We start from the raw sequence: 243,793 nt of genomic DNA, 5'->3' as shown, positions 1-243,793 counted from the left end.
ACATGGAAAAATTTGGCATCAAACTATCTTACCATCATGTCAGAAATCTTCACCAGAGTACAGTAAAACATTGTCTTTCTCCTCCATCATCAAAATAAATCAGTAAATGTGCCCAGATTCTCAGCTATTCTTCTCTTTGTAGTAAGTGCTATTACATGAGATGGACACATATGGTTAGAAAACAAATGAGCACGTTCCTGTACAAAGGCGAATTACAGCATTTATTTCTCCAGCTATCTGCTGTTCACACAATCAGGTTAAGCAAATCTCAAGTATTATAAGGGGTTCCTTGCCACATGGGAAAAAACTGGGAAACTGGGATATGGTGGTATTTGGAATGGTGCAAGTGGGAGAAAAGGAGTGGGTGCAAACAGCAGTAAAACTTAGATGGAATACACTAGCACTACAGATGTTTTAAAAGGCTTCATGTGTTTGAAGGAAAACTTTAAATCCCCAGAAGCAAAGACCTTTTAAGAAAGAAATCAGATTTTTACAGTATTTTTAAGTGAGTTAGAAGCAGTAGTGCAAGAATTGCAGAGTTGTGTTTGAAGCTGTTATTTGGAGCTATGCAATCCATCTTTATCTTAAACATATGAAAAATAATACAATTTGTGCTCCAAAGAAAATTCCTTTGATCATTATCAGTTAATTAATAATAACGTATTTGATGTCTATTAAGAAATCTTAGTGAATTGTTTCTTCCCTTTCATGAGCCATAGCACTTTTTTTCCCGCCAACATATCTAGTTAAATCTATAGTAACAAAATATTCTGTTCATCTGCATTTTGAATAACTAGTCTATTGTGGCAGAGTTGAAATACAGTAGAAAGAAAAAGGCATAGGAATGGGGAAGAGTGTGTGATGATAATCGAAACAGGAGCCCCATTAGCACTGGGCAGGCTGCTGCAGTTTCCTCTGAGAACCTGTGAGTTGTCAGTCCCTTAGGCATCTTTTATCTGGATGAGCCCTAATGCATATTGGCAGGCCCTACATATTAAATACATCCAGCTTCTTGATTTTATTCAAATCAGCACTCTTCAAAGCAATGGGTCTCTTAGCTGAAGGAAATCCCTGTTCTATTAACAGCGTGTTTGGTGCCTCTTTCACTCTTATCATCGTGAAATCAGGACTTGTATGGTTACTACAGGGAACTTAGAGCATGCCTCACAAGCACACAACATGAACTGTGTCAGATCCAAGACTGGAAAGGAAAAAGATGAGGGCTTCAGAGTCCTGCTTGCTTCCTTCTTACTATTTCATCTACTTAATATGCAGAGCATTTATCTCTACAGATTCTCTGGTTTGTACTGCTGTCTCCTGCTTTTCTTTAATAGAATCATGAGGAGCTACTTTGGCATGTGTGTATTAGCCTTAATGGAAGCATTAGTGTCTGTATTGCTCACAGTGGGAATGACCACAATACTCTAGGGAAATAAGAAATGGAGACATTATGCCAACTCAACTGACTTTCAGATGGAGAGGGCTCTGTAGTATTCAAGGATAAGCACAGGATTTCTTTGCCCTGTACTGCCTGCTCCAGTTGAGCTGCATCTGGCTTTGCTGATAAGCAAGTATTGATGTTGAAGAGAGACAGGCCACAAAAGGTCTCCCTAAGCTCATTGACAAGGGGATATTACCACTGAGACAACACTGTGGCCTTTAGGTGCCAACAGGATTTCCACAGTGAGAATAAAATCAGGAAATAATATATTGTTTCCAAGAAGCAGCACATCATAATTTGTTCTTGTGGATATAAAAGCCATGGAGTATTATCATAATATTCAGATTTATTTTTACTAGAAAATTTTTGACTGTTCATGGCTTTAGTCATGTTCCTTTGCAATCTACCAGAAAGCCCCATGATCTTACAATGACATTTTGTCATTTTAAAGACTCTATTTTTTTTCCCTTCTTCTTTTCCTTGCCTGCCATTATGAAGTAACAGGCAGAAGAGGAAACAGGCTAGCTCATTTTCTGTGCTGGGTGTAGCTCTTGGGAAATGGTCCCATTGGCACTCAATTTGGTACGCGCACACCCATTATCTTAGGGATAACGCAAACTCCCTATGGTGAAACTGCTATATAGAAAGCACTGACATCTTTGCAAACTGAAAATACAAGTAAGGTTTGTGAAGCCCAGACTTTTCCAGTTAAACAGCCACCCAACAGAATAGATGGGATTTCATGCCTACAAGAATGCAGCACGTTCATATGTATCAGTCCTGAAAGCATGTTGAACATTGTAAAGTGGTTAGTTTCTGACAGAGACCTCCTGGCATCCCTGGGGTTCTCTACAAACAGAGAAACTGGATGCACAGGACACTGGTTTCTTGCTAAAACCTTTAAAGAGTGTATTTCCAAATGAAATAAATAACTGCTGCTGTGAAAGGCAGTAAAGAATTTGGGAAGCAAGTGGAATTCTGGGAAGCAACTAGTACACAGCAGGGAACTTGGGGTCTGGATAGCATCACTGTCCTGATGGCCTCTTGCTGCTGCTCTCCTGCCCTACCACCCCCTCTAGCTGCAGGGTCCTGACATCTTACAACTGCCTTGGAGAGGCAGCACTGCTCTGGTGGTGTCAGTCATAGCAGATACACAATTTCTAGAGGTGTCTCTTTCACCAGAGTGCACAAACCCTTCTGATTTTAGGTGGAATTCATGCTGTAGCTTCACATGCTTTGGAAATTTCCACCAGTGTTTACATTAGAGCTGCACTGCATTGGTTACACTTGGGAAAGCTCTCTGCAAACTGAACACCAGCAGGGAAACTCTGCTTTCCTCTGTTCTTTGGGGCAGCATACAGTCTTTTCAACTCTTGTGCTTTTTGTATATGCTTCAGATTTACAAAACGTGGGGAGTTTGGTGGGGTATCCTTTTCCTTTTCTTTTCCTAACTCCTATTGTTTCAATTTCCTGATTTATGGAATTTCAGCTTGCACTGAAAAATGCCAAGAAATGTTTGAACACATGAGCCTCTTGAGTCCAAAGCTGTGGCAAGCAAGGTAAAAATGCAACAGAAGTTCCAATTAATCTCAGAACTAATTGTTTTCATTCTGCTTTCAATTCTTCACAAGAAATGCCAAGCTATGTCAAGCTTGAGAACGTTGAAGCCATTCAGGGTGAAACACTGAAAGCTTGCCAATAATAAGTAATCTCTTGCTTTCCTCTTTTTGAAAATATATGTGGAAAGCCATCTGGCTGGATTTGGAGCTCCCTAAATGGCTGTCCCTTCATAGAAGTCCACTCCCACATTGTGTCAATATGCCTGAAGTCAAAAAGGGACCCATGGAAATACCTTAAAACTGGAATGTGTGCTGAAGGCTATCTGCAAAATGTAGGTGAGGGATATCAGTAAGTGGCTGTTACCAAGTGAAGGCATCCTCATCTTCCCATCCACCATGGGGGCAGAAGTAAGTGTGCAGTCCCTATGGTGAGGTGGGAGGATAATCTCTCTGAGTTGGTTTTCCATGTTGACACCTCCAGCTCTGCTCTTAAGAGCAGGAATCAGATGCAGGCTGGCATGGTTGTGTCAGTTCATTACCTGACAGCATAGATAATAAGCTCCAGGGAAATCTGAGCATGGTTAACAGACATCAGCCGATTGAGTTTGGTTCCCTGTAGATGCTACTGCACGTTAGAAAGCAGCCCCACAAGAGGTTTAAGTGAACGTTTTGTTCTTGTTTTCTAACACATGTCAACAGGTTTTCTGAGATAACTTGCATCTCTGTGGAGTACATCCTTGAGGAAAAGCAGGTAGGCGCCTGGCTGCTGTCAACGTGCTGAGGGAACAGATTGCTTACCCTCCATTGCCCCTCCAAAAATATCAGCCAGGAAGTTTAACTGCGTGATAGTAAGGGGCTGCCGGTGCCAGCCTCTTTGCTGTTGTTTTCAAGGTCAGATCTAACTGACCTTCCTCTTGCTTCGTTTAGTTGCTCACATTGTTTCCTCCTGACTCCCTGACTGTGCTCTCATTGTTGGCATTTCTGCGTGTTCCTGCATTGTCTTTTGGTTAAGCTGACTCCTGCTTACTTCCTGCGTTTCGGCTTGTACCTTCTCCTCCTCCTCTCTCCCTCTCTCCTGCCTGCTTTCTTTCTTCAGGACTTACTCATTCTCCTATGAGAAGAATCTATTATTTCCCCATCCTGAAATATAGCCCACTTCTTTGACCTGCAGCTCCATGGCTCAGATGCCCCCTGTTTCCCAGCTGGCTTTCATGAGCAGATGTTTGACACAGCAGCAGCTTACTCCTGCCTGGTGGGAGACAGCTGCTGTACTGCAGCTTGAGGAACACAACAGGACCTGCTGCCTCACCTGGAAGTAGACTGTGTGCTGTATTCAGATGTGGAGGGCTATAGGCCTTCCTACGGATGAGTTCATGCCTGGCACAGCATTAAGTAGGCAACTTGACTCCATGTGAGCCATAGGAAGACATTACTGTACACAGAGGCAAGGTGCAACTTGATGGTGTAAAGCCAGCTGCTCCCATACCCGTTGCCTCTGGAGTGACAAAATACCACTTAGCAGATTTGTCTTGCTTCTGAAGGAGGTGTTAGATCCTGTCTTTATTGAAGTTACAGCCCCAGTTGCCTCCTAGCATAGGATCTGTAAATACACCAGGTGGATGTTGTGCTGTGTGAGAGCTGCATGCCGTAAAAGCTGCACAGAGCCAGATCTGGCCTGACATGCTGAGCACTCAGGATGTCCACAGGGAGTTTAAAACAGCAGGAAAATCAGGTACCTACTCAGCCTGTACTTACATGAAAATGCCTACTGCTGAAAGTTAAATAACAGCAAGTGTGCGTGATGCAGAAGGAGAACATTAGGTTTTTCAGTAAGCAGAGGAATCCGCTGTCAGTTTACACTGCTCCCATTGTGGAGAAGGTCTCTGTGGCAGCACTAATGGCTATCAATAAATCAATACAGTGAAGCTACCAATAACTTCACTCAAAAATGGAAAGTCTATTTTAATTACATTACCCAGCTCATCAGAAAAATGTAAATAACAAGAGGAGGGCAGTCTTTGTCACCACTTTGACAGATCCAAAGTCAACACTCCTGATGGGTTTGCCATCCCCCATCCCAGAGTGGAACCAGTCATTACATTCTGCTGCAGCAGTGTCATCCTGTTTGAATTTAGCCTCTGCATGCTTTGCTGGAGAGAGATTTCCCAGTGACATCAGCTGCTTAGGTTTTCTCTCCTTCCTTCCCAAGCCAACGGCACCCAGCCCAGTCTTCACAGCAAGCAGGGGCACTGCTAGCAGTCAGAGGGAAAGGCCAGCCTCAGTGCAGCATCGCAAACTTCAGACAGGAGAATTTTGACAGCTTCTAGTGTTTCCTGGGCAACATCTTCCACTACCAAACCCCTGGTGGAAGAAAACGATGGGTCACTGTAAATATTGTTGTCCAGGAGGCACGTGGTCATGGCCTCGCAATAAGTATGATTAATTGTTTATTGTAAAGAAACATGTGTTGTAAAATACCTGTGTACACTTCACAGAGTACCCTGAACTTTCCGAGCCCTGGAACACCCTATGCCAGATGCCTCCATGCCCTTCCTCCTTCAGTGCAGGGCAGAGCATTAGCCTGTTGCTTTACTTGCTGATGCTTTACAAGCAGTCCATGTGCTTTTGGAAAGTGCAAATCTCGCACAGGAGGAAGTAGCAATGCAAGTGCCTGGCAGTGGGAGAAAACCACTTTTGAGTGCAACTCCTGGTGGACCCTATCCCAAGGATGCTGGCTTGAAAAAGAGCCTTGTCCAGCTTATATGGCTGAGGCCAGGTTCCCTCCCGTGGCTGAGAGCTGCCACAGCAGGAACCGGCAGCTCTGTGATGCTGTGCAAAGCATGCAAAGGGCTGGCATCTCGTCCTAAAACAGATTCTCCTGAGACTGGTGTCAAAATTACAACCCACCTCTTGACAGTTAACACCAAGGTCCTTCGAGAGAAACACAGTAACGGGATACTTATTTGAAGCCCCTCTAACAGTAGGCAGATCTCTGGGATGCTCCTCTTAACTAGACCTATTCTTGAGAGGACTGTCATTAAAGAATGGGGATTTTTCTTATTTGTAGCATACAGGGTAGAAAATACAGTTTCCTGAGCAGAGGATACCCCAGTGCATATTTATACTGCCTGTAGCATATAAATCCCCCAGAGTCTTTGTAGGCTCTACCACTCTGTTCAACCCAGGCAGGTAACAGTGGGTGGTTCTATGCTGGCACTCAGAGTTACTGAGGCAAGACACAAGTAGGCCAAGTGCTGGGTGGGCATATACATGAGCTAAGTAGCTAGCTCATAATTCATGGATGCTGTATGTTACTTGCTTTTTGGAGCTACCGCTGCGTAAACAGTCTGTGCTGCTGAAGTGCTCACCACTGCATGCGTTTGCTGATGTTGTGCAGCCACAGGGCGCGCCAGGACCAGGCGGGAAGTCAGCACAATGCCTTGAGATACGTTATCAACTGTAAATGTGGCAGGAAGTCATTAAAGATTTCCTGAGCTATTCCCTGGGAAAAGACTATCTCCAGGCTCTGGCAATGTCAGAGGACCTGCATTGCCAGGGATGAGAAATCAAAAGAAAATTGCTCTAATAATACAATGTCAGCAGCTTCAGCAGGGAGCCCTCTGCTCCAGAGAGATCCGGTGCCTACGCGGTGAGGGTGGTGACAGATGATTTGGTCAACATGTGCCAAGGAGCTTTTCGTAGCTCACTGACTCCCAGAAGGCTCATCCAAGCTTCCCTAAGGCTCTGGGGGCTAAGAGAGGTATGGACATAGGCAAGTCTGAATACTTTATCTCTAAAGCTTTGTAAATCCTTATAGGTGAGAAAAAATCACAGCTTATTTTAAGAAAGCTGTTTGGTTGCACGAGGAGCACAGATCCAGGAGAGAGATTTGCAGATGCCAGGCTCTCTTGGACCAACTGGGAAAAACCATCAGAAGGCAATCAGAGACTAGGACATGAGTGTGAGCAGTGAGGGAGGCCAGACCAGGCAGATGAAGGCAAGGAGCCCCAGTGTTTGTAGGGGGCTCCTTCAAAACAACTTGAAGGGGGTCATGGCATGATTTGACAATGATGCTAGGAATTCATGTGACTCATCCTACTTGATGCATGGGATAACTCTCACTTTTGTTGCTGCAGATATGTCTGTCCTGAAAAACATTGATGGTTTACCAGCAATAGGTGTTGTGGGCTTTTTCCCTTCAATCTCACTAACCAGCCCTTGGTCAAGACTCAAAGGTTGTCTCAGCAGATAAAAGGTCTTGGGGAATTACTGTGGAAATCTCATTTCTGGGCAGTGCCTTCAAATGAAAAATTTTTTTAAAAGTAACTCCTAACTCTGTGAGATCATTTAACTGCTGAAAAACTTAGAGTTCTGTGTGAAAACAAACTCATCATACTGTGGTCAAGGGACAAGAGCCAGATAGTTATATTTCACACTGCTCATTTTGTCAGTGGAAAAGACGAGCAGAGTAAGAGACCTTTCTTTTTAACACAAAACAAAAAACTCAACAACAGAAGAAGAAGTGTGTGAGGATTGGGCAAACTCCTGGTTTCGTGTACCTGCAAAAATCCTACAAGTGAGCTTGTAAAATCAGCTAGTCTGCTGTGTCAGCAACCAGCAGCAGGCACTTGGCTCAAAGTCTAATTGAGTGCAGAGAGCAGCAGGGACAGTAACAAGTAGAATTGTAGAATCACAGAAAGTTTTGGGTTGGAAAGGACCTTAAGGTCATCCAGTTCCAACCCCCTGCCATGAGCAGGGACACCTCACACTAGACCATGTCACTCAAGGCTCTGTCCAACCTGGCCTTGAACACTGCCAAGGATGGAGCATTTACCACTTCTTTGGACAGCTGCCACTGAAATTGGTCAAGACATGTATTTTTCTGCTATTTGTTTTCTACATTTTATTTGAATTTAGGACCTTTCGTAAGTTCAGAGCCTTGCTTACAAACCTGCTAAAGATTATACAACTTTTTATCCTTTTGGTCATTTGGTGGTTATACTGTAACAACCATGTGTTATTTCCAACACACAAAATACCAGAAATAAGCTGTCACTCTTTTGAATATTAACATTTACAATGAGTAATTTTTCTTTGTCCATAATGAGCAGTTATGAAATTGTTAGCGCCTAAGCAGCCCCAACCAGGAAAATTTTGGGATGAGAGAGAGCCATGAAACATACTTACCTGTTTGGCTGTACCAGTGTAGCATACTGGATAGAAATCAGTAGTCCTTTTTTGTCTCATTGTTGACTTAGGTACCCATTTAAAAGCCAAACGAGTTTCTTTATTTCATGCTGACAGCATGTATCTCACATACATGTTTTTGATTCTCTTCCCACAGGAGAGAAAGAAAATACAGCTGAAAAACTAAGGCATCTATCTCCACCAGGATTTCAAGGGGGAAAGCCTGCCTGGCTGAACTGCAAGGAGGTACCCACACGTGCACAGAAACATCCCCCACGACTGGTGACGCCATTGTTCAGCCCTACTCTTGCCGAGAAGGTTTCCACACAACGCTGCAACAATGAATTTCCTCCGGCGGCGTCTCTCGGACAGTAGTTTCGTGGCAAATTTGCCCAATGGGTACATGATGGACTTGCAGCGCCCCGACAGCTCCATGAGCTCCCCGGTTTCTCCTGCGATGGAGAGAAAGCATCCTCAGCCACCACAGCCCGCGCACTCCTCCTCTACTGGCACCAGCATCTTCAGCTCCATCTCCAGTGCCATGAAGCAAACCACACAAGCGGCTGCAGGACTGATTGATCACTCAGCCAGCCCCACACCTCCTGTGGCCCAGAAACCCAAGATCCTCCTAGTGATTGATGATGCGCACACAGAGTGGTGAGTTATCACGGTCCCCCCTGCTGAATTCAGCTCCATGGGGCTGGAGGATAAGAGGGATCTGGGAAGCACAGGGCATATGCAGGGTAGATGCTTTCACATCTAGGTCACCAACTCTGGCCCCAGGTCAGTGTCTGTTTGGTGACATGCACAAATGGCAGAATAGGCTTTTCGCATATCTTTCTTGAAAAAAATGTTCATTTGATACTCATTGGCAAACTTCTTCATAGCCTCAATATATGAGCAAGCTTAGTTGAACTGTCACATCTAGCAATGGTCCTAAGAGGTCACAGCTGAAGGTGTGGTAGTGATGTGGGTCAGGACCTTAGCCTACTGTTTGTGTTGGCTCTAAAAAATGAAAAGGGACTCAATCTCTCCAGCTTTCAGTCTTTCTTGGACTTTTCTCTGTATGCAAGTTTGTACATAAATTATGAAGAGATAAGCCAAGCTTGTTACTACTGATAGTAATGATCGGAGTTCATTCACTGGTCAAAGGCCCTTCACCTGCTAAGCAGAGTGACTATTGGCAAAAGGTTCTCAGGCTCAGCTAAACCTCAGATTTGTCTTGTACATGCAGGTTTCTCTTTACAAATAAAAGTTTGGAAGTTTGTTACCTGTGATATTGGGCTGCAGAGAACACTTCCCAAATGGTAGGACAACCGAAGTGTACTGAAATGCTTCGGAAATTGCTGCTTGGTGTGGGCTCCTTTTCCAAGTTGGCTATTTTAGAAAGCATGAGGCAAACTGGCTGAGAGAAGACTTTTCTGGGGGAAAAGCCAGAGCATGTGTTTGAGGAGATGCTCTTGTTTTATCCGCCAGCCTGTCAAAACACAGAAAAAAGGAAAGGATAGCACAGGCAAGGGGACTGTACTGAAGACTTCAAAGTGAAAGAATTTGGGTTACCTGGTCTTGGCCAAGTGATATTATTTTATTGTTCTTTTCATCTCATAGCACTCTTCAGTAAAGTTTTCACCTTTGGTCTTCTCTGCTGTCCAGGAGAGTGGAGACAAGGCGGGACCTTCCTCCCTGGGTGTATCTTCACAAAGCAAGAGTTTAGATTTTAGCTAAAGAGGGGCAATGACAGGGTACGACCAGCTCAGGCTTCCTCAGCCAGTTTGAAGTAAGAAAAGGAAAACAGTGGGATTATTCTCGAAGGAAAAGTAACTTTTTAACTGAGTGAGAAACTCCCTGATAAGGTTGTTGTCATATCAAATGTTTCACAGGCCTCTTTTATCGCAGTAGCAGCCTCTTAATGCCATATAGTTCAATCTGCAACACCAATCTGGCTCAACCCTGATCTCTCCTTCCTGGGTGCATCCACAAACCTCACAGGAGGCTGATGCTCACCAGCCTTGGTCTCTGATTAGTGTTTTTGCAGTTCCTTTAAGATGCTGCCAGGTGGCAGTCCCTTAACATAGCATTCTCCAGATGGGGATGGGAGTGCCTTTAATGCACAGCTCCAGCGTCTGGTGCTTAGTCTGCACTGCTTAGTCCAAGCACGGTAACCAGAGAGGAAAGCCCTAGCTCAAAGGCCAATTTAGTTTTTGCTTGAGATTAGTGGAGCTGAAGGTAGTCTGGGCAGGGGAAAGGACAAGGAAGGATTGGACTCTTGCAACCTTTTCATGTTTTAAAATACACACTGCATTCAAATCCCTGTCTTTGTATCTCCCAGCTGCTGTTCTGTCATGCAGACTTCATGGTCTGTGGGCTGACCTTGCCCAAGGAGCAGCAGCTGGGAGATATAAAGAGGAAATATGGCTACCCATGCTGTCTTCACTTCTACACTCGTATGTAAGCACTCCATGCATCCTGCTGTCTTGGCTATCCCTCTGCTGTCTATAACTTAGCAGTTTCTAGACATTATGTGGGACACCTTTCATTTCTCTCAGCTCTCTGCTTCTATCCCACAGGCTTGCAAATATCAAATAATGCTTCTTGCAAAGGCTCCCTGCTTCGCTCTCTCTAACGTTGTGAGGACACTGAACAAAATTAGTGTGTACATTCATGACTGTATCCTGACATATATATGATATGAAAACTAATGAAGCAACGTTATTATTAACCTTTGCCAGCCACAGGTTTCCACGGCTCTCTGTAGCATGGGCAGAAACACATGCTTAGAAACTTTGCCAGCCTAAAGGTAGCACGTGGTCTTCTCTTAGAGAGAGTACCAATGCAACCACTCCTGGATGCCAAGAGTGCTACTTGGCAGTCAATTTTTGTGTCTCCAGGAAACTCAGTGAGCTCTTGAGAGCAGCGGCTCCATGGATGTTTATTCTTGGTAAGGTACTTCTGAGCAATGCCAGTCATCTCCTTGCTCTCAGCCAGTGTTATGTGAGCTCAAGCTGATCAGCCCAAGGCAGCAGTGTTTGCCTTGTGAGAGCACAGCTACAGAAGCTGGTTATCTAGGGATTCTGACTGTCTACTCTGTATCACATAGGAAAGCACTCCCAGACTTTAGAAGGTGAACAACAACATATAGTTCTGCGCTGGCAATTTTGGGTTCAGAAGAAGAATCATGTTTGCAATGCATTTCACCTCTGCCTGCTCAGCTTCTTGCTACTTGTGAAATTACTGATTTGGTTTTCTAGGAACCCTTTTCTTCTACTTTTGAAATAGTTAACTCTACTAGAAAAGATCCCAAGAAATAACTACTGAAGCACTACCTTTATCTTAAGGGTGGGGGCTTCCACAATGCTTCCTCCTCCATGTCAAGTTATACGAGGTTTACAACAAGGACTAGCTTGTTCACAGACAGGAAGGGTGAGAGACAGTGGAATCTGCCATTTAATTTCTTTTCTCTAAATAAAAACACTTTCTCATAATTGGATACCGTAGCAACATTGCCAAGACAGACAGTAATTTATCATCATTGTTTGTATTACAGCAAAGAGCTGCAACTGTGGATTAGGATGAGGTGTTGCACAAGTGCATGACGAAATGGTCTAACAATCCAAAGTGAATATTGAATGCACTTTAAAGTGAGAAATGACAATCCTTTGTATTTTTAAGAAGCACCTATGTGTCTGCTGCTACAGTATAGCTCTCAACTTCCCTCAGAAGTCTGGAGGAAGCAAAAAGAATGCATGGGAATCCATGTCTTGTCTTCCTCCATAAAATCCCTACCATTTTTGACATTTAATATGCTCTGGTTTGTTCCAAAGACAAAGTATTAGAAAAATAATGTGAACCCCACAGAATATGATCAGCTGCTTTCTGCATTAGCAGCAGTGAAAGAAAGGTACATTCTATTAAAAGTAATGGAACTCTCCCAGCTTTCTGTTAAAGTGGCAAAGTTTTGACAAATTTTCCATCCTTCTCAGAGCAGTCCTGAGGAGAAGGACTTGGGGGTGTTGGTCGATGAGAAAATGAATACGAGCTGGCTTCAGTGTGCGCTTGCAGCCTAGAAATCAACCATATCCTGTCTGCATCAAAAGGAGCATGACCAGCAGGTCGAAGGAGGTGATCCTGCCCCTCTACTCTGCTCTCGTGAGACCTCACTTGGAGTATTGTGTGCAGTTCTGGTGTCCTCAACATCAAAAGGACATGGAACTGTTGGAACAAGTCCAGAGGAGGGCCACGAGGATGATCAGGGGACTGGAGCACCTCTTGTATGAAGATAGGCTGAGAAAGTTTGGGCTGTTCAGCCTGGAGAAGAAAAGGCTGCGTGGAGACCTCATAGCAGCCTTCCAGTATCTGAAGGGGGGCTATAAGGACACTGGGGAGGAACACTTCATTAGGAACTGTAGCAATAGGACAAGGGGTAATGGGTTTAAACTTGAACAGGGGAAGTTCAGGTTAGATATAAGGAAGAAGTTCGTTACTGTGAGGGTGGTGAGGCACTGGAACAGGTTGCTCAAAGAAGTGATAAATGCTCCATCCCGGGCGGTGTTCAAGGCCAGGTTGGACAGAGCCTTGGGTGACATGGTTTAGGGTGAGGTGCCCCTGCCCATGGCAGGGAGGTTGGAATTAAATAATCTCAAGGTCCTTTCCAACCCTAACTATTCTATGATTCTATGATTCTGCTCCAAAGTATGTCTCTAGCGCGTTGCAAGGAGGCACAAAGTGAATCTGCGACACGCAGAATATGCACAAAAGGAAAACAGTCTGTATGGCTCCCTTGTACTCATGGTTTCAACAGCCTGCCCTCAGATGCACCCACAGCAGTGAATGTGTCTGTGCATCAGCACACTAGGGAAGAACTCGTCTTCTTCAGTAATTACTGGTACCTATCTGAGCTGGATAGCCTCCACCTGGAGAATGAGGCACCTTCTTGTGAGCCGGGAGTATCTGTGCCTTGGGAGGCTTCCAAAAATGCATCTACAACACACCTACAGCAGCTGCCAGGGAAAAAAAGGGGAGCTCAGATGTGAATACACACACACACATGTGCAAACACACAGCAAAAGGGAGTGGGACCATGGGGAAGAGGGATGGCAGGACTCCATGTAATGGCAGATGGGCCAGCTCCAGCAGCCTAACCTCAGCTGGGAGGAAAACATCCTACCTCTGGCAACCTCCTCTCCCAACACGCTATTAAGTAAAATCATGCTCTTGCTGCATTGGATTTCTCAGTGGATCAAACAGGACTTAATACTCTGAATTGTTAACCCCCTTCCTCTGCAAAACTGCTCAGCATTCTAGTCTAATGCTTCATGTTTAAACAGCTTATTTGCGAAGTGATCAAGCACAGCTAAGGCTCCTATTAACAACATATGCTAAAAGCATTGTTTTCTGGACCAGACAGCATAAAAATGTTGGTTTTGTTGTATTTGTTAGGTATCTTGGTTGCATTTGTGAAATACCTCATGTTGCTTTTCCAAGCCACTGGTGTGTTTTGTCCAGATTTCACGCCATTTCAAGTGCTAACGGTGTTACATGCTGTCTTGTACAAAATACATGTGCACTGTGTGCAGCCTTTCTGCACGTGAGGATTGTGTCATGTTTCATAGGAAGAAAAGCCAGAGGATATTTTAGGAGACACAGAATTGTGCTGTTGTTTTCAAATTTATTTTACAGCCAAAACTGCCTGAACATACTGTCTTCAAAAATTTAAAGATGAAGAGAAAAATTGTGATTAATGAATGGAATCCTCTTAATACATCTGAAATAGTTCTTTGTATAACAGTAATGTCATGATTCAGGTCTAATTATGGACTGACTCATCACCATTACTGTTTTATACTGATCAGAGGAAATTATCAATTGTTTCTTCATGAAAATAAAACTATTTTTACTTCCGATAGTACATGACAGTATTGAGCCTTAAATAGCATTTGTCCAAACACATAATTGGTCAAATAATGACAGTCTAATACTGAATTTTGGTAACATGAGACTTCCTAAATCCTAAATTTTTGGAAGGAATTCCTTTTAAAAAATATTCAATAAGCATAATTTCATGCTTTTGCTAGGCTGAAGATGATGTACTAAGGCTCCCACTCTGAGAATTATTTCTGTCTCTAACTCATTTAAATACAATGGGAAGTTTTGGATTAGCTTTTGGCTTCAGACTTCATTATCATTTACTATTATTATTATTGTTGTTGTTGTTATTATTATTATTCAGAATTGATTCTCCAATCTTGACCTCAGGCATTCGCAGTTTAAATTTGCAGTTTTGTCTGTATCTCCTGATAAAAAGGCCAAAATAATTTAACATGGTGCTAACTGGCAATAAATGATTATGAATTAGCTTTCATCATCCAGCGAGTACCTTTAAAGTTTTCACAATTCCTGTGCAACCGCGCTACTATAATTTGAAAAAACTCACAGGTAAAATTTACATTTTCACAAATCTTGCTAAAAAACTTGCTTACAGATTCATCATTTAGCCATGTCTATCCAAGACTGAATAGTTTGTGTTAAGTGTGACATGAGGGTAAAAATTCCACTTTAGGGAAAGATGAGGCAAGTTTGTGTTAAACATGTGTGTGTGTATGTTATATGTGTGTGCTTGGAAGCAACATGGATGGTTTCCGTATTGCCTAGCCCACAGGCATAAGGGTGAAAAGCAGGTAAGGCTGTCAAAAATATTCAATAAATTATATATATCACATCACTTTCCAATCTGTCTTAGGTATGTCACCATCGTGTCTGCCTGTATTTTTGTCCTGCATATGTAAAGCGGCTTGGGATCTAGTCATCCTAAATGAAAGGTGATACAGAAATGTAAAGGATTAGTATCATTACGAAAATAGACACAAGGAATATGGAAAACATTCCCCACCAGGTTATAAATATGCTAATGCAAGTCAAATCTGGGACCTTAATTGCTTTACCAGAGTTCCTATAAATGCACAGAATTTAACCTCAGAATGTCCTGACTAGTCCTGTACATATTTAAAAAATGAAATAATAATAATCCTTCAGATGTATTTCTCGAGGTTTGTGAGCCATATTTCTTCTGCTCAAAAGCCAGCAGCCCTGCCTCAGGGTTGGTTCAAGTTAGCCTCGTTCCCCTGCTCCTCAAGTTCATGGAGGGCAGAAGTGGGTTGGAATAAAATATTGCACAACCCTGAACAAAATGATACCCCTTGCAAGCAGCTCCAGGCCATACTATCTAGATTTAGCAATGTGGAAATGTTCCAACAATGTACTATTTTGATAATACGCAAAATAAAATTGCTGCCTCATGTTGTAGTTAAAGCAAACTCCCACCTCCACTCCCCACCCACCCCAGGTCTTTGTGGCCAGGAGGAATGTGATTGCAATGTAGCCAGAGGTGGGGGACCAGACCCACAGCAAAGTGTCCTTCCTATCCTGACAGCTCAGAGAAAAGCTGTGCCCAAAAAGCAATAGCACTGCACTAACTAATGCTTCTTCTCTTGGGGAGGGATGGCTTTGAGTAGCCCCATTGCACAAGCAGGAGGTGGCACAGGAAGATGCTGGGAGGCTGGTATTGTGTGGGACTCCATAGTTCCTTGAATAGGAAGTACAGCCTGAATGGTTGTTGTCTGTGATCGTTAAAGTGCTGGTGGCTTGCCAGCCCAGGTCTCCCTTGAAAACAACCCTTCAGTTCCCTTAGAGAAAGGGAGGACTCACAAAAGACAATTTAGAAAACCCTTCTCCCTTCGCACCCCAAAGCTTCCCTTTCTGTGTGCGTTCAAGCCAAGAAAATCCTTACAGCCCTGGAGGGTGGAATCTCAGACCTCATCAAGGACCTTACCATGAGGACTTCCTCTATCAAAAAAACCCAACCACCATACCACAGACTGATACAAACCTATTCAGAAGAGGCATTTCTTCCCTTTATGTGATCCCACAACTAATAATGCCTCAGGGATATTTTACAGTAACAAGAGCGGGATGGGTCTTGTGGTTCTTCCCAGAAGGCAACAAAGGCAGTCTGTTCCCACGGCTTGACCTTGGACACCAAGGACCTACCTGCAGTACAGCTGAGCTGGCCCTGCATTGGTGGCTCCAGCAAGACAGCACTGAGAGCAAGATGATTTGAACACAGGGCTGAGTGCAGCAATACTGCACCCCAAGGCTGGAGGTGAAACTTATGTGGAGCTCCTGGAAACGTATCAGTGTAGTTAGTTTTCATCCAACCTAAAACTTAGATTTACCTCTTTATCCCTCACTGTCTGTCTGTAGAATGCAGGTACCCTTTCCTTCTTTCTGCACTTGCCTCTGGTCCATTTAACCTATAATTCAGACCTTGCTTTCTGAGGTGTCGAAGCCCACATCCATCATGACTATACACCATCTTTAGCATCCTGACACCTCCCATCCCTGGCCCAAGGTACTCCTACAGAATAAATACTAACTACCAACCAGTCCATTCCACAGCTGAACAGTGCATAAGGGTCTCTGGGCTGAGGCAGATGTGGACAAAAGCTCCAGTAGGCTGCAGACCTTAGCATTTGTGGAGTGAGTTTTCCCTATCCCCTTGGCAGTCAGGACTTTACCATCTCAGAAGCCCTTACTATTTGCTGAGAATTGCTAAAGTGGAGAAAAGTGGTGAAGGGATTGAGGGCTGGCTCCTGAAAGGAAAACCTTCCTTGTTTTCACCCCTGAAGGAAAAAGGGCACAAACGCATCTCTCCTCCCTCTTCCCCTCCCCTCCCCACTGCCTTTATAGAGCATAGGGGCTGGGGGGGTCAGGGCATTCCAGCGGCTGCTGGCCAGTATCCTGGAAACTGTCTCCTTTTTCCCAGTCCCAGCCCCTTTTACAAAGGAGACAATGCAGACACACAGTGAGTGCCTTGTGCATCACTTGGGCCCCCAGGCCCTTTGACACAGGGATTTGGTACAGTGGCTAACCCCCTCCCCTCCTGCCTCGAGGTCCCCCACACCCAATCCAGGGGGCTTCAGCCTCGCCTTTTCCAGGCTGATCCAGAAAGAAATCACATGCCTTATTTTCCCAAGCAGCTTGAGAGAAATATGTGTAATGTGATTCCAGAGAAATAATCCAGATAATTCCAGAATTTACCCATGGGTCCTTTTTGGTTTATTTACCCACGTCTCTTCTTCCCCATTTCTTTCATTCTTTCTTCCATCCATTCCTTTGCCCATCTCTCTCCAAGAGTCCTGCAATGTTTCCCCTCTTCACCTCAGTGTGTTTTGCTCTGGCCCCTCTACAGGGTGGAAAAGGCTGCTTCGCACTCTGGAGGAGAAGCGATCTCCATCCAAAGTGTGGCTTGGCTTTCTTTGTTTGTTATGTCTTGCTCCAAAGGCACAAGCTCAGTCAGAGGATTTGGAGGAATTAGCTATTACAATATCCCAGTGACCCTCTTTGGCACACTTTCAGTGATACTGAGCCCATTTCTGGGTTGAAGCTACAAGCCTGCTCCTAAGTTTGTAGCTGAAGGCCTCTGTTGCACAGTGATGCCCTAAAAAGTGCCCGGGTTCATTCACACCACAGGAGATTTGGGCTCATGTTTGTTTGTTCATCTAAAGGATGGCTTCCCAGTTATCAAGACGTACTACAAGCAATTGCAATGACTTTTGCTACATCAGCTCACTGAGGTCTCTCACAAGAAGATCTGAGCTATACTTCTTTGATTTCCTTGATCTCTTCCTATTCTAGAAAATTGCTTTATACAGAAGCCATTTTACAGGATACCTGAAGAAATACCATGAATTTAATACAAAATACCAGCCTGTCTTCAAAGCTTCATTGTCTGTCATAACTTCTGCTTCACGCAGCTAATGAATCACAGCACTCCTCCAGGACATCACAATCACTTCAAATCTCTTGCCCTTCCTGGCTACTCCCTTCCCAATGCTGAGGCCAGTGTTCTGTACATTTTCTTACTTGGGCTGCTGCCTAGTGGCACTGTACCTGGGGAAGAGCTCCCTGGGCACTTTCTTTAGCCGATGCTTGATACCTGCTGCAATCAGGTAACAAGCTGTAATACCTGCTGTAATTGTACCTGCATCTTTTCCTATTCCTCACCTGTGCAGAGCATTTTCCAGCATGGCAGAAGTTGTGCAGTCCCCTGCTGCATCCCTGATGCCTCTCTTTCCGACAGATACAGAGGAAAACACTCTTAAACATATGCTTCTTTGCACCAAGAGTCAAAAAACAAAGGGAAGAGAGAAGAAATAACTCCAGGAGAGATCGTAAAAGCTCTGCAGAAATAGCTTCTCCTGAATTCCTGTGCTGAACATGTTTATTGGCTGATGGGTTGAGCATCCATTGCACAAACTTTTGTTTTAAAGCAGAAAGAGAGCACAAGACAGATGTAACCAGTTATTTATCAGACAGAGAGAAAGTACAAAATAATCTGTGCTCACCTAGCAAAAGTAGCTTGTGAGTTTGGGCCCTTTGCTGCTGAGCCTGGGCAGCCCTTACTCCACATGTGGGAGTTGATTCTCTTGTGCATGTTCCTCCATGACACAGGAGCAGCACAGCAATGCAGGCTGGCCCCAGCTCCTGTACCTGTAGCCCTCTGGCCCAGCTTTACCTCCCCTGGGCCTTGTGACACGAGGCTTTGACAGGAAAATTCGCACCCATGAGGAGTGAAACCCTGTGTTTGCAGACCAAGGGCATTAGTAGGAAGGAGCAGGGGAGCATGCTGATTTGGGCACCCGTCACACAGGCACAGTACAAGTTGTCCCAGCTGTCAAGTGACACCCAGAGGGATAAACTCTGGTATTCAAGTGTCTTACAAATGTGTTTGCAGTATTGGGTCACTGATGGCATCCCTTGCTCAGACAGATGCTTTGCAAACACCTAATGGCACTAATGTTATACATGGACTTTATGTGAATTATCTCTTACGAAGTAACCAGGGATAAATGGATCATTTATTTTTCCTTGCTGCTATTAAGGATACACTCCATTTCTGACAGAGAATTGTGTATATGCTTCCTCCAGCCACAGTCGCTGAGGCAGACGGGGACTGTTTCATGGCAGCTCTGGAAAATAAGCTTTTATTCTTTCCAAATTACTTCATAAGAAGAGTCATCGTGTTTCGTGTGGCCCTGTAATCATGTCAGGGCTGAGGCAGAAAGCAGAAGTTTGTTTGATGCTCTTGCACCCAGAAAATATGTTCCTTTTCCAGAGCATGCAGCTTCTTCCATCACAAAGAGAGAAGGATTCAAGGCAAGCTTTCTCCCTGGAAAAGAAACAGCCGTTTGCTGTTTATTATGGTGCTTCCTCGCTCCCAGCCAATGCAGCCACATTTAAATGCATCGCCTAGCACTGTAAATCCTACCCAGGAACTGTTCTTGAGCATGGCTGTGCAGTTTCCTTCAGTCAAAACATGTTTACATGCTAATTGACTGAGATCACAGCAACCACACCATCCCATCTGCACCCTGCCTAGCAAATTATAACTCTGCGTTCTGGTGGGTTTGAACATCTGACATGCTTGATAATAAAGGGATGGCCAGCCAAGCAGTGGTCAGTGCTGGAGGCTGCCCAGGAGAGGGGGTAGGTTTGTATGACCACTGCCTTGCCCAGTGTCCCAATCTGGGGGGACAAACAGCCTCCATCCCAGGGCAATGAGCTGCTCCTCTGATCACTAGCAATTAGCTATGCTAGAGATGAATGGGGACACTTCTGAGGCTCCCCATAAAGGCTTTTGACTGGTCTTCTGGGTGCCACTCCCTTGCTGCACTGCAGGATGCCTAGATAGCCCTGGAGCATGTCGCTTCCTAGGCAGAGGTCTGGAAGAGCCTTGCACAGGTGGTTTTGGGGCAGACATCATCTTACAAATGTCTTGTACAGTCTCACCTTCCAGAAACATCAATCTGCCTTTCTCCTGCATCCCCACCAGAGCAACATAATCTTCCTTTCCTCCATCTCATGTTCACTCTAGGAACCAGAAGTCATTTCACACATTGTGCACTACTGACCAAAAGACTCCCTCTTGCAACAGAGGCATCATGATGTTTCCACAGCATCAGCAGTGATTCCAACTTGCTTGCAATTTCAGGGCTCCAGGGTGAGGCTAAAGCCATTTTTCATTTCAACATGATAGCCTCTGCTGCCCAGGGGCTCCAAAACCCCACGTGTGAATTGAAAACCTCCCTCCAGAGATGCTTCAGTAAGAAATGTTTCATTCCTACCCTGGGCCATGTCAAAATGATGGGCTGACCAAAATATTTGGCTGCAAAACGCTTAGCACCTGTAGTCTTCAGAGACACTCAGAGCAGGTTACCCTTCCTGGGGGGCTTTCTTTGAAAGAAAGTGATATATTGTGCTGTTAACAGAGAGTTATCTGAGACATGGGATGAGACAACCTGTGTGGGAAGAGGGCAAGAAAGAGAGGTCATGTAGTGCCTAAGTTGAGATCCCTTGCTCTATTCCAATGACTCCTTACTCTGGATATCCTCTCTGTGTGATTACCCATGAGTAGAGCCAGTACTGTAGAGATGGGAGAGAGGACTTTTTCAACCATGTGAAGGCTGATTTCCTGCACAAGGCGGTGGAAGCCTCTTTGCTCCATCTGTACTGGGCTAAACACTGTGGTTAATCACACTTCATTACAAGCTGAAGCAAAGCAGCACCAAGGAGTTTGCAACCAGCAGGTCAGCAAAGAGGAAAGGCCATAGAGGGAGGAAGTGTGTTTTGTAAATGGGGGTAAGGAGTATACATTATGAATGTGCTGGGAATAAAAACAAGTGAATAGCGCGCCTCAAATTTCAGACCAGTTCCTGTGGGCCCACTTAAAGCTTATTCCAGTTTTCGAGAAGTCACTGATTCCAGCAATATCCCCAGTGTTTAGGAGCAAGGAATGTTGTCAGGCCCTCTAGAGCCATGCCTCCAGAAATACGATGGAATTATTAAGTGAATTTAGCATTCCTGTTTATTGTTAGAGGCATGATGTCTCCGCTTGTCTGCTGAGCTCCTTTTTTTCAGGCAACACTCGTAAATACAAGGAAGAGATAAAAAATGGCCACAGCTCTGCTTTTTATACCGGACAGGGTTGTTTGAGTCATTTGGTCTTGGTCACACCTGCCTGCTACACTGTCCCTCACTGATCTCTGTGCAGAGGTCTTATCACCACCATGCTGATGGATGGGCTGTCTGTGGGCTGTCTGGGAAGGGAAGCCTGATACAGCCTTCAGATATCCTAATAAGAATGAAGCAGAAAACTTTTGGAATTATTTTATATAGGTCTGCTTTGGTTTGTTTTGTTTTTAATAAAATGTAAAGTTTTGACTTGGTTTCGAGCCAGAATGACAAAACAGTTTTTTATTTACATGTCACATTTCTGGAGGAGGGGAGCATGCAGCTGAAAGCTGGTGTGTTTCAGCCATGGGGAAAATTGCCTTCCTACTGCCTCTCCTCTTTTTTTTTTTTTTATTGGAACAAACAGACACATAGTAAAAATGTGAGCCAGCTTCTTTTTTTTTTTTTTCGCTAATACTATAAAATAGGGAGCAAAGCCGGCTTCCCCTCATTTTCCCTTACTTCTTTATTCTGTCCTCTCTTTGCCAATTGGAAACAGAATGCAGAGAGTTACTTTGTCTCTGGAAACAGCTCTTGCACGGCTGAACTGTGTTTTCAAGGGTTTCCAAATAGAACAGCTTTTTGGAACCTATATGGTCTTCCTGAAGTTTTAGGGGGGAGATCTGAGAAAATAAACTCATATTTTCTTCTGTTGAGCTTGTTTGGTGAGGGGAAAAACTGAGGAGACATATTCACAGTGGAAATTATATTGGCAAGTTCCCTGCTGACTATTCAATATAAGGAGAATTATACACAAATATGAATAAAAAAGCTAAAACTGCCTGTCTTTTTCCTACGTTTTCTTCTCCAGCACTACTGTCAGCCTTTCCCTATCATAAACAACCAATCCTTCTGAAACTACTTTGCTGTCTGCATAGCGTAGGCAGATAGGAGCAGAGCGGTGGAAGATGTATGTCCTCCTGACACTCTTCAGCTCCAAAGCAAACAGAGAGATCCTTCATTAGTAACACTGTAGATGCAGATTCTGTTTTTCTAAATCAGTATTGGAAAAACAAACAGAATCAAAAGCAGCTCTGTAGCGATAAAGCAAGAGAATAGGTTTCACAAGTAGTTCAGCTATGATGATAAAGATCCTTGCTCAAAGTCCAAAGTAGTTTCTAACGTTGTGCCATATGTTGCTCTCCTTTTACAGAATAAAGATTGAGTATTAAATGAGATACAGCAAGGAATAATCTATTACAGTCTTTGCTCTGGAAAAGATTAGGAGAGCATTTGGTTTTCAGTTTGAAAATAAAATGAAAAAGTCATAAGCCTTGAAGGAACTTTCCAATGTGGTTTTCATCTGGCTTGGCAGGTTTCTTTTGGAGAACTGAAAGCTGAACGAAGATAGGAATTAAGAAAACATGCTGTGACCCGGATAGAAATTATTCAGCAAAAAGGGAAATGCAGAAGCAAAACAGTATGCAACAAAAGCCAAAAATCTTCTTTAACCATGTTTGTCTCTCTCATTTCTTTTGCAGGGCCAAATATTTCCAGGGGAAGAAGGTGAATGGAGAATTTGATATCCGAGTGGAACAGGTCAGTAGCAACTGAATTTGGCTCCAAGAAATGTGTGTGGACAGGGCTGAGGTTTTGATCACAGATAATCTGTGGATATTTCTTGTCTTGAAGAAAGGAACTAATGAGTCTTAAGATATGTCCATTTTATAGAATTGTGGAAGCCATAAACAAAATTATCTTAATTGGCCATCCCTTCGTCCTCCCTACCTTTGCAGAACCAGTTGCTATTTCACCTTAAAATGCAATTTTCTATTGTGGTGATGGGATTACAATTTCTTCCATTAGAAGACTACCTCACAGCTCTGTATCTATGCCTGAAAATGTGTAAAGCCAATATGCAACAATACATGGTGATGCTATGTTCCACATGAGATCCATACAAGTCTTCTGACTTACCCTGATTTAAGCCTAAAACCTTTGGTTGAAGTATGCAAATCAACTACATATGGCAAAATCTTTTAATCTGTTGAAAGTCCACATCCAGTAAGGAGTTTCATGGCCTGTTTCGGATGTGCAGTGCAGGACATTGGACAAATTCTCTGTTTCTCTTTTAGACTTCACCAGCCATTCGTTTCAGTTGAAAACTCTTGATGTTGGGTCTGTCTTCTCTCTGTGTTGGTGCAGTCTGTCAAAATGAAGTCCCAGGATTGACTGGAACTTTGGATGCTGCTGTCAAAGTAGAAATGATTATTAATAATCATTTGCAGGCACCTAACTTGAAAGCAGGCATAAGGAGAGATGTAGAGATGAGCTGGTGATCCTGAAGGAGCCATATGCTTGCTTTATAGTCATTAGGGCTATAAAATTACTTGGATGGATAAAGAAATGCAGTGAATGTTGTTTGAATGACCTGATTTTTTCTGTCTTCATAAAGCTTTTGATTCTGCATCGTGTGACTGTGCACATGTGTGTGTGTATAGAATTATTAATGCAGTGATTTTGAAGACTTTCTCAGGACCCATTGTCCTTGATAAAGTGCTTCTTCTCCTTTCAAAGGGGTGCTGTCCAGTCGCTTAGGACTATACATAAGCACACATATTCTGATCAAAGGCTGTGTCTGGAACAGAAAAGTTAACAAGTTTGGTTTTTGTTGGATTTTTTTGCAACTGTGATACTATGAACACTTCATTTTCCTCTTTCTATTGGTATCACACTTGCCACCACTGGGTGGTATTAGGAAGAACAATTCTCACTTGCACTTCCTTATCAAAGTCTTTATTTTGCTGGTTGCCCCACTAAATGTTGTGAAAGACAATTGGAAATGAAAAATAATTTCACACCTTTCACACTGAAGCATGAAATCAAATAATAATTCAGAGTTGTCCTTCAAACCTCTGATCTAAGCCACGACACTGCTTAAAGCAGGGTCAGCTTCAAAGCTAGACCTGGCACTCTTCAAAATGACCTGTTAATTCCTTCCTAAACCTCCAGCCTCTGCCTTTCCTCTTATAGTCCTTCTTCTCAAATGTTACTGCACTTGAAGTCCTTATAAAGAAACTATCTTCAAATGGTTGGTGAGTGGAGAAGGACAGAAGTGGACTCTTGATCCCTGATGGGTTAAACCCAGTAATGACTCTCGTCATCGTCACTGGGCAGCTTATCGTATTTTCCCAAGGACCCTCTGAGGGAGACTTTCCCAATCTGTCACTTGAAATCCTTCGCATAGGCTGAATGTCCATGCTTGAGATGAGGCACTAAAGTGCTCCAAGTAAAGACCATAAGGCTGGTGTATAATCCTGCTGGTGAGGAACATTGCCAGGGCCCTTGCAGCTTTTCTCGCTGAGCATAGTGTCTGCAGCTCTGCCCAAGGGAATGAAAAGCACAGTGGGTAAGAGAGTTGAGGAACAATGAACGAAGGTCCTGCCTGCTTCCCTTGAGCCCCTCCTGCCCCTTAGACCAGGCAGCCAAGCCTCCAAGTCGTGGGCACCTTACTGCACTTGACTCGCTGAGAACTCAAAAGCAGAAGGGATGATCACTTTCCCCAGCTGGATCACTGTCTGTCAAGGGAAACACAGAAGCTGCATTATCACGGGCAGTCCCTGAATCTGACCTCTTTATATATATATATCACTGAGGCCAAGAAAGTGGCTCTTCTTTCTTCAAACTCTATTTTCTTGTCCCCTTGTTTTTTCTTTCCAATCTATCCTTGCTCAGTATTTCTTGAAAATCAATTTTCTTTCATTGCTCCCATCCTAATCACCTTGGAGCCTTCCTCTCTTCTTCCTCAAGAACATATCCAGGAGCCTAAAGTGTTGTGGAACAGGTCCCCTGTGGCTGAACACAGATCCTCCCATCCTGAAAAATGAATGTTGATCCATTATGGGGAAGAAAAAGTAGGGAATAGCTCTGTTTATCAGACTGGTCCACACCCTTGTTTTTAAGTGCCCAGCTCACCAGTCTTCACTACTATAACTGACCCATGAATGATACGTAGACTGTGCCATCATTCTCAAGCCCTGTTTAGCTCTGAGTAATATCTGTATCAGATCAAGGTTTGACTCTCTGGCACCTCTTAAGCCACTTGGTCTGATCGGTTAGTTCATTTAGTTTTTCAGTTTTCCGTTTGGTCCTGCTTCAGATAACCACACATTGACTCAGACAGGATTACAGTTTGCCTTTGGAAAGTTTTATATTTTATAGGAAAAAACCACTTTTAATCTGAAAAGCTAAATAGCAAGAAAAGTTTGAATGGCAGAAAACAGTGACAGGAAATATCCAAATGTTAAACACTCTTGAAAAACCACATTGGGAAAAAGCAACTGCCCTGTTTTTCTGACAGTGCTAATTTTTTTGCCATTCTTCCAGGATGCTCTGTGGTTGGGTTAAACTGAAGGGACAGTTTGCCTTGTTGCTTTTTCTCTTGCTTTTTCATCTCCATCTCTATTACATCTTAATTCTTTCTTAGCAAGCCATTTCGGAAGTCTTTGTGGGGAAGCGGAGCAGGATAGTAGGTGATTTTTTCTTGAAGTCATGACATCACTTATTTGTAATGGAGCAGGAGTGCTGAAAGCAGCGCTGCCTCTCCCTCTCTCAGCAGTGGGAAGTCACTTATCTAATCTGGTTATACACCCCTACCAGCTCTCAGAGCTGCCTCTCCCCCTTGGCTGTCATCTGAGGAATGCAAGACGTATGTGATCATGCTGTCTCGCTCCATCTATCCCCCACACCCAACACTGTGGAAGGCATTGACTGATTTCAGCCAAATTGGAGAAACAGGCAGAGTTTCAAGATATTGAGTTATTACAAGAGGTGAATTCAGTTCAGATACTGGGTAATCCACAGGGAAGAGACTATTCAATGCCATCCTGCTGCTCAGGGAGCTGCTTCTGTACATCTCAGTTTGTATGAAAATAGATTTTATGGACTCTCAAAGAAGGTTTAATGGTTCAGTAACACAGAAATTAATTGCATGACCTTGGTACCACCCGAAGGTACTTGCTGTTCAGCTATGTCCATCACCAATAGTGAAAAGCAATGGACAAGAAATGCTGTGAGCACTGCCTGGTGCCTGTAAATAGGGGAGAGAGTTGTAAGGGATGAGAGTGGGCACACTCTTTCCAGACTCTGCTGTTTCCTGTCACCCCTTAAAATGAACATGAAGCCTGACTTTGTTTCCACCTTTGTTTCTTCCAACCTTCAGTGTAACACCCGAAACATATTTATTCAGGTGCTTTAGAGGCTGTGGGATTTATTATTGCTTGCCCTAGACTGAAACCCAGGCATGCACAGCATTGCCTTCTCCCTGTTGACTGCAAGGGGAGAGATGCGGGGTTGATTGAGGGCTGGAGAGTTGAGAACCAAGTGCAAGTGAATCAGGCCCCTTTTTCTTTGAAGGCAGTTTGGATTGCATTTTGATTATTTGGATAATTTTTGACTACAATTCCTTCCATAGCAATGACAGTTATCCATAAAATCATGGAATGGTTGGGGTTGGAAAGGACCTCAAAGCTCATCCAGTTCCACCCACCCTGCCACGGGCAGGGACACCTTCCACTAGACCAGGTTGCTCCAAGCCCCATCCAACCTGGCCTTGAACACTGCCAGGGATGGGGCAGCCACAGCTTTCCTGGGCAACCTGTGCCAGGGCCTCACTACCCTCACAGCAAAGAACTTCCTAATGTCTGATCTAAATCTCTCTTCTGTCAGTTTAATGCATTCCCCCTTCTCCTGTCACTGCATGGCCTTGTAAAAAAACCCTCGCCAGATTTCTCAGGTTCCCTTATGCACTGGAAGCTGCTCTAAGGTCTTCCCAAAGCCTTCTCTTCTCCAGGCTGAACTACCCCAGCTCTCAATGTGTGTTCATAGGAGAGGTGCTCCAGCCCCATGATCATTTTCATGGCCCTCCTCTGGACTCGCTCCAACAGGTCCACGTCCTTCTTGTGTTGTGAGCCCCAGAGCTGAACCCTGTACTCCAGGCGGGGTCTCATGAAAGCAGAGTAGAGGTGTAGAATCATCTCACTTGACATGCTGGTCACACTCTTTCAGACTGAATGAAACACGGATCAAAAAGTTAAATCTGTTTGACCTATTCCCATTAAAATCCTGATGGTTTAAGCTTTAGTCAGCGTGGGTAAACCCCTAAGCTTTAAGAAGCATCTGAGTCTAAAAATACTATCGCTATTTTATGCTAAAAATAAGTTTCTTTCAGATTTTGATCCATATTGTTGCTTTTACTTGTCTTATGATTTCTACCTTTGAGAACTGCTGTGTATACATATTCAGTTCTTTTCTCTAGAAATATGAATGCTAGAAAAATTCCTTTACATATAAAAAGTGTAAGTTTGATTAAATGGCTCTAAAGCTGAGTTTAAAGAAGAATCTTGAAGTGCCACAGGAGCTGACCACATGCTTTTAGTCTTTCCCAAAATTAATTTTACTTTTCTCTTCTCAGTCCTTCACTTGCCAGAAGAGCAACAGGAAACACAGTGTCTTCAGGAAGGGGAGGAATTAGACCACAGGCCTTATGCTCTGTCTTTCATCCCCAGAGGCAACTGGTAGTAACTCAGCAGCTTTCCGCACCCAATCTGCCCTGTCCCAGAGAAAATTAAGCTTTGCATGCTCTAAGGATTTCATATGACTCCGGGGTTTCTCATATGGATAGTAACATACCCAAGATGAGGGGCTTCTCAGGCATTAGGTGTGCCACATGTATAAGGTGGACACCACATGGCTGTTTATCCCTAGCACATCCGGGTACAAACAGAAGAGGGCAAGAGAGCTGAGCCATCGGATAGACTGTGACATTGTGGGTGGTGGCCAGATGACTGGATGCTCGCCATCTGTCTGGGAGAAAGATGCCCACAGAGCAGTATGTGCAGAGCAGGGTCACTGGGATGACCATGGAGACCTGATTTATGAAAGGAAACTGAAAGAGTTGGGTTTGTTTATCCCACCAAAAACAAAAGGAGACATGGCTGCTTTTAATAAACACTGGTTTAAGAACATGTTTTGTGATAGGATGCCTGCAGTAGCATGCCTGTAGTAGCAAGGGGTTAGACCCTATGGCTCTGATAGGTTTTTCCAGTCTTGTGCACTGTGTTGACCAACGAGAGCCTAGGAGGGAGAGAGGAGGGCACAGACCTAGCAGGGAAAGCAAACAGCACTTCTTATAAAGGGCCTGACACTTTTGGGATACCTTTCCTTCAGTATTTCCCAAAGACATTTTAATATATGCAGAGACATCTTTCCTGGCATTGACTTATTGATGGTGTAGGGAGGTGGAAAAAGTGAAGGGGGAGTGATGAGGCCAAAAGGTTCATCTAAACTTTTATTCCTGTTGTTTGTCCACCCGTCTCCTTCCCACCATTTCCTGCTGTGATGAGGTGGGTCCGTCTGTCCGCCTGATACACATTCTTCTCGCACAGCTCATCCACTTGTTCCCGCTGCCTGGTCTATTTTCATGAAATGATTATTCAGTGAACTCCTATGTACATTCTTCTGGAAAAGTCTTGTGGTATAGATTATGACTCCATTGGCAGCATTGTCAGGAAAAAAGTTGTACTTGGCATTCACAGAAGATAATTGTAATACAAATCACAAATTCCAGCTCCATTGTACTTCCCGTTCTAAAGAGATATTTTCATGTGCAGCAGAAAGTGGTCCTTTCAAAAGATAAAGTCTGATAGGCCCCTGTGTGATGAGAGGTAAAATTAGTCTCTCTTCAAATAACCACATATTTTTTATTCATTATATGTTTAGGTTTGAGGGTTGGTTTGTTTTTTTCAAGTGAAAACCAAAAAGCAGTTCAAGAACAGCAACAGCAGTTCTCATAGCTTTGCCACACACGAGCATTCAAAAACTATGAGTAAAGAGACCTGGAGAAGCAGCAAGAATGACTCAAAAAATAATTTCTTACATACATAGTATCTTCTTGTTTTATTATGTTTTTTTCCTTCCATTGGTTTTTGGAGGTTTACAAAGTTCATGGTTTTGAGCTATTTTTTCCTGGGATCAAAAATTTAGAAATGTGCTTTTGCTAAAGCTCCCATTTTTGGGTAGTCACACCACTTCTGAAAAGAGAATTCAATACACAGTTCCAAATGCTGGCAGAGCTGATGCACCAAAAGGCACTCACACAGGTCAAGGTATATGGACCTTCAGCATCAGCACTGTCTGCAGCCTAAGAGTATGCATCCTGTCTTCAGGACTTATGAAGAGCAGTTGTGGAAACTCCCTGTAGAGCCACACAGCAGCATCCCCTTCCCAGCTGGACCTTCTCCATGCTTTTCTCCCAGAGAGCAATCCCAGCACTGTGGGTGGGTGGGGAGCAAGGTGCCTCCCAAGGGGATGGTGTCTCAGGAAAGAGACATAGAGAGTGAGGGTGTGTTATCTCTAATTCTGCATGCATTGTGCACACCAAGCCCACACAGCCCCAGCCCCCCCCCCCCCCCCCACGTTCACATCCATTTGATCTGTTCACCCTTCTGCCTGTGTGGGATTTAGGGATTGCTTACTTCCCCCCTGAAATGCTTGTGATGGTTGCAGTGAAACGCTCTGTTACAGGAATGCAGTCTGGTGTCTGCCAAAGTATTTCTTTCCTTGTACATATTGGAAGATCCACCAAAAAGTAAAGCATAAAATCCACTGAGGAATGTAAGTGGTTTGAGTAGACAGTAGTAATTCCTCATTCCAAGTGCTTAAGCCATGACATGGACCAGCCTGTTATCCTGACTGCATTTTATGTCACAGGGCAGGGAGATCAAAACAGATATGTAGTGGTAGTTGGTGAAGAGTTTCAGGAGCAAGACTGGGAGAGTGGAGAACCTTGGTCAGAGCACAATCAGTGGGTAGGGAAAAGCCAAAGGATATGTGGAGACTGGGGAGCTCCAGACATGCAAAAGACCCAGTGCCCTGCAAGCTTTGCGGCTCCAATGCCACAGGTCAACCCACCTTCTTCCATGTCCATGCAGGTGAGAAGGGCTGGTCTGAGTAACTACCAGATGGGATCCTGATGCAGGTACTCTGCATTGCCCAAAAAGCCAGTGTATGTGTTATAGCATTTAGCATGTTGCACTGAGGAAAGCACGAAGGTTCCCTGGTAGTGCTAAAACCCGCTCTTATTTTTGTGTATGTGCAGTATATATGCAAATGCATGTATAAATGCAAATATTCACACAGATGTCTAATACAACCTTGTGTCTCCCTTCCAAGCAATAACCAGCCAGAGCACCTTTTAGCTACTTACGTACAGAGCAGGGTTTAGAAAGTTCAGTACCTCAGAAAACCCCAATGTGGTCGTCACTGCATGGACAAGCCTGCTTGCTTTAAAAAAAATACAAATCAGCCACCATGACCCCAAAACATAAATCTGAAAACCTGTCTTGTATCCCTGTTTCTGCATTCCTGTGCCACAATGAAGATGAACTGACCCTCAGCATCTGCTCAAGCAGCAAAATGGAATGCTTTCCTGGGTTTCCCCTTTGACATGCAAGAAGTTTATTAAGGATGTCTGCCAGATACCAAACTTATCACAGGACGGTTGAGGCTGGGAGGCACATCTGGATATCTCATAGTCAAATATCTTGCTCTGAGCAAGGACACATAAAGCAGGCTTCCCAAGACCATGGCCAATAAAAGTTTCATGGTCTCCACGGATGCAGACTCCACAGCCTCTCTGGGCAACCTGTTCCAGTGTTTGACAATCATTGCAATAGAAAGGGAGTTTTCTTGGTTTTACATGGAATGTAGTGTTTCTCATTTTGTGCCCATTTCCCCTTGTCTTTTCCCTGGGCATCACTGGAAAGAGTATGGAGCCATCTTCTTTACTACCTCCCATGAAGATTTTATAGACATTGACAAATCTCCCCCTTTTATGCATCAATCATCAATGGCAAATTCACAAGACAGGAAACCGAAGGCAAGTCAGTAGCCTAGACAAAGCAATGCAAGGATTGTTGTGGATCTCAGACTTGTGGATCTCAGACAGAATTTGAGTTAAAAAACAGTCACTTTGCTGCACATATGAGAAATCCATGCTGGAACATATGGACAGCAGTATTTTATGTAAGGTGAGTGGCCTTCTTACTCGACAATGTCCAGGTCTTTGCTGAAGGATCAGGGGGAGTCTGGGCCGTTACAACTCAAGGAAGCTGCAGGCGTGTCAGAGAGGATCCCAATGACAGCAACAACATTAATCAATGTGCTGAAAAACATCACCTACATGAAAATGCTCCAGGAATGAGGTTGGTTTTGTCTGGGGAAAAAAAAAAAAGGAAGAGGGAAGGGTTAGCTTTCAGGTTCTGCAAGAGAAAGTAATGAACAAAAAAAATAGTCTTAAAATGTAAGGGGAGAGATTTAGGCTGGATATTGGGAAAACTTTCCAAGGTTGTTAAGGCATAGATTGCCTAAAGAGGTTCCTCACCTATGGAAGATGTAAGAAGACTATGTAGTATCTGCAAACGGCAGAGGTAGACCTGATCCTGACTTAGGAATGAGAGAAAGGTATGTCTTGAGGTCTTTCCAGCACAACTTTCTGTTATTGTATGAAAAGTGCTTCAAATCCACCTTGAACACATGCTTCCCGCAAGTCATTAATAGGTATAGCTACCAAGCCAGGTGTTTCTAATACTGCACGATTTAGAAAGACAAAATCCTCCTTGTTTTATTATCAACAAACAGAAAGAGAAACTCTAAAATAGCTCACCAAAAAGATCTCCAGCACTTAGAGAATACTGATGGGAGAAAATGAGAATAGCTTAAGCTTTAGTTCAAATGATCTGGAGAGATTTCTGAGTCTGAATACCTGAAATAGGCATTAACAGAACTGTCCTAAGAATATCTGTGGGCATCCTCCAGGTCTGGGCCTCACAGAAGTATGAAATACTTCTACTCCCACAAGCCTGTATTACGTTATTATTCAAGACAGATCGTGTCACGTTTGTCACACATGGTTCAGTCTTGCCCTGAATGTTTTTGCAGACATTGGCACCATTGCAAAGCAAGTATAAAACACCATCAGGCTAATATAATGCCGCCTTCTATTTGATGAGTCCTAATACGAATGACTCTGCAAGACCATGGGGCTCTGGGGTCTCCTGTCTTATGCATAGTTACCTGTCACACTATCTGCACAGACGGCTTTCAAAGACCTCTTTGTCTGCAAGGTAAACTCAGGCTGGAGATGATCTCAGACTTGAAATCCCAGCCAAGGGAAGTCATCAGGCTACAAAACCCACAAAGTTAAAAATACAGGGAGCACTGGAAAATCAACAGGAAACAATTTCTGCTGACTGAAGTTTTCAGCCTTCTTCTAAACGCCAGCTAGCAGCGGTCTGTTGGGTGGGACAAAGCAGCTACATGAAAGCAGCAGCAGCCCTTAACTTACTACATTAAAGCATGAGCAAATGTCATGAAAAGTTTAGGGTTGTCCTTCAGCTGTGATGGTATATCTGGATATTTTAGGGGCAAGGTAGTTGAGTCCCCCAGATCCTGTCTTCTCCCTCCTTGTCAGGGTCCCCTGGAAAATGGTTGCCAAAGGGGATTTCTCCTTCTCTTTTGGCTCTTGACATTAGCAGGCCTGAAATTGGTCCTGGCAGTTTGGTATGAAGTACTTAACCATCTCAGAAGATTCCCAGGCCTGTTGGACATTAGGTGTCTGAACACATTTTTGTTTGGTCTGACTCGGGGCAACGCCTGTCAGACCAACTTACTTAGATTGCAAGTACCAGCCATCAAATGAAGATTGACCATTTCCAACCCCAGCAAAGCAAAGTGCTAAGCTTTTTAATACAAAATCACTGTGGAAAAAAGTTACAGAATGAAAGCATAAAAACATGAAAACACAGATCCCGCTCAGTCAGCCTCTGCCTTCAGACTCTGAGGCACCTGAGGCATATGCAGATACAGATGTGGAAAAACTATCCTTTCATCTCCTCAGTCCATAGAGCCTCTTGAGGCAATGTGTAAGCTGGCGAGCTTGCCTTGACCCGCTAGGGAGCTCACTGATGGTACACAGAGCATCTGCTCTTGGCTGAAACTCATCAAGGGGGACTCACCCCTCCCTACCTCTATTGAGATTTTTTAAATATATAAAAGCAGGTGCCCTTTAGAGGTGCATATTTTCTTGTTTCTTATCCAATATGATCACTGAGCATGGCTGTGGCCAAGACAACACTGGGCAATCTCATAAGAAAGTCCAGCCAGTCACCTGAACTACTATCATTCCCTCTGTTCGTATATGTGTGTGTGTGTGTGTGTGTGTGTGTGTGCTTGAAGCAGGATTTATTTCCTGGCAACAGGAATTTTCCCCCTCCTTTCATTGTAATTGGGAGTTACAGTGATGTAAGATCATGTAAGGGTGTTGCTTTGAAAAGTTTATACAGGGCCGCAGACGTGAAATCTCATTACATCATTGGGTCACCAGTCCACGGTCATTGCTTTAAAATTAGGTGGATTTAAAAAAAAAGGAAAGTTGGAAGTGAGTTTTTCATTTGTCGTCTGGCCTCTGAGCATTTACAGGTGCACTGGCTCTCCATTGGCAAGTTTTTTCCATACATTCATGAGGACAAAACATACTTTTTTCTATTTGGGGGGAGTGTCTGTATAAAAGTTGTTCCTGGCACTATCTTTTGGTTCCAGCTAGTAGAAGTATCAAAAGAACATTAAATAGTGCAAGGATCTCAATAAAATTACAAGCATTAGCAACCATCTGTGTGCTCTGATATTGCATAGGCAGTGGTTAGAAGAGGGGTTTACTGCCGCCTAGTCTCTATCATACTAAATCTGAAAGAACACGTTACAGGAAAGGGAAAAAAAGCTGTTCAAAGGGAGACAACTAAATTTTCTGTCTCAAAAAAAGAAAACCTGATGAGTTGTATTTGTATACAGAGGCACTAATTTAATATAGGATTCTGAGTCTCTACAGGTATGTTTGCATCAAGCTGGAAAGGAACGACTTGCATGTCACAATAAGAAACTATTCTAATTTAAGGTCTACTCATTTGCTCATAAAGAACAGAATCAGGATTTAGAGACCAAGATGAGCACTGATCAGCTAATCCTGCCATTCTCCTCCTACAGAGAGGGAACTAAGACCATTGAGTCTTGCTGGCACTCCTGAGGGGCAGGAGAGCCAGTGGCTATGCAGGAGGATTATCACACCTCTTGCCCAAGTTAATCATTCTGATTTGTGTCTTAACCTTCACTGACACCTACTGCAGTCATAATCACCCTCACGTACATTGCCTTTTGCTCCTCATAGCTTAAATATTCCTGGCCAACATTTCCAGCCTTGTAAGTCACACCTCTTTGAAAATATAAAATGTTTGAATAATTGAGCAGTACTGTTAATAGCCTTCCCAGCTTTGCTAACCCTCTGATAGTTAAAATCTTAATAAGTAAACCTGATCAGGTGGGTTTCTCTGCTTATCACCTTCCTGCAGCTTAATGAGGCTTTTCAGCTATTTAGCTATTTAGGTTTAAATCTTTTGTATTAGGTTTATAGCTGGCCAGTGGCACGACAGCCAACTCAGACATAATTCTAAAATTGATGTTTCTGAGTGGAAACTTGGAATTTGAATTCAAATGACCTTACTTCTTTTTTTTTATTATTATTATTCTTTCCTGTATGCGTTTTTCAGCTTGCTCGTTCTTAATTCCTGCAGTACTTATTACTGCAATAAGCCTAATCCTTTATACTTGTACACCCCAAGAGTGGGAGCCATAAATACTTCTGCAGTCTCTCCAGGGCAAATCAGCTGTAACTGGATCTCCCATTGCCTCACAGAAAAAAAGGAAAGAAAAATAAGGAAAAGCTCATTCCAGCCAAAGACAATTCTATGTCTGTGTCTGTATGTTTGTGCCCTTGAGTAACACTCTGTCCTTTTGCTCTGCTCTAGGCTGAGTTCTCCGAGCTGAACCTGGCTGCTTATGTCACGGGCGGCTGCATGGTGGACATGCAGGTCATGAGGAACGGCACCAAGGTGGTAAGGTGAGGTACACCAGCTTGTCTTGAAAATCAGGCTTGCTGGAGCAATGTTGGGGCGAGCAGGATGACTTCAGGGTCTGGTTGGTACCTGAACTAGGGCAGCGCAGTCCTGAGGACTTCAAGGTTTCCTGGAAGCAATGGAAAGACTGACCTGACTGATGGGTTTGTATCAGGTCTCAGATGCACATTATGCCATACAGTCGTTGTTTCCAGTCTAGACCCTTCATGCAACTACAAATGCCTCCTTTTGGGGTTCTTTTTAGCCTCAGACCTCCCAATAAAAGGGACAACGAATCTTCCTTTCCCTTGATTTTTCTCTCCTTCTGTGTCAACTAACCTTCGTTGTAAGCAGTGGCTTGCATTCATTAGCCTACCTGTGTTAGTAATGTTAGTCCTAATCCCAGTGGATTACCTTTGCAGTATCTACAAAGCCTTTCCAGTATCCTGATCTTTGCAGCCTGATTTCCTCCTGAAATACCACCTTTTTTTGTCAGAGACTCCTGATGCCCCAGACTTGCATTGTGGTGTATCTCAGAGGTTATACCTCATATCTGATGAGGATTTCTGTCCCTACTAGAATTACTTCATAATTGCAGTCATTGCAAACAGACTCTTTTTCTGAGCGATGCTTCCCCAATCATGCACCCTGTTCACTTTCCAAAAGCATTGCTTGCCTTCATTCTGACACCAGAGTGCCTGCAATTTGGAGTTAATATTAGGTGCATTATTACTGGTACTATATAAAGAGCAGTATGAGCTGTTACATCTGTGTATGATGGTAAAATGCCTCTGTTTACATAGCCCTGATATTACCTCTCACCCTTTTATTCCCAGGCCTACATCTTAATGAGTTTCTGTCATTGCAACTTCTAACTCTACATTTCATCTTTGGTAACAACAGCTTTTCTCTGCTCATGTTGAAATCTCATTGCTATTCCCAGTCCATTTTTCTAGCCTCCCTACTTCTTTTGTACAAATCTTTTGTGCTTTTTGGTATATACAGTGTCTCCAAGTTTAATATTGTTCACACATTTAATCAACGCTTTTGTCTGTTAGCTTCTAGTTCAGAAGTAAAGCTATAGACACATAATATAGCATGCATGGATATTTCTGAAAGAGATTATTAGAACAGCTGAAAAACAATGATTTTTCTGAGTGCTGAGTGTGCACACTGAGTGTGCTGGCCTCAGTTTAATTTCTCAACATGTCATTTCCAGTCCAAACAGTGCAAAGGAACACTTGTCACTGTCAATTAGCTATGACTGTGGTCCATCAATTTATTTCTGGTCTTGACAACTCTTAATCTCCATTCATTCTTAAGTGCAATTTCACAAGCCTCTGCTAAAAATTGTTAAGGTTGAGTCTGTTACATCCATTTGCTTTCTCTCGTCCCACAAATGTCTGTTTCTCAGTGAAACAAAGCCTATGTCCCATGAACCAGCCTCTGGCACATCCATCAGACAGTGCACCATGCTAATGTGCTCTTGCATTCGCTTGCTCACGATGCTGGAAGGTTTCCGAAAACCATTTCCTAGGTTGATCACATCTTCATTTTCCCTCCCTTGCCTCCCAAAGCCATTCATACGTCTTTCCTTCCAAAGCCATTCATACATCTGGCAGAAAGATCTTGAGCTATTAAACTGAAACTGAAGACAAAATTTATTTCACAAGAGTGTCTGGGACATGGTGTTCATGTTTCTGCTCACAGTAAATACACAGGTATCACAGCTAGCCTTTTTGCGTGGGTATTTATATTTGAAAATGCATGTCTTTATGAATGGCATTAGTTCAGGTTTTTTGGGTTTATGTATGCATGCTTGAAGACACATGCATTTGTGTTGTGGGAAATGGATTTGCAAATATATGCTTTTCTCGATATCCAATTTATATGGTATGTGTTGCCCATGGTTTATTAAAAGTCCTTACAAGCACTAGCCATTTGTTTACAGCCTGTGTCACTGTGCCCCTGTCCTGCCCAGCTCAGAGGCGTTAAAAGCTCAAGCCAAACTTCCACAGCCATTCCTAGAACCTGTAGAAATAAAAGCTCTTCTTCACTTTCAAAGGGGAATTACTGAGCTGTGTGGAGGCCCTTCACTCACCCACATGAGTGCAACTTGCTTCTCACTTCAAGTCCCCCACCCCACAGCTTTGTCCTGCCTGACCACAGACACCCCTCGGGATGCCCAGCCGTGGGGAGATGTCACACAGGACACCTTCAACTGATATGTGTGCACCAACCCTGCTGCTGATGACATCTTTTTCCATCACTTATTAGGCCTCTGGTAATTATTAAGCAAAACACTCAGTCAGAAGTCAGAATGTTTCTAGACAGTGAGATATAACACTCATTATGGTTTTTGAATACTCAAAGCCCTTGGAAATCCCACTGACAAGTTACAGGAAGGAAATATGACATCTTGCTTACAGGCACATGTGGGATTCCCACCTGCAGGAAGCTTGCCTTCTTCATACTCTTCTTCAAAGCAAAGGCAACAGAGAGTGACTCTTGGCGTAGTCAAAAGACAGTGAATGTACTGCAGACCTATAAATTTTAAGTCAATAAAATAATAAATGTTTATAACAAGAACAACAATAATAATAATAATAAAATAACCACGGGGCTACTCTCTCCAGTTTGAAATTATGCTAGCTGACAAACTATCTAACAATCCATTAGTCTATTAAATTCTGTCATTTTGCAGCAGGTCTTCTAGTTCTTTCTTCAAACTGGGGACATCCTCTTGCACATTTAATTCAAAGCTTTTTCTTTGCTAATCCCTTGATCCTTTCTGGCATCTTGGAGCTAACGCATTCTTTTAGTCCCTGTGCCAACTGACTTGAACATCACCAGGAAGGAATTGTGGTTCTTTTACCTGGGAGATAAATCCCCCAATAAGAAAGTATAATGGTCCTTGAAGCCCTAGGCTTGCCTCAGGCAAATTTAAGAAAAAAATATATTAAAAAGGGCTTCAGAAGCATTATTATCAATTAGAGAGAATTAAAGAGAACAAGGAACTGGAAGTATACAGATCTCCATGACTATTAGACTGTGTATGTTGAAATAAGTAGCTTCAAGCAAGCTAACAAACAACAACTGAAGCCAGGCGTTACTTGCTTGCCTGGATTTAAAACAAGTGCAGCTCCCAAATTTAATTTTACAGTAACAAGATTCTGGGTCTCCACCTCCTCTTTTCTAACTACTGAGTTCTGCACTTCCGCAGGATAGGGTGCGGGATTTGGTAGTCTCAGTTAAATGTGCTACTGAAGAGAAAGACCATCATCTGACAAATCTAAAACAAGCTGCATGTGTCTTTTCAGCTCCAGTCCGACCATGGTATGATGGCTCCATCAGCCCATTCAGTCCATTTTCTTCAGAGACAGAAGAAAAAGAACTGGCCATGGAGTATCTCTCACAGTCCCTAGCAAACGCTTTCCTATTTCAGTGGCCTGTAACACATGCTCTGACTGAGGACAGTGCAGGGGTATGGGCTGGGGTCCAGGATCAGCATTGGACTTAGCCAGGGCTGGCAGAGGCAGAACCTCCAAGATGTTGGCTCTTGTTACCCTGACATTTCTTTGAGTAAAATTGGCACCAGAGCTTCCCAATGAAAAGTTGAACATGGGAAGCAGGAAGTGGTACTTATTCATCCCAAAGGATTCCTCACCAGCTTAGACACAGCGACCCCTTCACAAGAGAGAAATAGAGTAATTTCTAGGTGTGATGGCTGGACTACTAAGAAGTGTGAAGAAACAAGCATGGGCTTATGCCTGCTTTTAAAATGCTTGGGTGGATTCTTCATCCTCCTTCCAGTGCATGCACAACTTCCTTTTGCACAGGTCTACACACACAGACAGAGTGAAGTGTCTGGAGTCTAATTTACCATAGAAAGCTCTTGGGCTGTGTCACCTCTACTGGGATTAGACATAAGGAATAGGATTTTCATTTCCACTTGTCTTCATTCCTCTGTAGGGCCCTTCCTACCAGTGTTTCCACAGTGCAAAGAGGCTGTCAGTGCTGGCACAGCACCCACTCTGAGGTGCATTTATGCTTTCAGGATATTATAAAAGTGTCTTAGTATAAATGAGAATTTGGGCTGTCTCTGCTCCTGACAACAACACTTAGACTCTCAAACTATGATCTCAGCCTCTGTGTTAGACTAAATGCAGTCGTGTGTTTGCCTTTTGGGCTTTACAAGCCTTCAGCTATTAATTCCAGTAGATGTGGGAATAAGACAGGGATATGTTGAAAATCTGGACAGCTTTTTTACATGGGGAATACTAATGTCTTTGGGAGCATTTCAGACTTTTAAGGATATGAATTAATCATGCACCAGACTTCTCTCATCTCCTGTCTCCCTGTGGAGCTGGTTCTTTTGCCATTGGGGCTGATCATCTAGGGGAAAAAGCACATTTTTGTGTGTCTGCATGGGACCTACCACAGTGGTGGTCGTACCACTTACAGTGTGCTTATGCAGGCTCACTGTAATACCACAGTACAGACAACACCTGATAGACCATGAGGTGCCCAGGGTCTGAAATGGGGAGGACCCTGCGTGGAGCAATGGCTCTGGCAGGAGCTGAGCATTGAGGACAAAGCCTTGCTGTGGGGAAGGATCTCTTCCATAAACTGGTGTTTAGTCTATAGGCCTTGCCTGAATTTGGCCTGTCTGTATAAGAAGGTACATGTGTCGCCCAGCTCCCCCTAGAAGATACGCCTTTGTCACTCACAGCTGCGGCGAAGTCAGTGAATGCTCTAATTCCTCTATACAAACCCATTCATTCCTTTAATTAACACTGACTTTCCCGTTGGTTCCAGCTGATTCAGTGATTCCACTATCCTCCATGCTTTGGTAACAGGACAGCAGCCTGTTGAATCACCATCCCAAATAGACTAGGACCTGAGAGCACTTTTTTTCCCAGAGCATATTTTTTGCACTGCAAGCTGCAGTACAATCACAATATGAGAAAGCAAATCCTTCTACATGGGAGGAACAGGGAAGAAACTGGCCAGCCCAGTAGCAGGTGTTTTCCTGCTATTCAGAGCTTGCAGACCCCAGGAGACATGTACTCTGGCTAAAAAAGGTCTGCCTGCTCCAGGATGCAAGACTCTTTAAAGTCCAGTGAGGACACTGTCCTTTGCCCACTGCACATTTTCCTTCCCCAGTAGGTTCACCCACCCCACAGGGCCATCAACAAGCAGCTCCCTGAAAAAGGCACATGGGTTTTCTCACCACACAGTAGCTGCACATTGCTAGGAGATGGATGTTTTCTTGTCTCTCGAGGGCTATTCATTCATGAGAATTGGTGATTTCTTGCAGTTCCTATACAGGAAGAATAGCCAGGGAGGTCATGGGAGTAGCTACTGTCCCTGAACAGTGGTATAGGACATATTGGTAAGAAGTAGGCCACTTTCTAGCTTCTCATCTTCCAGGAAGCTTGTGTCAAAGCGGAATCTGAGGCTCTGTATAGTCCCTATCTTGTAATTTAACTCTTGATCTAATTGGTCTAATTTTTTAGAATATCTTTTTTCTATTTTTTTTTTTTTTTTTTGCTGCTTCCAACCTAAAATTCTGAAAATTTCTGCAAAGATGCAGATGGCAGAAAAAAAGGGAGAAACTGATTGGGAGTGTTTAGGTTTCTAGAAGCCAGATGAAAAAATATGTTGAGCGCCTGGTTCTCCCAAAATTCACAGTATGTGCCACATGGTACAGTACAATATGTGCTATATATTTAACATTGAGCAACATTTGGGCAATATTTTTGTATTGATGGCATGACAATCTGTACATGTATTGGAGAAGAATGTGTAACAGCGAGTAAGCTTTCAAAAGTGCTCTTTAAGCAAAACACCAACATGCCAAATGACCACTTCTCTTATTGAAATATTTTGCAGAGACAATGGGCTGGGACAAGGTGTCAAATAGGGTATACCTGGGCAAGTTGCAGTCATACATAAAGTAATATATCACCTTGAGTAAACAGTTATAAACCAAGAAGTTATTTCCACATGGAGGATGATTTACCATCATCCCTCACTAATATTCTTCCCCCTCCTCACCTGCCTTTCCCAGACCTTTTTTTCTTTTATTTTTTAAGCAGGAGTTAAAAAAAGAGAAGTTGGAGTGTGCTTATTTAGGAATTTATTCTCAGTTTCTTCCACCTCAGCTCCCGCTGCTAAACATCTGCTTGGAGACCTGTTTCTCCCTTCGGGGTTGACAGATCTCCCAGATGAATAATGTCGCCCTCCACCTCCCCAGCAGCTGGCGCCCAGCCGACGTGCAGGCAGGATGCTGAGAGTTACTGGGAAAACATTTGGCTTGCAGGCAGCTGCCAGAACGCAAAAGTCACTCTGAGCAGACCTGGGTGGGGAGCATCTCAGAGACTAAACTACTCCCTGGCCCCTTTCACGTTTACAGTAATTCTTTCCAATAAGAAATGTGCTTCCAGGGCCTAGAGCACTTATTAATTAGTTAATCCTGGGCTGAATGCAAGAATGATTAAAGACTGATGTAGATTGTTTTGGTCCTGAGCAGCTTGATTTTCTTTTCCTCAATTCTGCTTCAATTTGTCTCCTTTATACATGGGTTTTTACTAAGGCTTCTTCCAGGGAATGGTTAACAGAGAAATGAAGGGCCAAGTCCTGCTGCACCTTCACTGTACTGGTCAAGGTAGATCTTCATTAATGACCTGAGAGTGAGACAGAGTGTAGACTAGACGAGATCGTGGGTGGCAACAAGCTGGAGGGTGGAGAGCGATAGGTATGCCAGAGGGCAGAACTGCCTCAACAACTGGGAAAATGGTCCAACAGGAACCTCATGGAGTTCCATAAGAACAACTGCAGAGTCTTGTGATGAAGGAGGAATAACCGCAGTATTGCTGGGGGGCAGGTGGAGTGAAAACAGCTCTGCACAAAAGGACCTGGAGGGGAAGAAGCCCTGTGGCTCACTGCGAGTTGTTAGCAAGCACGTAGCTAACGAGACACTACTCACATCTAAAGTACTGAGTGCAGCTTTGAACTGCCCAGTACAAAAAATAAGTTGACAGACTGGAACGAGTTGAGTGAAAGGCCACCAAGCTCATTGAACTGGTCTGAAGACACCCAAGGAGAGACTGAGGAATGCCTTTGTTCAGTCCGTAAGAGGAGGCTGAGTGGGATCCATCTACAGTCATCAGGCAACTAAGAGGAGGGTACAGAGCTGGACTCTTGCTGAAGGTGTGCAGTGGAAGGAAATAAAATAAACCAAAACAGACATAAGTTGCAGCAGGTGAAATTCTAATAAAAATATATATATATTCCATCATGGGGGTGGTCAAATACTAGAACAAGTGCCCAGGGTTGCTAGGGGATCTTCATCCTTGGCAATATTCAGACTTTGACTGGGACAAGACACTGATCTACCTAATGTCACTTTAAAGTTGGCCCTGAAATGAGCAAATGGGCCAGATGATTTCCAAAAGTCCTGTCTGACCTAAATTACTCTATGGCTTTATTCTGTGATGTTGGAAAGTATTTGCATTACCTTCTGTAAAAGCTTTGTGTCACACACATTTTGAAAGCAAGCCGCTGGTGGCAGGTGTGATTGGTAATACTTGAGGCATTATCTGGGTCCACATGCTTTTCTTGTCAAGGTTGATCAGTTTACAAGTAACGTATATGAACAGTACAGTTCAGAGAGTGTGTGACATGCAATTTTATGGCTCATTGATCATTGGCCTGTGGCTGAGAAGCAAATCCGGGCATCTTCCAGGGTGTCCTTGCCTGTATATAGTGGTACTGGTCCTGCTGCAACCATGATTCCTGGTTCCTGCTGCTTTTGCAAAACTGCTCTCCCCCCCGGCCCTATAGTTTTAACCCAGCCATTCTCTTTTACAGCATCTCAAAATACTCTATGCTCCTCTCCTCCAGCCTGGTCAAGAGAGGTCATTCTTTATTCTATGTTGATTCCTTTTTTCTCTGAAACCAGCTCTGTGTTACCTTATTCATATAAACAACCACGTTCATTCTTTCTTTGAATAACTTCAGCAGGTTTATTTCTTTCTGTGGAAAAATATGACATGAGGTTTTGACTGAAATGAGATCTTTTTTCTTAGGAAATATCCCATGTTGCTATGGCATCCAACATACCATTAAATTTAACATTGTGATAGGTGAAAATGTCATAGATTTCATATTGTTAGTAATGTAATAGCAATATTAATAACACCCAAGCAAACGACAAAAGGAACATGTTCGTATTCGTATATGCCATTTTCTATTAGCTCTCAGGCATTAGAGGCACTGCATACTTGGAAGGATTATTGAACTTCTCAGGTAGTTGTGTCCACTTACAGCTTAGAGTTATGTCTCAGAATCTTGCCTGAAGGCTCCATCAATTGCCAGTAATGCAAAGCGTGTATCATATTGTTTAATTATTCATTTTTCTTCCTGTCCGTGTTGTGCCAAGCAGATAGGAAAGGCTTTAAAAGAGAACTTAGTCAAATGTGCTGATCACTGGAAAGTGTCAAAAAACTGAACTAAAAAACTCCTTGAATAATGGTGGTTAGGCAGAACCCGAAGTGAAGATGTGCATCTTCAGTGTCCAGGGAAGATCTTTTTCTGTTGATATAAGGGATGAAGATGTAAGACTACCACTCTTTCAGGAAGAGAGCAGGAGACCCCATCTTTCTCTAACAGCACAGGCAAAAAGCTCTCTAAACCCATCATGGTGCTAAAGTATAAAGCAGGTCTACCCTTTGGCTGCAGGTGATTATTCATGGTGGAAGGGATCATTAGAATGTATTTTGGCAACATAAGCTATTATTGTGTGTTCTTTCTTCATGTCCATAAAGCTCATTGTGCTGCAGTAAGAAAAGCTGAAGGACCAGGAAGAAAGCCAGTTACGGATTATACGCAGAAGCGTAAAGCCTGAAACCTCCCAGAAGGATCTGCTGTCATCATCTTCTCTATCCCAAAGCACGCTGGGGACCTGCTTTCTGCAGCGAAGTGTTATTGATGATCTTTTCAGAGCTGATCCTCTTCTCATAATTAGAGAAGTTAGACATATGGGCACCAGAATAGCTACTGCAGTTCCTGAGATGTTTAATTTCCATATTTTACATCAGGAATCTCTTATATAGTTTTGGGTTTTTTTTGTCATTTCTGACAAAACTATTTCCACGACAGCTAATACTGTCACAGATTTAAGGGTGGATGAGTCCAACCTAAGAAATTATGCTCTGCAGTTAGACCTCTTCCTATGAGGTATTTGGCATCCAGCCTTTATACTTAGGTTTATCTCTAAAGTATAGTTTTACTGCTAGGAAAGAAAAAGACTGCTAAAATGCATTAGAACAAGTTGGAAAAGAGTTAGTTAAATGCAAGTAAGCATCTTGCACCACAGAACCAGAGTCCAGGCTCAGGACTGGCAGCACTAGCAGCTTCCTAGCTAGATCGTCATCATTGCCCAGGGATGACTGACTCACTGGCCTATCTCTATTGCCCGGGGGAGAATAGGCTGAGAGACTGCCATGTGCCTTGGCTATCATCTGGGACAAGAAGGCAAATGCAAAAGGAGAAAAGCAAAGAGACCTGCAGGGGGCTGCTTCACTCTAGGGGGGCCCTGTCCGGTTGTACACCACTTGGAGTGCTGAAAGGCTCATGCTGTGTACGGCAGAGGCCAGTGCCTGTGGCAGCACAAGCTGAAAAGAAAGCACCTTTCCATTCCAGAGGAAAAGTAAATTTCACCAGCTATTCCAATCTGAAAATGAAAATTTTCCAGCCTCCCAGTTTATTATTTTTTTAAAACAAAGGATTCCTTTATCTCTACGCCACTCTGGGAATGTGTTACATGCATTTCAGTGGCCTTTATTTTGCCCGACAGTGGTAGGGGCCGAATTCTAAATGAGAACTGAGCTCTTGGGATCTGAGAAAAAGCTTCTCTAAAAGGGCTGTGGCCAAAGATGGGCTCCAGCTTTCTCTTGGAAGCTTCATTCATCTGGCTATCATGCTAAGGAAGATTTGCAACTTCAGGTAGGTGTCTGCCACACAGCCCAGGAAGTGCAGCACACCCACATGCAGAGCACAGCTTATTAGCCACATGCTTTAAATCTGTGCTTTACATTAATTCCACTTAACTATCCCATCTTCCTGTCCATTAGATGTTCAAAGGGACTCTCCTGCATTCTTTATGTGACCAAACCCATTTCCATGACCTGTCTTTAGCAGCGGTCTAGGTGCAGTTGTACTCAAGACCACTCGTGGTCATCCAAACACTGGCTTGACAGATCTAGTGAAGAGGAAAGATATGTGCTCCTTCCATAGTCATCCTATGCCTGCTGGACTTGGGTGCTAAGGACCTCAGCACAGTAGGTAATACTGAGTTTGGCTCACAAAAAAGTTTTGGCAACCATGTTTCAAATGTGGGACTTCTGCCTAACCTGTCTGTCTGCCAAGGATTTGAGGTTCCTGACATGGGAGATGTTATTGGGTTGGGTTGAAATAGCAAAGAAACAGTTGTGCTACTAGCTATTCCAAATCCAAGGCTCGCTATGTTAGCTTAAGCTTTACACTCTGAGAATGAGCAGTAGCTTGCAAAAGAAATTGCCTACCAAAAAAAGCAAGAATACTTGTGTGAAGCAATTGAACATTTTTCTCCACAGATCACTGGTACGCCCAGTTATTCAGTTTTCATACTGCCACTCCTACCCTGACTATTCATTTCCCTTTTACTATCTGCTATCCTTCCTAACCCCTTTTCTCACATATTGCCACAGGTCTCTGTGTCTCTGTTACAGACCTCTCACAGACTCCAGGGCTCTCCAGCTGATGTTTATTCCCAGCTAGTTCCAGGCCCTGCACTCCTCTGCCTTGTTCTCAGTATCCATGGGAACATCCTCATTGTCCCACGGCTCAAAACAGGGATTCAGTGTCCACCTTCCCTTTAGAGATTCACTCCTCATCAGCTGCATGAGAGAGTGCTCTGCCTTCCTACATGATGCAGAGTTTGAGAATAGGCTTTTCTACATCAATTCTGTATTCTTCTGTCCATCTTCTAAGTTGAGAAACTCTTCCTTTGCCAGGATATGTAAAGACAAGAGCTTTTTTCCTTAAGCCTTTGGCTGGCGAAAGTAAAGCCATTGAAGGCAGTTTCTCAGCTGCTGTGTGTATTCCCCGCCACCCCAGAGCTGGCCATGATCATTTGCGTTTGCTTCCTCCCCACCACAGCACCACATCCCCACAGTGGGGTGTTTGGGGAAATGTTCAAGGGCAAATACTGCTGCTTCTTCTGGGGAGACCGGAACAATGTTCTGAACCATTACACCGCAGCCCCAGTAAGTGCTGTTCCCTAAGTCAAACCTGGGGAAAGACTTGGGATCATTTTCTTCTTCATACACTCAGAAAGCTGGATGAACGAGGGACATGCCTGAAGCTCCTGCCCGCCAGGCACCACCACTGTTTAGTAACTCAGCGCACATACCCAGTCCTAGTCCTAGGAAGCTGATTAATCCTTCCTGAAGACCTGTGCCTGCCTCTGGGGTACTTTCTGCATGGCAGATCCAGCAGAATGGAGCCACTCAAGCTTTCAAAGATTTTCATTCACTTGCTGTTTCTCAGCAGGGGTTCACCACTTGCCTCACCCCCATTGACATCAGGGAGGTCCATAAATCAACTACACAGTGATAGCGCAGCCCTCCCAATGCTCATTATGCATCTCGTTGCTGGAGGAAAGCACCAACTTTGGTGCCAAGTACATTAGGGAACATGCCTGGGTTTAAAAATTCTCCATGGGAGGGAATCACAACATTTCCAAAGCTTGGCCTCTTGCATCACAAAAGCAGAGCATGCTCCTCACCATGTCTCTGGCGATAAAAGTCCAAGGCCAAAAACCAAAATGAACAGCTTTAAAACAACAAAGCTGTCACTGGATTTTGTACACAGTGTTTGTTGCCACAATGGGTCCCAGAGTCACCATCTCGGATTTCCCTGCCAGAATGATGGAAATATAAATAGGGGCTATAAACCCAAAGTATTTCCAGATCATACATCCAAAGGATAGAAATTATAGTCTCTTAGTGAGGAAAATGTTCGAGGGTAGTGAGGTAATGGGACCTGGTTACAGAGCTCATTTCTGTGAAAAACTTCAATACAGTATGGAAATTTTTCCGATGTCCTTGATGCAACCTCCATTAAAGTATAAAATAATCCCCTGTTTCAGTGGAAAAGCCCCCTCCATGCCTTCGAGAACAAACTGCTGAGCTCCATTTTGGGAACAGTTTCTTTTCCAGCTGCTGTTCCCAGAGATTCCTGAATGGCTCCAAAGACACAGCATCAGCAAGGAATGAAATCTGGCTGTTTGAAAGACAATTCTTCCCCTGTTGGCTTAGCTAGAAAAGGACCTTGCTTTTCTGTGCGTTTGCTGCTGTGGAACCATAGGAGTCCCAGCTCTAGTCTCACTAAATAATATTCTGGAAGTCCATGCCATGAGTCACAGCACTGGATGAGGGACTCTGCTCATTTGATTAATTACATTACCATGCCTGCCCTTTACTTGTTGACTCACAGCCGTAAGAGCCTGGGATGTGCTGCGTACATAGTAAACTGATTAAAGGGGTAATGTGTGTCAATGTATGGATGTGTACAATAGCTTTTTGAAATCCCTTATGATCTTCCCACCCACTGGGCATTGCTTCAATATCCAGTTCAATCATCAGGAAATAAACTTGCTCCCTCATCTGCGTCGCACATTGCAATGAGCTTGCCAAATATGGCCAAGCTTTTAGAAAGAAAAGAGAATCCCCCCACCAGTGAATTTATGACCCTTGGCTCCTCTTGTGGCTTGTTCCTGTGCATGCCTGAGTGACATGGAAACTGCAGCGAATCTGTTTGGCCTCTTTCTGTGCTCTCACACTTGCAGCTATGTTGGATTTTTCCCCTTTTAGATAACTAGATTTTTTTGTTTGGTTTGTTAAGTCCAAACGCAAGCAGCCCATGACGAACAGCCCAAAAGAGAGCAACATGTGTTAATGAAAAGAAAGGGAAGGATGGAAAAGGAACAAGGGGAGGCTGGAAGTGTTGCTGAGCATTTGAAAACAAAACGTCATCCCTCTTGTCTCTTGCAGGTCCTTCAAGCCGGACTTTGTCCTGATTCGGCAGCATGCCTATAGCATGGCGCTGGGAGAGGACTTCCGCAGCCTCATCATCGGCCTCCAGTACGGTGGCATCCACACGGTCAACTCCCTCTACTCCATCTACAACTTCTGCAGCAAGCCCTGGGTGGTAAGTGCCAAGCCACCTCTACTGCATGCCAACACTGCAAAGTCAATATCTGGTACCGATAAAGCACCAAACTCAGCTTCCAGTCATGGGAATTCATCTCTTTAGGTTAAAACCACCATCTAAATATCTTAGGAATCCTGCTGGGAATTCTTGGGGGGAAAACTAGCAACACTGCTCCTTTGCCAGCCCTGTAGCATTATTTCAAGGTGTTCTTTCCTCACCCTGAGTAAGATGCTTCACCTGTCCCAAACTCTAATGTGTCACAAACAGCTAACAGTACAGCAAGACTTAGTTTCCTTGTAAGGCAGAGTAGGTGAGTAGTAATAGATTGATAATATCAGCTCAGTAGCAGCACGTCTCTGTCCTGACCAAAACACAATAAAAATACCTTAAAACAAACATTAACATTCACTGTTTTACAAGGTATCTGAATTATGCTATTTCTAGCATCCTTTATTAGATGCACACTTGTGGTAACCAGGCGCCCCAGCCTAAGATTATCCATCCCTTGCAAAAGTGAAAACTGCACTTGTCTTCTCTTCCTACTTCTTGTGGCTAGTGCTTTGTTGTGAGGAGATTATACTAAAAGAAAGGCAAGAAAGGTAGAAATGATTTCTTCAGCCTCTAGGTTTAGGAAAAAGAAGGGAATATAAAATGACAGAGATACAGGAAAGAGGCAGAAGGGAAGGGGAAAGCGTATCGTATTGAGTTTGTGTGGCAAGGTTTTGGTAGCCGGGGGCTGTGAGGGTGACTTTTATGAGAAGCTGTTAGAAGCTTCTCTCATGTCCGATGGAGACAACACCATCTGTTTCAATGCTGGCTGAGCCCATCAGCAATAGTCATAGCACCTCTGGGAAAACGTATTTAAAAAGGGGGGAAACCTTCTATGGAACAGCCAGAGGAGAGAAATTAAAATACGTGAAACAGCTCTGCAGACCCCAAGGTTGGTGAAGATGGAGGGGAGGAGGTGCTCCAGGTGTGCAGTGTGTCCAAAGAAGGGCAACGGAGCTGGTGAAGGGTCTGGAGCACAAGTGTGATGGGGAACGGCTGAGGGAACTGGGGGTGTTTAGTCTGGAGAAGAGAAGGCTCAGGAGGACCTTATTGATCTTTACAACTGCCTGAAAGGAGAATGGAGAGAGGTGGGATCAGTCTCTTCTCCCAGGTAACAAGCCACAGGACAAGAGGAAATGGCCTGAAGTTGTGCCATGGGAGGTTTAGATTGGACATTAGGAACAATTTCTTCACTGAGTGGGTGCTCAGGCATTGGAACAGGCTGCCCTTGGCAGTGGTGGAATCACCGTCCCTGGAAATGTTCACAAACTGTGTAGATGAGGCCCTCAGTGACATGGTTTAGTGGTGGCCTTGGCAGTCCTGGGGGAACTGTTGGACTTGATCTTAAAGGTCTTTTCCAACTGAGTTGATTCTATGATTCTATGACCCTGGTGACCAGATGAAGAGCCTCTGCCTTTACACTGGCTTTTGCTGAGGAAGACAGCCATGTGGTTTACCCTATCTGATTTTGGGGTTGAGTCAGTCACAATTTAGTTGGCATTTTTCAACTCGTGCCTTGTAATTACATTTCTGATGGTGTACAGGGGACTTGAGATGTGACAGGCCTATTTTTAGGAGTCTAAAATAAAAGAAAACAAACAAACTCAGCACATTGGGTTAAAAAAAAAAGAAAGAAAAGAAAAAGCAGGGCTGGCAAGGCAGTGTGGGAGAAATTGGCTCTGCCAGTAACTTGGCTGTAGCTATTCTGGGTGCATTTGTGCCATGCTTTCCTCATGGGGAATACAGCTGGCTCAGACAACCTTCCCAGAGGAGTCAGGGAAACCACTTGTAAACACTTAAAATAGGTTTGCAAAATGCCTCCTTTCCCTACTGCCCCTGCACACACATCACCCCCAAACACACGACTGTAGTGCATAGAGTAGTCTAAGAGTTCAAATGGGACCTGAGCTGGTATTCAGCACACTGGACATTTTATGAGGCTGAAGCTCAGGTACGGATTGTGATGGGGCATTTGAGGGCAGAAAGCTTCAATGGCAGCAGAATAAGAAAACTGATCTTGTGGTATCTCATTTAGAGATAGGGACAGAGACTCCGGTGTATATTGCACACTGATTGCAAAACAGGCATCTCGAAATAAGGGATCTGCTTAACACAGATTACTGGAAACTTTCTAGACCTAGAAAACAGTTGAGATACATGAAGAAATGAAACTAAATACTCCTGGGAAATGTGCTTTTCACTCTCCCTTTTTATTCTTTCCAAAAATGGTTCCATTTCATAGAAATGTTTATGATTTTCTGGAGGGTGGATGGAAGTGAGACTGTTTTTCCTTGGCAATTCACAACGATGTTTTTTCTCAGCAACTCTAATTACAATCAGCTGAGTTTGGGGTTTGAGTTTACTCAAACGTGCAGCCCCGTTTCTTAATGACATTTGCCAGGTTTCCAGTACTGAAATACACAAATTTCTTCAAAGGTTAAAATTTGCATTAAACACAGGCACAGTTTGTAATAGGTGTTTCTGAAATAAAAAGAGTATTCAGGAGGTCTCACACACACAGAAACATCAAAGTTTTAAGATGATTTAAGAATTATTGTGGAAGAATGTTACCAGCACGCTAAAGACAAAGCCTCAACCAGTAATTGAAATTTCTGTGTTAGAAAAGTTGTGATACCAACAGTCCTCAAACTAGTACTCATATTGCATGCAGTTAATATTCATACTTGCCAGGCAACTTTTGCATCTGTAAGACTGCAGGAAACACAAAGTCTTGACAGAGTCCAAGAGATTCCCAGCCAAACTTATTGACTGTCAAAGGATGTAAGCTACCTGATGACCTAGGCACTTTCAAAATATGCAAAGGCCTTGAGATCAAAGAATCATAGGATGGTTAGGGTTGGAAAGGACCTTACGATCATCTAGTTCCAACCCCCCTGCCATGAGCAGGGACACCTCACACTAAACCACGTCACCCAAGGCTCTGTCCAACCTGGCCTTGAACACCGACAGGGATGGAGCACTCACAGCTTCCCTGGGCAACCCATTCCAGTGCCTCACCACCCTCACAGTAAAGAATTTCTTCCTTATATTTAACCTGAACTTCCCCTGTTTAAGTTTGAACCCGTTAGCCCCTGTCCTATCACTCCAGTCCCTGAATGAAGAGTTCGTCTCTGTCATCCTTGTAGGCCCCCCTTCAGATACTGGAAGGCTGCTATGAGGTCTCCACGCAGCCTTCTCTTCTCCAGCCTGAACAGCCCCAACTTTCTCAGCCTGTCTTCATGCAGGAGGTGCTCGAGCCTCCTGATCATCCTCATGGCCTCCTCTGGATTTGCTCCTACAGCTCCATGTCCTTCTTATGTTAAGGACACCAGAACTGCACACAGTACTCCAGGTGGGGTCTCACAAGAGCAAAGTAGATCTTCCAAATGGACTTTTTTATTTCTCTATAAGGACTCCCTGTAAGTAACCTTGGTGTCCAACCAGCCAGGCAAGGCATTTCACTTCTGTACCTGTTCTGGGTACTTAAGACCAGACTGCCCCACATTGCCTTTCCTCATTTCTTGCTCTGCAGGCTGGCTACAATCTCACTAAAATAAGTGAAACCTCAGCAAATAAGAACTGATACCAAAATGTGGAAGGGGCAGTTACATCTCGCTGAGCTGCTGATAGTAACATTCCGATCCACCTAAAATGCACTGGGAGGTGCTACTTGAGCCCTGCTATCAGGTATCTAAGAGGCTGCTGCACCATGTAACATGGGTACCTTTTTGCCAAAATCCTGTCCCTAACAACTGGCAGAAAAAAGATAGCAAAAAGGAGGGAATTTTCCCATGAGGGTCAATACCAAGGTAAGACCTTTTCGCATGCTTGGCCGGTGGAGGAGGCTTCCAGATGGCTGAGCCTCTCATCTGTCCCTATGAAACTTGCTATTTCAGCAACAGCCAAGAGCTGTATGCTTCAAAAGGAACCCCAAGGAACAAGTCAGGACGCTCTCTGTCAGCTGCACAGTTGTTCCAGTTATTTTGTTGGAGCTGTTTTCCTAGGATAAATGTATGTCCATGGTTCACCAGTGCTGCGTTCACAGGCACCAAGGGGCATATGCTGCTCTCAGCCAGGGTGTTTTTCCTACTCTCCCTGTCTCTGCCTCATTCTGTTTAATTTTTAAGCCCTGTTTGCTCACTTTCCGAGTCAAAACAGGCCTTTATTTTTCTTCTCTAGGATGTGCAGAGCTAGTGCAAGTAGTTAAGAGGAGCAAGCTGTCCTCCCTCCTCAACATCAATACCCTCTTTGCCAACAATAATCATTCTACATGGGGAGTTTTTCTCTTATCTGCTGATGCAGGGTGGGAGGGGTGTCAGTGATGGGATATGCCACCTCTTGCTGTTTTCTGGGGTTTTTTAAATGCCACATTTTAACCTATGAGATTAGAGAAGGAATTCTTCACATTTGTTTGCAAATCTGCTGGCAGCTGCCCCTTCAGCTCTGGCACACACCTTGCAGCCTCAGCTTTCGCACACTGGCTGCATCTTTGTTTTCACACCCATACCGCCCTTTAACTCTCAAAGGGGTATTCCTCCACCACCACCAAGTGAAGTTTCAACTTCTTATATAGAAATGCTTTTGTTTAACTGGCCCGGTGACCATGACAGGAACCCTTAAGGTAGCAACTGAGCAGAAAACATTTTCATAACTCCTTCTTTATCTGCAAGGTAACCTTGGGGTACATTTACTAGCTTCAGCCATTGCTCAGAAGTGCTCAGAATATGTAAGTTGAGGCAGCTGATGCTACTGGGAGGAAAAAAGGCTGTCTTGCCTTTCCCTTGCTCCCTTGTCTCCTTCCCTTAATTTGTGTGTTACCTCCCTCAGGTGACACACAAGATTTCCTTCAAGACAAATGCATCCCTTTGATGAGAAACTTGAAGGAACTTGTGCAACAGTGACTCTTGGCCCAAACTGGAGACTTCTATAAATTTAACTTGATTTTATCAAATTCTGGGGTGTCTTTGAAACTAAATTCAGTTTGCGAGTTACTTTGCAAATAGGACATCAGTGGGGAATAGCCATATCTACCAGTGCAAGCAGGAACCAAAATTCTTATTCATGGAGCAATCCTCAACCATTTTATTTTCTTAATATCCATGAAAATAATCAAGCTACTTTATTCAGCTTTAGGGCATTGGAACTAGATGATCTTAAGGTCCTTTCCAATCCCAACTATTCTATGATTCTATAATTCCCCCTTCTGCAAGGCTGTCAGTCTAACCACTTCACCAGCAGCACTGCCACTTCAGCATTGTCCACGGTAATGGGGCTGTACCTCTTCAGAGAGAAAGTAGGATGCTTAGACGTGTGATTGTAAAGAATCTAAGTTGCTCCTGTGATCCAAAAGGTTTCTGGGATATATTACCTCTTATTCTCTTTGGTAAAACAACCCTGCTTCAGCAACATCTTCTGTCATGGTGGTTAAGTTCCTTTCATAGAGTTCTGGGGTTTTCTCCAGCTGATCAATGATAGATTGAACAGGGAGGCTGAATGCAATGTACAGAATAATCTGCTCGCTTCACAGATGGCTGATACTGAGCAAGAATTTGTTGTACTGCACTTCTGCTGGAGTTTTGGAACCTGAAAAGAAATCAAAACTCAGTCCTACCATAGGGAGTTCTGTGTCTGGCTGGGAGCAATCCTGAGTGATAAACAGTTTATAATAGTAATGATAATGGTGAAGTTCAAGCTGACAGGTGGGGACAATGGCAAATGTTCACCTTTTACATGAAATACCAGCACTGTTTCTTTCCCCATCAATGTTACATACTGCTTTCCTCTAGATATCACCCTCACAGACTGGTACCTCCCTCAGACCTCACTGGGACAGGGCTAGCAGATGATGACCCCTTTCTCCTGCCATACACGGGGGGCTGTTGGGAGACCCTTAGTTCATAATAGATGTCAATTATGATTGACAGTGAGCTCACACTTCCTTGGTCTAATAGCCAATCCAGGTAGCACGTCAATTCCCTCTAGACATCTCTGCGCCTTAGCAATTCTCTTTCCCTTCAGTACAATGAGGAAATGTGCCTTGCTTTGATTTGGTTGTGGGGCAGAGATCCAGAGAAGAACTTTGATTTATTTTGCCTGTGCTCATGAGTGGTGGCACTGATTTCCTGCCTGGTCACTCCTCTGAGCCCTTTCCTCTACCAAGAAGGACCCTCCACTCTCTCCCCAGCCACACTTGGAAAGCACAGCTTGTTCATACCAGATCTGTAACTAAATCCAAGCTGATCCTTTCTGGCTCTCGAACCCCTTCTTTGCTCTCTCAGTCCAAGGTTTGTGTACACAGGCTGGCTTGGCCCTGGGTAAATACAGCAACTTTATATTTTCTCAGGGCAAGAAAGCAAGGGGGGAAAGGCACAACAACTTTTCGCTCACTCTCAACTCCCCCACCAGTATCAGAACAACTTGCAAGCACTTGTTACACAGTAAGTCACTGACACCCACCGTTTTTTGTTCCCCCTCCCTCACCCCAAGTTCTCTCAGCTCATCAAAATCTTCAACTCTCTGGGTCCTGAGAAGTTTCCTCTTGTGGACCAAACGTTCTTCCCAAGCCATAAGCAGATGGTGAGTACCTTTGCTTTCTTCTGATGCCAGCATAGATGGGGGGGAAGCAACAAATACGAGTTGGGCACGAGAGGTGGCAGTGGGAATGCTGGGAGGAGTCTCAATTTTACTTACATGGAATTACTAGCTAAAAAGCAATATGCAAAAATCACTGCTGTAGAACCTCTTTCCTTTCTTGCCCAGCCCTCCCCAGCTCATGCATGAACCCTGAAAAAGTGAAAAATGAGAACAGGCTCAAAACCAAAGCAAAAATTGCTCATAAAACCTAGTCAACAAAAGCTCACCCCTTAGAGCAAGAAATCACTTCATTCAGATAAAGTGGAGTTTTTCCCCTCCTGGAATTGTTTAAAATACGTTGACAATCTGGGACATGGGCCATACGAGGTGTTTCTTTCACAATGTCAGTTTGCTTGGTCTATCTGTCACATGGTTGCCATCCATGAAACATCTATCAGTCTGACAAGATACTCAAAGTAAATGGGAGCTCTTGGAAAACAGTTTGTTTCAGCTTGTAATGTTCCTTTGCACGGTGGCTCTGGGGTCTATTCTTCCCGTCAACATCTAAACACTTAGTGCCCTGTGTGCCTGCTGGGCACTGTACCAAACCCTCGCAAAGAGATCTGCATAGGTGCCTTTAGTCCTGGGCAACATGGCAAAGCAAGTGGCTTTGTTTAAAACTGTTCCTGCCTCTTGTTTTCCCTGGGTTAAAAGGATGACTAATCCGTCATGAATTTTCACTCCCAACTTGGGAAAAATCCCACTGGTGCTCGCTAGGTACCTGAATACCTTGAAGTAACAGTCCATCTCCCTGCTCCGACACTCTGTTCTCTGCTGTGTGGACAGCAGCGCTTCTGTATTTCACAGGCACATCACAAAGGTAAGTGCAGTCATGTACATCCACTGCAAGTAATGCAGTGGTATGAGCTGTGTTACTCAAGATATGGATGGTCCTTCAACACTATGTGACAGTTTGTTGCAAACATTTAAGACAAAATAGTTGATAAATCCTGTTGTACATAATTCCTGCCGATTTATGAAGAGGGGCTTGTGGCATGTGATGCTTCAGGACAGTTATGATTTTGTGGGACCATTACTTTGAAAATGGTAATTTTGAAAGAGTTGATTAAGGTTTTTGTTGCAAATATATCACCCAGCACTTCTAGCATTATTTTCTTGTCTGGGAATACGATTCTTGATTCCTTGGCATGTAAACACATTTATTATCAGCCTAGTTGTTTGGTTTATCAGAGGATTGATCTTAACTTCATATATTCATTATCTTTATAACTGATCACCTACCTGCAGATGCTATTGCTTACTTCCAAAAGAATACAGGAATGTTTTGAAGCTGTAGATAATCTCATCTGAACGCAAACACTATCGTGGACAAGCAAGTTTGAGTAATCTTGTTTAAACCAATCATTTTCCAAACATTTACACAAGCAACAATCCACTTGAGCAAACTCAGGCCAGCCCTTTCTGGGTTGGAGGTGTTTACCTCACAGAATGAATCTACACAACTTCTCTAGATCTTATCTGGGTGCACCTTCACAGCATCTGGGGCTGCGAGAGGCTGAGAGGGCAAATACTTGCACCAAGTAAACTGCTGCAGTCATCCTGATGCAGTCATCCTCCACCAAGCACCTCTGAAAGTTGCTTGCCCACTGTGCATCAGCTTCTCCGTGTGTCAGATAGGAATGATCCCTCTTTCCCACTCTTTTTCTTCCCTTTCCTGGAGGCATTTTCAAGCTGTACCAGCTAGCACTCATAAAATACACTGTAGTTCTTTGATGGCTGTCCCCCTGGAAGTGTTTATAACTAGTGTTACGGTTTTACTTCTTTGCAATGTGATAAACTTTAAGCAATGGAGTTCTCACATAAGACATCCTCATCCTTCTATGTCCAAAACTTTCCAAATCTTACTTTCTAAACCTTTAGATTAAACATAGAACAGATCAAAAATCTGTTTCATTCTTTCATCCATGTAGAGATTTTCCTATAGTAAAAGTGAGATAAAGGAGATTTCTAAGAGTAGGGCCCTTTTTGTAAGCATTTTAATTTAGTTGAAAATGTTTTTTCTGAAGCTTCCAACTCAAGACAACAGGGCATTTTTAACCAGCCTTAAAACAGCAAGCCTAAAAAGAGCACACAAGGCTTTGACATTCCACAGCAGAAAAGATCTGAAAGATGAATCTTTCCTTCCTTTGCCACGGGCACACACCATTTAACCTTCCCCCCAGCGATCTGTTTACTGGAATTAACAGCAATCTGGCAACTGTTCTTCCAAGGCCCTACTGGTGCTACATGACAGCCCTAATGACTGCCTTGCTCTGTAGTGACCCCCTATGGCCAGTTAACAAGTGGGATACCATTAACTTCAAAAGGGATATTTCACCTCTCCTGGGCTTATGACCCCAGTAACAATTCTTAGATCAAGCTCTTAAAAAGAGGGAGGGACTGCTGGAAGGATCTTTACCAAAGCACAAGAGTTGCCAGAGATGCAATATCTGCTCTGGGCCCAATAAAACGGTATCACAAAAGGGAAGGAAATTAATAAATCCACTTGCAAATCCATTTGTGTACACTTGAAGTGGGCAGAAACTAACATAAGTGAAGCAGAGACAGAATGTCTGTGATAGAAATAAAACCACTTTACTGTTTAGAATAAAAGGACACTATAAAAAGTGAACATTATGCAACATTACCTTAAAAGACAATATACATTCACTGAATATAAAATTTATAAATAACATGGAGGAAAACTGTAAACAGTGCTAGAAAATTTAGCAACAAATACATTCCTTCTGGACAAGATTTTTTCACACGGGTTTGGTTCCCTCCCCAAGTTTCCATGTCTATCAGGAACAGCAGAGTGGCTCTATGAAGGAAGGACAGTGATAGAGAAAGGGAAAAGCCAGTACAGGCAAAGCAGCAGCAAATGTTCAGTGGATTGTAAAGATTGTTCTCAAGACTGGTAGCCCCAAAAGCCACTTATTCTAAAAAAGACAAAAGTTTTGCAGTTCCCTAAATTTTGTTCTGCCTTTCTAAGCTATAAAATACATAGTAAGTGAGATATACTTTCAGAGACATCTGAAAGAATAGAAACTTGTTCCCATAGAGGCCTTTACTTCAAACAGTCTTTACTGTAAAAAACACAACAGTATGCTGCCCTTCAATGTAAGGTAGCATTTCACTTCGGCCAAGTATGAATGGGATACAGTCATATAGATTTAGGTTTTAGAATAGTCCTGAATGGCCACGTAACTCTTCAAAATATGTGAAAGTTAGACCTAAAATGGCAATTCTTTCCCAGACAGGGGAAGGGGAAGCCTCCCACAAGAGAACTGTATTCAAGTTACTCCATGCACAAGTCTCCTTTTGCTCCCTACCCCCTCTATTTTGGAAAAGGCAAATCAAATCCAATCTTTCCCAAACATTTAATATATTTTTTCATAGTTTTTTGCAATTCTAAAGGAAAAAACACTCCAAAGGAAATATCTGTAAATAAGAAAGCCAACAGCAACAGTCTACAAATGAGCTATGCATTTTAAAAAGTACTTTTAATAATGTTGGTATATCTAAAGCATGGAGGGGGAAGCCCTAATTCTACACGTGTCCAAAGGTTGTGCTCACACGAACTGTGCCACTGAGTCTGACCTTAGGCTATGGGGCGAAGTGAGGAGCGTGTCAGAGCTGACAGGAAGATAACTGTGCTGCTGCAAAACATTGTATGCTCCACAGCCTAACAGTTTGCGGAGAACTTCACACCTGCCTCCTCACATCACCATGCCTGGTGTTTCCACACACTGCATGGCCTGCTGTAAGGAGGGACAGAGTTTTGTCCACTGGCAGGCAGAAGGGACTTAGCAAGACAGAAGAAAGGACAGCAGATAGAAAGGAAGAAGTCTTTGAGTCTGCTTTAGAGCCTCTTCAATCCATTTAAAGGCCCCATCCCACTTCAAGGGAGCCTTCATTCAGATTCTTAACACAAGCACAAGCTAAAGCTTAGCCCAAGAAACCCATGTCCCTGATAGCATGCACAGAAACAAAATCAAGAAGCCTCCCAAAAGAAATGTATTTTTACTGGATTCTTCACCCTCCTTTTGGCTCCACATTTTTAAAAGCCTTAACAACTGTTTCTTTACACAGCAAGGGGAAAGATTTGCTACCAAATCCCTACCCCTGCTGTTCTAGCTGTCTGCATCTCAGAAATATTTTACCGTCTGCAATATAAAATGGGAATAAACTTCACGTCCTGGTAATGCATCTGCTGGTTTGTTGTTTACAAAGCACATAGCTACATTATATCCTACTTAGGGACACACGTCCTCTTAGTATAGAATGCAAATATTTTCACAATAATTTGAGTGCAATACTGTGATGTCTCAGCTAGCTAAATGGATCAGTGACAGGTAAAATATGCAGAGCTGCAGTATAATGAACATTCAAATCAACACTTCACTGCATCGAGGGGCATTTTCATTTAGCCTTCCAAAGCCATGAAAGGTGGCTGCAGCTCAAAGAGACGTCAGTTTTGCAATGCCATCTTGAGCTTGAGGATGGCCATCTCCAGCGATGCCGACTCCATACGATGCAAACAGTGAGGATGACTCCACTCCGTCCTCAGTGACTCTCAGAGATTTTGTCAGCTGTGCACAGCTTGAACAGAGATTGTTCCACTATGCCCAAAGCCCAGGCTTGTACTCTGCCAAAAGAGGCGACATTCTGAGCCACAACATGATCCCATGTAATTTAGGAGTAGTCACTGGGAAGAGGACTTCTGAAAAGTGTTCCAAGCCTGAATCACAGGAAAATCCAACAGACTTTCAATGTGTATGGTGCTGTGTTGCCACTAAGCAGCTGGAAACAAAAAATACACAGCAGACCTAAGCACCTCTTACATCAACTCTTTGAAAATGCCCTTTAAAGTTCATGTTGAACATGAAGCTACATGCTTTTTCCTGCAGCAATCATCTAGTAAATGGGGCATTTCAGAGGATGTAGGAACATTAGAATGCATCAGGGCCCATCTCAGACACCCTTTCCTTCCCATTTGGCAAAGAGGTCCCAAACAACTCCCCAGTAATTGAGGTCACTGACTGTAAAATGCTGTATTGCCTTGAGCTGGAATCACTGCAACACTTTTTCCTGCTGGTGGCAGCTCTGCTTTCTAAGTGGAATGAACTGAAGATATATGGAAACTTAAGATAAATAATCATAATAATACAAAAATGAAGTTAAGCATAATCTTCTCCCTGCCCAAGCCCTCCCCATCCAAAACTCAGTCACCCATTTCGTCAGCACCCCTTCTTCTTCACCATCATTAAAACTTAAAATACTTTTATTTGATAAGAAAAATTATATTATAGTTTTCTTAATAAAAAACAAAATAGAACGAAAAAACTTCTCCAGTCAACAGCAAAGCACAAGACAGTAAGGCTCCTTCTCCCACATCACTGCAGGACATGGTATGAGCACATGCACAGTGCTATGCTTAACAATGCCTAGAGGGAAACACAGCACTTGACACAGAAGGAATCCTCTGGGCAGCTGAGATTTTATGATCCCAGCCAGCACTTATTAGGAGACGACTTTTCCTTGCCTAGCGCCTCCCCCCACTTCCTTTCACTGTATAAACAAATGCAGCTAGTGTAGCTGCAGGGGAGGAACTGTGGCACAGGGAGGTACAGAGGAAACAATGACTGTAGCCACTACTGTAGATACACTGAAGCTTCAATATCTTAAAAACAACTCACTGACTCGGAATGTCAATATTTCTGTCTTTAAAACACAATCAAACCATTCTTTTGTTTACAACGCCAAAAAAATTCCACGTCCTGTCAAAAATAGCTTATGTCATTATGTGTATATACATTTTAGTTCAGCAAAACACTATTTTGGCAATAGACTTTTTGTTTTTAATAGTAAGAGCTCTAGCAAGTCTCCCCTTTCCCTCTTCTATGTGATTGATTTACAGTTGGCACTTTGCATCTGTTTGGCTGAAGGTGTTCACAAGCTGGTTTTGCTTTAGAAGCTAAGCTGCAAAAATTTCAGGGGCCAGTGCTGCACAGCACTTCATCTGCTCTGCTGTAGGCAGACTTACCTCCCTGAAAATAGGGGATGGGGCTTTTGTTTTTTAAACAACAACAAAAATACAAAATACTCTTTCTTTTGTTCTGGAGAAAGCCAGAACTTTAAATGTGCTGTTGCATCCACAGTGTGACTGAATTAGCTAGGACAATCGGTCAACAATGCTTTTACCAGATGATGCGGTCAGACACCAGGTGAATTCTCCCACTGCTGGAGTCAATCACATTGCCAATCTCTCCCATAGAGGAGGATTTTTCTGGATGTCATTTTTTCCACAGTTTAGGCTGGGTTTCTTTTCAGTTTGCTTCATTTGCCAATCTGATTAATGAAACCTGTTTTCCTTCAAATAGATTTGTCTACATATTTTCAGCACTTAGCGCATGAAGAGGGGTGACAGGAAGCCAGCGCATAGAAGAATACAGTGCCTAACTGGCATAGTTTTTAGATTTTTGTTTTCCTAAAAAAATAGAGATTATATTGCTACAGCTAACGATACGTGTAAGAGAGCAAGAGCTCCAGCTTTTTTTTTTTTTTTTTTTCCTTTTTTTTTCCTTTTTTTTTCCCTCCCATTTTCCCTCTGGTGTGCAAACGTAAGCTCCCAAATGTCATCTGATCAAAATGAGTGGTATCAAAAAATGGAAAAGGTAATTACAAATTCAGTAAGGTAGCACAGACATTTTTTCTTTTCTTTTTTTTTTTTCCTTTTTTTTTTTTTTTTTAAGTGTTCGAGTGCTAAAATTTGCATGAAAACAGGCACTAATTTCATTGTCATCATCATGATCTGGTAAGAGTTAGTGTCCAAAGGAAGATCAGCCACAAGTAAGGGAGAGGGGAGACAAGGAAGGGGTAGCGTGCTCAGGGATCTGTGGCATTGATTATCGTTTTATCTGGAGGTGCCCATCCTCTGTACCAGCTGCAGTAACCTTCCACCCTCTGGATGCAGGCATAGTGCTTTGCTTGGTATCCCGAGTGGCCAAAGTTGGAGAGCATGTCTGTCCAAATGCACTCATTCTTGGAGGTTGCAAAGCAGGGCAAATAGTAGCAGGGCCGAATCTGCAATTGTAAGAAGCAATCAGGTAAGGGTACATGGAAAAACATCATAAAATGCCTTTTTATCAGAGTCAAGGGACTCAAAATTCCACACCCACAAACCTTGCTTTCTAACCAAAATTCAGCCTCAGTTCAGCTAGCACATATGCGTGTGCTTAGCTTCACATACACAGATAATTCCAGAGTCAAAAGGGCTTTTCAGGTGTAGAAAAGCTGAGCTTGTGTCTTATGTTTTTGCAAGCCTGGGAGCATGAGCAAAAATCTTAGTGCCAGTGCCAGGCTGTGAGGTTTTAAGCACTCAAAATGTTTGCATAGGAAAAAAGCTGGACATATCTCGCCAAGCCTCTGGTATGTGATTTCATTCACCTGCAAATGATTCTGCATGGATTCTGAAAGCCTTCCACGACCCCAATTAACTCCAACAGAGCATTAAAAAGGCATAGACTCTGCACTTTTATTGGATTGTCTCTTCTCTGGTCTCAACACTACAGCCGAGCTTTACTTTTTCTCTGTAAAACTTGTTGTGCTCTATTTCTCTTCCTGGCTGTTCACCAGCAACATTGATATTACCAGCCAAGGGAAACAGAATTCTAGGGTTTGAATGTCTTAATGCCACCTAATTAGACACACATACCTTGCATCCACAGCCCAGATGATAACGATGATTCAGTCCTTTACGCTGGGACAAAGTCAGCCGGTCCCATTTCTCATACCAGTTGCACAGGCCAGTGTAAACCTTCCCTTCATACACACGGCCTTGAAAACAGAGACATGGTCACAAGTTAGCACTTCTCAGCTCAAGCACTTTTCTCGTTTCCTGACATTGCTAATGCTCTCAATATGTTTGGCTTCAGTCACTGCTCAGCAACTGCTTTCTTTTTATTAACTGGTTCAGGCATCTCTGGCCAGCAAGATTACAGCACCTTCTGTATGTTATAGGACTGTTGTGCCAGCTGTAAGCACCAACAACATGCAGGTGAGTAATGCTGTCAAGCTCCTCTTAACAACAGAGCAAAGTGAATTAACACCTTCACTAGAAACAAAACTTGGCAACTGCTACACCTTCATTTCCTTGCATCCCCCCATCTCTGCAGCTTGCACTTCTCCGGCTTATTCCAAAAGGTATCTTCCATTTCTGGCACAGCTGAGTAGCAATCAGTTGTATGGGACAGACATGCCAGCTCAGGTACAAATTGACAGCTGTGGACTGTCACAGCATATTTGTCATGACAAGACTGGGTATATGAGATACTTTAGAAAAGAGAGGGAAATCTAGAGAGTGAAATGACTCTCAGCATTAAAGAGTACTGAACACTAACATACTGTTGAACATCTTAACACTTGGAAGCTGCATACAGAGCTGTCTACACAGCTGCCCATGCCCATGCCCATGTCCACCCTTAGCAGACGTATGTATAGAACAGAAGAGGTTTTGTGTATGAAGAAGTACACTGTCCTTTACCTGTAATCAGATACTGGTACTTGTTGACCTCCAGCTTGACTCCACAAAGACTCTCAGAGGCTTCTGTGTAGATGTACTGAACATGTGGCATTATCTGAAAGCCCCTGTACATCTAGAGAAAGAATAAAATGCTCTAAGTCATCTTAAGTAACAACTTTTCACTTCTTTACAATCTATGTTCCTAGACTGTGGGGTGGCAAGCAATGAACTTTTAGTGCTTACAAGGATGAAGGACTAAAGGCACTAGCTAGACCCTGATGGAAGTCTCCCCACCTGATCTGCTGGTAAGGCAGAATACCCACCTGCTAACAAGCTATTGCAATTCAGCACAGGGACCACTTTTTCTCACTCACATTAGTTCCAGTGGCACTGAGTGAGCGAAGTGCCAACACTGCAAGCTCTGCCAACATCCTGAACAATTTTTTCCCTTATATAGCTCATAATTAGGGAGAAATTAAATTAGTTCAAGTTTAGAATCTTACTCCTTCATGTGATTCAAACAATTTCTTCTGAACCAAAGGATTTTTCTTTTAGACAGCGACCCTATTTTCCAGTGTTGCTGCTGTAAAAGTTTCAAACTTTTGGCGCTTGTTCCAAGTTATCAAGCCAGACATCTCCTCAAGCGCCCAGCGTATGCAACTCCTGCTGACCTCAGCAAGGATTTCATGTTTGTCTAACTAAACGAATGCAGAAATAGAATTCTACCCCACCTCCTAAAATTAGCCCAGCACTGATGGGCGCCATAAAGAAAACATCATGTATACATAATTCCTCTACACTCCTTCTCCTTTTTCATAATCTTTCTTACAACACAGTTTAATTGAAATATGAACCCATAGATACTGGCAGTTGGATACAGTCAGAAATTAGCATGTGTCCCTATCTGACCTGACCTTACTGCTACAATTTAGGAAAACCCACCTGTTAGCAGCATAATGAAGTCTGTGCATAGCAATGAAACAACCATTGCACGTGTACACTGGACCAAATAAAATACACCCTATTTCTGAAACACTGAGGATGATTTCCTGAAAATTTCAGCTTTAAAATTTGGGTATCTTTTCAAAACACTCAGTCTCTCTTTTTTCCCCCCACCGGCTCTATTAATGGCCAGTGTTTAAAAGTTAAACAATTTAGAGTCAGTGAGAATCACAATTTCATAGTGTTTCCCAGCCTATTCCCTTCTCTGTCAGCTTTATTTATAGAGTGCACATTCATATTCAGTTTAACTGTTAATATTAAAGTGAGGCAAAAGAGAGGAGAAAAATCCCAAGCAATCCCAGAGCCACAGATCCTTGCCTGCTGTGCCACCTAAGCTGTGGTATTTTTCTCCAGGCTGTATTCTATTTCTTGAACTCCTTTATTATCCCAGGGTATTTCTCTATTGCCCACCTCCTTTAAAAACAACAAACTTTTTTCTTTCTGAAGAAAAAAAAACATTGATTTAACAGCTCTTATGCCAGGCCCAGATATACTGCATATAAAAATATAAAGAAACTACTACTCATTCTGCTATGCTGAGAAGTCAAACTAACTTCTGGGCATCCACAGAATGTCTACCAGTTGGGTGTTTTTTTTCCTTAGGTATATTACCCAAATCAGCATAATCTTTTAACAGTATCACAACTCAGCAACAGCACTGCTGTGTACAGCAAAAGACATTCTAGACCCAGCAAATACTCAAGAAAATAACTGTTTTTTTAATTAATCATACTCCACCTACAAGCTCACAGATCGCGTCTGGAATACATCGTAGTGTCCATGAGTGAGCAAAATCTTTCAATGAGTATGGAAGAACTGAACCTTGACTAATATCTGCTTCATCCCTGCAATTTTCATGGTATGGGAAACACAGATTTTCCAATTATGCTCAAGATAGCTGGACATCTAGGTTCCAGCACAAGCATCCTGTCTGTCCTTGGATGAGCTAGCCCTCAGTACAATTTTATTCCTCATCTGCAGAAATCTCTGCCTTGCTTCCCAAGGAAAGGCACATAGAATGTTCAGATGCTGTTCTAACAACATGCATCTAACAAGATGCATCTAACAACATGCTTGGTCACACCAAGAAGCTATGGTAACAGTACCTAAGCAGGTAAGAATAGCTAACAACTGGGGCTGCCAGGTCTCTCCAGGCAGTGCATTACTTTCACTGCAGAGAGCTGTACGCTGTGCATGAGAGAGCTGTATGCTGTGCATGTGCAGTACAAGTGATACATCATTCCAAGTGCTAAGCTCCAAGTAGCGTTGGGCTAATTAAGTCTATCTTATCTGTGCTGTAAAGTCCACACATGCACAGGCATGCTTTCAGCCCATTCTCCCCCCTGCAGAAAAGGCTACAAGCTAGATTAAATCCTCTGAGAAGCTGCTCAGGCCCTTCCTACACAACCTTTACAGTCTTCACTCCTTGCATGTTCTGCTCCATCAAGCTCAACATGACTGCCTATGAGGTAAACAGTGATGATGAATTGGGGTTTGGTTTTCAATTCCTTGACCTAGTAATTCCCTACTTACATTACCATCAGGGACACTACTGTCAGGGATGCTGAAGGAACTGTGTGCAGCCTCTTAGAAAGCAGTTCACGTCACCCCTCAGTGACCCTCATCAATGCTAGCAACTGTCACACTAATTGACCCATTGCTAGGGGCAGACAGGGCCTATCCCGTCCTCTGATGACTAAAGAAAATTCAATGTGACCTTGGTTCTCAGGGGAATAAAATTCAGCAAAAGGGAATCTTCTACAGATGTCCTTTCTCAAAACTAAAAAAAAAAAAAAGCCAAAACAAAAACAAACCCAAAAAAATACCTTAAGCATTATTTTTGGATACACAAAATAGCCTGGAAGTGCTATTAGACCAGTCAGAAAAAAACCAACCATAAAGCTATCCACTCTCCCAACTGCTACCCTCAGAGTCCTCCTGTCGCCAGAGATGTATATTTTCGGAAGCATAATAACAGGGAACATATTAGCAAGCATCACATAGTGGTGCCTGCTAGTGCTGCTCTATTTCCAGCTGTGTCAGCATTTTCCTCAGCAGCCCCTATACCGCCTCAAAAATGCACATGCAAATTCTGTGGTGGTTCCTACAGTATTAACTTCACCCTGTGATATGATATTTCTCCCATTATCCCTCCCATGTGAGGGATACCAAGGCTTGGAATCATCCTGCCTAACCTTTAGCTACCTAAAATTACCTTCATGTGAATTAGCCATCCTCTCTAGTCAAACGCCAAGAATAGGCACCTCCAGAACAACTCAGCCCATCCTGAAATAGCTGTCTGCAACTGGTGGGCTGAATTACACTTCGGGGGTTCTTGTCTCTCTCCATTGACAATCAAGAGAACGGGAAAGTCTCAACACCTCATTTTAGCCTGTCTAAAATTAAACTAAACTAATCCCACTCCACTTCTTTCCTCTTGGAACTATCATGTTTCACCCCTTAGACTCACTTTACAGATTAGCAACAAACCAAGGAAAGCCTCCTGGCAGTCTGTGCTAAGTGCTGCCATGGTCAACCAGAACTGTTTGTGCACATGCAGTAGAAATATCTTATCTCCTTGTTTCCTTTGCAGTTTCCTGAAATAGGCTTGGGCCATTCTCAGAATGCACTGAAGCATCATAGAACATGCAGGGGTTAGATCAGTCCTGTGCAGATACCTGACACGTGATCTTGAAATATTCTTGTTTGAGAAAGCAGTGGGAGGAAGCAGAGATTGTTTGAAAAAGCACAAGACCTTTTCAGACAACCAACCTGAAAGCTAGGAAGCCCGGCACTATTCTGTGCCTGAAGGCTGACCCTGTGCTCCAGCCCAGGCCCCAAGCTGGTCGAGTTGTGAAATTCAGCAATGAGTTCAGGAGTGATAGCAAGAGCAAGAATCAGCCACAGCAAACTCCAAAGAACCCATGAAAGAAATACAAAGATTGTTTGTTGCCTTTTAAGGCTCTCAATGCTTTTCACACGCAATTCAGTACACACTGATAAACTAAATGGCCTGTTTATTTTTCATCTGCAGGTGCAGATGGGTTTGTAGGTGTCCAAAAGCTCACTGACATGTTAATTTTATCTTAGGAGTTGTTCCCATGCAGCTGTGCAGGGCTATAGGCCTCCTTAGTTTTCTTTTCAGCAGGACAGTCAGTTTTCATTGGGCAAGCAAGGCAGAGATTTGCTGCGTCATTCTGAGCTCCCTCACTGTATGGAGCTGAATCCCTCTTTATACTGAAGTCTCTAAGCTCAGCAGAAAGACAGCACGGTTTCAAAGAAGACACTTGGCTTGTTTGTTTATCAAGAACTATGTCCCCCGGACATTCCAGTTCTACTGAGCACTCTGACTGCTTCAGGTTCTTTCCTGCCAAAGGTCACAGTTAAATGTGAGATATAACATCTCACCAGCCCAACATCTATGTAGCAGGCACAGAGGCAGTTTGATCAACTCATGAGTTCCCCTTTAAAATCACTCCTGCTTTTGTCAGGCACATAGCTACCTAACAAAACGCTGTGGAACTGCTCCTGCAAAAGGGCAACTGTTCTCTTGTGGTCTCAGCACAAGGGCATTGGATATTACTGCAGTACCTGCTGTAAACACCCTGGCCCTGTGCTGCAGAACAACCTAATTAAAACAGCCAGGACAGGCTCAGGCATCTTATTTAAACATTGATACGATGGTCTCTATTGAAAGTAAAGTGGCTGCTGCTCCGCTCAATATGCTTGCCTGGGTTTATGCCCCCTCCCCATGCCATCAGACACATGGATGTCATAGTTCATAGTTCATAGCAGGGACACTGCTGTAGGCTGCTAGGTCAGAAGAGGCATGCTTAATGCTGTTCCAGAGATCTCCTCCACTACAGCTCACTGGCTGACAATGGGGCAGACTGTATCATTAGTTAGGAGAGAGGCTAGTGTTATGGTTCATTTTGGGGACTACTCTTATTCTAGATCACCACTGGACCTTGTTCATGGTCATATGTTGGACAGAAAGTACCAACCTCTTCCAACCCAGTAGGAGGGAAAGTAGGTGTCCTGGATAGACTAGGATGAAGTCAAAGAAAGAAAAGTTGATGAAGCCACTGCAGCATGTGGACATTGAGTTGTTTTATGAAGCGGGGTATACTTGCTGAGCTGGAGAGTGACAAAATTGGACAAGAACAGCATACAATGCTGTGAACCTGATGAGGCCAGGGACAGCCACCAAAAAAACCCAACAGAAAACCCCAAGAAGAGAGTGGCAGCATTGTCTTGCTCTTGCCAACATAACCAGGTGCCTTTTTCACAAAAAAAGTTAATCAACAAACATGTATTTCCTTTTGAATCTTAAAAAGACCTTTTTAAGGTTAAGGAAATTAGCAAGCCCAGCACCTCATACCCTCTTACTCAAAGCACAAGCATTCCACTCTAGTGGAAGAGCCTTGCCAGGACCAGATTTGGCTACGTGTGCGGTTTTGCGACAGCTTATGAAACAGGCTTTGCGTCTCCTCCTCCCCGCTTTAGTGCTGAGCTATAAACTGCCTTATAAAGAGAGTTACTGTTACAAGGCAGGCAAGTGACTGTTTTTTTCTGAACCTTTACTTTGTCTAATATGTTTCAGATTTCTGCAGTCTCTGCCAAGCTTTTCCATTCCCCCTTTTTTTCTTTTTTTTCCTAAAGACATAAACCAGTCTTATGACTGGAATGGCATAGCCAAGAAAAACAATCTAAGGCTGATTTTTAGCATTACATAACAAGGGGGTCAGTTTAAGAAAAAGCCCTGAAGTCCAAAGCAGCAGGTTGAGTGCAGTTTGCGCAGCAAAGAAGTAGAGCTCTGAAGAGAGGTACGTCAGTTGCTTGGTGTCTCTAATTTGTCTACTTGTTTTCAACTTTGAGTCAACACTACACAGTTCTTCTGAGTTGATATTTGACAGCTACAGTGTTTGGTTTAGTATTTTATATAAAAACTTCATGATACAATTTCCATTTGTTCTATATGTGGAAAAAAATGCCATCACTCTAACTGGTGGTCACAGAGAATGCAAGGAAAGAACAGATGAAAGACCACTCTCCCTTGGGCAGCAGGCCCCCTACCATCACCACATATTGAATTTAATGAAAGTGCTAGATGGAAAAGCTTGCATTTCCACAGTCTAACACAAACAGGACTCCAATATCCAGAGGAGCCCATCTGGCATCTTTTACTACCAGAAATTTTAAAAATAAAGGAAGAATTAGGTATTCAGCATTGTAGGTCAGGAATGACCTCCTTCTTTGCCCTCCCCCAGGTATATTTCTACTAGTTGCCAGTAACCTTCTATTCTGGCTGACCAATATGAAAAGCTGAAATGCTATTATTTTCAGTATGCAACTCTGTTCATTATTACATGCTACTGTAATTTATCTACAAGCCTACGTGAAACGTTTGCAAACATACCTTCATCTGCTTGACTGTGTATCGCATCGTTCCAAATGGTCCATCTTTCATAAGCTTCTTCCCCACAACTTTAGCTCGGATCACTGTCATAAGAGAGGAAAAATACAACAAATTATAAACAAACTTATACAACATTCAGGCTAGACCCTCCACTTCAAAAAACGCACTTAGAATAAATTGAGACGAAGGTTGGCCTGGAGTTCTGTTTTATTTTACAGAATAATTTATCTAAATCTCACACACAGTGAAGGCATGTACAGTGGGATGCCAAAGCAAGTATTTAGAGGAAATCCAGTTCTCTGTGAAAAATTAGAACAAGCATTATTTATGTTGAAATCTGACAGCAATCTGCAAAGCAGACTATAACTGGGACCAAGACAGGTTAAAATCTTTGCACCAAGCCACTGGGATGAAGTTTGTATTTAATGTTTTAACTGTCAACATACGGGATGATGTTCAGCAAGGTGCTACTTTTAAATTATTCTTTGGGTACCCAATGCAGCTTCTGTTTCACAATAGCCACAACAATACAGCACAGCACACTGGAATATCTGGGGATTTCACTACAGCTGCCACCTTTCAGATACTGCAAAACTTCAAACAAATGGCTCCCTTGAAAAATGACTACTGTGCAAAAGCAGATTGTTTAGCAACCACCAAGTTCACACTGAAAGCTGCCAGGCCAGCCAGAAGCCACCTGGAAGACAAAGTAAAGCTGATCCATCTGACCTTACATACACTGCACTTCATTTCTTCATGGACACTATGGGGCACTGTGTCTGTGTGCATCAACGCAGCACCCATCCTGACACAGATACCTTCACTGTACCACAGATGAGCTACAGCAACACCTATTGAGCCCAAGTCACCACAGATCAAGGATTTTGTGGTCCCTCAGATGGATTTAGTGGGTAATTTACAATCAGAGCTTAATGAAGAGTTTTCCTGCTCATCTTTTTTTGCTGCATTCCACAAAAAACCCTACTGTTCCATTGACCCTTTTTGATTAAGTTCTTCAATCACCTGTTCATCTCAGTAGGGGAGCAAAGCTTAGTGACTGGGCAGGCATTATTTAGCTAAAGTTCACTACCCCAGGACAATCATCTGACACTATACAAGCACCAGAAGTGGCTTAATTTTTACAAGAAAATGAGATAGAGAAGACCAATCATGGGAAGAATAAGGATCACTGTCAGAAAATTCTAGATCCCAAACACCATTCATATGAACAACAGGACAAAATATAAAATAAAACAAGGAACTCAAGATTCCATCAATTAAGAAAAAAATCAAAACTATAATATAGCCATGCAAATCACAACTAAAATCTTACACATCAAGCTTCTCATTACAAGGGCTATGAAAATTGTACCAGTAGAATAATCCAAAGAATGCAATATAATCATAGCACAACTGAAAATTAATAGCTGTACATAGTAGTGTGAAGTGTCCCTGCCCATGGCAGGTGGATTAGAACTAGATGATTTTAAGGTCCTTTCTAACCCAAACCATTCTATGATCCCATGATAAATTCCCCAGAAACTCTTCTTTTGTTGAAAAAGAGGTATCAGCTGCCTTTGCCTAAAGCTTATCATCATTACAAACAACGCACCTCTGCTGAACATATAGCCCAATGGTTCCACACTACTGAAATCCAGCAACTAAAATGGACCACATATATTTCCTCTGAGCCTATGAAGGTCCTAATTGTAACTCCCTGTGCAAGACAGCTTTCACAGCAATCATTTGCAACATTTCATCTGTGTTCTGCTGAAATGGATCATACTAGTGCATCACAGATAATAATTCATTAAAAAAGGCAGGAAGGCATGGAAGGAAGACAAAGAGGTGGAGGTACTCCCTTGCAAGCAGGAAAACCCAATGAGTTATTGTTTGCTTTGCGACACTACCTAAAAGAAGCAACAAAGCTCAGGGATCCATTCTGCTACGTATAAAAGACATTAAACAAGCACCTTGTTGCTTCATAGCTCATTTACGTTCCAAACAGCTGCAGAATTCCCTTGGAAGAAATGGGGAAAAAAAGGAGGCTAGATCAAATAAATGAAGCAAAAAGCTTGTCCCAGCTTTCTGAATAATCTGAAGAACAGATTTAAAGGAAGAGATAGATCTGGTTTATACACACACCAGTTCCTGGAACTTATTCCATGAGGATGGTGTGAAATGAAGACAGACTCACTCTGCTCTGATTTATACCCAGTGCTTCAGCCAGACTTGTCAAATAAATTTTAAAGTAGGTAAGACAGCCCTGCTGGCTTTGATTCAAAGGACCAACAAAACCTTCATTCATTGAGTGTAAAACTTCATTCTTAATTTTTTATTTCTATTATCCAATGGCAGTAAAAGCAGATTCATCTATTTAACAAGTTGTTCAGACTTCAGTTTGCTCTCTTCTTCACAATTTTAGTGGCTATACTGAAGCATGTCCTTGAGGACTGCAAATATCTTGAAAGAATTGAGTTCTTCCATTTGGTGCCTCCAGCCACCACAACCACTACTGAAGCTACAAAAAACCAGACTGCTTAAGGGTCAGTGAGAAAGAACACTATTTCTTTAAGGCTTTGTGATTCCAGGACACTTCACTAATGCTGGAATCTATACCAAAGGGTGTCAGAAGTCTTATCTTCATCTATTGCATAACTGATACATTGAAATTTAAAAACCTGGTGTTTGCCCATCTGAAATCTGAAATCAACAATTTCAAATCTGAAAATCTGACATCTGAAATCAACAATCCAATCTTCTACCTTATTGACAAGTTTTTCCTGCTCATCATTAATACAGTTAATTAAGAACTATATTAAACTATATTAAGAGGCAATATTGCAAAATGCTAGGGTTCCCAAAACAGAACATTGTTAGCATAAAAGATGACAGGCACACTTCCAATTGCTGACAAAATATCTAAATCCCCATTTTCTTCATGTGCTTCACTGCTAGCTTGGCAGCCCTCTACTTCTAGTTAAGTAGCACAGCCACTTCAGAAAGAAACCAACTTTGATTTATGGACTAATCAACAGCTTCACCACAGGACTGAAGATCCAAAATGTGTATCTACACTAGCATGTAACAGCGTCCCAATTTCAACTAATGCTACCCTTGGAACTAGGTGGAAGGATCTGTATTCTCGTACTACTGTTCACCAATAAAGTTAGAGAAGAACAACCATCCTAAAAACCATGAAAAACTTTAGTGTGGACCATCACTTCAGGCTTTTTGTAAATGGGCAAGCCCCCAGAGAAATTGCCTTTATCACCCAACTGATAACTTTTCTAGGTAAGTTCCTTTCTTTACCAAGAAGCTACGCATTAACAAAGAACCCATCCTGCTTCATTTTTCCCATATTAAAGGAAAAGTCAAGCAGTGAGCCAAGGAGAAGAGGATACTAAAAATTAAGTCTATCCCCTGTATTTTATGATGCTAAATTCTCACCCCCTGAGGATCAGATGCACCTGTGTAACTGGAGAGAAATGCTGGTTTGACAGGACTGCTCAGAGGTTGCTCTGGCATGTCCAGCTTCACCCTAACCCTAAGCCTCCATGTATGAAAGTTGTCTGTAAATCTGCCCAGAACACAGCTCCAAGCTGCAAATCTATAGCCATACATTTCCCTGGTCCCATTTTTGCTTCTTCAAACCACTGCTCACCGGTTATGCTACTGGACCACCTCAGCAGAAGATAAAGAACACTGTTCCTAACTGAGTGGGGGCCATGCATACTTGCCAGAGGAATTATTCATGCTCTACAAACTATCAGAAATTTACAGTATTTCTAGTGCAAATTCAGTCCATGTTATGTTAACAAAGTCAACTGTTTACTTCTGGGTACTCCTACTGCTTAAGCTGAATGAGGCAAAAGGTGCTGTGACTGCTCCCCTGAACTCTTTCCTTCTCCCTGAAGCTCTGTTACAGTCTTGCTATTACTAATGGGAAACTTTATCCCACACAAGTGGTCACCAAAATAGTTGCATATTTTTAAACCACAATTCCTTTGAAGTACTGCCTATGAAAATACTCTGAGATGAATGTTTCTCAGTACTTTGGGGTTTCAGGTCGGGTCATTTTGTGGGACTGGAGCAGTTGGCAAGGTCTCATGAGTGATTTGTAATTATTTATAAAAAGTTAAATTAGATGAGGATGTAAATCTTGATAAGCATGGCAGCCTTAGCATGATTCAAAAAGGAGAAAACACATGTGCTGCTTCTCAACATCTGACATGATTAAAAAAAAATGAGAGAACAGAGAGAAAGAAAAATGGATATTTAGTTTATATTAAAAAATATATTAAGAAAATAACCTGCTGCGTTTGAGAATTCAGGAAATACATCTAACAATCACAAATGATTAATGTATTTATCTCTTTCGCTTTGCCTTTTTTTAATGTAAACTAGCTTAGCGCTTAGGAAAACAGAGATGGCTCAGATTTGCTGCTGGACTAGTACAGAGCAAGCAGCTAATGGTTTGTATTTCACAGACATCTCTAGCATGGCACAAGCTGTCTGCATATGTATGTATACCCACAAAAATGGCTTACATGTCTCCAAAAGTAGACAAACGGGCAATGCCTGACATGAGGAAGTAGACAGGTGGGATTAAGACAAGCATTTGCCAAGATGAGGAAACAACATGGTGAAAAGACTTGTAATTATCGCATTATTTCATCCAGGCACATATGTAGTAGTTCTTTTTCCCACTGAAAAGTAAAGGCATCAGCTGTCCTAGTTCAACCTAGCCTGTGACCTTTATCGGATCCAGCCACTAGATGGTGACACCACCACAAATCTCACCTTTGTTACCGAGAGGCAGCGGTACAGGCGCAATCCAACACCATGAATCCCACTTGCAAGCCCAAACGCACCATGAGAACTAGATGCTTTCAATGCAAGTGGGCTGGCTGTCAACCATTAACAGCATTTTAAGTGGAGGCACACACCCTTTAGAGACCAGGATTTGCTCCAAACCCATTTCCCTTGTGACCAATTACCAGGAATGGCTCAGGAGAGCAACAAATGCTACACTTCTCATTATTGTTTCAAGGATTTATTTTATTGGTGTGCAATATGAGTATTTTTAAGTGAGAGGTTTGGCTGAGATGCATGCTAACTGCACTTAAGAAAAGAATGTGAAGGATTGATGTTGTTTACAAATGAGGACAGAGGGGACAAGTTATTCTCCGAGCTCATTCTTCAATATCCAAACAGTGGCAATATAAAATACATGGAGAGCAGCAACATGACCAAGAGGCTGTTTCTGCTTCTATCCTGAGGCCACTGACTACACCAGAAAATGGACAGCAAAACCAACCCCCATTAGAATGGTAAACTTGGAAATGCTGCCTTAACACTTGACACGGGACATACCAAGGAGGATGGTTGCCATTTTATTCATCCAAAGACTATACAAGGGCTCTTTTCCAAGAGCAATTTACTGAGAACTTTCTACTAACTTTACTAGCAGGTATCTCATTCAGTCTGCCTCACAAAACCTCCTCACTGCCCTGGTACATGCTCGGAGGCTCACATCATGAAAGGTTAAGGTGGCCAGTTATGTTTAAGACTTCTAAGTATACCTAGAACACTACTGAGGTATTGGTTCATTCTGGCATTTACTAGGGTGTCTCCTAAGCTGGTCAAAGCAGGGTGCTTTTACACACAGATTTTCTAGCATTAAGGCTGGTGGTACTGCTCAAAAGACAGAATCACTGTGTCTGTCTTGCTTACTCTCACTAGCTGCATTCCTTTTCCCACTACCCTGGCTGATCTATTAGCAATTATAACCAACACTCTTGACCTCCCTAAAAACAGAGGACCATAACTGCAAGTGGCTTATGTCCTTCGGACTGGAAGTCCGGCCCAGCTATACGCAACCTCTTGGGAAACTATTAAATTGCCTGGTGGCTATAGGCTTATATGAGCAGTAAGTGTGTGGGGCCTGCTTTGGAAGGGGGACAAGAAAGCAGCCTCTCACCATTCCTCCACATCAAAGCAGAACAGAGAGAGAAAAACTGAGGACAGCAGGGGAGTCATGAAGAGGGTATAAAACAACAGACATAAGTCTACAGTCTGTTTGATGATCTGTCTGTACTCTAAGTCACCTCATCCTATATAACCGAAATACAATTATTTTACAAATTAAGAGTACTGAATTTGAAGGTTTCCTGCAACATGAGAGGAGCTTCCTCTTGCCTTGCTCCATTATGAAATCCAACCAAATCCACAAAGGCAAATCAAACCTCTTTTGCTTTGTCTTGGAAGAAGCCAAATCCAGTTCTGTTGACACACAGCATCACTAGAGAACCTTATCCAGAAAGTGAAAAAAAAGATACTGAAGCAAGAGATTCACTGCTGGCTGCTTTCCTCTCACACCCCTCCACAACAAACTACCTCTCATTACTGCAGTCCTTGACCTCTTGCTTTTTCAAAGAGCTGTGAGGAACACTGACTGAGAAAGAACACCTTCTTGACACCAATCACCTCTACCGGCCAGACAGTTGCCACATACATATTGCACTGGAAAGGACTTGTGCTTACTTCAGCAAGCATGTTGGAGAATTAGAACTAGCAATAAAAGTCTAAATAAAACCAGGAAGGCTAGACACCCAGATCTCTTCCGATATTCTAACCATAACTATGGCATTTACTTTTGACCTTCGCTTTACAGATCCAGAAAACTCTGTCTGTGCACAGCAAGGCTGTTTGAAGGCCACACAAAAAATTGGAACACAATTAAATGTCTTCACCCAGGCCCAAGCTCAGCCTAAAACAACTGATCACAGCTGCATTTGCTAAATATTAACCAGGTTTCCCATCCCTGCAGATTTCCTTGCCACTAGGAGTCTGTTTGAACAACATGCTGTACTGCTTTATTTCCAACACTACAAAATAAGGAGTGATACAACTCTTGCATACAAGCCCATGAGTGCATCAGACCTCCCATCACTTCAAAATATATAAACTACTCTAGAAGGGCTTTACTTGAGAGAAAGTGAATCCTCCCAACAAGACCACAGATTGAAAATGCAAGGCTGCATAAAACAGGCAGAACTTGGTTCATGCTTGGTATTTCACCTGTAGCTTACCAAACTGGATACAAATTTTCTGATGGCAACAGTAGAAAGCATTTGTCTCCCTTCCTGTATGGTGCATCTCACCCTATGGAAGCCCAAGCTCTCTTTGAAATACATTAGAATCAGAAAGGAGAGGTCCCTGTTAAACAAGAAACTGCAAATTTTCTTCTAGACATTTCATTCAGAGCCCTATATGCAATTAGGCTGAAGACTCTTCAGATTGCCCAGCACTGCCCCAGCACCTAACTCCTGATGTTAGCTCCCTTGCTTTCCCATCATACACAGACAGTCTGTTGGGAGGATGGAGGAAAGACTTGAAGTGAGGAGAAAGAAAGGAAGGATCTAAAATGCATTTATATCCAGCTATAAGTAGAATCTTTTAGATCTAGATGGTATGTTTCATGTCAAGGGAAAACAGCTTCAGGAAATACCTTGTGATAAACACAGAGAAGCTAAAGGAAATAAAAGGAAAAAAAAATAATACCGTGTCTGTTGTTACCAGCTATTACACCTACTAAACTCAGGGAAGTCAAGTAGACCCAATAGATTATCTAGAACAGGTGAGTCACAGGAGTTACAGGCATCGCTAAATTAGTCTCAGCTTACATCAATAAAACATTCTAGGTTTGCTATGGTTGTAAGCAAACAAGACACACTGCAGACTACATAATGAGCATGCCTATAGCCTTGAGAAACCTCTGGTAAAAGAAAAAGAGAAATCAATGTCATTCCTGCCAACTAGTCATTTCTTTTTTTTTTGGTAGGCATTCTTTTAACTTCCCACCTAAATATTTAATTAGTTACTAAAAGCTGAATTCAGGCAAAAGGCAATAGGCAAGTATCAGATAAAAGAAGGAAAAGTGATAAAAGCAGAGGGAAGGAGTATCAAGCGACAGAGTGCAGTAGAGAGATACCTTGCACCTCTCTCCAAGGGATGGTTTCAGCAGAGTGTGTTTTGCCTCATTTTGTGCCACTGCCAAAGAAAGAACTGCTTGCAGCCAAGGTTAGTGTTGGAAAGATGGTTGTCAAAACCAACGTACAAAAGCACTTCCAAACCCAGCTTACAACAGTGGATAAAAATAACAAGCATGTGACTCAAAGCAGGTCAGGCAATGTGCAGCTCAGAACACCTTTTCCATTTTCTTTTGGTTTTCGTAAGATCTGTGCAGTAAGATTTAACTCAGTCCTCACTTCCAGATCAGCTACTTCTAGACAGAGTAAATACTGGATGAGGGGAAGGCAGGCTGAAACAGGCAAGGCTCTGGTTTCTCATAGCTCTTTGGAATTGCTCAAAGAAGCCACAGGTCTAAGCTTTCCACTCAGACAACATGGCAGAGCTGAAGTGAGACCAATTAGGGGCAAATGGAAACCATATGTGATTTTAATGAAACGAGGAGCTGGTGCACATGACTTACCACTGCAGCAGCATTTACTGCCCAAAAAGAATGTGCATCTGGTATCGATCATTTCCCAACCCATCAAGTGAGCAGTAACATGGAAAGCAAATTGCAGCATATGATGAGAGATGAATTGCCTAAGGAAGCATAGCTAGTGGAGCAGCCTCTCAAAGGAGAAAACATGTCCTCTCCCTGTGATTTAGTAATAACAGTTGCAAGTGAGGCTGATCTTCCATTTCCATGGATCATGATAATAAACTACAAGAATGAGTGCTAGAGTGATTAAAATGGATCAAGTGGTATTTTAAAGAACCTACTACAATCATAGAAATCTGATTCTGATTCACATGGGGCAGACTTTTACTGCCTTGAGGTTATGGGCACTGCTTAAAGAATAAATACAGTCCTCAAGTGTGATGTCCTTTGCTGCAAGTATTCAAATAAAGTTGCTTTCACACATACATCAAAAGCAAGGAAACTTAAGGCTGAAGAGGCAGTGTAGATGCATTATTTTTTCCGTTTTTTTCTTTTTGACTGCGTAATTCCCAGGAAGTTTCAGTTCTGCTGAGAAAGGAAAGTCCTTAGCCTGCAAAGCTGTAGATAAGTTGCTCTACCGGGATATGGTCATTCTGTCTGCAATCTGTTGTGTGGCAGCTTGATATCTGTTTCTCAGAGCAAAACCACTATCTTCACCAAGCAGCCTAGAGACTGCTCACATACATCCCAAGATGGGGGGTGGAGAAGATGCTCTGATCCAGCACTCAACCATGTACATACAGCGAATGTCCACGGCTTGAAATTGGTAGATGCTACTTTGCATGTCATTTAATAGTGAGACATCTGCAAAGCCAGATACACAGAACTGGCATATCCTTGCTCCTTGGTGCTAGGCCTCCTCTGTTGGATATCCAGATTTAACGAGTGTAATAAAATCATCACTGTCTTTTTTAAAGAGACAAGAGAAAATTCTTGAGCCAAACCTGCTTATTTCTTAGTCTTCCTTATCCCACCATGCAATTCATGAACACACTGGGAGTTCACATCCAAATGGTCCAACAGGAGGAGGAGGAAGGAGAGCCCAGCTAAAGAGAACAACTGAAGGCAGTTTTATCCTGCACATTAGAACTAGGGCAGCTCTAACAAGCCATGTAAACCTTTCAAAACAGGGAGTATCAAAAGCTACAGGCCTGGACACTCCCTGCTTCAGCAACTTCAGAGGACTCTTGCTTCAGCACCTTGCCCAGCTGGGATGGGTGCCAGCATTCTGCAAGGAGGCTGCACTCCACTGATCACATGGTTTATGCTCAATTTTGCACGTAGGAGCTAGGGAGGAAGAACCATTTGGGAACATGTATAGATTTCAAGGGTACTGGGTGGGTCTGCAAATTCCTTCCTGCATTAGAAAACTTGCATTAAACTGATAGGCTGAGCAGCTGTCCACACCAAAGAAGTATATGTATTTAACCAGATCAGGCCTATATGTGCTGCTCTGCTGTTCCTATTTGCACTGGACCTGACCTAGTATTATGTTCTGCTGTACCCTGGAATTAAACCTGTATTCAAACATTTTTTCCTGTGAGAAGACAGGAGCATTGCCCACCATTCTTGAGCCATTATAAATAGTTCAGAAGCTGACAGCCTCTGCAGACTCTTCACATACACTAGATGTGTCCATGACACAGTTCCGGTTTATCATAATGCTTAAGGAATGTACTAATTGCCCATTTTATTAATGTCTATTATGCAACCACAGTCAATACTATATGGCTGAGCTTAGTTACACAAAGAATTTTATCCTAGAGTCTGAGCACTATGTAAAGACTTAGGTATAGCACTCAGATTCTGATACAGTGTTCATTAAAGCAAGTGGAAAACCTTCCTTCGTCCTAAATCAGCCTCATGTACCACGATTCCCAGTCAGACTACAGGTCAAGATCATGAAAGTATTAGGGCAAACTTCACACTGACCAATTTTCCTACTTCCCAGGAGAGTGATATGAGATGTCTCATGAAAGGGGTAATGAGAAGACCTGGAAGTCTAAGAACATCTATAAGCAACAACTCTTTACATGAGTAACAGAAATACTGTACATCCTCTAGCTCTGAAGACACAGATTTTCCCTGTGCAATGACACAGGGCGCTGGCAGCAGAAAAGGTAGGCAGGCACTTCAGTTCTCAGAAGCTCCTTGACTATTCTACTGACAGACTGGCCAAAATTGTTCTGTAGAAACTGCAGTAGACAAACTGTAACCATCTTGTTCTCTTACTACCCAAGCTTCCTTCACACAAACTTTTCATTACAATTTCATGTTCATAAACAGTCTATCAGAATAGGGCTGTTCTGATAGGCTACAGAAAAGCCATCATCAGCAAAGATTTCCAGAAGTTTTGTGGCACTATTTGGATGCTCATATGCATCCTTGTATTCCCAATGAAATATTAATGAGATAGGACTCTTAGCTAGACTTCTGTAAGCACAGAGAACACACAGAATGGTTAACAGTGCCTGTCTACCAACAACTGTTGACTTTTTTTGTTTGTTTTTTTTTGCACAACAGGTACTTTTATAAATCCAAGACCAACCAATTTATTCCTAGTCAGTATTGCTAATTAGTAGGTTTTATATGGTAATTCTCAAGTCTGACCATATGAATCTGATATTTACTTAAAGCGAACCTACCTGTCAGCTCATCTGTGCTATTAGTTTGAGAGCTTTGTCATGTATTCTAGTAAAAATTTCTCTAAAATTCCAATTTGGGGAAGGTAAGCCTGCATTCTGGTATGACTTCTTAGGTGTCCTTGTAACTTCAGAAAAAAAAAACCAAACCCACAAACACAAGAGGTCACAAGATATGGTTGGATAGCCGTTTCACAGCCGCCCTGGCACAGTGATGGCTATTTCTGAATGCTCTAAGGCCCATTAACTTTTTGGGACACAGAAGTTGTCTGGACACTGCACTGCTGAATGTTTACAGATAAGGGTAATCCAGGGTATACCCTAAGCCTGGCTGCTTCCTGCCTATGTCTCCTGAGACATCGCCTTAACAGGACTGTTCTGGCAAAGTTAGGAATCACCCTCCCAAGAGACACCTTTTCAGGGCTCCAGTTCAGCTCACACCTGGAACACAGGTGTAAGCATGTTTAAATATTGTCAGGGAGGAAACTAACAGAAACACAAGGGGAAATACCTTGTCTCAGTCCAACGGCAGCAGTACTACAACCACAAACTTGTTTGTTCATTAATGTAGCAAAGCCGAAGAGAACTGCCCATTGCCAAGGACTGAGCAAGTTTATGAAATGTAGATTTGTGTTTTAAATGGAACTCTCAGCATTCAAAAAAAGCTAACTATAAACCCCAGAGGACTCGTGAACTGCATTCTCTTCCAGCTTGAGAGGTAGTGTGTAACCAGATCAAAATCAGCACTTCCACAAGGAGAGGCTGTCACTGTCAAATCGTCAGGGATGGCACTGGTAGAAACATTTCATGAAATACTGTTTCCTGTCAGGAAACATGATTTTACTTAAGTCATGAATTTCTAAGGAAAGCATTAACTGCATCAAAATTAGGTTTTATTTCTCTTCTCAGAAAAACTGAGACCTATTTTCATCCTGAATCAGCATTTCGCTTCAACTGCACTTGAAGTCTTAATGTTGATGTGAAATGACATCTTTGTTCAAAATGCACATTTTGAATTAAGCCTTCCAAATATTAGATTCAGATGCATCAGAATCATTTTTCCCAGAAGATTCCATGCAGAAGACTGGTATTTTCAGATTTCCCCTCACATTTCAGATTGGATAAATTTCCAGCATTTCAAAATTCTCTATGGAACAGAAATTCTGACCCTCTCCAACAAGTTTCTAGACTTCCTTTTCACTGTATAAATCAGAGGTGACAACAAGAAGCTCTAACGACAGAAGCAAGAGTAAATTCCATTTTTCCCCTCGTTTTTCAGAAGCAGTGAGTAAATTCAAACCATGAGAGCTGCAGGTGCTGAAAAATGGCATAACGTCAAAAAGTAAGCCATTATTCCCTATGATCTCAAAGAGTATCTGAACTAAGCATTCAACATCAGAGATCAGTCCTTTAACTTAGTGTGCCAATAAAAGTCTGTCAACACTGCAGGCTGTAAATGAACACAGACATACTAGAGCTATCTTTAAAAAGTGACTTAGGATACCGCAAACACATTAATTTAACCTGTTCCTCAAGTAAAACATTGGCCTGCTGAGCACTTGTACTTTGAGTCTGCAGGCAAGTCAACTCTATGACAAATGCCTTCCTACTCGCTTTTTCCTTTTTAGCCGTTTCCAACATTTTGAAGCAGTATTGTTCGATTGCAGGCTGCTTCCTGAAGCTGCTTCCTTCAACTGCCTGTTGAACCCAGTGGGAATCTTTCCACTGATTTTAATTGGAGCGGAATCAGGCCCTAAAAAGTAGTGGTGGAATCCCCAGACTTACGAACTGAACAGCTGTCTCTGCCTTGCCGAAAGAAAAGTTATTCCTGCAGCTGTTTTCCCCTAAGTGCCATTGCTCCAAACTGTAACAGGACTGGAGGGAGGGAGAGAAGGTGGAATTTTAATAACCTATTAAAAAAGGAGCATGGGCCATTGCGCAGCAGCTCTTTCAGTTCTACTCAAGCAGGGTCACTGCTGCCAGGCTCAAACAGCCCTAAGGGCACGGGAAAAGTCCTCTTCTTGTTTTCACATCTCATTCACAGAATGGATAACGAGGGGGAGGGGGGAATCAGCTTTAGGGTTAATTAGCACCATGAACAGACAGCTGCATTGTCATTAGAAGTTCAAGAAGTCAGCCGGGTCATCACTGAACTGCAAGATGTACACACACGCACACATGAGGCACACGCCTAAGCCTGGACTTTTAACAGCCTTGTTGGGCTCTGATTTTCCACCACCCCAAGGGAGACACTTTGAGTCAAGAACACTGAACTGCTGTAGCTCTGTGGAGAAGACAGAAGCACAAAGACACTCCCTCTGAATAGCAGTTGTTCATCCCCTTGGAACTGCTTAATTTCACACTTAATATACCAACTAAGAACAGTTACACGGCTTTTTTTCTCCTGAGAAAAACCAGAGGTGTGGCTTACCAATGTATAGTTTCACGTCCACTTCTAACATTCTGTGAGATAAGCAGAAGCCTAGTTAACACAACCAGGCTATTAGTGCACGGTTTCCTTCCACAAGCAAGGAAGCTGAGGAAGTGCAAGTGCATATTAGCAAATACAGAAATGAGCATGTGTGAATAATAATAAAAAGATAAAACCTCTAAAATGACAAGGAATGCTACTAATAAGTTTTGGAGCAGCACTAGCCTCAAAGAGTCACAAGTTGGCTTACAAACAAAACCGACAAACTATCCAACTATGCAAAACAGCCACAGATTACATTCTCATGGCCACAGTTTGCAGGAACATTTTCTGGCAAGGGATTTTACTGAAAATGCACCCCAACAAGTAAGGATTCCCCTGCCACCTTCCAAACAGGGTAGGGAAGAAATACAACCTTGTATAGTTGAAGCACTACTGCTTCTACAGAAAGCAAACTGGTATTGCCTGGTCCTGTCAGCTGTAGCTTTACTGGCAACACATTCTAAAACCAAAATGGGGCTGAAATCACTGTCATTGTAGCGAAATTTCACCAAAACATAGTTTCTGCAAAAGGAACTCAGATTCTGCTTGCCTTTCCTATTAAATTGGCAGGCAAATATGTAGCTAGCTCATAAGAGTGTAAGTTCCATTCAGTGCTTGGTCTTTGCCAAGGGAAATTTCTCTGGGAATACAGAAACAAGGTTACTTCTTATTACTATTTTAACCATTATAGCTCTGTTGATTCCAGCATACACTCGTTATCCAAATTACTGAACTTAAATACATTTATGACAATACAGCTGTTGCAGCAACTGTAGCAGGGATGGCCTCATGAGGAAAAAGAGATATAGTCCAAAATTCAGTGGGGAAACAACATGCATCAGCACTTTCATTCTAATTTCCCAAGTGATGATGGCTGCTGTGAGCTCTGATAGATTTCATCAGAGAAGAACATCCAAGTGGGCTAAAGCAGCTCCTCTTTGACAACTCCTCTCCATTTTTTTTTCTCTCTCATTCAGGACTCTGGGTAATTTTTTGAACAAAACCTGCCTTTTTCCATGTTTTTCTATTGTATAACCTGGTGGTGCTGCCTCAAAACACCACCACAATAACAGTTTTGGTCAATCTTTCCTTGGTCCACGCATACATTGAGATATATATACTGGAAGGAACCCTGCCATGTGCTGACACCTCATGATGGCTTGATGAACAAATATGGAGCCTGAATAAAAACATGAACCCCCAAGTGTGCCAAGGCGACTATCACCGTAAGATCCTGTTCTGCTCGCTCTCCTGTCCAACCTTGTCAGGATGTGTGTAGGCAATACTGTCAAATTCAGAAGAGGGGAGCTTTGCACAGCACAAAAGGACAAAGTTTACGTCAATGGCCCAAGCTGCCATACTGCATAAAAGACAAACAGGAAAACAGTTTCTGAGACAGGAGGGAAAGACAGATCCAGTGCTTTCCTTTGCCCTACCTCTTCCAATAGCCATTAGTACTGGAGGAAATCAGTATGAGAGAAGGGCGTTCAGAAACAAACATGAGATCTTGCACGGACAGGAAGGAACCTATTGGCTTGAAAACTTTCCGGTACTAGTGAAAGCTTTGTTTCCCATCCAGCCAAATACACAGGTGCTATATGCTTCTTTCAATCTACACTATTTCTTCAACCAGTTTAAACATGGCATTGGAATAAAGGTGTGTAAAGGCCTGCTTCCCAGTTAAGTTTGCTATTTTCTCAAAGCGTCAGGCTATTGGAAGGCACAAGTCTCCTTAGGACCAAGCTGGCAGTGCTATTCCAGCAGGGTCCTACTAAATCACACAACACAGAGGGACACAGGGCTCTGTAATACAAGAATTTATTAGTTCTAGCTTTATAGTCCTGTAATTACTTGGCCTCAGGAGAATCCTCAGAATAAAGTATGAGTAAATACATGATTCCCATCCTGTTGGCCTCCCAGTCAAACAGAAGAGCAAACCAGAATACACTGGGAAATTCAAGAGACAGCTGCACATGGGAGGTAGATTAGACATTGCTACTGATAAAAAAATGACTCTAAAGTAACAAGTCTCTTTAAAGAGTTTTGGAAGGAAATTAAAACTGCAGGGTCTGAAACAATCTCTAACTATGAGGAATGAGGATGACAGCAACAAAACAGGGCTATGGGAAAGTTAGACTATCCCACATCAGGCTTCTGGGAGCATCAGCATTGGAACTCTAGCCTAGCTGGACAATGCATATGACTAACCATCACAGGTTCTGCTGCAGGATGCTTGTTCCAAAGCAAAGGTGTTAAAGGCAACATACTTCTAAGGGTCATTGGCTATTTGCCACATCTAGTCAAGGTCCTTTCTGAAGGGGTAATATTCCATTGAAACCTTCCTGTGATAATTTGGGGTCTCTTGAAATGCCACCTAGGAATTCGGTTTGCTATTGTAGTCTCCTCTATTTCTGTGCCTCTGTAAAGCTGCAAATTATTGCATAGTGGGGGAAAAGCAGGACAGCTGCTTAATTCTATTGAAATATACTGTCTGTAGAGAAGATGGAAACAGATTTATTGAAGTCTCCTTTTTATCTTGATCCTCTAAGGAAATAACCAACTAAATCCTTAATCCCCCACCCCCTTGGAAAAAATAAAAGGGAAAAAAAAATAAAAGGAAAATAAGAACAAGGGTCAGGTGCTGCTCCTCATATTTAGAGAAGTAAAACAAAGGGCTTAAGAATTCATCCTGCCCTTTCTCCCAGCATAATCCTCAGCAATACTGAAGCTCTTGCACAGGAACTGCCATTCTTGTCTTCCCACGCTTCTCTGGGTTGCGATTTTTGCCCTGCGGGATGCTAAGGGAAGAGCCCTGTGTTTTGTGGCTGTCGAAGTACTGTACATGATGGCTACTTAAGTGCCCCAGGGGTCACTTTTTGTTGTTTTATTTCCTCTTGGTCTGATCCTCATCACCAATGTGTTTAATGTATTCATTATTGCAAGTGCTATACTTTTGCCTGCAGTGTGGTCCCTCGACTAGTGTCTCCAGTTCCTTCTTAAACCTCTTTTCCTCACCCTCCCATCTCCCAAATACCAGAGATTTTTCAGTTTTTAGCTCTGTGCCATCTGTAGTGTATTATTTATTGGAGGAAACTGTTTACTTATAAACAGGCCCGTGTATCCCAGTCCAGAGGTATGATGAACAGGGAGACTGTGTCATTCTTAGAGGACTCCCTCTGTTTTCCCAGGGAAATTTAAAGCAGGGGACCCAGCAACCTCACACTTCACAAGTTAAAACAGAGGAATTGTGCACTTCACAAGAGCTGCTCTAAAGGCTGCTTCGCAGTGTTACCTCAATCCCTTTTAATCTGTAATGTCCATTTCTCTAGACCTATGAAAAGCAGGAGGGATATTTATAGTAGGAAAAGACAGGAAGTAGGAAACTGGGGTGGGTGTTTGGAAAGCATATAAAGGGCTTGGAACAGAGAGGCCATCCTGGAACTCCTTTCCCCAAAAGAACCTGGAGCTCAAGGAGAAGTGTCTCAAGAATAGCTGGCTTTCTACAGATATCCTCTGGCTCCCTCCTCCTCTACCTGCTGCCTTTCCAACACCAGCCATTTCCTGTCTTTCAAAGTCAAGTGGAAGTTTTCCATTTCGTGGTTTTCCTGTCTTGGTACAAGCAAGCACATTTATTTTCCCCTTATATTTTAACTGTTTGGAGACCTGCTCACTAGGGGGAGAGCTTTCTATCTACTGCTGATCCAAGAAATTTGAGAGGGCTGATTACACGTCAGAGGAGCAAGATCTTTGCTTGTTCATGTATTCAGTGAGCATGAGAGATTGAACTGGTTGTCTGAACAAATGCTCCAGTGCTCTTCTATAGATAATTAACATAATGCCAGCAGGCCTCCCTGCAAGCTGCACTGCAGTAACACCCAATACTGAGGGAAACATGGAGAAAAGGAAACAGATCTTGAAGTCCGCATACTGTAATTACAATACAGCATGAGGGTGTTAAAATTCACGTCCCTCAGTCCAGGCCAGCAGGAGCTTGGGTCATTTTGAACATGGCCCTTTAGAACAAAAGTACTCTTGTTTCCTATGTGCTGTTGTGGGATTTTTTTAGTATTTTTTTTTAATGAACCACTAGGAAGCAAGAAGTAAGAATGTGCAATGCGGTTGCACCCGGTGTAATCATTACTATCTGTGCAAGCATTGTGCGAATTTGGTGCAATTACTGTTTTGCTGAAGTACCAGTGATCATGCAGGCCAGCAGAACCTGGGCCTTTTCATGTCAAATTTAAGGAATTAAGAAGCGAAAACAAATCTATGAGGTCTTTTTTTCACCCTTAGACCCTTTCAAATACCTTTCTTTCCCTCCCTAATAAATTAGTTCTAACCTCTTATGACACTTTAACAACAGATGGGTAACTAAGGAAGATGGAACTCCCTTTAACTCACCTGGCAGAAATAAAAGGAGCCCAAGCCCTGCTCACACACGCATGCAACCTGCACTTCTTGAAGGGCTATTTGAAGGAACTTTGCATTCATCTGAATGAAGGAAGGCAACAACTTGGCTAGTGTCCAGCAGGAGTAAAGTACGTGTGCTCTGTCTATGGTCAGTCCACCCAGCCAGGTTTTTTCCAAGCCTAAGCCTCGACTGCCAGTCATAAATAAGTATTCTACAGGCTGTTAGAGATCAATCAGTAGAGCATCATATAGTTTTATGCAGGTTCTCCTATTTATGTGTTCCCTGAAGCCACAGTACCCATTCACTTTCCTGGATGAATAAGATGCACCTTACGCATGCCCCCCATTGTTTCAGATGGTATGGCTTATCACATGTCACAGCTTCTTAGCTTAACCACTTGTATCTAGCTGTTTATCAATGCTTCCATACAGCATTTCTTCCTTCTTCAGTAAACCTTCTCTCCTTCTCATATTCTAAGACTAGTCTTTGAAGGGCTTTTACCACTTCTACACTCCTAAATACCTTCTCCCATTACAAGTTTCCCACTAAATTGCTGTGATCGTCTTCTTCCCCCCCCACTTGTAACAAGACTTAAGTTTTCACAGCTGAGCCCACAGGCACAGAACACTAGTTCCCCACTAGCACTGGCCACGACCTTATCCCCAAGCTGACAATGGCCTCCCTGACATTCTCCCCAAGCACTGCTTTCTGCTGGTTCTTGTTGCATTGCAGTCCCGGGAGAAACACCCCAAATCACCTCCTTTCTTCCTAAAATAAAAATGAGATTCTACATGTGAAGCAAACCATAGCAGGTATTTGATGAGGTTTGATGTTATTTTTTGCATATGCATGCCTCTGCTATTTAACTTGAGTTTAATTGTCTGCATACACTGTTTCTAAGGGCTGAAGTTGCCCTTTGGAAAGGTCTTATATAAACACTAGCAGGAATTTGGACTATTCATAGTCAACATTTATTTTAGCAGCACACAACTCAAGAGACTTCTATCTTGTTTCCAAAAGACTCCCAGAATCTTTTCTAGCTCACAGCAGCACTGAATAAATAAAATAATCAGGGTTGCGTAAAACTACTTGCATTTTTATGCTATTAGACACTGTCAGTTAATGGACTAAATCTTCACTCTGGTCACTCAAGGGAACTACTTCACATTACAGTAGAAGGTTAACTTTTTTTAACAATAGTTTTAAGTTCTCTAGTGTTTGTAACAGTCCTTTTAGAAACCCGAAACCATCAAGTCAAATCCAACTCTGATAAAGATGGTGAAATACTGCTAAGACCAGAGGCACTGCACCTGCTTTACACAAGTTAATGAGGCTGGTCTCATATTTCTGTTCCATATTGATAACTGGGACAGATTTTAGATCTAATGTAAGAGGGTGTAAATCCATTTAACCCACCTTGGTCCAATCTACCTCAGGCCCAGCACCAGCCTAATACTTTCAAATAGCAGAAATTCTAAATTCACCAGTTAACATTCTTTTCTCAAGTTATTCCAAAGCAAATAGAGTTTAAGCCTAGCTTTAAATAAGGATCTAGCCCACTTTGGGCAAATAACATTGGTAGCAGGGTCACTGGTGGGCAGAGCACTGATAATTTTGGCATGCTCTTTCAGGTACCTGCTCTAGAGGAAGAGCTCTGGGTTTTAATATAGCCCCAGCAGTATGCCTCCCTTCTCTGTGCCCCAAATACTTAGACACAGAGGGTTATCAAACAAATTGATCTTCAGTTCGATTTGCAATGAGTGTTTAGTGCCACAAAGCTGAGGAAAAGTCAAGATAGTTGCAAATGTCAGTGCTTTGCTCAACCTTGTCTCAGAGAAATCAATGTAAGGTGCAGTTAACTTAAAGAGCAGTAACAGTCCAATAAAGTTACACTAGCAAAATTTCAAGTGTCATGTGGAGGTTCTTAAGAAGTTGAGTTACAGTAGGCCTTCAAGTTTAATGAACTCTGCACTTGCTTAACAAATTGGTACTTGAAGGCCAAATTTTCCTCTCATCTTTTATGCTTCTATCATTTCAACAGTATCATTTAAGTTGCTTTCAATTTATAACATCATATGAAAGACAGAATCATACCTTGAAAGTCTAGAGATGTAAGTAGTACATCAGAGCAAAACCCTCTTCACCCTGAATCAAAAAAAAACCCCAAACACAAGCCTCATAATTAAAAGGAGACTTAACCACACGCACTGCAGACATTAGGATTGAAATGAGTCTCAGTTTCATTGGGTTCAGAACTGGCAAGCACAGCCTTCCTTGGCCTTCCCTGCCAACTCAAACCAAGCTGCCCTCTCAGGTTTACCAGCTCTTAAGAACTGCCAGAGAGCATCCAGAAGAAGTTTCATTTAATGACAAGAACTCCTGTCCAGACCAAATGGGCTCCTTTCTTCTGTAATGCTTGCTTGGTTGGGCTATATAACAGCACCACATGGTACTGGAGCTGTGAGGGAAAAGAAATATGACTTCAGACAACATCATGACATCAAAAAACTAAGTGTTCATCTTAATAGTTTAAGTATTAAGATCAAGGTGACTCACTGAGCGCTCCTACTAAAGATTCTCGGTCCCACCCACCATGACTGTCAGTGGGTCACGCATGAGTTACAAAGATCCATTTCATCAGATGCCAATCTAGTTGCCATATCTAAGAGACTCTGAAAGGGCAGGATTAACTGTATTTAGTGTCTTGGAAGATCTGAGTCCACTAATGACTTCTCCTATGGTAAAACAACCAAATCTGCTCATCCTGAAAAACAGACATGAACAAAGCAGGCCCTTCCCAACCCCAAATGAAAACTTAAAATGGTATTACTGCATATGGCTGTACATAACTATGTTCCCTGCAGCCCACTTTTTCCCAGAAACATTAGGGGAGCAGTTGGCAGGTAAAGAATTCTAAAGAACAGGTGGAAAAACAGTGAAAATGAGAACAAAAGAAATGTCTACATAAAGCAAGGAGCTCTAAAGCTCAAGGTTAGAACATCTGGCTCTCCACTGGCTCAGAGGTCTTGCTGGAGTTACTTCCTTCAGGAAATCTGGGGTAAGCATACGCAATCATAGCAAGACAACAAAGGAGCTTTATGTAATATTCTGCACTGTATCTTCCAAACAGTATTTTCCACCATATTTTTTATTAATACATACATCTGGAGAAGTGGCAAATTCCAAATCCCACAAAGTGATCTCTCTTCGCTGCTGTGCACTTTAATTGCAAATAACCAACAAAACAAATAAATAAGCAACTTCTATTTCCACTTCTATTAAATAGGGAAATTCAGTTCAGAATGGCCATCTTCCTGCCAGAAGACATGACCAGGCACAAGGAACATGCTCTTTCACCACAGCTTTTACCATGGACATTAGAAGTTAAAAGTTTAACAAACCTCCTCAATTTCTTCCCATGTAAAATGGAATTCACAGTACCCTTTTATTTTTGAAAGCTTTATAGGATGTTTCTCAGATTTCCTGCTTCTAAAGTGCCTCAAAGGGAAGTCCAGTCTAAAAATGAAACCACATTACTTCCTCAATAAAAGTCAGATTCCAAAGTGGAATCTTTTGCAACCATTACTATAACATGCAATCCAAAAATTTGTTTCAAATTCATCTCAACTAAAAAGATTGGCATAATAATTAATGGAAGCTGGTTTATTGTAGCTTTTAAATTAATTTGGCAGACTGTATTTGTCTGCCTTAAAGGATAAAGCAATCAATGTGACCTCACTAGAGAGTCCATGTCAAGGATTCTTTAATCCATGTCAAAATCTCATGTATGATCAAGTTGTAAGCTAAAAGAGATATGCGTAACTAGTGAGAAGGTGGAATGATCAAGAAAACCAGTGAAAGACAAAGGGCAGGTTTTCAATTAGGTGCTTAGACTCGGGCCAAACAAATTCATGAGCTTCCTCCCTCTCTGCCATTTTTTGCTCCTCTTGTATCACATTCTCAGCTCAAAGGAGGCCACTGCAGGTGTTGTGATCTTAGTGCTACGGGTACAGCAGGATGGAGAAATGGCTGGCTTCCTTGGCACCAAAGATCTCTTGGCTTATCTTCACCTCCTCAAAGCTTGCCAACTCTAGCTCACCAAGAGTCAGGTTATTTAGAACAGCAAGGGGCAATACCCACCATCATCCTTACTGAAACAGATACTTCTTCCCCCAACACAAACTCTACAAAGGAATGTTATTTTGAGCTCCTTTGAACTTAGGAAAGAGACAGCTAGCAGTGCCATAGCTCTTTTCTGAAGTACATGCACGAGATGAAAGCAAGGTAGGTGTGGAGTGGACAAAGTACTTCTTTATCACTTGCAGACTGGTTTGACAAAAGTCCAGTAATTTCACATATTTTTCCTATTTTTTTTTTTTTTTGTGTATGTATTTTGGTTTTTGTTTTGTTTTTAAAGGGGAGGTGAGGGAGAAGGGGCCAGCTCAAAAGTTTCTGCTGCTCCTGCAAAAAAAAGGACAAACAAGCCGTTTTCATGTCAGCTACGTCCAGCTGGAAATGTCACAGCTTTGTCACAATGGAACAAAGCATGCCTGGTGTCTGTTCTTTCAAAAGGTCTCTTAATTCAAACAAAAGAAAAATATTCACATCTGGAAGGGGTCGTAGGCAGGGGGTGGGAGTGGAGGAAGCGAAGTTCAAATGGCAACTCATAGCAGTTGCTGTTTGTTTTACTATTTGTCTGATTATTGTACTGCCTGTTCTGGCACTTATTGATCCAGTTAAAGAAAGCAAGCCAAGAGTTAAAACAGCAATTTTATTATTGATTGACCTCAGACAGCCAGATGAGACACACCTCTTCACTTTTGCTCCATTCATCATGATGGAATGCTCAGACTGAGTAAAAAGACCCCTTGTGACCAGTCTGGCAGTACCTACTCTTCCCCCCACCCCCCTTGGTTAATAATAATAAAAAGATATTGTTGTGTATGGAGTCCAAGCTTCCTTTAGAAGACAACCTTCACTTTCAAAGGATGTACATTTTGAAATCCTCCTCTTTCCAATGGGTTATTCAACCATCTGCTTCTGTAAAGATTAAAATCTTCTAATGACTGCAGAGCTGGGAGGTCGTATCAGAACTGAGCCACACAGAGATCAAAAATTAAATGTCTAGTGAGATCAGATTAAAGGAGAAGTAGACTTCACTGGCTAGGAATGAAAGACCAACACTAAGAGTTTGTCTTACACTCCTAAAAGTTTTCTCCTTCTTCAAAAGGAGAAGACTGAATTTTCTAAAGATGAAAAGCCACTCCTAGGCTGCCACCTAGCTAGTTAATTTCTTGTATTGTTTTAGGAGCTATTTTAGAAAGCTCTTTTGCTCCAGCCGTTACTGAACTGACTCGTCCCTTTTGAGCTGGTATTTTGTCAGGAGTTTCAAGAGCGATAAAAACTTGCTGCCAAGTCCTTTCTTCCCCACAATGTGTTTTATAACCCAGCGTGTAGTTTAGTCTGTCTAAACACTGCATTAGTACACTGCCATCAGTTTCCATGGAGATGATTAACTCCTGCAGAGCCAGAATGCTTTAGCATGCTTTTCTCCCTTTCAGCACGAGGGACATGACAGCATCTACTAAAATCAGCCTGCAGAAACATCACATTTTCCAGATAGTTCTAGCAAATGTAAGCATTTACTTTTGCTTCAACCCATCACACAGCTGTGGTCTTAACCAAACTTGCATTTCAGTCATCTACTAGAATGAGTTGTTCTTCCCCCTCATCCTTCTCCTCCTTTGCCGTGATGTCTGAAGGTATGACAGCCCCACTGACATCAACTTTTTGAACTACTCTCAGGGCAAAGCCAAGGCATGAACATATCTATATTGATATACTTAATATATCTTCATATAATGAAGCATCCAGAAGAGACAAAGGAGAGATGAAGGTTATGACTTTGAACTCAACCAGAAATCGGAGTAGAAAACAAAAAAACTCTGTATCTTGAAGTTTAAGAGCACTGTTACATGAAACATAATTTGCAACACTCTTAGTTACTTGTGTCTAGCAAAAATATATTGTTAGTGTGTACTCATTATGTATTTAACACCATTTTAAGAAGTTGAATTAAACAAAAAACTACCCTTAATCTAGTATAACACAACCTAATTAAAGCAAGAAAGTAGACCTTTGACAAAATGCATCTAATGAAGGCCACATGCTGCCATCAGCTTCAGCTGTGGAAAATACAGTTTCCCAGCCTGACTTTCACAGAAAAGACAATCTCTGCAGCAGTTGCCACTTTGGTGGCATGCTATGAAAACAAACATGAAAACAGTAACAGAACTTTGAATACTGCAGTTTCTTGGGAGAATTCCCCAGTATATTTTATAAACATTTTCCAGGGTATCATCACTGAAGCAAACGGTAGCCTTCCCAGCACTTTTAACATGTAATGTTTTTCTTTGCGTTTAAGACCTGATACACTCTATAAGCTAGACATGAATACCCAGGCATAACTGCAGTTTCTGTACAAGAGTTAAAGGCAAGAAGGAGATTTTTTTGCCAGTAAGCTTGGCTAACTTGAAAGAGCCACTGGCAGGGTTCATAGCAATGGGTGTTCTGCTGCTGTGAAAATTATTTTCTAGTTGACTTCCACAGCAGTTGCCAGAAGGATTTCTTTGCAGACTCTGCTAGGAATCAGTACTGTGTAGGTACCAGGAATGCAAAGTCCCCCAACCCCTTTTACACTGTGCTACTAAGACAGCCTATAAAGGTGCAAGAAGACTTCACTCATGCAGCCCACTCACAACCGCTGAAGTGACAGCCTTTATTTACTGTTATGTAGACATGTGTCAGTATTAACTCAAAAGGCACCACTAATTAATTTCAGACACTTTCCTACTGGACACTTACCAAGCAGCAACCATATTTGGTTAATCAGCCTTGGCTACAAACAACCCAAGCAATCTGAGACCAGACTCTCCGCTACCTCCTCCTCAGAGATTAGGAGAACTCTTGTCCCCTAAAGTTACTGTAGTAAAGACCCCTAGGGATGCTAAAAATCCACAGCAGAGAACATCAGCAGGGAGCCAAAGAAAGTGTTTCAACTTTCCAAAAAGCATGCACGTTTGCACACCTCCCACAGCTGCAAAGATCACAATACAGCATGTAGAAAGACACTTGCTGCCTGCTTCTCCAGCCCTCCTCAAAGCGACTGGTGCAGCACCACCAGCCCGCATGAGCTGCACCTTCCACACCAACCGCCACAGGCAGTTTCCCAGCTTGAGAGAACTTGTTCTGCTCCTGCCTCCTATTAATTGTCACCAGGCTGTGGAGGAAAATTTGCCTGCCCACACCTCCAATTGTGTTTTGTTTTGCTGTAGGAAACAAGCCACTCTCACAATTACTGATTTCTTCCAAGCATTTCTTGGAGAGGCTGGCACCACTGCCATGGGACAGGACTTGCTGCCTCAGGAGGGATAGGGGGATCCACCACCACGCATCTCTCCACCCAGGCATACACAGCAGCTACGGAGCCATTACCCATCTTGAAAAAGCAGGTCACCCCTCACAGGTTTAACCCACCTCACCTCCATTTCCATCGGGTGACCTGCAGGTCGAAGGCTCGCTTGTGGTGACAGCCTGCCCGCACCCCTCAGGGTGCCGCTGAACTTTCTAGACACGCGGGCAACAGGGCAGGTGCCGAGTCCCCCGGGGAGCCCCTCCAGCCCCGGCGGGGCCGCCTCAGGCTGAGGGGAGACTGAGGAGCGGCAGTCGCCACCCGCGGTACTTACCGATGTCGGAGTTGCAGAACGCGTCCTGCGGGTGGATGGGGACGCAAGTGCAAGCCTCCACCACCAAGTCCCGCAGGCTCCAGCTGCAGAGGAACACGACGAGGAAGCTCAGCCACGCCGTCATGTTGCCCTCCGAGGTGCCTCCTCACTTGTGCGGAGCAGGAGGGCAGCTGCGCTTCTCTTCGCCTTACTTTACTCTCACCTCCTAACAGCCCGTGCACCGCGACCGCCTGTCTGCCTCCTCACACTACTCTTTCTCGCTGGCCTCAGCAGCACAGCGTGAGCTCGGCGGGACGGTGCAAGCCTGATGGGAGGGCAAGTCCGCGTCTCCCAGCAGCGGAGAGCGCACTCCAGGACCGTGCACAACTACACTGCACCACAGCGAGCCGGTGAGCGGAGTTATAGCCTCGATCGCGCCCTCTCGGACTCCGGGGGCGCCGCCACCCCGGGCCAATGGGAGCCCCGCATTACCTCATCGGCGGGAGCGGCCAGCGGGACGGGGCGGGGCCGCGGCTTCAGCGCCTTATACGGAATAGTGCGGGGAGCGCCGCTTGGTTGAGTGTGGGCAGCGGTCGGGTGCCCTGCGGCCGGTGGCGCAGGTAGCCGCGGCTCTGAGGAGAAGTGCCTGGTCTCAGCCCATGTCCCGTCAGGGTGCCACCGAGGTGCGTGTGTGCGCCGCACTCTCACAACTAGTTGTACCGGCGAGTGTCCGTCCCGCAAATGTCAGTGCCCAGAAGGGTCTGGCCCTGAGGAGCCTGTGTGTTCCCCATCAGTCGGGACCCTCGGCATTCCCTCGGCCGCCCGCTTCGCACCTCAGGGTGCAAAGAGGCACCTGGAAAACGCGCGAGTGGTTTGCTGTTCTCCTGGGAGGAAAATAAGGTGAAGACCTAGCTCAACTAGAAAGCAGGACTGCATCCTGTGGGTTTTAATAGAATCATAGAATGGTTTGGGTTGGAAAGGACCTTAAGATTATTGAGTTCCAACCTGCCTGCCATGGGCATATAATCTTGCTCAAATGCTCCTTCTTCTGTCACATCGTTACCCACTGCTTCCCCTTCTCAGGGCTCTCGGTCAGAAAGGGGTCATAAACTGCTAAAACCAAGCTGGCAAAAGCAGTGTCATATCTACCCGGGCACTCCCAACATTTAATCTCAAAGTATATTTTAGCAGAGCAGCTTTAGTGGAATTTATAGAAAAGTCTTGTTTGTTTTGTTTTTCCTTATCCCCTTTTGGAACTGTAAATTTGTATCAGCTGTAGAAATGTAAATGTTATAGAAAAACTGGGACTGTAAGGAAGGGGATGGCCAGCTGCAAGATACAGACAGCCTTATTATCCTGCAAAGGGGACTGAGGGGTGATTAATCACAGTATCAAACCAGTGTATATAATGTCAGAGTACTTTCCATGGGGTTTACAAGACTTAAGCATGTCTAGTTATAAATTATGCTGGTATTAAAGGCCAGGGACCAGCTGTCCTAAATTTCTAAATAGTCAGCTAAGTCTTTAGATTTACAATTCTGCTCCATCTGGGTGAAGCACAGCCTGCCTACACCTTTTCTTTAATCATACTGTCCACATGAAATTAAAACCTCCAGTCTTATGGAAGCATAGGCTTTTATTTGGAGCGCACACACAAAAGCTCCAAGATGGGTGTTGCTAGTAGAGATCAAGGTTACAATGCTAACAGTGGGAAATGCAGGTTCCTACCCTTGCTGTGACACAGACAACCTGTGTAACAGCTTTGCCTCACTATGCTTCAAATCCCAGTCTGTGTAATGGGGATAATAGTGATGGGAGCTTCTCAGGAATGTGCATTAATAACACACTGAAAAAAATTAGGTGGTGTTGGGGTGCTAACGGGTCATGGAGCAGGGTATTAAACAGGACATTTGATTTAGTCACATCAGTGCTTGAATTGTTGGGTTCCAAATGGCTGTATGAGAAATTCTGTGCAAAAAACTCCTTAGGTACTTGGACTGTCTGCTCAAGGTACTGCAGCTGAAGTTGAATCCATCAGATTGGACTGGCATTTCAATCTGAATGTAAACACGGAACAACTTCACTGATCTCAGCAGAGTAACATGGAAGAAAAATGAGGTGTGCCTGGTGCTTTCAGTTTTCCTTTGTTGTTGTAAAAGGCTGGGCATCACCAACATCATGATACACCTGGGCCATCAGCATCTCAGATCAATATCTGAGGGAAGTGGAGTTATTCCATAACTTGACACTGGTGTAAATAAGAGAGAGTTTGGCCCACACACAACTAGATTATAATCACAGCTCCGGCACCACCTCCTTTCACTCTCTGGCCAAGTAACTCCTCTGAGTATGTTTCTTCACTTCTATAATAACACCTTTCCTGCATGTTCTGAGTTCTAACAAGCTGCATGCTTTGTAATAAGCTTTAAATTGGGTACTGTGTAAATGCTGAGTGTCTGTAACACAGAGATGCAGAACACATTCAGAGGAGACTGAAAAACAAACCCTTCAGTCATCTTCTCAAGAGGGAAGAGGGAGAGGAGGGGGGCTAGAAGTTACTGCAGTTATATGGGGCCCTCCAAGGCATGGAAGTAGATAATTTTCAAGCTTGTTAAAGTAACACCAAGTCTGTGCCATTCAGAGGAACTAGTTCAAGCTGAGAAGCAATCTGCCATTACTTTTCAGGATGAAAAGGGGTGCCACCACTTGATCCAGTGGCAGGGCACATCTGTGTGGAAGGGATGCTTTGCAGGCTGTCTTTGTGGCAAGGCTTCCATACAACTATTTGAGAGGTAATCCAGAATTTTTTTAATGCATGTATTAGCATTGCCTGAGCAGGTAATACCTGTGTCCTCTCAGTTAAGGCTTAGCTGATTCACCTGCTTTTTGAACACTTAGATACGCTTTTACAAAGAGATTAACTTCTCTGTTAGTAGTAGGGATGCAGGTTTCCAACCAGGACTGGATACTGTACAATAATAACAATATTTATTTGCCATTTAAAAGGTATGTTTCATGCACAGAAACCAGAATGCTTTATTTTTGTCAATCACAGGTAAATAATACTGAGAAAAGCTCATTCTGACCATTGGCCTGCTGGCAGGCCTTGGTTAAATAATTTCACCTGCCTGTACATTCGTTTTGTTATCAGTAAATAGAAATCTCATGTGTTATCCTCTGATAATATCTACTAGATATTCAATATTAGCCTCTCTCACTCTGGAAGAGCCAGGCAGGGGGTCTGAGTGTTTATTTATATGAGAAAATTTGATAATGGTGTCAAAAAAACCACAGAAAGTCGTAAAGGAATTGAAAGAAGAGCTCTGTCTGAATTCTTGTTCTGTGCTGCATGGGAGAAACTGCAAAGGATTTTCTCCTTCAACTAGATAAAACTTTAAGCCTTATATGGCCACCAAAATGTAGCACAGAAAGAAGGAGGAAACAGAGACCTTGACCTTCATATGAGAAAATTAGAGTTCACATTTGGTTAAGTCACCAAATGAAGAAATCAATGTTATTCCAGTCCTCCATGAAGAACACACTGTTGAACACAATTAAGGATCTCTCTGCTTTACTGGGCAGCTACACCACTTCATGCTGTGATCTTCTCGGATCCCACAAGCTAAGCATGACCGGGCTAGGTCAATAGTTGGTGTGAAAATTCCCAGGGAAAGCCATGTCCTGCAGGTGTTGTTGACTGAACAAAGTGGCCTTCTTCCCTCCCTCCATCCTGCACGAATGCGTAGACACAGTGCTAGGGGGCACTGCGCTGCAAGAGATGGTTGCATTTTTGCAGCTCAATCTAGGTTCTTTGCAATATCTGAAGAACTGAATCTGGAAAAGGAAATACGTTTAAGCCGGGTGTCTTAGTTAAAATTCAGGCGAGAGCCCTACCTTCTGATATCATAGATACTCACTGAAGATTACATCAGGAGCATATTAACAATATCATTTCCTTCCACAAGTCCTGCTTGTGGCTGGGAAGGACCAACCTGGAGCTAGCTGAAGACACTGAGATAAAAGCACTTTGGGATATTCCTTCCAGAGGCATAAGGTGTTGCTTTAAATGAACTAAAGGCATATTCCCTTCTATTCACATTTCATTGTGAGGGATGCCGGCTGCCTCAAAACTGACAAAAGCATTTGAATGTAAGTGGTACAGAAGGGCTTCATCAAACTACAGGAACTGCTGGCCAAAAAAACCCCCAAAACCAAAACAAACCAGAAAGAGAGAGAGGAAAGAAAAGCAAGAAGAAAGAGGGAGTGAGAACAAGAAATACCCACACCCCCCCCCCCCATCACCACTAATAGAAAAATAACCCTGACACATGTAGTGGCTGAAAACACTCCCACTCATCAGCAGACCTCAGCTGGTTTAAACTGGGCATGGCATGAATGAAGTCAGGAGACTTCAGCTTACCATCCAAACAGTACTGCCACCTCCTTAACAATATATTAATTTTAAAAGCTTAGGAGTATGGGCATTTTTCCATTTTAACTTTCCCTCAGTAACTTCACTTGATTCATGAGTGTGGAGTCCTGCTGTTAGCATTCTAAACTGTCCAGCTGCCAACTTACTCAAAGGCCTCCTCTTGTGCGAAAAACCTCAAGCCGAGGATCCTTTTATCTCCTATACCAGCTCAGCATCACATCTTCTAAGAGATGTCACTGTTTTTCTGCTTTTATGGGGAGGAAAGGATAGGTGCTTTCAGAGCCATGTGGTGTCCTTTTTTACAGCACACTCAAAGCCATCTCAAATGGAGTGATCATGCATTGCATTGGAAAAAGATTTTCATATTTCATGATTATTTCTTTTTCAGAATGTCTGTTGTTTTCCTGACAATATCATCTGAGAAGACTGTTTTGTTCAAAATGTTTGGATTTGATATGATTCACAAGTGTGACAAAGGTTGAAAAAAATCCCCGTTTATTTCCTCCATTGTATCAGAGAACTTAACATGCTACTTAAAATAAGAAGACTCTTTCTTCAAAAATGTCTTTGATTCTATAAATACATATTAAAAAAAACCCAAACATTTGATCTCCTTCTCTGAGGTTGCAAAGGAATTATGTCACCTTCCTGTCTGCAAGACAGGCATAGATAGCACTCTATCCCATTCCCAAGCTTTTAATTAGAGGTACGCCATTAAACCTTCATCAGCTCTAACGGTTCTATACTTGTTCGGACTTCAAGGAAACTTTACAGATTGTGCTTCCTGAGAGCACCCAGCCCAGGAGCAGAACATAGGCACCATGTGTTGCAGGAATATTACTTTAGAAAGGATTGTAGAATATGAAAACACCCTCTCAGTAGTGGGGGGATCTCCAATCAGGCTGTGATGTGGCATCAGCTGCAGAAGGGCAACCAGGAAATATCTTTTAACAGCCTTATCAAGCTGAAAATGTTTCCTGCACATGACTCTGCTCTTTGGCCCCAGTCCAGTAAAACACTAAGGCACATGTTCAGCTTTAAGCACACAAGATGCTCTACTGAAGTCAACAGGACCATTTACATGCACGAAGTTAAATATAAGCTTAAGTGCATTCCTGGATCAGGGCCAAAGGGCTCAGTACCATGCAGGGTTCAAGCCAGGAGGCCATGATTAGATGGCCTGACAGAGTCTAGGGGGGAAGGACACAACATGATTTGCTTGGTTCTACCTGCCTGTGCCTCATTCCAAGCAATTAATTTTCCCTCATTTTTGTTTATAATAGTTTTTCCATTTCTCTTGCTTTCCTTTCATGCTGCTGTAGCCATTTCCAAATTGAAGTTTTGTTTTTCCTTTTTAAACCCTTCTAAACTGCATCAATAGCTTTAAGTGACTGAACAAAGAGATTTCAGATAGATGAAGTGCTTCAAATGGTAATAAGGGCTGGTGTTCCCAGAGCTTTGGAGGCTTGCACTAAGAAGAGAAGAGAGTGAGAGCGATTGAAAATCACTTTTCTGTTGTTCCTTTGTATGAACTGGTTTCTGGCTTATGCAATGCACAGTAATTAAAATGACTGGAATGCCTCACATTTTTAAGAGAGCTTTAAGGCAGCTCTGTGGCATTGTGGCCAGCAGAGTTCATGAGCAGATTCATGGCTGCAATCGAGGTTTGACGTTTCCATCAGCATAACTTGAAGAAGACAATGGAGGGGAGTTGAGGAAGAATGGGTAGACACAGTAAAGCAGTAACATCTGCTCCCTACACCAGCTCCAAGAGGAGCTATGGAACAGCCTTCCTTTTGATGAGATGAGAGCCTAAAGGCTGGTATGGTCATCAGAGATCTCATTGCTTTCTTTCGCTGTAGCCTTCACTTCCTGGCCAAATTCAAGTGTGGGACAGAACTGACAGCTTCTCTATCTCTCACTATATCATTTACTCATAGTGCTTCCTCCTAGGCATTGTACAGGATATGTCTCTTTCTGTGAGAGAGGGTTTGCATTTGAGTACTGTCCACTGCAGTTGCTTGGGAGTACTTGTAGGGGTCCAAACAACTCCCTGATGTTTAGCAGGCAGACAGCCCAGCATACTGGCAAGTCTCTCTACTCACAACAGGTTGCTCTCCCCATGATGAAGTTTACTCTGCTTGGCAGTGGTAAGGCAGTATCTTGCTGCTTTCAAGTTCTCCTGGCACAGCCCGGAATTTCATCTTCCTATTTTCTACTTTTATCATTTAAGGTGCCTAGTCACTGCATCCCTAGTCTTCTGTCAAGAGCTGGCCTGGCTTCTCACAGTGGTGAATGGCCACAGAGGAGCAGGAGCTGAATTCAGCCTCTCTTGGGAGGGAAGATGACTGGTTTGTTGATATGACCTTTTTGACATGTTGAGCAACCAGATCCTTCTCCCCTCGTCTCTCTGCCTCTCACTAGCCTTCTGAGAACACAAACTGAGCCCACTCCCTTACCTCCCAGCATAATCCTTCTCCCACACATCAGAGGGCACTGTCAGGATACAGTGCTTTCCACAAACCCATCTGAGTGTAGGGAGGTAGAGAAAGATCCCAGGCAGGAGACAATAATCCTGTATCTCTTAGACCATCCTGTGGCTGACAGAGCTGCAGTCCCTCTAGGTAGTAGGCCACCCAGGCCCTAGGATGTAGCACTGATTTTAAAGCCTGTTGGAACCTTCAGAAATCACCATACTTGTGAAGAGCAGAAAGAGCAGCACCAGGGGGTTGGCATTCCTCTTTTTGTTACATTAATGAGCCTGAAGACAGTGTCAGGCTGCCAAGTCGGTAGGAAGGGTCTTCTCTTTACCTGCAGAACATGTGCAGCTGCAAAAAAAAGTTGCTGTCTCTTGCCCTTCCCTGCAAAACCTGCAAAAACTTCCTGCAAGAGTAAACCAGTCACTTCATCCCCATAGTCCAGGTATTACTGGTTTCACCTCTGAAACTGCAAGTAAAGGTGTTTGTTAGTTACAAAAATGGACTCTAATGATGAAGATAGTGTTCCAGGAGGGAATGAACTTGGTGATTCCTCTCATGAATGTCAGCACATAGGTGTCAAAAGTGAGCAGCCATTCCTCTGTGGGGAGATCCCAACAGAGGTTGTTGCCTTGGCATAAGATTTTTTTGCTTTTTAAATCCAAATTGACTTTTTCAGTGCTTTTGTTCCTGTGTTCCTAAATCAATGCTGTATTCTAAACAGTAGCTGACTGCTCACTTACACCAGGGCCTTCGCGCAGAGATTCATGGTCCCAGCCAGTAGAAGCTAGGGGATTTTTGATCTGAGATTTCAAGGACGAATCTCTTTCTTTGGAGCAAAAGGCAGCACTTCTGTTTCCTCACTCTTTTGGAATTTTTCTTCATAAATCTTGGCATACAGTGTGAGACACAAGATGAGGAGATGGTAGATCTGAAGCCTGGAGTAAGGGCTCTTTCATTTGCTTATTGTATTGCTTTTGCTTGAGTGAAGAGCAATGCATTCCTCAAAGGACCTTTTCACGTCAGCAGTGTGACTTCCACACCTAATGTATTAACGTCAGGAGTGAAAAGATCAGTGTTTGATTTAGCACAGATGTGTGAAAATAGTATTCTTTCTCCACTGAAGACAGAAGTAACAATCTACAGCCTCTCCTCCCCTTTCCTTTAATCTGACTGCCTCTACCACTTAGTTGTGCCTTTCTATGTGCTTCTGAGGGGTGTTTCAGTGGGGGATGCAGAAGTATGCAAAGACATCACAGTGTAATTACAGAACCTTTCTGCCCATTTAGCGAAGTAACCTTGGTTTCCATTTCATTGCGAGTGATAACGGGTATTGTGCAGCAAGAGTTAATCTGTAACCAGATACAGAACAAACTTCCTGTTTTTCCTTTGCAATGAATAAAAGTACCTTTACCAGGGACTGTAGGGCTAGGATTATGATCACATCCTTTATTAGCAGAAGCTTAAAAGAAACAGTGTCCTGTACTGAGAGAGTTCAGCTCTTTCTGATTTTAACTCAGTCTGTAGCAAGAAAACACGCTAGCTCATAGTGGAAGTGCTCTTCTGAAGGAGAGACACACGGTTTGGGTGAGGGTACTTGCGCTTTCCTGGTACTACCCAGAAAGAAGGACTTACAGGGCATAGCAGAGGCAGCAATGAGAACTACTCAGAGCTGACAGGAAGCAGGAAGGGACTTTGAGCAACCTCTTCTATTGGAAAGTGTCCCTGCCCATGGCAGGGGTATTGGAACTAAATGATCTTAAAGATCCCTTCCAACTCAAACTATATGAATGTATGCACAGATCACGTACCAGGAGTTGAGCTGTGAAATTACCAAAGCTTGAACACGTGCCCTGAGCAAGAGAACACCTCTCTGTAGCTCTGCCCCTAGTAACAGTGCCATCAAATCTCGCAGAGAGGGCTGGGCAGGGGTTGGCAGCGCTAGTGCCCTGATGTGAGAGTCTGGAGTGCTTCAGAGCAGTGGTTCGTAACAAGAGACTAAGCAGCTGGAGAGGTACTGAACATTTTTAGCGGTAACAGATGTCCAACATTATCTTAATACATTACATTCTCCTCTCCTTTCCTCACCATTGATGACTGTTGTGCCTAGGGCTGACAGTTGGCCAAGAGGCTGCTCCACAGCATAGCTCCCATTCTTGCCATCTCCCAGCATCTGCAGCAATGATTGTAAGCAGTGCTTAAAGCTAACTACATGAAGAGATTGAGCTCTCACCACACAGGCTAGGGCTCTACCTAGACACCTAGCTGAGGTCAGTGAGGAAAGTGACCTCAGTGCAAAAGTTTTGCAATGCACAGGAGGGGATCTACAGTTTGCTCACTTGATGATTACTAGGAAACACCCAAGAAAGGGTCTGAGCAACAGCAGTTTCTACCAACAGAGAAGTGGTTTTCCAGCACCCAACAGCATGAAAGACAGTAGTTTGACAAGCATTTTCTGTATTTTCATTTGAGATGTGACTTTGTGTTCTGGGGATCTTTTTTTTTTTTAAACAAAATCTTGCTTCCCGTTCTCTCAGTTCAAGTTCAGTAGAACCACCATAACCCCAGTGAGTGGAAAGGGAAGGGAGGAAAGAAGGTCTGCTCAATGCAGACAAATCCTTACTGCAGCTAGAATAGAAGGCACTAATCTTAACTCCCTTATCTCATAGGATAGCTATGGGTATACCTTCTGAAGGCATTGCAATTCTCTCTCCCACTGTTCAGATTAAATGATCTAATGCTCAAGAAAACCTTCTTCCGCTGATACTCACAAAAATTCACTTCTGTTTCAAGGAATTTATTGTGCCAAAGAAGCAGGATCATCAAGAAGAGCACAACCTGCCTCATGGAAGGATAAGGAGCAGGCTTGGAAGGGAATTTTTTACCTCATTTAAAATTGGTTTCCCCATCCAGAATAAGCCTTCACCTCTGAACATTATATATAATGGCAACTTAGTCTAGAGGGGCTAGTATAGCATTTGCTGTGCATGACTGTAAGGAAATAGCACCACAGAGAGCTGGCTGGAGGAAGCAAAAACTTATTCCCAGTGAATACAAGAGCATTTCGTTGTCCTTGTGGAGGCAAAACCTAGCTCCTTAATGCAGACAATGACTCCAACTCCCCTAAGGTGTTTCCACAAGTATCAATGTGATTACTTTAAACAACTTCTCCCCCGCACCCCTTATTCTTATTATTCCAACCTTATTCTATCTGGCATTTCTGGGAAAGAGGAGGGAGAGCAGCAGTTAAAGCTATGCCTATGGCTGAATGTAAGGGATAGTTCTCAAAGGATTCCCTTAATCAGATTCTGCGGAAGATAGGCTGTCTCTCTATAATTCACTCCATGTCTTATTCTAAGGCCGTATGCTCTGGTCACGTGAAGATTTACAGTCTCAAATTTACTGGCCTCAGAGAATCTGACAGAATTATGCAAGAAATCATGTTCCATGATAACTGAGGCCTCACACAGCCGTGTTTTCTAAAGACTGCTTCTAACTCAATAGATGGCCTCTCTAGGGCTTTGTAAGCCCTTCTGGGGAAGAGGGAAGGGGAGAAAAAGGGGGAGCTGCTGATCATTGCCATATGTGAGAAGCATCTGTGCCTGCACGTGGGTGTGACGTCCGTGTTGTCACAGAGGCTGAGCTCTGCAGAGCCCCTCTGTTTCCTGTTTCCTGTTTCCAGTCAGCATCTTGCTGCTGGAGAAGGAATCCCAAATCGTTCTGTACTGCAGTTACAAAAGAGGAAAATGATGGCCAGTGGAGGGGGAAGGGGTGGGGGAAATCCTCTTAAACAGCCTTGTAGGATGTCTGGGCAGGGATGTGCGCCAAGAGTCCTAAGAGGCAGTAGAATAAGTGGGAGTTTAGCAAACAACCATTTTCTTTCTTTGACTAGTGTTCCTCAGAGACCTCAGCACTCCAGTTCTCAGAGCTAATTTTAGCTGTTTGTGGTTGGCCTGTTCCTAATGTCCCTTTCCTATCTCACACACACTGAACCTTCGGATACTCTCTGTGGGCTGACAGATGACGTGAAAACCTCTAATCTGCAGGTCAACTATCAAAAATTAAGTGGGATCAGGGAACTGGAAGCACAATTTGCTTTTTTCCAAATAAGGGAGATATATTCATATTAGAAGTTCTTAGCATACCAAGTTAGTGGTTTGTTGGTTTTTCTTAAAGTATATGAGGGGAATGACTTATCCTTGAAAATTTTATGGTATCCACCAAAGATGTTATCATCCCATGGACACTGCCTTTCCTATAAAGACTGACATGCTTTCATTATTTATTGGCACTGCTCTTCTGTAGGAAAACCAAAACCACATTGTCCCAAACACTGTACTGATATAAAACAGACAGAGCAAGTCCCTGCCAAAGGGCACAGAGTACACGCTAGAGAGGGTTCAAAATTAACACAGTGGCAATAAAGCTGCAAAGCCAGGAGGGAAGAAACTTGCAACAAGTGGCATTCATACTGCAGATGCCATGTTCATGGGAGTCTGAGTCTCACTTGTCTTATGCTGATGATTTGATGTCAATGCTTTTATCTTCCACAAAATTTGCTATAGGGTTCTGGAAGTGCTCAAAAACTGCATGGATGAGGCCCTTAGTGACATGGTTTAGTGGTGGCCTTGGCAGTGCTAGGGTAACAGTTGGACTTGGTGATAGTAAAGGTCTTTCCCAACCTGGTTGATTCTATGATTCTATGGTATCCAGAGGCACCGCAGGTTACAAAATGAAGGTAGAAAGTTTAGGACAACTCCTATCAACGAAATTTTCCCAGATAGATGAGCAAAAGGTGGCACTTTTTCTTCACCTAAATTTCTTGTGGACTCCCTCTCTATATCTCCCCTTCTCTCCACGTACCAATCTGTAGAGGGTGCTGTGGAGGCCTAAAGTGTACGGTATGGTCGGAGTCATGTATATGTGGGACTGGTGACAGTAAAAAGGCATGCGGATCCTTAAGGGACCTGCAAGAGATGCTGGCTCCATTCTGTAAGAAAACTAAGTCCAGCGTCTGGGAATCAGATCAGTAACCTTATTTTCACTTGACAGATTTAAGAAGGCTTTGAGTCATGTGTGGAATCCTGGGAAGCTGTTTAGGAGGAGAAGGTAGTTATTATGTCCCTCAAGGACAGGAGAGCACTATTACTTGAGCTGACAGAGGCCAGATTTGTGTTTTTAATTGGGCAGAGATCCCTGGTTTTGTATTGGACCAGAAATAAAAGACTGACCAGGGTATCTTGGACAAGACTGCCTGTAGCACTCTGCTCTGGCTGGCAGGAAGCTGTCAGTCTGCTTATAAAACAGACCTAATGAGCTGCCCATCCCTATTCTTTGTGCCCAGCAGGTATTTACCAGGTGAGGCTATGCTGCACAAGGAGCTGTTTTCCAGTCTACAGAGACCCAGCCAGGACTCTGTAGTCAGCATCACTGTTAGCAGAAGCACAGACAGGCTGCTTGCAGTAGGGAGAAGCCCAGCAGTGGGAGCACAGGGGCTACCTCATGTTGTCTCTGGCTTCCCACAGATTCCTGGGACTTCTGCTGATTGCTGAAGATCTACCCCCATTTTTAAGAGCAGTGTTGGCTGCTTGTTTCACTTTCATACAGAGATAAGCCCTGTCCGAACTGAAGGGATGGATGAGGGAAACCTCCCACACACACCATCTACAGGTTTTCCTAATAATCCCTGGACAGATGGACACAGTTATGTGAGTTCTTGAAACCCTATCTGCATTGGAGGAGTAGCCGGTGTGGTGCTGTGAACATGGCCAGATATATGTGTTGCCCCCTTCACAGAGAAGCTCACTGTCCTCCAAAAACTGAGTATCAACAAAATCCTTCCTGTGGGGACTTCCAGCTCTGCCTGAGCCAGCTGTAAATTCCTTTGAGGCTAAGACTAAGAAAACTGGAATCCTGGGAGGACCTTGGTACAGTCCCAAAACCATTTCCACCGAACCTTCCCAAAAATATGGTTTTTCTGACCCAGGAATGTGAGCTCTGTAACAATGGCAAAGCCGAAGTCCTAGACCATTGGCATTAACTAGTATTAGCTCATTACTTCTTTGCGCGCCGTCTGTCTCATCTAATATGAAAATCATTGTCCCTCTGGGAGACAGAGGCTCTTTTTGTGCCATTTCTGCTTTGCGCCTGACACGATGGGGATGCTAGTGTTTGAGTGGGGTGCTATCTCTGTATAAACAAATGAAAAATGAATGGGACTCCTTGTTTCTGTGTTTACCACTTTTTTTTTGAGTTGATTATTTTGGAGTGAATAATTGTAATGTATCTGAGTTAGCACAGCAGAGCTAACGGCTGCTTCAGCCAGGAAAACAGAGACGGGCGTATGAATTGCCGGCAGGCAGTGGAACAGGAGCCATGAACTGGTATGGAGTGGCTGAAGCAGTAGATAGCAATACTCCTCAGCTGGTCTTAACAAATGTGGAAGAAAGCTCCATTTGCTCCAAGGCAGGTGAAGGTACCATCCTTCAAACCCAGGACAGCTGGCCACCCTGACCACAGGGATTTCCAGCTGCCTCCTCGCTTGCCAGGCCTCTGTCCCTCACCATCTGTTTGCCCATTCTATGGGAGTGCTGCCTACCAGTTGTCACCCCCCGCATGAACCAGTTGAAAAGTTTGGCTCCCCTGCTCTGACAAGATTCCTGCACATTTTTGTGCTTCCTTGCATGATGCAATGTCTTCTCTGAACACGTGCAGGCTTCCGCTTTTAAATGCAGGGGTTCTTGAGGGACGGAACACCTCTTGTAGCGAATGCATTCCCCAAAAGCCATGATGTGTGGCCCCAATTGTCAACACTCTTCCCTCCAAGGATAGAGAATGCAATCCAGGCCTCCCTCCCCTGCCTGTGGTGACTCCAGCAAGCAGCAAGCCGGAATAGGCACCAGCATGCTGGGAAGGGCATGTCAGGGGTGGGAAGGAAGAATGCAAGCACCACATTGTGTTCTAGGCATGTTTAATTCGCAGATGGTCCCTAAGGGACTATCGGATGCTGGCATATGTTTAGGCCAGCTTCTGGACTACTTGCATTCACACTGATAGAGGTAAGGCAAAGTGATGCAGCTGCAGCCAGCTCCTAGGGGCTCTCCTTCTTCCCACTGCTTGTGAGCGAAGTCTGAACAGAGCAGAGAACCTAGCCCCTTATACACACTGACTTTCCTGCCTTTTCCCATCTGTCAAAGGAATGTGGGTGTTTCAGTGAAACCACCCCTCCACAGTGAGGAAAAAGGCAGAAAAGTTCTCACTTTTCCTTGCATCCTAAACTAAACCCACAAACTGACATGAATGATCTTACTTGTGCTCACATGCAATACACACAAGCACTGAAGGAGGGAAGGCTCTCAGGGCTGTGCCCAGCTGTAAAACAGCCCTTTGACAGGACTGGGCTTCTTTCTTCTTTTTTCTTTCCCAGATGAGAGGCTGGTCATCACCACCCCTAAACCCACCTCCACCCCAAACAGCTGTTTTGCCAAAGGGTGGAGAAGCAGACCTCTTGATTGAGGGTGGAGCAGTTTGAAGGGGAGGAAAGCAGTGACTTCACTTTTTATTAAGTAATAGCAGAGCAGGGTGTGCGTCACTCTGAAAAACAAGAGTTTGGGTGGGGGCAAAGGCTCTCCACAGCATCTTATGCATAGAGCCTTCCCATTTGTGTGAAATAAGCAGAACACACCATTCTGAAGAGGGAATTCAGAAAATCAGAACATTCAGAAAAAAGATTCAGTACATTAGCCACCTTATAATCTCATTTGAGGGGATCCAAGAAGAGCACCAAGATGAAAGGGTATGTAATGGCAAAGGTGGTTTGGGCTAGGCTTTAAGGAAACATGTTCCTCCGGCAGGGATAGAGGAGCATGGGAATAATCAAGCCCATGTGAATGGATAACATGGGAACAGATTCAAGTCCATGTGAATAAAATGAGAGTCAAAGAGTGCAGGGCGAGGCAGGGCAGCATTGGAGAAAGGGCTGCTGTCTGTTTACCATGGAACCAGTACCACCGCCGCTCCAAATGCCCTGCAGCCTTCTCTTACTCATGTTGTTGGCCTGGTCTCTGTAAGGAATCCAAAACTCCTGGAGTTTATCTGGCTTGTCCCTTCCGTAGTGCCAAGACACCATTTACTGTACAAACAGGCAATTTTTATACCACGGAGGATTCTCTCCCTGGCAAGGGAATTCTGCCCAGTAGACAGAATGGAGCTGCTCAAACAGCACACAGGGGTCAGCTTCCATGGGAGCAGACAGCATGTACAAATACCATGGGGGATGATGGCAAAATAGACAAAGGTGTCTTTCACAGAGAGTTAGCCGTAAGGGGACTGCTGTTCTTAGGCTGGCAACAGCCTCTTCTCAGTCCTGTGCTAGGCTGAACAAGTACCATAAGATTTGGAGCTATCTCCCCACATAATCTTTTCCCTGAAGGGCTGTATGGGCAGCCTCAGGCCAGACTGTAGCTGCATTCCCTTCTCCCTTATTCAGTTGGCTTCTGCTAGTCCTGACTACTGTTTAAAGAGTCTCTCAGGCTTGAGAGCAGTCTGGTATGTTAGAGATCACTCCAGGCTGTTCTCACTGTTATAAGAGTTAAAAGCAGTCTTAGACTCAAAAGGCTGCAAATGTAACAAATATTTTCATACTGCTTATACTGTTTATACTGCTCTGAAAGCGCAGTCACCAGAGTGGCCATCAGAACAGAAGCTGTTTCACAGATGTCTGTGGACTGGCTGTAAAAACCCTTCCTGATGGCTTTGGGCAATGCTGATGGCACAATCACAGAGTATCTCTGGTCCTACTTACAGTGAGGACATAACCAAAGCCACTTCAATCCTCTTCCTAGTCTTCCCAGGTGAAACTCAGAACACCCTGACACCATCCTTCAGAGACATGACAGTTTGGGGAACATACCTACCTAGTGTTCCTTTAGCTACCACAGGTACTGAAGCATAGTGCATCAGTGCTGGCATGTGCTTCACTTGTTGGATATTTGTCCAGGATCTTGCGCGGGCTTGCCTGACCTGTGTCAAAGTCCAGGCTGTTGCTTTTAGACTTGTGCTACCACCGACATGAGTTATATCTGGTTCCTACACACCTCTGCATACTGCAGCCTCATATGGTGAGCATTTCTCAGACACAGCGAAGAACTCAGGCTTTGCTTAGCAGAGGTGTAAAACAATGCTAAGCTGTCAGGCCCTTTAATAAATGTTCAGGCCCTTTATCTATCTTTTTACTGTATGTAAACTGAAACCCCAGTTTTGTGGTCCCTAGCTCCCAATGGCGCCTCATTCAGACTTTCCCTAGAGACTTGCCAAGTCTGCAAGGAACTCAAACACAAGCAATATGCTGCTTTCCTCACTCCTGCCTCAAGTATATGAGAGGTGAAAAATAAAAAATGAAGGATGCAATAAACGTACCCTTTCTGACACACTGATTGACAACTTGATGGACAACAAACTGGCACAGTTCAGTTTGTACGGGTCATTAACAAACAGAATTTGGTGTTCCCACTCCCAACCTGAGAAAATTAAATGAACTGAGTGTTCAGAGAGTTCTACTTCCTCACTCACAAATCATCAACGGCTTAGCAGAACAGCACTCTTTCAGAGGTAAAGAAGAAAAGAACAAAGGAATATAAACAAAATAGGCATCCACCAACTCCACCAGTGATGCTTGCCAAAGTCGTCTCTCATTGCTTGGTGATGTAGGTGCTACAGCAGACCATTGCTTCTCTGTGCTCTAGGAACACTCCACACACAGCTGACAGTTTAGAGGTACTGCCACTCACCTGCTGGGTAGCAAAGGCTTCTTCAGAGCTGGAGCTGAGACAGGGTGGGAACCCCTGACCAGTCCCTTTGGCCTGCTGCTTCTTGTAGCCAATCAGCCAATCTAACTCTTTTAGCGGCTTCTCTTGATGGCTCCAGCTAAGCATCCCCCATCACTTGCAGCTCCTACTAACCACTTCTAGTCCTCAGTGGGTCCTAGATTTTTGTTGCTCAGAGACAACTTCTTAAACAAACTTTCCCGGCCTTCTAGTTTGCTGTATTTTTACCTCACAAGATTGCAAATGAAGCTAAGGGTGGTCATCTACTATGGGTACAGCTAATCTCAGCTTTTCACACACACTGAAATTCATTTTATTCTCCCTTTTATGATGAGATTAATGTTGTTTTCTTATACAAATCTTCCCACACGTGCTAGCTTATAAGAATCAGAATGTATAGGTATTAGGCCTGCCTCTAGGCTTCTTCAGTTCCTTTTCTCTGCAGCTGAAGCCAGCAAAGCAGTTGTACCCTTATAGCTCTCCACCCCTTTCGGCCTCTTTGCTGGCAGGCCAAAAAGGCACAAAGAAAAATATGGTGTCCAGGTTAGTTCTTTGTGTCTTACGGTCAGCATGAACATCTTATCAGGGTTCACCAAAAAATAATAGTTGTCCTATCTAAGCCTCAAGACAATCCTCTATTTGTAACAATTTGAGATCCTACTGTTATATCTGTGCTGCAGACACATGAGCTAAGAGACGATAATAAATTTGTGACCTGTTCTAATGCTTTTCCACCCCTTCCCTGTTTTCTTAGAGTGGGCAATATTCCTTTCTAAACCAAGGAATTAGTAACACTAATGACTGGATGCATCACCCCTGCATGCTGAGCATGAGTCACAAAGTCAATATGCCCCTAGCAGCTGAGGAGAACAATGCGCTATGTTCTCAGTTATTCTTTATGGCTATGCCATGGCTGGAGCCCAGAACAAGGGCAATGATGTCATGGCCACAGGCTTAATGTGTAAGTAATGTATACAACACTACAAGCTCTCTGTGATCTATTATTTCCACATTAATGTAACTTAGGGCATATATACACAATTAGTTGACAGAGCCAAGAACAAGTCATTTGGAACAGATTATTTTTTTTCAGCCTTTTAACAAGAATACTTCTCAGTCCCAACAGGCTAGTTCTGGAGAGGTAGTACCTAGCTCAGCGTTGAGCTATATAATTCAGTCAAGACCCCAGCTATAAAGACAAAAGTTTGGAATGTAGAAACGGCCAGACAAAAATCCCACTAAGAAATAGCTTACATTTTTCTGACAATTAGCCATTGTTGCAAGTATTTACATAAAAAAAAAAAAAAAAACAAGAGTAAGAAAAGCTCTGAGCCAAAGAAAGAAATTATTCCCAGCCATATTCAAGAAAATGACTTTGAAGCTTTTCATGCACTTGTATTTGAACAAGGCTTTTCTCCATTAGCCTCTGAGTGGAGGGGGGGGGGGGGTTGTTCCTTCCTTTCAGAAATGTGTTATATGTATTTAGTGGCCTGTTAAAGGAGGCAGTGCAGGAGGGGGCACAGAGGCTAAGCATGCAGCGACATTGTAATCAGAGGCCAGTCAGCGGCTCATGCAGACAAGCCCGTACTAGCTTTAAACTGTCTTGTGTGTGTGCTGATGACTGTAGCCACAGAGTTCACGGTAAAGCTATTAGCAAGCATACTGCCCCAGGGAACTGGGCAGGCCGCCGCAGCTACCGATAGCACCCAGCACAGGTAGAACTGAACATGGATGGGACTACATGAACTATTCTCTGCTTCCTGCATGGATAGCTGTGCTAAGGGTGACAGCTCCTTGCTTCATAAAGCTCTTCCCTCATGTACTGCCAAGTGGCTTGTGGGCACCTCAGGTAACAAAGCCTGCCTGTGTTCTGTATTATGGGACCCTTTCATCATTTGCTGGGTTAAGCCAGGATTCCTCTGCTCAGGAAAACAGGGGAAGCCCTGAGAATTCATAACACAAAATCTTATCTCAAGGGAGAAAAACAGAGGCTTGTGTGTAGAGGCTTGTTGAACTACACATTCCTGCAATAGTTTCCCAACGCTGAGTACCAGTGGGACAGTCACACACTTCGCTGCATGTTCCCAACAGGCTGGAACCTTTATCTGCTGGACAGGCTCAGGCTGGAGCGCCGCCAGTCTCTGCTGGAGACCAGCTGTGGCCCCCCTAGGTTCCTGTGCCTCTGCACTGGGCAGTAGATTGGCGGAAGCTGGTGCAAAGCTGCCCGTCCGATTAAATTTGCTGTTTTGCAAAAGGATTTAGTTTTTTTGCAGGTTATTATTGAAGAAAAATCCTAAGCTGCTGCTTTAACCTGTGTTAAACCTTTCATGGGGTGAAGGAATCTGGTTCCTTTTCTTCCAAGTTGTAAACAAGGAGGAGAGACTGAAGAGAAGGCAGAGAAAGAAAAAGTTTTAAAATATCATTTTTATTACATCCTTTTTACTTTTCCTATCAAAAAGTATTTTCACATTTCCTGTGCGGAAAAGCTGCCCCATCAGAAGAGTTGCTGAACTGAGCTTCAGAGAAAGATCTGACAACAGGTCATCAGCCACCATCTCAGACACACTCCAGCTCCCACACATACCTGCTGTCTTTTCAGGGATGTGCTAGTAAGGCCATCCAGAAGGGTCTGTAGAATATAAACTGATGAGAGATGTTCACATATTTCATAATGTTTTTCCTGTACAAACAAACCAAAGGAGGCCAAATCAAATAAACCACTTATTCCAAAACAAGCTTTTTATATAAAAGATTTGCTCTGGTTTAATTGAGGCTGTCGAGAAAGTTTTAGATCACTAGGGACTCATAGGCTGCAAAAGAAGATGACTGTAAATATACAGAGACACAAAAACTCAATTACTACTGCAGCTGCAAAGCCAGTAAGTGCCTGTAGGAATTGCCCTTGCAAGGGTTGCCACTGAAGATTGCCCTTCTCTGAGCCCTGCAATATAGATAATTTCTTTCACATGATTCCTGCCACAGAATTTCTGTAATTAAAAAAATAATATTTCATACTGACTTCTATCCTTCTGCTTAGTGGATGGACCTAGATCTTGTCCAGTACACAGGATTTAAACCATGTGCTGAGAGCAGTATGACTAAAACCCCTTTTGAGTTCATGGTGTTCAGCAAGGTATCATATCTAACTGTTTCAGAAACGTCAACAAATTTGTATTCATAGCACTACAGTGGATATTATGTATTTTGTAGATGAGAAGCTGCCTGCTGAAAGCCCAGAGTCGAAAGATTTTTTGTACCTGGAATGGAATGACAAGGATTTTCACAGTTTCTAGCATGCTGCAGCACTTTGTATTCAAAACACAAAGCCCAGATGCAGTTACAAATGTTCAGTCCCTTTTACAAGTCGGCTGTGGTTCAGCCATTAACGGACTCTGGCTGCAATGCCAGCTTCAAGAGCTTTTACCCCTGTCACCAGAGCCCATGCTTTCCCACTCTTGTCCTACAACGAATCAACCCCTCGCAACACACATACAGAGCTGTTTGTGGGCCTGTCTGCAAATAAGAGCAGGGAATCAGTTCATATTAAAAGTAATCTTTCTGGGCCTTAGAGAACAGCCTGAGACTGGAGGATATGCCAGGCATCCAGAAAGCAAGGGATAGCCATGTCACAATCACCCACAGAACTGGTACCAAATGACTTGCCCAGCATCACACTGGAGCTGTGTGACTGTCAGGGAAACCAGCCACTTCTGCAGGGTGGCAGTCCATTGCTTCCATCCCTGATGCTCTTGCACCTCCTGCAATCTCCTGCCTCCTCCAGTGACCACCACCACAATGCATAAGGCAGGGAGTACTGCAGAGAACTGCTGCAAGGCTTTCAGAGCCACCAGTAGCCCTAAGAGCAGCTCCCTCCTGCCCATGGAGCAAGGGAATGTCCAGCGAAACAACAGTCTATGTGCTTTGAAACAAAAGCAGCCTCATCTGCACAAATGTTGCCTGGGTAACTTTAATCCCGGATTTCCTATCTTTTTAAGCATTTGATTATGATGTTCAGCACAACCTTCTTCCTAGCCCACGACCCCCGTGAATATGGGAATTAGTGGTTCTGTTGGACACACAAAGCATGCATGGCAGGCTCTGCTCCATATCACTGCCTAGCAAAAACCTTTTATTCCTCTCCTGTAAGTAGAAATACATGAGAGGTGACAGTTCCTCTTCAAAAATTGCCATCACTGGGATGGTCTGGGAGATGCCATTACTGACCTCTACACAAGTCTGTCTAGCTCCCTCCAGTAGGACAGAGGGAAAAGTCTTAAGGCCTTTCTGACAGCTGCACGATACATAAAATATTCTTGTGTCTCCTGTTTCCTTACCTGAGACCATGTCAGCAGGAAGGGACAGCAGTGTCATTTCTTTTGCTTATATTTCTGTGCGCAGAGATAACTCTTCACCAGCTCATTATATCAGCTTTAGTGAATTTGTGTAACTAGAGTGGCACAGAGCCAACTATTTGGAGGGGCTAAAACCTCACATAGAAAGACAACCTGTTGTGAAGTTCACTAAAATAACAGACTCAAAAAAGTCATCTTTTTTGACTTCCTTCTTTCATTGCATCAAATCCAAGCTCCTCTCTCTCAGTGTTTAAACTCAGAATATCTTTGTCTTCCTGCCCCCAGTACTACCCCAGCCTACCTTTGTTTTCTTAGAAGTACCCTTCCAAGGCTTACACTTTTTGCTGTGCTGCTTGCCCCTCTCCCACTCCAGAATCCATGGGACAGACTCAGCCACAGCCAACTTATTACATCTATCATTACAGTCTGCAACACACTGAAAGGCAGGCTTGGTACTTGGGTTTTCTGTAATGACCTCTCCATAGATATTTCTATGTTGGTGATACTAATGACCATAAAACTAACAATGCAAATAGCAGGAGTAATGATAACTGTAAGGTGAGTGGTAGAATTACTCTTGAAATCAGCCTTAAATTTGAACAAAATGTAGTAATATTCCTTCTGGAGAAGCCAGAAGCACTCTACTCTTGCAGGATGAAAGGAGCTGAGGAATGTGCTGGCTGGCACTGAATCCTTGTCCTCTTGGGCCTTTAATGGGTTTCCTGCCCCTGTAGGTTCAAAGAGCAATTACAGTCTCCGGCAAAAGTACAGCAAATGGAAAACAGATTCTTTGGCTCTCACTAAAATACCAAGAGAATAAGTAACCAAAAGATGGACGAATCAAAGTCATTTCATTGCAGCAGTTTACTGAGCTGAAGGGAAATTTCCGTCCCTTCAATCCCAAGGCCAGAGGAAGTCCCTCCATGGAGTGTGTGGTGGGAACCCAGTGATCAAGCTCTGTTCATATCTATCTCCATGGAGGGGCTTACATTAGAGGAGAGAGATATCTGACTGCTGGAAATTGCCGCTGGGGTCCAGTTCCTTCACCTTTTTGTTGGAGGGTTATTTTGTGCCTTTGAATTCACCATCAGAGAGGAACAAAAGCAAGGTCTGCAGAGACTGGAGAGCAGCAAAGGTAGGGCAGCTACCTTCGCTACAGCAAGTTATTATAAGGGTATATAGAGGATAATATCCAGTACGAGGCAGCTGGGTAAGCAGAGATAGGGGCTGAGGAAGCAACTTTGGCTACCACCAGCTTGACAGTGGCGACACTTGCTAGCTCATCCAGGGAAAACATGCTCTGTACAGAAGAAGAAAGTTGTGAAGATGAGTGATGGAATATGGAGGAAAAAAGGCCCTCAGACTCAGGAGAACCCTTCCAGAGAGCTACTGGATGTATGTAGCACAAGAGATTATATCAAGACAGACTAGTGGGCATGAGTACTGTGAGCTGCATACTAATAACTTATGATCTCTCATTATCCCGTTCAACATCTTTGTCGGTGACATGGACAGTGGGATTGAGTGCGCCCTCAGCAAGTTTGCCGATGACACCAAGCTGTGTGGTTCGGTTGATACGCCGGAGGGAAGGGATGCCATCCAGAGGGACCTTGACACGCTTGTGAGGTGGGCTGATGCCAATCTCATTAAGTTCAACAATGCCAGGTGCAAGGCATAAGGTCCTACACCTGGGTCGGGGCAATCCCAGGAACAGCTACAGGTTGGGCAGAGAAGAGATTCAGAGCAGCCCTGCAGAGAAGGACTTGGGGGTGTTGGTCGCTGGGAAACTGAACATGAGCCAGCAAAGTGCACTCACAGCCCAGAAAGCCAACCGTATCCTGGGCTGCATCAAGAGGAGTGTGACCAGCAGGTCGAAGGAGGTGATCCTGCCCCTCTACTCTCCTCTCGTGAGACCTCACTTGGAGGATTGTGTGCAGTTCTGGTGTCCTCAACATAAAAAGGACATGGAACTGTTGGAACAAGTCCAGAGGAGGGCCAAGAGGATGATCAGGGGACTGGAGCACCTCCCGTATGAAGATAGGCTGAGAAAGTTGGGGCTGTTCAGGCTGGAGAAGAGAAGGCTGCGTGGAGACCTCATAGCAGCCTTCCAGTATCTGAAGGGGGCCTACAAGGATGCTGGGGAGGGACTCTTCATCAGGGACTGTAGTGAGAGGACAAGGGGTAACGGGTTCAAACTTAAACAGGTGAAGTTCAGGTTAGATATAAGGAAGAAATTCTTTACTGTGAGGGTGAGGCATTAGAACAGGTTGCCCAAAGAAGTGGTAAATGCTCCATTCCTGGCAGTGTTCAAGGCCAGGCTGGGCAGAGCCTTGAGTGGCATGGTCTAGTGTGAGGCTTCCCTGCCCATGGCAGGGGGATTGAAACTAGATGACCTTAAGGTCCTTTCCAACCCTAACCATGATTTTATGAATATCTGTGTAGGCCACACAAGATGGCCTCCGACAGGGCAGCACTGCCCAAGCATTTCCTGAGGAGCAAGCACTTCAGGTTAGAAATGAAACCCACAGATACAGCAGGACTAGATTTAGGACAAGAAGAGCACGTCTTTTTCAGATCAGGGCTTTGACTTAATAAAAGGTACTTATAGACCAGGATTAATTAACAGAAAGTAGTATAAGTACATTGTGTGTATAAAAGGCAACCTTGACGAGTTCTTCTCTCTTATACATGGCTCTAGGAAATGAATACCTGTGGTCAGTAACACCTGCAGTATTAACACGATAGCACTGGTGTGTTGTAGGAGAGGCTTTTCTTCCTAAACTAAGAAGAGCTACTACTTCACGACTAAGTTTCTGATTTAGTATTCAGTAAACTATGCCATAAAAGGGGAAGTAAATAAACCTGTCTGAAGTTAAAAGCCCTTCAAGTTGCTTTGCATCATGTTTCATTTCTACCTCTCATTACTTGAAATTAAATCCTATCAGGGATGGCAGAGAGAAATAACTCATAAGTCTGAGCATCAGCAGTAATACCAACTTTGTGCTCAAACAAGGATGCTCAGTATCCAGTGACAGTACAAGTAGGTCATCCAGCCAGCTTAGCAACCAGACGAACTCGTCTGTTGCAACTTACTTCTGGCACTATTCAGTCACACTGCACACGTATGGGATGTAGCTCAACCCTGCAGTTTCTCAGATGTGAGAGGAAACTGTATCTTCATAATTACATAGTTGTGATGTAATTATTGCTAAGGATTTCTTAGGTTACAAATTGATGCTTCCTCTAGTTTTCCTTACTGTTCATCAAGGAAGAACGAATCCATTCTCTCCTTACCATACGAATGTGTAATTCCCCTTAACTTAACAGGAACCAAAAAGGAATTGAACCCTGGAAAGGAGTTGTAAGGAAGAGATGAATGAATAAAAGGCCTCCTTATAAAAGCTCTAAGGTGGATGTGTGAGGTGGTTTTCAGCTCTGACCTCCTGCTAACAGACATAGAGTACAGGCATAGAGTTCAGATATGAAATATCTGAATACAGAACCGTGCACTTTTGGATGAGGAATGTCTTTGATTTGGCCCCATCTTTCAAACCAACAAGAAGGACTTGCAGCCAGAGCAGAATCAAAAAAAGATCAATTTAATTTGTTCACCTTTTGAAACTCTTCCAATCTATCTGAGGTGGTGGGAGAAGGCTGTTGTAATTAAATATTATAGAATCATAGAATCATAGAATAGTTAGGGTTGGAAAGGACCTCAAGATCATCTAGTTCCAATCCCCCTGCCATGGGCAGGGACACCTCACACTAAACCATGTCACCCAAGGCTCTGTCCAGCCTGGCCTTGAACACCACCAGGAATGGAGCATTCACAACTTCCTTGGGCAACCCATTCCAGTGCCTCACCACCCTCACAGTAAAGAATTTCTTCCTTATATCCAATCTAAACTTCCTCTAAGTTTTAACCCATTACCCCTTGTCCTCTCACTACAGTCCCTGATGCATAGTCCCTCCCCAGCATCCTTGTAGGCCCCCTTCAGATACTGGAAGGCTGCTATGAGGTCTCCACGCAGCCTTCTCTTCTCCAGGCTGAACAGCTCCAACTTTCTCAGCCTGTCTCCATACGAGAGGTGCTCCAGTCCCCTGATCATCCTCGTGGCCCTCCTCTGGACTTGTTCCAACAGTTCCAAGTCCTTTTTATGTTGAGGACACCAGAACTGCACACAATACTCCAAGTGAGGTCTCACGAGAGCAGAGTAGAGGGGCAGGATCACCTCCTTCGACCTGCTGGTCCTGCTCCTCTTGATGCAGCCCAGGATACGGTTGCTTTCTGGGCTGTGAGCGCACTTTGCTGGCTCATGTTCATTTTCTCATCGACCGACACCCCCAAGTCCTTCTCTGCAGGGCTGCTCTGAATCCCTTTTCTACCCAACTTGTAGCTGTTCCTGGGATTGCTCCAAACCAGGTGTAGGACCTTATGACTTGGCATGGTTAAACTTCATAAGGTTGGCATCAACCAACCTCACAACCGTGTCAAGGTCCCTCTGGATGGCATCCCTTCCCTCCGACGTATCAACCGAACCACACAGCTTGGTGTCATCGGCAAACTTGCTGAGGGCGCACTCAATCCCACTGTCCATGTCACTGACAAAGATGTTGAACAAGACCGGCCCCAACACCAATCCCTGAGGGACACCACTTGTTAGTGGTCTCCAGCCGGAAATTATAATAAAATGCCAAGTGATTTTTCTGAGAAGAGGATGTTTTGAGTTAACAGATTTGGACAACGTAAGATGAAAGTAGCCTTTTCCCACTACAGTTTGGGTCTGTAGACACTAGCTACCACTATGAGCTTCTCTGTTTCTCTACCACAGGCATCATCCCTTCTCCTTAAACTGTGCAGTCAACCTAAATTTCAGTTTCTGTAGGTAAGGAATTAAGTAAAGAATGGGAAAGGAAAGGTAATAGTCTGTAGCATCTCCGTTGCAGATGGATGTGAAGGAACTGGGGCGTGTTCAGCAGAAGGCTACCACAATGCCAAGAGACCTTGGAGCACAGAATCACCAAGGGTATATTGAGGCATCTTGGCTTGTTTAGGAAATAAAGAGAATTAATAGTCCACAACTACTTGAAGGATAATTAGAAACATAACAGATCCACATTCTTCTCAGAAGCATCAGATTATACTGTTGTACTGGAACAACAGCCACAAACTGTCACCTGGGACATTGATCTGGACATTAAGAAAAGATTTCCTATAAAGGTAGTGCAGCATTGAACAGATGAATACCCGATTTAGGCAGTTTTCAGGACTCAGATATTCAAAGTTAAGGCTGACCTAATGATGTGCTGGCAGTAGTACTTCCATGAGTAAGTGGGTAGACTAGATGACTTCTGCAGCTGCTTCAATCACAATATCTATTGTTCTGTGATTCTTTACAGTCAGTAGTCAGTGGATTTGACAAGGGTATTTCCCAAAGTTCACTGCCCAGATAGATTCATATCCTAGCACAGACTTGCATCATTGCATGCCTGACAGCCAGTTTTCCTCTGAATTATGGTGAGCAGCATTACAGTTAGATTTCCTCATGACCAGCAACATGATTCTAATTTATTTTGTGGGCTATGGGTTGACTACTGATCATGCTTAGGTACAGCCTGAGTTTGAGATGTGCTCCCATTGGGAGCAATACTGTGATCAGTTGTACAATCAACCTCTTTTCTTGAATTGGTCTTCAGTCAGAGAGCACCTCAGCAAGCAGTAACATGGGATTTTAAAAGCTTACACTTTATCTCGGTCTTGAAAGCAAGCTCGGATCTGTTCTTGATGGTCAGAGATACCTTTTGGATTTTCTCCTTGGTCCTGAGAAGCTATAAAGACATTTTCAGAGGTATCCGGCCACAATGAAGAGATGTTGCCCCAAAAATGCTGAAGCAAGGAGCATGACCAGCAGGTCAAAGGAGGTGATCCTGCCCCTCTACTCTGCTCTCGTGAGACCTCACTTGGAGGATTGTGTGCAGTTCTGGTGTCCTCAACATAAAAAGGACATGGAACTGTTGGAACAAGTCCAGAGGAGGGCCATGAGGATGATCAGGGGACTGGAGCACCTCCCGTATGAAGACAGGCTGAGAAAGTTGGGGCTGTTCAGCCTGGAGAAGAGAAGGCTGCGTGGAGACCTCATAGCAGCCTTCCAGTATCTGAAGGGGGCCTACAAGGATGCTGGGGAGGGACTATGCATCAGGGACTGTAGTGACAGGACAAGGGGTAACGGGTTAAAACTTAAACAGGGGAAGTTTAGATTGGATATAAGGAAGAAATTCTTTACTGAGAGGGTGGTGAGGCACTGGAATGGGTTGCCCAGGGAGGTTGTGAATGCTCCATCCTTGGCAGTGTTCAAGGCCAGGTTGGATGAGGCCTTGGGTGGCATGGTTTAGTGTGGGGTGTCCCTGCCCATGGCAGGGGGACTGGAACTAGATGATCTTAAGGTCCTTTCCAACCTTAACTATTCTATGATTCTATGATTCTATGAATAGGCTTCAAGTAACATTTTGGTGGAAGCCCACGCCTATATCCAAGATATATGTACCATACCTATGAGACAAAATGGTCTTATTCAGGTAGCAGGAATACAAGAATCATTCCTTTGCTCTAACAGCTAAAAAGCTAATGCTATGTCCTCTTTTTACCAGTCTAGTCACTATCACAGAGTAGTGTCCTGTGAGAACCCGGGCTATGTACACAGAATGATGACAAATAGCCATCTCCAAATCTGGTAACAGCCAGATCACAGCCCACATTTCAGTTAGTGATTCTTTAGCTGAAAAGGCTGAATGGTACCAAGAAAAAACCCAAACCCAAAGTGTTGCATTTCTACAAAAATGCAATGGGTTTACTCCACTGTTTATGACTAATGAATCACAAGGGCTCGGAGAACCACTAGTTAATTTGTAATAATATGTGTGAATCAGAAGAGGGACAGCCTTGTGGTTAAGGCTGGACTGACATTCAGGATGTCTGGGTCCAATTCCAAGCCTAGCATAGATTTTCCTTTGTAAGCATTGGCAGGCTGCTTAACCTCTCATCCTCAGTTCCTTGCCTATAAAGTTTTTCCTTTCTTTGACCTTCTGGCTGTCTGAGCTGTTTTAGTTCTGAAGTATTTCTGTAGTTTCTGACATCCAGGAAAGTACTGAGCAACACGTATGATGTAACAGATTGTACTTTGAGCTGCAAGTATCTCTAAAACTGCCTAAAAGTCGGATAGGTTCACTTCAGCCAGCTAACAAACATATGTTTGAAGAAACTAGCTTGGAAAAGTGAATGGTTAACAAACACAGAGACTACCTTCAAAAGTAACTGTTTATAATGAATTCTGTTAAATGCCAGCTGCTACTATTACCATTGAAACCAGCATCAGCGCAGACATCTTTACTACGGTTTCATGCAAACCTATTTAAAGTGATGGTGTGGGTTTCCATCGGTATTTACATTATGGGCACCATAGCAAAAAACCCCACGTATTTGTGTTTTTTTCTGACCACCAAACAGGCATTTTATGTTTCACATTTAAAAATATTCTTTACAAATTGCAACATTCAAATGCTTATCGCTGATGTCTCCCAGGGCTCATACTTCCATCTTTCAACATAGCAAATAGTTCTAAAATTGAGCTTCCTGCTGATTAGGTTGCTTTCTAGCCTGAAATTTTCAGAGATTGATTGAAATGTCAAGAGGAGACCAAAAAAAACGTGGACATCAATTATCTCTATCTGACTGCCTAATTTCAGAAGAACTTTCTTGGCACCAGTAGGTCTAGATTGAAAGAAATAAAATCAAATATAAGCAAGTAACACTGTATTCTCTTGGTTCTTTGGGCCCGAGACTGGAAACATGGATCCAGGGTATTAGAACTAAAAAATTATGGGGGAAAAAAAAAAAAAAAAAAAACAACCAAACATTTTTTATTTATAAATCATCTTTTATTATACTAGAAGAGTTTTACATCCTTACAGGCATGTTAAAAGCAGTCCTCAAAAAGCAAAACACCAGTATAACAGCACAAGGGAGATTTAACTTGTAAATAATGCCAGACTCATGTGGATGAAGAGAGAATGTCTACGGAAGTGTGTACAAAGATTCCAAGTGAAAAAGACTGACAAAAAAAGCTTCTGGTTTCCTATCAGAAATGCTATAATCGGGTAAAATCCATGATACAGGGCATAGGAGCTTTCACACTAAGCTGGATGTCCGCTACGTCCAGCAATGCAGTCAAGTGAACCTGCTTTTTCCCTCACTGAAAACAGTTGTGCAAGCCAAGCATCTTTCATTCTTAACTGGGTGAAGCCATAGGATGGAGTTAGTGGGACAGTGTCTGTTCTGGGAAACAGTATGACCTGGAAAGGTCTTGAACAGCACTAACAGGCAGCAGGACCAGAGAAACCAGTGAAGTTTTTCCTCCTACAGAAGATAATAACTTTATAACAAATAGTTGCATATGCGTTAGCTCTTCCTGTAACACTGCAAACAACACTGGCCACTGTGCCCAGCAAATTGTGTCTCCTTGTTATATTTGACTCTGAATGCAGTACTGCTACCGAATTCAGGAATCTGCTTTACATGTAGCTCCGCCTATGTAGTTATAAACCACAAATCCTGAGGGAGAAGTGAGCAAGCCATAGGGAAGTTTGTCAAAATTAGTGGTAGGAAGTGATGGACTCAATGAGCTTCTTAAAACTTGCTGTAGGGGGATGAGGAAAGTTTATGGAGCCTCAGGCCATTACCCCAGGACTGCCAAGACCATCACTAAACCATGCCACTGAGGGCCTTATCTACACAGTTTTTGAACACTTCACTGTTCTTCCCTTTGTTTAGTTGTATTCAGAAATGAAGTAGATTCTCAGAGCAAAGAATTAGTGTAAAGAGAAGCTAAAGTTGTATAACCTTCCTGCATGATTCTAGGCCGGCAGCGAAATGGTATAGCTGGATTTCCAAGGCTCTAACAAACACCAGATGAATCTCCCACCTCAGAACATGGGAAAACAAGAACTGATGGGCTCGTCTGAGAGCTCAGCCTCCTTGCTGCCATGTGGTGAATCTAATGACTTACCAAAACAGCACATTGTTGAAGAAAGGGAAGACAATAAAAATAAACAGAATAATGTACTGTAAGAACAATGTAGTGTAAGGGCTTGATTAATCCATTAGCCCTTTCCTATAACACAACCATCACTTCAGGCCCTCTCAGGTTTTGGTGAAGCAGCTGCTAGTGATGCTGTGGATACAACTGTCTGCAGTTTCTGCTGGCCTGAGACTGTCACAGCACATCCAAGCCACTTCCACCAGTCACTCTTAGCCCATTAACCATCCTTACTGTTACTGCGTTACTGCAGCTGGCCACCCACACCAACTTCAACAGCCGCTTCTGTCCTTCAGTATCACTGTGTTTTAACAGGAACATGCCCAGCTTAGAGACACATACATACTCCTTTCTGTCCAAAGAAAGGCATTTTAGACAACATATTCTAATCCATCTTTTAAACTGGTTTTTCACCGCCCAAGAATACCAGCTATTGCCTAAAATGAGGGGGTTCCAACTCTTCCTGTGCACATTTAGGTACCACTGTTTTGCCCAGCTTATGATACATAATTAAAAGCTATAATATCCCTTATCTTTATATTAGAACCTTTTTTTTTTTTAACTACTCTCATGATAAAACCTAACATGCCAACTGAACAGACTTACGGCTACCAATCAGTCCCTTTCAATTGCTTCCCAAGGTGACACTGCCCCTGCCAGATCCCTCTCTCCTCAGCAGGTAGAGGTCCCCATCCCCTTCAAACTTCACCTATCCAGTTCACAAATGGTAACCTGCTTCAGCAGTCAAAAGCTGGCTGTTGCTGGTATTACTTATAATGTCTGTAAAACAAAGGAAACTTCTTCCTGTTAATCTCCATCACGAAAATAATGTACTAGCTTTCGGAAACCACTCACTAAGACTGGCTTCAAGCATAAGACCTTACTTCTGTTATTCCTAAGTTGACCGTTTTTGTTCCCCTCTTGATTTTAAGTGTGATTTCTCAGATACCGGAATGTCATAGAAGATAAACAATACAGTACAGGACCAAGACAGGGAACAGCCTCACCCATGAGCAGGCATCAGAAATTAGCCTCTGTCAAAGCTGTATTGTTCTGACTTGGACTCTGAAGTACACTGTGGCAGCCTGGTCAGGGGCAGGCCCTCATCCTGCCTTGAATGTAAACATGCATGGGGCTTCTTTTACCACATGTTTCGGGAAGCATCAACAGCTCTTGGCAAGCAAGAGGAAAGAGATGACTGAGAGGCTGCTGGCATGCTCCTTTGGCTGATGTCATCTTACAGCCTGACTAGAGTGCTGGGTGCACACACTTAGTCACACATACACACAGCTACCAGTCACCAAACTTTTGTTACGGCTCAAAAAATTAATTAGTTATTTTTGGCTGCAGAGTTCTCCTTCCCTCCCTCCCAGACTCGCTACATTGCTTTCTGGCTCTATCTGGCAAGGCAGACGCTCCCTCTAGAGCACCCAACATCCAAACGCCAGGATAAATCTGTCAGGGAGCAGCAAGAACAAGGCTGCTTCTTAAAGGAAGGTGAGTCAGAAGCCAAGAGGGAGCCTTGCGAGCCATATCTCAGTCCCACAGTGCCAGAGCAAGGTGAGCAGGACAGACTCAGAGTTGATGGCAAGGTCCAACCAAAAGTTCAGGTCAAAATGCAGTATAATGGTCACAAGACAGGTCTGAGGTCAAGCCAGGAAATCAGTCGGGAATAGGATCAAGTCCAGCAATCATCAGGCAGGTCCATAGTGACAAAAATCAAGCCAGGAAGCCAATCTATAGGTTGAGGTCCAACTCAATGGGCTTCACAGCCAGGCAGGAGTAGGAGACCTGCACTTCTCCAGTACAACTCATGAAAGAAGTAAATGCCCAGGACTGAGCTTAAATAGAGCTCCTGGCTCCACGGGTGTGAGCCACAGGTGAGGCATCAGGATCATTAGGGCCATGAATGAGCTCAGTGCTTTGACAAAACTAGACACTCCATGTAGTCTGGGATCATTTGGTATTTACATATTGCCTTCTAGGTGTTGACTCCTTACCCACATAGTAACTGACATCTCTCCTTCAAGATGATACACCCTTCTTCTGATCATACCTCTGTCTGTCCCACACTGGGAGGATTATTTTGCCTTCAAATCTAGCTGTAGAGATCCCGTTGGCTTCACTCTTCATGATTTTCCAGTCCTTGTGACTCACATTAAACTTGCAAATGCTCGGGACTAAGTTGCTGGTTTGTGTAACTGAGACAGGTTTCTCCCTAGTGTAGGCTCAAAGGAGATACACATGAACTTATGTCATGATGCAGTTATATCTTTTCCTACATTACATTTTTGTGTGTGTTTCTCCTATGCAGGATGTATCAGCTAATAAACTGAGGAACATGATCAGGCTGAAAACTCTAGGTTTCTTTGGAAATGCCAGAATAAGCGTAATCGTGCAACTTTATTTGCTTCCCTTATGCGTATGTGTTAATGCTTGATTAATGGATCACATACTGTTGGTTTTGGGGTTGGTTTTGTTTTTTCACAAGATTTCTGCATCCTTTAATACCCAGTTCTGACTGAACGATCTGTTACCTCCTCACAATTTTTTTCACAATATTCGAATGCTGTCCTGAGGTGAGAATTATTCTTTTACCCATGGGTATTTCAGTGGTTCTCATCACTGAAGATTCACAAATGATAATCAGTATACACTCAAAACATCATTTCCAGCTAAAGGGAGATTATCAGCCCCATTTTATAGGTGGAAAGTTGAGCTAGTAAGAGATAAAGTTCAAAAGTACGTACTGCATTTGAGTGTCTTAAGTGAGATACCTTAGACCTTGTTATTTCTGCCTGTGTAGCCCTATTTAGCATTTTATATAATCATAGAGAAATTTCCACTGACTTCAGCTGCAGCTGTGACTGCCTGGCACTTGGATTAGTAAAGATAAGGGCTGTTAGGTCACAAAGTCTGACTTACTGTACTTTACGGACCTATATATACATTTCACTCAGTTATCCCTGTAATTAGTCCAATAATTCAGGATTATCCAAAGTGTAAAGCAAGTAGTGTAGGAAGGCAGTTAGTCTTGATTTGAAGTCCTCAAAAGATAATGGGCTGGTGATTTGCTTGGGTTCATTTTTGAGGAGTGATTAGTTACTCTCACTGTTAAATCTTTATGCCAAATTCCTCATATTAATCTGACCAGTTTCTTCTCACAGACATAGGTTCTTACTTTATTTTTCTACACTGGATTAAAGATTCCTTTTACAGATGCTGTTTACTCCTCAGGACCATATTTGTTACCTGTATTCAAGACACATGTCAAGAAGTTTGCAGGCAACTCACTGATAGACATTTTGTTCAGCTCTTAAATAATTTCATTTGCTCTTTTCCATGCCAATATTTAAGTCTTTTTTCTTCTTTTATATATGTGAACACCAGTCCAAGATGTCATTCTCAGGAATTAACTGCAGCAGAATTTTCAAGTCAGTTTCCAGTGTTTGAAACTAAGAGTGCCAAAAATTGAGGGACACAACATTAATTCCTACAGAGAAGTGTGATTTAAGGATTTTCTCAGAATTTCACTTGGATTTTTTAGCACAGTTAGAGACAGAAACCATTTCACTAAGATGCCTTTCAGCTGCCTTAATCATCAAAGTGCCCTTTCTTTTTCCGCTACACCCTGAGTCATAATTTATGCATTTTCCAACTTTTGGAAGAAATGAAGCAGGGGTCCTGAAAACAACCTCCTCCTGAAGTCCGGATTTAGCCTCAGAGCAGATTTACCTGGTGGACCCTTCTGAAGGGGAACAGTGGAAAAAATAACTCACAGTCACGTAATTAAAGTCTGATTCATAATGCTTATGTACAAGGAAGGAAAATGAAGGCTGTTTCCTAAAGTTTGAGTGCTTAACTTTTTGACCTTAATAAGGTTCTTTTTAGATGCTATATGGGCATGGTGGTTCCTAGGCTTACCACAAAGCAAACTGGAAAAAAATCCCTCTGGCAGCTGTATATTGGCACACGCATGACTCACCAAGGCTGGCACTTTGACCTGCACTTCATGAAGAGCGGGCATGTTTTTGCATTCATCACTTGTGGCCATACAGATGTCTTCCCAAATATTTCCTATTAGGAGAGAACTGATAACACTCAGGACATTTAAAAGCCACGCTGGGCTCTGAAAGGAAAAGGTCACAGTGGAGACAGGCTTTCCTTCCCCGTTCCCTCCAGTTCATCTATCTTCATGCTGGGTCTGTCCTATCCTGGTTCATTAGGCAAGTCCCATTCTCCTCTTGTTGCTGGTTTTAATATGTGTCCTATTCTTCCCTGTCCTAAACATTTTGCCCACTGAGTCCCAGTGTTTGTCACCAGTGTCACTGGGCTTGGCTGTCCGGTGCTTTTATCCCTGGCTCTCTGTCCATGCTCTGTCCCCTCCCTGCCAATACTCTGCCTTTCTGCTTCTTTCTTCTTTCAGAATCCCCTCCCAGACACTTGGTTCATTCACAGTGTACCCCGTTATTTCAAATTCTCCCTCCAGTCCATCCCAGTTCTGTTTGCACCTTGATCCCTGTGAGATATCTGCCTTCCATATGATACTTTTCCACACCCTGCTCTTCCTTGGTCCGTTGCTCCTTGCCCAGCCACTCCTTACCTTCCTCATTGCTGTACATCAGATTACGTCTGTGCTGTATCTCCACACAGACTTTTTGTCCCCATATATTTTGCTTTTGGCTCCTATCCTTATTCTTACCCAGCCAGACCTTTACTTCTAGTCTCTCTCTTCCACAGCAGTCTTCAGTCCCAGTGTCATTGCCTGATTTTCCATTGCTCCCTGTCTAAATCCAGCCCTTCTTCCCAGGGCTGGTTCTTCTTTTTTTTCTGTTTGAACCATGGCTTTCGCATGCAGCGCTGTGCTCCTGACACTGGCCCAGCACAGAGTGTGTAGTATGCACACAGAAAGGGACAGGTATGCGAAAACATCACCATGCAGGACCACATCCCCTCAGCTTTTAATGACCATAAACAGGTATTTGTCTGCATGACAACACATACCATGTTGTAAACATAAGGCAGTTTATTTGCCTTCTATTGAAGATTAAATTGCCATGAATTACACCTACCTCCATTTTTGCAGAGTAAGAATGAATAGGACTAATTGCTACGTATCAGTTCACACAAAGTAATCTGCTTCCCTGTATTTGTTTGTTCATGTTTGCACACCCACAGGCTCCCTTGTTTCAGTCCAGTACCTATAGCACCTGAGACTCGCAATTGCAGGGGAAGATCTTGGTGAGCCTCTGCACTTCAGCAACCTGCTCACTGCAGGCTGATGCTTTGATAGGCTTGGGGTAGATCTTTCGCGACACTGCTCTTAGCAGGTGCTAACTGCAGGTACCAGAACTTTGAAATTTGACCAAATTTGGCCAAATTTTCATTAGGATGAAGAAATCAAAGGACTCATGCATTTCATTGGCTTTTTTCATAGCTGGAGCTGTCAGTTTCCTAAAGAAGCAGTAAGAGGTGTTCTTCACCATAAGCAAACCAACAACTCTTCCTTTGCTTGTGTGTGTGAAAGTATATGCGGAAGGGTTATTTAGCCTCCTGGTTTGCCTGTAATTCTCCATATATTCTTCTTAAGGGAGGCACTCAGAGTGTAATATTCCAGCCTTGAATGGTGACTGGAAAGGAAATTTGTCAAAAGGTAAACCAGTATGTTTAAGTTGTAGGCAGCCCGAATATCACCACTCCTCTGACAATGCTGCAGTGTTCCAAACCACTGTGATCGGCCCAGAGACCTAATAGCATGTCTGCATGGAAATTAAACCAGCTCATAGGAGATATTGTTAAACATATGTAACATTCAAAGTGTGTGTGTATATGCATATATATATATGTATGCAGTGTGGGTCTGCTGGAAACAACAAATAGTAACTGCATCCATAAAGTCACCAACAGAAACACTTGTAATCTTAATAATAATAATAACAACAACAACAACATGCCTGAGTATGAAACATTCTGCACGCCCAAGACTGCAAGACCACAAGACCGCAAGACCCAAGATGCAAGCCCAAGACTGCTTTCAAGCATGCAGTTAGACTAATATATATTAGCCTAGCATAAAGCTGGGCTGAGTGATAGGAAACATATGTTTCATGGTACTTGTGGCTGCACAATGGTATAAAAAGAGTCCTGACATTCTATAGGTCTCTGGACAATTCTGCTATTGATGTGTTGTGAGTCACTGCAAACAGACCATCGTATGTTTCTGAATCACTTCCTGTTTGAGGGGTTCCTCCACTTCTTCCAGAGATTGTATACTGGGGAGGAATTCAGTGGGCTAAAACCCTGGAGACCCATTCTAAATACTTTCCCTTTCCCTTCCTTTCTGTGCAGCTGAATGACTCAGAGAGCACATGACACCTTGAATCGCTGTCCCTATTCCCTTACTGGGATGGGACAACCCTATGGGGACTCCAGAAGGAAATTTAATTATATGTTTTATTTTAAGGAGATCCCTTTAGTTTTGCGGTGATTTAATTTTTGCTGTTGGCATTTTGAGGTTTATAGGGTTTGGGTCAGGGAAGGGGTTTGGAAGTTAGAAGCTGTACTCTGATAAAATAAAGGGTGTTTCAGCTATTTTCAATACAATTGTAATGCTTTGTCTCTCTGCCCCAAAAGCGTTAAGGTCCAGATCACAGAAATGGTCAGTAGATACGTAAGTACATCTGAGGCCTAATTAACTTTACAATTATTAATGCTTGTAACTAGCTGCGTTGAGATTCCTGGGACATTCACAGGTGCTTCTGTTAGATCTGCGCTGTTGATTTGTTGGTATTCTGATAACACAGGAGACTGCCATCCTAGCAGAAGATAGCAGGTAGACCATTACAAAATGAAAAGCCTTGTGTGATTTGGAATTTCCCAATAGTACTGCTCTACATAAAAAATAATATCAATAGACCTTTTTAATGTATTTTCACGGAGAAAAACATCTGTGTTTAAGGGAAATGAAGTATTCTCCTACTATTTAAAATGCTCCTGCTTTCATTTGACATTTCCACTAGAAAAAGCTGTCTTGATGACATTTTTTTCACTAAAAGATAAGCCATTGTGAATTGCAGAAACCTTTCATTTCAAGTACTTTTTGGTTTGTTTTTCCCAAGCTATACTGGGCTGATACATGATCTTTTGGCAAATCTGTATTGTGATGAAAGTACAATCAGTTTCTGAGTAATTGCAAAATTATTTTGACTTCAAGAGATGCTTATCCTGAATGCCAGCTGATGCAGTACTTTCTCACTTAACAGCAGTAAACAGTATTCCTGAATGAGCTGTGCCTGTTGTTCAGAAATCATTTAGAGCGATCATATCTGAAGGAGGTGTGCTTCACTGGGGCCTAATTTCTTCCTGTCCATCAATGGGCCTATGATTAAGGCTGCTGCCTCTTGCTTTTAGAAAGCCCCTTAAATGTACAGTTCTCCATATGCATCTTTGCCAGCAAAAAAGTAATGTAGAATGCCAGATACAGGTGTACAGTTACAGCATGCTAACTAGCATTGTCTGTTTCTGTACCCTGTATGTAACACTACAGGGTACAGTAGGGTTGCATGGACCTTCCCAAGATCCCCATCAGTGCAGAAACACCTGCAAGGTTACTGATGGGCACTTGTGAGTTTGTTATTTCTGTTGCCATAATCTAGGATCCGGCCGCCTCAGCCAGCTCATCCACTGCCTGAGATCTTCCTGAGCAAAATAACTGGCCTTGTGATCTTCATCTCTGTCACTTTCCAAAACAGGAGAAGTTACCTATGTTTTTAGAGACTGAATGTCCACTTGTTGCAACCTCATGAATTCAAGACTACCATTTCAGATCTCCTTACTGTTTGCAACTGTAAGAGTGGATGGTTCCAGGACCTTAGTTCTTAAAGGTTTGGTTTATGCCATCTGTTTCTTTGTAGTTGTGTCTGCATTTGGTGTCATCAGTTTCTAACACTGTAGGCATTCTTACTTCTTCAGACTTTTGCTGAAGGAAACTTTTCGTAGCTGGCAAATCACTCACATTCTGTACAATCATGTAATTTAACAATGCTAAAGGCAGGTCTCAGTTAACCTCCACAGTCTTTTCAGTGGGTGGTTTCTTATTTTGTTATTGCTTTCTACCAACCTGTTGTACTGAGTGCAAATGTGGACTGGTGATAAAATGTCTCGTACCGTGTTCACCACAGACTGCTTAAACTCAGATCCACTAAACTGTGGTTTAGTGTGTTAACCATTAAACTGTGTTAGCCATTAGCTGTGTCAGACAACTAGAGCTAGCAAAAACACCTTTATGACTGTCTAATAAGGCTGCCTCTGAAATAGATACCTCATTTCTCCAACATAAAGAAATCAGCTGACCAACTGTTCCCATACCATGGGAGTTTTCACTTGACTGGCCTGTACTTTCAGTATATGTGACAAGCCTTAACAGGTTCTCTTTCCCTTGGAAGATATTCTCAAACCCTTTTTCAACTGTTTTGATCTTCTGCCTCTTTGCTGAGTTACCTCTTTAATGAAATGAAGGGAGTGGCATGTTTTTAGTCACGGATAATTTTTTTCCCTTGGTGTGATTATAAACTGTACTTCTTCCAATTTGCTAATTGCCCATGAGTTTAGTCACAACTCTAATAGGAATTAGCTCGCCACAGTAAGTCCTGAGCTCTCCTAGTTATGGTCAATTGCCTATGGTTTTGCTTTCAATGCTAACATACTCATTCCTGGCAACACTTCAGCTTGCACCAACATCTATGTTGAAGGCACAGGCATTTCATTTGCTTTCAGGATAATAGTGCTTTAATCCTCTGCAGCACTGCTCACCGGTCCCATGAAAAGTCATCTGAGGACATGGTGCTATTGTCCTCTTTGTCCATGTTGGGGAATCTCTTGGAAAGTGATAGAAATTACTGTGGTTCCTGAAGGTTTTTCCAAATACCAGCCATTGTCCTCACTTGTGTTGTTTGCAGATCTGTGTGCTACTTTATGGGGATGCTTAATATACCATTCTGCTGCCACTGTCCTGTCCTGTGACAGCCTACATCCTCTGTTGCATGATAGCACTGTCTCATGGAGATTTTAGTCTAAATTAGGTAACTTACTTTGGCTGACAAATTTTCCTCCAATAGATTTTGACTGCTGTTTCTCAGGTTCCAGGCATGTTTGCTCTCTTCCTACAGGCTCAGCTCCTCAAAATCAAGGAGCTTGGCTCTTCAACCCCCTAACAGCCCCTAATTCTGCTGCATTTTTTGCCTAGTTATTGTACTGTTTAATGGCATATGGTTCACATGCTTCATTTTTATGTGAAAGCCAGTATTCTTCAAATTCCTGTGATACAGCATCCTGGTGAGCCTCAGATGTCAGGCTTAATTCAAAACTATTAGAAGCATTCAGTACTTCAGCATCAGCTATTATCAAAAATAAAGCCACCTCCGACTGTTGTAGAAGCATTAAGCTGAAGAGTCCCTTTGCATGATTTCCCACAGAGGCCCACATTCTAGCAGTGGAGGCCAGAAAGACACAGAGCATCCACATTTCCATACAGTCACCGCAGATTACTGCCCAGCACCTTAGAGCAAACCAGTTTCCTTCTTTCCCTTGGACCCCGCTATCTGTTGGCAGACAACAAAGCCCTTCTTAAACTGTCTCAAATTACCCTCCACATTCCCAGAGAGCACCAGCTCCTGTGAGGTGAGGACTTCAGTGACTACATTCTTCCAGTCAAAGCATTTTCTTATGGTTTTTTACTTATGGACACCACAGTGTTGCTCAGAATCAAATTAATTCAAGGGCTAGGATTCACCTAACTAAATGTAGATGTATTCTGTAGATGGGTATTTTGGAGGCGTATATATTTGACCTGATCACCAGCATCAGTCTTTGTCATCAGTGGAGAGAAATACAGGCATTACTGGGGAGTAGCTATCCTCAGCCTGAGGTATGTGTCTGGACAAATCAGGCTCTGAAACCTCCAATTTCTCTCCACTGATTTTAAGGTTTGTCCAGACTGGCTGCTGCAGATGTAAAAGTGAGATTCACAGGAGTCTAATGTTAGGTGAGAAGTATCTCACTGAAGGAGTGTGACAGAGGTCTGCTTTATTCAGTCTCTCATTGGTAACTCTTCAGCAGCGAGTAACATAAACCTGGGCACAGGAATGGGATCTATCTAGACCTTATGAAGGTCTTCAAGGTTTGATTGTGGAAGAAAAGTAGTTTCTCCTGGAAGAGGATGCAGTGGCTGTAAGGATGCAGCGACCAGGTTCCAGTTTGCTATGTTTCTGCCTCAAAGTGCCATCTTGGACATAATGCTGGGTGCATCAAATATTGACATTTTCCTCACAGACAAAAAAGTACATAAAATTGCCCAGTGAAAAACAAAGCAGGGTTTGTATCATACTGGTAGCAATGTCACAAGAAGAGTGTGTTGTGTCTTTTCAGCTCTGTCGACAAAAAAAGGGTCTTCCAAATTTTCTAGCTTTACTTAACTGTGGGAAAAGAGATGCAGAAGAGACCCCAAGATAGTAAAGGCTGATCTTCATACAAAATATGCACCGAGCAGACTTGCAGTTGTTCAGCATGTGCTCAGGGCTGACCAGGAGATACATAATCCTTCTAGTATAGCACCGAGCTCCGGCTGATATATTCTCATCTGCAGAGGTAGTTGCCTCAGGCTTAGTACTCTGCTGTCCAGGGTGGTGATGTTACTGTGATTTGGGAGGGGTGTAGCGTGCAGACATGCGGCTGCGCTTGCATCATGCATTGCCAAGAGTGGTTACCACAAAAGCTGTTGCCTTTTGACCTTCCCTGTGAGTCTGTGCTGACCAGAGCTACATGGCCCTTGGCTGGTAAGCAGGCCTTGCAAAATAATCTCTTGTTTGCCTGTGAACACCATCTCCATTGATCAGTTTCCAGCTGGCTTATATTGATTTAGTTTAATTCAATGCAAGTGTTTTGCATGTAGAAAAGGCTCCATCAATGTTCCCATGAGGTCTAAATCAGTTCCTCTGTTTCTCTTTCTCTTTAAATCCTATTGTCACTCATATGTAGCTTTCCTACACTCAGTACATGCCTATTCCTGGAGGGAGCAATTGCCAGGGGCTTAATTTTAGAGAGGAATGCTCACCCTGCTCTCTGGGAATGAAGCCTGGTGTAGCCAACTTCAAAGGCTACACAGATTTGTTGTTGAGCTTAGAAAACATCTTCCCCTTTACTGGGATTTGCTATTGTATCTCTTTTGCTCTCATCTTCACTTTCAGGGCATGAGAGGCCTCAGGTGCTTTCCAGACTCCTTCCATCTTTGGATCCTTTCAAATGCACTTACTCGGTGCTCCGCCTCTTGCACTGAACATCACTGAGCTAACTGAGAATGCAGTGGATTTGATGGGATCTGTGCTTAAAGAATCCGTCATTTGGCTCTTCTGTTTACACAGAGCCCTGGCACAGACCTAAAAGAAGGGTTATTTTTAATTCCAATAAGCACAGATGGAGAGAGTTCCTTGCCTTCTCCCTTCACTTCAGATCACAATTTTAATCCTAATGAAGGACTTCACACCAAAGATAATAAAGGGATGAACTATTTTTCCTGTGTGTCTGTTGTTTTTCTGACAGACATATGTGTTTGTTTATTTTTAGGTTATAAAATGCAATTATCATGTTCTCTGAAGTACACATGTAAAATGAAAAACATGTTGAGTCAACTTGCTGCTTAATTTATGTTAATTAAACTATTCAATGGGAAGGATGTTCCTGGTTAGGTTGCTTCAGTGGGATCTGGATTTTATTCTTGGCTCTGCCACAGATGCCTGTTTGATTCATGGCAAGTCACTTAATCTCCCAGTTTTTCAGTTCTTCATTCCCAAAATGAAGATGATTCTCCTTCATCTTGTCTGCTTTGACTGTAAAGGCTTGAAGCAGGGTACATTTTGCACACCATTCAGCGTAGTATATTCTAAGTTCAATTTATAATTGTACGTATTGATAAATCATTTTGTCTCCAAGAAAAAAACACCACTGCAAGTCTTTCCCAATGCAGGGGTTTGCAAACAAATATACTTTCCACCACACCCAGACAGGCAGAAAGTCAGAGGTCTGCCAGATCATGCTCATAACCAAGTTTTCATCAATGAGAATATGCTGATCTCGGGTTTCCAAACCCTAGGCTTTTATTCCGGAAGTTGAGAACTCACCTTCAAGAAGAGCTCAGTTCTTTCATTGTATTCTTAAACTTCGCCTAGGCTAAGGAGTGTGTGAAATCTCATCAGGAGTTTTACTACAGATCACGTCCAGGCTTGTGGGTTAGGCAAGACAGAAACTCCAGCTTGAGCACACTTGGCCAGCACACCTGGGAAAAATCAACCTCATGTGAATGGCTGAAGGACATACTTCAGTGTGATGGCTCCTCACAACTCTGTCTGTGAAATAATCAGTCTCAGAATAGGCTACACCCTGCTAACAGAATCTACTCCTGATTAACCAGGTAACTACTTAAAAGCAGTGATGATTTCCTATCGCAACTTGATGTAAACTCATTTCTGCTGACCATCTTCCCATTACACCCGCACATGTCTGCTTTTCTGTTTATTCACCAGTCATGTTTGCCTGCGTGTTTGCCTTATGGTTTTGTACAGTGCCCAGAACACTGAAGACCTCAGCCTCAAGCTGGCAGCCCTGGAGGAGCAGATACCAGAGGAGATGGCCTCTGTTTTCAGTCAGTGCTGGCTATAGCTGAATCATGTTCTTAAACTGATCAGCTCTACTAAACCCTAGATCTAAGCCGTTATTTCTTCATATCTGGGATATCAGGCTATGTTTGCAATAAAGAGGGTGAGCGGGAGTTAATGCGTGATGGGATTACACTGTTACTTTATTACCTGACAGCACTCAGCCAGAGTGCTTTTTCAAAGATATCTATGGTCAGACTAACACCCAAACAAAAGACCATGGTATGTGTGGGGCTTCCTTCCTTCCTGCCCCAGAGCAGTGTAAAGGTTAGGTCAGCCCTACAGCTTTCCTACATGCACAAAGTCCCAACGTAGGCACACTTCTACCATCCTACAACTCCTTTCTTCACTTGGCATACGTCGTACCATCCTTTGCAAATGCAAATGAGACACATCTAACACGAGGTTCACTGTATGAGCTCAGGCTGTCATGTCACAGAAGAGTCCCAGCCTAGCACTGCTGCCAAAACACACACGAGTTTCAGGGCCCATACTCCAAATAGACTTCAGCTAAATTATACACTTCCCATAGCCAACCTGGCAGCGAGGCCCACGCCCCAAGCATGACCCAAAGGACCAAAGTAGCCGTTCTCCAGTGGCTTGTCTGATCATGTTCATGGAGAGGTATTGGTGAGAACAGCAGTAGCAGTTAGCTTTCTCAATGTCATCTGGAGTCAGTAAAAACCCCACTCATTATAAAAATTTCGTGCACAGTTTAAATCTGCTCTTCTCATTGCTGGATACATTTGCCCAACAACATTGTAGGCTGCATGATGCAACGCACCCTGCTCATGAGCAACATAATCATGCAATAGACCTCTCTTGCTGGCTATCCCTTGGGAGAAAAGGTATGGCCACCAGTTAACACTCCTGAGACAGATCAGACTAATGAGCCTGAAACAGAGGTCACTGAAGTTCAGAGCTGGTTCACTTTGCACCTGGGTATTTAATTCGTCAGGTCTCTGGTTCCCATCAATGAGCTATGAGCAAAGGAGAGCAGTAGGAACCAAGGATCAGAGTGTTCTTGGGCGTCTGCCTCCCATAACACTCACATTGAATTAAAACAAATAGCCTCTGCTTCACCCCATTTAGCCAGCTCACTTGCAATTCACACCTATCCCATACAGCCATTTCCGTTTTCACTTCTTCTGCCCAATTCACTGAAAAATTCTTCTTCCCTCTTTCCGTAAACTCAGCAGCTTGTTTCTGTTGAAGTTAAAGTCAGATGTTAACTTAGTCGGTGATTAATACCTTGAAAAGGTCAGCTTTGAATCTCACTGCCAAGTTCACCCATCTTTCTGGGCAACTCCTTATACCTCTTCTCTGCCCTTCATAACATATTTGCGGTTGAAAATAATTAAAACTGATATGCTACTTTACATCTTGAAAGCACAGTAGTTGTAATCTCGCTTTTGGGTGTTGGGAAATGTTTTGAGGCTGGGCTTGGAGAAGAAGGACGTCTTTAATCCGCCTCTCACACGGACTGCTTGCACTCTGAAAATCTGATCTCTGTCTGTCTAGTGCTGTGTGCCACCAAACCACCTCTCTTAAGCAGCCTGATGGATCTGAAGAAGTGAATTCAATCTAATTATTGTCATCTATTGGTGGGGTCACAGAAGGACCACAGCAAATTTTACAAACAAACTAAAGGGTCCTCATTCTCCCTCACTCCCAAGCCAGGGCAGTCTTTGTAAGCTTGGACAAATAATCTCACCACTTTGAAGACTAAAGTTGAGTTTGTCACATACTGCACAGCTCAGCTTGTCACAGTTCTGTCTGGGCTTCTGTACGTGCAGCGTCACCAAAGAAGCAGCTCTGCTGTGCATCAATGGATGCGAAGTAACCCTTTTGATAGGTAATATTTGGGGAATTTGATCTTGGAGCCTCTTGCATGGAGAAATACATTAGGAGCAAGCACATTTCGCCTGTGAGTGTTTTTGTTTTCTTGTTCCTTTTGAAGTAAAGGAGGAAATGTGGGAACTATTTCTAAATTACCCATGCAGCAGAGTGACAGAAGAAATCCAGAAACAGATAAAGACCAACAGCTGGAACACATTGTGGTACAAGGAAGCAATTAGCCTATGGCTTAAAAGAATGAAATCACATATAGAAATTATTTGTGTCCCCTAGCATTACTTTGGCAAACTGGAAACTTTGGGGCAAAGGAGACCCATGGTCCCAGGCCAGAGCTGGTGTGGTAGGGAGTTGTGTCACCCGAAGGGGAAGAGTTCCAGCCTTTCCTTAATGGTCTCATATGAGAGCTTGCAGATGTGGGACAAAAGAAGAGAGGGAGGAAGGGGTCAGCCACTTCCCCTCTGTCTGAGCTTTCCCAACACTGCTCCAAGTTCCCGGAAGAGCTCGCTTTTCCCTGCCCTGGGGATGTCCTGAGGTAGTCTTTGGTCCGTCTACCTCTGGGAGCTTGCATCATAAACTGGGTGACTGACCGCAGCCTCTCAGCTGCTCTCCTACTTTTGATCAGCCTCAACTTCAGGCACAAAATGCCGTTCTCATAAGATTGCTTAAAAGTTACGTCATCAAGCAATAAACCAGTGAAAATACCTCAGGGTGGGAGAGGAATTTGAGATAAATGTTCTTTACCAGACATTGCAAAAGAAACCATAGCCTCATCAGAATGAATGAGCTAACTCCCATCGCCTTCAGTGCAACCAGGCCTTCAGTCTTTACGTGTGGGATGCCATGCTGCTATAGTGATGAGTCCAGGACACCTTTCGTTGCATGAAGTCAGGCAGCTGGATTGATGGTTGTAATCAAATTTCCTGCCTTGGTTACAGTTTTACCATCCAAAGCCTCAATTTGTCAGCGGTCATACTAATAGTGGGATTTGTTTCAGGAGGGACCCCATTTTCCACTCCTAGTTTCTGAGAGCTGGTTAATCCTCTCATGGGGCAGGGTTTGTATATCATGCCTCATAAAATCCCTATATGAGGATTTAGGAAGAAAGGATGAGATTTGTCATAAGTACTCCACGAGCATGTCTTCACAGCAGGCACAGAGATAGCCAACCAGATGGCTTCACCCCATTAACTTCGCACAGGTGGAGACAAAGGTCCAAAAATACACAGCAGCCAGATCCATCTGTGCTAATCTCCCTCTTCCTCCCTAGAAAGGTCTGGGAACAAAAACACCCAAGCTGTCCCTGCAAAAGCCATTTCATCCAGCTCTGCATTTCACAGCTCCAAACAGGTGAGCCTATCAACCCAGAGGATCTCCATGCAATGTCCCCGTCCCACCATGCAGCGGACATGTCAGCCCCAGCTCCACTGAGGTTATGGAAAAATCCACTGCATACAAAGGATCACGGCAGCATTTGTGCTATTGGGGTCCCTTCCCACCAAGGACTAGCACTAGCCCTGTGTGGTGCAGGATCAGTTTAAAATAACTTCACTTTGAGCGCTCCTTGGAAATCCCCTGCCAGTCACCCTCCTCACGTGCTTTTTGTTCTGAGAATCAACAGGCCTCAAAGAGCAGCCTCAGAAGAGGCCACATCTGTACGGAGTTTGCTTTCATCCCCACAAGGGTTCCCAAACAATGCCAGTGCCAGCCGGAGGTTTGCTGAATGGTATGAGAACCAAAGGCTTTCTTTGCTTTCTGTTCATCCATTAAAACCTTGTGAGTCAAAATTAAGAGGACAGGAGTGGGAGCTTTTGGAGGCTGTGGTTTCTCACAAATGCCTAAAGCTAAGTACTAATGAGAAAGTTTCAAAAAAAAAAAAAAAAAGGAAAAGTCTGCAACCCATCACCACAGCAATGGCACAATTAGAGACAAATACACTGTGTGCTGCTTTACATTTATGATGCAGACAAACTAATCTAGCTAATTAGGGCTGTCTACAAAGCACCCATGAAATAGTACTCTGTCCTGAAGTCCAGTATCAGAGATTCCCGCTACTGAAGCCCACAAGTGTAGAGACAGGAAGTCTGGACACCTGCTACTGTCTGAACATGGAATTGGCTGAGCCACCTCTGCCTGGGAAGTGTTGAACGTTTTCTTCATTGTCCACCCACAAGTGATGTGTGAAACCCCATCAGCTGAGAAGCCCGCAAGGAGAAGCATAAACAAAACTCTCTTTGAGTTCAGAGTTTAAGAAACAAAGCCAAGAAAAAGTGAAAAGCCCAGTTGGCTTCTCCCGCTTGAGACTAGGTTTTATCTCACAGGTTTTGAGTAGCCCTAAGCAGGTTAAGGTGTGATTTAGCTTCTTTGAGAGAGCAAACATTTTGTCTTTGTCAATGCAAAGACTTCCATTGTTGTTGTTTGAAAGGGGCTCCTACTTCACGGAAGCTTGCTCTATATATTTTGATAGCAACTGTTTGTGCAGCACACAAGCCCTGAGCTTCTAGAGAAGTTCAGCTGCAGCATTTCCAAGGTGCTGGTGCTATCTCCAGGTTAAATCCAGGACCTCTCTAAAAGACTTCAGCAACCAGTTTTGGAAAGTAACTTAATGGCATAAAGTCTGATAGGAAGAAAAGAAGTAGAATTATTAAGAAAACAAGTACCCATCTTCATAGACTAGTTTCAGACTTTGCCTCTGAGCGAGCCCAGTGCTCATGCAGCAATGGAAGGACAACGCGTTAGGTGACAACTAGATAGCGTAGGCAACTGGTGCCTCCACTTCTCTTGCCTCACCCTCTGTGGCCAATACTGCCTCCAGCCAGAGTGCCAAGCTTGAGCTTCCCTGCTGAGCCCAATGCCCTTCTTTCGAGCATATGCCCATTTACCTCCATATGGGTTTCTGCCCATATTCTGAAATCCTACCTGGATCCCATGACAGCCTCAGTAATGTGCCTGGGAAAGAAACAAACACCTTCCTCTACTGGGCGTGGACCAGCTCACTCACATTTGTCTCATTTATCCCAGAGAAGTGGAGATATTGCCTCACAGATGAAATCAGCTCAGGTCTCCACCTCTTTTTCCAGTAAAGGGTGAACCCTTTCTCTCTAGACAAAACAGAAGGAGTGGGCTTACGGAGACCACAGCATCCTTTGCTCCTCCAGGCTTGCCCAAGCGAAAGAAGAGGGTCTATGTGCTACTCCAAAAGGAATTTCTCTGCTTCCTGCCGCTTGCCATTCCTGGCCGCTGCAGCCTGCATGCGATACATCAATGTGTATGCTCAGCAGGGAAAAAATGCCACTGACCGAGGTGGTGGTTGAGAGATGAAAAAGGCTGATCCACACAGTGGTTTCTTCTGTCTTCCTCTAAATGTGTTCGCTTCAGGAGCCCCTTTCTCATTAGAGCCGGAAAAGATGTAAACAGAAACCAATCCCTGCTGAAAATAACCCTGCTTATGTCCTGTATGGAGCCTGCTTGACTCTCCTGCTGGGTTTGACTCCTAATGACAAACTAGGCTGTTACTAGTTGAAGTTTGCATTTAGGATAGTTGCACAGGACACCCACTGTACACATTTCTTCCACTTCACTGTAAGCTTGAATGGCTTTAGCAAACAGGTGGAGCACGATTGTGTCTTATCTCATGGAATAAGCCACAAGAGGGAGACAGATACCCATGTGGTGCCACTGGGGGCTCATGCCCTTAATGCTTGGGTAGAAAAAGGTTTTCTGAGCTCTTGAGAGCTTTCAAGGTTTCAGATTATTTCCCTAACCTAGAGTCAAAATCTCAAAAAGCCTCAAGAATGAAGCATGGAGAAATAAAATACATGTCAGAAAAACTTCCCCTTTGCAGTTTGAAAGTGTTTAATTTCCTTTTTGGATTAAAAAAGAGAAGATAATTGTTGCTCATTCACAGACTCATTGAAACATGACGCTTTCAGCTTTCAAAATATGAAGTCTTTGGAACCTCATTTTCTTCCCCAAGCAACTGCTGAATTCAGCAAGATGGTGAAATAGAGCCCTTCCTACAGTTTTTGGCTCCTACCAAGAACATATAATTTGGAAGTTCCTAAGAAATCTCAGGAGACACAGAGCTAATTCAATCATAGGATACAATTGCTGCCTTTCACGTCCTCAGTCTCTTTGACATGGGTCAAAAATTAGTCTGGAAACACACAGAAGATTTTTATCTGGAGAAAGAAACTGAAAACTGAAGCACAAGAATAAGGATATAAGAAAAACAAGGCTCATACTTGGCCACCACCTGCTCTAGCCACATACAAAAGATGCCACAACAACTTCAGGGTTCAGAAGAGCTGCTGCCAGTGTTCAACTCCATGTACAGCCTATGGGGCAGGTAGGTCCATGGAACAGGGCTTGGAGACACTCCCCACATTTATGTCCCAGTGCACAAAAAGCAGGGTATGTGCATCTCACTGACAGGCCACATTAGTGAGATATTTGAATTCCTGCATGAGCCCAAGGACTCAAAATGCTGAAAATAGGATCTGCCTGTAAAACAGAACAAACTGGGCCCACAGCATAAACATTTCTTGTGTGAGGTAATACCTTACTTTCCAAGTCAGTGGACAAAAGAAATGTGGTGGAAGTATCTGTGGCTGTAGGTGAAGAATACACCTACTATGAATTCAGTCTGAAAAAGACAGTAGAAATCATTATAAGGGAATGGTCTGACGTATGGCTGCATGTAACAGTCCATCTGTCTCTACAATGAAATAAAACACTAACGTGAGAGCACACAAACATAGGGCACAATGTGAGATAGAAACTGCTCTTCTGCTCAACCCTGTACAACTGACTGAGGCTACATTAACAGCAGCAAAGCATACAGTACCAGTTGTCTGGCAAATGTGGCATGGTGCAATCCCAGCTGTGCTATCAAAGTCTTCTAGCGTCCAGACTGTCCTATAGGGTACAGCTGCAGACTTATGCTGGTTTCCATATTGTGCTTTGGAATAGTTTGGGAGAAGGCTATTTGGCTTGAGCTAGAATATGCCAGAGATCAATCTAACAGTTTAATAGGATATTCAACTCAGGAATGTTTTCCTTGCTATGTCATTGCTCTGTTTACTAGTACAGATGTAGCCTGAGATGCCAGCTGCGTGATGACACTTCCCATATTCCTCCTACTTCTTTATGTCCTAAGTTCCTTATGCTGTGGAGCATTAATCAAGATTACTAGCTGTGCTTTTAAAAAAGGTATAAAATAAAACATGGATCTTTCAAAAAAGTCCTACTGTGACTGCCTGGTTCTCTGTGCTACTATTTCTATAGCTCTGAGTGCTGAAGAGTGGCAAGAAGGAAGGAGATGGTGACCCATTGCCCAACAGCTTTTGGGAGCCCAAAGGGTATTTCAAATGCTCCAGTGGCCCATGATAGTATCCTGTTCCCTGTACCAGGCAACATCCATGGCTCATTGCTTGTTGCCCTCTTCCTGCCAGCATCTGACAAGGCAATGTCAGCCAAGGCCGCTCAGGGCCATTGGCACAATTACAGTAGCATGAGACTTACAAGAAGACATCAGAGCCGTTTCTCAATGAATGTACTAATAAGCCCAGAGCCCACTTCTCATTTTACACTGACTGCACCACTCTCAAATATGCTACAGAAGGTTGTGAAATCACGACCAAGCCCTTGGAATCGTGTGTGAATCTCTCCCGAGCTTTGCAGTCAGGCACACGGCTTCACTTCGTGTAAAAGCTGGGGTGAAAACAGTATTCACTTTACCCTTTGGAGACAGGAAAGCATCTGCAGCAGACTGCATGGTGAGGTTAGAGACCAGCAGTAACAGGGGAATGATCAGCTTCCGTGAGACCTAATTACTCCTGTGGTGCTTGTTTCTGAAGGTTGTTTTCCACTGTGAAGTTCAGGGAAGTTCTGTTCCCTCCAAGGAAACCCCATGCTGCTCATTTTGAAACCGGTGAGAATTTAGAGTTTGCCCAAAAAAGGGACAGGGACGCCTTGAGAGTGAAAAGAGAGCTCTGTCAGCCAGCATCTTGTGAGTGTTAGGGGTTCTTGGAAGAAAGAGTGCTTTGGCAAGTCCAGCTTAACTCCATAAAGCATTTTTCCCCCTCTGTCTCCATCCTGTATCTTCTACCACAGCTTAGGCACTACAGTTTTCCAAAGGTAACCCATCAAAAGAAAACTTCTAGAGTTCCACACCCTGTCAACAACTGTTGTTCACCATCTTTCTCTCTGTGATGTGTTTACATGAGGAAATGAGTTTTCAAATTAGAGAAAAACCCAGCAAAAAGTACCCAATCCACATCAGGGGAAGAGGAAACTCAAGAGTTTCTTCTTCTCTTCCACTGCACCGTGCAAAAATATATTTAAACCATTTTCAGTGCCCCATCTCTGCTCTCGTGAGACCTCACTTGGAGTATTGTGTGCAGTTCTGGTGTCCTCAACATAAAAAGGACATGGAACTGTTGGAACAAGTCCAGAGGAGGGCCAAGAGGATGATCAGGGGACTGGAGCACCTCCCGTATGAAGAGAGGCTGAGAAAGTTGGGGCTGTTCAGGCTGGAGAAGAGAAGGCTGCGTGGAGACCTCATAGCAGCCTTCCAGTATCTGAAGGGGGCCTACAAGGATGCTGGGGATGGACTATTCATCAGGGACTGTAGTGATAGGACAAGGGGTAACGGGTTCAAACTTAAACAGGGGAAGTTTAGATTGGATATAAAGGAAGAAATTCTTTACTGTGAGGGTGGTGAGGCACTGGAATGGGTTGCCCAGGGAGGTTGTGGATGTTTGTGGATGGCTGTGAATGCTCCATCCTTGGCAGTGTTCAAGGCCAGGTTGGATGAGGCCTTGGGTGGCATGGTTTAGTGTGGGGTGTCCCTGCCCATGGCAGGGGGATTGGAACTAGATGATCTTAAGGTCCTTTCCAACCCTGACTATTCTATGATTCTATGATTCTATCTCTGGCAGTGTTCAAAGCCAGGTTGGATGGGGCTTTGAGCAGCTTGGTCTAGTGGAAGGTGTCCATGCCCATGGCAGGGGGTGGAACTGGATTTGCTTTAAGGTCCCTTCCAACCCAAACCATTCTATGATTCAATATAAGGAGAATGTATTCATTCTCCCAACAAACAAGAAGAGACAACAGGCTTCCCTGAAGGCAACACTGCAAAATACTGGCTAAGCAAACACCATGCATGAAGAAATTGAACTTTTCTATGTACTTATAACAACCTTTAAAAAAACTTGCCTGTATTTTAAGGTGTGGTGATGGGGATTTATTGACCAGGACTGCTAGACATGTGTGTGAATGCAACCATGTGCACAGGCATACACACACACACTATATTATTTTCTTTTTTGCTAAGCATCTGGTTGTCTGGAGAAGTTCATAGAATTCTCACACTTGAAGCTCCAAGGGAATGAGAGTAATATCAAATGCTCACACTCTTATCCTCCAAATGCTGAGGGGGACTTCTGGGAACCTAAAAGCATCCTGTCTCAAATAAAGGAGAAGTTAAGTAACATTAGAGGTGGAATTAATGACAGAAAGTTCCATTTTGTGCTTAACCCTTTCCATTCACCTCCATGACCTGTTCTAACCACAGCAAGTGTTAGGAGCCCTGAAACATTGGTTTGTGGTTTGTTTACTCAGGGATGTGGGGACTAAGTCATGTTGTTGTTGGGTTTCCTTTTTTGTGTGTGTGTTGTGCTTTTTAAAAGCAGCGATGGAACCAAAGGATATATTTTCACCACCCTGAAGGATCTTCGCACCCTACGGCACTGCTGACATAATTTAATAGCACAGTTGATTTATGTCATATCCGCATTTAGTTATTCGCTATGTTCATTCCTATCCGAAGCTGGAGGTCTCAGCTCCAGTGTTAAAAGAAATGAGAAGTCCAGCCATCTAAAGCATCTTAAATCTTACCCTTTGCTTTGCTGTCATTCCTGGTACTCCCATTGCTCTCACAGATATCCAGGCCTGCAGCAGTGAGGTCCCCTTCAAAGTGCTGAATGTTTTCTATACCCCCAAAACCTTTAATGAATCAGCAGCCTCATTCTTGCCTCTTCTTTATGCCACCTCTAGAGCCTGCCTGCTTGCTAAAAGTTTGGTTTCTGCCTTCACAGTGCTTTGCATAAAGTGTGTTAGCTTATTCCCATTTTATATTACAAGCTTTCCTTACACTAAACTACCATGGACTAAATCATCCACCTCATCCTGAGCACTGATTTCATCACCCAGCTCAATAAAGCTCTGCAAAACTTAACTCATCCTAAAATTATATGCTGTTTTCTCTTTTGCTGGAAGGAGCACTGTTGCGTTCCAGCTGACATCCCATCTATCAGTCACCATACTGCTTCAGGTCCTACTTTGCACAATGCTGTCTTGATCCAGCTGTTACTGAACTCCTTCTATCACAAGTATCCCATCATTTTTCTCACCATAACGCCTATGTCCTTCTTCCTTCAGAGACCCTTGAGAATACCTAGTCCTTCTCAGGATTTACTTCATCTGAGCATAGGCCCTCTTTCGTCAGCTAATGATGTTTTCTTCGTTGTGCTATAATTACAATACAGTCATGAATGTGTTTTAAATATGTGTTTTACAGTCATGTGTGTGTTTTAAAGGAATCCATATCACGTGTCTTTAATAAAGAAGCGATGTGAATTTGTATTATTTGACATCGTCTCCCACCATTGCTCATTGTATTTCTGATCTGGTAAAAAGCAGAGGGGAAGGACTTGTCTGTCATAGTCATAGTCATTGGCTACCACAGACCTCCACGGGGTATTAATCCACTGAGTGATCCATGCTGCATGCAGTTGTTCTTTACATAAACTCATAAGTAATTAAGTGAGCAGTAGGGAGTGCTACCTCTCCTCTGTATTTCACTATACAGCTCTGACTTTGCCATGCCTGGCAAGGCTGGCATGCAAGCAGTGCTGATCTTCAGCTCAGATTTTCAGGAAGATAGTTCCATAAACACAATGACATTGTGTCATGACATCATTACTTTCCTGTAGGTTTGAATCAGCTACCTTGCTTTTACAGGAAATTATATATATTCACTGCTCCTCCAAGTTGACATCAGGGAAGTGCCACACACAATTGCTTTCAACATTTAGCTCTCAAGTGCATGAACAACATTCCCATAATCCATTAAGTACCCACCCAGAACAGACTTTGTCGTCATAAAACTACAGGCAGCTAAATAAACAGAAAGGTCAGTTTTAGACTATAAAAGCTTGAAAAATTGCAGTATTACTTCTGGGGAAAGGGTAAAACAAAAATTACAGTACATTGTGCTATGGGGGCTTCTGTCCTTATTGAAAACACCAGGTAATACAATAATGGTGCCAAGAGACCAAAGTTTTAATGTCTCCATCTCCCCAGGTCCTTCCTAATATTATCCATGATGTCATTGCACCCTGGACTATTCATTTTAGCATTGACTGGAAAGGCTTTGCAGAAGAAAGTATTACACTGGAAATTAGAAGTACACCGTATGAGATGAGATAGATAATGTGAACAAACGCACAAAACTAAACACATCAGAAGGAAATCAAGAGACATTCTGCATTGCTTATGGACTACAGGACAGTACACAAAACCAGACACCTTAGATCTTGAGGGCCTCAGTGGAACAAAAGAGTGGAAAGCAATGTATTTATGGGGCAAATCAGGTTTCATCTTAAGATTCCTCCTTTCAGATCAATTTAGATCCAACACTGTTCTACTGCTCCACCAGCAATAAATACAGAAACTATTCATGTATTTAAAGGAAATATTGAAAACCTCAGTATTTGTTGGAAGGCGGGGACAGAGGGTAAAGGGGAAAGTGTCATAGTTTACAGCCATGTGTTTTCAAATAGATGCTAATGCATGCATACCAGCACTCACTTTTACACACCAGTGCCAAAATACCGATGAACTGCAAAGTGATCTTTGCAGTGACACTTCACACAAAGCAGAGCCCTTAAAATCAGGGGCTAAAATTATGAACTTTGGGCCACCAGTGTTGTAAGCTGGAAATAACTTCACGACTCTCCCTTCACCCCTACCAAAGATGGCTTTGCTGAGTTCCAAGTTCAGGCTTCAAACTCCTGCTTGACTCTGAACAGGCATCTTCATACACCAAGTTCTAGACACATATGTAAACTTTGCCATCTGAAGGCTTTTGTGTGACAACATCTGGGAATACATTTATGGGATGTTAATTCAAAGGGATGAGTTATGCATATGAACTAACACCCTGAGTCTGATCACTGAGCTAGCTGCAGTGCTACAGTCCCATCCCACAGTCCCATCCCAAAAACTGCAGACATCATCTATACCAGACTGTCAACAGTTCATGCACACTTTGAAAGCATCAAAATGTTTTTCCCCATTTTCCAAGAAAATACTGCCCTTAGAACACATAAACAAACACATAGAAAGACACAGACATATTTCTTTGCATCATCTCAGCAAAAACATGCTTTTCTTATTAAACTTTGGTGCTATCATTTCATTATAAGCATCTTCTTTTCCTGTAAATCTATGACTTAGTATGTGTAAATACTCATCTCAGGGGTCTACCTCTGTGGTGGCTGTGGCCACCCCCAGAACTTCTCACTATGTATCTGTGTGAATTGCCTCATAGTCGCGTGTATGATACATTCTCCCTTCTTTTGGCTCCCCTATCCACCTGGTTCCTTGCCAAGTATGCTGGCTGGCTATCTGTTAGCAACAGAAATGGGACTTGAGTCCCAACAAGATCCCAGTGGAAGCTGGAAGTATCCACACTGACTGCTGTGAAGTTCAGCTGGTTTCCACCACTTCAGCAAGGGCTTCCTAGCTCCATTATTGGGTTATTGTGAACTCTGGTTGCTTTAGTCCTGTGGGCTGTTGAGAGCTTTCGATTCCACTTCAGCACAGAGTCAGGTCACTCAATTGTCACTAGATAAACCCATTATAAAATGCAGCTAAGTGTATGTGCCATGCTCTGGCATCAGCTGGTCACCTTCATGCGGCACAAGACGATGCCTTACAAGAAAGCTGAGCTCACGTTTCCAAGAAGCAAAAAGGAAGGGAGAGGTTTGAACAGACAGCTGTCACCGCTGGTGGTTTATTTAAGGCTAGCAGTAAACTTGAGTTGTTTATTGTATTCCAGCTTTCTTTGCTTGTACACAGGAAAACAGATGCTTCCCACTCCCAGGCCCCATGCTTCAGCCATGCTCCCTCAGCAAAACCCACAGGTAGGGTACACAAACAGGGCGGCAGACACGTTGCTTCCTGCCTCTGGCTGCTCTGAGCTAGTGATAGGACATTATCTATCCCGCACACTTCTTTGGCCTCCCTGGCAGGGTATCAGGCCAGCTCGCAGCATGCACTTTGCTTTTCCTATGCAGTAAGAACAGCTGCAGCCTCTGCTCACAAACAGGGAAGAGAGGCCAGGGCTTGCCAGCGCTTTGGCTCTAACAGTGAGCGTGGGGCACTGATGACAGTGCTGGGAAGCAAGCCAGGTCTCCCAGAGGCTGAGCAGCTGGGTACCCTAACTACTAGGTTACCTTTCATCTTCCAACATTAAAGGCCTGGCATGGTCCATCCACAGCCCTGTCTTCCGTGAGCCTCAGGTGCAGTCCTCCACTCATTCATTTATGTCAGCTGCAAATTAAGTTTCAGGCTCTTACAATGCATTAGAGAGGCAAAGGGGAAATAGAGCACAAACTCACGTGCCTGGACATATGCTTAACCATGGGGCTTCAAGATGGGCCCCTATCGCAGTTGTTTGCTGAAAGAGTGGGTGCTGGTCTCTGCCTGTGCCGGGACCATGATTTATTGCAGCTGTGGTCATTCTGTGGTCTCAAGAGGATCTTCCAACTTTCTGCTTGAAGGTCCTTACAAGTGACAGAGGTTGTTGGAGAGCATGATGCACTCCCTGCTCTGCTCTCCTGTGACATTCCTTTACATAAGCAACTGAAGAGCAAAACATATCAGTGCTCATTGCTAATTTTGTTATTTATAGTGAGCCGCCACAGATGGAGACTGAAGCACCATTCTATCTTTAGGGCGTAGCGCCTGCCTGTCCGTACAGACAATTGGTAATTAGCACAAGAACAATTTGTTTATCCATTCTTAAACTTAAATAAATAGGACAGCCATTTATCTGTCAAAATTCAACTCCCTCCCATTGCCAGATCTCCATGTTAACTGCTTAATGAATAGAGCTCATTGCTTCAGGCATTTAGGTAAAGACAAAAGTATCCTCTGAAAGAATTCCCATTAAAGAAAATGAATATGCAATAACAAATAACAGGTTACGCACTGAAGGGATAGCATTAAGATCACAAGAATCAGGAGAGCAGGACAAGGTGAAGACCACAGCAATGTCAAGCAGAGGCATAGAAATGCACTAACCTGTATGTAGGTGAGGTATGGTGTATATGTTATCCTGGTTACTCCTGGCTAGTTTCTATCAGTCCAGCCACCCTGCTCTCTGCTCCTAGTAAATCCGTGTGTGAGCATGAAATAGAAGACAGAGAGGACACTTGCAGTTCTCAAAGTAAAATCCCACATGTGCACTAAGATGCAGTTGCGTGGCTCGGATGAGGGGACCCTGCCCACTGTAAACACCACACAAGCCAGGGAGAAGACATGACATATTTTTTCCTATTCTTATTGCTGATTCCAACCCTTCTCTGTTTTCCTTTATTCCCTATACCAACCCCTGAAGTTAGAGAAGAGAGGAAGAGGCCTTATGAATAGATGGACTCTGTGAGTTGCACCCAAGGGTTGGCCCCTGTTCCTTCTCTCCTGTCCCCCACCACTGCTGATGAGAGGAGAATGGAAGCTGCTGAAGGACTGCTCACACTCACATTAAAGGTCAAAGTAGTCTATGTGGAAAAGTAAAAACAACTAACCCTTGTCTTTCTCACAATTCAGATATTCTCAGCATCTGAAAATGTTCACTGACTCACACTTGCATGTGCAGCTTCTTTTACATGCATAGGGGTGTACACACATCCATATGTACAGTGTGGGAAAAGCACCAGGAAAAAATAAGGTTTTAGAGGTTACTGCTATCAGGCAGAAAAGGTAGGTGAGATCTGAGGAATTCTGCCTGGCCTCCATTTTCAATCATATGTATCCGGCGATCCATGTTAGCTCTTTCCTTACTGTGCTACCACCTGGACAATCTTTATTTGACCATTTTGTTCTCCCATCAGCATACAGGAATGGGATAAAAGCTACTAAATAAAAGTAAATTATTTCAAATGCAGTGCCTGGAATGAAATAACTAATGAGAAGCTCCTTCTTTTGTCTTTCAGCTCACAACTCCAAACTTCCCTGTAGTGGTCAAGCTGGGACATGCTCATGCTGGAATGGGAAAGGTAAGTTACAGAAAAAGCACTTATAGTTCAGAAAACAGCTATGTATGTGGCACAGCATTCCTGTGATTGTACACGGTGCGTGGACAGCCAGAGAAGGGGTTAAACCTCCCTGCAGCCTATCTGGGTTGCACTGGCTGTTCCTGTGGGAGAAAAGGCCTTTTTCTGCTGTCACGCACTCGGAGACAGGCAGTGGTATTGGGTTGGAGGCTGTCTGGGGTGCGGGAAGGGGGGTTGTGAAGAGTGGGGGAAAAGCTGGCTGGGCTGAAGTCATTAGGCTCGTCTTTTATATATTTTCTTCTCTCCTGAAAGTGGTAATGTTGTTTATTCAAGCACCTGTAATGTGCAGCTACACCCCATAGCTCTCACAATGAGGAGCAGTGGTCTTTTTTGAGAGCATTATGATGACCTGATTCAATAAAACGGGAGCCCTTCAGTTATTTTTTTCCTCCTTGCAAGGAAGAACAAGACCTTACAAAGCAGAATGGCTGGTTGCCTGCCAAGGAATCCTGAAAAACATTTCACTCCCCAGAAGGACCTGTTTGTTTTTCCCAGGCTCTCTGGGATCTTTATTCCCCCAGTGAATTAGCAGCCCCTGTTTCTTGGGGTGACTGGGCTCCCCTTTCAGTGAGGCATCGCCAGCACATTCCTGCTGCACTTTAGCCTCCACTTTCTTGTATATACCTTGTAAAAAAGCATCCCCTATCTGCCTAAAACTTGGTTTGTTCACAAGTAGGAAATCCTGACTTATCATCTCTGAATCCAAATGGGAGGTACATGAACTTTGTACCCCTGTCACAGTGTTTCCCTAGAGCAGGCAGACCTTCTCCCAGCCTCATACTTCACCTTAAAATTATATATAGGTACACCAGACTTAAACTTGGTCCAGCTTGTTTGCTTGTGCTCTGGAAATAGGAGCTCATTCTGGCTTCCTGTATTGCAGTGGAAGCTCTCATAATCTTCCTTGCTTTGGTGACAGTGTTCCCCTGTCTGGATGGTAGCTGCTGGAGAGGAAGTGGGCTCAGATCCCTGGGCCAGTGGTGAAGTTGACTTTCAGCATCAAAGAACAAACATTTAAATAAGCAGGAAATGTTTGTTAAAATATGGTACTGTGTGTGTTAAACAGACAGAGGTGTCATTGAATTAGAGTACATGGAGGCAGCCTAGAGCTGCTTGTAAAGTGAGCCACTGAACATGTCCCTAGGAAGGATTTCATTAGCAAAATCCTAACTGGAACACCAGGAGGAAGAAACCTCTTGCTGAGGAATGGTTTCAAGTTCCTTGAGATCCTGCAGTCCTGGATCTCTCTGGTCTGCAATTTGACCTGTAATGTGGGTAGGGTTTCATGTGTCTCTCTTGTACATAAAGGACCCTCAGTGACTACAGAAGTAAGTGCAGAATCAGAGAAAAGTACCCCAATCTGAACAGTATTTCCAGACAAAACACTCAGCAGAATATTTACCTATTGTCTTCTGCACCAGACACCAGATCTTCTTCCACCTCTCACTTTCCCTCTTACTTCATTCTTTAGTAATGCTAATTTTTGTTGTCACAAGTTATAAGAGAAAAACATTTCTGTTCAAATTCGGGCATAGTTGTATGCAGAGGTACAAGGCAGGTACTTAGGAAGTCATTCCAGATGATGATAGGCTGACATCCAGCATCTTAGAAGAAAATATTGGTCTGAGGCCAAGTTTACTTTTGTCCATTATGAAATTAAGAACTACAAGCAAAGTCTGATGTGGATTTGGGCACAGAGTTTCAACACTGCTCTGTTTGGTAGATGAGGAAGGAATGGGAAGGAAGCTTTTTTGACCTTATGGATTTCATTTGGGCCCTTCTCCAGCCACAAGCAGCCTAAAGGAAAGTTGAGACTGATTAAATTAGTCTTCTTGAAGTCTCACTGCATTTCCTTGCAGAGAGCAAGAAGAGAAGAGAGAAAGTGAAAATAAAATAAAAAACAAGTCTGTTGGTTTAATAGACAAGTTACAGGAATTTGTTTTCATGTTGGTTTTAAGACAATAGGGTTCAAGCCCCAGTGGAACTGACAGAAAGAAGCCATAGAAGATGTCAGGAGGAATATAGATAAGTAGAACTATGGGTATATTAGAAAAAGAACATTTATAAATAAGCAAAATCAAACCTCCAATTAAGTAATTCAGAGCAGGAAAGTTTCCAGGAGACAATACAGTGGTTTTAACCGTCATAATATAAAAGCAATAACCAGTGATGATAAGGAGATTACAGAGAGATAAAGGATTTCTTTGCCTTGGTCTTCAGAAGTGGAAATGACAGCAGGAAATAACGAGTCTTTATCTGTAAAATATAAGTAATATGAAAGAGAGAGATTTGCTTTTGGTTTAGAAGAGTGTAAGAAAGTAAATGTTAATAAAACACCTGCATCAGGTCGTGTTTTCTATAAAAGCAGTGACTGAAGAAACAAAGTATAAAATAACCAACCTATTAGCCAAAGTTCACATGTGAATATTAAAAATAGTACTTACTGCAACAAACAATGCCAAGATAGTGAGCCCTGTATTTGTACCTGTAATGGGTGCTTCAAAGGATGAGAGCATTCAGATTACAGTGTCATTACCAGCAGAAATTGTCAAGGAAGTACTTACATTTTTCTTGTTATTAATGATAAAATCACACATAATGGAAGTCATCAAAACTTAGAAAAGTGAGCAGAGATGGGAAGCCCACTGATATTCTTTATTTGTACTGAGGCAGTGGCCACAAGCCAGAAAAGCTCTGGACATAGGAAAGGCCTCTTCCCCAAAGAGATACACCACTGACTTGCAGGGAGATTTGTGTCATTTCACAATTCTTCTTTAGTTTCTCTGTGTTACAGAGCAGAAGGATTACAACGGTTACCTTATTCTTTTGCTAATTCATGTTCCTAAGGCTCTTGGCACTATAAGAAGTGCCACGTTTATTATTTTGCAATAATGGCTAGAAAGAGTATAATTATAATGGCCAGACTTTCATTCTCACATATCATTTGTTTTCACAACATTTTCACAGAATTCACTCACCACATTTTTTAATCAAAAGGTTGAAGAGGGAATCCTCAATGCTAAAACAACGATGTTAGGACTTGTAACAAACAGGCTCTACTGTCTTTAGCTTGGAAGAGGAACAGTTAGTGTTCAAGCTCAGAACCAAAAGGGGTGGCAAGTATACCATTAGTGATAGAAATGCTCCTGCCAAGTGCATGTAAGGTGCAGGTGGAGATAAATAAAGCAAATTTGCAATAAAAAGCATCTTTAGAAATCTACATTGAGAAATCCAGAAACAACAGCCTCTCTATTGACTTGAACAGGGACACCAGGAATAGCCGTTACCTGGACAGACAAAGGGGCCTCAGTCTCATCTCTAAACAGGACATATGTTCCTCAGCCTCACCCGTGACGATCATTATATCTCTTTTCAAATTTGGAGCTAATTCATATTTTGCTGGCACTGGAAAATAATAGTATGTGTTCTCTGCTGGTCCAGAACAGTATCAATACAAGTAAGGTATCTGTAGAAATTCTGCTTAGACAATGATTTACAATGAAGTCAGGAGAGGAGATCTTTCTCATATTGTATTTAAGTTGCCAGGGCTCATGGGGTCAATAGTACTCAAGGACTTTTCCAGGGAAACTGTGGATGGACACAGAGAGGAGATGCCCTTCACTGTGCAGAGCTATTGTTCACAGAACAGCTTCTAATTGGTCAAGACACTTTTAAGCATTGTGCATTTTGAGCCCATCTACCCCAGAAGTGATTGGGCATCTCTGTTGAATAGGGTGAGCACTGCAGTGAGAATGGAGTAACGCTTGTTCCTGACTCCGGATCTCATAATGCCAGAGAGACCATGGAAAAGAATAAAGCTCTGAGTGTGTTGATATCTGCCATTTGTGTGCTAACATGACCCTAAAGTGCCCTAGGAACAGAGCCCAGCACTGCAAATTCACTCAAAGAGCCTCTTCACCTCTTCCTGATCAGACCATGAGAAGGAAACAACTGCCAGATCTGCAAAGAGGAAAAACAGTATCTGCTCATGTGGCTTTATAGCTATTTATACTAATTTAATAAATATATATATATTGCATCTCTTACTTTATTTTTAGACCTCTCTAATTTGGCCAGTTTAAGAGTCACCTCCTGTCCCCTCCTGCCCCATAATTATGAAAACACCTCCCCCATACAAATCCTGGCTCAGATGAATTCATTACGTTGTAGAAGAAAAACTTGTTGTTCATAATAACGTGGTCAGAGTTATTTTCTCTCTTACTGGATGGGAAAGACTTCTCTACTTTTTTCTTTTTTTTTTTTTTTTTTTCCCCTGGTATAAGTATAGCACAAACTAAACAGAGCCACTCTGTAATGTAAAAATACTGCAAGCTTTTTATCAGGAAGGACAGCTCGTCACCTTGTCTCTCTCGGGACTGGAAATAGAATGTTCCAAAAGTGAGAGCTTTGAAAATCCAGTGTGCTAAAGAGGAAAGGAAGGGGAAAGGGCTACCTCGGTTTGTCAAGGAACAAATATTTTCTTTTACAGAGGACAAATAATTACTTGACATGTAACATTCACGACAGAGCAGCCCAATCACTGCGTTCCCACTGACTCATGAGCAAGGAGGTACCACCCGTCTTGAAAACAGCATCCCCATTTCTTGCACCTCAGTCTGGAAGCATTTTCTGGGCACAGAAAACGATGACTGATCCAGGGCACTGGGGACCAAAGCTGCCAAGATCTGAGGCTGAGAAGCTCTTCGTTAGGAAGTTAGTAGGGATTGTAAGGTTCAATGCCATAAAGGCAGCATAACATATGGAGAACTTCATCATGAGGATAATAAGGAAATGCAGACTCTGTTGTGCCTCTATTATTTTGATGTGGGTCAAAGTCAGTCCTAAACTCTGTGTGTGTTGGTTGGATCAGGTATTTTCTGAGAAAGGGAGTAGTAGGAGGAAGAGTGAAGGAAAGACTCAGGAACCCCTCTCTGCAGAGCCATGCCTGCTGAGCCATACCTGTTGTCCCAGAATGGTAAAGTAACTACAGAAGTGTTAAGTGCAGGTTGAGATGGACAAAAAATCACATATTTTACTTGGCCATGCCAGTTACTCTTGAGGAAAATACTCAGTCTGTGCCTTTTCACAAGACTACCAAGACTCAGTCAAACATCACGTTGCCAAGCCCGTCTTGGACACTTACCTTCCAGCTGAACCTGCCTCTAAGCCCAGTTTGGACCCAGAAACTGCTTCTGCAAGCCATCTCCAAAGTGATGTGGGTTTAACCTGAAAGGCAAAGTTACCTCTGGATGACACTCAGAAAGGCAAGGCTAGGGCTGCCCTAGCAGACTACTATAATTATGCCACTTTGGCTGACTGACTATTCTTTCATGTGGCCACTTAACTAATGAAAGCAAAAGGGGACTGTAAGCAATACAGTACTTAGGCTAAAGATGAGAGAGGAGTGCCGTAGCCCTGGCACCCTGGTGTCCAGGAATATCTAGGGTATCCTAGAGACAGTAGATTCAGGAACTACAAGACAGGAAGCAGAAATTTCTACCCAGGAACCTGCACTCACACAGATCCCAGGAGTGGCTCAGACTACACAGGAAATACCCACAGTGGGTTTTTAACAGTGCCAGGACCCAATCTCCAAAATCATGTCTTGCAGGAAGGCCTCAAAAGAAGGTCCATAGTAGAGAGGTGTTTCTTTCTGATTAGTCCCTCAGACTGCCAGGGGCAGGAATATCAGTGCTTCTTGGGCAGGCTGAGGATAGAAATGGGTACCAGCTCCAGATCACATAGCAGACCACTAACATCAGCCTCTGAGATGCCACAACAGGGCAAAGGGATAGTCACATCTGCATGCGCATGTCCCCAGGGATCCAGCTGAACTCCCCTCTCTAATGCAGCAATGGGGAGCATGCTAGAGCACAGCCAGTGCACGGGTTAGAGAAGAGAGCCAGAAGGGAAGCAGGGACTATCCCAGGGAGCTTTCTTACTCAGAAAAGGCATTTGTCAACACACTGGCCCAAACTCTCCACAACAGGTCACTAAAACGCTACAGCAAACAGCAGCTGATGGCTCCAGAATGAGTCTATTCCTGCTCAAACAGCCAGCACAGCTAAGCAAACAGGCCACCGGGGCAGGGGCTGTGTTTGCACTCACAGTTTGCACTCCTCTATGCAGCTAATGGGATATTGCATTTATCCTAAGAAGGTTACAAAAAAGAGAGAGGAAAAAAAATGGCTTCCTGTTGATCTCTTTCCAGCTTTTTTTCTCAGTTTCATGCAGTGACTAACCTGCCATTTTAGAAGGCAGATTTATCCCTTATTAGGTGAATTGCAACTGTTTGCTTAAAGCAATTGTTTTAAATAGTCCCTTTTTAAATAATGCCCTCTGGTGTCACACTACATCCACCCTGGCTTTGGTTATCTCTAGAGATTTTTCTCCTGTTAGGAGAATGGATATTTTATCGACATGTAAAAGGGCTACAAAGCAGGAGGAAATGAATTATACAAAATTTAAAAGCAGAAGGCTAATAAAATGGTGGACTTGATAGATAAGGCAGGAAAATAAATCTAATTCGACTGTAACACAAGCGCTTCCTGTTCATGAAGTAATAACCATACCCTGGACTAAACCAGTGTTAACCCAGGGCACGGCTGTTATTTTGTCAAATTTGGCCAACTCTAACAATTAACAAACAGTGGATCAGATTCCAGCTTTGGTGTGGTGATTATTTTGATGCCTGGTGGGAAATAAGGCCATGATCTCCTTAAAGGGGACCTCTGTGAGGTGCTTTCTCTGAAAAGTCCATGGGAAGCGCTCTGGCACAGGCCAGGAATAGATGGCAGAGCTGTTTCCTGAGAACTGTGCACTGTGGGAGTCATCTTCGTTTTCATTTCTTACTTTGTGTCCCTGGTGAGTCCCCCTCTATTTATCCAGCCAAAAATCCTCAGGCACATTGGAGAAAGCACGTTCAAGTGCTTTACCATAGGGAGAGGGTGGTGGAGAGGAGGAAGAAATGGACCCTTCCTTTCCATAGCATGCTGTATTTAAATAAATTTAAATAAATCTAAATAAATTATTAAGATGAGCATGCAGCTAGCAATAACAATACGATCTAATTCCAAATTGGAAGGGGAAGCAGCATCCCTTCCTCTGCCTCTGGGATAAATGTTCCTGGGCTGGGGATGCAAATGTTTCAGCCAGGGCCCAAAGACATCTGCTGCACAAGCGCAGCACTTTGTTTCAGATCCCACAAATGTCCTTATTCCAAGTAGGTCATTATATAATGGCTTTTGTCTTTCCCATTGCCAAAAGGGTCTAGTAGAATATGTTGCAACACTGTGCGTTGCCGGCTCGTGCAGTCCCTCCTGTGATCGTCTCATCAGGGTGGGTTTACTGTCGCTTAATATCACTTCAGCCCAGCGCAGCTCTTACCTGTGCAACAAAAATACCCAAAATACCCAGCCCCTGCATAGCCTGCGTTGTTCCCCCTGGGATTTTGCAAGCTGCGCCCAGGCTGGGGGCTCCTTCCATGTGAGGTGCTCCCCTCTCCAGCTCCTTCTGCTGCCTCCAGGGCATTCCTACCACCTCACCCTGCCCTGCCACACCAGCACTGCACACAGACCCAGACACAGAGGTGGACAACACAGCCCAGAGCAAGGTTGCTCCTCCTGGATGACGTGCAATGGTTGCTTTTACATTTCTCCTTTGTGTTTGTTATTTCCTTTCTTTTTCCTACCCTCCCACCCCCACAGACGACTGTCTTCTTCCTCTGCTGCTTTTCTCAGTGGTCCCTGAATAGTGAAAGCACAGTTCTCACTGCAGCAAAAGGGAGGAGGACTAGTGGTATTTGGCATTCAACAAAAGGAGAAGTAAAGACAAAGTCTTTTTTCCTTCTTATTCAGGCATCTAGATGGTCACAGGCCAAACTAGTTGCACTTTTCACCTTCCCCACAACCTGTCCGGTTCTCAAGAGCTTTTCTGCACCAGGATGTGGCTGCATCTTTGGCTCATGTTACAACTGGTGCTTGCACAAAACCATCTAAATAGAATAAAACAGGTTAGCAACAAGCTTGTCCTCTGTTCTCTAGTGAAGATGGCTCCTGCCCTCTCATGGTTGAAGGCAGATATGTAAAACCACTTTGTTTGTTCTTTGCAAGGAAACACCAAATACCACTGCATGCATTTCCTTCAGCTGGCTCCACATAGTCTGGCATCACCCTCCTTTAACACACAAACTGACACAACTAGAAAACTCTTCTGCGGCAGAGATGACAGGTTGTCACGAGCAAGTAGACACTTTGCAATCCCCAACTGTGGCCTCCAAGTGTTACTGAACTACAAAGTGTAAGTAATACGTAAAGAAAACCACTCACTTGCTCATCGTTTTCACACACCGTTGGTCTTTTTTCACCAATTAACCCACCCTTCCTGCATCCGTCTGGCTCTAAGGAGCAAGACTCACACATGTTTCTCAGATGCATCAAACATGGTTTTGCCAACAGACTAAAGGCCAGGGTTGATGGTATGAATGATGTGAAACTGTCCACTATGTCCTCGTTACCTGATGTGCAGTTTTTCTCTCCTGAATTAATGAGCTTTTGTAGAGATTTGATCATATCGTTAGAGCTCCCACTCGCTGGTTTGGTCCTTCCTTTGTTTGGTTGGTTTTTGGATAAGATACAGAGCATTTCTCATGACTGAATGCAAAACAGCGAAAAGCCAGCTTCTCAGAAAAACTCCAGCTCATAGGCCACTGCCCTCTTACTTCCAACTGTGACTCAAGTCTAACACCCAACCAGTTGTCCCACGCATATGCCTGTGGCACTGCACTCACACAAATCTCTCCGAGAGTCACAGGCTGCCCCAGTGACATCCTTTTCCTGCAGAGCTTGCTTCCAGCCGGGACACCTGCACAGCTCCTCAAAGAAAGTCTGGAGTGGGGGTAATGTGAAATGCCAGGGAACTAAAGCCTAGAAGTGGCAGACAACCGGCTCTCTTGTTGGTTTCCTGGCATTGGTTTATATTTCCTGACCACCCAAAATACTCTGTTTTCATCCATCCCAACATGGGAAATAGCAGTTCCAGTGTCTGAATGAAGTAATGCTCCTGAAGGGATCAAGTATTTTTCTGAAGTAACATAAAAGCAATGAGCATTAGCAAAAGCCATCTGCCTCTCTGGTGCCAGGTTTACCAGGGCTTGTGCATAGGAAAGGAGAAAGGGTCCGATTTGCTCTGGGTTGGGTTGGTCTGGGGAACTTCTCTTTTTAAATCACACAATCCCTGCTCTGTCCTCAGCTCAGACTGTGTGGGTTCTAACTGACATTGTGTTGTTCAGGCACAGAGATGACTTCTGCTCACGAAGCATTCCTGTTCTTTTTGCTCTTTGTCACTTTTCCCTGTATTTTGGCAATCAAGGTCAAAGTTGAGAACCAGCACGACTTCCGGGACATGGCCAGCATAGTAGCCATGGCAAAAACCTACGCCACCACTGAGCCGTTCATTGACTCCAAGTACGACATCCGAATCCAGAAAATCGGCAGCAACTACAAGGCTTACATGTGAGTGTATGGCTATACCAGAGAAAGATGGGGGAGACAGTGCTGTGGATGTGATTGAGTCGATGTCTGCTCTGGGCAGGAGTAGGAAGCTGATTAATTTCCTTGAAGAATAGCCTTTCTGTTCTCCTCCCACATCTGAACCCAGATCCCTCATCCACCGATCATCTTCTCCATTACTCACAGTCAGCTCAGTATTTCTGGAATGCAAATCTCACTACCTGTTTCTGAGATTCAGTTAGTTCTCTTTATAACAACTGTGCTCCGCCATCACCTGTGACCTCTCCCTCCTGCTGTCAAAGGGCTCATCTTTCCCAGCAAAATCCTCTCCATACCCTCTAGTGGGATCCAGACCCACTCTCTTCCCCACAAGGGGGAAAATAATAAAGCAGATTGAGCCAGCTGCAACTCATGCAGTCCTACAGTGTCCAACCCATAGCAACAGCCCATCCTCCCCCAGCTGGAGATGACGGCACCACAATTACATGAAGAGCACACAAATGGCCAGGTACAAATGGCCTCAGCCTGGCCATCTTGCAGGGCTCCTCTGGGCATTTTGCATCTGTGCTCCTTGAAGCATACAAAGAAAGGAAAGAAGGAGGGACATACCCTGCCTTTTGGGATGTGAGGGAGGTGGCATGAAGGCAACCCGCAGCACTAGTATGTTTAAAAATATTTAAAGGCATGCAGCCAAACTTCAGTAGTCCTCAAGCTCAGTTAAAGATGAAACCACAAGAGTCAGTAAGACACCTGTTTCTCCTTACTGCAAACCAGTAGATGAGAAAAGCCAAATAACACAGCTTCTCCAGAAGCTCCTTATCCAGCCACAAATTTCTGGACAAGTAAACAGCTCCAGCAGTACATTCTTCAGATCTCCAGATAAATTTCATATGTTGCCTAACACCCCTAACATTGTGAGTTTTCAGTTCGTGTTTACAAACACCTAGGCCATAATTCTGGTGAAACATAGTTAAATGAGACAATCAAATGTACATGATCACATATTTTTCAGCTATAGCTGCCTAAGATTCCCAGTTGGATTCCTAGCACAGAGGTATTTAAGCAAACTAGATAATGACTGAGTCACATTCTTCATGGGAAGGACTTGTGGGACACTTGGCTACTTCATGAGAACTCAGTGAGAGAAAATTTGTTTTAAGTCTTATCAGGTCAACAATAGCACAGTTGCCTAATATTACATTAACATCTGAGGGAGTCTGGCGCAAATTGGCCAAAGGAAGGAAGGTTTAAAATATCAATTAAAATTCCCTGTTCCTGCCAACCTACCCAGCCTTGGCTCCAAAGCCTGCTTCCAGCCTGCCTCTAAGTGAAACAAAGGTCCAGTTAGCCTGACCATATCCTCTCCTTGTTTATTATTCACACTCACCACGCACTCATCCAGAAAGGGATCAGAAATAATACCAGATGATTGAGGAAAGAAAGCGGTCACACTAACAGCTAATCCCACTCGGGAATATAACTGCGCAAACAATTGTTTCCTAAACGAAAAATGCTTTCACATGAAAACAGCCATGAACTGGAAACACCTTAATGAGAAATGAAGCTTATTAGCAAAGAAAGCAAACAGCAAAATTCACCCAGCAACTTGCTAACCCACAAGGTTGACTTATATTGAGAGACGTTTATGGACATGAGCTTGGGAGAACCATACAGTCAGTCCCATCGGGAGCTGTTCCTTCTGTCCCAGCATCAGACAGAACAGAAAGTCATTTCTATGGTATAAATAAGTCCCTACTATATCCAAAGACAGAGGTTAAAGCACCCAAAATATCAGAGTTCTCACTGGTGTCTCAAATAGAAGACTCAAAGTCATTAGTCATGCTAGCAAATCTCAGCCTTAAAGGCAATTACAGCATCTGCAGTAGCGTCATACTGAGTGAATTGCTTTGATCTGTGAGCCATGGAATCTACCCAATATTTTTATACCTTCACCCACACATATAGACTATAAAAGCCCCCTTCCTTCTGAGAAAAGACTCTGTACTGAAATTCTCCAGAATATGTTTACTTTGCACCAAGCATCTGCCAGAGGGAGGATGCTGCAGGGTGACTCATGCATTCCTCCCCACCCCAGATGTTCAATGCACTTCCTTCCAGCCCATGACCCAAGGCTTGAGATCAGTTTCCCATTGATTTCAGTTCAGTGACTCCAGATTTACACTACTAACAAACACCTACTTAGCCCATGCCTTGGGCCAGTCTCAAAACAGCAGATAAGCAGCATGTGATACATGCCTAAGATTCCACCAAAAGCATTTGACTGTCCTTGTAATACCGGCAAAGAGAAAACACAAATACTTCTCATGGGGCTAATAAAACTGGGGCAGAAATTATGCTTCTACCCTTACCCTAACTGGGGGCAAACAGGGGTATTCCACTTAAGACTCATTAAATGTTCTCTTTGAATTAAGCTAGCTGCTGTGCTGACTTTTAGGGTGAGATATTCCTTGCCACCAGCTCTTAGTAAGAGGGTAATATCCTTTCCTTTCCAGTTTCATAAGTGTGACTTCTGATCTTTCCACCTCAAAGGCAGTTCAATGTGTTCTGCAGGGGATACAACATCAACTGTACTTAAACGGGTGCCACTTTAAACTGATATGGCCCAGCTTGGAGATGGTGAATATAGTACACCAACAGCCCATGATCTGCTAGTCTATTCATTTACGTTAAGCAATACTGCAGGTGTCTTGGTCACAGATCTGCTTGATCCCTAAAAGTCTGCTTACATTTGGTATGCCAGGTACATCTTCTAAACACTGATATCCAATCATCTTGTCACTAATCAGACTCCAGGGGTTTTCATCAGTATTAATGGGATTCTGGATGCCATCTGCCACTGTGGGGCAATTTTTCTGAGCCTAAATCTTAATAAAGAGTGGTTCTTCCCATTGCAGAACTGAAAAATGTAATCCTAAGAATCCCATGTTGGAAGAGAAAGAGAGGCTGAGGGTTGACCTTACAGGCCATCAAAGGGCTTGTAACAGTCAAAGCTTGAGGAGAAGTACATTCTTCTGCTTAGAAAGTAGGGCAGGAAAATGGACGTTGGGTGAAAAGAGCAAGGGACAAGAGTCAACTATATGGAAAAACAGTTATTCAACACAGTAACCATGATCATTTGCCCCACCACCGCCACCAACGCCCCTTTAAATGTGGTTAAAAAGACCATTTAAATCTCACAGCAAATATGCATACCACTTGAGAAATGAAAAAGGCTCTGGACTGTCCCTCACCACAGTAAAGGGGAATCTTAGGCAGTCAACTATAATGATCCAGGTTTATAGTCTAGTGGGACATTAGTATTACCAGTGCTCCACATACATTTCCAAGTTCAGAGTCTCTTTCCTACATCAGATAAGAGAACTGTCAGTGAGGGTTTCCACAACCTTATGTTGAAGTGTTGGATCACACCTCCTTTGCCCTGCATAAACCTCTACCTAAATCTTCTTCAGCTTGGAGATGCTCCTTGGAGCATCCTGTCAGTTTGTTGACTTGTCTTAGCTTGTACACTATGCCAGGGTTATCTGCACAGTGTTATCACAGCAGGCTGGCCAAGGTTTGCCTTGTGCCTCAGATCAAGAAAAAGAAAGTGTTCACCCCTTGATGGGTGATGCTGAAACTCAGGATTTGCCAGCAACAGTACCTTGTTTTCTGGAAATTAACCACCAGCAGCAGCTGATGAGACTCCAGCAATTTTGCAATTCTCCAAGTCCAGACACAGTGAGCCGTGGACAGGTCAATGCAAAGTCAGTAATAAGAAAGTATAATCGTATATTCTATGACACCAGTACAGTCGAAATCAAAGTAAGGGAGACCCAGAATGTCAGAGCTGACATTTGTGAAGCTGCTCAGGCAGATGTTTGCCTGGAGAATTGCTCTTCCACGGATGGATGATGCTAACCACTGCAGAACACAAGGGTGATTATCCAAGCAATCTACAGACATTTCAGCTCCGATGTATAAAGAAAGAAAGTAGTCACAGAGCTGATGTGTGCTCAAGATTCCTTGGAGTTTTCCCCATCTAACTCCTCGTTCAGTTTTTTATTAGCCTGAACAACATATCCTGTATGGAGTGTTGTTGAGGCAAGATTTATGAATGCTTCTGTGAGGAAGAACCTCACCTCATCCCCTCTTGTACAAGCAATGAGTCAAGGGTGAGGAGGACTACAGTACAAGGGAGGATGGGGCAGGAGTGTGTTTTCATGTTTGGATTATGTTTTTGGTTTGTTTTCCTAGGAGGACATCCATCTCTGGAAACTGGAAAGCAAACACAGGGTCTGCGATGCTAGAACAGATTGCAATGACAGAGAGGTAAGGAGGAGGGTTTCAAGACAGTGTTAGCTATTCTCGGGTTAGAATGGAGGAATTGTATTTCAGACTCTGGTTAATTGAGAGAACTGGTAAGTGAGGTCTCTTGGGAAGTGGGATAAAGGAGTTTAAAAGACCAAGTGTTTCCTTATAAAAATACTAAGGGCACAAAAGCAAACTGTCCTGTTTTGGAGAATGGACTGGAAGTGCAGCTAGAGACCAACATCACTAAACCATTAGAACTTCAGCGAATGTAGCCACAGGAAACAAGACCAGCATGCTAAGGTCAAGCACACCAGCACAAACATGTAGGGATAAAGTCAGAAAGGTCACAGCACAAAACAAGAAGTAACAAGAAGTTATTCTAAGTTCATTACTAATGAGAGGCAGACACAGAAAAGTGTTCTTCTTCTGCTCAAGAGAGGGAAAAATCTGTCAGCTGAAGTGTTGAAAGCTTTAGTCTCCCAAAAGTGGACCCTCTTTTTGCTAAGGTCTTCTCACTGCTGAACAGAGCAGAAGGAACTGCCTCGTGCATCTTACAGACTGAAATTCGCAGATGGTAATTCCATATATTCAAATCACTATGATATTTGCTAATATTGCAACTGCATGACATTGTTGACCCATGGTAACTCATGCGTTGCTGTAACTCCCAAGCCCTATTCTTCAGAAGTGCTACCATGTCACTTGTTCTCTGTACTATTTAAGTAGATTATTTATAGGTTTATAGAATCCATAGATTATGTGTAGGCACTCATCCCTAGTGAATCTAAGATTATTTTAGACCATACTTTCAGTTTGTCAGGATCATGATTAATTATGCCGTAAATAATAGGCATTACTCACTCTTTATATTACTAGTACAACGCTACATAAGAGTTAATGGACTTAAATTACAGCAGAAAAGGTTCTTCTGAACATTTCCCATATTTCCTAACAATAAGGATGGCATAGCATACAAATGGGTTGCCTAGATGAGATGGGGAATATCTGTATTCTTTCAGACCAAGTTAAAGAAATGTCTCCTGTTTGGGCTACAAGAGCTGTGCAGGTGCTCACCTAAAGTCTCTTCTGCACCTTTAGTTCTGTGAAACAAGGAAGCTGAACATTAAATCAGATGCTGAAAGTCACTCTGCAAGACATTAATAGGACTGTGGGACCTGGACATTATTGTGCATCCTGGTTGTTTATAACACAGCTGAAGCTGGAGAGACTAAGGGTAGGCATTCCCTCATTGCAGTGTTGTAGGACTATAACCCAGATTCCTGCCAACCTGCTACCCTGCATTTTGAAGGTTCATTGCGTAGACGTAGTACCACAATTCACCACTCTAGCCTTACCCAGACATAAATGCAACAAATCCCATTGAAATCTCTGAGTCATCGCTGCATGCAGCAAGGCAGGAGTGTGCTGAAGAGCTCTGATGAGTAGGAGCAAACTGAAGTACTGCTCAGTACTGAAGTGTACTGAACAGTAGCCCAAAGGATAGACAAGTTCAGATAATACTAGGCAAAATGTCAGTAAATCCTCTGCAAACGCTACCCCAATGCATATGCATAAATATGCTTTTCTGTTCCATAGCACTGTTGTTACACTCAGCAGCCCTGACACCTCCCAGTGCTCACCTAGGGGCAGCAACGTTGAAGATGTGTGGCTATCAGGGTCTCTGGCACAGGCAACAATTCCCTAAGCCTGGCTGCTGAGACATCCTTCAAGAAGAGAGGTGGTTCCCACGATTGTGCCCTTGGTTATGGAGCCACAGCAGTGCCTGAGTGGGGCTCACTGTGCCTCCCGCCTGGCTCAAGGGGTCCATAGTTCTCCTCCTTATCCTACTGACTCTTCCTCAGGTGCTGTCTTCTTCACAGGGGCTGGGGTGAACATGCTCCTCATTAGGGATGCACTGGTAGTATGTTTTTGCTGCTTCCCTCAGACACTGTGTTCACACAAGCTGATCACTATGTTGTCAAGCTATGGGGACTCTGGCTGGCTTCAAGGACGTAAACTTGTTCTTTGGCCAGAACAGCTCGCTTCCCAGTTCCTGTAGGGTCTGCAAAATGTCAGTGTTTTCATGAGACTGTGCCTTCCCTCCCCTCTCCGCATCTTGTCGTGGTCCTGCTTACAGATCTGCTGTTCTGAGGTTATTGTTTGTATTGAAATGATCAGGACTGCAGCACAGCTGCACAGGAAATAAAACCAGGCCGACATGTTTCTTCCTCATTTCCACAGCAGGGGGATACAGTCCCCCCATAATACGCCTCTTGTCATGCTCTCTCCTCCTCTAACACCAGGATAGCTAAGGGGGCACCACATTCTCATCCTGGGACAGCTAGAGGCAAGGGCTGCAGCCCGTAGCTCTCCCTCTCACAGAACAGTGTTTGGTCCATGTGATGGGACTGCCTGGCTAGGAGCAATGCCAGGGGATGGAAAGGAGGCAGGAGCCTGTATAAGGATGAAATTGAAAGAGTTAAGTTGTAATATGCAGGAGCTGCTGGGTTACAGACCGGAGGGGACGGCTACTCCTTGCTAAATTCTGCACTCACTTTCCGATCCTATTCCAGCCCCAATGTGCAGGACATCTTATCAGGAGAAAGCTGCCTGCATAATGGAGGGCTTTCAGGCAAAGCCAATACAAACGCTAAGGGGCCAACACTACCGGGAGATTAAATGAGCTAAATATTTATAGCTTGGCTAAATGACAACCAACTGGAGATCTGATGTAAACAGCAAGGAGGGAAAGAATATTTTAAGGTGGCTTTGAGGGCTGGATTGAAACAATCTGAAATGAAGGAAAACTTTAGGCAAGATTCTTGGTTCTTTTGCTCCATCCCATGTGCAAGAGGGGGAAGCAATGACCCAGCAAAGCATATGAAGTATGCCTTGTGATTAAAGGGGCTCCTGAATCTCTTTGTGCTCCTAGGGGCAGCGGGATGGGTGGCTGTATTTGATGGACTACTCAATGACAGCTAAACCATGCTTCCGTGGTTTCTGCAGGTACAGACTCTGGGCAGACGCCTGTGCGGAAATGTTTGGAGGCCTTGACATCTGTGCTGTCAAAGCTGTCCACAGCAAAGATGGAAAAGACTATATCATTGAGGTGAGAGCATGGGGAACCTGAATGCAAGCCTCCTTTGGGAAGGGTATCTGCAAACATGCTCCCTCAGAATCCACACGCACCCTTACTCCTGTGTGCACGGGTCAACAGACACTGCTCCTCCATGCCCACCTGTATCCTCCAAGCTGTGGCCCACCGATATGCAAGAAACTGATTTAGAGTCTTAGCTAACCTGGCAGACAAGCAGCAAGGTGTCAGAGTTGAAGTGCCTCCATTTTTCAATGTGGACTTTGAAAAGAAATGGAGAGCCACAGAGTGCTTGGCCACCACGGCTCTCCAGCTGATCAATCTCCACAACCTTACAAGCATCGGCCAGAACTGAAACTTACCTTCTTACAAAACTGCAGGTGTTGCTGATGGCATCCAGTTTTGTGTGTCTCAGTGCACCAGTGCCCCAGTACCACCCTTCCTAGGCTAGGTACTTGCAAAGCCAGCGCATCTCCTATAGTTGCTAACAATAGGGACCAACAGCATCATGAATAGACATGCTCATATCCAGCCAAACCTGAATTCAGGTGCCAGGTGATGCTAGCGTATCAGTCATGTTAACCTTCCCTCATTACCCAGAGGGCCAGCAGGTGAATGGGTCCAATAAAAATCTCATTTCTCTCTGAATGAACCTGTCTTTCTCTAATCACTTTAAAGAGAACCTCAATAACAAAAATCCTAGCTGCATCTAATTCAAGAGAGTAAAATAAATGGTGAGAGTGCAGCAAAAAGGTCCATAAGCAGCAGGAAAAAATTAATTTCAAAAAAAGATGGATTTTCTAAAATCTTTGCCCCGACAGCATTCACTGCAATAACAGACCAGCAGGACAAAGCACCACAGGGTTACTCTGGGCAGTGTGGGCTACAAACTTTTGTGTTCAGAGCTGAGCAGACTGTGGCTCTGAGAGCTAAATTTCAATGTGCTCCTTGTGAGGCCAGGGGGCAGATGTGGGAGTGGGGTAAATAGGGTCATCCTAACAGGGCAAAGAAGGGAAAGCTGGCCAGAAAATCAAAGGGGAAACTTAAGAGACGCGCTGGGGGACAGAAAATCTGGCAAGTAAGCAACAGCCTCTGTCACTATGTGACTCAAGGAGGCACAGCATCCGACCTGCTGTAAACTCCACCAACACAGGCCAGCCGAGGAAGATGAGCAGAGGCAGCCTATGGCTTCATGCAGGGGTGCTGACACACTGGAAAGCTATGTGTGGGAGAGCAGTCCCACCCGCTGAGGGCTGGGATGCTGATGAGAACCACATGAGCCCTCCAGCGACTGCGCATTCCTGCATTATGTATCTGCTCTCCAGGGAGCAGTGACCTGTCAGAGGCCATATGATATAAGCGTGCTGCCAGCAACCAAACACTCCATCTTTCCTGAAATGATGGGGCTGTGGCTGATGGCTTTGCTCCTGTATGCGACTCATCAGCACCTAGGGGAGCATCCCCCATAGCACTCTGTCTCCCTGCCATGCACTTTTATACGCATATGTAGCTGAGAAAGGAAGTCAAGAAAGCAGTCTTGCTAGAGATAACTGTGAGGACTGTGTCCATACATGGTCAGATGTGAGATGTGGTTTTCATATCCCTGCATCTATTCTTGCACATAAGCCTACTTACGTGCACTCAAGGATTATACGCCTCTGTCTGGGTATACCTCTGGGTTTTCACATCTGCCCCCATGTGTGATTGACTGTATGGAAAGCACATCCATATGCTAACAGCCATCATCAGCCTGCACACAGAGAGAAAAGCATGCTAATACTCCTCTCCTCAAGGCCAAGGTAAAAAGCAATGGATCTAATACGACAGAAATCAGAAGAAACACAACAGCTACAGATGGGTCATGCTGAATTATCCCTGCGGATTTGATTGAGCAGGCGTGATGTACCAACATCTAGCAGGCATTCAGATGCCAGGCTGATGGACGTTGTTGGGAAAGGAGTAGAGTAGTGCAATACAAAGAGCAGAACAAAACCAAATGGGCACCTTTTCTACTTTATGCATATCTGAGGGAGACACTGACAAGTAATTAATTGCCTCCAGCCTACTTCCTGGGGTACTTTTCTTGGTCTGAAACTGATCCTTTATTTTGCTTTCTTCTTTTGCTCATTGGAGAAAGAAGTTACTTGACAGTGCGACAGTTGTATTTTTCTTGGTGAGAAGGAGCAGCGTGCTGTGACATTTTACAAGAAAGCACGCCTAAATGGGCTGAACAAATAAGGAATTTGCACAATGCAGTTGCAGGCAGTAATTAATTTTCACAGTCCAGAGCAGTTCTCTAGGAAAGATTTGCAGAGGGAGTGATGGGCAGTTCTAAGAACTGAGATTTATCACAGTGGTTTGTTGCAAACAGAATCAGATTAAGACACATGAGCAGCACAAGTGTAATCTTGCACTCATGGTATTTGCTGTTACTCAGACTTCACCTTCTTTTCCCATGGCAAACAGCAGAATCCAGTACATTTCTGCCCTTCCAAGCACACTTACAAACCATTATCATGGCTCATACTGAAAACTTTGTCGAAATCCACTGATTTCTTCGAAGTTTCATTCTACTAAAACAGCTGTGAATTTAATGGTTAATGCTGGTACTTCTTTTACCCCTGCTTTAAAGAACTTTAGGGGAATATTCAGCATGAATAGTCAGCACTGGATCAGAAGGCCAGATCCCCAAAACAGTGCAAGTTCAGTATCCCTGGTAGTAGCCAAATTCTCAAAAGAGCTCAGCACCTTGTACAGCTTAATAATCTTCCCGCCTCCCTTTTTTTGTGAGGGAAGGGGTAATCTAACCCTTTTCCGCATCTCTGCTATGCTGACAAATATGGAATGAGTATAGAGGGCAAATAATATCATCCATGTGATTTATTCTTCCTCCTGGAACAGCTAAGCCCTACCTGCCATGCAGCTAAGCTGTATTACTAAACATGCTCCTTGCTGCCCTGCAAGAAGCCCTTCCCATCCCTTCAGCACTGCCGTATCAGTTCTTTTGATATGTCTAATCATCTGTTTCCTTCCTTCCTTCCCTAAAAAATCACCTAACACTCTGCTCTTGCACACCAGAGCATGGAATAACAAGTCCAGCCTTCAGGCTTCAGTGTCAGATAGGACAAGGATGGGGTTTTCCTGAGTCTCTTCTCCAACCGGCTGCTTTCTGCTCCCCGCTTGTACACCTCATCAGGCAACAGCAGCTGCATCAGGAGCAGGCACTGACCTTGGGTGGCTACAAAGGCCAGGTCCACATGTGCCAACATCTTCTTGTCTTGCCCAGCTATCCTGTGATCTCCCTAGGATGAGACGAGTGCAGTCTGTCTGTGATTCACATATTCCTCTCAGCCATTTGATATTTCAGCATTGTCATTTGCATCTGCCTAGTTCCAGAGGAATTCCCCTTTCCTGGAGAACAGACAAGGTGGCATCTTGTGATCCTTTTCAGTTCAGTGGCAACCAGCTGCGTAATTTTGCCCAGAGAAATCACTGCCATTTTCAAAGACCTTCCCTTACATATGCTGTTGTTCATTCCCATATTTGCAATCTCCCACCACTTGTGTTCACCTGCCAGATACTACACAGCAGGACAGCAGATACTCTCACTGCTTGTGCACCTTCACTGATTCACGTGGGACCGTCGCCAGGGTTCATTCCCACTGATGCCTTTGTTTTACCAAGTAGCATCTTCCTCTTCCTCTCCAGCCAGTGCTGCCACAGAAACAGGGGAAAAGAAGTCCTTAGGAAGGGCAAATGAGGGGCTCGAAGTGTTTTGACCAGAGCTGTATGTCAATTAGTCAGAGGAAGGGTCAGGGAGCCAGGAGCCAGGCTTAGCTGGCTAGCCTGTTAGTAATGGCAGAGTAATGGCATCATCTAGTGGTCACACACGTCCCTCGCACGATGCGTTGCCCGGAGCTGCGGGACCACTTTTCTCACCATGAACTGGAATTGGAAGTGCTTTTAAAGTGGGAGTAGAGGAATGGGAAACCTGTACAGAAACCTGCTGGTGGGCCTTCAGGAACACCTGGCTAGTGAGACACAGGCAGGAACTGGCCATTCCCTGCCACTGCTACAAACATCTCCTTCCCCTGCTTTATTTTTTAACATAGAAGTAGCGAAGTGGACAGTGGAATGAAAAGCCACCTTGTGTATTTAGCCAAGCACTGCCACCTCATTTTACAACCTTCTCTTTTCATCCCCTGGGCCAAGTAGGCCATGAATAGAAACACCAGATCACTCTTCATGTGAACCCCACTTAAAACTTGCTAGGCAGCTTCGCTAGTGTTTGTAAAAGACACCTATGGAAATAAATCCAAATTAATGTTTGCAAGAAAAGACTAGAATACAGACTCAGTGAACTCATCTCACTGATTTCCCCTACTTTAAAACTAAAAGAAGGGTCAAAACTTTCCATTTCACCCCAAGAGTGGACTCTCACAGCCTTGCCAGGGTGGAGTGCACTTGTGATTGTTATCTGAGCGTGAGTCACTGCCTTTCTTGAGCAACACAGCCTTCAACTCTGCATTTCCAGGGGTTTTAATGTTTGGTTTAAAAATAAAAGCAAAATAAAATAAACTCTTCCAACCCTGATATTTTGGTACAATTCTATTTACTCCAGCTGAATCTTAACTTCATCATAGTGCAGTTCTTCCTGTGGGACTTAGCTAATGTTTGCAGAGCACTTGATTTATGATGAACTGTTGAAAATCATGTTTAGGGCTGCTATACAGCAGAGGGTCTGCTGTGCTTTCCTTATTACTGCTGTTATCACACCATTTCATACCTCAAAGACCCTTTGACAGTTCTCCTTCCCTTATGTCCTTAGCCTTGCTTCCCAACTTTACCCAGCACACTTGTAGTACCTGTCTATCTCAGCTGTATCAGGAAGACAAGCAGAGAATAAGTTTACTTTCCTGCATTGGGTGCTGTTGTTTTGGTGACATCCTTTTCATTACACCTCTGCGGTGTCTATTTCCCCTCTAAGGGTGCAGTGCTTTCTGATTAATTCCAAATGTTTCCTGGTTTCCTCCAGTCCCTGTTACTCTCATCTCCTCAGGCTTTGATACGTATTGTTTCCCTTCTCCTGTGGCCCTTTCTGCTGCAATGTTCCCCCCAGATACAGTGGGACAATGTTAGAGAGACCTCATCCTTCAGAGGCATCTCCTCAGGATGTGTGAAGAAGAAGGTTTGTGTTTAGTTGATTTAGAAAGCCTCCAGCCAGCAGAAGTCTTGGCTTGGCTTCCAAGTCATGGATGGAAGGAAGATGGGGAGTGGAAAGGAAGTAAATGCCATTTCCAAAAGATCCTAAGCAAAATCCCACGCCTCAGAAAGTCGAGCATGTTTCAGCATGGAGGGGAGTGGTGACTACAGGTTTTGGCAAGGATTTGGAGACACAAAACAGGTTAATGTGAGAGGTGAGTTGAAACAGGCATCTGTCACCTGAAAACCTCCTTACTAAGTGTTGTTTCTCCCTCCTGCGGCAGGTGATGGACAGCTCGATGCCCTTGATTGGGGAGCATGTGGAAGAGGACAGACAACTTATAGCTGATCTGGTTGTTTCCAAAATGACTCAGCTTGTCACCACTGCTGGATCTACGCCGTCGCCACTGAGGCCTTGGGTATGACTGAAGAGAGACCTTATGGCCAAGTTGTCTTCTTGAACTTTATATTCTTTCTTTTCTCCCCTCAGGTATCAGGCAGTCAGACAGCTCAGTGATCAAACAGTCCCATATGGGAGTGTACTGGATAAACCGACTTCTGCTCTTCCAAAGAAGTCTATCATAAACTCTGAAGTCTAAGAAACACCTCTTTCTCCCTTCCTCTCCTTCCATATAATTGTGACATCACCCCAGCAGTGTGGTCCATGTGTCTAGATATTCTGCCTTGCTGAATTCATAGATTCATACCAAAGACAACCATTTTTAGAGGTTCTTGTAACACCCAAATTCATCTCCACCTAACACCATGCCTCAGGATAGGTTTCATTCCAGTTTTCGCATCCCTAATGAAAATCTGTGCTTCCCAGAACAGAAAGTGAGAGTATCCACCAAGAATTGTTCCATTCCTTAATGCAGCCTTTCTTCTTTGGAGATTTCCTTTACCCTCTTCATCAGGAGGAGGTTTGACTAATGCTAAATTCATGTCCGAACCTGTAATTTTTGCATTTAAACTGCCCCCTTGGTGCTTCTCGTGTATATTTATTTTGAGTATCAAATGCATCGAACCTTAGTACATTTCCCAGTGGGAGTTCTGTATAAATGAAACACACCAGAATATAATCTGTGTCTCTGGGTGTATGTATGTGCTGCACCTCTTTCAGTATCTAGCAGGGAGACAAGAACACAGGTTTGAGGGCAACAAATCTGTACAAAAGAAAGGAGAGTAAACAGGCTGAGGGATAATGTTGACTAGAATGAACTGAACAGTTTCCATTTCCACTTGACACAAAAAAATGGGAAAAAGCACTTTATAGCTTTCTGCCTTTGTCATATGACACTCCTGCTAAACCAGATGCCCAGCATGAAGGGTATTCATGGTAAACTCTAAATTTTAGCTAGAGTGAGCAGGTAAACATTTAATAGACACTAAAAATGCTTTGAGGCAGGGAAAGTGTTACAGAGAGGATAGGATTTACTGGGCAAAGTGGAATCAACAACTGCTATCTGAAATAGGCAAGATAGAGAGTGTATAAACTAAGAGCAAAGGAGAAGCCAACAGAAACTGAGAACATGGATGATGCATCTGCTTTCTATGTCTGCAATATACCGGTACAGAATTGGATTGGATTACAACAGACCTAAAATAGGGCCAAAATAAGAACAAAACAAATGGCCTTAGAGGGATAACATGTCAAATAGAGTTAAACAAGAGAAGGGTCTTTGTCAAGAATACAACCTACAAATATCTGTATACAAACCCAAGAAAATTAAAACCACAGAGATGTTAACTGGAGTATTTTGCTATAGACAAAGATCGTGGTACAAAAAACATTGCAGGGACTGCACACACTACAAAAACTAGTGCAATGCTGTAACACAAAGTTACAAATGTGCAGAGAAGTAATTACATGTGAGGCTGGTGAGATGTGGAACTAGAGCTACAGGTGAAGAGTGACAGAACCAAGAAAAATGACAATTCTGAATACAAGGACAACAGTACTGAACACATAGAAATATGAACCCTTGGATATCTGATGGGTATGCGTAGAATATTAATACATATTATTGGAGCTGTCTGTACTAGTCTCTAGATCAAGAAAAGCTGAGAAATTATGAACACGAGTACAAGGCACTAACAGAGATGGAAAAAGCAACAAGTCATAATAATGTGAGACTACAGCTATCAAGCAGCAAGTCAAATCACACAACAGCAATTCAGAGAGAGTTCTCCATCTCCATAGGTGTCTGCTTCCTGTAACTGCAAAATCCAAGCACAACAGGAAACAACAACCTGACCTAGCCTTAAGAAACACCCAGGTACAAATTCAGAAAGTGAATATGTACCATTAGGTTTGATGTCCAAGGGGCAGATATCAAAAAGCAACAGTATGATGCAAGCAGATAGAAAATTAATCAACTCCCTAGCATTAGAAGTAAAACTGTATGGATGTTATTTGAGAGACCATTGTTTTCCAGAATGCATATATACATTTCTGATCTTCTCTTGAACCACAAATGCAAGAAATAAACTTCTAGAGTTAAGTGGCAAACATTCAAGACGAACAGGAAAAAGAATCTTTCAAATTTGGAAATCTGCTACTTAAGAAGACCTTTAAGCACCATCATGCAAGTAATGAAAGGAAATGTAAAAAGGACAGAAACTGATTTTGAAGACCAGGTAGAGGAAAGAATGAAGCAGATTCTTTGAGTTCATCTGAAGATGGAACCCTACCAAAGAATTGGTGGGCTGCGTGGATCATCCAAAGTTAAGGGAGAAAAGGAAGACAAAAGAGACAGTGTTGAAACTCTACTAAATTTAATTGCTGTGGGGAACTTATTGAACTAGATACAGGCTTTCCTGATAAGAAAGATGGTGGAGAAAACAAAAACAGTGATTGAATCACTGATGACTTATATTTTTAAATATATTAAGCCCCCCAACCCAGATGGCTACATCCAATGAACTGAATTTAGGAAGTGACTAAGCTGCCAAGAAAAAAACCCATACAATTTCATTAGAAGCAGTTATTGCTCCAGAGGATTGGTGCAAAGTAAATACAAAATATGTATTCAGAAAGTTGAAAGAATAATGTAGGAAAAATGTAGACAAGTCACGGACCTTATGAATTACCTCAGACAATAATTTAAAGAACAATACAGAAGACTGATAAACTGCCAGAACCACAGCTTAAGAGCATCTACCACTTGAAGAAAAATGTCCCATTAATTTCCTTTTGATTCTTTTACCCTTTTCTGTGAGAATTCTTTCATAAAGTGGTAGATAACAGGCAATCAGTCAAAATGTATCTAGGCTGTCAGAAAGCCTTAGGCAAGGTAATAGATGAGACCTATTAAAGCAAGCAGGGAGAAACTAAAAGGCAAAGTTTAATTTGAGAGCAGAAGCTGGGCTGAGGTAAAGATATTGATGTGAGAGATTTTAATTCTTGCAAACAGTTATCAGAGTTCATACTTTAAAGTATCATCTTTTAATATATTTTAACTTAAAAGACTAAGCAGGGTCATGTTGATACTTGGGTGGAGACCAGGACAGGATGTTAATAACAAACGTTTTAATGCCTACAACATGAAACCTGGTTTCACAGTTACAGCTGCAGTTCTCCTCTTGCCTCTCTGCCCCCCCCTCCATCCTTTCCCCTCACTGTATCCCTTCCAAAGGCAGAAGATCTTGAGCTGGCCCTCACCCCTTCATCTCTGAGAAGCCTTGGTTGGCTGTAGACAAAACAGCAGAGGTGAATATAAGCTCTGATGCCCTTTCTTTGGCTGGTCTAATCAGGATGTCTCACAGCACAAGGACAGTAAATTTCCACCAACACCAAAGCAAGGTTTATTTTCCCAAGCTGTGTAGGACCAGAAGCCACTAATGGAAAATTCCCAGATTTTTCTCCTTGTCCATTTGCAAGTTCCAGATAAAAAAGCATAAAAGATGGCCTGGCAACCTCATCACATTCATGTTAGTTGAAACTCGTTTCAATGCTTCCAACTACAAAACATTTCTTCCCATTTCCAGAATCATTTAGCTCATTCTCCTGACCTTCCAGGAGCTTTGAAGACCCTTTTATCATTGTATTCTCCATGTAAATAATCTGGCACATACCAGCCTATCTGTCTCCAGCTTCCCCTGCTCTCATAAACAACTTTGTGCAATAGGCTTACTCAGATTTTTGTTAACTTCGGACCAGCCTTTTGTGCAACAGTTCAGTGTTGCTTAATGATGGCACCTACTTATTTACATTAGTTAGGACCAGGGAGGGCCGTGAAGAACATCTGACAGAGCTATATATGTTCAGTTACCACAACAGCAAATGAAACTCCATGTGGAAGATAGAAAGGTAAGGTAAGCTGGGGGTAGAGAGAAGGAGGACGCAAACAATCTGTGGACCTTGCAAGTGGCACTAGCCCTTCCCCTTGAGAAAGACTTTGTCACATATAAGCTAATGAAAAGCATTGCTCAGCCTATGGTTGTGTTGACAAGGGAAAAGCAGGAAACTAGGAAGCAGGAGAAATGAGCCAGTGATGTTTACAGAGAACCCAGATACTGCTTCATCTGCAATAATGTAAGCAGACCTGCCTCTGGCATCTGCAGAAAGAAATCACAAAGCCGGGAAAGAGAAGTGGGTGATGAAAACAATTAGGGGCCTGGAAACATTCCCATGGAAGGACTGAAGGGATTCAGTCTCTTGGCTTTAGAAAGGAGGTGAATGAGAGAAAAGGCAGTAAAGGTTTGTAAAATAATGAATGGCTTAGGAAGGGCAGGTTGTGAGAAGTATTCTCAAAACTCAGAACAAAGCAAAGGAGTTAAGCAATGGGAAAGGCAGTGAGGCTGATTGCTGAGCAGGACTCAAAGGGTGTAAATATCAAAACAAGGTATCAGGAACATTTGCAGAGATTTTGTAGAGCAGATAATAAGCCTCATGTTTCACAGCTGAAGCTGGTTCCTGCTTATTAGCAATCAAGAGGAGACCCCTTAGGGTAAAGAGATGATTACTCCATAGATGTTTCCACGGTTCATCCCACCTTCCTTTGGAACATCTGGTGCTGGCAACTGTCCAGAATGGGAGATGGGACTAGGAGACCCCCTCAGGCCTGATACATTGGGTAATTCCCAGTTGCCTAAAAAAACATTCTAAACTGTAACCTCCTTGTTATTCCCTGTGAGCAAACAACTTCTGTGCTCTTTATTACTCAGCTCTCCATTTCAGTCCCACAAGATTTTACCAGCCAGATGCTGCGTGTGTGTGTGTATTTAAGGAACACTTCATGACTCTGCAGTTCCTGTATTACCTCAGGGCTTCTCTTTGGGGACGCTGTATTAACTGGAATGACTTTTTTCCCCTCTAGCCTCCACAAGTTCAGCCTGCACCAGTGAAATCTCAGACCGGACCTCAGCTTGGACAACTGTCCCAACCACGGCCTCCTCCTCAAGGTATCATTCTTTGGGTCCCATGACAGTACAGACTGTGAGACAAGTTTGCCTTCTAAATAGAAGCTATCAGGATAAAGGTTTCACTCACTGTTCCAATTCACTGACAAGCAGGCAGCAAATTCAGTGTGTTCTTAAAGCAGCTGCTGTCATACTCCACAGCAGCTCAAAAAGTGGATGAAAACTAGGTAAGGATCCAGTTGATACTGTTGGTAGGACTTGGCTCAGCCAAACGAGGCCACTTGAACTGGCACTGGAGCTGGATTCTGGGCACAGAGTATATTTGTGTTTGCACAGAGCTGTAGGAGCTGCAAGAGTTAAGAAGGGATGGGAACATGCTAGTGCTGCCAGGCCTAGGGCAGGCACCAGTGTGGTGATGCCTAGGTATTCCCCTGTCAGCAAGAGCACACCCCTAGCTCCTCCTGACAGAAGGAGCTGGTTTGACTCATGTGTCTTGGTTCACAACAACGGGTGTGATTTACTGTCTTGATTTATGCTGAGGTAATGAAGCACAGGGCTGCCCTATGGGTACCCAGACCACACCAACCAGTCAGTTCACATAACCAATCAGCCCTTCTTTTTTTGTCACCTTTATATGTTCCTTTCTTCACTCCAATCTCCTACCAAATTAACACCCACCTCTAATAATCTTTTCCTCACTGGTCACGGTTTTGCTGTATCTAAAATTTAGTATTTCAGACACCAAATGCACTGATGTAATCCTGGCATTACCTAGTGTTACTGATAGGAATCACTGGCCTTTCAGTCTGTCTCCAATACTCCCCTTCAATTCCCTGTAAAGTGTTTCTCTCACATAAGTTCCCCTTGACCACCCATGAAATCCAGCCGGCCCTCACAGTGCTCTCTGTAACTTCTGTCAGTTTCTCACATTGTTACCTGTCACGTCTGGCAATTCCTCATGTCACATCCAGTTGTTTTCCACATCCTCTTCAGCTTTGAGAGTCTGCTATCAATACGGTTGAAGCCACCTGATGATAATGCTGGAACAGATGTATGGATAGCGATAGGGTGCGCAGTCTCACGTCAAACTGCAGGGCCCATGAAGGGACTGCTGACACAAACCAGCACATTCAGCTTTCGTTTCCTGCACAGGATTGGTTCTGCAGTGATTCTTCTTTCCCAATGCAGGAAGTGCTTGCCAAGGCTAAGAAATATTAATTACATGGAAGAGTACAGCACATTGAGTGCACATTGAGTACAGCACACTCCCCATGGGGAGAATGGCAGAGCTTCTTTAGCACTGAAGGAGGTAGAGGAATGGACAACTCTAGAGACAAAGGCACGACATCAGTTTTAGGCCTGTAAGAGAGGTTTTCCCTTATCCTTCTGCATGAAGCTACTCTGAAGAGTCTTCCCCTTATCAAAACCCATTTTTGCATACAGATGCTCTTTGTTGCCCGCTATATGCAATTCCTCATGTCTACATGTCCCTTCCAGGTGGCCCCCGCCAGCCTCAGGGACCTCAGCCTCCACGGACAAATGCACCTCCACAGCAGCGGCTCTCTCCTCAAGGACAGCAGCCCCAGAGCCCCCAGTCCACTTCCCCTCAGCAGCAAAGGTCACCTGGATCTCCACAGCAAGTCCGATCAGCAACTGGGTCCTCTCCAGTCCAGGCTCCCAAGGCAGGCGCGTTCCCTCCGCAGCAGCCTAGACCTCCTGCTCAAGGCCGTGCTCCTAGCCAGCCAAGCCCCACTGAGACATCCAAGCAGCAACCCACCCCTCACCCACATCTGAAGTAGGTGCTCTGTTAAACTGGTAATATCTGCAGATATTAGAATAAGGCTGTCAAAAAGTACCCTGAGCTGGTACAAGGATGCTGGAGAGCAACTCTTCATCAGGGACTGTAGCGATAAGGTGTGATGGGTTTAAACTTAAACAGGAGAAGGTCAGGTTAGATATAAGGAAGAAGCTCTTTACTGTGAGGGTGGTGAGGCACTGGAATGGGTCACCCAAAGAAGTTGCTCCATCCCTGGCAGTGCTCAAGACCAGGCTGGACAGGAACTTGGGCAACCTCGTCTAGTGGAAGGTGTCCCTGCCCATGGCAGGGGGTTGGAACTGGATGATCTTAAGGTCCTTTCCAACCCTTAGGATAGTTATTCTATGTTTCTATGGTACAAAGAACTCCAGATGGTGACTATACGTTTAGGAGCTTTTCTGGAGCAAAGCATACCACAGAATTATTGTGGATCTTTGGTAGCAGCCTTTGATGCTACCTTTCATGGTACATATCTGGCTGGCAGCATGGCAGGAAATATGGGCAAAAAAATGTTTGGTGTTGACAAAAATCTGACAAGTAGATATGAGCAAATTAGTATGATCAGGCCAGAACAGAATATAGGCTAGGAATCAGAAGACAGTTTCTAGGCAGCAGAAGAGTGATGTTCTGGAACAGGCTCTCAGTGATGATGTCTATATTAGCAAGATAAACCAAGAGCAGTGCACTTAAGGATGAAAATATTGGTGCTAAGGATGAAATCGCCACACTATACATATTCCAGGTACCTTAATTAAGGGTCTGGTCTTATGCTGAATGCATATTACTATATTACTGACCAGGAGAAGCCACTCAGTGACAAAGCATGGTAATAGAGAAAATTGGGAGATTTACTTCAAAAGCACAGGCCTGATCTGAACTTAAACACTAGCATATAAACACCCAGCAGGAGCACTGTGGCCAACCAAAAGATGTGCATAACTTAGCTGACAGAGCAGACATGCTGGGTGGGACAGGCAACAGGACATATTGCAGGTGATATGCCTAACAACTTGTCAAACCTCTCACGTTCTCACATCTGAAAGGAGAGGACCATCAATCATGATACGGCTGATAAAGACACAGGTGACCCTCAGTATGAATCCATTCTTCTGTATTAGTAGCAAAATTACTTAAGTGATCCTCACAACAGTTGCACAAAGTGGTAACTGAATACTTTTAGTCAGGTGTTTTCATAAACACTAATGTGGACTCTGATATTGGAGCTACTTGCCCATGTCCCATCCTTTTCCACACACACACCCCCACCACCTCCCCCATTCCTGGATGTCTTAGCATATAGAGATTCTCCTTGGTAACCTCTCCTTTCATCCTTGAATTTGTCTCTGTGATAGAGCACAAAGCATCAGTAACCAGCTTTGAACTAACACCTTCTCTTGAGTCAGAACTCTGTTTTCCATTTCAGCAAATCGCAGTCCCTGACAAACACCTTCAGCATACCTGAATCATCCCAGCGGGGAAACGCCAATGAAGATGAAGCAAAAGCTGAGACCATCCGAAACCTGAGGAAATCATTTGCTAGCCTGTTTTCTGATTAACAGCCCTGCAGCTGATCCGTGCTTCTGCCCGCCCTCTCTCTTCATAACAGCATACCTGATGTCACCCTGCAACACACTCAGTGCTACCCAGCGACTTACAACTAACATCTGGGTAAATGGAATTTGGAAAACTGTATTTGTTTTAATACAAAGAAAATATTCCAATTATAATGGTCTGAAAAGTGGCTGTATAAAAGTGGCAATATTTCACTGGGGGTTTTGTGCATAATCAGAATCACATCTGTTCAAACGACCAAGTCCTAAAGCAAATTTTACTCTTGCTAACCCCTCTGGCATCACCACAGTTGTAACAGTGCAAAGTCGATTTTACTTCGATTTGTAGACAGTCAGTACAATTTGGTAACTCTCAATAACTGAAAAAAATACAGGTTTACTTCAGAAATAGATGTGCAAAGATGGAGTCACGACAAAGTATTCATTGACTGATAAAGTGAGCATGCTTGAGCATGGAGACAGTGACCTGTGAAACTTCATGATGCTGATTTTATAAAAAGTCACTTTTCAGAGCAAAACAACATTTCAAGTTAAATACAGAACCAGGCATCATTAAGCACCAAAGATCACATGAGCAGGTCATCCAGATGGGCTGCTGGTTTGTTCCAGATCATTCTGCTCATAACAGATGAAACATCTCTGTTTCATGCCTTGCATTCATATCCCCTGCACGTGATGGCTGAGTTCTGAGATAAAAATGTCATGTTTTAATCGTGTAGCCCTAGCTCAAAATAACCTGAGAAATGGGCCTTTGACACAAAAAACAACCTTTTCCCCTGCCCCTGGAAACACCGGAATTCACATTCACAGTTCACACAAATTCTGGACAAAACCCAGCTAAACTCCAAGCACCTTGGTGACTTGGTCACATCTGGCTAAGTATGTCCCCCAGGAACATGCTTAATTAATAGCAGAGTTGATGAAGTGCACATACTTGTGTGCTGAGTGTTCCATAATACCAAATGCGCAGAGAGATGGAGTGAAATCCTGTCTCCCTCCCTGAACTCCCATTGACTGACTGGGGAGATTGCAGAAATGAGTGCAAGGTGACAAACCTGCAACAGAACAGGCAAACTATCCTTTCCAAATAAGATAAGCTGGGGTTCATCCAAAGACACCAAGCCATGGGAGGGCATGTTGGGATTGTCCCAAGCAGGTAATGAACAGTATTAGTCCTCCCTGACCACCTCCAAGACTTAATCTTCCAGAGGAGACAGAGATGGATCTTTTGGTGTGCTTTTATAAGAATGAAGCTATGTATGAGCATATAGAATCACAGAATCAACTAGGTTGGAAAAGACCTTTAAGATCATAAAGTCCAACCTTTACCCCAGGACTGTGAAGTACACTAGAACCAGGCAAAAAACCCAGGAAGGACACAAGCATGATTGAAAAAGCCCTCCCTGGGTAAAACAACGTATCTATGGCAATTCCTACCAGCTGAGAACCCACCCCTTGCACTGTGCTCTATCTAGAAAAGACCTAATGCAGGCACAGTCTCCATCCCACCTCCTCAGATTTTCTTCAAGTTTTGTCAAGTGTTTAGTCACAAACCATGCATACATCTTCAAGGCCAGACTTTAGGCTTTGTGCTTCCCTTAGCAACTTCACTTTGATAACACTTCGGAATGCTCCAGGAGTCAGGAATGTCAGTAAGTTAAAAACATTTGAGCCAATGGCACAGATCTTTGCTGTCACTGAAACAGGGAGATCCCCAAAGCAACAAAAGCAACAGCAGCATTTGCCATCTTGGATCTTATGATTCACTGATGGGCATAAAGCCAAATAAGCAATTCCTTCATGCATCGCACCTGTAAGTAACATCTAAATCCAATGCAGTCATCTGGAACTTGTATGACCTACCCCTGAGCAGGCCTTCACACATATAATGGCTTTTGTGACCTGTGACCACTTTCAGGCTAGTAACAGCACAGCTTTTCCAGGTTGGAAGGCTCTCGAGAGACTCATCTGGATCAATGATTTATACCTCAAGTTCAGTATTACAGAACCACCCTATTCCCTGATTGTTTCATTTTTCCCCCAGTTCTGTGTTGTCTTTCCAGGTTTGCTAAGCATCTTACAGTATAGCATCATAAATAGATGCCATTGAGAAAAAAAACAGACCCTGCTGTTTTGCAGTCTCCAGGAGCAATAAAAGAGTGACAAACGGCCTTGAGCAGGCACTGTCCCACTGGCAAAAACAATAGCAGATTAACAGGCTCCACTACATGCAGAAGAGGTAATACAAGCCTGATGGGAGAGGATTTCCTTCTGTAACACTTCCCTCAGCATGATTTATGCCTTTTCCTACTAAACAGTCACCAGAGATAAAGGCAGAAATAAAAGTTTACTGCCAGAATCCTCAACTGCTCTATCCCCTGGATCTTTTTATGTCTCTCTCACCAACACAACCTAGACAAAAAACAAGTAACTAGTGACTAGCATGGCACAGCCCCATAAATCGATCCTAGTTCATCACCAAAACCACAACAGCTGTATCATTTGCTGATGCTGCATTTCAACACAGCAGCAGCATTCTCCAACAGACCACAGTTACAGGATAGCACTGATGACTTTATACACAGCAGTGGCTCAAATCCCTTCATTTGCCTTCAGCTTCTAGCTGCCATTTTTCTAGGGAGAAGCAAACAGAATGGCATCTCCCTCCTCCTAGCTCCACCTTGCAAAAACCAGTGAGAGCAACAGGCACTCTCAGCTTCGGTTGGTTACTCCTATAGATCCTGACAAGCAACTTCAGTTCTAGCCACAGAAAGTGCTCTAATGAAAGCATTGAGTCAATTTCCCAAGTCAAAATGATGAAATTCTATACTGTGTTTTATAAATGTTCCAATAGGACACTTCAATCTACAACTAGATTTTGTGGCTAGCAAGAGATTCACAAATGCATCATCATGTATTTGTGTTAACCCTTTTAAGGCAGGGTTCCTATTCTAAAACCCCTAGAGTCCAACAAAGCAAGAGAGGGAGAAATAAAAAGGGTATATTTTATATGAATGGGGAACTAAAGTGTACCCAAGAGGTATTTCAGGTACTTAAATAGAACAGCTGGAGTTAGGGGCAGTAAGAATGCAACAGGAAAGTCAGTGAATAGAAGCTGCATTTAAATAGCAGGGCAGTCAATGCCCCACAGCATGCCTTGGGATCTCACACAACTGTGAAAATGAAGCATCTGGTTAAGAGCTTCCCTTTTGTCCTGCAGCCTCAATCTTCTTCACCTGGGAGCCAGGAAACAAGAATAATTTCTTTGGATCCAGCCCAAGGAGCCAGATCCACCTGAAAAAAATCAGTTTCTACTTTGCTGTTTAGATACAGCCTGAGAAACATCTTAACTTTCTTGTAATATCTAGGTGTGGTATTTCAAGAGGAATGTCACATATTCCAATGCGACTACAAGTCTTGTATAAAGCCAGGGTTCAGAATAATAGCAGTCCTGCTCATAACTGCAATGTTATTTTCTACATTTACTATTGACAGGCAGGTTTGTAAGACCTTACACCCCACATAAGACCCAGTTATATCATCTAGTTGGTTTAAGGTTCCTGAATAAGATAAAACAATAAACAGAAAAGCCAAGGACTATAGTTTCTTATTTCAAGTGTATCCAGCACTGTTAAGCAACTTTAACAGTGCTGGATACAGGTGAACAGTACAGGTAAGAAACACATTCAGGCATGTCACCTTTTGGGATTTCTCAAACAGTAAAGAGACACACACACCTGACTTCAGAGCTGTTGAGCTAGTTTCCAAGTATTTCCTCTATTTTGTCATCTAATTTTACACTGTTGGTCCCAAGATATTCACTTGATATTCCATACCCTGTTTCAGGAATGAAGGGGACACCTCTTTAGGGAACTTGACAGTTCAGACTAAGTCACATCCCCTTTACCTTTGGCTCACAACAGCCTTACTATAATGTGAAGCAACAATGAAGAACAAGGAGTATCTTCAAGTCACTTAGTGGTGTATCTGTGAAAAGGCTGAGTACACTTCAAAAACTAACATTCAGGTGACAAAATCCAGGATAAACAGAACCCGTGGCATCAGCCTGGCAGAAGCATGATGATGCTGTTTTCATGGCAGGGAGGGCTCAACTACAGAGCAGCATGGGGCACACTCATTGGAATGAAGCAATTCAACCACTGCAGGAAGATGTTAAAAATGAAAGCTAATCTTGCTATTGAAGAGAAACCGGTGTCCCCAGATTCTTAGGTGCATAATTATGGGAGGATTTGCACATGCCACTGCTGTGAAACAGAAAAGGGAAGAAAGAAGCAATACAACTTTTGACAGCAAAATAAGGTATTATATTTTACTTCCACTGGAGTTAACAGCAAAACTTCCTGGCCCTACCGAAGTCAGCTGATTTTATACAAAACAAGATGATGAATCACTAAAATATCACCTGAAAAAGCACGTAAGTATTACCCATTAAATAGCTTGTATTTAACAGGAAGTGCCATTCCATTTTCACTATTGGAATTCCAAAAATATTTTAGAAAACAATATCAGCTGTCACAACAGTCATCAGTACAATTTACATTTACAGGAACACTGAGGTCAATCCATCTTAAAAAAATATGTAAGAAATAAGAAGTTCTAGCAAAGTTTAGTCATTCCAGTCTTCCTTTAACTGAGCTTCAGCATCAGCCTGCAGGTCTGATCAGGCAACTTTAACAGTGGTCTTGTTATTTGCTCATTAGTTAATAAGACAACACTTGAAAGGTGCTCATAAATTTCTACAAAACATTTCTTCCTGGCAAGATACATTCTGATACTCAAGCAATGGAATTAAATGGCATTTACTGCAGTAAAGTCAGAATTGATTCCACTTCTCCTGCTGGGTTCCCATTTCCACTGCAACCAGGTCAACCTATTCAATTCCTTAAGTTAGGCAGGAGAAAAGATTGATTTTTGTACCAGTTTCAGTTCACACACAGTAAATGCAGCCATGTATTACAGCTCCTTATTTGTAAAGTCAAGGAAGAAGACAAAAGTTTTGCTGCTGGTTCTTTGTACAATTGCTCTGCTTCTGTTCAGACTTCTGAGTTGCACTGTAGCATGACTTTACTCAGTTGTTTGTAAAACATATTGATTTGTGTTCTATTATTTCCATTGTAAAGAAAACCCCTTCCCTGTATTCTTTGTGTATTAAGTAACAATACAAAAATTCTTTTTACCTAATAAAACATTAAAGAAAAAAGGAAACATCTTTGAAAATTTCCACAAACCCACATCTACCATAACAGTGGCAGTATCCTGTTCTAAGTGGAACTCTGTACATTTCTTTGTTAATAAAGATTATTAGCCAGGCTGACTTTAAAACAACATCATTTTTCCTGGCAATTTAATAAAACTCTTCAAATAAGACAGACAAGTATAGGGTTTGTATTTAAAGTGCTCTTTATCTGATGCAGCAAATTACTTGGTCAGTATCCTTCTGGTCTCTAAGTAGCACTTCACAGACTATTAAGGGCAAGGGCAGGGGGCAGCAAAACAAACTGTCCTACGTTGTAGCTCTGTGAAACAGAGCTTAGTGCCAGGTGGTACAGTACTACCAGAGCATAAAACAAACCCAGCCTTTGTGGTTGAAACATTACCATGCACACGTTCTTGCTACAATCAGAAAAGACGGCAGATGTTAGTGCCTGCGATTTACAATCTCCTACAGTTAAAAAGCAAGCTCAGGGACTACAAAACTCACTGAAGGAAAATGCAGCAATCATATGAATGCACGGCGAATGTCCATGGGGCGGCCTCGGCTGGGTCTAGGTGGAAACCTGTCACTGGGACCAGCTCGTCCTGGAAGTATGTGGTTAGCTCCTGGCAGAGAACCAATTGGGTCAAAATGTGGTCTGAACGGAGGAAACTGGGCTGGTGCTTCTCCTGGGCCAGGAATGAGTGAGTTAATTGGGTCTCCAACATATGGAAGTGTTGGTCTTTCATCATATTCCCCACCAATGATCATTGGGGGATAGATTGGGTTTGACGGGAATGGGTTGGGAGGAAAGGGATTAGGATAGAATGGGTTGGGATGAAAGGGGATTGGATGTGGTGTAGGGGGCAGAAACATCATGTGCCTCCATCTGAGGGCCTCCTTCTTCTGTTTCAACTTTTTCTTGTATAGCTGCAGACAGAAAACAAAAGCATCTTAAAGCTCTGTAACTGCTTTGCATTACAGCTTCAGCAACAGCATTCAGTTCTGCAGCAGAAAAGCACTCTTCACCAGTCTGAAAACCCAGAACAGCAACGCCCCCACCTGCAAAAGGCCAAACACAGCATCTCTGGAAGACCTATAACTCACAATTTGGACATGCATCATATAATTTGATGCTGTGCTCTACTCTGACCAAACTCAACACATGTACATGGAACACTACAGTTTAAAACTAAAAATTAACTCAAAGTTCTGCCTCCCAAAGCCTTTGCTTTATTCTCAAGTCAGCCCATGGAGACTAATCTCCAAGAGATTATATAAAAAAAGCCACTTACTTCTTTCCAGTCTGTGTCACGAGGCCTTGCAATAGGATCTACAAGGAGAAGTGAAAAATTAAGAAGAGCAATCTATTTTGGCTTTAAGCAGCATTCATGCTACAGATATCCACAGTCTTGTCAGAATTCAAAGAATCAAGAGATTAAAAAATTTTTGGTCAATACATTTTTCATAAAGATAAAAGTATCTTAAAAAATATAAAAGCTCCAGGACCATTCAATAGGTAATCCACTTGCACACCTATTCTACATAAAGCATCACCTCCGAAAGATACTAAGCAGAGAAATCCCACAAACACTGTCCCATCTTTGATTTCTGACAGCACTTCCCCGATCACCTTATTTCTTCAATCTATTGTGAGAAATTATAGCAGAAATATCTCTTTACTTCCTAGTATCTGCAACAGCTGGTACACCAAGGTAGCCAGCAAAACAGATGAAAACAAGTCTGCACCACACAACAGGAAGAACTATGTGGCTCATCAGTAATGGCTCAGCAGATTGTCAACAATTTTCCTGGCACAAAACTTGTGCATCCACCTGAATTACATCTGACCATCTGTACAGTTAGCATCATAAATGACTGCATTTAGTCATAGAGTTTAATAATAAGAAGTGGTTGCCTGAGAAGCATCTTATCAAAATCTGTCAGACATAACCCCTCTGTTCACATGAGAATGTAACTACAAAAACGTGTCTCAGCATTACCTCTGAAATCTCGCAGATACATGAACCTCCACAGAAGCTGGTCATTTGTAGCTGTGTAAAGATCACGGCAAACAGCAGAGAGAGAGAGGAGTGAACGGACATCCAGAAGTCTGAAAATCCGAAGCTTGAGCTCAAGAGGAAGGACCACTAACCCAAACACATCTGGCAAGTTCAGAGCTACAAAGTGGAGAAAACAGAAGCATTACATAAGCAGTGCAGAGTTTATTTCTAAAGGCCCTAAAAGAAAGGACATTATAATGTTTCCCTTAAATCATTTCCCTTTGATGCCTGAGTTACACCAACTTTCTCAAAGTATTGACGTGAATTCTTGTAGAACAGATCTCTCGCAATTCTAAGTGCATTTACAGAGAGCACAAAATAGGGCAGATGGCACTTCACACTGACTGCTATTGGCCACTAAGCCTCAGAAACATTTCACACATCTAACTATGTTTATGGGCTACAGAACAAAGGGACAGCTCACAAAAAAAGAAAAGACCTGCCCAATTTCATGAGCCCACAAAAAACACATTAAATACAGAGCACATACTTCTCATAAAACCTTCCCGCACTGAAGTCTAGAGAGAATTCGACTGAGTAATCTTTAAAGCTGAGAACTTTTATGGCAATACCTATGCAGAGAAAGCCTGGCTTCTTATCATTGCACAAACACCAGCTTGGGTTACTTCCTACCATCTTTTCCAAACCCTCAATGACCAGCTGCTGAGAAGATCATTCCAAATATGATGCAATATAAATCTTTCTGCTTTGCCAAAGAAATGGATCAAAACTACAGAACTACTGCCACAAAGTTATTGTGGTGTGATTTTCTCATTGCTAAGTGTGGAAAACAGCCACTCCACTCCAGTCTCTTAAGTGAGACTAAAGCGATCAAAACTTAAAACCAGGAAAGTACCACTACATTAACATTTTCCAAGACACAAAGATTAATATGATTTCTTTAGAATGTATAAATTACTTTATGCTTACTATTTATATCACTGAACAGCAGTTTCTAACACTCTTCCTTCAAGGCTTCAGATAGACCCCCGTCCTTCCATCCTCAAAAATTAAGTACCATCTCAAACTGTATGTTCTCTCACCTTGTCGGGCAGCCGCCAAAAGAGAGTAAACCAACTGGTCTTTAAAGAGACGGGATAATTTCTGAAGGTCTTTGTAAACACCTGCAACCTTTTCTGTCAAAGAAGAGAGGTGAAAAGCTTAACTTCAGGAGGTTGTAACGCAAAAATGATGTAAGAGAAGAAGAATAATGGTTTTCTTACAAGCAAAACTGTAACCTGCTTGTAATCTTGGTGAGAACAGCTATGCAGTTAGAATGTAACTATCATGCAGTAAGTAATTCACTGACAAAGTAGACGAGTTCCACAGTCAGGTGAGGCTTTCCTTTGGCCTTAAAAAGCACCATTAAAAGAAATAATTCAGTTCTTCAGAAACAAAACAACTCTTAAGCTGTCAGAGCTTCCTTTGTCAGATTTCAAAGCTCACGTGTAACATGTGCCTACATTGTAAATGCCCAAAATATTCATTTTTCTGACAGGAACGGTTTTCCACTCTGTTCTCTGAAGAAACTGGAGCCAGAAGACTCCATCATTATATCAGACACATTTCAGTGCTCAGTTAATTCTTCTAAAGCCTTTCAGCTAGACTTGTACATCAGCAACTGGGGATACCCAGGACACAGCGCAGGACCCCGAGTCAGCCTCAACTGCCATAAAGCCTGCTCACATACTTCAGAGAACAAAAGGCTAGCTGGGTCTGTGCTCAAAAGGACCAACATCTATCTGCCCTTCTCTCCTTCCTTACCTTAGTTCTCCCTCTAATTCTGGCATTCTGGAGAGCGCTATGTGCTCAGCACATGTTTTTCTGACAAAAAGTATGCAACAATTATGGTGCCACAACAAGGGTGTAGATACTATCAGCCGCTGAAGTCCTGAGCTGCCAGGCTTAAAGGGGGTATAATGCAGCACTGCAGCCCCAGAAATTCACATATGTGCCTAGGACCTCGTAAATAATAAGCATGTGGGCCAAAGGATGACTCAAGGCTTTGTGAGGTTCTTTCCTCACACTATTAATCTAAGAAATTTAAATTGTTGTAACAACAAATGTAAATGGATACAATCTGAATTCCTTTTATTACAAAGCTGTAATTAAGCTAAATGGTAACCACATTTTTATTCATTTTTTTGCTGTTCTATACTGATTTTGTTCCTCTGCTGAAATACATTCTCAGCCACTGTGTCACTTCTTTACTTTTCAGTTTACTTTACTACAAGTACCATAGCTCAACCATACCTGGTTCCTGAAAGCAAACAAAGGATGCTGGCAATAGCTGTATTCTCTTAACACCTTTAATCTCTTTGTTGATTTTTAATGTTGCTGCAAATACAAGAAAAAAAAAAAAAAAAAGACATTTCAAAACATAAAACACATTGAGAGATGACGAAGACCACTTCATTAGCGCCTTACTCTTTGGAGGTGTTCAACTTTGCTCCTTACCATATCCCCTCTCAAGGAAAATACCCAACTAATAGCAAGCAGTTAGACAAATAATTTCAGAAAAACAGAATGGAACATAAAATAGCAAGGAATAAACAAAGATCTTCGTGACAGAAAATAAGCACAATTCTACCACATGGGAAGAGATGTAACACAGCTATAAAGCTATACAGAAAGCCATTATTATAAGCCAGTCATTAAAGAAATATTAACTAAAGACTCAACAAACTTACTATATGAACACTATATGCATGGTAGCTATAACACTATCCTAAATCTAACCTTAACCTGACTTGGTTAAAACAATTTGACCAGGATATATACATGTTCTGAGAAAAAAACCATATGTGCTCATACAAATTGGCACAACCAGTCACAAATTTTACAAACAAACAAAGAATTTAATTTAGGATACCTTGAAATTCAAATCAAATCCCAGTTTAATATTGGTTCTGCAAAACATGGAATTTTCCTAATGCTCAATAAAATATGAAAATAGGGAAAAAGACAAAAACACCCCACCAAGCGATATGGAAGTCGCTTCAAAAAATTAGACCACAGTTAAACTGACAGTGTGCTACAGGAAAAATTAAAGCTAAAGAACAAATAAGTCTGAAAGTTGTTTATAAGTCTTGCAAAGAAAGAACATAAGAAAAGACAAAATACTGTAGCTGGAACAAAGCTACTTCTTTTAATATTTGGCAATGTATATAGAAGTTCCTATGAAATGAGACAAGAAACAGATTTCTACAACATTGCAATGAAAAGGACAGCTGAATCCCCTAAGGACTGATCTGTTATGATTAGAGAAACAGTTAACACTGATACAGGAAATGCCATCAGCATTAGGAAGTGCCAGCTCTTGACCTCAGCAACACCAATAATCAAGTTGCAGTTTTAAACAGAGTGCACAAAAGCACATTTAAGTTTTTGCCCACTAAACAGTGGTAATATTCAGTGTGCATCCAGGATAAAAACTCAACTACCTTACCATTAACAGCAACAAGATCTCCCAAAGGCACACAAGTCAAACCAGCAGAACCTTCTTCACAAAGAGGATGTGTGTACTGTAGTTTATAGACACCATTCCCTCTCCATTTTTCTGGCATAGATACTGCCTTGGCTTCTGTCCCCTAAAAATGCAAGGAGATAAAACACTGACCCACTTTAGCCACATACCAAGGCTGAAGGGCTTAAAGAAGAGGATTAAAAGTTAGGAAATACCAGATTTATGCTTGCAATTCAACTCTTAAGTTTAGTCCCAGTGCACATTATGACACAGACTATAATTACAAGATATAAGCACATGTAGTGACAGGACAAGGGGAATGGCTTTAAACTGGAAGAAGGCAGATTTAAATTAGACAGTAGGAAAAAATTCTTCCCTGTGAGGGTGGTGAGACACTGGCACAGGCTGCCCAGAGAAGCTATGGCTGACCTATAACTGGCACTGGTCAAGGCCAGGTTGGACAAGGCTTTGAGCAACCTGGTCTAGCGGAAGGTGTCCCTGCCCTTGGCAGGGGGTTGGAACTGGGTGAGCTTTAAGGTCCCTTCCAATTCATCTATGAATACATACTGCTTTCCCCAAAGTGACAGCAAATCTAAGGTGAAGTTTAGAAATTTTCTGTCCTGTCCCAGTTTCTGACAGGAGAGGTTGTTCTACGAGCACTCACACCCCTTTCTTTTCTGTCATACATTCCAGCATTCTGACAACTTCTGCATGTACATTAATTTGCTGAATACAACTCATGTTGTTGCACCTTTTCTGTGAAGTTTAGATGTCCGACAGGACTTGAAGGACCATAGCTTGAAATTAATTTGAACATCTGAGCAGACTAACAGTTTTTCCTTTCAATGTCAGTATGAAAAGGCTCAGATGGAATCACAGAGAGGGATAACAAAACCACAAGTACAAATAGACTCATTCTTTCCTCTGAAATCTGTAAAGCAATCATTTTTCCTACTGCCAAGCCTACTCATTGACAAGAACATTCTTCCCAGTGGCACATGTATTCCTCAGATAGTTTCAGGCTATGTGGCCACAATTAACTTAGCAGCTTTATTAAATTGGTATTGGCCAATCAGACACCTAAAGTGACCCCCACATGTGCTTAGTTAGCCTCATTGCAAGAAAGGACACAAGAATTTAAACACTGTCCCCAAGACAAAGTCTTTTTTTTGCATATTCAGGCACACATTAGTAAACATAAAATTCAAATCTGAAAACTTAAGGGGAAAAAGGTGAATTCATACATGGTAACAGAGGTACTGCCATAGATGCTCAAATACAACACCTCCGTAGATTAGTGGAACCAAAGCCTAAGTTAACACACACAGCAGGGTTGGAACTAGATGATCTCTAAGGTCCCTTCCAACCTAAACCATTCTTATAATTTTGTGACATACAAAGGCAGAAGCAGATCTTCAGATGCATCTTTTATCATACATTCCCATGGTATTTCACAACTTTCATATACTGACCAAGAAAGTTCCTGTTTGGTTCTGCACCTACCTGAGGTACATAGCCTGTCTCCATCATGAGAAGGTGTAGTAGAACTATCAAGGCATCAGTGGCACTGGTACACTCAGCAGAAAGATAGAGCATCTCTAAGGAGTGTGGTATTTCACCATCAGAAGCTTCACTGCACAGCATGGGTTCGGAGGGATAGGAACCTGTACCTTCTTCCAGGTCAACATCTTCTGGGACTAATCCTGAAGGAAATTCTAGGCTGGATCCTGCCTTCAAGGGAAAGAAAAACATACCTCTGTTCAGAAAATTACATCTATATACATCAACATTACTAGCCTGCTTATTCCAGTCCTCACAGGCACCAAGTCTCCTGTACTGATTTCTCACACATATTGAACAGGTTCATTAAGCTTCCATTTTCCAGTATCCCAGCTGAAGACGAGGATGTACAAATAGCCTATTTTTTGATATTTATAATGCAAGCCCTTCATGAAAGAGTCTGTCATGTTACTGCATATAAGACTTGAAGACAAAATGATAATAATGTAGTAAACCTTGATTAGAATTTTTACAACATGCACAGGAGCAATTTACTCACTACAGTGTCACCATTTATTTAAATTTAGCCAACACGTATGCAAGTAACCAAAATAATAAGTTGGGCTGCTTAGAAACACAACAGGCCTAAATAGCTGGGGGAAAAAAAAAGAAACAAATCACTGCAGTGGTTTTATCGTGGCTTCCTTTCTTGTACCAAAATCAGACCATATTATCACATTAACTGATAAAACTACCCACAGACACAAAAAGAAGTGGTGAATGAAAAATGTAAGTAGATTTAAGCAAAGGGTCATGAAAAAAAGCATCTAAAGGAACTGTAGCTACTTCTACCCCACATCCAGATCCAGTGGCACAAGACACCCTTAAGAGGCTGGTATGGCCATCCACCCATGGAACTTCCTTTCTCATTAACAACAAAGCACACAGCCCCAGTTAAACAGATTTTCAGATTTCCAGACCTCTTCTACAATGACAGTTGCTTTGAAACTTTCTTGCCATCTTCAACTATAACTTTGAAGGAAGATGCCAGAATCTTTCATCTAAATAAATAAGGAACATACATAGGCAAATAACCGGCTATGTATACATAGCCAAACAACTGGCTATGTATCAGACAAGTATAAGGAGCCAATACTCTGAAGATATTCTCTACTGTATAGAACAGCAACTGACACAGATGTAACTTCTTTTTGCCTTGTGTTGACAGGGCAATTCTTATGTACTTACCCTCTCATCACTGTTTTGAACTTCCACCTGAGCTTTCTGGTGGTCAGACTGCTCATTCTGCCCTTCTTTTGGCTTGCTGGCCTGACTTCGGTTGGATGGCTCATGACCATTCTGAAGTGGGCGGGAAGTAGATGAAGGAGGTAGATTGGGTTGTCCATCTGCTTCTTCTAGTAGTAAGCATATCAAATCACCAGAAACAATCCCATACGAAGCTAATGTTTTCTCATTTTCTGTGAGAGCATCTTTTCTGTTCAATGTTATTGAAAACCTGGTATCAGGACTGCAGAATGAAAAGGTAAGGAAACATAAGGACTGCACGTGGGTAACTGCACACAGAGGTAAAGTTAGAAATGCATACTGCATACTACAACAGTATTATGCCATGAGTTTTAAGCCATTAATAATCAAGCATATATTAAAGGAAGAGTGGAGAAAAAAAATACAGTATTTAATCACATTTTTCTCCAAGCACATTTTAAGTAGCTGTAGCCGCTTGGTAGGTATAACTTCACTTACAGCAACTGTTTATAAAACAGTTACGAAGGAAAGCAAACAAGTGCCCTCCAAAATAGAAGGTATCACACCTGGCAAAACAAGCTTTAAATAAACTACTGGCTGAGATTATTTAAAGACAAGAGAGTGCTGCAGACTCGACCACCTTGCTTTCTCATTAAGCAAAACATTCATTTCCAAAGGCCAGAATGCTAGTTACAGTTGAGGGCAATAAGACGCTTCAGAGTAAGCCCAATAAAACCAAACAGAAACAAAACTGGTTAGCACAGAAGCAGCTATCCAGTATCAGCTATGTGGCAAAACAAGCAGTTTTGCCTGTCCACACTGTTGTGCAGCACACTGCCGTGCTACCAGTGTGTTTCACTAGTGCAGCATTAGCACATTGCACCCAATCAAAGGTGAGCTTCTCCCAAAGCAAGTTTCGCTTTCTATCCCTGCAGCGACCAGCCATGACGCAAACCCCACCTCAAGCAGTGGAGACCCGGTCAGCAACCCCGAGAACGGACAAAAACCTCCAGCCGGGCTTGCTTATAACCCTCGCGATGGGCCGCCCGTGACCCGGGCACTTTCTCGGTGCCCCTCGGCGGGACACCGCACACGGGCCCCACCACCAGCACACGCCCTGCAAAGGGCAGCACCACCGCCGCCGCCGCCTCCCCCCGCCCCCGCCCAACGGGTGGCACGGCCCCGCCATGCCAAGCCCCGCGTGCGCGCGGCCACCACCCTCCCCCGCCACTTTTCCCCCTACTCCCTCGATCTGGTTCGCTCCGCACACGTTACCTGTACCCCCAGGCAGGCAGCAGGGTCTGGCGCAGCTGCGCGCGCAGCTCCCCCAGCGTTGGCTCCGCCCCTTCTACCTCCAGTGGCGCCGTTTGCCTCTGCATTCGCACACGAAGCTTCATGATGGCGGCGGCGGCGGCGGCAACAGCAGGTCTCCCGCCTCACGCCCTTAAACCAGGCCCCACCGGAAGGCGGCGGCGGCGGTGGCGGCGGCGGCGGCGCAAGGGCTGCCGGGGCGTGCCGGTGTTTTGGTTGGCGCGGCACCGCCCCCGGTCGGCACCGCCCCTGGGGCGCGTGGCTGCCCGTCAGCGCGCCGCCGGCCGCGCGCACGATCGCTGCCTCGGCAGTGCCGCGCCCTGGACCGCGCGGTGGCCCTGCCCGGCGGCGATCGATGATTGGGCGCTTGGGCTGTGCCGCGCATGCGCCGGGAGGCGGACAGTCTGCCCGCTGTCTTTCTACTTCATTCTCCCTCGTGTGTGTTGTTGCTGTTTTTCGCCTCTGTTACTGAGGTGGTTTTGCTGCTGTGGTTCAGCGGTGGTCTGTTCCCTTTAGCAGTTTATCGCCGCCGTGCCCGGAAGCGGATGGACACTGGCGGGAGTTGTTTCTGAGTGTTGTTTGCCTGCTGCCACAGGGTGTGGAGGGGTTCGGTTGGGCTGCTGTTACCTCTTCGCCCCTCATTCTAAAACATGCTGAGAGGGTGTGCTGCTGGTTGGCCTTAAACTGTTCTCGAAGTTTATGGAAACGTGCTAGGGGAAGGGATGAAGGATGCTGCCCTCAAAAGCGTTTAGTTTTGTAAAGGAATGTGGGGGTTAAGGTGGATGGCTGAATTGGCATCTTGAGGTAATGTTTTAATGCGTGCAGTCAGATAATCTCGCCAAAAATATAAAGTGGCACAAAGTCAAGATTACTGGCTTTGGTTCCCCTTTATCTGGCACGCTTGGGGAAAAAAAGTCCCTCTCCGCATCTTAGATCTCTTGAAAAGTATACTTAACTTCATCTAGAAAGGCACTTTGCAGATGTGTCATGTCAGTCGGGGAGGAGACGTAAAAGGTGTGATTTATTCAAGTTTTTACTTGATGAATTCTACTAAATTTTAGAGAACAGTGAATTTGAATGTAACTTCAGAGCAGTGGTTATTCTCTGTTCATCTTGGTTTACTTTCTAATCATATAATTTACTTCATACAAGGAATAGTACAAGAAATATGAGGTGCAGGAAAACTGGGATACTTTCTAGCAATATAGTACTAAACCAATAGGTAAAGTGAACTTGAAAGACCTGTCTTACAGAGCTACCACCAAGTATAACTGCTCATTGTGACACTATTCACATTGTTTAAACCCACATTTATAAGAACAGCCGTGTGTCCCTTCAGCACTTACAGGGCCAGTCAGAAAAAGGAGACTGAAAAGACAAAATTATGTTCTGGGCTACAGGTGAAATCCCCTTAATGTCACCTGAATATGATCATCCAACACACCTAAATGTGGTTGCTAAACTTCAGTTCACTTTGATAGCACTGATTTGCTGTCAGATAAGTCTCAAACTGAAGGGCAACCATCATCTGGTTTCCACACATCAAATCAATGAAAGGCAAAGACTAGTATTGGTGAAGGTAATGAAAGGCAAAGGGGCTGCTGAGATGGAATAACACTCTTTGAGCAAAGGAAGAGCTGATGCTCATTACAATCAGCTTGGTGTAAGGTACCAGGCCCTCAGCTGTGAGCATTAAACCAAGCGATTTCTCAAGAAGCTTGCTGTGGCATTTCCCACTACCCCTTTTAAGAAGTGCTTATGCAGTCTTCATCAAATGTGGCCACATCCTGGATAAATCTGGAAGAGTAAGTTGCTGTTGCAGAGGGGAATGAGAGTGGAAGGAAGTGGCAAAGGCAGGGATAAAGAGTCTAGAAAGGCAGAGAACACATGAGGAGGCATCAAAAGCATTGTGTATGTCAGAAATTGCTCTCCTCTCTCTTAAAGAGGGTTGAGTCCAGTGAGTTATGCTGCTGCTTCAACATCATGACCATTATTATCCAGTAGCCATGGATGCCTCACTCTGTTTTGTCTTTCAGTGTTGCCCCTGTCCCAGCCACCTTCCAGCATTCTCACTGTCACCAGAGCAGCCTAGTCTGCACTCTTTAGGGAGGGTGGAGAAGGCTTCCTTAGTATGAGAAATGTTCCAGTGTACAGTTGTGATATTTCCAGCTGAAACACTTAGTTCAGGATCTCGCACAAGCTAAAGCAATTGCCTGAAACAAAACAGTTTCTCAGGAGCTAGCTGTAGTAGTTATTATTAGGTAACCAGCTACACCAGTTACAAGTGAGCATTTCTGATGGCATTCTGCCAATTTTCCCTTTGAATTTTATGAGTCATGCATCAGTGTAAGGTTTAGACATATTCCCTGCATAACAGTATTAAATAGGAGAACATGTATGAAACAGTCACGATGACAGGCTAAAGCATTTTCTACTAAGTTTGTCTGTACAAATTTCAAATAAGCTGCTATTATTGCATATTTCCTCACACATCTTTCTTAAAGGGCTGTTATTTGATGAGTAATATTTTTCTCCACCTTTTTCATTTTGTTTCAGTCTGCAGGCAGGAGACTTCCAATGGCCATGTATAAATTTGACCTCAGGCTGAGAAGAGCACTGTGTCAGAATAGTACAGGAAACTTGTGTGCTTACAAGCTTGAAGAAGTGGTTCTATTCAGAAGAATTTTGACTTTCAGTATAGTTCACCCTCATCAGAAATGTTGAATTATTTTTAAGTCTAATTCATTAAAATAATACACAGTATGATGACTAAGGAAAGCTAGCTATAAGTAGTTCAGAATGGTTGTTAAAGACAATTGGTTGAGTTAAAGACTCAAAGTACTTTATTGAGAGTTTTTCTCCCCTACATGGTCAATGTAAAACACAAGCAATAGGATCCGTTCCACCAAAGAAGGAAAACCCTATTGATAGCCCTGATGGTTTCTCTTGAGAAATTTGAAACTTAATATAGTTGGAGTCCTGTTGACCTGCAGTCAACTTCATAGGAAGGTAGAGAACTATAAAAAGTAAAGGTCTCTGCTTCAGTTATATACCTCATGGAATTATTTCCTTTTTTTTTCCTGAAAACTGAGTGTGGACCTTTTCCATTATTTTTCTTTCTGTATTTGCCACTATAAAGAGTGTATTTTATAATACATATAAATAAATACATATGTGTATATGTTTACCTTTAGGGTACTCATATACGAATGATTAGGGTCACACTGGAAGATGTGAGAGGTGGTGGAATGAGAAGAGTGTGAAGGCTGGAGCATCATCAGAAGATCTGTGAAATTCTGAAGTACCATTTTAAGTGTGCCAGTGGGGGAGGAGTTTCAAATCAGTCCCAGTGGTAAGAATCATAGAATAGTTAGGGTTGGAAAGGACCTTAAGATCATCTAAACCTCCTAACTTCTTGCAGCTTGATGGTGGTCAACTTTATTCCTAAAAAGCATTTTATAGCCCATTATGCTAGTGCTCTGTGGCTAACATATTTAGTGGAGCTCTGCTTTACACCATCTCAGATTGGTGGTCTAAAGATGACCCTTAAGTGGTGTCTGAAGTTTGCTAATGTGCCTTTTGACTTCTCTGTTTCTGATGAAAACTTTGAGTGTCATATGGAGCAAAGGGCCTTTCAGGTTGGTTTTTTTTTTCTAGAGTTTGCCAGACTGCTTCAGACCTTTTTACCTACCACCATGTTTTCTTTGATTTACATGTTTCTTTACAGTATTTAATTGCTGAGTTGTGTGCAGAGCAAAAGTCTTTGAAGTGGCATATCAAAGACAGAATTTGATACCTTTGCATTAGCAGCACAAAATCAAATTTCTCTGTGTAGTAAAAAGAGGCTCCACCCATGGAGGAGGATTCTCAGAGGAAGATTTACTATGTCTTGTGATGAACGAAATGGGTCGGGAGGATTTTCTTAGCGAGATTACTGCATCTACCTTCTAGGAATCTGTGGTGACTTCTTACAGGACTGCAATTTATGTAAAACCAGGATAGGAGTTGAATAGGTTGAGAGAGTGCCTCATGCTGCTGCCACCTCCATGAAAGTAACTGAATGTGTACATTTAGTTGTACAAGTGACTAATGAGTGAGCCAAACAGCTGGAAGCAGAGAGGAAAGCTTAGAACAGCTATACGCAAATGATGGACTCAGGTCTCAATCTGGGTAGATCCTAGACAAGTAATGCGTGCTGCCCAGGGTCTCGATATTTCTTAAGTCTTCTCCTGCCTTTTGGGGACCAGCTTAAGAGCACCCTTACTATTCTTGATTGTGAGGGCAGTGTGCAGTGCAAAGCTAGAAGAACACTGATTATTTTTTTGCTAAATGGGCTTTGGTAAAAATAAATGTAGTAGTCCTGGCTCAGGTGCTCTGATATGGCAGTTACAGAGGTCAGCAACATGAACTCAATGGATCCAAATAGTGGAAATCAGTTTTTTTTCCATCAGTTCATCAGACAACTGCCTCCCAACAGAGTTATCCATTGTTAACTTATTCTGTTTAGGCACTGGAGCTATGTTACTTGTTTTGCAGACTGGCACAAGTTAATAGCTCTCTGGCAACTCTACTCCAAGGCTTTGAAAGACTGTATGAACAGCTTCAGTAGGCAAGCCACGATCAGGAAAAACTGTGCTAACACAGTGCTTTTGCAAAGCCTTCGGAAGATATGGGGGGTCCCAGACCTGCTCACAAATATAACCTGTGGGGTAAGGGCAGTGTTTGCCTCATATGGATTCTATTTGAAGATTTCATTGTGCTAGAGTGACAGCTGCCTCATGAGTTGGAAGTGGATAGCATTGCTTTCCACACTAAATGGAGAAAATCACAAACAAGAACTTACTGGAGTTTTTCTGTGGCTATTTCCAGTGATTGTGGAGAGGTGGAGATCACCTGCTTTTATGTAATTTATCAAACTTGTGTCGTTATTATTTGCTGCTTTCTTTAAGCATTCCCTCCAATATATCTCTCCTATCAAACATAAGTTTTGTATTCCTTTTCCCTCAGAGGTGATTTTCCGTATGGAACACCAGTGTGTAGGAAGGGTTAAAGTCTTGAAGCTATTGAGTCCTTTTTGATTTGGCATTGAGTGAACTGTAGAAAACCTACCTATACTTGAGCATGCTGCAGAGTAACTTGAAACAAAGGAGCAAGAGAGAAACTGAAAAATCCAGTCCCAGTTGTTTGGTAACAGCAGAGATATTCGTGAAACTGAAGTGCTCTTTCTGGACTTCAGGTTGGGAGACCCTATATTTGCTATCATGTTTCAGAACTGTTTGTGCTGTGTTTGTTGACTGTTGAGGTTTCTTTTCTGAGTATTTGGAAGTGAAAGAAATTCCTCTGTGGGCTGCAGCTGGAGAGTTTAGTGCAGGACTAGGGTGAGACAAGGATACAGTTCTTCCTCAGAGATACTCTTTAAGTCGTAGAGTATCAGTTTGTGTGGTTTTATGGCTGTGTTAAACCTGTACAAGAAAATGATAGTGACTTTTCTTTTTTCCTCAGAAGCTTTCTTAGTTCTTGGGCAGATTTCAGCTGTAATCTTTATTGCAATTTTTATTTAAAGTTTTTGCAGACTGTTCACAAAGGAGAAACCAAATGTGGTTGGTATCTACAGACTGGTAAGTAGAGTACTTCACTAGGGTGAGACAGGTACACAAATCAAAGGAGTTTTTCCTTGAGAGAAGTGATGGATACAGATTTTTTGCCACTTATGGTATGCATCATTTATGATAATGTTTGCATCATGAATGTTGTTAACAGGTCCTGAGACAAAGGTGGAAAGATGCTAAAGACATGGTATTCTTTTCTGCTGTGTTGGCTGTCCTTGCAGCTTGAGGCTAATCCTGGTCTTAAAGTGAGGATTACTCAGAAGGGACTGGACTACGGTATGTCAGACATTGCGAGAAGTTAATACATGATAAATACATTATGCACAGAATATAGTTCCTTAATAAAGGTGCCGTGTAGAAACAAGCTCCTTAAATACTGAAATAGAATAAATTCCTTTTGTCACTTCACACTAGGAGGACCCTTTATCTCTTCTCTCACTGATTTCCTTCTTTTTTGTGCACCGTAGGTGTGAATTTATTCTTCTATTGCTGATTCTCCTACACTCCAACAGTGTTTCTACTATATTCCTTATATCAATCTACTTTCTTAGAACTAGAATGAGATGGTCATATAATTGCTCCTTTTGTGTCAAAAACCTAATTGGAAGTGCAATATTTTATTGAAGATAATAAGACATAATTTGGAAAAAAGCTTATAATTTTGGGACAGCCAAGTAGCAGTACAGCTTTACTCCCATTTGTCTATTTGACATGGGATAGCATCTGATATCAGTAAAAATCTAATAGCTGCCTGCCGTAATTCTGCCCCTTAACAGAATGTCAGCAATTTCCACGATATATTTTCCTTATTCTTTCTATTCATGCTAACTTTCACTGTCTCTTACCTAAGACCTAGTCCATGGGTGTGAAGGGCACACAGTATAATTTCAGTTGTTTACAGAATTAATAGTCAAGGTTAACAAGGCACAAATTCAACAAAGGCTGGGTCATGCTAAGGATTAATTGTCATTTATGTTCTGAACATGCTGACAGGCAAACAATGGACTTGTGTAATGAAAAGTAGAAGCTCAGGCTTTATGCCTTTGAGATGAAAGGAAGGATCAGGTACACTTATTTCTCTATATGAGCATTGTTTTAAAGGCTTTTGAGGAGTTGAGAAGTGCAGGGCAAATATCAGTCACTCAAGACAGACTGATCTTCACATCTCTTTATGATATACAGGAGAAGTCGCTCCCTAGGGATTTATCATGTCTTTAGAAATGAGAATTCAGACTGGTATTTCTTAGTGTGAGCCCAGCACATTTTGTGACATTCAGCCTGGCCTTCAGGTGCTGAGCTAACACCTCTGCATTAGGAGCAAGAACAGACATTAATAATGTGCCTCCCAAAAGTATTTCTTGTATTTGAAGAGCATGGTGCCTTTCATGTATCTTCTCACAATATGAGATTTGAAGGCTGAGGCAATAGATCCTGCCTGCGTGCTCCTTTCCTGCTGCAAGAACACTGAGAGAAATTCCACCAGGATCACTGGCTGCCTTCACTGACAGCCATAAGAGAGCTTTAAATTATTTCAGTTGGAGCCCATATTTTTCTTTGGAGGTAGGAATTCTGAGGGAATAGTAATTTCTCTCTCCTTCATAAAAGATGCTTTTTATAAAAAGGTATTCCAATGATAAGTTATCATTGATTTCAGTTCTTCACTTTTTTAATATGCTGAAAGCCTGGGGGAGAAAAAAATACATATTTTGTATTTAGCAACTGTATGGCCAAAAGCTAAAGAAACTGATGCTAAAAATATCTGAAAGCAGAACATCATTCCTATATTAAAGTTTTAGCAGTGGCTTTATCACAGATGAGCAAAAAGAAGGAAAACACGAGGACTTTGGAATTTAAAGATGTTCTGTTTGTTGATTATAGGTGTATTATCAATGCACAAGTAGCACTGAAGTATTCAAAAGAGTAGGGCTTCCTTAAAGCAAGGGGAGAAAGTAAGGAAATAAGTCAGAAATCTGCAGCATGTTGTAATGTATAAGGTGTAGTGGCAAAACAAATGTAGTCCGAAAGAAATGAGAAGAAAACAGTTGAAAGGATTGCCTTTAAACCTCAAACAACTTCCTGTACACATACAACAATCCAGATAGTTCCGCATTTGACATGCCAGCACTTCAGATGCATATATCACACTTTTTTCTTAAGTAAACACTACATATGGAAGTCATCTTGCTCCTTCTTAACTGTCTTTTTCATCCAAAAGCTGTGAGACAATTTGAGGTAAAGGTGATGACCAAGTGTTTCCCAAGGCTATTGAAGTGAAGGAAGTATAACAGTTTCAGAAACCTGACAAAAGCTGTACTATATAAAATACAACTCAGGGACAAGGTGATCCTAACAGATGATCTTGATCTTGGATTAAATGGTTTGTATATGAGGCTAACAGAAGTTATAAATGGGTGTATAAGTAGCTGGAAGGAGGTCTAAGTAAGGATCATAGCATCAGAGCATTTCAAGAACTATGTTAAAATTGATAATTAAATTATTTGGCAGTGTATCTGGACTTTTGGGTGCCTGAATCCAACCTGCAAGGCATGTGCTTTCCCCTGTCCCCTTGTAGGCAGGAGGATTGGGATGGAGCTTCTGAAGCAAGAAGTACTGAAAGAGACTTTCCCAAGCTGGAGTGGGCAGAAGAGCTTCTCGGTTGTTAAGGTCAACTATGTCATTTCAAGGTAAAATAAATACATTTCAATATTTTAGGATGAAACAGCTTATTATTACCACATAGTAATAATTATGCAGCATTTTTGTTGTTGTTGTTCTGATTTGCTTTTTAAGTTGTTCCTTCTACCACACTTGCAGATGAGTTTTAGAAAACTTCTGCACGAGCACCTTCATATTATTTTTGGGGGGTTTTATCAGAGTTTGGGGCAAGACATGTGCATGACTATGACAGAGCAGGGGAAATGGGTGGGAAAGATGGTGGAATTGGTGTTACTAATAGTCTGATACTAGAAAGGACCTGTAGCAGTGAAAATTGTTTGTTTGCGTTTGATGAGAAAAAGCCAACAAAGGGCTAAGATGAAAATGTGTGCTGGGGGTGGTGTCATCTGGGCTAACATGGCGGGAAGATGACTTTTACAGAATCTTTTTGTATGGATTTGCAATGGTAAATCAGGATTTTGATTGAACAGCGCTCAACACCTATTTCCTGCTGAGGAAAATCATTGCACCAGGAGCAGCCAGTAGAAAAAGTTTTGTAGAGTTTCCCACAATTTCTCCAAATAAGACTAACAGAAAAGCAGGTTTTTCTACAGCCTTCAATCCCTTCTTCCAATAGGCTGTTTTTCTGTTTCAGAAAAACAGAAACTTCAGGTCTTTTAATATTATTATCAAGCCAAACTGTGCTGGTCAGTAGCATTTTACTTCCTTTTCCTTACATATTACCCGTGGCAAGAAATACCAATCTATAAGACTTCATGTACTTTCTGCTGCATCTTTTACCTATACCTGATATTTTCATAATAGCCTGCCTTCTGGTAGGATTCATTCTATTATAACAGCCTGCTTTCCAGCCAGATTCATTCCATTATACCATCCTTGTGACCTTAATCCCTGCATATTTGAGAAATCCGTGTTTAGACAGGCTGGAGAAGAAGAGGCTATGGGGGTAGAGCTGCATGTGTCTTACTGCATGTCTTCCACTGTCTGCTGGGTGGTGATTATAGAGAATATGGAGCCAGATTCTCCCTAGTGGTATACAGTGGAAGGATGACAGGCAACAGACATAAGTTACATCAAGAAAAGTTCCAATTAGAAGTTACAAAAAAATGCTAGGGAGCACCAGAGAAGGGACTCAAAGAGGCTGAGGAATCTCCATCCTTGGAAGTGTTCAAAACTCAAGTGAGCAAGGCCCCTGAGTTGGCCCAGCTTTGAGTAGGGGGTTGAACTAAAATCCCTGAAGTCCCATTGCAGCCTAAATCATTACATGGTCTTCAAAACCCCGGTTCATTCTCCCAACCATAGTTCTCGAAATTGGCCGTCTTCCCAGTGGATAATCTGACTTTAGCTCACTGCAAGCAAACAAGATTACTAAAGGCATCCTTACTGCTGCCCAACATGTTATTGGAAAATTATGGTAATTTTAACCAAAAGAAGCTGGTGCCTTCTGCCCCGGGGAAAGTAGATTAAAGACAATTGTTTCAGAGATCTCTGACAGATATCAGAAAACAATGAGGAGTGTATGCTACATGGTAAGATTACAGCTGATATCTTTACATTGTTCAGTTTAATTCAACACAGCCATTTGCCAGACAATATGCTTGAGTACAAGAAACATTTGTTTTGACAGGGAAATCTTAAAGTATGATTTTGTTAAGAAAAATGGATCCTCTCCAGAGCTCTTTGCTGGGGAAAGAGAGTGGACTGGGGAAAGAGAAACCTTGGTGTTCTTCAGCAAATGCTAGCTTTCAGGCAACCTGGATGTATTTATACATGTAGCATCTGGGTTTAACACACAGACTTATTTTAGCCCAGTGAGCACATTTGCTTTAAGGAGTTTGTTTTTCTCCCAGTGGGAGGTTTTTGTTTTAGCCAGACATCCTTTTTTGCCTGGCCAGATATCAAGGATTTTTTTCCAAGGATGCTATTAAGTGTAATGGTGCAAGTGTCTTTTCTTCCCTAAAATATACAAGGGTCAGTCATTTCTGAGGAATTCTTTCACCAAAGCACAAACTTTGCCTTTTATAGTTGAAGGGTTTTCAGTGATCGGAAGTTGTTCTTACTCTTTTGACATGCAGTCTAATACCTCGCTTTCTGTATTCTGTAGGCTGAGAATTAATGCTGTAGATTTCCCAGAATCTTCTGCTTCCTTTATTCCTGGCACTGGCATTAGTCTATCAGTGGCACATGCTTCTGCTACAATTAGTGCAGACTGGAAAATGAATGCATGGCTGCTGTAAGTATTGTACAAAGAGATGCAGGTGGGAGGGAGTGGATATGGGAGAAGGATTGCAAATGAGATTAAGAAATGTCCTTGGTAATTATTTTTCAGGTCAGATATGCTTTATCATTTAATAGCAATCGATTGGAATAAACTTCTTAAGGAAACACATCCCCTGCCCACTAATGCTTTTTTGTTTGTTTGCTTTAAATTATTCTACCCCTCAGATTGTCTCTTTGGGAAGTATCAGGTCAGACATCTGTTAGTATGCTCAGTTTTTCCAGACTATATTACAAGATATTACAGGAATATTCAGGACCATAGAGGCCATGTTTGTTACTTTCATTGTACAGTATAACTAGAAGGTTGACTTTATAGCTAATTATCTATTTGCTGCTATAGTGTATATTCTCTTTCAAAGTGCTTCTATTAAAGGAAGGGCACTGTCACAATACCAACCAGTTCAGAACTTTGGAAACTCCAGAATTAAGGTCACTGTGGAAAACTGACCTAGCTTCATGAGCTTGTGCAGTATGAGATTGTTTTTAATGACATGATTGAATACTGATTTTTCCGCTTATTTACTTCAGCATTTTTGTTCTAGAATTTTAATACAATATTCTAGATTTTCTTGTGGGCAGGGAGAAGACTAAGACTTCTGGGATATCAAAAAAGTTGACAAGGTGATTATCTCTGCAAGTTTGGGTTAATGGAGTAACTGGCAACAGCAGTAGGTGTTGCTCTATTTGTGAGCCAGATAGTACAAGATGGATCACCAGGCTGCAAGTTTCACAGCATGTCCTGATTTCAAAGGAGTATGGACATGCAGTTCTGCATTCGGTCATTTCAAAGGAGTATGGACATGCAGTTCTGCATTCGGTCTCAGTACTGGTGGCTGGAAATTGCTGTCACCATGTCCCTAACCTGTCTGTTGTTCCTTCTGATATACCAGTATTGTGAGGAAAAGGATACTGTGTTCAGCAGAGCAAATCAGCTGTTCCCAAACACAAAGCCACCTTTTCTCTTGCTAGAGGATAAGGACCTGGGCACAATCTGAAGAGACCCCAGATGTGTAAAACTCTAAAGACTTCAAAGCAAAGACTCTGAAGGAGGAAGGAAGCTGGTGTGCAGGATTAGGTGGAGCAGATCATGGTAAAGATGGTCAGAGCCAGCTTTGGTGGAGTTTAGGGGGTGAAGGAGTTTTCTTGTCTTTTTGAAGGGCTGCTCTGTTCAATGTTAAGTTTTGTAAATGGTTGTATGTTTAGACAGATCCAGAATACGCCCACTCCTCACCCCCTAGTTCTCTACATGTTGCTTACTGCATAGCAGACTAAGAGGAGCAAGATGAAAATGAGATTTCCAAGGGAGACTATTAACCACCTGCCCCTCCTGGGCTGTTTCCAGGATCAGTAAGATGTGTCTTAGCACAGCTTTTTAGTTGTGATAGTGTTATCCCTGTATTTCCAGTTCTTACTGTAGCCCTCCTCTCCACTGTCCCAGAGCACTCTGCCAGTTGTAAAATCTCCTGGCAGACTTTTTGCTTCTGGAGGCATGGAGCTGAGACCTTGCCCCAGTGAATCAGGATTCCTCCTGAAGAAGAGTAGATATAAGGATGCAGGAACAAGAGGACCTAAGTAGCTGGGTTTCTTCCCATCTCCCAAGCAGCCAAGAAAGGGAGGAGGGCTGAGATCCTTTTTGCAGTGGTCCCTGTCACTCAAGGATGAAAGTAAGAAAGTATCTCTGGAAATCATTTTGTCCAGCCTTCTTCTCGAAACAGAGAAGTCACCAGACTAGATCAGGTCAGCTGTCTAGTGATTTTGTTTATCCAAGGATGGTGATGACACAACCTCTCCAAGGCACCCGTTCCAGTGTTGCACAGCCCTCCTTGGGAAAATGTTTTTCCTAATGGCTTATGATATGGGGGTTTGGTTAGGGACTGGAAAATGAGGGTCTGAAGAGTGGTGCTTTCTCCATATTAATGCACATATAATGCCACTTAATGCACATATATGGACTGAAAGTTGCATTTTAAAATGGTAGTAGTGGTAGGAGGGACTTTGTGACTGGCGGTACTACTCACTGCTTTGGTCAGGGGTAGTCTATGGTTTGGGGCTGGGTTGAGATTCATCTTTTAGGATTACATCTTCTTTCCCTAGGACTTTTGGTTAGCTTGAAAAATAAAAGAGGAAAGCAGACAGACTCGTGGTCTGAGCTTCATATTGGCATGGGCTCTTTCTCTGTAGTATGGTGTAGCTACTATAGTAATGCCTGGGAAAAGAAAACCTAAGTAATCAGGACAAAGGTATGAAAACTGATGCTTTCAGTGCCAGTCTATTATGGTTAATAAGGTTTTTACAAGGCTATTCTAACATCTGTTCAGTTCTCTGTATGCTGTACAGCTTCCACAACCCCTAATTGTAGTCCCAATACCTAAATTAGATGAAATTAGATACAAGGATTTAGATATATAGATATTTTTGTTGGGGTCTTAGTAGGGATTTTTACAGAGAGGAAGATTAGTGGGTTTGGGGCTGAACAAAGAATGAACTAATCTATACATTTTAAAGGGTTATTGAAAATCATTACAGTAAAGAGGAACGTATGACAATTGCAAAGGTGAGAACCACTGGGTTCACAACCTGGCTTCTGCTGCTGCAGTCCTGAATACCTTCAGGGTAATCTGTTCGAAGGACTGGGATGTTTTGTATTGCTGTGAAATTGTGACATTTTTACAAACTTGTCAAATCCTGCACAACACTGGAAAATTCACATCCAGGAAACTCACACATATAATCTGTTTTTTGAGTACCATGCATGTCCCTAATCTACTTTAATCCCTAGAAAACCCATTCTTCATTCTAGATGATAGAAGCAAGAAATCCTTTCAAACTTGATTTATAGATAGTTTCTTACATTGTTCCCTTAAAGCAGATGTTTCCTTGACTGAGTTTGTTTCTTTTCTCCGAGCAGCAAAGACCAAGGAGGAATTACCGTGTCAGTCTCAGGACTGTTTATTGCAGTTACCATCAAAGTGTCACGGGATAGCACAGGCCACTTGTCCATGTTGCTGCACAATTGCCAGATGAGCATTAATAGTGTAAAAGTCAAGTTAAGTGGTGGATCTAGGTAGGTAAATTAGGTTTTCAAATTACTTTGTGGGAAGTAGCAGGGTTTGTAGTATATTCAAATTCTTATTGTTGGGGATCCAGTTACCGAATGCAATTAATTATTGAAGGTGTGTAAATAGATTTTTAAAGGTCTGTTTTCAAAACCAGGATCCTTTGCTGAGCGTGTGAAGTGTGGTTAATCCACACTTCTTTGTGCATGTGCCAGCAAATGAGCTGACTAGACATACTGCATATGAAAAAATGGCCATTTGAGCATAGTAAAGAGTACAAGTTTCCAAATGGAGGTTTGAAGGTATGAAGGTGGTCTAGGCTGATTATGCCTTTTGACAAGCTGGCCTACAATTTAAAAATAAAACTTTCAAAAGAGAATATGAAACAATGCTTGGAGTTCTCATTGTGATTTTCTAGAAATTTTTTTGTCTTACTCAAAATGTGGCTAAATGAGCGTTGTTTACCAAGATGCTAACATGAACATTCACAACTTCACAGTTCTAAATAGTTCTAAATAGCTCTTAAATAGAGACTGAGAACCCCTAGCAGTTATCTGAGACTCACAAATTAATAGAAACAGTCAACTGTTCACTCTACCAATATAGCTGCAGTGGCTTTTCATCATTGTAAAGTACATTGATGTCCCAGTCTGCCAGATTTTCTTTCAAGGATATCAATCCATGGTAAAAACTCATTGTGTTAATTTCCTTTCCTCCAGCTGGATCTACAGCTTTCTATCTGGTTACCTTGAGAAGCCCATTCACACCAAATTGAATAAAAATGTAAGTTTGCAAAGATGGTTTCAGCTAGCGAAGGGAGGAGTTGGAAAAAAGGTCTTTCGTTACTGACTTGTCTCTCTTTTCATATAGCTATGCCTAAATATCAAATACAAAATCCAGATGATGGATGTGCAGCTTAGAAAGCATCAGGGTGAGTTGTTCATAGTGCTCAAATTGTAGCCTTTTTTATTAGACACCAAGCCTTTTCTGCGTTCACAGTACAAGAAAAAGAAGGCAAGAAAAATACAGCCATTGTTCTATAACCTGTTCCATACCGGACTCTAGAAATCTCTTGCGTGCACCTTATGTATAATATTCAGATTTCTTCTGTGCCTATAGCAAGTCACCTGTAACTTTTCAGTTTGCTGTAGCTGACCTGTGTTATTTCCTTAGATTTTCAAGGTGAACATTTTCATGCTGATCCTTTATGCTCTTGGTACTGTGAACATAAGAAAACCTGGACTCAGAAGAACTGAGTGAGCAGTAATCTGCTAAAGACCTCACAAACACCCCATCCTGCACTGCAGTCCTGTAAGATTTTATAAATATAGCACATCTTGTTTTGAACTAGGGTTCAATGAGATAACGAGATGGTGCAGGAAGACTATCACAGTAACCATGTTTCTCTTCCCACCAGTTACAATTCCTGTGTCTTGCAAAGACATGAAGACAATAGAAGTCCATGTCCAAAATCACAAATAAGATTTTCACTACTATAATCAGTGCCACAGCTTTTTTTCTTTTTTTCTTTTTTTTTTCTTTTTGGTGGTTGTAGTGAGTTTTATTCCCAGTACTATTTGTTGGACAGGTTGGACAGGGGACTCTTGGTGTCAGAGCTTAAAGCTTAACGTTAGCTTAGCTAAATTGTTTGGTGGACTTGTTCAAATTTTAACAATGGGTAGCACTTTATATTTGTCTCAGATGGTGACTTAGAAGTGAATCATGGTTTGTTAGGGCAGCAGTCCATCAAGTACTGTATAGAGTTGCAAAAACCAGATGAAACTAGAGGAAAGGTAATTCTGGCAGGGTGATATTGCGATCACCAACTCATAGACCACTTATCCCAGGTATAGCATCTCCTCAAAAGATTAAGGAAGTGAAAATCTTAAAAACTGTAGTAAGCAGTGTATTAATCTACATGGTATGTGAGTTAGTTTTAGCCAATCTGACTTTTCCAGAGGGAATACTCTTTTTCCCTTATAACATGTCTTTATTTTCATCTTCCTTTCCCCACCATTATTCTTCTTCAGATTCATAACTTCTATCATGTCTTTTCCTTTAGCTAAATAATAACTGCTTATGATGTGCTTTTGTAATAACAGATGTTTTGGTTTTATCCATCTTCTAGTCTTAAGCCAGATTGATGCCTTTGCACAAATAGACTATTCCCTAGTTAGTTCTCCTGCAGTCTTCAAATCACACATGAACTTGGATTTGAAGGTAATTTGTCTTTAATACCATCATGCTTTCTGAGACTTTTTCAGTTCTCTTTTGTGTTGATTCATTTTCTTTTACTACAGTCTTACTCAGCCTCTCCAATATTTAATTAGAAAAGCAGTAAGACAGTTGGACATTTTGGTCAAGAGCTATTTTGGAAACCAGATACAATTGTTCATTTAATAAATTAACTGCATGTGTTAATACCCAAATTTGTTAATAACCAAAGCTATTTCAGAGTTGAAACCCTTCAGAGGTGCTTTATAAACAGCATAAAGATGTTCTTTAGATACATGGCTCTTCCACTTCTGCTTGGTCTTTACTGATGACACATGATCCATGATGGCTACCAACGTTATTGCAATCCAAAGCATTTGTTTTGAGATGACTCAACATCTTGTATATGTACAGGTTACACCCAGGAAAAAAAGACTTGAGCAGCAGACAGCAGTTCCTTTCTTATCTATTTTTCACTTTTTTTTGGCAAGAGATATCTCAGCAATGCTCAGCTTTTCTAGCAACTTCAGCAGTCCTTGTAATTCAGAGCATCCCTATGGCTCTCAAAACTGACTTCAGTTAAAAAAGATGTGCTAGAGCTATGGTTGGAACTCTCTCTCTTAGTTATTTTGTTCAAGTAACTTTTGCCACCCACAAAAGCCACTGCGAGCAGGATATACATAGCTTAAATGTACTAAGCAATCATTTATCAGGTACTATAGCTAACTAGAACTTACAGGCTAAGCTTTAACATGCTGACACCCCAGTGGGATACCAGATGAGTCTTTGTAAGTCAGTTATTAGTTAAGGAAGTTACTGCTCTTCAGTGCTCCTTGGAACAGGCTGCTTCTTGATGGTTATGAGTTGCCATCTTCCAACTCTCAACTCTTCTTCTTAGAGCTTTATTTCTTTCCATGTCAGTATTTTTCCTGTTGAATCTTTCAGCTGCTAACCATTACTGTGTCAGTAAATACCCTACTTACTGTCCTCACTTTTCTTGTCCTACATGGTCTGAGCTCACATACCTTCTCAAATTTTAAGAACTATTTTCTGAACCAAGGTTATTTTCTGAATTATTGATTGAACCAAGGTCCACACCCTGTGCAGCACCCAAACTGAGACAGCTGGACCAGGGCTAAGAGTTTGGAGGTATAGAAGGCTCCTTTGTGTCCCTGTCCTAAGCAACTTCCAGTGCTTTTGGGTGTGCTCAAAGATTTTCTTTACATGCCACTATTAGAATTAAATTAACAAATGTGTCTTTGCCACAAGAGAAAGAAAACTGCAATCCAGAGGATGGTTTTGGTGTGTGTCTCATACATAGCTGCAGTTCAGAATACTCACGTGAATGTTCAAACTCAAACTTTCTCTGTGATTCCTCTATTTTTTCAAAAGGGCCTGAATTCGCTGATTTCTAGAGCATAACGAAACTTCTTTGCTTACTTCACATTTTCTTAAATGTCAAGCTTTTCTTCAGGTTAGGAAGGTTTCTTTCTGTTTAACCACTGCTAATGTATTCTGACAGATACAAATGTTTATAAGTAGAAATACTTGACAATGATTCTTTGCAGGGCACAGTCTATCCAGTAGGAAATCACATAGACCCTCCCTTTGTGCCAGCTCCATTTGCTCTCCCAAACAAGGATGGGTCCATGCTATACCTGGGAGTTTCCAGTTATTTTCTTAAGTCTGCTTCACTGGCTTACTACAGAGCAGGGGCCTTTAACATCACCATGTCCAAAGAGGTGAGTATAATGTGCATGTAATAGAATTACATATATCAGCAGTATGGATAGTCAGCAAAGGAGAGTAACGCATTATATTTGCCATTTCACACAGATTTGGGTCACACTTCTGCCACTTGTAGAAAGAATTTATGGCATTCATTCTGTATGTCATCATTTAAAATAGTCAAAATCTGAACTTCTTGTCACCTCTAAGCAAGGAATGACAGATATGAACGTCACAGAGTTGATGTGCAAGAAGTGGCAGAAAGAACCGAAAAAAAGCTTTTCTCTGCATGTATTCCACATAGGAAAGGGCAAAACAGGAAAAAGTGTACTGGAGCCAAAGTCTGCTGCATAGAGGCTCAGAACAAACGTATTGGTTATGCTGAGAGCTGAAACAAACCCTCAGACTTAACAGAGCAGCAGATTGAGGTAAGAAACAGGTACAAGGAAGCTAAGCTTTCAGCTGTGGGTGAAGAGCATACAAGACTTCTTTCACAAATGCTGTTTCCATACTGGCATTAACAGTCAAGAGTTTCCAAGAAGTTTTGCTAACTGAAATGGTGCTAAGAGAGTCTTGTTAAAAATTAGTGACACAAGTGGCACTGACAAACATCATCAAAAGTCAGTAGCAAGAGACCAATTGAAATTTTTGACTGCCTCTGACAGATTTAGTGTATTTCATCTAAGAAAGTCCCAAAGGCAGGAAGTAAGCACGGTGCCACGTCTGTTCTGTCAAGGAATGACGCTTATTCACTGGTAGCTCCTTCTGAAACATGTCCATGAGAAATCTATCACTCTTCTGTCCCACAGAGCACTGTGGGCTCCCTAGGAATCACTCTGGGGCAAGGAAATACTTAACCAGAACGTGGATTATCTAAAACTAAAGTGAACAGGATATATTGTGGTTTGTTTTGTTCTTTTAAAAAACCAACTAATTTCCAAGCTGATATAATGATCTAATTTATTTCATTTGTTTACAGCTTGCTACAACTTTTAACCTAAATACTGCCCTATTCAAAGATTTTGTTCCTGAGGTGGGTACTTTTACTTGTACAGACCTTTTAAGAAAGAGCAGTACCTAATGTTTCGTATGGATATTACTGTCTAGTAGCTCATCTGCAAAAGTGCGGAAGAGAAAGAAATTGAGCTGGTCTATGACTAGTATAAGATTCAAAGATACATGTCTACCCCATCATAACTCTATGTTCTTCCTAACTATTTCACACAACTCTTTAGTAGTTCTCTACCTCTCTGAGTGCAAGATCTGCTTTCAGTGTTTGAAACAGTTGTAAAGACTAAATGGTAGACATCTGTGAGATCAGTCTCCTTCAGTCCTGTTCAAAGCAAGGGTATCTCTGCTACTGGTAGCCTGACCTCTTTATGCACAGATACCTGGTGATTATATACAATGGGCAGTAATAGTCATGAGTAGCTAAGTTTATAAATGTGATAGAAGAAACTGAGATACTATGAGATGCTTTAAAAATCCCTAATATAGCAGCATTTACTATAAAATTACAAAATTTGCCATCTGTAGCACTGCAAACTGAAGTTTTGTCACAGAATCATAGAATGGTTGGGTTTGGAAGGGACCTTAAAGATCATCTAGTTCCAACCTTCTCTGGGAGTTTCTGTTTTTCAAAAGATTGGCTCTTTGGGAAGGCTGCCTTTTATCCAAATTCTTTATATTGTCAGGGTAATATTTTTCTTCTTTTTTTTCTGGAAACACTCATTTCCCTCATTTCTTTAACATGCAGTGCTAATCCCCAAATCTTGAAATCCGTTCTTCAGGAACAACCTTTAAATTGCTTCTCTATATATGTTCAACATCAGTGGGTCTAAAACTTCACATTTGTTTTACGGTTTCTGAAATTCAGAGGATATGCAATGCTAATTTCATCATTTCAGTTGGTGCAGTTAAAATGGCATGGTTTTAATATAGGTTAATGAACAAGAAGATCGGTATATAGCAGGTGATTATGATGCAGCCACAGAAACTCTAGAATTGATGAGGACCGGGAGGCCTCCCATCCCTGTAGGGTGAAATCGGTGTGCTCAGCTCACGCCCTGAAATGCCTGTACACCAATGCGCGCAGCATGGGGAATAAGCAGGAGAAGTTAGAAACCTGTGTTCAGTCAGTAAATTATGATCTCGTGGCGATTACAGAGACATGGTGGGACAGCTCACATGACTGGAACGTGCTCATAGATGGCTATGTCCTTTTCAGGAAAGACAGGCCAGCCAGGAGAGGTGGCGGAGTTGCTCTTTACGTGACAGAGAAACTACAATGTACTGAGTACTGTCCTGGCACAGATGAGGAACGGGTTGAGAGTCTATGGGTGAGAATTAAGGGGCGGCTGGCAGGGGTGATACTGTTGTAGGTGTCTATTACGGGCCACCAGATCAGGGTGAGGAAGTTGATGAGGCCTTCTACAGGCAGCTGAGAGCGGCCTCACAGTCACAGGCCGTGGTCGTCGTGGGGGATTTTAACTTCCCTGATGTTTGCTGGAAAGACTACTCAGCAACCCAGCCACAGTCCAGGAGGTTCCTCCAGTGCATTGATGATAACTTTCTGATGCAAATGGTGGAGGAACCGACTAGGAGAGGAGCACTGCTGGATCTCATCCTCACTAACAAGGAGGGTCTAGTTGAAGCAGTAAAAGTTGAGGGCTGCCTCATTTGTAGTGACCATGAAATGGTGGAGTTTAGGATCTCGTGCGGCAGGAACAGAATAGCAAGCAGAATTGCAACCCTGGACTTCAGCAGGGCAAACTTTGGCCTTTTCGAACAATTGCTGGGGAATCCCATGGGCAAGGCTGTTCGAAGGTAAAGGGGCCCAAGATAGTTGGTTGGCATTCAAGGACTGCTTCTACCAAGCTCAAGATCAAAGCATCCCGACACGTAAGAAATCAAGGAAGGGAGCCAGGAGACCTGCGTGGTTAGACAAGGAACTGCTGGGTATGCTCAAATGGAAGAGGAGAGTTTACAGATCATAGAAGGAGGGGCTGGCCGCTTGGGAAGAATATAAGGCTGTTGTCAGAGGATGTAGGGAGGCAACTAGGAAAGCTAAGGCCTCCTTAGAATTAAACCTGGCGAGACGGGTCAAGGACAACAGGAAGAGTTTTTTCAAATATATGGCAGATAAAACCAACACCAGAGGTAATGTAGGCCCACTGATGAATGGGGTGGGTGCCCTGGTGACAGAAGATACAGAGAAGGCAGAGTTGCTGAATGCCTTCTTTGTCTCTGTCTACTCTGCTGGAGGCTGTCCTGAGGAGCCCCGTACCCCTGAGGACCCAGAGGAAGTCGGGAAATTGGAGGAGTTTGCCTTAGTTGATGAGGAATGGGTTAGGGAGCAATTAAGCAATTTGGACATCCATAAATCCATGGGTCCAGATGGGATGCACCCGCGGGTGCTGAGGGAGCTGGCTGAAGTCATTGCTGGACCACTCTCCATCATCTTTACCAAGTCTTGGGAAACAGGAGAGGTGCCTGAGGACTGGAGGAAAGCAAATGTCGCTCCAATCTTCAAAAAGGGCAAGAAGGAGGACCCGGGTAACTATAGACCAGTCAGCCTCACCTCCATCCGTGGGAAAGTGATGGAACACCTTTTCCTTGGTGCCATCTCAAGGCATATCAAGGATAAGAGGGTCATTAGGGGCAGTCAGCATGGCTTCACCAAGGGGAAGTCGTGCTTGACCAACCTCATAGCCTTTTATAAAGACATAACAAGGTGGTTGGATTATGGCAGAGCAGTGGATGTGGTCTACCTTGACTTCAGTAAAGCATTTGACACAGTCTCCCACAGCATCCTCATAGTTAAACTGAGGAAGTGTGGACTGGATGGTCGGGTGGTGAGGTGGACTGCGAACTGGCTGAAGGACAGAAGCCAGAGAGTTGTGGTCAATGGAGCGGAGTCTAGTTGGAGGCCGGTATCTAGTGGAGTGCCTCAAGGGTCAGTGCTGGGGCCAGTATTATTCAATATCTTCATCAACGATTTAGATGAGGGCATTGAGTGTACTATCAGCAAGTTTGCTGATGACACTAAGCTGGGAGGAGTGGTTGACAAGCCAGAAGGCTGTGCTGCCATCCAGCGGGACCTGGACAGGCTGGAGAGTTGCGCTGTGAAAAATGGGATGAAATATAACAAGGGGAAGTGTAGAGTATTACATCTGGGTAGGAACAACCCCAGGTTCCAGTACAGGTTGGGGAATAACCTATTAGAGAGCAGTGAAGGGGAAAGGGACCTGGGGGTCCTGGTTGATAGGAGGATGACCATGAGCCAGCAATGTGCCCTTGTGGCCAGGAAGGCCAATGGCATCCTGGGCTGTATTAGAAGGGGGGTGGTCAGTAGGTCGAGAGAGGTCCTCCTTCCCCTCTACTCTGCCCTGGTGAGACCGCATCTGGAATATTGTGTCCAGTTCTGGGCCCCTCAGTTCAAGAAGGACAGGGACCTGCTGGAGAGAGTCCAACGCAGGGCGACAAAGATGATTAAGAGAGTGGAGCATCTCCCTTATGAGGAAAGGCTGAGGGAGCTGGGTCTCTATAGTTTGGAAAAGAGGAGACTGAGGGGTGACCTCATCAATGTTTATAAATATATAAAGGGTGAGTGTCACGAGGATGGAGCCAGGCTCTTCTCGGTGACAACCAATGGTAAGAAAAGGGGTAGTGGGCTCAAACTGGAACACAAGAGGTTCCACTTAAACTTGAGAAGAAACTTCTTCTCAGTGAGGGTGACGGAACACTGGAACAGGCTGCCCAGGGGGGTTGTGGAGTCTCCTTCTCTGGAGACATTCAAAACCCGCCTGGACACATTCCTGTGTAACCTTATCTAGGTGTTCCTGCTCCGGCAGGAGGATTGGACTAGATGATCTTTTGAGGTCCCTTCCAATTCCTAATAATCTGTGATTCTGTGAAAAGCTTAATTCTGTGTTCAACATCTTTTTCCTCTTTGAAATTCCACAGATTGCCCTGAGCTACTTAACAGCATGCCCAATGCTGCTGAAGCTGATGGCTACCTCACCCCCTGTGGTCAGTTTAAATGCAGACAGATGCATCCTACATATCACTGGCTGTGTGGAAGTCTTTGCTGTTCTGCCATATTCAACCACCCAGTACATCTTTGCAGGGAATCTAGTAAGTAATATGAGCTAACATTCAATGCTGAGGCTGAACAAATCACACAGTAATCTTCCAGATCCTTCGAAAATCAGCATAAAACAGCATATAGTGATCTGCCACAAATATGCATACTGCTCTGTTGTATTTCACTGGGAGGAAACATGCACCTCATATTGTAGAATTTAATAGGCAGGTGCAAGAGCTACTTATGAAAGCCCTTTTTTTCCATGTGGGAGGTTGAGTCATCATTACAGAATAAACTGTAATATATAAAAATGTGATTAGCTGGTGCCCACTCTTTCTAACCTGTTTGTTATATAATGGTTCAGTGTGTCCCCAGACATCTTTTCATTAGCTTGGAAGTGAGCCAGTTATATCAGCCATGCAAGGACTTACATGATCCTAATGATAAGGAGGCAATCAGGGCAGTATCATCACTTTGCTCACGCAATCTCAGTTGCTGGCAGAAAGTGGCAAATTCACAAATCCTTTCACTACCTACATATATTGACCAAATAAAACATTTAGACATTGTGTTTCCAATCACAAAAGCAATTGTATCTGTGCCTGTATCTGAGACAGTATCTGTCTGTGTATACAGTCACAGAAGACCGTTTTTGTTTTTTTCCCTGCAGACAGCCAGTACCAGAGTCTATTTGACAATAACCAAACAGAAGCTGATTATCTCATTACTTCTGAAGAGGTAACTAAGGAAAATTCAGGAAGCAACAAAATGTTGGTTTTCCCCATGATTGTATGTACAGTGATCTGAAGATGAATGGCAGGCATGTGTGTCTGGCAGTTCCAGAAAAATTTGTTTTCCCAAGTCTTACAATCACAGCCCGGTACTACAAATGACTGTAGGAAGAGATTAGTATCAGAAAGATCCCAGTGGTTCTAGAATTCAATTGTAGTTTTGCCAGTTTTGATTAAAAGCTGTTGGCAATCAGTCTTTGGCAAAGTTAAATGTGTGCATCAGCATGAAATCTGTGTGAAATTCCACAAATGAAGCTTCAAGCAGTGTGTGTAACTTGTGCTTTCATCCTGTTTAGTGAATTGTCTTCTTTTACTTCTTTTCCTCAGGCTCCACTTCTCCCTGCTGCACTCTAGTCTTGGCTTCTCTGAGGTAAGTTGATGTTTTCAGTGCCTAGGAAAGGTAGCTGAGCCTTCAAAGTTAACAGAAATTCATCTGAATTTGTTGCTGGACAATTCTTGGTCTGTCTTGGGGATACCATGCCACTGCTCTTTCTGCTTTGAAATAGTATATTCTCTGTTCTTTTTCTTTCCAGTAAGAGGAAATACCTCTTAAAGTTTTGCTCAGGTTTGGGGTTTTGGTTTTGATTTGGTTTGGGGTTTTGTCTGTTTGTTTTGGTTGGTTGGTTTTGATTTTTGTTTTCTCATCAAAGGCTCCAAATATTAGAGTTATTGCCATGTAACATTAATTGAAACAATCAGAAATGTCTGCCTGGGTCTGCATAACATAGCAAGCCATCAAAGTTCATTCTGCTCACTTCAGCATCCAACAGCACTAAGACTGGCATGGGATTAGCACCTCTTCTAGCTGTTTCTGACAGCCAGCCTGAATTCACATCTGGATTGAGCAGACATAGCAGTTGGAGTGAATACAAAGTCAGGCTTAAGCTCAGTTTCAAGAATTATCTTAAATCACTTCAATGAAATATCATAAAAAGGGGAGTCAAAAAAAGGGAATAAAAGAAACCCTGTGCCATTTGTTAGATCATCCACTGTAGACTGAGAAATGGTCAGTGTGACTCTCTGCAGTGAAAGGAGGAGGGCACTAATCACAGTGGCATAAGACAGACCACCAGGACACGGCAGGTTTTGCCACCCAGAAATGAAAAAAGATATTTTTTACCTGAGACTGTCAAGTTCTGTTCTGACCTTTTTGCATGTCACTCCAGTTCTAACCCTCCATCTCCCCTGTCAAGCTGCAATACCATAGGCATCAGGCAATAATCACCAAATGTGTTTTCCCCCTCACAGCAGACGTCCTTGGCAGAGAATTTTGTGTCTTACGCTTTGCGGACTGCAGTGATCCCAGTAATCAATGGTAAGGACTGTGACCAGTTGCTGAGCACAGTTGGTGGGAAAGCAAGACTGAAACCGTAAAAGGGAATGCACACCTTTAAACACTATGTTATGGCAGGTTTTCTGGCCATTCGGCTACATCTGAACAGGTCTGCTCTGTGCTGGACTTCAGTCACAGTCCCTCAGTCACACAGATCAGGGGCTAGGACAGAGTAAGTCATGGCTCTCTTCCAAACACTGGGCCTGGGTTTCCTTTTCACTGGATGCAGCATGACAGCAGAGCTGAGGTGTGCTTGAGTCTTGTCCTGACAGTCAAGCCATGACCAGAGAATGGCCCAGAGTGGGGAAGCACAGAAGCATGCTTGCATCTTAGGGGCTTCAGGGTATCATCTCTAACTTTATCACCTCCCTTTGCATTTGTCTTCACTTGGCTGCCACAGACAGGACAAAATAGAAAATCAGCTCAGTGGGATGAAGAGAGTGAGGGATGATAAAGAAGTGAAGGTGGAAAGAAGCAGGTGGAAGAGTACAAGAAGGTGCCTATGAGGTAAACAGAGGTGAGGAGACTGCTGAAGAAGCAAGTGAGCTGTCCTCCTTTGATGAGGAGAAAGGAGATAGAATCAGAATGGCTGGGGTTGGAGAGGACCTTAAGATCATCTAGGTCCAACCCCCTGTCATGGCCAGGGATGTCTCACCCTAGAATTGAAAGGAAGGGATGCAAAAGAAAAAGAGAAGCAAATAGAAATAGAGTTGGGCTTGATCCAGAGATTTAGGGATACATGAGAATAAGACAGACAGACAGGATTAGAGGGTCAGATAGAGAAGAAAATGAAAAGAAGGTGGAGAACAAGCCTGAATGGGAAAAAGCAGAAACCAGATCTTGTGTGGCAGATCCTGAAGAGGAGCAAAGGCAAGTCCCAGTGTCCCACAGCCAAGAGATTGTAAGAGGTTTGTATGCAACTTTTCCTTAGGATTTTTTGCTCTTTAGGATGTATGAACAATAGCTCCCTTGAGAAGCACAAGGGCAGCTGGTTAAAGGGAAATTGCAAAACAAACTGAGTTCCTTGAGAAAGATGAGTCTGATGTGCATTTCGTAATTACATTCAAATGGATTTATATTTCTTCTTTCCAAAGATAAACTACGAAAAGGATTTCCTCTCCTTAACTTGGCCCACACTACCCTGACTGGACCTGTAATAAAAATGAATCCGGTGAGAAGCCCAATTTCTTGTTAAAGAATACTGGTTTTTTGTCGGCCTGTGCAGTTTTATGTGTTCCTGTGTTACATAAGTCTAAATGTTGCTAATAGTAAAAGCTTTAAATATACACTAGATATAAAACCCAAAGTCTTGATCAAAAATGAGCCCTCCATGCTCCCACCCCTAGCAGTTTTAAGTTGCAAAGTGTCCACTAGCCCTTTGGGGTATGCCAGCATGGGGACACCACAAGGACAGTTCCACTATTCCCAGCAGGACTTGGGAGCATCAAGTGTGTGGTTCCTCACTACTCCCTCACTACTCTCACCATTATATGACTTGTGCTTATAGGCAACCTGAGTGTCTCTGTGGTGTTACTCAGCCTTTTGGAGGTCTGTATTAACTTACATCAGAGCCCATTCCTACCTTAAAGTTAACTAAAGTTCAGGAGGCATAAAGGCACTCTTGTCTCCTGTCCTGCTGAGGATCTTACCATGGGATCTAGTCCCAGAGTACTGACACTGACTATGTCTGTTTGAAACATAAGGTAATTTTATATGTTCTTCTTTCCTCAGGATCATCTGGTGATTTCCACTGATGTTGATTACAAATGTAAGGAAGGGGGAGAAGAGGACCTTCACAGTCACTCCTAATGTCCCTTTGCTTTTAAACAGTAATAAGATAAAAAAGTAGTCTTCCTTCTGTTGGCTTGTAGGGAGTACATGCTGTAATTTAGGGAGCTGGCTTCTCGGTCACCTGAGAGTGCTGTTCAGAGAGTCTTTACAGGGGTGGAGTTTTAAGTGGCAAAGGGTAGATATCCATGTTGGTGGCACTGTTCCGGAGCTCACCATGTGTAGGTGATGCCCAGCACCAGGTTTCTGTCCTGGCACCTTAGGAGCAGGCTCTGGACATTTGCACTTTGGGAGGTGGTTTGTGGGCTCTGAGAGCCTGCCCTGAGTCTGGGGTCCGGGTGGGCCCCCCGGGGCTGGGCTGGTGCCGGGATTGGTGCCAGGGCTGCAGGAGCAGCCTGGGCCGAGCCGGCTTCTTGCTGCTGGGGTCGGCCACGGGAAGCGTCGCCCCGTGCCCACCATCTCCAAGGAGCCGCTGTGAAATGTGCCTGGCCCTGGGGCGCCGGTTCGGCACACGGCGCTCCAGGAGCGTGCTGAGGGACCCCCAGCACCGCGCCGAGGGGCTGCGGACAGGGCAGAGCGGGGGGCTGGTGCCGCACAGCGGTTCCTGAGGTTCACTGGTGTTTCTGTGACCTGTGTCTGGGGAGATGCGGGTGATGTGATGGGGGAGCGAGCCTGGAGCGCGCTGAGCCCTGCTCAAGGGATGGCGCCCGGCCCGGTCCTTCCTGGGAGTAGGGATCGCGTTTCCAGGTTGTCCCCACACAGCCGGGTCCGTTCTGGAGCGGCGCCATGGCCGGCCACGCAAAGCCCCGCCGGGCGCCCCGCACAGAGCCTGGGAAGAGGCGGACACGGGCAGGGCCCCGGCACGGCGAGGCCCGGTCCTGGTCCCGGTGCCGCCTCACCGGCGAGGGCTCCGCGGAGCCCTAGCAGCGCTCGCAGCCCAGCTGAGGCTCTATCCCCGCGTCCCAAATGACAAGTCCCACCCAGAGCCCCGGGACTCGCGTCCCCCCCGCTCGGAGCCGGCGGAAGATACGCGGAACGGGGCGCAACGGAGCGCAGGCAGCGGGGTCGAGGAGATTTGAGCTTCGACGGCCGCTGTTGTGGTCGGCATCGCCCCCCGCTTTTCCCGTGTTCCTCGGTACCTTCAGGAGGGTGCTGGGCTTCCGGGAGGGTGTTGGGGTGCTCAGGGCGCGGGGCTGGGGCTCTGCAGGATGGACCAAGCCGGGCATTTCCCGGCTGCAGAACGGAGCCCCGGCCCCGGGGGTGAGCCACAGCCCGAGTCCTGCGCCTTTGGGCTCAGAAACGAGCCCCAGTCCGGTGGGTCTGGGGTCAAAGCCGGGGCCGGGCTGGGTGCGGTTGGGGGTGAAGCCTCTCCAGAAGGAGGGGCTCCAGTCTCGTTGGTCCCTGACTGCCAGGACGCCCAAGCTCAACATCTGAGTCTCTGGGGCGAAAGCTGCTTCTCACACTGGGTTTGGGCTGCACCGCTTTCTTTACTTCATTGCACGTACAACCACCATTGTACATGATGTACATTGCATGCACAACCAGTCCTTATACATGAGTCCTGAGCGCTTGTTAGCCCAGGGCTGGACAGTGAGCAATTACGACAGGTCATAGTCATCTCCACATCGTGACAGTGATTGATTTACAACCTGGCCACAAACCAGGCTTAGTTCAACAAGCACAAGCTGCAACTAGCTGGAGCTGGAGCTTGGCAGGGCACCAAGGAGCTGGAGGCGAAGATGGGCTGGAGATGGACACGAGCTGCAGACACCATGGTACTGGAGCCATCCAGGGGGGCAGAAACAGACCTGGAGCTGCAAAAAAAATGAACTGCTATGGGCACAAACTGGTCAGAGCTGTCTGTGAGCTGGAACCGAACCCAGAGCAGAAACCAGCAGGAGCTGCAAATGAACAGGAGCTCGGCCTGAAAGAAATGGGGACCTGAACCAACAAAAAACAACCCAAGTCAAATGTGCAACATAAAAAACAAGCACAAAAAAACCCCAAAACAATCAATCCCAACCCAAAAGCAAGATGGGGCCCAAACCCAAAACCTGTGGCCGTGTCCACACTGGAGCCATGTACTCCTCACACTGTCACGGGTAGGCACAGGTAGGGCAGGCTGCAGCGCCAGCCTCAGCACAGGCAGCCCGGCTGCTTCTGGGGCTCCTCTGCCCATCGCTGTGTCCAACCCTGTGCAGGCACAGGCACGGCACAGTCAGATCCTGGCAGCACAGCCCTGCACCAAGAGCCCAGAGCTGCTTCCCGGGCAACCTTAGCTGCTCTGCCCGGCCCCACAACCTGGCCCCGCACCCCCAAGACAGAGGGAGAAATGGGACCAGGACCCCAGGAATATCGCGCTTAGTCCTAGAAGGGCGGGCGAGAGCCAGGATCTGGCTGAAACCCCTCCGGGCCCGTGCGGCACCAGCGGCACAGACCGGCAGCTCCCCCCTCCCTGTGCACCCTCATCAGGGTGTCCTCGCCGCCAGTAGGGAACAGTCCCACACTCACCGCTCCAAGCTCTCCCCGGCTCCAGCAGAGCCAGCGCCAGCCTGGAGGTGCCTGCCCCCATCGCAGTTGTTCCAAGAGCTGGGGAGCAGAAACCAGCCAAGAGGAGGGAGCCCGCAGCCAGAGCCGGGAACCAGAAGCAGTAGCGGACAAAGCCAGCAGCAGCGGGCAGGTGGAGCCAGTTCGGTGCCTTTGGGTACTCACCGGCATTAGGGCACTAACTGGTCTCTGCTCCCACTGTTTGCAGACCCCGCACTCATCCAGGCTGGGTGTTCCAGGGTCATGCCCAGGCGTGCGGGAATGTCCAGCCTGCACAGCCCAAGCCGTCCTGGCTTGTCGGGTTGGAAACGCTCCGGGTGCAGCCCAGAGAACGGGTCTCATTGCGGGACGTGGCAAATCCAGCAGCGCTCGCTGGATTTAAATCACAAACCTGCACCGAAAAAGCATTAACTGCACCACAGGGGACCCCAAACACTGCTCCGTCCGTCCGTCCCCCCTCCCCCCCGAGGGCGCGATACCGACCTTAAGCACACCGTGTGGGACAGGGACGGGCGTCGTGTCTCCATGTGCAGCTCAGGGACCCCACCGAACATAGGCCCTGTCAACAGGCTCCAGCGTCTGTACCGCCAGCGCCGGCCCGCCCTGGGACATTGCTGCCCTCCCTCAGCCCCGGGGGTCCCGCCACCCCTTACCCCAGCGCCACGGGGGCTGCACCCCCACCTCCCCGGCCCTCGCCGCTCAGACCCAGCGGGCCCCGACACCCCCCACAAGCCGCGGCCCTGCCCGGAGGGTCCCAGCTTTCCGACAGGGGCCCCTCGGACCATCTGGGGCCGCCGTGCCCCCTGGCGGCTGCGAGCGGTACTGCGCCCCGGGGCCAGTTGTAGCTTCGGGGGCGCTCGGCACGGACCCGACCGTGATCGGCTGCAGGCGGGGAGGGTGCGGTAGCGGTGCGGCGCCGCCCTCTAGCGGAGGAAGGGGAGCACAGGGAGGTCACCGCATGCCGGGCTGTCCAGAGCACTGGGAGGTCCTGTTGTATGGAATAGGGGAGAGCAAGGTGCGTGTTCCCCCGGGGGGAATGACACGTCCCATGAGTAAGGGTCTCTGCGGGCAAGGGTCTTGTGTCTGAGGGGTGGTTTTAGTGTTATCATGAACCGAGGTCCTGTCAGAACGCAGCTGTCTTCTGTTTTCCTGGTCTTGTCAAAATCACACCTGCCTTCCTCCTCTGCCTGAAGTTAGTTGTTACTTTTCCTCTTATCCAGAAGGTTCACTGATCAGTCTTCTACTTCTCGAGCTCTGGGAGCTTGAAGGAATTCCTTGCTCCATGGAGTTCTAAACTCCAGTTTTACAAACCCATCACTTCTTCATTGCCTCAGCAATGTTGTACGTGGTCATTCCCTTCCTAGCCACGGTCAGTCAGTAAAGTATCTTGAGAAACAGGGTGAGACATCAAGGCAGGAAGGAACACACACCCCAAACCCTCTCCAGATGGATGTCCAGAAGCTGCTGTTGGAAACTAACCCTCACCTCAATCAGACCTAACTTGAACCCTTCGGAGCCACAGGAGCTGTTGCTGCTGGAAATGTGTCTGGAGTGGGATTTGGGCACTGCCCAGCCTGGATCCTGGCTGCTGTTGTAAGGCAGGATCTTTAGAGATGAGCTTAGAGGTGTCCAGGACTCACCTTGCACCTCTGCTGCAGCCTCCCTGCAGCCCTATGGCTGCGCCGTGGTGTTAACACCACATTCAGGTGTGCTGAACTGAAATGCCAAAGGTCCTGGGTGTCTCAGATTGAACTCCTCTGCCTTTCTGCACTCACACTGCATCTTACATCCCAACCTGTGCTGCTGAGCCTGCCTGGGCTCCTGTGCTCAGGTTCTAGAAGTAATGCTGCCCTCACGTCTCTGCCTCAAGAATGGTCCCTGCCCCACAGACACCAGCAAAGTCAGCCCGAGCCTATTTTCCTCCCAGCCCCGAGCGCCCTGCCTGCCTCCAACTCCAGTTACAGCTTTGTCACTGGCTACAGAAAATCACCATGGCCAAAACCTGTTTTCTGTCAAATTCTCATCTAATACACGATAGAGAACAGGCAGTTGAGCCACACAGGAGAGCACAAAGTGCCACCTTATACCCTTTCAGTATTTTCCTGGAGCTAAACATGTTGGTTCTGTGTCCTGGTATTTACCTCTGAGATCCCAGGTCCCAGAATGCTTCCTCAGCACATCCCACATGGGCACTGGGGAGCTGTTTGCAGTTCGTCTCCTGACCTGGAGATGGCCGTGGAGGTGTCAGAGCTGCTCAGTTCCAGCTGTGGCTAAGCAAGGTTTTCAGGGTGCCCAACAGGTCCCCATCACCCTGACGGGCTCACCTGGACCCTCCCCAGCCACATGCCCTTCTCCATTGGTCCCAGCTCTGTACTTAAGCTCAGGTCAGGGGCTGCTTTTCACTTCTCTGAGAGCTGTATTACAGATCTTTCATTTTCTATTAGTTTTTATAGTTTATGGCTCTTTTTACTTTTTGTCTTTAACGTAGTAGTGTTATTGGACTGCCTTTGACTCCTGTTTAGGTACTGCGGGGGCGATCTCTGGTTTCCTGCTGTCTTTAGGTTTAGGTTTGTTTGTCTTCTGGTTTTCTTGTTGTTTGCTCGCGTTGCCTGAGCTGGTACCACTGTGTGACTTCATGGGGATTTTGCTTCTACTGACTAATGCAAGAAGGCTGGAACATGTTTTTCTTAAAGCGTGCTTGTTAGCTTTTGTCCTATTGATTACACATAGAAATGCTCGGTCTGCTTACAGCATAATGGTCGAGCTTCTTGTTATCCTGATCTCTGGCAAGCTGCTGCTTATCTTTTTAAGCCTAGTTCAGGGGCTCTTCTGGTGGCTTATACCTATGGAGGGGAACTATAAGGGACCTCTTAAAAGTAAGGACACTTTTTCCAGTTCAAGTGAGAGCCCTGGAGCTTCTGTTCTTGCTCTGGATGTGGAGACTTAAGTAAGGTCTGGAGCACTCGCTGGCATTCCTGGGAGTCCTTTCCTCTATCCTTAATCTATATGAGGAGGGAGGAGGCTTGCTGTGAGAATGGTGGGATGACTATTACCAACTCTGCTATGGGTCTGGATTTTGGGAAGGAAGGCAGGAACAGGAAAGGCAAAACGTGTCATCCCACATATAAAGGCCACCTAGTTTAACTTGGGCCATACAGACTGTTCTTTCCCCTCCTGGCTCCTGCTGCTGACTAAAAAGCTCCGCTTGTCTTCTCTAAATGCTGTAGCTCAGCACGCATGGTGAGAGCCTGAGAGCTGCATGCTGTGCTGGGGAGAGCTCAGTATGTTGGGGATGGTTCTAAAGGGTTGTACCCCTGCTCTAATGACTGAAGGGATGTCAGGGAGCTGGTAAGTTAGTCCCAGACCCTGTGAACAAGTTTTCTAAGGCCAAGGGATGCCCTAAAAAGCAGAAGTAGGAGGGTTTGCAAAGGAACACATGTGAGAAACCCAGCCCAGATGTGCAACCAGTTGTCCCCCTCCAGTGCATGATGCTGATGGCTGCAGGTGACAGCCTTGTTGCCCCAGGGCTTGGGAGCCGGGCTTTGGGCTGTCCTGCCCAGTCCCTCCTTCCTCCTTTGCCTCCTCCCTGCATCAGGCAGGAGCTGCAGGGTGTCTCTCTTCCCTCTCTGCTGCACTCGGGGCTGCATCCTTCCTCCTTGCTGCACTGAAGAAGGGGCTGCTGTGGAGCTCTTGCACCTGTAAGTGGGGGTCTCTGGTTTGAGTGGGGTGGGGGGCTGCTCTTAACCTGGGTTGGGCTGTTTCTTCCTTCCTGCTGTAGCTGGGAGCTGAGGTAAAACTGCAGGTGCTTTGTCAGCAACAGGTTTTTTGTGTGCGGATGAGGTGGGATGCTGATCCTGCTGCTCCGAGGTGGGGCTGGGGGTGCCCCAATTGACTTGGGGACATAACACTGCCTGTGCGGGGCTCTGAGTGATGCCTCTTGGTAACCAGAGCCCTGCGTGCTGCTTAGGTTGGTGCTAGGGAGGTGAGAGGCTGCAATCCTGACCACTTCATGCCCTGAGGGGTGGATAAGGGGTGGCTGTAAATGCTGTGAGCCCAGATGGCTTTGTAGTTCAAAAGCTGGGTATACAAAGGACGAAACTTCCCTGTTCCAGTGGGAATGACTGTGTGTGAAGGGGGAAAGCATCTGTCGTGCTGCTGCTACTGGAGATGCCATTCTACATGGGCTGGCTGCTTAAGCCCTGTACAGAGCTCCAGGTTTTCATAAAGGAAAGCCTGCTGCCACTACAAGCTGTCCTGTGGAAGAGGGGTGAGTAGAGCCACTGGTGTTTCAGGATTTGAGTTTTTCCTGATTGACTCTACAAAGGGCTGTCAATTTAAAAGGGCTGAAATGATGCTGTAAATGTCAGTTGTCAAATGCTGCCAGTTAACTCTGTCCCCCTGCTGACTCCTGGGGACTTCTATGCCAGGGATCAGAGTGATGTTAGTTTTGCTGTGAATGAAGGTGCAGGATGATGCAGTGTTTTAGAGTGAGTTTTATGTTGGCTCTACCTCTAATAGTCCATGCTAGCAGTGTAACTGGATCCAGATCAAACGGCAAATATGCACAGGGATACAGCGAAGAATTCAACCTCAATTTCAGTGTTATTGTGAAGGGAATCAACATGAAGAGTCTCATTAAAGATGTATTTCAATGGATGGTTTAAGTCAAGGACAACCTCTCATCAATCAGAGCACCTCTCCAAGGGGCAACTCTGTAATTTTTACTTTTACATGCTCTTACTTTGCTTTTAGATCAATAGCAGAAAACTACCAGTAGAATAAAAGTATCTGGAGCTTGAAGTACCTTTTGTTATCTAACTCCACGTACAGAGGAGCAATACCTTGTTCTTTAAATCTGAACCGAGTTTGGGGGCTGCAAAGAATGAAATGCAGTGGGAGAAGTTTCAAGTGTTTTGCTGGAGAAACGATAATTAATTCAAAGCAACTCTGTGCAAACCTCAAAAATGGCTCTCCCTTGCAATGAGGGAATGTGAGATGTCACCTCAAACCAAAGGAACAGGCCTGGGCTGCTGCCTCTCTCAGAAGGGGAACCTTAGTAAGGAAGACTAAATTCCAGTCCTTACTGCTTGAGGCAGAGGAGCAGCGTGGCTGTTTGCCCTTCTGGCTATTGCCTGTCCCAAATCCTGGCTTAGTTTACCTTATGCCTATTGCACGCCATAAAGTCTGGGTTGTGTTGATGTTAATAGTGGTTTTAATAAGCATCTTTGTGAAGCTTATTTGCTCCCCAGAAGTCTCAGTCTCTTGAAGGGTAAAAGCTGAGCTTATGTACCATGTGTTTTGGCAAGCAGTCCAACTGTGCAGACCTCAGGCTACAGCCCGCATCCTGCCAAGCCTGATATGGTGACCTTCTGCCACCCTCATGGATTTTTGCATTCATCTGGACTTGCTCTTTTGCTGAATCTGGTGGGGCTGATGGTGTGACTCTGTACAGCAGTGCCAAAAGCCAAGGTACTGCCAGGGTTTTTAAGAGGCTGTGGAGAGACAAGCAGGTGGCAAACTGCCTGGGGTGGTGTGGCTGTTACTGCTGTACGAGCTTGTAGGGCTCTATAAGGGAGGAAGAAGATGGGGAGAAAATGGGTGCAGAGCTGCAAGATAATTGAGCTGGGTCTGCTGCTTCCATGGCACTGCTCTAGTTGTCTTGTGAGCTGTGGTCTCTGGGCTCCTCAAGCTATAGTAATGGGTAGTTTCTATGCGAATCATAGTGCATGAGAAAACTGACCCTCAGCTTGCAGTTGCTTATTAGATGAGGATGTCTGTATGGTGCAGCTATTGCCATGCAAGAAATAGAATGGGACTGTCTGCCCTGGCTGTTGCTGCTGGTGGGAGTGGGGTATCTCAAGGGTAAACTGAAGGTAGGATGAGCCTGACAGGGGCATCTGTGCCCTGAGCCACTGACCTGCTGAACACCCTCAACTCCTGCAAACCGAAGGCAGCACTTCATTTGTACTGGGTGAGAAGGGCACTAATTAAAAGTAGAAGTTTAACAGTTGGTAGTAGCTGATGCCAGTATTTGATGTGTTCATGCCCTTAAACCAGAAGAAGTGATTAATCAATCCTATAGTGATAGATGGCTTTATAGATATAAGTAACTTCCCCCATGACATTTAAATCTAAGGACAAGATATTTTGAAGCTTTTGGCCTGACCTCTCCTGGGAGCAGGGTCATCTATCTTGAATGCCAACTTTCTGCCATGGTAAGTGAAAGCTCTCAAGAGTACAGAAAAGCAGTTGTCACTAAAGAAGGTAATGATTAACTCTGCCTTTAGAAGGGAAGAGTTACTGTACTGCTGGTTTTCAAGTGCCACTGAGACTGAAGACTCAAATCCTGAGGCTGAAGGTTTCACTAAAATGCAGTGTTACAGCAGTAACAGCCATGAGGTGACCCTGGTAAAGATGGCCAGAGGGTGCTTTTTCTGCTGTTGCCTTCCAGCTGATAAACCCAGGATGTTTGAGCAACCTGCTGGTAGCAGTGTTATGATATGGCTGGCAGATGTTATGTTATTTAACTGAATAACATCATTAAACTGAAGGATGAGCACAGCTTAATGACCCATTAAATGCACTACACTCTTCAGCATCAGCTGCTTTGAGTACAGAGGCAAATGCTGTTCGCAGCAATTGTGGCAAGCTTAAGATTCAGCTAGCACTTGTTGAACACTGTTGGCTTCAGGGGAGTGAAGGGAGCCAAGTTCCATATGTGAGCTCAGGTCCATTGAAATGGAGACCTCTGAGTAGGGGCAAAATAGAATCCATCTTTAGAGCTAAAATGCAGATGTGCGGGTAACTTGCCATAGGTGCAATGCAAGGGTAGTTTCCAGTAGCTATTTTCACTAGGGTCTGGGGTGCTGGTAACCTGGTGGAATGATGGTTAATGTTAATAAGTGACAAAAGGGATCCGCAGAAAGGAGAGATGACAAAGCAGGACCAGCTTACAGCGTCACTGACCCAGCTGGGTTCATCCCTGTCACTAGTGCTGCATGTTGCTCTCTCCTTCATCCCTGACAAGATGCAGTGTACATGGAAAGAACAGAGCGAAGGGGACTTGGATGACTCTGGAACGGCCTATGTTGGACAGAACATCACTTGTACGTTGACAGCTTGAACCGCACAGGTTAGATCACATTATGGTAAGAGTATGTAAAAATTCCGACCTCTTCTAGAGGTACCTATCAGCGTTACCAAGGTGTGGGTTGAAATTGGAGTGGTTTCAATGGCTCAACGCATAATGACAATAAAGTCAATGAGGCAGTAAATAAGACTTCGAGAGTACTAAATGGATTCAAATAATTAGAGCAATTCACAGAAAGAATTGGTGGATCAATCCGTGAGTAGGTGTGTAGATGATAGTGTGCCAAGTTGGTAAATGCAAACAGTCAGAAAGCAGGACAGTACAGGAGAAGTTCACTCCACTTCATAATTCTACAGCCCTCCTACAAACTACTAGCTCTTCCTAGAGAGATGGCACTATGCAGATGAAACCCTTGCTATATCCTTAATAGCCATGTTTTGTTCTTCTTTTAGTGCTGCTGTCCAAGTAAGTCATGTTTCAGATGTGTCTGATCCAAGGAGTGCTCTGGCAGCCTGAGTAAATGGTTCTGTTCTGGGACCTGAATGACTTGCAGTGCTCCCAGCTCTGTCTGGGGTTGGCTTTTACAGCGATGCTGGCTCCTGGAGTAGCTGACAGCAGGGCAAATTGAGTAATTATTTACCTAGGACCCTTATTTCATTATTAGGATCAACAGCATGTTGCCATGTCACAGAAAGGGAGCTTCTGTAAGTACTTCCCGTGGGATGGTTGTCCCACTTTGCAGCTTCTGCCTAAATTATGATTATACTTGCTTCCACCTTCTACCTGCTTCTCCAATTACTTGGTTCACTTTCAATACTCCAAATGACATGTTTTCTCCGCTGGCGCTCTCTGCCAGGGACTGACTCATGTGCAAAGCCTGAACCTGCCTGTAAAATCAGATGAATCAGCTTTGTGCCTACCATCCAGCCGATATTGAAGGACTGGGAATGGTAAAAAATCAGCTCTTGTGCTGGAAGGTGGCAACTGAGGAGGCTCATCTCCCATTAGTGAGGACTTCAGTGCTGAAAAAAGCTCAGCAGTGATCATTCAGCTGTTCCTAGGGCTTAATCCACACCACTTAGTGCTAAGTGCTCACTGGAGTGTGCATGTAATTTCGCTGTTCCCTATTCAGCGGAGTGCTTTAGGATTATTTTCCCTTGTGTTGCTGCTGTTAGTGGTAGTACTGTTCTTATTTCTTGCTCTGCTGCTAGCCAGGAGTCTAAGGCTAAAAAGACTCCTTAGATTTTGGTTGTAATAAAACCAGTAAGATACAAAATTATGATGTTTGGGTTGTGAGTAGTCTTGAGGGAATTCTTGTGACAATGACAAAAAGCCATTTCCAAGTCAAAGGGAGCTAAACTCTTATGACTTGCCAGGCTTCTTAATGAAGTGGCTGGGTAAGTGTGCCTCTGTGTGGAAATCTCACTTTAACCTGATTTCAGGGAACAGTTGGCTAAGGTTTGAGGCAAAATTCAAAGCATCTTATGATGATGCAACTAGAAAAACTGTAAATTCAGAAGCTTAAAGGCTGAGTAAGCAAAAAAAATAGGAGCATGATGACAAGCAATAGGGGAGCAAGCTCTAATTTGTCAACAATTCAGACATTCTAAACTTATTAAATAATTTTTCAAACCCATGTAGTTTTTTCCTGCCATTCATATATACGGAGGAGAAGTGAGGACCTCATGGAAATGATTAAGCAATGGTGTTGCATGAGTGGGACTTCTGGAAAGGGTTAATTCCAGAATATTAACATCCACATCCTGCTTAAAAACCATCTTCTTTTGCTCAGCAGTTGTGTAAGGAAGTGGTAGAGTCACCAGCCCTGGAGGTATTTAAAACACATGCAGATGTGGCACTGAAAGACCTGGTTTAGTGGTGGACTTAGATGATTCTATGATTCAGTGCTTGAAAGGATAAAATTCATACACTGGCAGCTTAAGGTCAACTAATAGCAAGTGGCAGAAAACCTTTAGCTAGAGCAAAGGTTTGCTATGGCACATTTTCAGCTTTACTCTTCCTTGTGTAGCGTGGTGATAAAAATCAATGTTGGACATGAAAACTGTCATTATTTGAATGTCAGAAAAAGGAAGGAGGATGGAAAAAATTCTGTCTTCTAGAGAAACATACACTTGTGAATCAGAAGATGGCAGGGGAGGCATTTACGTTTGAGATTTGGCTTTTGGATGAAATTTTTCAGGTTCTTAGCTCAAGTGGGTGAGTAATCGGCAGCAAAGTCTTGGTTTATTTATTAGAGCAATATTACCACTACCATTGCTCTGGGGGTAGGGCGTGGGGTTCTAGACAAGACAGGAAAAGTTCAAGGTCTTTAAAGAAAAAATACTTTGACAAAACCCTTTCTTTGGGCCCAGATCAGACTCCCCAGATAAATGACTGTTAGGGGAAGAGAAACAGTTTAAGTCCATTCACAAGAGCTCTGCGTGTTCCTTAGAGTGATGCCTCTCCCTGGCATTGCCCAGTTAAAAGCCAGACATTTCATTCTCATTGGATACTTGGTTTTCTTCATGGAAGTAAATGTCAGTAAGAAAATGTATTTTTATGGCAACTTACTGTTTTTAGCGTGACTTTTCTTTCACAGCTCCTTTTTCCTAGCCAAAAGTATACTCTTTTGAGATTAGACACTCCAAGGTATTTCATACATCAGAATTTCAATCGTATTTTGTATGAAAAAGTGAATAAGATAAAGCTCTACTACCTTAATTCATAAGTATCCTCAGTTTGTACTTTGCAGGTTAAGCCTTGTATTCTACAGCCCGAGAACTTCTGCGTAAGTGGGAAGATGACATTAAGGGCAAAATGAAGTTAAAAAGTACCTTAAAGCAATTTCCAAGCAGTCAGTGGTACTCTTATGCCATCCAGACCTGGGGAAAAGGCTGTCTGGCCTGTGGCCTGCATCTCGTTGAGCCCGGGTCCTGCAATGTGTCAGTCTTTGCGCATCGTTTACTTGAGCCTCAGCCTGGATTGAGGTGTTTGGCTGGCAATGAAGCCTCACTTCTTGTCTGGAAGAGAAAGCAAAGATGAGCCCCACTTGCACTGAACTGCAGACATCCATCCTTCATATCTAACCTATAGAATGTGTGATGTTATGATAAAGTATTTCTAAAATATACAGCAAAATGAGAGAACATATTGCCACATGTTACCTTCTGGATTAAATGACCCCTTATCTTACAGTACTTCCCTGTAAGTCATACTTTTGAGCCCTTTGCTCTTTCTTACAGGCTTCCCATACTTGATCCAAGTCTGCATTGAGTTAAACCACCAATCACATCTATGACAAGCTATTGCTTCCTCCAAAAACATTACATTTATTTAAGACAGAGGTCACTTGTGACAACTTTCTGGTCTCCTACTACTTTATATGCCCTACACAATTGTTAGAAATAGCTGCTAATAGCACTTCACACAGGTGGGAATGGTCACAGTTGAGCTTTTTCCATTTTTTTTTTTTTTTTTTTTAGGTGAGAATAATTACTTTGTTTTGGTCAACAGCATCTTCTGATCCACTGAGGCACAGGGTAATCCATGCATTGGTCTCCTGTGTATCTCTAAGACACTTACAGAATGAGCTTGTGCTATTTTTGCCATCCCTCAGCAGCTGCATTTTGCAAGTGGGATTTTCTGATGTTTCAGCAGGCCAGAGAACGTTTTCCAAGGTCTCCAGGAAATGGCTGTAGCTGACCCATTACTGAGCACAGAGCTCAGGACAAGGAAAGAACACATATTTTTAGCACTTAGTACACTGAATTCTCTTTTGCTGCGACAACATGCTTCTGTTCTTCATGTCTCCGAAGGTTCCTTGTCTCTGTTTCAGCTTCTAAAGGATTCTGTGATGAGATTTCAGACACACAAAAATCAAGATAAAAACGGATGGTTGGTTGTAACATTAGATGAGCCTGGCTCCAGTGGTTACTGGATTTCTTCCATGTGGCCAATTCAAAAATAATTGCATTCACTTCATAATTACTTTGAACATTTGTTGCTAAATAAAAACCTGATTTTCCATACCCAGTGGCATGGGATTGTCCTGGTCACACTGTGAGGCTTTATATTGACTGTTTGTATCTGGGTGCTGTTACTGGGATTTCACCAGTGTATCAGCCTCCTGTTTAAAATCCCAGCATGTGGGACTGGGCAGCTTTTCACTAGTGCAGGCTCTTGCTTTACTACTTTGCAGATTTTCCTCTGGTACATTAAATGAAGCGGGGAGGCCATGCCGTTATCAAATTGCCACATAGAAGCAAATTACTTTTCTTCATCATCTCATTTTATTTATGCATTGCATTATTTTGTCCATTTTCTTAGATGACTTCTGGTTCTGTCTTCTGTTCCTCTCTCAATTATTTATCCCCGTGTTAGCTGGCAAGTACGTTGTGGAAACACAGGGCACTGCTCCAGCCAATCTTTTCCCCCCTCAGCTTCAATATAATAAAAATAAAGGTACCTTTTCTATTCCCTGTAAGCTATGGGATTCGTACAGCAAATTCACTGTGTTTGCTACAGCGACACTAGATTTCATTAATGCAACTGGGGTCAGACCACGTAAGACAAACAAACACAGCTCCTGATTTGCTCTGAGGCTGTTTACAGCTCCTTCTTTATCAGTTAGGAACAAGAACTAGCCCAGAGTTCATTACTGAAGAGATTGAAAGCTGTTGCTTTCCAATACATTGGTACACAAAGAGAGAAAATCCAAGAGCTGTATCCAAAAAAGCAATTTTAAAAATGATTGATCCTGCTTTTAGTGTGTTAAGGCATCATTTCAGTTGTCTTAACGGACAGAACTGCAGGTAATTAATTTGCTAGAGAACTGCCATTGCACAGGACTGACCAGGTTTGTGCTCCTGGGCCCAAAGCCCTCAAAAAGCCAATCTGCAGAAGGCAAGGAAGGAAAAAGCCACTTCTGTCTCATCTGCTGGAGTCTCCTTCAAGCACCACTCCTGGGAAGCAAAGGATTACAGAAGAAAACTAGTATTAATTTACAATAATATTAGTAAGATTGAATGCATTTATGGGTGTTCTATTTGCAGACAAACATTGAGAACATGAACTTCGGTGCAACCTCAGAGAAGCCAAAACAAAAGAAGCAAATACACATTTAGTTTTGTTAGAGGCTGAGAAGAGGCAGAGAGCCTTTATCCAGATTCTTGGGATTGGTTGCTCTGTCAGAGAGATGCTGAGCTTCAAATGGAGTTTGAGTGACACAGCGTCTCCTGGGACTGATAAAGCAGATCCAGGGCTGTGACTAAAGAAACAGAGTAAACTACTAATGTCAAACATCTACCATACTCTTCATCCTTTGTGTGAATGTGATGCAAAGTGAATGGTAACACTGCCATTAAAACACCTTTCATCACAGTTCACTCTGATCTTTGGCTATTTAAAGCGTTTGGCACTTAATACATTGGAGTAGAAATATTCTCAATCATTGGCACCTAACACTCATTTTCTTTTCCTGGGGAGAAGGCTGCCCTACACAGAGTGACAACAGAATGTTACCTTCCATCATTACCCCACAGATAGGGAAAAAACCAGCACACACCTGGTCATCAGGTACCTGGAGGGCAGCTGAAAACTGAGCAGCACAAAGCAGGGCCTGCTCCAGCTTCCTTTTCATAAGAAAAGAGATGTAGCAAGCACTTCCCTTCCCTCACATACAAGCTCACCAGGATTTGGATACTTGTACTTTAATTTAAATCCCATTTATTCTAAGGAATTTCTAAGTGTCCTTAAGGTACCTGCATCCATACATTAATCTTATGCCTTCTGCCACCAATTAATTTTGCTGTTCTTTTAAGTTAGGAACTCCTCCATCCTCCTGCCTCTTTGGGCATTTCCATCTGGTAGGTAAAATAAATGTGGAAAAACCTTTCGAATGCTGTTTCCAAGTCAAGTTATCTGGTGTCAGCTGTAAATGTCCAGATGCCGATGTTGGCCTGTTATGTAGACTGATACCATTTCTATGTGAGTTGTATAATACGTATGTTGGAATTTTGCCACATGAAGATTTGATTTAGAACTTTGGTGCAGCATCTGATGTAACCAGATGTTTCTTCAGGACAAGAAAACAGATCGTGGTCTATGAAGTTAATCTCAAACAGTTAAATTTGGAAGTAACTCAGTGTGGGGCATACAAATTCTATACTTGCCTTAAATGGATTCTTTCAGCCCCAGGCGAACAAGAAGTCTCTCATCCCTTATGTTCAAGCCATCACACCAGCCCAGATGATTCAATATCAAGAAAGTTCAGACTTTTTCAAGTCTCTCCTAGAAAAGCCTTGCAGTGTTTGGCAACAGTCATCTAATAAAATATAAAATACGGGAATTTACTTGACAGTGTAAATAAACCATGTGGGAAGTGTTACATTTCATAGCAGGAAAACTGCATCATGGAGAAATTACCAGTCCCCCAGTATCCCATGGGAATTCAGTAGCAGAGCCAGGAAATTAATCCAGACACCCTGTACCTCACTGTGTTTTAAACACAGCGTGGTCCTTGGTGTTTGCGGGCTCATCTCCTGATCTACGCAGCTTGTGGGCAGGGCAGTGAGATCAACTGCGGTCTCATACCAACTGTACACAAAAATATTTCATTTTCAATCAAAGGGGATGGCATTTGGATGCATTCAGGTAGAAGGTTTGAGCCACTTTACAAAGATTTCAGTCAGTCACTGTTTCTCCTACCCAGAGAGGCTCAGAACATGGCCTGTTAAAAAGCCACAGAGGGATGAGTCTACATAAGCTCTGCATGTTTTTCAGCACACAGTATGTCCAAACTAGTCATATTTCTTCAGATCAATTCCAAGCACACTAAAATGACCTCTTTAAAATGTCTTTTAAAGCACATTAAAACACGAGCAAGAACATGGACTCAAACTCTTCGTTCGAATGGCCTCACATGCTGAATTATAATGGGACTTACAAGTACCTCTACTTAGAGCGCAATGTCTCCTACGTGGACTTCTACCTTCATCAGCCTTTAGTGGCAGCTGTCTTCATCATTTCTTACCTCCTGATCTTCCTGCTCTGTATGGTTGGCAACGGGGTGGTTTGTTTTATTGTGCTGAAGAGCAAACGTATGCGTACAGTCACAAACATTTTCATCTTAAACCTGGCTGTCAGCGATTTGCTGGTGGGAATCTTCTGCATGCCCACCACCCTCCTGGACAACATCATTGCAGGTAGGCTGGTTCACATCCCGTGGTGGAAAGACCCAAGGGGGGGCTCACCTTGAGGTCCTGAGAGCCGAGTGCATGTTTCTGAGTGGGCTATGAAAGCAGTTCACAGAATGGGTTGAAAGGGACCTTAAAGCTCATCCAGTTCCAACCCCCTTGCCATGGGCAGGAACACCTTCCACGGGCAGGGACACCTTCCACTAGACCAGGTTGCTCCAAGCCCCATCCAACCTGGCCTTGAACACTGCCAGGCCAGGTTCAAGTCAGTGGAAGTCAGAGATGAGAAAGACAAGCATCTAACCCACCTCCTGACTGGGGCTGTCTTCACTGACTTCCACATCCTTCATCTTCCAGACGGGATCCTCCCACTGCCAGATTACACGTTTAGAAAGAGGGTGCTATGAGCCAGATGCAGGAACAATCAACTGTGCTAGTCAATTCTCTTCCTTGTCTTGAGATCTCCTTTTAATGCGATGTTAAATGGGACGTTTCTGGACATGAGGAAAATTTTTCACAATGGGAACAGCCATTGTTCTCATAGCGAAAATCCACTGGGGTAGTGGTGGATTTCCCAACATGGGACACTTCTAAGATTTGGCTGCACAGGGTGCTGGGACATCTAGTCTAGGTCATGCTTGCCTAGAAAGGTTGGACCATATGATCCTTGAGGTCCTTTCCAACCTGGGATTCTATGACTCCATGAAATGTTGCTTTGCTGGTTTTTGGA

The 243,793-nt window shown here is 43.5% G+C and overlaps 5 protein-coding genes across 6 annotated transcripts in view; 3 read left to right on the top strand and 2 right to left on the bottom strand.

Annotated features, from left to right (window-relative positions):
* Positions 1–8,527: 8,527 nt before the first annotated feature.
* SYN3 (synapsin III) lies at positions 8,528–184,836 on the top strand (the record flags this gene model as incomplete). Of its 2 annotated transcripts, none has more annotated exons than XM_080612029.1 (13): positions 8,528–8,844; positions 22,734–22,791; positions 35,109–35,200; positions 48,296–48,452; positions 54,990–55,079; positions 153,868–153,930; positions 163,357–163,499; positions 167,751–167,825; positions 170,814–170,916; positions 176,388–176,522; positions 181,437–181,506; positions 182,962–183,259; positions 184,704–184,836. In XM_080612029.1, 13 exons carry the CDS (start codon positions 8,528–8,530, stop codon positions 184,834–184,836), a joined length of 1,734 nt encoding a protein of 577 aa, XP_080468155.1. The 2 variants fall into 2 exon arrangements, with proteins under 2 accessions (XP_080468155.1, XP_080468154.1); XM_080612028.1 differs by having other exon boundaries at positions 181,422–181,506.
* Positions 57,711–96,276, bottom strand: TIMP3 (TIMP metallopeptidase inhibitor 3). Its single transcript, XM_080612044.1, has 5 exons — positions 95,868–96,276; positions 70,082–70,164; positions 63,682–63,793; positions 62,854–62,975; positions 57,711–62,222 (listed from the first exon to the last, which is right to left on the bottom strand). The coding sequence occupies exons 1-5, from the start codon at positions 95,989–95,991 to the stop codon at positions 62,025–62,027; spliced, it is 639 nt and encodes a 212-aa protein (XP_080468170.1). The 5' UTR covers positions 95,992–96,276; the 3' UTR covers positions 57,711–62,024.
* A 4,222-nt stretch (positions 184,837–189,058) lies between the features above and the next one.
* On the bottom strand, positions 189,059–199,893 carry FBXO7 (F-box protein 7). Its single transcript, XM_080620832.1, has 9 exons — positions 199,637–199,893; positions 198,344–198,623; positions 197,099–197,326; positions 195,578–195,719; positions 194,383–194,466; positions 193,173–193,265; positions 192,070–192,246; positions 191,362–191,399; positions 189,059–190,996 (listed from the first exon to the last, which is right to left on the bottom strand). The coding sequence occupies exons 1-9, from the start codon at positions 199,756–199,758 to the stop codon at positions 190,592–190,594; spliced, it is 1,569 nt and encodes a 522-aa protein (XP_080476958.1). The 5' UTR covers positions 199,759–199,893; the 3' UTR covers positions 189,059–190,591.
* A 5,561-nt stretch (positions 199,894–205,454) lies between these two features.
* On the top strand, positions 205,455–226,841 carry BPIFC (BPI fold containing family C; the record flags this gene model as incomplete). The annotated part of the gene is made up of 14 exons (XM_080639677.1): positions 205,455–205,557; positions 207,854–207,965; positions 213,146–213,301; positions 214,013–214,076; positions 214,164–214,224; positions 215,422–215,513; positions 217,076–217,249; positions 218,215–218,268; positions 222,201–222,371; positions 222,992–223,059; positions 223,440–223,482; positions 224,364–224,427; positions 225,540–225,616; positions 226,497–226,841. The coding sequence occupies 14 exons, from the start codon at positions 205,455–205,457 to the stop codon at positions 226,839–226,841; spliced, it is 1,584 nt and encodes a 527-aa protein (XP_080495803.1).
* Positions 226,842–242,756: 15,915 nt separating this feature from the next.
* The window catches only part of NPFFR2 (neuropeptide FF receptor 2), a gene marked incomplete at both ends in the record, with an annotated part of 3,706 nt that continues 2,669 nt past the window's right edge, over positions 242,757–243,793 (top strand). Inside the window, one exon of the mRNA XM_080626249.1 lies at positions 242,757–243,072. Within this exon, the coding sequence (XP_080482375.1) occupies positions 242,757–243,072 (316 nt within the window). The remainder of the gene's footprint in view (positions 243,073–243,793) is intronic.

The sequence above is a fragment of the Psittacula echo genome, assembly GCF_963264785.1.
Source record: "Psittacula echo genome assembly, chromosome: 1".
Lineage (NCBI taxonomy): Eukaryota > Metazoa > Chordata > Aves > Psittaciformes > Psittacidae > Psittacula > Psittacula echo.
Note: the sequence above shows the minus strand (reverse complement) of the source record. Positions and strands in the feature narration are given on the sequence as shown.

What these genes read in the sequence shown, in the direction of transcription:
- TIMP3 (XM_080612044.1), bottom strand. Translation starts at nt 95,991, where the DNA reads ATGACGGCGTGGCTGAGCTTCCTCGTCGTGTTCCTCTGCAGCTGGAGC. An exon ending in GTACCAGTATCTGATTACAG is followed by an intron (nt 62,976 to 63,681) that starts GTAAAGGACAGT and finishes TCTGTTTTCAAG; the next exon opens with GCCGTGTGTATGAAGGGAAG. An exon ending in ATCTGGGCTGTGGATGCAAG is followed by an intron (nt 62,223 to 62,853) that starts GTATGTGTGTCT and finishes TTACAATTGCAG; the next exon opens with ATTCGGCCCTGCTACTATTT.
- FBXO7 (XM_080620832.1), bottom strand. Translation starts at nt 199,758, where the DNA reads ATGAAGCTTCGTGTGCGAATGCAGAGGCAAACGGCGCCACTGGAGGTA. An exon ending in TTTGGCGGCTGCCCGACAAG is followed by an intron (nt 192,247 to 193,172) that starts GTGAGAGAACAT and finishes TCCACTTTGTAG; the next exon opens with CTCTGAACTTGCCAGATGTG. An exon ending in GTATCTGCGAGATTTCAGAG is followed by an intron (nt 191,400 to 192,069) that starts GTAATGCTGAGA and finishes TTCTCCTTGTAG; the next exon opens with ATCCTATTGCAAGGCCTCGT.